The 207,768-nt window shown below is 46.6% G+C and overlaps 4 protein-coding genes across 20 annotated transcripts; 2 read left to right on the forward strand and 2 right to left on the reverse strand.

Moving 5' to 3' along the window:
- Positions 1-8,801: 8,801 nt before the first annotated feature.
- RFFL (ring finger and FYVE like domain containing E3 ubiquitin protein ligase) lies at positions 8,802-88,438 on the forward strand. 8 transcript variants are annotated; one of them, XM_051825472.2, is made up of 9 exons: positions 31,572-31,716; positions 32,969-33,128; positions 36,403-36,540; positions 68,158-68,345; positions 74,603-75,007; positions 78,952-79,035; positions 79,951-80,161; positions 82,340-82,363; positions 85,853-88,438. In XM_051825472.2, the coding sequence occupies exons 4-9, from the start codon at positions 68,166-68,168 to the stop codon at positions 86,032-86,034; spliced, it is 1,086 nt and encodes a 361-aa protein (XP_051681432.2). In that variant the 5' UTR covers positions 31,572-31,716; positions 32,969-33,128; positions 36,403-36,540; positions 68,158-68,165; the 3' UTR covers positions 86,035-88,438. The 8 variants fall into 8 exon arrangements, with proteins under 8 accessions (XP_008269337.2, XP_017204523.2, XP_051681432.2 ...); XM_051825471.2 differs by lacking the exon at positions 36,403-36,540; XM_008271115.3 differs by lacking the exons at positions 31,572-31,716; positions 32,969-33,128; positions 36,403-36,540 and adding an exon at positions 8,802-9,004.
- LIG3 (DNA ligase 3) lies at positions 87,967-118,914 on the reverse strand. Of its 5 annotated transcripts, none has more exons than XM_070061066.1 (20): positions 118,784-118,914; positions 116,435-116,988; positions 108,975-109,118; positions 103,302-103,502; positions 102,433-102,584; positions 101,527-101,693; positions 101,321-101,398; positions 100,708-100,876; positions 99,146-99,301; positions 97,507-97,638; positions 97,140-97,219; positions 95,488-95,575; positions 95,107-95,184; positions 94,731-94,854; positions 93,990-94,132; positions 93,649-93,723; positions 93,161-93,307; positions 92,585-92,780; positions 92,088-92,209; positions 87,967-91,003 (listed from the first exon to the last, which is right to left on the reverse strand). In XM_070061066.1, the coding sequence occupies exons 2-20, from the start codon at positions 116,982-116,984 to the stop codon at positions 90,770-90,772; spliced, it is 3,036 nt and encodes a 1,011-aa protein (XP_069917167.1). In that variant the 5' UTR covers positions 116,985-116,988; positions 118,784-118,914; the 3' UTR covers positions 87,967-90,769. The 5 variants fall into 5 exon arrangements, with proteins under 5 accessions (XP_069917167.1, XP_069917169.1, XP_069917168.1 ...); XM_070061068.1 differs by having other exon boundaries at positions 87,967-91,886; XM_070061067.1 differs by lacking the exon at positions 118,784-118,914 and adding an exon at positions 117,947-118,157.
- Positions 118,301-177,684, forward strand: CCT6B (chaperonin containing TCP1 subunit 6B). 6 transcript variants are annotated; one of them, XM_051825467.2, is made up of 17 exons: positions 134,084-134,216; positions 134,681-134,795; positions 136,039-136,102; positions 136,648-136,782; positions 144,465-144,638; positions 145,645-145,674; positions 149,478-149,581; positions 158,722-158,832; positions 159,005-159,164; positions 161,967-162,049; positions 164,259-164,355; positions 164,689-164,836; positions 172,723-172,806; positions 174,069-174,202; positions 175,437-175,539; positions 176,825-176,897; positions 177,408-177,684. In XM_051825467.2, the coding sequence occupies exons 2-17, from the start codon at positions 134,779-134,781 to the stop codon at positions 177,478-177,480; spliced, it is 1,590 nt and encodes a 529-aa protein (XP_051681427.2). In that variant the 5' UTR covers positions 134,084-134,216; positions 134,681-134,778; the 3' UTR covers positions 177,481-177,684. The 6 variants fall into 6 exon arrangements, with proteins under 6 accessions (XP_051681418.2, XP_051681422.1, XP_051681421.2 ...); XM_051825461.2 differs by lacking the exon at positions 134,681-134,795 and having other exon boundaries at positions 133,988-134,216; XM_051825458.2 differs by lacking the exons at positions 134,084-134,216; positions 134,681-134,795; positions 145,645-145,674 and adding an exon at positions 118,301-118,536.
- On the reverse strand, positions 132,458-134,068 carry ZNF830 (zinc finger protein 830). The gene has a single exon (XM_002719230.5). The coding sequence runs from the start codon at positions 133,912-133,914 to the stop codon at positions 132,793-132,795; it is 1,122 nt and encodes a 373-aa protein (XP_002719276.2). The 5' UTR covers positions 133,915-134,068; the 3' UTR covers positions 132,458-132,792.
- Positions 177,685-207,768: the final 30,084 nt, after the last annotated feature.

Genomic DNA, 207,768 nt, shown 5'->3' on the forward strand with positions numbered 1-207,768 from the left:
AGAGGAGAACACACACAGTAAATAGAGCCAGCTGGGAAAATTGATGCTGGTGTCAATCATACGTGGCAAATCTAGTCCTTTATGTAGAAATTCATTGCTGGTGGCTCCGAGATGCAATATAATTACAGCTCTTCCTGCCAGCTGTACCACAGCCTAGTGCCCAAGTGTATGAAATCACCCCCCAGTCTGTGATCAGCACTGTAGCCATCCATCTGAGAGCCATTACCTTGTCTGGGAGGGGAGATGACACCAGGGAGTGTAAAATAGAAGGCAAAGTAGGGAATTGGTCAGGATTGCTTACTGACCATATTTTTTACTTTTTTTTTGAAAGAGAGACACTGAAAGAGTTCCCATCACTGGTCCACTCCCTAAATGCCCACAACAGCTATAGCTGGGTCAGGCTGAAACTGGGAGCTGTGAATTCACTTCAGGTATCCCACGTGGGTGGCAGGGACCCAGCCCCCTGAGCCATCACTGGCTGCCTCCCGGGGTCTCCTTCCACAGGAAGCTGGAATCAGGAGTGGAGCGAGCTGAAAGTCGAACCCAGAGCTGGCTTACATGGGATGCAGATGTCCAAGTGGTGTCTTTATGGCTGAGCAGTGTCTGTACCAACTACATGTTTGTTTCATTTTATGTATTTATTGTTTTAAGATTTATTTATTTATTTGGAAGGCAGAGTTGCAGAGAAGCAGAGAGAGAAAGAGAGGTCTTCCATCAGCTGTTGGTTCACTCCCCAAAATGCCACAACAGCTGGAGCTGGGCTGATCAGGAGACAGGAGCCAGGAGCTTCTTCCAAGTCTCCCACATGGGTGCAGGGGTCCGAGGACTTGGCCATTTTCTAGTGCTTTCCCAGGCCATAGCAGAGAGCTGGGTTGGAAGTGGAGCAGCTGGAACTCGAACTGGCACCCATATGGGATGCTGGCACCACAGGCCGGGGCTTTAACCCACTGTGCCAAGCGTCGGCCTTGCTTCATTCTTTAGACTTTGCTCTGTCTTGCCTGCATGCTGGCTGCACGCTCCATGTGGCCACACTGCACTATGCAGTCCTCTGATAGGCCTCAGAGTGGCTCTTGGTCCCAGTGCTCTCTTTGTTTATGTGTCTGCCTCTGCCTGTCGCTCGCTGAGCCCACTGCACATTCTGACATTTTTCCTTCTTCCTGCCTCAACTGTTGGCTAGGTGGATGTTTATACCACACTGTGGACTTGCACCTTCATTCACATATCTGCCTGTTAGCCTGAGGTGCACTCCAAGGGCTTTTGTGTCCATTTCTTTCTCCACGTTATGGTAGTGATTATGAAGCACATGATATTGGATAGGTCTTTAAAAAATACTTCTTTGAGAGAGAGCTCCATTTGTTGGGTCAGTCCCCAAATATACACAACAACCCTGGGTGGGAGACTGAAGCCAGGAGCTGGAAACTGAATCCAAGTCTCCCATGTGGGTGGCAGTGACACAATTACTTGAGCCATCAATACTGTCTCCCAGGGTTTGCATCAGCAGGAAGCTGGAGTCAAGAAGATCCAGGACTTGAACCCAGGTACACTGATATGGCACAAGGGCTATTTAAACCTGTGTCTTAACCACCAGGCTAAGTAACTACCCCTTAATGCATTTTAAAGATGGCATAAGAAAGATGCAGGAATGTTTTCCTGTTGACTTAGATAGTTAAGTCTCCAGTCTTTTTTTCACATCTTTCTACACGAGACTATTAGATGTCTTTCATTTGAAATGAGACAAAATGGGGGCCGGTGCCGTGGCTCACTTGGTTAATCCTCCACCTGCGGTGCCAGCATCCCATATGGGCACCGGGTTCTAGTCCTGGTTGCTCCTCTTCCAGTCCAGCTCTCTGCTGTGCCCCGGGAATGCAGTGGAGGATGGCCCAAGTGCTTGGGCCCTGCACCTGCATGGGAGACCAGGAGGAAGCACCCAGCTCCTGGCTTCAGATCAGCACAGCGCCGGCTGTGGCAGCCATTTGGGGAGTGAACCAACAGAGGGAAGACCTTTCTCTCTCTCTCTCTCTCTCTCTCTCTCTCTCTCTCACTAATTCTACCTGTAAAAAAAAAAAAAAAAAAAAAGAAAAGAAATGAGACAAAATGAATATTGAGTCACTACTGTGTGCTAGCACTCGGTGGCCTTCAAGTCAGATATTTGAACTCCCAGAGACTCAGGTAAAGGGCCGGGGTATCACGAAGGCTGCTTTCCCCTGCAAGAAACAAAATGCGGTGTGAAGAAGCATAAACAATACGGTCAGTTCGTTAATAACATGAAGTCCAGGTTGGTTAATTTAGTGGTCAGTCAAGAGGCGTAGGGCCTTTCCAGCTTTCTGTTCTGTTATCTTTTGTGTGGGCTTTGTTTTCAAGCTCACTGCTCTCATCAAAGCCTGGCTGCAGCCAGTCTGAGCATCAATCCAGACATGACAATATCGATGGGCGGGAAAGGGATCACCTTGTAACCTTTTAAGAACAAAGAAGGGCCCGGTGCTGTGGCGCAGCAGTTTAAAGCCCTGGCCTGAAGCGCCGGCACCCAATGGGCGCTGGTTCTAGTCACAGCTACTCCTCTTCCGATCCCGCTCTCTGCTATGGCCTGAGAAAGCAGTAGAAGATGGTCCAAGTCCTTGGGCCCCTGCACCCATGTGGGAGACCCGGAGGAAGTTCCTGGCTCCTGGCTTCAGATTGGCACAGCTCCGGCCGTTGAGGCCATCTGGGTAGTGAAGCAGTGGATGGAAGACCTCTCTCTCTGTCTCTACCACTCTCTGGAACTCTGTCTTTCAAATAAATAAAATCTTAAAAAAAAAAAAAAAAAAACAAAGGGGAGGGGCCTGGCGCTGTGGCATAGTGGGTAAAGCTGCTGCCTGCAGTGTTGGCATCCCATATGGGTGCTGGTTCAAGTCCCAGCTGCTCCACTTCCAATCCAGCTCTCTGCTATGGCCTGGGAAAGCAGTACAAGATGGCCCAAGTCCTTTGGCCCCTGCAACTGCAAGGGAGACTCAGAAGAAGCTCCTAGCTTCGAGTCAGTGTAGCTCTAGCTGTTGCGGCCATCTGAGGTGTGAACCAGCAGATGGAAGACCCCTCTCTCTCTCCTCTCTCTCTGCCTCTGCCTCTCAAATAAGTAAATGAATCTTTAAAAACAAAAAAAAAGAGGAGAGGGGTCGGGTGGTGTTGTGGTGTAGCTCGTAATGCTTCTGTCTGTGATCCCATATGGGTACAGTTCAAATCCCGGCTATTCCACTTCCAATCCAGTTCCCTGTTAATGTTCCTGGGGTAAACAGCGGAGGATGGCCCTAGTACTTGGGCTCCTGCACCCCCATGGGAGACTTGGAAGAAGCTCCTGGCTCCTGGCTTTGGCTTGGCCCAGCTCCAGCCCCAGCTATTGCAGCCATTTGGGGAGTGAACCAGCAGATGGAAGATCTCTCGCTCTGTCTCTCCTCTCTCTGTAACTCTGCCTTTCAAACAAAGCAAAACAAAAAGGACAAAGGCAAGGTAGAATTGTGACACAGCAGGGTAAGTCTCCACTTGGGACTAAGCATCTTACATTGATGTTCTTGGGTTCAAGTCCCACCTCTGCTTCCAATCCAGCTTCCTTCTAAAGTGCACCCTGGGAGGCGGCAGAGATGGCTCAAGTACTTGGGTCTCTACCACCCCATGGGAGACTTGGTTGGAGTTTCTGGCTCTTGGCTTTGGCCTGGCCCAGCCCTGGCTGTTGAGGGCCTGTGGGGAGTGAACCAGTAGATGGAAGATCTCTCTGTCTCTCTACCTTTCAAATAAAGTGAAAAGAAATAAAAATTTAAAAAAGGAACACTCAGAACTGCCTAAAAAGCAGACTTCATATCTCTGAAGCAAGATGGCTGTCCATGTCCAGGTCTAATTTAGGAACTGGCAGGAGAAATGGGATAACTGTGATTGGCTCAGACCCGCCTAGGAAGAGCTCTGGAGCTCTGGCTGGGAACAGATTTTTCTGCGGTGCAGGCTGTGGCCATGGGGAGAAAATGGAATTTCTCTTAGGAGAGCGGGAGTGTGTGTGAAGGAACTGGACGTTGATTAGGTGAGTGGGCAAGCACTAGTGCCTGCCAGAAGCCAGAAGGCAGTTGTACTGAGGCTCCCTGATGTGTGCTTAGGCTCTTTATAGACATCTCATTATGACCTTCGCACAGCCTTGTGGCATAGGAAATCATTCTACTTCACAGACAATCAACAGGAGCTCAGTGAGGTTAAGGGCATAAAGCTAGTAAGAGGCAGCACGGGAATCCACACTCCAGCCTGCCTGATGCCAAGTCCCCGCCTTCCCATCCTAGCACTCCCTGTGGCTATAAATATGTAAATGTTCCAACAGAATTCTTTACACTTTTCCCTGAGAGTAGCAAAGGCTGCACATCCCCACCTTGTTTCAGCTTAGCTCACCATAAAAAGTTGGATAAGGGATCTGCTTTATTAGCCCTTTCTGATTTCCCCCAGGGACATTAAGAGGATGGCAAACACTCGGGGAGGCAGAAACTGGAGGTTTAGATGGGAAATTAATAAACCAAATGAAAAACAACAGGTCTGTGCACTCCTGAGAAGTGAGCCCCGCGCAGACAAGGGATTTAGATGCATATCTGTGTTCAGGCACGGAGTTGTCTGGGTAGAGCTTAAATGTGTGTGTGTAGCATGGGCATCGGAGAAGGCTCTGATGCATATGTAAACTTAAATGAGGGCTAGGTGTGTGATCGATCAGAAGTCACCCTGAGTGCTTTTCACTTTTTTTCTTGTCCTATTGCACTGGCTAGACTAACTGCAGTACTCTAGAACAGAAATGGTGGCCACTGTCCTCTTCTTGTTCCCAACTTTTGTGGGCCATTTTTAATATTTTGTCGTGGAGTTAGATGTCTTTGTTATCTCTTGGTGTTTGTCATCACTCTTGGAGGGGAGGCCTGGTGTTGGCCGTGGCATTGGCTGTGTGTCGCATTTTCTCTCCGAGCCAGTGGGATGTCCGCGTGTCCTGGAGCTGGACGGCTGCACTGCAGCTGCTGCACAAGGTAGCCTTCTCAAGCAGCCCAGAGTCTCGTCTGCCCCCTGGCCTCTCTGCAGTCTCTGGGACGATAGCCTGAGCCTAAGTTTGTACTGGGAGACATGTGTCTGTGCTAAGAAGTCTATAAAGTCAAAAAATGGGATTTTTTTTCACAGTCGCTTATTTGGTCCCACCTCTGACATTCACATGCTATATGACATTAGATAAATCACTCAGCCTCTTTAAGCCTGATTTTAATCTGCTCTGAAATGGGAAAAATAGTACCTGCTTCACGGAGCTGTTTTAAGGTGATACAGATGATGTAGGGTTGCTTTTTCAGATATATAATAGGCGCTCAGTCCCATATCCTCGGAGGACTTACATGCCTGGGAGTGGCTGGGCCAGCCTTCTGGTAGTGTGACTCGTGCAGTCTCTCAGGGCCCTGTGTGCTTAGTTCAGTGCTCTGCTGGCGCCACCTTGACACGGAATTTTTGACCAAGGGACCCACATTTTGCACTGTGCCCACAAACTGCGTAGCCAGTCCTGTCTCCAGGAACTGGTCAAGCTCTAGCACTGGTGTTTCTCTCTGGGAAACATCCGACCACTGATTTCTTAGGGAATAACTGACTCCCTCGGAGTGTAACTTCTCATAGAAAAGTTAGCGTCACCATCCTGTGTACGTTCAGATCTTACTGTTCCATTCTGGAACATAATCACTCTCAGAAAGGAACACCATATTTTACAGAAATTACTTGGTCCAGAGAAGTTAAGGTGAACTCATTAAGTGGAATGACGATTCAGGATTTTGTAATCAGGAAAAGATACCGGTTCACAATCTTGCTGGGTCCTTTCTGGTGAATCACTTCAGCACACTATCTGTCTTACTGGTAGAACCTGTGTTGCAGAGGAATTGCACTTTCCTTATTGGTAAGGTATATATCTCAGAGGAATTAAACACGATTTATGTGACATGCCTTTCACCGAGAGTCTGGCACACAGTAGGTACTCAATCACCATTAATCCTTCCAACTCTTGCCAGAAGTAACAAAAAATCAGGGCATTAGTACTTAAAAGCCATACCGCTACTGATAAAAGAAATAATATGATTTATTTTTTCACTACTGTTTGGGGAAGGGCATGTGCTTCATAAATATGTATTGGAAGTACTTAGCAAATGAGTAGAAATAATAAAAATATGTCAAAGTAAACAGTTCCTATAAATATGTCACTGGGTAGACAAATTAGTGTTTTGTTACTATTAAATACTATTGCTCTCTGAGAAGGCTTTCGGATCACTAGCACAATGGGTACCTTATTGAGTGCTTCTGCAGAAGGGCATGATAAAGATGAAAAATAGCGATGGTGATAACGCGGAAGGTGGAGGAGGAGGAGGAGTGTGGGTAATGCAGCTCTGAGGCCTCCTTGCTCCAGTGATAGGCACATTATTTAGCAGCACTCCAATGATTTAGCTGTAATATGAACCAGAAGGCCCAGAAAAAATTATTTTCATGGGGCACCATGAATCCGGAGTCCAATTATTGGGTCCAAAAGTGGAGGCAGTGCACTCCCTCTCAGCAGTGGGCACTCACCTGGCCAAACTAAGTTCACAGAAAGACATCTCTGGGTTTCACCTCACACTCGTGGCTGATTTATTAGCTCTCTGGCTAGCATTTGTATCCGGAGGAGAGATGGTGGAGAACACCGTGCCGTAATCACAGCCGCTGAGCCCTCTGCAGAAATGCAAGAGGGTGGACGTGGTCCGGCACCGTGAAAGGGACCCGGAGAAGGAGAAGAGAAGACTACAAACACCTCTAAGGGGGAAAATAAAGCTCTGGAGAGAAACAGACGGGGGATTGCATCAAGGAAAGATACAAAAATAGCCAAGTAGGAAAAAGGTTCAGGTGCAGGACTGGAAGGCCAGTCTTCCCGGGCTGCCCAAGCAGTGGCAAGAAATGGCTTCCCATTCCAGCTCTGCTCTTTCCTAACTGTGGCTTTGGGTAAACGACTTCACGTGTAGATTCATTCTCAGGAGAGCATGAGAATAACAGTACTCAGTTTGCTGCGTGGTTTGGAGGTTGGACATAACAGTATTTGTAAACTGACAAAGCTTTTATTTTAGTTTTAAGGTTTATTTATTTGAAAGGCAGAGTGACAGAGAGAGATCTGCTGGTTCACTCCTCCAAGCGGCCACAACACCCTGGGATGGGCCAAGCTGAAGTCAGTAGCCAGGAACTCCATCCAGGTCTCCCACATGAGTGCAGGGGCTTCCCAGGGGCATTAACAGGGAGCTGGATTGCAAGTCGAGCAGCCAGGACTCTACTGAGCCACAGTGCCGAGGCAGGGGGTGGGGTTGGGTGGTTGTGATATTCCTTGTTCAAAATACAGATTGCTTACAGGAATTCTGGGAGGACTCGGTAGGGACTGAAGGCACAAGAAAACTCAGTATCACTAGACCCCAGGCAGGGAATGGGGATGTGTGTCTCCTCCCAGCTGGCACCTTCGCCCCTGCTGGTTCCTGCCCCACTGCACTCCCCCAGCGCTTTACAGTTTATAATGCACTTCTGTCTATTTGATCCTCGGGCCGACCTGCATGGCCAGGGTGAGAAAACTGGAGCTCAGAAGTAAGGTACACAGCTGATGAGGGGCCAGAGTGGCTCCTCTTCACTCTAGACAGCCTTCCTCAGCATCTCCTCGCCTTCCCACAGGCAAGTAGCAAAGCCTGGGGGTGGACTAAGAAATGCAAGAGGCAGGAGGAGTCACAGTGAGAGGGGTAAACCCATCGACTTACACTCCTCTTGTTTGAAAGGCAGAGAGAGAGAGAGACATCTTTCATCTGCTGGTTCACTCCCCAGATGCCCGCAACAGCAGAGGCTGGGAGCCTGGAACCCCGTCCAGGTCTCCCAGGTGGTGGTAGGGGCCCAACTATGTGAGCCATCACCAGGGTCTGTAGGAAGCTGGGAATCAGGACCCCACCTGGGACTCCAGCCTAGGCACTCCCTGACCAGGCTGAGTCTTATGTTAACCATTGCCCAAATGCCTGGCCCAAAGCCAGGTTCTGATGTCTCATAGGCTTGGCTCCTAATGGCTGCCACATTGAGTAAGCTAAGCCAGTAAACCCTAATGAGCCTGATGCCCTCAGAGATAAAAGTGAGGCAACTTTCTTTTTTCTAAAATGTCTATTTATTTATTTGAAGGAATTACAAGGTGTGTGTTGGGGGAGATTCCATCTGCCGGTTCACTCCCCTAGATGGTCTCAACTGCAGGGGCTGGGCCAGGCAGAAGCCAGGAGCTCCATCTGGGTTTCCCACGTGGGCACTTGGGCCATACTCCACTGCTTTCCCAGGCCTTTGGCAGGGAGCTGGATTGGAAGTGGAGCAACCAGGACTTGAACCTGAGCCCATATGGGATCAGACATCCAAGGTGGTGGCTTTACCAGATCACCACAAGGTAGAAAACTTTCAAACTTTTATCTTGGAACAAATTCAGAGATGTTAAGGGACTCGCTCAAGGTCACCAGGCTAGGTCTTGGCCCAGCTCTGACCCCCAACCTGAACCCTGCAGCCGCCCCCACAGTGTTGCCCGACCAGCGAGAAGAGCAGAGACCCACGCCCTGACAAGGGGGAACCGACGCCCCTCCCGGCTCCGCCTCCGGGAGCCTCGACTCCGCCAGGGGGCGCGCGTGGAGGCCACGCTCTAGCCCGCCGCGCGCCTCGCTCCTCTCTATGGTGGCTCGGGCGCCGCGGGAGTCGCGGCGCGCACTCCCTCGAGGGGGCGGGGCCGGTCCGGGGGCGGGGCCGCGCGAGGGGCGGGAGCGGCCGGGCTGGGCCGCCAGGGGGATGGGTGGGGGGGCCGACTTCCTGGGGCCGCCTGCGAGGATGTCGCGACCGCCCCCCCGTGCCCCTGAGCCCTGGAGACGCCGCCGCGGCGAAGCCCGCAGCCCCCCTGCCTGAGGCGTCCGCGGCCCGGATCCGGCCCCTCCCCTCCCCTCCCAGGTGCGGGCCGGGCAGGCGGCCGCGGCAGGTGAGGAGGCGGCGGCGGCGGCGCTCGGGTCCGCTGGGCGCCCAGCCTGGGGTGGGGTCCCGAGGGAGGATGGGGGGCGCCCCTCGGCGTCCAGCGTCCACAGACTGTGGTCTGGGGGTGCCTCCTTTGGGGGCACGGCCTGGGACTCTCCCTGCCCTACAGGGGGTGGCTGAAGCCCCTTGCTCACAGGGAGCCTCGGCGTTCAGGGCCACCCTACTGTCTCTTGAGAAGTCCTAACGAAGAAAGCGTTTCGCGTGTGGGGACGGTCACTGGGGACGTGTTTCTCCACTGTCCCCCAGCGCCTCGCAGCCCGCAGGTCCTGCCGGCTAGTGGGGGTGGGGGTGGGGGTGTCCGTTCGTACGGCCGGGGAAACTGAGGCAGTCCTTCCTGGAGGAAGACGGAGGGAGGCTGGATGGAGAAGTTTGAGAGTGCGGCGCCCCCCTCCCCAGGGGCCACCAGTCGCTCTCGTGGGAGTGGTCCTCTGTCGACGACGGTGCGAGGTCGCCCTTGGGCGGCAGTGGCCGAGACGGAGAGGGAAGTGGGGCCTCTCTCTCTTCAGCTGGCTGCCCGGGAGACATTTGACCGGGCGCGGGGCAGTCTGGCTGGACCAGGGCGGCCGGGAGCCTGGCTGGCATGTGTGTGCCCAGAGCTGCATTTCAGGCTTGGCAGACGAGACCAGCAGCAGCAGCAGCGTACTTCTCTCCCCTCTGTTGATCTGTCGTTTGTTCCAGAGGAAAAAAACTCCTCGTGTAATCAAGGAGAGCGGACCACGCTCCTCCCGGTCTGCCACAGGGAAGGGTTATTGCTGGCTTGGAGACAGGGCTTTACCTACAACTGTGTCTTTGCTCCCTGCTTAAAGGCCCGAGTAAGGAGGTGATCAAACAGCCCGGGGTGCATGTGGTCTAAGAAGGAACCAGTAAGTGCCTTCTGTATCCCTCTGGCGGCTGGCAGGACAGAGACTTCCTGTCACCACTGTTGATACAACTGTTTGAATTCTTGCGGTTCTGTGACAGTTCCATCTACTGAAGTGGAGCCAAGGCTCTCCCTCTGTCGCACCGTTTTTCTAGGAATGGGAGTGAGCTGGGGACCGTGGTGCTGGGCTGTGAGTTTATAGACAAGAATTCCAGGGCTGGAAGCTGGCACTGGTACTTCCTTTCTGTTCAGGGAATTTTCGTTAATGAAAAAAAAAAAAAAATCCCTTCCCCTGATTGCCTTCTGTTTCACATTCAAGGAGATAGATGATGACAGGTGTTTCTGAAACTTTATTGCCTACTTCCTAATTCTGGATGTCAGAGTACAATTCATAAAATTACAGTTTCTGTAAAGGTGTTTAAGTCTGAAAAGGTTTGGTTATTATGTGTAATAAGTACGGAGTGATATGACAGGGTTAAATAACTTGATTGTGCCAAGAGAGGCTTTCCATGTAATTTGGGGTGCTTGCACGCAATGCCTATCTAATTAACCCACTACAAACTTCCATATTGATCAGGTGGGCAGCTGGTAACCCTGGTTGTTTACATAGGATTCAGGGGTTGTAAGTCCTTTAAATAGACCAGTTTAACTGACTGCGAAAATGATATGCACAAGAGAAAGCTGTCCTCAGAAAACTTAAAAATTAGTTTTTAAACTTTCTGCCAAGGCAGTTTGCATAGCTCTGCTTAGTTCCCTCTGATACCCTCAAGGGCTCCTAAATAAAATGGGATGGAAAAGTTGTTTTCATCGACTGTCTTTCAAGAAGACAAACAGCACTAACAAAAAAGAGCCCAGTCTCTTTTCTAAGGACAAGTGTATTGTGCAGCTCCATCCTGAAATTACCTGCGTACACCTGAAGAGAGGGGGACTGCTTCCACCTTGACTTTTGTTCTTTTAATAGAATATTTAATTAGAAGATTAAAAACCATTACTGAGTTTGAACTGGCCATACTGTTTATGTTTGGGGGAGGATTTAGCATCTAGACCTTGGACTATTATAACTTTCAATACAAAGTTAAAATGTAATTTAGAGTTTAGTGAGAATACTTAAGTTTCAGTTGATGGTGAAGTCTTGGGAGGAGGTCATTCATTACTGTTGTTTGGTTGCGGTTGATAGTTATTTTTGTTTAGATACTGGTTGTCAGTACTTGCTGTTTATGGAACATTTTGGTAATTATAAGGACTGTCTTTACAAATGCAAACATGTAAACTTCCCATTTCTCTAAAAGGAATTAGTCTGGTCTGCTTTCTTAAAGTTTTGTGACTTTGTGGAGTTTTATGTTTTTATTTTTATTTATTTTTTTATTTTTTATTTTTATTTTTTTGACAGGCAGAGTGGACAGTGAGAGACAGAGACAGAGAGAAAGGTCTTCCTTTTTGCCGTTGGTCACCCTCCAATGGCCGCCGCGGCCAGCGCGCTGCGGCCAGCGCACCGCGCTGATCCGATGGCAGGAGCCAGGAGCCAGGTGCTTTTCCTGGTCTCCCATGGGGTGCAGGGCCCAAGCACTTGGGCCCTCCTCCACTGCACTCCCGGGCCACAGCAGAGAGCTGGCCTGGAAGAGGGGCAACCGGGACAGAATCCGGCGCCCCAACCGGGACTAGAACCCGGTGTGCCGGCGCCTCAAGGCGGAGGATTAGCCTAGTGAGCCGCGGCGCCGGCCTTGTGGAGTTTTAAAATCTTCAAACTAGCTGGGTTCTTAGTGGGGTGTCCTCGTATGTCTCACATAGAAGCCATCTCAGGTGGGTAGCGTGCAGCTCCAGTGTTCTCAGCACTCTGTTTCGAGGATTTAGAGGTTGCTGTTGTCAGGACAGTGGTCATCTTTAATCTTGTTACTGCAGTCTTAGTTTAAACCTATTATCCTTCCTCTTCATGAGGATGGCCAGGCCATCAAGTTCCTCCTGTGCTTCGCTTATTCGGTTGAATATTCTACATTATTGATGCGTCTGGGCCTGTTAACATTCTGAAGTGGAGCTAAGCAGTTGGTTAAGAGTCTTGCATGTTTTTAAACATTTTCCTTTTAAAAAATCTGTTTTCTCTAGGAGAAAACTAGCTCTTTGAATCTGATAGTAAAACAAAGCTGTTTTTTCCAGCTTTCTACCAGTGGGCAATCTGTGTTAACTCTCCTTTTTGATTTTGCCAGGACCCTGACTGCTAGTGAATGATGGCCCAGTGACATTGGGAGATCCTAGTCTCCTGAATCATCAAAGGAAGGTCACAATGTGTCCCTGCAGCCTCAGCCTGCTTAGCTTGTTTTATTGCAAGGAATTCCCCCAAGCCAGTCTTTCCTTGAAAGATTCAGTTCTTGGTGGTTTGCTACTGAGTCACCTGGGCATTCTTTAAAAATGCAGATTTCTCAGCCCCACCTCCTGGAGATTTGATTAATTGATGACTCGGAACCTGCATTAAAAAAAATCCTCTCTTGCTTTTATTTCCAAAAAGGTCACCAAGTGCTTGAGATAGACAACCAAGTTTGTGAACCATGGTTTTGTGTGTATATGTATACACACATACATATATGCTTTATCTCCTGTACATCAAGTCTTACGGGAACTGGAAAATTGGTGTTTGCGTCTCTTTCCCTTTTTTTTCTTTTTAAAACCTTAAAATGGCCAGCATCGTGGCTCACTAGGCTAATCCTCCGCCTGCGGCGCCGGCACCCCGGATTCTGTCCCGGTTGCTCCTCTTCCAGTCCAGCTCTCTGCTGTGCCCCGGGAATGCAGTGGAGGATGGCCCAAGTGCTTGGGCCCTGCACCTGCATGGGAGACCAGGAGGAAGCACCTGGCTTCTGGCTTCGGATTGGCTCGGTGTGCCGGCCGTGGTGGCCATTTTGGGGGGTGAACCAACGGAAAAGGAAGACCTTTCTCTCTCTCTCACTGTCTTACTCTGCTTGTCAAACAAAACCAAACAAACCTTAAAATAGAAATTTTATGTATTGAAATTCTTTATAAATTGGTAACCCCCTTACAGCATCATTATGCTGTCCAAATGTTTGATTTGCTAGAATAGCCCATTTCCTAGTCATGATAGATAACAACTTTTATTTATAACTTTCATGTAAATTGCTCCCAGTGAGGCCCCCTCTGCTGTATATCTATCCGGAGTCATGAGGGAGGGTTTTGGTGAAAGTGGCTTCCCTTATCTCATTAGTGGACAAGTGAATGATAATGTGGAAACAACTGGAGGTTTGAAAAGGTAGTGGAATCTAGTTACGATTGGTGTTGGGTAAGAGAAATGCCGGGAATTAAAAGTAAAGCTAACTTGTCAGTTTCATTTCTGCACATTGCAGACTGTTATTGGAAATAATAGGTACTTAATAAACACTCTGTTACATTTAGTCACTGGCCCTTTGCTGAATTCATGGAAATAATAAAAAATTACTGAAATGCAGAAACATCTGAGTTAAAACAGAAGTAGGCAGTTGGTATGTTAGGAGTTTAAATTAGATTAAATTTAGGAAAAGCTTGATAATTTGAGAAATAGACAAACAGGGTTTTGAATCCAGGTGTCACCACTTCCGCTGTGCTATCTAGGAAAGTTAACCTCTGTGAGCTTCATTTTCTTCAGCTGCAAGATGGAAATAGTATCTGGTGGGATTGTTATGTGGATCAAAATAGGCAAAATATGCCTGTGAGTATTAAAAGAAAAATGTTATTTATATATAGTAGTCAAATCAATAAATGTCCCTTCTTCCACTTCCTCATAGAACTTTTTAAAAAAGATTTATTTATTTATTTGAAAGTCAGAATTACACAGGGATCTCGAGAAGGAGAGGCAGAGAGATCCGCTGGTTCACTCCCCAATTGGCCGCAACAGCTGGAGCTGCGCTGGTCCAAAGCCAGGAGCCAGGAGCAGGTACAGGGGCCTGAGGACTTGGGCCATCTTCTGCTGCTTTCCCAGGCCATAGCAAAGAGCTGGATTGGAAGTGGAGCAGCTGGGACTCGAACCGGCGCCCATATGGGATGCCGGTACTGCAGGTGTCAGCTTTACTGGCACAGCGCCAGCCCCCTCATAGGACTTTTTTTCCGTAGGCTTAAGATATCTTTCGAATTCCAGCCTTCTGCATATCTCCTTCCAGGAATATCTACTTAGCCCTTTTAGAAAGAGCATGAAAGACTGAGGACTAAAGAACCAGAGACTATGGGTGAGAAGAGTGAGTCATAGGAAAATTAGCAATACTTCAAATTTTTTTTTTCAGAATGACTGAAGTGTGGGCATCTGCCCAGAGTTACTGTCTACAGGAATAAATTAATAACATACAAATTCTGCTGTATGTATTTGGGCCCAGGAGCTCAGATTAGGCGAAGCAGCTTTGAGGGTGGCCCTATTAGAAGCACCTGGCATCTATTTCTTTTCTTTCTTTCTCACTTTGGTCTCCCTCTTTGTTTTCCTTTCCCTCTCTCCTCCTTTGCTCTCTTCCATGCTGACCTTGCTTTGGACTTGCCAGTCATGTCCTCATAATCACAGGCCAGGCCCCTGGAACAGGAGGCTAAAAGAGGTTGCTGGTTGCTAACACCTGTCTCCCAGCTCAATGAATAGGCTCTTTTGTGGGCGGGATGTTAATGAAGCTAAGTACAATACTGGCTTAAAGGGCCTATTAATACAGCGTATGCAGATCATGGAGTGATTTAAAGCCAATTTAGCAATTTCTTATATATTTATTTCTTATCTTGAATTGTGTCAGTTGGACTTTTTATATCTAAATCAGGAGTCTGTTTATTGCCTGAACAGACTAATCTCTGTCATATTGATCGGGAATCATTGATATTCTAAAGAAGTTTCTACCCTTAAGGGCTTTTGTATTGTTCAGTAAATGTCTAACTAGTGTGTAATACAATTAAAGTTTTGTTCACTGTGTTGCTGACATAATTAGTTTAATTTCTGCTCTTTTATATATTTCTGTTGGCAGCTGGAAAATTAAAATACTAGATATTGAATAAAACTGCTTTTTTGAGTGGTGATTTTACTGTCAGTTGAATGGATTTAGGCCCTCGGGTACATTTTTTAAGATGTCTTATTCAACTTTCCTGTAATAGTCTCTCTCTCTATGTATAGAATTAATGTATTAAGACACATAATTGGCTATTTAAGCATTCAGAAGAGACAGTGTTTGGCCTTTTACCCTGTGATTATACTTCTTCCTAAATCTCTTTTGAGGAAATGTGTGTAATTTTTGGAACCTCCTAAGTATATTACAGTTACACGAGCATGTGAACTTTTGCAAAGACTGGGGAATGGAGTGGCTTTCTGTGATAAGCAGTACTATTTAATTCCCTCCCCAAATCGTTCTGTTCTTTTTTAGATCATAGTATTTGCAGGCCTGATGTGAAAGTAAGGCTGTGATGCCTGGCAAATCCTCCTCACAATTTTTCTATGATAGATTTCACAGAAATGGCTTTGGTCTTCAGGAGCTATAAGTAGCTCTCAAGGAGACTTGACATTTAATTACTGTAATCCCTTCTTAATTTCCTACAGGATTCTTGGAGAGATTCTCACCAGGCTGCTGATTTTATGGAGTTGTGACCTACATGGGTTTTCATCTCTGCTAAGTCTCTGTAACATTCTTTTTTTTTTTTTTTTTTTTTATGGAAAGTGACCTTGTTCTGGTAATTTCCTCATTGTTGTCTCTACAAAGATACAGCCAAACCTTGTTGCTCTCTCAGCAGCCTTTTCCAGCCATTATCCCCATGTGCTGCCTTTGTGCTTATTTGAATTTTTGATTTTGTTGAGCTCATGTAGTTGACTTTTTAAAACTGCCCCTCTCCAGTGCAACAGGCTAAACCTACATCTCCTACTATCATGTTCACATGCCTTTCTAAAACTACATATAAAGATATGGCTTCATTGTCTCTGGGTTGCAGAGTCTCCCTGGGACAGCCATTTTTCCAGCAGGCTTAGTTTTTTTTTTTTTTTTTTTAAATCTTTTATTTAATGAATATAAATTTCCAAAGTACGACTCATGGGTTACAATGGCTCCCCCCCCCCCCCCCCCAGCAGGCTTAGTTTTAAAGAGTGGGGACACCCATCTGGATTTGAACTAGTTGATGCCAGTGTGATTTGCTGAAACATAACTGTCATGATCCTCTTTAAAGAAAGGCTGTGTCATCCTGAAACTTACAGCAAGTTAGGTCAACCGGAGGCTCTCTGCTGGCCTCTGAGAAGTTCAATGCGACTCATTAGTAATCAGCACCATTGTTTATTTGTAACTGCTGGATTATGTTTAATGATTTGAATGGGGAAAAATATCCTTTTCTTAAATGGAGCATCTTCCTCTCCCACCCCATCCTTTGCTTTGCTCTTTTAATTTGCTTTGGAAAATCTTTCCAATCATGGTGTTGATCACACATGTCCAGACTTAGTGGCACATGAATCAGTGTGTTTTATATTAAAATACATAGGAAAATGTGTCTTCCTCATCCCCTAATTTTCTGAAGATCTTTCTTGTGCTTTTTTTATTTTCATGATGATTAAGATATCTGCTTGAGAAATAACCAACCTTTTTTTTTTTAAAGATTTATTTATTTATTTGAAAGAATTATACAAAGAGAGGGGAGAGGCAGAGAGAGAGGGGGGCTTCCATCCTATGGTTCACTCCCCAACTGGCCGCAGTGGCCGGAGTTGTGCTGATCTGAAGCCAAGAGCCAGGAACAACTTCCGGGTCTCCCATGAGGGTGCAGGGGCCCAAGGACTTGGGCCATCTTACTGCTATCCCAGACCATAGCAGAGAGCTGGATCGGAAGTGGAGCGGCTGGGTCTCCAACCGGTACCTATATGGGATGCTGATGCTTCAGGCCAGGGTGTTAACCTGCTACACCACAGCTCCGGCCCCCCAACCTTCTTTTAGATCTTAACTCAGCGGATCCGTAGCCGGTTACAGTTAGGTTGGATTATACCCTCTCTTAACCATGCCAGATTATTATTTTACATGGTGTGGAAGATTAACCAGGGTACAAACTTTATTCCAAAATGCTGGGCAAAGGAGTGTTCTACTTTGGTGAAAGAGGGCAGTATGTTTTGGAGGGTTAAATTTAGTGGGGTCAGCTGAAGTTCAGCTAGTTTGAGAAGCGCATCGTCAAGGATGGCTGTCAGAGGAAGGAGGTCAGCTGAGTCGCTTTAGGCAGTTTGTGTTCTCATGGAGAGAGGTGGAGAGGAACAGCTCAGGGCTAAAGTTACATGGAGGGTGGGAAGGGGTGATCTTGGGGGACAAGGTTTTACCCAGTCTGAAGTAATTCAAGCTGTGGTGTTTGTCTACTTCTGTTTCTACCTTTTGGGCATGAGATTCAAGTATCATTTTTGGCTGTTCAATCATAGCCAAGGGAAGAATTTGCAAAGTCATTCTATGTCAGAGCTGAAGGATACCTCAGCTAGTGTTTACTGAGTGGGTGGGGAGAGGGTGTCAGAATGTTCCTGGAGAGCTTGGCCAAGGGCACTCTACCTTCCTGCTGTGCCCTTGGCTGTATGCTTGGCCGGAGTACTCCAGACTCTGAACCATCACCCTCACTCCTGCTGGTGTAGTTCAGTGTTTTCCAATCCTCTGGACTGTTGACACAGTTGTAGACCAGCTGCTTGAGGAGTAGCGATTGTGAACTCCTCGATTAATGGGGTACATAAAAATGATAGTGGTCCTGCAGCTTCACCTCCAGATGGTTTTCATCAAATTTCTAAATTGTGTGTATATGATAAAATCTTTCATATAGGACACCAAGAAGTCTTATACAACCAAAATTATTATTGGAAATGAAAATATGTTGACAGTTAGATCTAGTTTGGTGTAATTTGAGGTACGGGCTATCCACACTGTTACTTGTGGAAATGCTTACCAGTTGCAGCCTGAAATCTGTCTCCTTGCCTCATCTTGTTAGAAACAACACAAGCATCATAAAAATAAGCATTTCGTTTTGTTTGAGAGGAATTAGTACAGAATTCAAGTGTTATGAACATCATGTCAGGAAAGCAGTTTTTGATGCCAAAATATTCATGTGTATTTCAATATACTGATTTTAGGACATTTTTTTTTACTTCTTTATCAGAGATAACACACAGATTGTGGCTTTTTTTTTTTTTTCTTAAAGATTTATTTATTTCAAAGGCAGAAATACAGAGAGGCGAGGCAGAGACAAAGATCTTCCATCTGCTGGTTCACTCTCCAAATGGCTGCAACAGCCAGGGCTGGGCCAGGCCAAAGCCAGGAGCTTCCTCCAGGTCTTCCATGTGGGTGCAGAAACTCAAACACTTGGGCCATCTTCCTCTGCTTCCCAGGCACATTAGCAGGGAGTTGGATTGGAATGAAGCAGCTGGGACTTGAATTGGTGCCCCATGGGATACTAGCACTGCAGGCAGAGGCTTAGCCTTCTATGCCACAGTGCTGGCTCCCAAATTGTGGCTTTTTAAAAATAATTCCTAAGGGCCAGCATTGTGGTTAATGGGTTAGTTGTTGCCAGCAGTGCCATCATCCCATATGGGTACCTCTGCAAGTCCCAGCTGCTCCACTTCTGATCCAACTCCCTGCTAATGTGCCTGGGAAAGCAGCAGAAGCTTGCCCAAGTGCTTGGGCTTCTGTACCCATGGAGGAGACCTGGATGAAGCTCCTGGGTTTGGCCTGGGCCAGTCTTGGCTATTGCAGCTGTCTGGGGAGTGAACTAGCGGATGGAAGGTATCTGTCTCTGTCTCTCTCTTTCTGTAACTCTGCCTTTCAAATTAATCTCCAAAAAATTCCTAAAGGCTTTGCTGAAACTATGTAATTTCACAGTACATCTCAAGTTTTAGTGTGCAGATTTCTGGTTCCTAGCTCAGAGCTGTAGAATCAAAGTGCTTAGGAATGAGATGGGGGATTTTGATATAATTTATCTGCAGACTCCACTTAGAGAAGGAATTTGTGTGAAAAGGAACCATTATTTTTTAAAAAAGAAAGGTTGAGAAATGCTGAGGTTAGTCAGCTGCCTTTATTTTGTAGAGGAGGAATTTAAGGCACAGAGATAAAGAGGCATACTCACTTAGGGTCTCCAGCTGGCTGGTTGGCTCTTGGAGACCAGATTATACCTTAGTACCTCTTTCTTGGTTTCTCTAGTAGCCTCTAAAGCAGAAATTCTTTGATAATGGGGGCACTGGGGCTTTGATTCCTTTGAACAGTAGTGATTGAATTGGCCCTTAATAGCATGAAAGGTAGGTGAAGGACCAACTCTAAAGATTTTTTTCACCCCTAACGTGTTGCTAAGCAGTATTTTGGTAAAGTATAACAAAAAAAGAATTAGCAGAAATATCATGCGCCTCAATTGTCACAACAATGCCAAAGTGCTATAAACGTTTCTAAATGTTGCTATGATTCTGTTTAACTTGACTTGGGCCTTCAGCAGTCTGACACACTTTGAATGGAGTTGTGGCCTTGTTTTAGGTGATTCTGAGCACATCTTGGGAACCTACTATCAGAGGTCTGTAATAGTTTCTTCTTCCTGCCACCTATAGCTGAAGCAACCAACTGAGAACTCCTATTCTTGCCTAGGGGAGAACTTCTGTCACTTGATCTTGTCCTAGGTCAGAACCCCAATTTTCTTTCTTTCTTTCTTTTTTTGACAGGCAGAGTGGACAGTGAGAGAGAGAGACAGAGAGAAAGGTCTTCCTTTTGCCGTTGGTTCACCCTCCAGTGGCCGCCGCTGCTGGCGCGCTGCGGCCGGCACACTGCGCTGATCCGAAGCCAGGAGCCAGGTGCTTCTCCTGGTCTCCCATGGGGTGCAGGGCCCAAGCACCTGGGCCATCCTCCACTGCACTCCCTGGCCACAGCAGAGAGCTGGCCTGGAAGAGGGCAACTGGGACAGAATCCGGTGCTTTGACCGGGACTAGAACCTGGTGTGCCGGCGCCGCAAGGCGGAGGATTAGCCTAGTGAGCCACGGCACTGGCCCTTATTTATTTCTTAAAAGATTTATTTATGTATTTGAAAGGCAGAGTTACACAGAGAGAGAGACACACACAGACAGGTGTTCATCCATCTGCTAGTTCACTCCCCAAATAACCACAGCAGTGGGAGATGGGTTGGGCTGAAGCCAGGAGCCTGGAACTTCATCCGGGTCTCTCACATGGTTGGCGGGGGTCAAGGACTTGGGCCATCCTCCACTGCTTTTCATAGGCGCATTAGTGGAGAGCCAGATGGGAAGTGGAGCAGCCAGGAATTGAACTGGCATCCATATGGGATGCCAGTGGTATAGCAGGCAGCAGCTTAACCCGCTGTGCCACAGCAACAGCCCTAGAATTCTGATTTTAATAGTACTTGAGAGATATTTACCTTTAGTATATTGAAAGGTTAAATTGATGGGGCCAGTGTTTTGCTACGGGGGGTTAAGCTGCTGCCTGTGATACTGGCATCCCATATGGGCACCAGTTCGAGTCCTGGCTGTTCCACTTCCCATCCAGTTCCTTGCTAATGTGCTTGCACAAGCAGCAGAGGATGGCCAGAGTGCTTAGGTCCCTGCCACCTATGTGGGAGACCTGATTGTAGTTCCAGGCTCCTGACTTTGGCTTAACCTAGCCATGGCCATTGTGGCTGTTTGGGGAGTGAACTAGAGAATGGGAGATCTCTCTCTCCCTGTAACTCCGCCTTTCAAATAAATAAATGAACAAATAAATCTTTTAAAAGAAGAAGTTTAAGTGGCCCGCGCTGTGGCATAGCGGGTTAATGCCCTGGCCCAAAGCACCGGCGTCCCATATGAGCGCTGGTTCAAGACCCAGCTGCTCCACTTCCGATCCGACTCTGCTGTGGCCTGGGAAGGCAGTGGAGGATGGCCCAAGTGTTTGGGCCCCTGCACCCTCATGGAAGACCAGGAGGAGGCTCCTGGCTCCCGGCTTTGGATCGGCACAGCTCCAGCAGTTGCGGCCAGTTGGGAAGTGAACAATTGGATGGAAGACCTCTTTCTCTCTCTCTGTGTAACTCTGACTTTCAAATAAATAAATAAATCTTTAAAAAATTAAAAAAATAAATTGATAGACCTTGGATTTTGTGCTGGGTCAGTAGGTGTATTCACGTCTTTTGACAGATCAGTGTAAAGGGGAGGCTTGTACTATGCGTAGTGAGTTAAGCTGCTGCCTGCAGTGCCAGCATCCCATATTCATATTGGTGCCCGTTCAAGTTCTGGGTGCTCCACTTCCAATCCAGTTTCCTGCTAGTGTGCCTGGGAAAGCAGCAGATGATGGCCCAAGTGCTTGGGCCCCTGTACCCATGTGGGACACCTGGAAGAAGTTCTTGGCTCCTGGCTTCAGTCTGGCCCAGCTCTGTCTGTGGTGGCCATTTGGGAAGTGAACCAGCAGATGGAAGAAATCACTCTCTCTGCCTCTCCCTTCCTCTATAACTTTCGAATAAATAAATCTTCAAAACAACAACAACAAAAAACTAGAAAGGAGTTTCCAACTTGTTCTGGTAACAGCTCACAGTCAACAATGATGCTTAAAGATGGGAGAAAGAAAATACAGTTCAAGGGTGTGCAGTGTCTTTGCATTTGTTTGTTTGCTTTTTTAGAAGCTTTTTAAAAGTGGCTGAGCAAGAAACATTATTTGCATGGCTATAATATAACAATTAGTGTTGATTTAAAGCAGGAGTTAGGGGGTGGAGGGATCTCTCTCTGCATGCTTTTCATGGTAGTGTAGTTGCTTAGTTGGATGAAATGTCAAACTTGATAGATTAGTGGAGCTGTTCTTTTGGTAGTTAAACAGTAATGAAACTGTTTGGATGTTTGCAGGGAACACAGCTTCCTGTGTCTGGACTTTGCACCAGGAAGGTTTCAGTTGTTGTGCAGCCGTCCTGGTGAGGAAATGTGGCTTCTGTGGCTCCTCATCTCCTCATGCAGCTGTCTAAACTACAGGCTACACTGGGGCCTCGGGACAAGCAAGCATCACCCAGCACTTGTGGAAACAATGTACGTTTCTGATTCCAGAAACATGTATGGTTGTTCCCTGAATAGTTCAGACAGCTAGAAATGGAAGAAAGGTGTAGCCTGCATCGAGGTTATTCAAGTCAAGCTTTCTCTGTCACTTTGCCTTCTTTCTTTCTTTTCTCTTTTCTTTTTTTTTTTAGTTTATTTGAAAGGCAGAATGACAGAGAGCAAGGGACACACACACACACACACACACACACACCCCTTCCATCTGTTGGTTCTCTCTCCGCAAGTGTCCACAACATTGGGCCCCTGTACCCGCATGGGAGACCAGGAGGAAGCTCCTGGCTTCTGGCTTTGGCTAGGTACAGCTCTGGCCATTGCAGCCATTTGGGGAATGAACCGGCAGATGGAGGATCTCTCTGTCTCTGTCTCTCTCACTGTCTGTAACTCTACCTCTCAAATAAATAAATAAAATCTTTATAAAAAAAAAAAAAAAGTGGAGGAGCCACTCTATCCCAGGCACTCCAGTGTGAGATACTGGTGTCCCAGGCAGCAGTTTAACCTGTTGTGCCACAGTGTGGGACCCAGGCCCTTTTCCTTTACACATTTTGGAACAAATTCCATCCTTTAAACCTAGGAGGCAGTGTTTATGGGGCTCTTGTTGACCCCTGGGCCTTCCTTTCCTAGTTAGTGACTAGGCAGTAGCATTACATCAGCCTGCAGAGGGCTTTGGTTATTGTAACCTTGATTAGGAAAGAGGAGTGGGGACCATGAGTGAGGATACAGATGTTTTTGAAAGACTGTCATGTGAAGCCTTGAATTTTCACTTTGAACATTTCATTTGTTGATGGATGTTATAAAACTCTCTTTACAAACAGTCTCCTTTCCTAGTGAAGTCACGTTGACCACAGGGGCTAGGGAAGCATGGGGCATGCTCTGCAGGGTGCATTTTGCTCGCTGCATTGTATAAGGTGATATTTTTTCTGAATGAAATTGTATGCATTCTTGGGCAGGAGTTAAGGGAAGACTTATTGTTGTTTAAAAGTGTGAGAGTTTTGTGTAGGATTGATCAAAATATTTACATTTCTTTTTCCTTTGTGATACTTCTCAGTTTTACTTTCATGAAAATTTTTGACAGTTACTGTGTGTGTTCTATGTGCCAGAGGCTTTTTACTCTGTTACCTCATTTAATCCTCCCTGTGAGGTGTGTAGGTACTATTATCTGTGTTCCACATATGTGAAAGTGCTGCACAGATGAAATAGAGCCTCAGGCCACACTGTGTTGAACCCAAATTGTGCTGTAAAGGTAGTGCTCAAGTACTCAGTTGCCTCCAACTATCAGCTCATGTAGTGATTTAGAATGAAGACTTAAGTGGGTCTTTCCAGATAAGTTCCGTGTCATAGAATGTGGGCTTCAAACTACCATTTTATGCACAGACCTCCTTGTGTGGAATGCAGTTTAAAAACATAAGCAGTATTTATTACTTATGTTACTTCTGTTAGCACTGAAGGATTATCTTATAGTTTATTCCTAGTTCAAAAAGTGTATATGGTATGTAAGTCAGTCACCTTTGAAAGCACATTTGGCTAAATAGCTAAAGCATCGGGTTAGAGAAGAGTTTGGGTTTTGGAGACTGCTGCTTCAGATGTTTTTGATGTTGAGCTCTGTACTTTTGACTGCCCGCTGAGCTGAAGTTGCAGTGAGAGCTCTGCATGGCTCATTTCTGCTGCCTTCTCTTAGTAATATTTCATTTTTCCAATTTTTTGGAGTTTCTTCCTGTTTGTCAATACACCTTTCCAACAGATGGACTTGTACGTAAGTTAGATACACATTCGTGTATATAATTGGTTATAGTTATAACACACATTTGTGTGTTACAGTTGGTATTAGTGGAATAAATGGTGACAAACTATTTTCATTCAGGGTTCCTGATCAGTATGGAAAGTAAAACTTGGTTATCTGCTTGAGGCATGTGTTCTGCTTTCTGTTCACTGAAATCACAAGGATGGTCTCAGAGAGGCACAATTTTAATTTTTTCCACCAGCCTCCACACCTTCAGAATTGGAGATTGCCACTGAGACTTTTGTAAGAAAAACTATTACAGTAAGAAGTCTGTCACATATGAGGTGTGTCTTACCTGTGACCACATCTTTCACAATTCGTGCGTCTAATTGCTGTGGTTTTCAGATGTTTGTGATACCAAGCACTGCACTTTTGACTGCCTGCTGAGCTGAAATTGCAGTGAGAATTCCGCATGGGTTATACCTTCTGCCTTCTGACCCCTTGCTTATGGCTTTTGGAGGAAGCTCAGATAAAAGTACCAGGAGGGATAGTGCACAGATAATGCCCGAGTGTGTTTCAGGCAATTGGGCCTGCAATGATTCATGCTTCAAAGAATCTCTTATTGCCGTAGTAGAGGTTGCAAACTCGTGTGAAACATGCTGTGCTTTCTTTTATACTTTTCACCTTTTTTAGTTCCCCATAGTGGCTGGACAGTTGACTGAATAATTGTACTTTTTGTTAACTTCTTGTTTTGAGATAATAAAATTGCATAATATAAAGTTGCAAAAATAGTACTGAGTTCCCATGTGCCCTTCACCTAGTTTTCCTCTGAGTTACTTCTTTTTAACCACAGCACAATATCAAAACTAGGAGATTGACACTGTCCTCAGTGTGTGTGTAGATAGTTCTCTGCCATTTGATCATGGAGGTTCCTGTAAGTACTACTGCAGCCAAGACACAAAACTGTTCCATAACCACAAAGATCTCCCCTTTTATTGTTATATACTTCTGTTTCCCCAACCCATTCCTAATCCCTGGCAGGCAGTTATCTGTTCTCTGCCCCTGTAATTTTGCTATTTCCAAAATATTATGGAAATGGAATAGTAAGAGTATGTCCCCTTTATAGGTTGGCTTTTTTCACTTAATGTGATACCTCTGTTCAAGTTATGTTTAGCAACCGTTCTTTTTTTGCTGAATAGAAGCTTGTGGTATAGGTACATATCTCATGGTGTGGCCACACCAGGATTTTTTTCAACTTTTCACCCATCGAAAGGCATTTTTTTTTTTTTTCCAGTTTGGAAGTATTGCGAATAAACCCATTAAAACATTGTGGACGGGTGTTTGGATGGACACAAGTTTTAATTTCTCTGAGTTTAATGGGCAGGAACCCAGTTGTTAAAGAAATTGTCAAACTCATTTCCAGGTTGTGCCATGCATTTGTACATGATTTTGCCAGCAATGTACAAGATCAATTTCTCTGTATCTTCACCAGTTTTTGGTATTGTGTGTGTGTATATATATATTTGTATATATGCATAAATATATGTATTTAAAGTCAGAGATACAGAGTGACAGGGATAGACTTTTTTTTTTTAAGATTCATTTTATTTGAAAGGGAGAGTTGGAGAGGGAGTTAGAGAGGGAAAAGAAAGATCTTCCATCTACTGGTTCACTCCCTAAATAGCTGCAACAGCTGGAGTTGGGCTGGTCTGCAGCCAGGAGCTAGGAGCTTTTTCCTGGTCTCCCATGTGGGTGTAAGGGCCCAGGCACTTGGGGCCATCTTCCGCTGCTGTCCCAGGTGCATTAGCAGGTAACTGGTGTTTTGTTTTACTTTGTCAAGTATTTTGGGTACTATATTTCTGATAGTATTAATTAACTTAAACTGTTCATTTAAAAATGCTAAAATAGGGTATGGTGTCGTGACATAGCAGGTTAAGCTTTCAGCTGTGATGCCAGCATCCCATATGGACACTGGTTTGAGTCCCAGTTGCTCCAAGTTGATCCAGCTAATCCTCCTGGGGAAGCAGTGGAAAATGGCGCAAGTGTTCAGGCCCCTGAACCCATGTGGGAGGCCCTGGGTGAAGTTCCAGGCTCCTGGGTTTGGCCTGGCCCAGCCCTAGCTGTTGTAGCCATTTGGGGAAGAACTAGTGGATGCAAGATCTCTGTTTGTCTCTCCCTCTGTAACTCTACCTTTAAATAAATAAGTAAATCGTTAAGAATAAATATGAAAGTAGCACTAAAGTATATATGCAAAGTAGAGAGTAACCCCATTCTTACCACAGCTACTATTAAAATGGTTCTAGACTTTCTAATATATGTGTTTTGTGTCTCTCTGTATTGAGGAAATTTCAAAAAGTTTATGGAAAATGGAATTAAAAGCTTTGAAATCTGTGCATAATTTTTTCAAAATACACTTTTCCATGAACTTTTTGAAGGACCTTTGTGTCTATTATATAAATCTAAGTATTTATGTGTTCTCCACCTGCTGTTCACAGTGCTTATTTTCAGTTGGGTAATGCATTATGAACATTTCTCCTTGTGAATTTTATTTTAAGCACTTAATTCCTGGGTCAGAGCTTTGAGTTCCTTTCTCTTTAACCCTTGTTTGTTATAAAAGGAATGGGACTGGTACTTCTGAAAGGCCTAAAGAAATAAATTTTATTCCCATTGCATAGATCTGGTTTGAAACAAGTTTGTAGTTTTATTTGCAACTGCATCGGTAGAATCTTGGATGTTAGGAGTTATCTACCCACTTTTCTATAACTGATGCAGGTGTGATTCCTGCTGGGATCTTTTTCAAAGCCGTGGAGCAAGTGAGCATTGTGAGCACAGTAATCTTCAGTAAATACACCATCCTTTGGGGATTCATCTGCTCACTGGCCACTTAGGGTGTTTTCTTAAGTGCCACTGAAATGCACAGTGCAGTCTTCATTTTGAAGTCTCCTCCTGTCTCCTCTTCCTCTCCCATTACTTTGATTACTTTGATGGGACATTCAAGGTATGCAGTCCTATCCTTCTATTTCCATAGGCTACCGAAGCCAGTTTGAAGATTAACAATATGTGAACAGGTAATCTTATCTACTTGGCTAGAAATCACTCTTCATGATGAAACACATATCGACAAAGGCCCCCCTAGACTAGGGGACTGAACAAAGGTAACTTAATCCTGTGGCATTTTTAGTGGAAACAAGAGTGAAAGTTTAGGAAGTTTTGACTTACTGAAGGCAAGGCAGGTATGTGAGGGACAGATATTGTGAGTATATGTATTTGGGGAGAAGAATCCAGAGATAAACGAATTATGAATTTAGGAAACCTTGAGAATTGAATGGTAGAATCTTTGTTCAGCGAGACAAAGTAAGTAAGGAAACTTGAGCCCGCAGTCACCTTGTGATGAAGCTATTAGAGTGGTTTCTTTGATGGAGTTTGATGGCAGGGGCCCTATCTGTGCCTTTCTTCTATATTAGCAGCTCCAGGGTAAAAACTAAGAAAGAGCCTTGTATAGAAAATTACACCCCTCAAATGGTTCCAAGATTTCCATTGCCAGGTTTCTGAAATGAGCGGCTCAAGATAGCAATTTGATGACATTGCTGACTTCCTTTTTCTCGGTCTTGTCATCAGGTCCTCAGCCTGGATTCTTCCTCTTCCTGTGTGCTTGCTACTTTTTGAGTTCCTGCCACACAGTTAGCCTGATCTTTCTTGGTGCCTGCGGTAGGCAGTGGCTAGACTTTAGATAGCTTTCCTGAGCTAGGAGGGATTATACCATAGTGGGTAACAAAATGCCCACAATGACATTATAGATCAGAGTCCTGTCACTGCACCAATGGCGACAGCCTAGGTAGACCTGCCCTCGTGCAGCTCCGGGGTTGTTTTGCAGCAAACTGCTGTGAAGCAGGTTGAGCTTCAGCAGTGCCAGTTCCTATATCTGAACATGAAAGTGGCTCGTTAAAGATTAAAGGGACTGCCTGGTCCTTCTGGCCCCAAGATACAGTGATCTCTGCCATGGCGACGGCCTTTGTCTCCCAGGAGAGGCCATTTTATACAGCAGGTCTGTGCTTCCAAATGCTACAGTAAGCCTGTGCTGGCTGATGCTGTGGCGATAAGTTGACATCTGGGCACTCTCAAGACATATGAGCTATATTGCATCCCATGGTTAGAATTTCTGGGCAAAAGTGCCTCATCAGGAAGTCAAAAGCCTCTACTTTCAACCTGTGCCTTTGTGGGGAAGTTTTCTTCTTTAGTTCGTTTGACTGTTCTGTTGAGTCAAGTGAACTTTAATTTTCACAGCCATAAAAATTCCATTAAGCCCCTTGTATTGCATCCTAGGTGTGAAAATGTCTCAGTATAGCAAGACTGTGGGTGACAGCTAAAATCCTTAATAGTAGTTAGGGTAATTATCTCTGGAGGCTTGAAGAAAATAATGATCCAGCCAGCAAAATAAATACAATTCAGTTGTTCATTGCTGTTCTTGTGGGTGAGGCGAGTGACATCTGGCACCTGCTCAGTGTGACTACTGGGCCTGCCTGATGGTTTTTGAAAAAAATTTTGCATTTTATTCTGAAGAGTGCTCAGGGAGCACAGTTGTAATGCGTTTCTTAAAACAGGGCCCAATGCCTGTGTGCATCAGAATCGCTCAGGAGAGGGAGATGCTTATTACAAATTTAGATTCTGGGGCTTCCCTCCACTTCTGGAATTCAGAGTGAGGAACTGGGATGAGAAATGATTGTTTTCAGTGAGTACTCTGCTGATTCTCAAGTACTCTTAGAGTTGATTCTTGAGTATCCTAAAGTTTACTTCATTTTTTTTGTGGTTAATTTCTGTGTTATTAGATGATAGATGTTTGGCACTCATATTATTTTTCTTAAATAGTAGGTACTCTAGTTTAAAAAAAAAAAGATTGCAGGGGCAGGTATTTGGCATGGCAGATAAAGCGGCTGCTTGGGACCCCTGCATCTAGTGTGACTCGGTTCTTGTCCCAGCTCTACTCTCCACTCCAGCTTCCTGCTGATGTGTTCCCTGGGAGGCAGCAGCTGATGGCTCAAGTACTTGGGTCCCTGGCACCAAACATGGGAGATCTGGATTGAGTTCTTGGCTCTTGGCTTCGGCCTGGCCCAGCCCTGGCCATTGTGGCCCTTTGGGGAGTGAACCAGATCTTTCTCTGACTCCCTCTCTTTTTCTGTCACTCTGCCTTTCAAATAAATAAATGTTAAAAATAAAGTTTTGAGATTTCTGAACATGGCAGATTAGAGTTTAGCAAGTTCCTTAATGATCGTTCCAATTTTTTTTAGTATATGTGCTGCTGAAGCAAGCAGAAGATCCTTAATGATCAACAAGGTGAGGCAGCTGCTGATTACTGGAAATTTGATTTTATCAATTCACTGTCTTCTCAATCAGAAAAAGAATGTGGATTAATTTGGTAAAAAAAAAAGAAGAAATACTTAGTATCATCTAGGGTGATGGGGTGGGAAAGTAGATAAAAAGTAGAAGCTGAGAGGAAAAAGTGTGAAGGGAAAAAGATTAAAGTAGTTTATATGTTTTTTAAAAAAAGTACAACTTTAACAAATTCTAAATTACCGAGTATTATTTGGATATTTGCTTGTTTAAAAAAATGAAATACTCAAAGCTGGAAGTGCTCCTTGACCCTGCTCCCACTCCAGTTTCCTCTCTAATGTGTGTGTGTGGTTTGGAAGACTAGAGAATCCTGAGAAGTAGTTTTATTTTTTTGTCACTTTTTGTTTATAATGTTAAGATCTGCAGGAAAAAATGTTGGCTATAAATGTCATTGCATATTTTTGTCTGAATAAAACTGGGTGTGGATGTGTGCAAGTTATAAATATGTACACACACATATACAGTTATTAAATATCTGTTGTGACCGCAAATAAAAATATAAACGTGAATAGCTTTGGGTGGTAAATTACTTGAATCAGTGTATTGAAAGAACTTAATCACAAAGCTATAGATATTTTTATTTCTCACACATATTGTCAATATAACCTCACAAAGCATCAAGTGTTATAGCATTTGTTCAAATTTAGCATCTTTTATAAGCTCTAAATGTGTAATTCTCAACCTAGTCTAAAAGAAGGAATTAGGATGGAGTGTTATCTGTATTTTGGGGAAACTGATTAAAATCGTATCTGATACTCCTTGTATTTTTCAAGAGCTATTTTGTAAACAGATGATGTATTTCTCCATTGAAAATACAGTAAAAACAGCAAAAAAGCAACAGCAACAATGACTGTATCCTAGTCCCCAAGAGGGATACAAGTTGTGCTAGCCATCCTCATCTGCCCCGTTGTCTCTCCTGGCCTATTGATGGAGTTCTAGTGCTTTTGCCCCCATGTTGCTCTTCACAGAATTCACATTTGCTTCCTGGACACAGTGCTGCCTGGATTTTCCTTATTTCAAGTTTAGTAATGTAGAATGGGTGGGAAGCTTTTCTAACTCTGTGTGTGTGTGTGTGTGTGTGTGTGTGTGTGTGTGTTTTCAAAGGAGCTTTCATATTTGTACCTTGAAAGTTATTTCATAGAATATTTGTGTTATCAACTACAGAAATAGTTTTTAAAGTGTGGTCCATGAGATAATGGTTGTCAGCTGCCATTAAGGTGCTTTTATCATTTGGAAAGGACCAATTAACACAGCTACAGGGAAACTTCTTTAATCTCAGCCATTTTCTGAAGAGGAAAACACTGAAGAGGGGGAATAAAACAGAGAACATTTTGTAATATCTTATAAAAGCTCAATGTGGCTATCCTACTGGAATAATGTAATTTAAGGAGAATTGAATGAATTGGAAAAAGAATTTTTTTTTTAATGTAGCCCTTTGAAAAGGAGTAGCATAGTTTTTGTTAAGGCCAAATTCTGTCTACAGGTATATTTTCATTAAGCTAGCATTGAATGACAATTTGGGTTGGCAGCTACCTCTGAAGTTCCTGTCTTGTGAGACGTGCCTTGGAAGGAGGGCGGAGGTTAGGTGTGGTGGCCTCCTAATGCCTACACTGAGAAACAGCTGATGGCAGTGGGGAACCTTCACAAACCGGGAGCTTCAGTTTCTGCTTCCTCAAATTAAGGCACATGGAAAGCAACAGCTTGCTCTCTTGTTTTCTTTGTATAACACCAACACCAATTCCAGCCTATCAGGGCAAATTCAATAATAATGAATAGTTGTTGATAAGCTAGTCATTTCAGAATTGATTTTTCAATAAGCAGGCTAATAAATAAGAATTGACATAAATTAAGGGATTTTTCTTTAAAGAGCAAGTGCTGGGGGTGATTTTCACAGGTTTTTATGTTCCTCGAGCATCCAGTAGGGTTGATGGTGGATGATTTAGCTTTGGCATAGGAAGTGTGGCAGCTGATGATAGCAACAACAAAAACCACACAAAACCCCCAAATCATTCAGTTCCTTTGCCATAATGTGAGAATTTCAATTGTCTCAGGAGGTAGAGAGGTCAGAGAAAGCCTAATGGGAAAAGAGAACTGTGACCCTGGTTAGAGCCAACAAAAATTCACCCTGATGATCCATCTGACCAATTAGAGATGACAGGGCAGGTTCCAGGCGTTCTGATCTGTGAATGCAAAATGGCTTTTCTATTAGCTTCCTGGGGAAATCTTCAGAGCTGTGAACTTGCTGCCTGCAGTAATCTTGCTGCCCCAAGCCCCAGGCTGTTCTCAGATGAAATTTCAGAAACTGGCCACTGGAGCTTTCTGGGTAATTGCTCCGAGGCTGCCAGTTTCCAGCAGTAGGGGAATGAGGTTTACCTGCCCCCAGTAATCAGCACTTGATTTAAAACAATCAGTGGGGTGCCTCTTCTTTTCTGGGTTGCAGTTGATTGCGGTTGGCAAAGGCTGAGTTGTTTGGCAAGTATGAGTTTTGCCTAGCATGAGTCAGCACTGCCCTGGGTAAACTGCCGGCTCTGTTGCAATCTTGCTTACCAAAGATACGTCCCCAGGCGGCACCATTCACTTTGCCTGAAAGCTGCTGCTGTTGGTTCCTGAAATGATCTCATCTGAACATGGCTCCAACGACCTCAGCCGCAGGAACTGGAGGCAGCTTGGTTTCTGCTGTGACAATGTTTTGAGACAGGCAAAAATCAGGTAACTCCAACCGTTTTCTTTTTTGTTAGCTAGACTAAATTGGGGCAGAAACTGGGAGAAATCCTTAGCTGTCAGGGGTGAGTCCGTACTTTATCAATTTGGGGATCTTAAAGTCAGTCCTTCAGCTCTCTGAAGGGTGCTTAAGGGGAAAAGTTTCATTTCATTTGGGATCTGGTTGTGACCTTAGACCTAGTTAGACCATTGACTACATAAACCCCAGAGAAGTCAAATATGTTAAGTTTATAGCTTTATGCATCTTTTGCTCTTTTATTTTCTGTTCCTTTTGTGCCTGATGAGAGATCGCTTCCTCAAGCTAGGCTACTGTAAAGGAAAAGCGGTGAATGCATTTGTTTGCCCACCAGGTGTTGAATTGTAGAGAACAACATCTAGCAGTGAGTTTGTGCCCATGTTTGATTCAGGCTGCTGCTCTGTATTCCTCCTGCTTTTATTCATTAAACTTTGCAGCTCTTCAACCAAAGAGTCAGACTATAGCGTCTAGGGAGTTGCCCCCCTCAAAGTTATGCTTCTGCTCTTTACAGTTACCCCACCCGGCCCACGTTCTCTGTCACCTCAGACTTCACTCCTGTGGGCTTTCTCTGAAACATCTTCCCCCAACTTAGCTTGGCCAGCTGGTTTCGAGCTAGAAGTCACTCCTTCCGCAGAGCTGCTTATTTACCAAGACTGGATGAGTACTCGGGAGACTTCATATTTTATCCAGTCATAGGGGATATTGGGAATCGGGGTCTTTCTCCCCCTTTATTTTATATATTATTTGAGAGTAATAAAGGTAGAGATTTCTTTGATTTGCTGGTTCACTCCACAAATGCCTGTAACAGTTGGAGCTAGAACTGGGCCAGAGGGAAGCCAGGAGCCTGGAACTCAGTCTAGTTCTCCTAGGTAGGTGGGAGGGACCAAACCGATTGAGCTGTTGTCTGCTGTCTCCCCAGGTGTGCATTAGCAGGAAGCTGGATGGGAAGCTGAGCCGAAATGCAAACCCAGGACTTCCAGTATGGGCTATGGGTGTCCAAGTGGCAGCTTAACTGCTCTGTCAAATGCCTGCCCCTGGAGTCTGTTTTGTTAGAATTGTATCCATGGTACTTGGCACATAGTAGATTTCCAGTAAGGGTAGAATGTAAATAAGCCTGTACAGTACTTTTTCAACTCTAATCTTTTATCAACTTTTTGCCATTTTATCTTTTACTCCTATCACTATACTCATGCTTTTCTTTTCTTTTTTTTTTTTTTTTTTAAGATTGATTGATTGATTTGAAAGTCAGAGTTACACAGAAAGAGGAGGGCAGAGAGAGAGAGAGGTCTTCCATCTGATGGTTCACGCCCTAATTGGCCGCAACGGCTGGAGCTGTGCCGATCCGGAGCCAGGAGCCTGGAGCTTCTTCAGGTCTCCCACGCAGGTACAGGGGCCCAAGGACTTGGACCATCTTCTATTGCTTTCCTAGGCCATAGAAAGCTGGATTGGAAGTGGAGCAGCTGGGTCTCAAACTGGTGCCCATATGGGATGCTGGCACTTCAGCCAGGGCATTAACCCGCTGCGCCACAACGTTGGCCCCACTCATGCTTTTCTAAACATCACTGGTACACTCCTAATTATCAAACCCAGTGTCCTGGTTCTTTCTCCATCTTACTTATTCAATCTCTGCCAAGATTTTTTTTTTTTTTTTAAGATTTACTTATTTACTTGAAAGGCAGAGTTTCAGAGAGACAGATCTTCCACCTGCTGGTTTGCTCCCCAAATGGCTTCAGTGACTGGGGCTGGGCCAGGTCGAAATAAGGAGCCAGGAGCTACTTCCAGGTCTCCCACGTGGGTGGCAGGGGCCCAATAATTGGGCCATCCTCCACTGTTTTCCCAGTTACATCAGCAGAGAGCTGGATTAGAAGTGGAGCAGCTTGGAACCAGAGTCCATAAGGGATGCCTGCACTGCAGGAGGCTGCTTAACCCGCTGTGTCACAGCACTGGCCCTTCAGCCTAGCATTTAACCCTGTTTCTGATCAGTTTTTCCCCCCAGCATTCCTCTTCTCTCCTGAGATTCTGGAGTTCATTTTTGTTCTTCTCTTTTAAGTATCCCATAACTTTTAAGATGCTCCCTCCCCTACCTTGATACCACACAAGAGTCACAAATAAGCCCATAAATAAAAGTTACCCTCATGTGTTACTAGCCCAGTGATCTCCTAAATATCAGATCCTTATTTCCAACTGGATGGATCTACCAGGCTACTCAAAAGGCATCTTAAATTCAACGTATACATATCTGAATGCATTGTCTTACCTATCGTTGTATCTGCTTGTATTATGGTATGTTTGAAGTCTGTTAATTATATCCACCAAATCTTTTTGTTTATTCTCTTTATACTCATATCCTCTAAGCATACTAAATTCATAGTTCCCAAACCCTGTTGATTTTATTGGAATACTGCTGTGGCTGTTCTTCATCTCCCTTTGTTATTGCCTTAATTTACCAGAGTTTCAAAACTACATTTTGTTTAAACAACCAAAGGCTTAAAGTTTTGTTTGTGAATACTTTTTTTTTTATTTTTTATTTTTTTTATTTTTGACAGGCAGAGTAGACAGAGAGAGAGAGACAGAGAGAGAAAGGTCTTCCTTTGCCGTTGGTTCACCCTCCAATGGCCGCCGCTGCAGCCGGCGCACCGCGCTGATCCGATGGCAGGAGCCAGGATCCAGGTGCTTTTTCCTGGTCTCCCATGGGGTGCAGGGCCCAAGCACCTGGGCCATCCTCCACTGCACTCCCTGGCCATAGCAGAGAGCTGGCCTGGAAGAGGGGCAACCGGGACAGAATCCGGCGCCCCTACCGGGACTAGAACCCGGTGTGCCGGCGCCGCAAGGTGGAGGATTAGCCTATTGAGCCACGGCGCCGTCCTGTTTGTGAATACTTTTAAGCAGTACTTGTACCCTTTAAAGATTATAGAGACTACCATTCTCCAGGATCTTAAATAAGAAAGACTTAACATGTTACTACTTTTTCTCCAGGAACTTGAGTTTGTGGCTCCTGTTTTCAGACCCTTATCAAATGGACTTCTGCCACTCCTGTCTTCCCCATATTATTGCTCTATTATCTTCCTAAAAGCCAAAACTAATCTTTTAATTCTTGGGTTTTCAGGATGCTGTTGGTTCTCTATGTCTCACTAATCTTGATTTGTGAAGCCATTCAAATTAGACTATATCCCACCTGTTACTCATCTCATCTCTCCCAACTATTTCTCTCCTCTCCAACCTCACTAAATATCTTGTTTTTCCATTCCCTGTATAGGTCCTTCCAGGACTCTGGGCTTTTCCCTAACAGCCTCCCCTTCTCTGACTGGCAAAGTTTCATCTCCCATAGAACTTATATATGAAATAGTCTTGGCCGGCGCCGCGGCTCACTAGGCTAATCCTCCGCCTAGCGGCGCCGGCACACCGGGTTCTAGTCCCGGTCGGGGCACCGGATTCTGTCCCGGTTGCCCCTCTTCCAGGCCAGCCCTCTGCTGTGGCCAGGGAGTGCAGTGGAGGATGGCCCAGGTGCTTGGGCCCTGCACCCCATGGGAGACCAGGAAAAGCACCTGGCTCCTGGCTCCTGCCATCGGATCAGCGCGGTGCGCCGGCCGCAGCGCGCTGGCCGCGGCGGCCATTGGAGGGTGAACCAACGGCAAAGGAAGACCTTTCTCTCTGTCTCTCTCTCTCACTGTCCACTCTGCCTGTCAAAAAATAAAAAAAAAAAAAGAAAAAGAAAAAAAAAGAAATAGTCTCTGACTTCCCCAAGTATAGTAATTCTTTGAACTTTCACAGCACTGCTTATATTCCACTAGATGGTTGAGTTATTTGATTCAACTTAGTCTCTGGATTAGAACCTGGTACCATTCTAAATGTCTATGAATCTTTACACCTTTAGCAAATCCTTATCCTCTCCTGTTAAATGGCATCTTTTTTTAGAATTTTTTAAGCTATTATAAATAAATAGGAAAAAGACAAAGAAGACTTAAAAAAAATTTTCTTATTTGAGAGAGAAGGAGAGAGGGAGGGAGGGAGAATCTACCATCTATCCACTGGTTTATCCCTGAAATGGCCCCAATGGCCAGAGTTGGGCCAGACCAAAGCCCGGAGCTAGGAGCTTCCTCTGGGTCTCTCATGTGGGTGCAGGGGCCCAAGCACTTGGGCCATTTTCCATTGCTTTCCCAGGTGCTTTAGCAGGGAGCTGGATCAGAAGTGGAGCAGCCAGGTCTCAAGCTGACACCCATGTGGGATGCTGGCATCACAGGCAGCAGTCTAACCCACTATGCCACAGCACTGGCCCCAAATGGTATCTTTTTGATCCCTGTTTGGTGAACTAGAGACCATGGCTGCCTATTCTGTATGTGTCACCTGAGACCAACAGGTAACCAAAGTTGATTTGAAGATTTTTAAAGGGATTGCTGAAATCTAGTTCCACAATACCACCTCATATTTTTATAGTGCTTTACAAAAGTATTTCCCTGTATTATTTTACTTGGTACATACAAGACCCTGTGTTGGGTAGTCTTTTTTTAATTAATTTTTTAAAAAATTTATTTGACAGGTAGAGTTATAGACAGAGAGAGAGAAAGGTCTTCCTTCCGTTGGTTCACCCCCAAAATGGCCGCTACAGCCGGCACTGCGCCGATCTGAAGCCAGGAGCTTCTTCTTGGTCTCCCATGCAGGTGCAGGGCCCAAGCACTTGGGCCATCCTCCACTGCCCTCTCAGGTCACATCAGAGAGCTGAACTGGAAGAGGAGCAACCAGGACTAGAACCCGGCGCCCATATGGGATTCCGGCGCCACAGGCAGAGGATTAACCAAGTAAGCCACGCTCCAGCCCCCAGCCCCCAGCTCCCAGTCTTTATTGTCTTATTTTACCAGTGGCTGTAGAGCTAGTTCTGCCATTGAAGCATACATTCAGATGAGTCTCAGAAAGAAAACATATTCCACTACTATCTCTCCTTCTATATCTGTAACTGCTTTCAAATAAATAAGTATTTAAAAAAAAATAGAATGCCATAATTCAGATGAGGTAAATTTTGATTATAGCAATCAGGACTAGGAAATGATTTGTTAGATACTCAAGACATTCGATTTTTTTGTCCTCTTATACTTGAGAGGATCATCTAACATGCTTAAAAGGTTGAAAAATAAGTCTTATCATTACAAGTTTTTTTTAGGAAAGATTTTTGCCTAGAGAAGAAAAAACTAAGGAATAGCTTGATTACTATCTTCAAGTATAAGGATAGTTGCCAGGGGGATTTTGATTAATTGTTTTTCTTCAGGAACTTCAAAGATTTAAGAGGAAATGGGCATAAATTGAAGGAGGAGTAACTTTGATGAATATGAAGAAGAGTTTTTTTGATCATCAAAATTGGGAAACATTTAAATGACTGCTAGAGAGAGTGTTGAATTTCTGACTCGTTATCTATCACTGTGTAACAAATTACCCTAAAACTTGTGGCAGCACAAAATGAAAACTATTTTATATTGCTCCAATTTCTGTGGGTTAGTGAAGACACATTTCGCTTCCTTCTGTAGTGCTGATTATATTGGAGGATCCAAGATTTTTTTTTTTTTTTTTTACTCACAAGTCTATGGTATTGGTACTAGCTGGAACTCGGTTCTTCAGGTCTGTTTATCTTGTTTATTAATTTAAACTGGGCGGCCCCTTTTACATGGTTGCTGGTCCATAGTGGAATCTGCAGGGACTCTGAAGACCTGGGTCTGGGAGTCAATATCATCATTGTTGCTCTATTCTTTTGGTCAATGCAAGTCACAGGTATAGCCCAGAGTCTAGGGAAGGGGACGTGGACTTTGCCTCTTGAAGGGTAGAGAATCAGTGTCACATGGCAAGTAGTATGGGATTATTATTGCCTGTTTTGGAAATAGTTTACCATACTTGCCTCAGAGTTTTTTTTTTGTGAGAGAATAATTAATACATGTTTATTAAATGTATAGTTTGGGCATTTGATATACAAATATGGCTACATTAGTCATCTGAGGGATTTTTATAGCATAGACTCCTAGGTGCCAGACATGTGACTCAGTATCTCCTGGGAGTGTTAGCATGGAAGAAGACAGTCTGTGTCCTTTCTCTCAGGTAACTATCAGTAAAAGGAGTGCGGAAGTGGGGGCAGGTCCAGATAGGTATGATTTACAAGGCAGAATTGTAGATGCCCCAGTCCTGCTGGTCTCCTGCTTCCAGTTCTTGGTGAAGCCTCTACCTGGTGTGCTCCTCCCTCTGGTTTGCCTTGTGTAATCCATGTCTCATCCATTCACCACATCATCAGAGCAGAGTTTCTTGATGCCTCACTTTTTCCTCCTCATAGTTTTTAGTAGTTTGCCTTCATAACATTTTTAGTTTATGAAAATAGTCACATGAATATTTAATTATAGACAAAAATTGTCTACTTTGCTTTCCAATATCTAATAGTATCTGTCTCATAGAAGCCACTCAGTAAGTATATGTTAAATGAGTAAGTGGTTGGTTGAATGCATAAATGAATGAAGTGATATTTGAATTCAGTTTCAAAGGGTACTTCGAATTTAGGACAGGTGAAGCAAATGAATAGAGACTCCATTGTTCTGAAGTGGGAAGTGCGGATCATACAGCTTGTATAGTTTAAGAAGACTAGAGGGATTGTTTGGGAAAAGCTGAAGGGTTTGGTTTTGAGTATATTTACTATGGTACATTTCAGGTGTGGCTGTCAAGCAGGCATTTATAAATGAGGTACTGAAGAGTGAGACTGATGCCAGATACTGAGATTTGGGAGTTGCCTGACTGAAGGCTATGTAATCTATGCCTTTGCATGTTCTCAATGAGCTCCCACTGTGTGTTAAACAACTGCCTTATATAAAAGGTGAACTCATGTCAGCCTGATACTGAGCCAGCCCCATGAAGAGTGGGGGAGAATGTTCCAGACAAGGAAGGAACCCCAAGAATGCAGGCATTGGGGCAATAAACACTTTGTTATTTTTGAGGAGTTGCCAGGAGGTCTCTGAGGGCTAGAATGAGGTGTATGAGGGCAAGAATGGCGTGAGGTGAAGCAGGCAGGGTGGACATCACGTGCGACCCTTGTAGGTCATCTGGGAAGTTTAGACTGTACCCAAAAGCATACTTGCTCTTGGGAAACCATTGACACAGAACAGCAACAAGCAGAGATTTAATTTTTTGAACCAAGGTTACCCTGGCTACTCTAGAGAACAGAGTAGCAAATATGGGACCAGGAAAGAAGTGTTTGCCCTACTTCTTGGAAAAGATCATGGTAGATTGTGGGGAGCAACTCGGACTAGACTAAGTTACTGGAATTAAGACTTACTCTGTGCATCTGCTCTCCCACAATATGGCACTTGGAGAGGAGGAAACAGCTTCTATACAGCTGCCTCCAGTTCAACCAATAAACTGTAGGACTTGCTCCTGATTGGAGGAGAGCAGCGTACTCAGCACTTGGCGTGTGGGTAGCAGAGTTGGGATTGGTAGAAGAGGACTATAAAGGAGGAGAGAGACAACATGCACCGGGAACATCTAAGAGGAACACCTGTGCAGCCCCCGAGAGAGCCGGCCGGCGGTGTGCCGCTCCCCCGCGGAAGTGGGGAAAGTGGCAGGGGGAACCGCCCTTCCACGGAGGTGGAAGGGTCGGTAGCCAACCCGGGAAGAACCAGCAGCCAACCCGGGGAGGGCTGAGCAGACAAAAGAACAGCACAGGGTCTTGTGTCATTCCTCCACAAAGACGGGGAGCGACATAATGGTGCCGTGACTCGGATAGGAAACCTAGGCAGGGTTCAGTGTCGCTCCTCCACGAAGAGGGGGAGCGACAGTAGATAGGGCAGAGTGTGGCTGTGTACATAGCAAAGATGGGATAGTTTGTATATTTAAATAGTAGGGGGGGGTGTGGTGCCGCAGGTTGACGCCCTGGCCTGAGGTGCGGGCATCCCATGTGGGCACCGGTTCGAGACCCGGCTGCTCCACTTCTGATCTGGCTCTCTGCTATGGCCTGGGAAAGCAGTGGAGGAAGGCCCAGGTCCTTGGGCCCCTGCACCCATGTGGGATAGCCTGAAGAGGCTCCTGACTCCTGGCTTTGGGTCAGTGTAGCTCCGGCTGTTGTGGCCAGTTGGGGAGTGAACCAGTGGATAGAAGACCCCCCCACCCCCGCCTATCTCTGTGTAACTCTTTCAAATAATAATAAAAAAAAATAGTAGGACCAATTAAAGTCACTAGAGGAGAAAAGAAAAAGTTGGGAGGAGAGGATCCTAGATGATTTTTAGGGAGTAATATGAGGATCAGAGAAGGGGGAAGATTGGCCATGTAAGTCAAAGGAGAGTCCTTTCAGTGGGAGCCAGTGGGGAGGAAGGAACCTGTAAGAGAGATGGAAGGAAGACCATGGGTAGGTGTGCGGGGCTACTGGGAAGTCATAAAGTTTGAATACTTAGGGAACAGCTATGTATTCATGCATCAGCTCAATGATGACCCTGGAGAAAGAGCCTTCTTTCAAGTGCAGCTATTTAGTGTGTGATGGGGAAGTGAGGAGTATTGGCTGCTTTATTGAGGAAGTTGGGAACTGAAGAAAAAAAAAGACTGCAGAGAACTTGCTTTGCACAAACTTGCCTGTGTGTAAAGTAGTTTTTCAAAACTATATTGGACCGATATTTAATAAGCACTTTCTCTGTACATTACTGTGCTAAGTACTGTATAAAGTCTATTCTATTTGCTTCTGTCCTCAAACAGTTTGCTAGATAGTGTGGTGACTGCCAAAATGTTTTTCCAAATCCTAGGGATGCCTAAGACTTACCTTTGGGGTATAGAAAGGAAATATTAGAACTAAATTTTTTTATATTTTTATCGTATCCTTTTGAAATTTCTTTTTAGCATTGTATTTTAAATAGAGCATAGTATATTTGTGTAGAATAGATGTATCGTGGGGGCAGGCCTTGTGGCACACTGCGTGAAACTGCTGCTTGGGGCACCTGTATCCTAGCTCTGAGCGCCTGCTTCAAGTCCCAGCTGCTCTGCTTTGGATCTAGCTTCCTACTGATGCATCCACATAAGAAGCAAATGATGGTTCAGTTGAGTTCCTATCACTTACGTGGGAGACCTGGAGGGAGTTTTGGCTCTTGGCTTCAGTCTGGCACACCCTTGCCTATTGTGGCCATTTGGGGAGTAAACCAGCAGGTGGAATGTTTATCTGGCTGTGCCTTTCAAAATTAAAAAAAAAAAAAACACAGATATATTGGAGGTGTGCTATATTTTAAACCTCTGATAAAAAATGGCAGGCTGTACTGGTGTAAGTGAGTAAGGTGTGTGTGTGGGTGGGTAATAAACTTTCTAAATTCACTTACTTGAAAGGCAGAGAGAGACAGAGGGAGGGAGAGACAGAGCACATACACACGTGCTCTCATCACCTGATCCAGTCCCTAAAGGCCCACAACAGCTAGAGCTGGGATACACTGAAGCCAGGGAGCTAAAAAATGCAATGCAGGTCTCCCATGTGGGTGGCAGGAACCCAATAGTTTGATCCATCACTGCTGCCCTCCATGGTCTATATTTGTAAGATGCTGGAATCAGGAGCAAGAGAAGGAAGTAAATCCAGATACTCAGATGTGAAATATGGCTATTTTGGCTAGACTAAACATCCATAAGGGAGGTTTTTTTTTTTTTTTAAAGTTTTATTTATTTGAAAGGCAGAGTGAGTGAACACTCTAAATAGCTGATTTGCTCCCCAAATTCCTATAGCAGCCGGGCCTTTGCCATGCTGAAGTTAGGAGCTGGGAATTCCTCTGTATCTTTCATGCTGGTGTCAAAGACAGAATTACTTGAGTGATCACCTGCTGCTTCCCAGGGTGTATATTAGCAGGAAATTGGAAGCAGGAGTAGAGCTGAGGCTCAAACCCAGGCATTCCACATAGGATGCAGGCATCCGGAGTAGCTTGTTAACTGCTATGCCAAATACCCATCCCCACAAGGGGAATTTTTTTTTAAGGAAGAAAAGAAATGAGAAGGAATCAACATGCTGTGATCTACATATTTTACAAATCCTCAAGTGGCAGATGTTTAGCCTCATGGTTAGGATGCCCATGTGCCCTGATTGAGAACCTGGGTTCAATGCCCATGCCTGGCCCTGGCTCCTGACTCTGGCTTCCTGCTAATGCAGACCAGTTCCAGCAGTTTTGGACATTTGAGGAGTAAACCAGCAGATAGGAGTGTTATTATCTCTCACTCTTGGCCTCTCAAAAAAAAAAATGTAAAAACACAAAACCCCCTTTTAGAACCCTGTTAAGTCATTTTCCCTCTTTTACAGACAAGAAACTTAGGACTGGAGATTTTTATTTGCCTGAGATCATGCAGCTAGTTAATTAGGTGATAGAACTGGAATTAAAAAAATTTTTTTTTACATAATAGATTTTCATTTTCCTTTTTTTTTAAAAAAAGATTTATTTATTTATTTGAAAGGCAGAGTTACAGAGAGGCAGAGGCATAAAGAGCTCGATCTTTCAACTGCTGGCTCACTCCCCAAATGGCCTCAGTGGCTGGAGTTGAGCCAGTCCGAAGCCAGGAGCTTCTTCTGGGTCTCCCACATAGGTGCAGGGGCCCAAGTACTTGGGCCATCCTCCACTGCTTTCCCAGGCCATAGCAGAGAACTGGATCGGAAGTGGAGCAGCCGGGACTCAAACTGGTATCTATATGAGATGCTAGCACTGCAGGCGGTAGCTTCACCCAGAACTGGCATTTTAAGCCAGGTCTGTTTTCCTCAAAAGCTTATTGTCTCAATTACTTTTCTTCTTTTTCACCTCATTAATGCTTTTTCATATTTTTCCATTTAATTCTCAGGGACTCTTTAAGAAACTTAATAAAATAACCATTTTGCAGCTAAGCAATCTGAGGTGCAGATGAGATGATCAGGACCTGGTAACATAGCTAGTATGTGGTACTGGATGCACTCCTGATTCCAGTTCTCTTTTCATGGCCCATAACTGCTTCTTAAAAAACTAAACAAACCCATCTTCAACCCAGGTTGAAGTGGGGAAGTTTCTGGTATCTGACAAAGAAGGAGTATAAGGAGGGGATTGGAGTTAGGGTGGGAGGGTTACTCAGAAAACAGTCACTGTTTCCATATTGGGGGGGCGCCTTGTTCTTGTTAAGAGTTTGCATGAAGGGCCTCATTTAGGTACTCTGTTTACAGAGAGGAAAATGAAACTTCAGAAAGTGAGTCACCTTGACTGAGGTCACACAGGAGGAAGGCTATGAGTTGTAACTCCATGCCCCAGCTCCTAAATCCTGCACAATACTGCTGTTTGGGAAGTTGCTATGGGACATCCCATCAAGTAGAGACGAATAAAAGTTTTTCACAGCCCAGTGATGGCTTGACCCTAGTTGTACACATTTGTTGGGAACCCAATTTAGTGAAGTCTTCCGACTTTTCTGTAATATTTGGTTGCTCAGGAGTAGGGAGGTAGAGGAAGGAAGTGTGGAGGAGAGCGGAGGAAAGGTGTAGAGTAGAGTTCCAGAGAAAATTCTCTATGATCTTAATAAATCATAGGAGCCTAGGGTAGCAGAGTGGTGGACTGCAATAGATTGTTTTGTTAAGGAATATTGTGTTTGAAATTCATTTTGGGGGCCAGTGCTGTGGCATAGTGGGTAAAGCTGCCGCCTGTAGTTCCATCATCCTGTATGGGTGCTGTTCTGAATCCTGGCTGCTCCATTTTCAATCCAGCTCCCCGCTAATGTGCCTGAGAAAACAGTATAAGATGGCCCAAGTGCTTGAGCCCCTGCACCCATGTGGGAGACCTGGAAGAAGCTCCTGGCTTCAGATTGGCTCGGCTCTGGCCGTTGGGGCCTTTTGGGGAGTGAACTAGATCTCTCTGCCTCTGCCTCTCTGAAACTCTGCCTTTCAAATAAGTAAATCTTTAAAAAAAGAATCATTCTCATAGTTAATCCTCATTGTGGTTCAACTTGAGGCAAGGAGTATTGTGATAATGCAGAAAGAAATGCAGAAGTGGTTAAGATGGGATCTTTGACCTCTAGAAGGTTAGAGAGGGAGATGTACTTCACCATAGTGCATTGATTGAAGGGTAAGGGAGAAGCAGAGGATGGAAGAGAAGTGTGGGTAACTGTTAGACAAAATTGCTTGTGGATTGAGAGGGTGGCACAGTTGGCTGGGTAGGGGGTGCCAATTCATCTTCTCAGGAAGGTCTTCCAGGGTTTTGGTCAGTGTGTTCTAGGTTTGGTCTCCATCACAAAATATTTTGTTGAGTACCTGGAAATAGTCTTTCAGAAACAGGATTACATTTAGACTTGAGTGATTGAGCTCAGAATGGAATGCTGATTTATTGCTTCAGAGTGAAGAATTCCTTTCTGTCGAAAGGATTTTGCTAATATATTATTTTTCAATATCCAGGGATCTGGAAAATCAAATTTAATAATATCAAGGTTGCTTGGTGAGCATGGAATAATAAGATAGAATGGTTTGTGGGAGAGAATATAGTTACAAAAAAGCTGATTATTGATTGCTTAATATTTGCTGAACATTTTATTAACTACTTTGCATACAGTAGAGCATTGAATTCCCTCAGTGTCCCTCCTGCAAAGTAGGCATAGTTATCCTCAATTTATAAATGGGGAAATTAAGGCTGTGTTCAGGCTGTTAAGAGGCTGAGCTGAGATTTGAACTAAGTCCCATCTGTCTCTACAATTGAGAGCCTATGCTCCCAGCTGCTACTGTATGCTGTTTGCGTTTAAGCTTCCTGACAGAACCATGTTCCACTGCAGAGAAGGCTGTGGCACCTAGCTCAGCGTTTCTCTGCCTTGAGCAGTTCTGGAGTCAAGATACCCCTGTCTTTCTAGATTTTTCCAAGTTTCTTTGTTGCCCACTCTTGTGATAAAGTCACATTTCTTTGTTTAAACGTATTAATACCATCTTCCAAGCTTTTTTGTCCTCTCTTCTTGCCTTTGATTTGGAAGATGATCTCTCTTTGGAGGGACTTGACATACTGCACACATTGATTTTATGTTGATTTTACTATCTTATAGAGCAAGTTTTTCAGGTTCTTCTGGTTTCTGGCTTGTCAACTTCCCTTCTCCTCTTCTTCCTGCACTGGACTTAAATTCAGATTCTAAGGTGATTTCTGGATACTCAGTCTGGCTCCAGTCTAGCTATCCAACTTAGCCATAGCTCTCTGGATTGCTTACTATTATTATTATTAATGCCATCCCTCCCTTGATGCTTGTCTGTGTCTCAAATCAAATCCAGTTTCTTGCTGTACTTAATGTGTCCTTGTTTCTGCTATGCTTTCTGCCTGGAATGTCGTTCTTTGAATGAAGCTGTCCGTGTGTGATATCTCACTGGGAGTGATCACTTCCTCCTCTGAGTCTCTTGGCAGAACGTTGTCTTTTATGTGCCCTTTATGGCATGGTACACTTTGTGCCCTAGATTCCAGCTGTTTGTGTGTACAGGCCTTTATCTGTACTGCTGGCCATAACCTCATTGAGCAAATCTGTCTGTTGGTTCAGTTTCCTGCACATAGTGTGAATGAATGGATGAACAGGGTGTGAGGTTTAAGTTTGTTCATTGATTTCTATTTTCCCCTTTCTTGGCTGGTCTCCTTCCTTCCCTGTTCCCTATTCTTTCTTTTCTATTAAATCTGTGTTTTCCTGTGCACTGACTCAGAATTTGTCTTCACCTCTCCCTTCCCTTACCCTGCATTTGCTTCATTCTTTCCCTATTAGCCATCACTGTGTGGGTGTGCCACATGCTGCTGCTCAGATTCTCTCCATCCTTTTGTGAGTCTGTCCTCGTCAGGAGTCACATGATCAATGTGGGAATCAAGTGTTGATTGCATTATGATCTGAATAAAAAGCCTGGTTAAAGAACAGTTCTAAAGGTTTGTCAATAGATGTTTCTTTCAAGTGGGAAATTCTGTGATCCACATTTCAAGGGAAAGAAAGAAAAGATCCTTGAGTATTTGGGAAATAGATTAAGGCATCCATTTCCTCTGTGAATGTGCTATATCACAGGCATCTCAATTGACCAAAGAAGTAATGCAGGAAGCCACAGAAACTTCTGCTAACGGTTAATATTGAGTCCCTGAATTTTTTCTGCAGCTGGAAGAAACATTAGAAATTAGTCCAGCCTCCTGTTTTCCAGACAAGGAAACAGACCTAAAGAGGCTAAATGATTTGTCTGTAACTTGGTTATTTGTTGTCCAGCATTTGCTCCTAACACTGAATGTGGCCTGGGGAGCCATCTGCTCTTTGAATGCAATGGAAATTATGTCTGAACTGGAGGCTTCAAGTCTCTGAAACTGTTGAGGGCTTTTGCAGTGCTGGAAAACAGACTGTGTTAGGTTGATAGCAGGTTGGATTTAAGACAGTGATGGCTAGAAAGGAGTCTAGATCCCTTCCTCCTGGGAATTTTCTACTGGGGACTGGCTGACAGATATCTCTTCCTTCTGCATTTGAAAAGGGGCCAACATTTAATTATAAAAACATTTTCAGTTTTTCTTGCTCTTTTTTTCTCCCGTCCCTTATATCCCAAGTTTTGTTTCAGACTGAATTTCCTTATCTCAGCACTATTTGCATTAAGTTTTTATTGCGTACTTTAGTCAGATGTCAGTAGGAAGCATGGGAAATCCAGAAAGTGTCTTACAGGCTCAGGATGGCTTTTTGGTGCTTGTTAGCTGAATCTTTTATCTGATTCATAGAATTATGTATTTTACTGTCACTGAAACTGTCATGGTAGAAATGAAAGGTGACCTGTTTGTCTTGGCCTGGAGGGCAGCAGTGTGGAGAGGGGTGTGGGGAGCAACTTGGACTAGACTGTTACTGGAATTAAGACTTATTCTATGCATCTGCTCTCCCACAATATGGCGCTGGGAGAGGAGTAAACAACTTCTACACAGCTGCCTCTTGCCAGTTTGACTGATGAGCTGCAGGAGCTGATCCTGCTCCTGATTGGAGGAGAGCAGCGTGCTCGGCATGTGGGTAGCAGATTTGGGATTGGTGGAAGAGGACTATAAAGGAGGAGAGAGACAACATGCACAAGGAACATCCGGATAACATCTGAGCAGCCCCCGAGAGAGCCGGCCGGCGGTGTGCCGCTCCTCCACGGAAGTGGGGAAAGTGGCAGGGGGAACCGCCCCTCCACGGAGGTGGAGGGGTTGCCAGCCAACCTGGGAAGAACCAGCAGCTAACCCGGGAAGGGCCGAGCAGACAAAAGAACAGCGCAGGGTCAAGTGTCGTTCCTCCGCGAATGGGGGAGCGACAGAGGGGGGCAGCCCCCAAACAGGAAGTCAAGTACAAACAGGATGCACTTGTCTTTACTGTAGCTTATGTGCCTGCATTTTGAAACTTGATGTGGTTAAAAGTTAAGACTTCTGTGTGAGCTTGACTGAAGAAGTCTCCATTTATAGTTTGAAAAGAAGCTAACAGGGCCGGTGCTGTCGCACTGTAGGTTAATCCTCTGCCTGCAGCGCCCGCATCCCATAAGGGTGCCAGTTCTAGTCCCAGCTGTTCTTCTTCTGATCCAACTCTGCTAGGGCCTGGGAAAGTTGTAGAAGATGACCCAAGTCCTTGGGCCCCTGCACTCATGTGGGAGACCTGGAGGAAGCTCCTGGCTCCTGGCTTCAGATCAGCTCAGCTCAGCTCCAGTGGATGCAGCCATTTGGGGCATGAACCAGTGGATGGAAGACCCTTCTGTCTATCTCTCTCACTGTCTGTAACTGCCTCTCAAATAAATAAGTAAAATCTTTTTAAAAAATTTAAAAAAAGAAAAAGAAGCTAACATAACAAATCCTTTAGTGTCCTTGCCTTTATACTTAGACATGTGCATGTCTTTTAGGGAATGGGTCATTTTTCTTCCTGTGGTGTGGTTATTTTTCCTAGCTTGCACCATACTGCATCCATATGGTTTGTAAAATGAAACCAACTGAATCAACTGCTGATCTGTTCCTTTTGGTAGATAGAGAGGCAGTCTGCTTGGCTGTTATTATTTTTTTTTAAGATTTATTTTATTTTTTTAAGATTTATTTTATTTATTTGACAGAAGAGGAGCGGCCGAGACTAGAACCAGCACCCATATGGGATGCCGGCACTTCAGGCCAGGGCATTAACCCGCTGTGCCACAGCGCCGGCCCCTTGGCTGTTACTTTTTAATAGCAGTAGGCAATTTTAACCTATAATTCATGAGACTTTTTTACTTTTTTAAAGGTTTATTTTATTCATTTGAAAGACAGAGTTAGAGAGGTAGAAACACAGTGAGAAAGAGGTCTTCCGTTTGCTTGTTCACTCCCCAAATGGCCACAATGGCCAGAGCTAAGCCAATCCGAAGCCAGCAGCCAGGAGCTTTTATGTCTCCCACATGGGTGCAGGGGCCCAAGGACTTGGGCCAGCCTCTGCCGCTGTCCCAGGGGCATTAGTAGGGAGCTGCATCGGAAGTGGAGCAGCTGGGACTCAAACCGGCATCACTGTAAGCCAGGGCTTTAACTTGCTGCACCACAGCACAGGCTCCTGTGAACCTTTTTAAAAAACAGATTCCTTTTGTTGGGTTCTAGGATTTCTAGCATATCTTTTGAGTGTGGTAGTTGACAAATTACTTCAGGGTGCTTGTGATTTATTTATTTACTTTTTTGAGTTCTTGAAAATGTCCAGGAGGCTGGATCTAGTGTTATCTGCTGAATTATTTCACCCTCAGGCAGTCTCTGGAGAATTTGCTTGGGGTCTCTCAGCTGCTAAACAATCTTAGCACCTTCTATTTTCTTTTTTTAAAGATTTATTTATTTATTTATTTAAAGCCAGAGTTACACAAAGAAGTCTTCCATCTGCTGGTTCACACCCCAATTGGCTGAAATGGCCGGAGATGCGCTGATCTGAAGCCAGGAGCCAGGAGCTTCCTCCAGGTCTTCCCATATGGGTGCAGGAGCCCAAGGACTTGGGCCATCTTTTACTGCTTTCCCAAGCCATAGCAGAGAGCTGGATTGGAAGTGGAGTAGCCGGGACTTGAACCGGTGTCCATATGGGATGGTGGCATTGCAGGTGGTGGCTTTACCCACTATGCCACAGTGCCGGCCCCAGCACCTTCTATTTTATGATCCCCCACCCACCCCGTTCCTCATATTACCCATTTCTCCCTACTGTGAAATCTGCCTTATTCTTTAGGGAACTGGATTGGCTATAGGATAACTATTTGCAGGGAATCATCTTGGGAACTTTCTAGATTGTTACAACTGCTTGAGTTATTTCAAAACAGATACATTCTGCTAATCTCCAACCATAATACAGGGAAGGGAAAGATCTTGGTAATATTTATGTGTGTGTGTGCATTTCATATCCCTGCCAGTTGCAGAGACTGTGGTATGCATCTGTCTGTAATCCAGCAAGTAGGTAGAGTAGCACATCTAGTAACATGGTCAGGTAACTGCATATGGAAGTAGTGAGAACAACATTCTGACCTGATACCAACACAGGTGTCTTTTTTCCTTGAGTCTGTCGAGTGGTGAGGAGCATAGGGCATTTTGCACTTTGTTGTGGATTAGAAGCAACAAATAAGACTGAAAAACCAAATTAAACACAGATGTTCTTTGTAAGGAATGAGTATGGTCAGAAAGCAAAGTTTTTTTTTTTTTTTTTTTAATTGCACTAGACTGACTAGAAATCTCCATTTGTTTCTGTTTCTTGGGATAGATACTGGGTATATCACATCCTGGCAGAAGAAGAATACATTTCAGAGAGTCAGCATGATTTTCAGATTGAGATCAAACAAAGCTGAGGGTCTGTGGGGGAGGGAGGGTTGAGTTTGACTTCTTCCTGGCTTTATCACAAAAGCCTATCTGACTCCAGTGCAGTGCAAGCAGTTGTGGTGCACCACGTTGGGGCCAACGGTGTGTATGTCCCTGCTTTAGAATTTGGCAGAGAAGGGTTTTTTGATTGCAGAAATTCCAAATTGGCTGGCGTGCTGGGGAGGTGGATAACTAACTCATTAACAGCCGGTAGAATTGGGAAGAAATTAAACAGCCTGGGGTTGCAAGGAGAATAAAGCATGCCTGAGTCCCTCCACTTTTCCAGATTATGTAACTAATTAAGAGCTGGTCGGAGGGGCCTGGAGTCAGTTCTGGGGGAGAGGTTTGAAAGGGAGATTGACCCTGATTAAGGGTCTTTGGCTCACATAAAGAAAATAAAAAGCAAATATGGGATATAACAGATAAATTTGTCTCTTTAAAGAACCTAAAAAATTCTTTTGGTGATTTTTAGCCAACTTTTATTGAATGTCCATTATGTGCTAAGCTCTCAGGTAAATGCTTGGCATGTATTATTTTATTTTTAGAGATTTATTTATTTATTTGAAAGGCAGAGTCACAGAGAAGGAGGAGCAGATAAAGAACTTTCATCTGTTGGTTTACTCCCCAAATGGCCACAATGGCCAGGGTGGGCCAGGCTGAAGCCAGGAGCCCAGAACTCCATCTGGATCTCCCATACGGATGGCAGGGGCCCAAGCATTTGGGTCTCATCCTCTGCTGCTTTCCCAGGCACATTAACAGGGCGCTGTATCAGAAGTGGGGCAGCTGGGACCTGAACTGGTGCCCATATGGCATGTTGGCATTGCAGATGGTGGTTTAACTTGCTGCACCACATAGCCAACCCTTGGCAGCCATTATTTTACTCCTCTCATTTATTTCAATGTAACAAGTTCTGTTGTTTTGAGGAAATTAAGGTTAAAGGGGTTACGCCAGAATCTAGAGCATAACACATTGGTCTGCAGTAACTTGTGCAGTCTACTTTGTAGGGCAAATTGCAAAATTTTGATTCTAGACAGAATTCCTGGCCATCAGCACTGCCTTTTCCCAGGGCATAGGAGCCCAGAAACAGCTTTCATTGTCCCTGGCCTTGGGTTTTAAAAATGTTTTCTCCTGGTTACCCGTTGCTCAGTCAGAGAAAGTATCTTGTGAAAGCGGCTTCCTTGGGCAGACGGTCCAGAAAGGCTTATCTGGTAAATCCTGTTACCTGCACAGAAGTACCAGAGACGGCTCCGAGTCTCCTTATTCCTGATGAGCTTTGTCATCAGTTTTGATGAGAGAAGGATCCTGCAGTAATTAAACTGCAGGTCCATTTATTCTGTTTTCAGCATTGTTAGAAGACTTTATTCCAAACTGCTTTCTTTCCTAATTGACTCACCCTTTGGGGCAGAATGCCTGGGCTTGAAATGAAACGTGTAGGTTTCTCTGCTACAGTGTTCAATCTGTCATCTCTCCTAAATTCCACACTAAGAAGCAGCCATTTAATTGGTCAGACCCCGGGGGTGATATTTTGGCACAGCTCCACTGGTTAGAATTACTTTTCCCTGAACTTCACAGCAGATGCTGAGGTCCCTCTGCAGATATTTGTCATAGACGAGTTGAAACCAGGGAGTTTCTGAGAGCATTTATAACCTGTGATTATTATGTATGTTTTTCAGTTGCTTACAGCAGTTATCACTTCAGGAGAAGAACTCACTCACTGCTAGAGGGGAGCAAAAGTGCTCTCCTTTCCCCTTGTTCATGTTGTCATTTTAACACTTTGTGCTCCAAGATCCTCTGGTTCTATTCTTAGATCCTTTCATTATATTTCTCCCTGACAAAGTGCCACCCTGATTCGCATGTATCTGGTAGAGGCCGGTGTCTGGATTTCCAGAATATCTGTCTTTTACTTGTGTTTGTTATTTTCTTGTTAATCTATTTTTGCAGTTCTCAGCACAGTACAATTCCAAAGCAGAATGCTAGGAAGGCACTGGAGCCTTCCATGCCTTCTGATTCAGGGAGAAGGGAGGGATGAGCTTATCCCTCTACCCGGGCTCCCTTTCTGGATTTCTATTGCTGAAATACAATTTTAACACTTTTCTGTTACTTCTTAAAAGGTCAGTCTGTTACCATGTTCTCTCCTTGTTTTTCAAGTAATCTTAGCAGGCAATGAAAGAGTGTCTTCAGTAAGTCTGATGCTACTCTTAGATTTTTTCTTAGAAGTATCGCTGTGATGATGCATATTTAATACCCTTACTGTTCATCTTGGAATCATAGTTGTGGGATTTTGAAGCAAAATTTCTGTCCTTTCAAAAAAAATTCTATTACTGTTATCATTAGCTAAAAATTCAACAGATAGCATGGTTATTACATTTGCCTGGCACTAAGGCTGAGAATAATGATGTGAAATAAACTCACCCTTGTTTCCTATTTCACTTTCTACACCCTAACTTCGAGAAAAATACAGTCAGCTCTCCCTATCCATGGGTGCAACCCACTTAGATTGAAAATGCTTGGGGTGGTGGTGGGGGAATTTCATCTCTACTGAATGTGTAGAGACTTGTTTTCTTGTTATTATGTCCTAAACAATATGCACCACTTTATATAAGGGGATCGAGCACCCACAGATTTTGTTTTGGGGGGTGGGGTGAAGGATGTCCTGGAATCAATTTCTGTGGATCCTGAGGGACAGTTATTTTTTACCAAGAATTATACAGGGTGAGAATTTGGCACAGCTTGGTTGCCATGTGGGATGCCTGTATCCTTTATCAGAGTGCCAGGATCGGAGTCCTAGCTCTACTGATTCCAGCTTCCTGCTAATGTGAACCTGGGAGGCAGCAGGTGATGGCTTAAGCAGGTGGATTCTTATGTACTTGGGAGACTTGGGTTGTGATCCTCGTCCCTGGCTTCAGCCTAGCTCAGCCTTTGCTATTGTAGGCATTTGGGGAGTGAACTAGCACATGAGAGATCTCTCTCAAATAAATCAGAATTGAAAAGAATTATACATATTGCTAGCCAGTGGATTAGATGTAGTGCTTCTAGGACGCTCATTCTCTCAGAGTGTAATCAACATGAGATGCGAGGACCACGCCTGTTTTTCTTGGCATCCCCAGAGATATTGACAGAGAACAGTGCTAAGTATTGTAGATAATGTGATGAACTAGAGTTATAGGGAGATGTGTGGAGTGCTGTGAGAGCTCAGAGGCAGAGATTTCCCTGGGGAAATAAAGGTTGCAGTAGGGAGGTAGGGTAGGAACAGTGGTTCAGGCTGAGGGAGATTCTGAAAGCCAAAGAGGCTTGGCATTTAAGGGACTAGAAGAATAATAGGGTAGCTCAAGCTAAGAGCAAGGAGCTAAGGCCCTGAATGCTAAGGATTCACTTTCATTTTTATTTAATAGTTACCCAGTGAAAACACTTAATAAGAGGAAGGTCATAGAGCATTAGTTGTATTTGAAACAATAAAGTCAGACATCTTCCCTGAACAGGAACAAAAGTGGGCAAGAACAGAAAGAGATATATTGGAAATACCAATCAAAAGCATTATCTTTAGAAAGTCGGGGAGTCTGTCTTGCTAGTACCTTCCAGTTGTAGAAACTGGGAAATACAGATGACTTGTTGGATGTGTAAATGAAAGTTCTAGATTCCCAGGAATAGCGTCTCTGTTTTTTACAATGTACTTGAGTGTTGACAGGTTACTTTGGTACGTTGGTACCCCTTTTTGGTATTTTCTTTTTTTTTTTTTTTTTAAATTTTTTTTTATTATTTATTTATTTTTTTTGACAGGCAGAGTGGACAGTGAGAGAGAGAGACAGAGAGAAAGGTCTTCCTTTGCCGTTGGTTCACCCTCCAATGGCCGCCGCGGTCGGCGCGCTGCGGCCGGCGCACCGCGCTGATCCGATGGCAGGAGCCAGGAGCCAGGTGCTTTTCCTGGTCTCCCATGGGGTGCAGGGCCCAAGCACCTGGGCCATCCTCCACTGCACTCCCTGGCCACAGCAGAGGGCTGGCCTGGAAGAGGGGCAACCGGGACAGAATCCGGCGCCCCGACCGGGACTAGAACCCGGTGTGCCGGCGCCGCTAGGCGGAGGATTAGCCTAGTGAGCCGCGGCGCCGGCCCCCTTTTTGGTATTTTCAGAAGGGGTAATAACTAGTATTAAATATTTCCTCCTTATGGGCTGCTGTAGGTGATTTCCACTGTCTTTTCTTATAGTGAAGCCCTTGAATGACTAGTGCCAAGAGTAAGCCATGTGGATGATGCAAGCAGCCCTTTCTTTCTGTAGGACCTCAAGTTAGTCAAAGCTGTTGAACTCAAGTCTGTCAGCCACTTGCTGGGTATCCCTGGTCCAGTTATTGAACCCTCAGGGCCCAGCCTTTTCATTCAAAAATTAGCGTTTTAATTCTGGTTTTCATACGATTGTTGTGTTAAATGAGACCATAGATGGAGACATATTTCGGTTGGCATGTATTAGATGTTTTGTAGTATTTTTGTTTTGACCTTAAAATAAAAATTTCTAGGGTCGTGTGAGAAGGGACTTCAGGAACTTAGAGTCTGAAAAACTGCCTCTGATGTCTTTCTCCTTGTCTGCTGCCTGAAGTAACAGCGCAGGAGAGATTATCTTGCTCCTAAAGCTCCCCTCGTTTTTACTAAATATACCTTGGGGAGTGGAGGAGAGAGGAGTTGACATCTCCCCGTGAGTGGAGGTTCTGGAAAGTGGTTTGAAGAGAGGCAGATGTCAAATCCCCGTTAGGTCCAGCACAGCATTCCCTGAATGTCTAGCTTTGCCCTCCTCCTTTATATGAGATTGAGAAGCCCAGTAGAGCTGTGAGCCATCTGCATACTCAGCACCCCTTGGGGTCGGGTCTGCAGAGTGCAGGTAAGTTTCTTCCTGGGATTCCGAAGCTCAGGGGGGCAACTTACTCAGCCTCATTCAGTTACTCAGTGCTACAGCCTGGATTTAAGGTCAGATCTGATTCTAAAACCAAGTAACACCTATCTGGGAACAGCTTTTTTAAAACAAAACTGTTCTGACTTTAAAAAATGTAGCCCTAAAGTAAAATTCATATCTGGGAAATATGTATTGCACATTATTAGTATCCAAAGGATTGCCCTGGAGGGTGGAAATGGTCCATTAGGAATTAAAGCCTTTGGGATGTTTTCTTCTGCAGGGTTTCAATCTTGTGAATCATCCCTTGTTTATGTTCAGCCCATGCAATACTTGAGCAGGGCTGTACATTTTTTTTTACATTTATTTTTATTTATTTGAAAGAGAGTTACAGAAAGAGGTAGAGACAGAGAGAAAGGTCTTCCATCCGTTGGTTCACCCCCCAAATGGCTGCAACGGCTAGATCTGAGCCGACCCAAAACCAGGAGCCAGGAGCTTCTTCCAGGTCTCCCACATGGGTTCAGGGGCCCAAGCTGCTTTCCCAGGTGCTTCACAGGGAAGCTGGATCAGAAGTAGAGCAGCCGGGACTCAAAGCAGCACCTGTATGGGATGTCAGCACCACAGGCCAGAGCTTTAACTCACTGTACCACAGGGCCGGCCCTGGACATTCTCATTCAGTCCTGGGTTCCAGTATTCTATGTACTTGTCTCCTCTGTGACTAGGTGTTCTGAATTCTCTTCTGAAATGTCTCAGAGATAATCTCAGTGTCACAGAGAATGTGCATCGTTGTCCCGTACCCAGCCAGTGAGACCAGGTGGTAATATGGTTTACTCTACAAGCTGTTTACTTGCAAGTGTAACAGTGGTCCCACTTTCTGCTCATTATTTTGTCACCAGCATTTTAAATCCTCCCAAGCCAGAGTGGATATCTCAGGCAGATTTACTGGAAAGTTGTAGTTGCTGCTCTGAGATTCTGTTTTAAATTAAAGAGTTTTAAGAAACCTAAATTTCTTGCCAGGCCAACTTGTTTTTAAAAGTAAGCAGCCATCACAGTTGAGAGATGATTTTCAATTTCAGGTGAGTTCTTAAGATACAGATGATGCTTTATATGTGGGTGACATAATCAGCTGTGTCAGATTCCTGCCCTACCTGGGCCCGGCTTAGGTGGTAGGAAACCAACCTTTAGCTTACCACAGAGAGGAGAGAGACCTTGGCCATTAATATATGGTCACTATTAAACATGTAGGCCAGTGCTGCTTTAGAACTGTAATATTTTAAAAATAATTTTTAATATGCTGCTGATCAAATGTTTGCTATAGGTGAGGCATTTTATGTATGCTATTTCTCATCCCTGCAATTACCCTGCAGCATGGGAGCTATTATCCCTTTTATACAAATGAGGAAACAGACTCAAAAAATCTGGGGTAACCTGGGATAGGGGAGGTGTTTGGCTAGTGCTTAAGTCACCACATGAGAAGCCACATTACATGTTGGAGTGTCTGGCTCAAACCCTGTTCCTCTGCTTCCCATCCAGCTTCCTGCTGAGAGCAGCAGGTGATGGCTCAAGTGCCTGGGTCCGTGCCACCTGCATGGGAAACCTGGATGAAGTCCCAGGCTCATGGCTTTGGCCTGGCCTAGCCCTGACTGTTGTGGAGATTTTGGGGAGTGAACTAATGGAAGAAAGATCTCTCTGTGTCTTTCTGCCTTTTAAGTAAAATGAAAATAAATTTAAAACATGTTTAAAAAGGTTAATTAACTTAATGTTAGCTGTTCTTTGTTTTTGATAAAAGACATTTTCTTCCTCATTCCTTTTGTCACTATAAATATTGAGAAAATGCTTTTGGCCTTAAGGAGAAAGAACTAGTACTTAACCTCATCAGCTATATTGATAAAATGTTGAATGTTCTCTGATCTCTGTTCATTCCACAAATCTGGGTACCTATTATGAGATGGCACTGTGCTGGATGCTGTAGGTTAAAAAAAAAAAAAAAGACACAGGAGTTTCCTGCCCTTGGAGATAGCCTGTAAATCAGCAAACAAATATAATTGCAGCTTTTGGTAGTTATTATGAAGGAAACCAAAAGGCTGTGAGTGAGTATGTATGACTAGGGAGGACTCCCCTGGGGAGATTTGAGTTGAGACCTAAGGGAAGGGCAGGAGCAGCAGATGTAGAAGGGCACAGGTGTGAGAATTGCAGGCAGGCAAGAGGCCAGGGTGCTTGGAGAGCTGAAAGTCACTATAGCTTGAAGCTCAGTGGGTGAGAAAAAGGAGTGCAGTATGAACCGCAGAAGTGATCAGGATCTTTTAACTGTGTAAGAGTGTTTTTTTTTTTTTTTTAACAAAGAGTTATTTATTTATTTGAAAGTCAGAGTTACACAGAGAGAGGAGAGGCAGAGAGAGAGAGAGAGAGAGGTCTTCCATCCACTGGTTCACTCCCCAAATGGCTGCAACGGCCAGAGCTGCGCTGATCTGAAGCCAGGAGCCAGGAGCTTCTTCCGGGTCTCCTACATGGGTGCAGGGGCCTAAGGACTTGGGCCATCTTCTACTGCTTTTCCAGGCCATAGCAGAGAGCTGGATCAGAAGTGGAGCAGCCGGGTCTCGAACCGTTGCCCATATGGAATGCCAGTGCTTCAGGACAGGGCATTAACCCCCTGTGCCACAGTGCCGGCCCCATAAGAGTGATTTTTAAAAATTTTTTAAGTTTTTAAAGTTTATTTGAGAGACAGCAGGCAGTTCAATCTGCTGGTTTACTCCCCTAATGACCACAACAACTAGGGTTAGGCCAGGCCAAAGCCAGGAGCCGGGAACTCAATCTAGGTCTCCCAAGTAGGTGACAGGACCCAAGTGCTTGGGCTGTCACCTGCTGCCTCCCAGTGTATGCATTATCAGGATGCTGGGATTGCGAGCCAAGCTGGCACTCAAACCCAGGTACTGTATATGGAATGTGGGCATCTCATTAGGTGTCTCAACCAGTAGGCCAAAATGTCTGTCCCAGGAATGAGGGTTTTTATTCTAAAATGCACTGGGAAGCCATTGAAGCGCTTTTAATGTGTGTACCGGGGAGAGGATGGGAGTGATAATACCTTATGACGAAGGAATTGGGAAAGCAAAAAGTGAAGGCTCCTCTTTCTAGAACCATTGTAGACTCTGGATGTTCCCTGCCCTTCCAGGTTTTTTAATCATAGTTAGGAAAGACAGTTCACAAGTAAGCAAATAATATCAACCAGTATGAAGTGTTATATATGAGATTAGAAAGTGACACAGAACCTGAGGGTTGGATGACAAGAAGCAGCCAAACATGAAGTTCTGGGGAGAGCAGTCCAGGAAGAAGGAATAAACAGCAAATCCAGAGGGCCTGGGAGGGAGATAAAAGCAGTAGGTGATAGATGGTGACTTAGCCTACTGTTGGGTGCAAGAGAGATGGAGAGGGGCTGGTGTGTGGCACAGTGGGTTAAGCTTCCGCTTGAGACACCAACATCCCGTATCAGAGTGCTAGTCTGAGTTCCAGGTATTTCACCTCTGACCCAGACTGCTGGTAATGTGCCTAAAAGGCTGTAGGTGATGGCCCAAGTCTTTAGGCCCCTGACACTCATGTACGACACCAGAATGGAATTCCTTACTCCTGACTTTGGCCTTGTCCAGACCTGACTATTTTGGGCTATTTGAGAGTAAACTAGTGTATGGAAGGTCTCACTCTGTGTCCTCCCCTCTCACTTTCCTTTCTTTCTTTCTTTCTTTTTTTTTTTTTTTAAGTTTATTTTATTTATTTGAAAGAGCTTCAGGAGGTAGAGACAGAGAGGTCTTCCATCCACTGGTTCACTCCCTAAATGGCCACAATGGCTGCAACTGCGCAGATCTGAAGCCAGGAACCAGGAGCTGCCTCCAGGTCTCCCATGTAGGTGCAGAACCCAAGAACTTGGGCCATCCTCTCCTGCTATCCCAGGCCATAGCAGAGAGCTGGATCGGAAGAGGAGCAGCCGGAACTAGAACTGGTGCTTCAGGCCAGGGCTTTAACCTGTTGTACCATAGCGCCAGCCCCTCACTTTCCTTTCAAATACAGTAAATTTACAAATACTTTAAAAATTTATTGATTTGAATGTCAGAGATGGAGAGAGAGAGAGAGAGAGAGAGAGATTGATTGATTTATCCACTGGTTCACTCTGGACATGGCTACAACAGCTAGAGTCCTGGCCAAAGCCAGGAGCCTGGAACACCCACACGTAGGTGGCAGGGATTCCCAACATTCAAGAATGGGAGGCAGGGGGCGGCATTGTGGTATAGTAGGGTAAGCCTGCACCTGCGGCAATGGCATCCCATTTGGGTACCTGTTTGTGTCCTGGTTGCTCCTCTTCTAATCCAGCTCTCTGCTATGACCTGGGAAAGCAGCAGCAGATGGCCCAAGTGCTTGGACCCCTGCACCCATGTGGAAGACCCAAAAGAAGCTCCTGGCTTTGGATTAGCCCAGCCCTGGTCATTGTGACCATTTGGGGAGTGAACCAGCAGATGGAAGACCTTTCTCTCTGCCTCTCTTTTTCTGTAACTCTACCTCTCAAACAAATAAATAAATCTTTAAAAAATAAGAGGAAGAAGGGAAAAAAAAAAGGGAAAGGGAGAACCAGCAGTAGAGGCTTTGAGGTGGGAGGAAGGCCAGTGCTGCAGAGTTCTGGAAACTAAGAGGTGGTTAGGGGGGAGAGTGTTTTGAGGAGGGAAGAGCTGCTTGCTTGTGTTCTGTACTGCAGAGAGGTTGAGTAAGAGGAAGATAGAGAAGTGTCCATTAGATCTGACCATGTAGAAGTCCTTGGTGACTTTGGAAAGAAGGTAAGTTGGAATGCTTGGGTCAAACTAGACTGGAAAAGGCTGAAAGGTGAATTAGAGTCCGAGGATTTCTAGTCAAATTAGCTTTGGTATAAAGGATAATGAAGAGCTTTACTGGGAGTGAATATGGAGGTCAAAACATTTTTTGTTATTTGAAAGCTGTTGGGTACTTTTTAAAAAACTTAGAGAAGTACATACATTTTAAGTATACAGTTTGAATTTCCACAAAAATGAACATCTGATCATTTGATCAAAAATCTATTTGATCATTTCCACAAAAATGATCATCTATGTGATCAATACTCAAGAAACAGAATGGTACTAGAGGCCCACTTGTGTTCCAATGTATGGCTCTACCCCAAGGATAGCCACCATCCTGTTTTCTGGCACTATGGAGTAGTTTGCCTGTTTCTGAATTTTATATAACTGGAATCATTTGTTATGTATTCATTTGTGCCTGCTTCTTTCACTTGTTATTGTAAGATTCACCTGTTCCACGTATCAATAGTTTATTCTTACTTGTGTGAACGTAGCATCATTTACTTCACATTTCTGTTGTCGGTGGACAGATTGTTTCTGGCTTGTGACTATTACAATAGTAGACATCTTCTGGTGAGCATAGTTCTATTAGGATTATACCCAGAAATAGAATAGCAAAGCCATGGAAATAAATGTGTTTCTCTCTCTCTCTCTGTTTGTATCATCTTGTACTAATTTACACTTCCACCAGCAATGTGACAGTTCCAGTTGCTCTGTATTTTTTTTTTTTTATTTGACAGAGTTAGATGGTGAGAGAGAGAAACATAGAAAGGTCTTCCTTCTGTTGGTTCACCCCCCAAATGGCCGCCACTGCTGGAGCTACGCCGATCCGAGGCCAGGAGCCAGGTGCTTCCTCCTGGTCTTCCATGGAGTGCAGGGCCCAAGCACTTGGGCCATCCTCCACTGCCCTCCCTGGCCACAGCAGAATCCAGTTGCTCTGTATTCTAACCAGCAATTGCTAGAATCCCCTTTCCATTTTAGCCATTCTAGTCATTCTAGTGGATGTTTGATGGTGAAACATTGTGGTTGTAATTTGTATTTCCCTCATGACATGCAAGAGAGACCCTAGAACATGGCTGTATGCTGGTGGGAAAGTTCTAATTGAGATAGAGCCAAAGGCCAGTGGTGGGTAGGCTGCAGAGGTAAATCAATTGATTGATCATTCTTAATATTAAAGCAGGGATCTCTCTTGTAACCTGCAGAGCATAGACTTCAGGGTCTAAGTGAGCTGGTAAAATCCAGGGTTTTCTAGCCTCTAGCTGTGACCTTTAGCCACTTACTTCTCTGAATCCCAGTGTTCTCCCTGGAAATGGGAAGAAGTAATCTGCCTTCCAGAATTGAGAGTCACATGAGAGATAACACTCATGCAGTGAAGTACCTAGCTCAGGGCCTGGTGGATGAGAAGCATCCTTCTAGTAGACAATAGCTGCTTTCTTCTTTGCTTATCAAAATATGTAACTATCAATAATTTCAGAGAGGCTTAGGTAAGCCATATTGATAGGCTTTTCATAGCCCTTCCTTTCAAAGCCATTGCAACTGTACTTTAATTGTTTTTTGAGGATAATATATAAGATGAAGCTCAGCCCATTCTGCTTTAATGATCCACAACACAGGATATTTTCCTTTGTGGACTTAACAGCACAGATGCTTTTTAGCTGTTACAGGAATGTGTTAGAGACAGCAGGTGTACCACTTTCCATGAGCCAGAGATGATTCTGTAATACTTACCATCCGACCACAGTCATGGTCAGAAAGGTACTTTTTGAGGTTTGGGCATTGCAATGAGCATTTTTAAAGGATTTTTGTAGGTTGTAGCTGCCTCTGCATCCATGTGAAGCCTGTTGGTGCAGAGCTACATTGGTGCACAGAGCAGTTAATTAAAATCAGAACAGCTTGGATGAGAACCTTGGGGACTTTCCTGCATTAGTTTTTAGTGGTTAGCAAGGTGGTTTTGGAATTATATTGCATGCAAGGCTGCATGACCCTTCTGTTCCCCTCTCCCCTCTGTGGGAAAGCCCACAGCAACCACTGATCCGTTTTTTTTTTTTTTTTTAATTTAATTTAATTTTTATTTTTTGACAGGCAGAGTGGACAGAGAGAGAGAGACAGGGAGAAAGGTCTTCCTTTGCTGTTGGTTCACCCTCCAATGGCCGCCGCGGCCGGCGCGCTGCGGCCGGCGCACCGCGCTGATCCGATGGCAGGAGCCAGGTGCTTCTCCTGGTCTCCCATGGGGTGCAGGGCCCAAGTACTTGGGCCATCCTCCACTGCAGTCCCTGGCCACAGCAGAGAGCTGGCCTGGAAGAGGGGCAACGGGGACAGAATTCGGTGCCCCGACCGGGACTAGAACCCGGTGTGCCTTCGCCGCTAGGTGGAAGATTAGCCTATTGAGCCGCGGCGCCGGCCCCACAGGCAATTTTGTGGTTCATCATTAGCCCCACGTCTTCCATCTTTCTTTGATTTAGGCAAAGAGGAAGAGGAGAGCCTAGCAGGTCCCAAATAAGCTCAGTAGGACAGCAGTCAGAGATTTTTTTCAAGAATTAAATTGTTCAAGTCCTCTTTTCAGAAGAGGGTGAGGAGAGTTTGGGAAGGAATTTGCAAGCTCTTAGTGAAGATATGATTTTTTTCCAAGACTAGAAGGAGTTTTGTAGTTCAGAGAGTGATTTTTCAAAGTTCCCATCCTAGGGAGAAGCGTTTACTACACAGCTGTTCGTGCTTTCAGTCTTTTAGTAACCTAATCAGATGCCGTGTGTGTGTGTGTGTGTGTGTGTGTGTGTGTGTGTGTGTTTAGGGCTGAGGGGTGAAAAAACATTTGAAAGAAAAGTGTTTAGCTTGTATGGCATTGTTAAAGTCACAATCTTTTGCCTTCCCCCCCATGAAGTAAATGTTGTATGTAGTCATTATATAGGCTGAAGGAAGTTTGGCAAGAGAGACCTTTTAACTGATCATATTAGGAAATGTTTCTTTTTGGTATTTAAATATCTGTCAAACAGAGTAAAAGTCTCATCTGTTAACTTTGGTAAACCTGTTCTTTTGGACTGAACAGGTCTAAGGTAGGTTGGGAAGGGAGCCTTGCCACCTTCCCCTCCTCCCCACAGTAACCACCTTTCTTTCCCACGTTGATTTATCCCAGGATAGGAATTCATTCTCCACTAAAACATGGAATCAGTGGGAAAACAGAATGACAAATCTCAGGTCTTCTTGCAGAACCAAGTCCTCCTCTTCAGAGCAGCCAAATACTTGAATAGACTGATGGCTCTTGTGTCAGAGATGCTCAAAGGAGGCACTTAAGGTTAGAGACAATGAAAATAGTGTGAAAAAGATGGGTTCTGTGTACTCCCAGCCAAGAAAAGCTTTGGAAGACTGCCTTAACGAGATGGCTCAGTTGGTGGGCTGATGTTGCACAGTGAGCCAAGCTACTGCTTGACCTGCCCACATCCCCTACTGGAGTGCTGGGGATCAAGTTCCCCCTCTGCTTCTGATCCAGCTTCCTGCTAATGTGTATCAGCAAGTGATAGCTCAAGTACTTGAGTGTCTGTCACCCATGTGGGAGACCCTGATGGAGTTACTGATTCCTGGTTTTGTCCTGGCTGAGCCGTGACTCTTGTGGGCATCTGGGGAAGGAATCAGTGGATGCAAGATCTATTTTTCTCCCTCTCTCATGCTGACTTTCAAATAAATAAATCTTTGTTTTGTTTTGTTTTTAAAAAAGACCCCATCTTGCTACACTGTCTTTCTAGGCTCAAAGGCCTGATTGAAATCCCCATGAAAGGGATCTGGTTGGAAGCAACTTTTCGTGGCATATGGATTTAAGCAATATACACCTTTCCAGTCTTATTCCTACTGATTGGCTTTATCAAGTGGGGTCTGCTCACTTTATGCAAAGTCCTTACCTCTTAGGAAAAATTTACAACATGTAGATTCTTCATGTGGAAGAAAAGTTAATGTCCATCGTGTGGTTAAATCTAGCCCCTCTCCATTTAATTTCGTTCTTTTGCCTTCTGTTGCTAATGCTGTAAAGTTATCTGAATTACCTCGGCCTCCCTCTAGTCTGGTAAAAGAGGTGACCCTTCTCCTGCCTTGGAGCGGTCCACCACCCAGTCTCATCACTCGGTCACTTTTCTTTCTACCCCTGGGTCTTATGCCCATTGTTCGTTGCCAGCTTCCTTTCCTCCACAATCTCTCAGTCTTTTGGGGTTTCCTCTGTAGTCAGTGACTATGTCCACATTTCTGTTAGTGAGCCTGGATGCTCGTTAGCCACTGCCATCTCTCTTCCTTTCCCTGACAAGTTTCTTGTATGAATAACTTATCCTTGGGGTCTTGCACATTCTGAATTCTCATTTGGTTTCCACCCTGTAGTTATTAGCTTGTTTCTTACTCACTGCTCAGGCAAAGAACACACCTTTCCCAAAACCAGGTTTGGAAGGTGTTTCCCACTTCTTGTATCAGTCTCTGCTTCAGTCATCACAGTAGTGGTCACTTCACCTCCACTTGTTCCTCAGAGGCCAGCTGTTCTCCTCTGCTTTCTGCAGGTGTGGTGCTCTCAAGAGCTTTCACAGACCCTCCCTCTTCTCTTCTAGCCCAGACCATCTCACCAGCCTTCTGCCCCACTCTGGCTTGATAGCCTTCCTGTAGGCCAGGACCTGGGGCCTCTGTGTGTCTCCAAGAGGTGTATGGTTAGCTGTCTCTTGGTGTCTGAGGAGACTGGCTCTGAGAATTTTCCCTTCTTTTTCCCACATACCAAAGTTCACAGATCCCAAATCACTTATATAAAAACGGCTTATTGTCTGCATATAACCTAGCATATCCTCCCATATATTTTAAATAAACATCACTGTATTACTTAGAACACCTGAAATAACGTAAATGCTATGTAAATAGTTGTTAATGCTATCTTGTTTAGGGAATAATGACAAGAAAAAAGCTCTGTACATGTTCAAATCCACTGCAGATGTGGATACCACTGACTGAATGGCTTTATGTGTGCATATCAGCATGTCACATATCTTTTTATTTTTTAAAGGTTTATTGTATTTATTATTTGAAAGTCAAGAGTTACACAGAGAGAGGAGAGGCAGAGAAAGAGAGAGAAAGAGGTCTTCCATCTGCTGGTTCACTTCCCAGTTGGCCACAATGGCTGGAACTACGCCGATCCGAAGCCAGGAGCCAGGGGCTTCTTCCGGGTTTCCCATGCGGACGCAAGGGCCCAAGGACTTGTGCCATCTTCTACTGCTTTCCCAGGCCATAGCAGAGAGCTGGATAGGAAGTGGAGCAGCCAGGTCTTGAACCGTTGCCTGTATGGGATGCCGGCGCTTCAGGCCGGGGCTTTAACCCGGTGCGCCACAGTGCTGGCCCCAGAGTGTCACATATCTTAACCTCCATATGCAGACACATGCCTCCTTCTGAGGGCTGTGTACAGTAAATAGTTCCACTACCCTGTTGTGTAAAATCAGAGTCCCCAGGATTTGTCCTAGACTTTCTCTTCTCTCTGCCCTCAGGTCATTGACACATATTGGCAAGTATCAAAAGTTGTGTTCTCTTACGGGTGTATCCACTTAGCCTTGCCCTTTGCCAGTTTGTTCTCCACACTACTCACTGCCCTAAGTGTGTGCTCCTGGATGCAAACAAATCACGAAACCTGACTGCCTAAAACTTCTGATTTTGTCCTGTTGTAGGTGTAGGATAAAGTTCAGATTCTGTACGTTGGAATACAAGATGTTTCATGGTTCCTTGGGTTCTTTTTGTACCCTTGTCTACCCCCTACTCCACCTTTTATCCAACCAAGTATTTTATAGTTTCTTCTTCTTGGTTGTTGTTTGTTTGTTTGTTTTTTTATAGGCAGAGTTAGAGAGAGAGAGAGAGAGAGGTCTTCCTTCCATTGGTTCACCCCCCAAATGGCCGCTATGGCAGGCGCGCTGTGCCAATCCGAAGCCAGGAGCCAGGTGCTTCCTCCTGGGCTCCCATGTGGGTGCAGGGTCCAAGTGGTAATTGTGATGAAATCCGTAGGTTTGCTTTCTACCTTTGCATACCTTTGTAGTTAAGAACTTTATTATGGTGTGATAGCAACAACTAATGCCTATTTGGTGCTTTGTGGCCTACATAATGTCCATAGGAGAAAAATGAAGTATAGAAAGGGCATGACTTGTAAGATGTAAATTATAAAGCCAAGAAGTAGTAGAGCAGGACTGGCAACTCAGGCCTTCTGATGCCAGAGCCTATGTTCTTTTTATTGTTGCATACTGTCTGAGATGGGTTTGTCAACATGTGATTTAAAGAATTACAAAGTTCCTTTTTTCAGAAGCTACCACTCCTTTCTTTTCCCCATTGTTTTGCCAACAAAGAGCTTGTTTATTTATTATGCACACACACACAAACGCGCTGTGTGAAGAACTCTTTAGAATTCATTAGTATATGTGAACTGTCAATGTGAGTAAGGCAGATTAGATCCTGGTCTTTGGGTATTTAGATTCTCTTCAGACGGTACTATCACTGAGTCAGAGAAAAAATTTTTTGATGTGTAGAAAATTGCAAATGTATGGTTAGTTAAGTTTTAACTTGTGTATGCTTCATTATTCAATATTCCTTGTTGAGCGTCCTGTCTAATTGGGCAGTATAAGACTGTCACATTCTTTTTCATGAGGTTCACAGGCAGTTGGGAGAGATAGGTGTTAATCAGAGGTCCCCTAGAAGAGAATGAATTATATCACAGGTGTACTGGAAGCAGTGTTAGAAAGGTAAAAAAAGCCCCAGAAAAGTCAACAGACCTATGATTGTAACCTGTATGACCTAGGTTGTTACTTCCCATGCCAGGCCTCATTCTTTCCCCTTATAAAATGACCAAGGTTGGACCAGTTCACTTCTTTGTTCCTTCTAACTTACCATGCCTTTGAACTATGAAAATGCTTTTGTTAAAACAGTGAGTCAGGAGACAGAGCAAAAAGTACCATTATTTTGTGTATTTTGAATGATAACACTAAATGTTTCACCTGTTGTTTCTTGAGCAAAGAGTACAGGCTCAGAATATCCAAACTGACTGCCTTAGTCTACTGGAAAAAAACACACCTCGTGTACTACAGCAATGCTCGGCATTTTTCTGGGCTCTGTTGCAGTCTTTAGGTTATTTTGACATTTGAAGGATTGGATATTCTTTGCTCTGTCATCATAAAAATTGTCAGCCCCCTTGTTCCCAATACCTATATATTTGATATGTAAAATGAAGTTAATAATCCCAGACTTCTTAATAAATCCACAGAAGCACTGATTCAGCAAGGAAGCAAACATTGGTTGAGCATCTGCTACACGTACAGGGTACAGAATGGACGTGAATAATAAGTAGCGCCTGCCCTAGAGGAATTTATGGCTTAGTGGTAGAAAAGAAAGGGTAAACAGATCTGCAAAAAAACTGTTATAGATGTAGTGATACAAGTTTATCTGAGATTAGGGATACAGATGGAAAAATAGTTCTGTTGTCTCGTGGAAGGAGATATCAAGGAAAAGTGGGTTAGGTTTGGAGCTAGATGACCTGGAATTTTAGAATGTCAGCTCTCTACAAGAGTATTTCAAAAAGTTCATGGAAATGGAGTTAAAAGATGTTTATTTTAGGAGCTGATGTTATGGTGAATCAATTTAAGCTGTCTCTTGCAATGACAAGATTTCATGTCAGACGTCTGGTTTGTGTCCTGGCAACTCTACTTCCTACTAATGTGCCTGTGACAGCAGAAGATGGCCCAAGTATTTGGGCCTCTGCCACCCATGTGGGAGACCAGGATGGAGTTCCTGGCTCCTTGCTTTGGCCTGGCCCAGCCTTGGCTGTTGTGGCCATTTGGAGAGGGAAACAGCAGATGAAAGATCTCTCTTCCCCAACCCCTACGACCTCTCCCCTTCTCTGTTGCTCTGCCTTTTATCACATAAATATTGAATTCCTTTTTAAAAAAGATTTATTTATTTATTTGAAAGACAGAATTATAGAAAGAGGGAGAGACAGAGAGATCTTCCATCTGCTGGTTTATTCCCCAGGTGGCCACAGTGGACGGGACTGGGCCAGGCCAAAGCCAGGAGCTAGGAGCTTCCTCCAGGTCTTCCATGTTGTTAGCAGAGACCCAAACACTTGGGCCAGTCTCCTCTGCCTTTCCCAGACCATTAGCAGGGAGCTGGATCATAAGGGGAGTGGTTGGGACATGAACTGGTACCCATATGGGATGCTGTATTACAAGTGGTGGCTTTACCTGCTACGCCACAGTGCTGGCCCCAAATATTTAAATTTTTAAGGTGTTTATTTTAGTACAAGAATTTTTAAACCTGTGTATTTTTTTCATAGTATGTATTTTCTGTGTCCCTTTTGAAGGCCCCCCATTACAAGGATGTCAGTATTTTTCCACCACTATAAACTTATTTCTTAATTCCATTTTCCATGAACTTTTTGAAACCCCTTTGTATGTATTGGCTTCCTTCTATACATACTAGTTGTATATTTGACTTCTGGTAGGCTCAGTTGCCTTAGCTCTATAAAAGAACTAATATTTCTTCCTTATAGTCTATCTGAGTGTAGAATTGTGTGTGTGTGTGTGTGTGTGTGTGAGATAAAATTCTGTCTGTTTGAGGTCTAGGGACAAGGCCATGTTCTTGAGTAAAGTTGTTAAGCCAGTTGTAATTGCTAAGGTAAGAAAAGATTTTATTTGAAGTTAGATCTCAGATTAGAGCCAGTCATAGATCAGCAGTGTTTCAAAGGTAATGTGCCAGCTTGACAGCCGGTCTTGTCTTGGCAGATCAGGAGTTTGTCCTCACTTCTTAGGTGGAACAGCAACTGTGGTAATAGAAGAGGTGGCCAGAAGTCCATGGCCCCTGAGAACTTGCCCTCCCCTCAACCCTGCAAATGTGCATTGCTCACCTGGGCAGTAGAGCCGTGTCTTAACTCTGACCTTTTTTCCCTTTCTCTCTTGCACCAGATTTTATCATGTGGGCAACCTGCTGCAACTGGTTCTGCCTGGATGGACAGCCTGAGGAGGTACCACCGTCCCAGGGAGCCAGGACGCAAGCCTATTCCAACCCTGGGTACAGCTCCTTCCCTTCCCCAACAGGCTCAGAACCAAGCTGCAAGGCCTGTGGGGCCCACTTTGCAAACATGGCCAGGAAGGTGAGTGCTGACTTTTCAGCCTGCCCTGCCATTATAGCCTGAGGACCTCAGGCAGGCCCACCGACCTCTCTGTGAATGCCTGCCACCTTGCCTCTGCCTGTGGAATGCTGATGTCCCGGACTTGTCCCTTTCATTAAAATGTTCAAGAAAAACCAACCAAGAGAAAGCTAAGTATCACAGCATAGATTGGGTGTCAGAAGAACTAAATTCAAATATAAGCTTTGCCACTTACTAGCTGGATGGTTTGATCTCTCTTGAGATATGGTTTCCTCATGTATAAAATGGAAATGAGAGTAGTAGCCGTCTCTCAGTGTTGTGAGAGTACAAGGTGAGAAGCCAGGTTCCAAGCACGCTGCTTGGAACATAGCAGGCACTCAATGTTACTGCCTTTGATAGCTGCCATCATAAAAGGCCTGACTGCAGGTAACTTGTTCTCTTTATTGAAAGCAATGCCTAGGATGCCCCGGGTGCACCAAGACCCTAACAAAGTCTGGAGCTTGTTTACTCTAGTGGATTCATTTGAAATATTTGGGAGCCATGCTACCCACGTCAGTGGGCAGGAAGTAAAGCTACTGGCTGGTTAGTCTGTTCATTGGGCCATCCTTTTCACAGTGCGCAGAGGCAGCCAGTTCTCTGTGGTCAAGCATGGAGGGAGCAGAAGGTAAACTTGGCCTGTGTAAGGAACTCCTGCAGTCGGCCTTCTTTGCAGAATGAGGTTTGTAGCCCAAAGCTAGCAGTGGGATGTGATTTTACAAGGGTAATAATGGGAAATTGGAGAGGAAATAGTGCTTTTAAAGCCACCTGCTGTATGGAAGGGATTGTTTTCAGGAATTAGTCTTTTAAAAAGTTTTTTTTTTTTTTTTTTTTTTTGTTAATTGGAAAAGCAGAGAGAGAGTGTGTCTTTCATCCACTGGCTTACTCTCCAAATGTCCACAAAGCCAGGAGCCAGGAACTCCATCCTGGTCTCCCATGTGGGTAGCAGGGCCTATCTTGGGCTATCTTCTGCTGCTCTCCCAGAAACGTTAGCAGGGAGCCATATCAGAAGCTGAGCAGCTGGGACTCAAACTAGTGCTCCAGTATGGGATGCCTGCATCACAAGAGGCGGCTTAACCCTCTGAGCCACAATGCTGAGCCTGAATTTAGATTTTTTAATTTCATTTAATCATCTTAACAGGTTTCAGAATCCCTCAAGGGCAGGCGTTCGGCCTACTGGTTAAGATGTTGGTTAGGACTCCCATGTCCCATATCAGAGTGCCTGGATTCGACCCCCAGCTCTGGCTCCTGATTCCAGCTTCATGCTGATGTAACCCTGGGAGATGGTGGTAGTGGCTTAAGTACTTGGATTCCTGTCACGTGGGAGATACAGATTGAGTTCCCATCTCCAGGCTTTGACCCTATTAGCTCTAGCTGTTGCAGGCATTTGGGAAGTAAACCAACAGATGGGAGCTCTCTCTCTGTCAGCCTCTCTCTGCCTCTCAAAAAACAAGGAGGGGGCCAGAAATGTGGCACAGTGGGTTGTGGTACAGCAGGTTAAGCTGTCAATGCTGGCACTCTACATTGGGGTGTGGGTTCAGGTGCCAGCGTGAATCCTAGCTGCTTTGCTTCCAACCCGCCTCCCTGGTATGGGTCTGGGAAAGCAGTGCAAGATGGCCCAAGTGCTTGGGCCCCTTGTCCCCAATGCGAGAGACCCAAGATGGAGTTCCGTGGTTTCTGATTTATGCCTGGCCAAGTCCAGGCTGTTGTGGCCTTTTGGGGAGTGAACCAGCAGATGGAAGATCCTTTTCTGTCTCAATTTCTTTGTCTGTTGCTCTGCCTTTCAAATAAAAAGCAGATGGAAGAGCTTTTTCTCTGTGTTTCACCCTATCTATTGTTCTGCTTTTCTTTTTTTTTTTAAGGAATTATTTATTTGAAAGGCAGAGTTACAGAGAAGCAGAGGCAGAGAGAGCGAGAGAGGTCTTCCATCTACTGGTTTACTCCCTAGAGGGCCGTAACTGCCAGAGCTGTGCCAATCCGAAACCAGGAGCTTCTTCTAGGTCTCCCACGTGGGTGCAGGGGCCCAAGCACTTGTGCCATCTTCTGCTGCTTTCCCAGGCCACAGAAGAGCTGGATCAGAAGTGGAGCAGCCGGGACTTGAACTGGAGCCCATATGGGATGCCAGCACTGTAGGCAGCGGCCTTACCTGCTACGCCACAGTGCTGGCCCCATGCTCTGCCTTTCAAATAAATAAATAAATAATCTCTAAAAAAGAGTCCCTCAAATCACATTTTTCCCTATGAGAGTCTGAGTAGGAATGGGAAACTTCGCACCTCTGGGTTATATAAGGCCCCTGAAATAATTTGGCCTAGTCCTGACACAGCATTCGCAGGCAGGACTTGAAATTCAATAAATCTTTAGCAGGTTGACTTTAAAAAAAAAAAAAGATTTATTTATTTATTTGAAAGTCAGAGTTACACAGAAAGAGGAGAGGCAGAGAGAAAGAGAGGTCTTCCATCTGATAGTTCACTCCTCAATTGGCCACAATGGCTGGAGCTGTGCCGATCTGAAGCCAGGAGCCAGGAACTAGGAACTTCCTCCAGGTCTCTCATGCAGGTGCAGGGGCCTAAGGACTCGGGCCATCTTCTGCTTTCCAGTCATAGCAGAGAGCTGGATGGGAAATGGAGCAGCCAGGACTCTAGCTGGCGCCCATTTGGGATGCTGGCGTTGCAGGCCAGAGTGTTAACCCGTGTGCCACAGCACCGGCCCCAGCAGGCTTATTTTTAAGTTGATAATTTTGTGGTGATCTGCGAGTCATATTATAAGTATCCAAATCACCCTTGGCAGAAAAAAGGTTCTCCAACCCTAGATTAAGACTTAGGGTTTAAAATTTCAGAGAAAATGGTGGTGTCAAGTTTCTGACAGATAGTGTAAGATACATTAAAAACTCATTCTTTTACCTCTACTTAAGTAGTGCTTCAGGATCTCATAGCTACTGAATGGCAGAGCTGGAGTTCAAACTCAGGTCTCTGACTCCAGAGCTGCCTCCTGGAGGACACTGAGCGCGTCAGGTGCAGATAACAGATTCTAGGCCTGGGTACCTAAGAGCATGACAACGATTAAAATAAGCAGCCCCCCACAATTGATTGGAAATAAATTATTGACTATCTGCTGTGTGTCAGGCATTGCCTGGGTTAGGAAGCTGAGATACTTAAAAGGGAGCTTGCAGTAGAACAGGGAAACTGGGGCAATATACACCATCCTATGAGAAAAGAAAATGTAGCAAGAAGAGCTTTGTGGAGGTAAGAAAACTTGCAATTTGAATAGTGAGGGATGGCTACTGCTTCAGTATTTCCTTGTTAGAAAAGTACGAATTAATTTTGAGCACTCCACAATGAATGTTGTGAATGCTAAGGATGTTTTCACATATGAGGATTTTTCATTTGTAATTTCATGCTCAAGTGGATCAGCCTTCTTATCTTAAGGGTTTGGCATTTAACATTTAACAGCCAGAGGCTTTTAAAATGTCTTTTCTGGAAGTGGTTGAACTGAAACGATTACATGATCCCACTGTCTTTTTCTTTTTTTCATTATGGTCAGTATTTTCTGAATGCTCATTGAGTGTAAACCACAGATAACATTAAGGACTTTGTAGAGAGAACATAAGTAAGGTATGTCCCCTGTGTTCCCTGAATTTCCAGGCTTGGAGAGAAATGGCAAGCTGTCGTTTTGCCCCAAGCCAATATGCCATCTGAATTGAGCTCTTCCCCCGTGGTTTAGCAGGGATCTTGGCACCCAGCTTCTTGAGTTGGCCCAGCTTGTGAAGGGAGGAGAGGTTGTGCTTGGAAACATGGAAGTAACACTCAAATCTCAGAGTGGAAAGAGGCGTGGCTTTAGGTATTGGCAAAGCTCAGAGCTGAGACAAAAAGGAAAGGGAATGAAAGGCGATCATGTTACCTTTTTGTGAGTATTCACTGTGTGCTAAAGTTTTATAATTCTTTATCTCATGTCAGACTTCCAGTAGTGCTTCCACTGGTGGGATGAGGAGGTGGGCCTGACCAGTGCCAGGAAATAGGGGCGAGGCGTGGGCAGGAGTTGGGGAAGGGCACAGTGGCAAAGAGAAGCAAGTCAAGCACCCCATGTGATGCCCTTGAAGGCCATGCCTGCCTGGGGTGCTGCTTCCAGATCTCCATGTTTAATGCTTGAGTATACGCTGGGCATTTCTGCAAGCACATTGCTTCCAGGAATTCATCTCTTTTATTTATGTATTTTGCATTTTAAGGATTTATTTATTTATTTGAAAGTCAGAGTTACACAGAGAGAGGAAGCGACAGAGAGAGAGAGAAAGATCTTCCACCCACTGATTCACTCCCCAAATGGCTGCAACAGTTGGGGCTGAGCTGGGCTATAGTCAGGAGTCAGGAACTTATTCTGGGTCTCCCACGTGGGTACAGGAGCTCAAACACTTGGGCTATCCTCCTCTGCTTTCCCAGACACATTAGCAGGGAGCTGGATCAGAAGTGGAGCAGCCAGGTCTCTAACTGGCACCATAGGGGATGCCAGTGTCGCAGGTACCTTACCTTCTACGCCACAGCACCAGCCCCACAAATGCATCTCTCACCCACCTTGTTATGCAGTTGGTCTGCACAATTTGCTGGAATTATACCCAGGCATTTGCTTCGCTCCTGCCCTCAGCAGTCATCTTGTCCCACCTCGTGTTGTCTCCTGCCTCTGCAGGCTGGGATTTTAGCCTGGAGCAATACCCCACTCCAGGGAGTGTTTCAGATGCCCCATTGCTACACAGTCCGGGTGAGCAGGGGTCTACAGATGCTGGGTTGCTCTTTGCATTCTGATCTCGCATTCAACAAGCTACACACATTTGAAGAAAGAACAGGGAGTTGTTTGGATCTGACTGGCTGAGCTACTCAGGCTTTATAACTCTCATGGGCTTGAGTGGTGTCCTGTGTCAGGACCACAGCTTCATGCCATTGAGGCCCCTCTGTGTCACTGTCAGTCATCCTAAACACATTTCCAAGTAGGAAAGCTTTAGATAGGAATGAACCCCCAAATGCCCCAAAACACCCTTTTTCCAGCTGCATGGCTGCTAGTCCCAGAACTGTTAATGAAGCTGTGTGTCCTTGTGAGTGGTCTCTGAACAATCCCTTGTGTGGCGTGAACTGTGTAGGGAAGGAGGCAGCTCCATAGGTGTCTCATGGCCATGCTTCCCAAGCCTTTACAGCCCTCACTGGGTGGTACACGGTATGCCCTCTTCCCTTTACTATGTGATGATGCGTAAATGTGAGTGAAATAGAACTCTCTTAACTGTGCAGACTTGGTTCAGGCTCCACTCAGCCGTGTCTGTGATCTTGACTGAGAATCTGAGTCTCTTGGGCATTCTCTAGCTTGAACAGTCTTCTATATTTAGAATGGAGGGAGCAGAAATATTTAGGTTAATCCTTAAGTCACCACAGGATGAAAAGTTTTCAACTTATTTAGAGGATTAGTGAGGGTGCCCTTAAGGATGATCCTGGCATGCTTGGGAATTACCTCTTCTGTGGGAGTGTGACCTGCACTTGGCCAGAGCAGAGCTCAGCCAGCTGTCACTCGCTCAGCCTGTGGGCCAAGAGGCCAAGGATTCGTACCCTGTGGGCTGAGCGAGCCACGTGGGTTGTCTGTGACTGCGGGAGGAGCGCCTGCCAGGCAGTACCAGCTTGCCTGCCAGGCGCTCCTGTCGCCTGACTCAGACACTCTGTACTTTCACAAGCGAGAGCACACTGATGTCCAGAGGGCCTCCAGAGCTGTCTAAATATTTGTCTTGGACAAGGTTGTATGTATCACTGAATTCCCAGTACTCTGAGTGGGCCTTTCTCGAGTAGAGAAACCTGGCACCAGCTTCGTAATCTTCCCTGTGTTACTGCCCCCATTACAGATGTGGAAACGGTCAGAGAGGCTAAGTTACGCACTGTGAAAAAGTTGGGGCAAGAAGAGTTAATAAAAAGGCAGAGCTTTTCAGTTCTAAGGAATTAACACAGCTTTAGGTCCTGTGTCAATAAAATGAAGAAAGTAAGCCTTAAATGAGCTGAGTAGAGTAGCACCGTGTGCACAGGCACACAGGGAGTCTGTGTTTGACCTGCAGAGCAGTTCGCACCCTCACCTGCTCGCCTAGGAGACAGTCAAGAGTGACTAGAGGAGATCCGCGAAGCCTGGGAACCCCAAGCTCCCGTCCATTCCCTGTCCTGTTCTGTGTGTCTGACATGCTTTCCTCTGCCCTTTGCCCTAAACAGCAGACCTGCTTGGACTGTAAGAAAAGCTTCTGCCTGACCTGTTCAAGCCAAGTGGGGAACGGGCCCCGCCTCTGCCTCCTCTGCCAGCGGTTCCGGGCCACAGCCTTTCAGCGAGAAGAGCTCATGAAGATGAAGGTGAAGGAGCTGCGGGACTACCTGAGCCTCCACGACATCTCCACGGAGATGTGCCGTGAGAAAGAGGAGCTGGTGTTCCTGGTGCTTGGCCAGCAGCCTGCAGTCCCGCAGGAGGGCAGGACTCGTGCGTTGTCCCCAGACTTGCCGGAGCAGCAGACCTTCCTGAGCCAGCCACACGCCAGCACGGTCCCTCCTCCCTCGGCCGGCCTCCCTGCGTCACCTGCACAGGCCACCACCGTTCCCCCGGCCCAGGCACAGGAACGGCAGCAGGTACGGGCTGCTGGAGGGCTCATTTTCCTCTTCCGCCTGTCTGGTGGGAGTGGGGTGTGAGGTTGGAGCTGCTCCGCCTGCTGACTCGAGGTGATGTTTTCCAGACGTCAGGTTCCTGCTCTGGCTTTCTCCAGAGGTGATTTGCATGGTACTAGGTGGTTTGTGGTTTTTGTTTGTTTTTAATGCATACAGTACCCATCAGGCTTTTTTTTTTTTTTTAATGCCTTGTTCCAGAAATATTTTGAGAAAACTCACCATTAACTTTGCAAATTCAGTTCTGTTCACATTTGCCCTCTGGTTTACCTTTGTTGTGGTCTTCCCTGGCTGGATTGGGAGTGCTGATCACCACAGGCATGTGGGAAAACAAGGTCTGTATAGAGGGAAGGGACACTTCCCTCACCGCTTCCCTTGCTGGCCGCATCGGGGAGTGGGCGTGCCTGGCATGCCCTTGGATTGTAGCTACTTTATTGTTGGACAGTGAGGCTGAGAGACAGTACGCAAAGGGCAGCACATTGACTGGAATATGGTCCAGGCCTGAAGAGGAGGCACGTGGGGCATGTATGGCCTTTGTCCTCTGACAGTCCCTGCAAGAGGGAAAGAGCACAAGCAGACCAGCTCTGGAGTGGACTGAAGCCAGGGGGCATAACTATGGTGTCACGAGTGGTGGTGTCTACAGACCTACCCGGGTGCCTTAGTGACCCTGATAGCCGTGTGGCTTGAGCAGCAGTGGGGGATCCCAGCCTGGAAGACGTGGTTTCCATATCCATTTTTGTCCCTGACTCTTTGGTCACTTAGGACAAACTTTGAGCCTAGAATATGAGCTGGAGTTAGTAATCCCAGAGTGCGCTTGATCTCGAAGGACATCGGGAGGCTGAGCAGCACTCGCCATGTCTGAAGAGATCTGAGCCACTTAGGGCTGCTCTCATGCTGGGTGGGGGTGTCGGTTCCCACCATGCTGTGGACAGCTGCTGCCTCTTGCTTATGGTCCCCTCCTTTGCCAGGCTGGGACCCCCTGATTCCGCTCTGGACAAGCACTGAGGCATAAAGGCCAATACGATAGCATAATTTGATCATAGTAGCATCATTTAACACCCTGCTTGGCTTGAGCATGTTTTTCTCTCCGGCTGGACATTAAGTCTTTCCTAAGCTCTGGCTCTTAGTCTGCTGGGCAGGCTTTACCTCATGCTGCACATTCCTCCCTTCACTGATATTAAGGGCAGTCCTCTTTGTCGGGAGCCAGGAGAGGAACCTGAGGAATTATTCTTCCCTGAAGTGGCTTCAGGATAGGCTTTTCAATGAAATACTGTAAGCTTGTCATTGAAAAGAAATTTTGAGATGGTACCTGAAGATCATGCCACATGCCAGATCTTAGTGAATACTCTTCTCCAGGGTTTTCAGCCCCTGTTCTGGTGAGATCTGCATTTTACAAGCAGGAAAAACAGGCCTGGGGAAGTCAAGTGAGTTGTGTGATGCCGTCTGACAAGTCCTCAAGTCGGCTGCACCGTGGAGCAGATCTCCTGAGATTACATGCTCTATCAGGGTTCAGCCCCATACCTTTATGGCCCTAGCAGTGGTTTCTGGAGAAGGAAATGAGTACAATAAATGCAGGAGATCTTGGTTTAGCAGCGGGCAAACTGGAAAGCTAAGAGCACACTTCACAGCATGAGATGCAGTTCCTCTTTCTAGGAAACAAAGGATATGCAGAAGCTGACTGCTTAGGTAGAGATTAGGCACTGAAAGGCTCCATTTGGAAACTTCAAGGTGACACCGGCCAGTGGGTACCACATCTGCGCAGCGCTGAGAGAGAGCCAAAGGTGTTGATGAAGATGTTGTTTCAGATACATCCTCATATGTGGGTACCGGGTGGATGATCTTGTCATTGCTTGGTGTTTTGTTGCTGCTGTTTCTACTTTTCATTTTATTGTTTGCCTCTTCTTCCTCTTGTTTTAAAGATTTATTTGTTTCAAAGACAGAATTAGAGAGGACGAGAGAGAGAGAGAGAGAGATCTTCCATCCACTGGTTCACTCCACAAATGGCTGCATTGGCCAGAGCTGCACCAATCCGAAGCCAGGAGCCAGGAGCTTCTTCCGGGTCTCCCACATGGGTTCAGGGACCCAAGGACTTGGGCCACCTTCCACTGCTTTCCCAGGCACATCATCAGGGAGCTGGATCGGAAGTGGAGCAGCAGGAGTTGAACTGTGTGTGGTAGCTTTACCCACTATGCCACATGCCTGCTCCTGTTTGCCTCTTCTTGATTAGTTCCCTATTATATACACATCCTAACCTGGGCTGAGTGACAAGGTCCAGCAGGTGACTTTGGTTTCCCACATTGTGTGCCTTTACTGGTACTCCAGGGTCTTTTGGAAAGACCTGTGAACTCAGACACCTCTTTGCTCTGAGCTCACACCAGGCCCTTTGACAGGAGGGAGCAGGGGTCAAGATAGGTAAGGAATTTGTGGTTTAATTGGTGATGGAATTAAGAGACACACACACTTCTGGGTACTCTTTGACAAAACCTAACAGTGGAATACCCAGGGAGGAATCTTGTAAAAAGCTGGAAGTTTTATTTGGAACGCAACCCCCCCAAACAGAGGCATTTGTCTTTAGGTTAACAGCAATAGATTTTTTTTTTTTAAGATTTATTTATTTTATTTGAAAGGTAGAGTTGCAGAGTTTGGGGGGGGGGGGTCTTCTATCCATTGGTTCACTTCCTAAATGGCCGCAATGGCCAGAGCTGTGCCTATCCAAAGCCAGGAGCCAAGAGCTTCCTCTGGATCCCTCACATTGGGGCAGGGGCCCAAGAACTTGGGCCATCTTCCACTGCTTTCCCAGGCCATAGCAGAGAGCTGGATGGGAAGAGGAGCAGCTGGGACACAAACTGGCACCCACATGGGATGATGACACTGCAGGCAACGACTTTACCCACTACGCCACAGCACTAGCCCCAACAGCAATAGATTCTTAAAGATTTATTTATTTATATGAAAGGCAGAGTTACAGAGAAGCAGAGGCAGAGAGAGAGAGATCTTCTATCCGCTGGTTCATTCCCCAGATGTCCACTATGGCTGGAGCTGCACCAACCCAAAGACAGGAGCCAGGAGCTTCCCCCAGGCCTCCCACATGGGTGCAGGGGCCCAAGTATTTGGGCCACCTTCTACTGCTTTCCAAGGCCATAGCAGAGAGCTGGATCAGAAGTGGAGCAACTGGGACTAGAACCGACGCCCATATGGGATGCTGGCACTGCAGGAGGCAGCTTTACCTGCTACACCACAGTGCCGGACCCTTTCAGCAATAGATTTTTAGATGCACTGAAATAATGATGGATCAGGTTTGGAGGCAGCTGTTAGTCACAGTGTGTGCACATTTCTAGAATGTGAGAGCAATGACCAGGCAGAAGAGAGGGACTTGGGTGGTGAGGGTCTGGGAACTGTCTCTTTAGGGTCAGATGAGGAAGCCAGGGAGATGTAGTATGAAGCGGTGGATGATCTTTTGTGAATAGTTTGGAATAAATAATGGGCATTGGTCTAGGGACAAAACCAAGGACAGTAGGTGCAAGTCTTAAGGAGAACACTTTTAGATCAGTGTCAAGAGAAACATCTGATGGCCATTAGGGAGCAGTCCAGCAGTGGACGGGACGCTGTGATTCTCCCAGTGTTGTAAGCTCAGGCTGAGTTGACAGTGAGTGGAGATGGACGGCATCCAGGTGGTGGGCAGGATTGATGCGCTCTTGTTCTAGAGGGCAGTTTTATGTCTGTTGAAGCCGGTTTGTATTGTTTGCCTCACAAAATATTAGAGAACAGGCGTGTGTATACTGTTGTGAGAGACTCGTAAGTTTCTCGGGGAGATGGGAACCCACTTTGGACGTTGTGTGAGCTGGAGAGGCGTGTGCTATGCAGGTCTCTGGGACATCTCTGGATGTGATGGCACCTTTCTCTTCCCACAGGCCAATGGCCATGTGTCTCAGGACCAAGAGGAGCCCGTCTGCCTGGAGAGCACAGCCATAGCACCTGCTGAGGATGAGACCCAGGTGGGCCCTGCTCGGGTCTGTGTCTTTGCCTTTGTCTTTCTCTGGTGTTCTCAGAAGCCTTGTATCAGACTCAGAAGTGGAGAGAGAAGATTCTGTTTGGGGCGATAGCCATTCTGTTTTCAGGGTAGAGTTTAGTGGCAGTATTCCAGGTTAACCTTGGAGGCTGTCATTGTGTGCAGACGGAATGTTAGGTCACAGTGCAGACTGCAGAGCTGCTGGCCTATTATGTTTCCAGTTTTCTGATTTTCTGAGGGCTTCCAGAGGGCAGGCTCCTGGTGCTGCCATGAAAATCTTGTTCTTTGCTTCTGCTTCTAGCACATAGTGGCTGTTGTTAGGGCAAAGAGGTCAGATAATCGGGCGTGCAGATCTTAGCCAGGCAGGGGACCGGTCCAGGGAGCACAACCACTAGGGCCACTGGGCTGTGGTTGATGCTGTGTACAGAGTGCTTGCCAGGGAGATGGCCTCTTTGGGGGGAGAGAGACCGGCCAGCACCCTGCTCTGTGGGCTCATGTGCTGCTACACTGAATCTTTATGGGAATCGTGTGGTAGAACTGCTGTCTCTCCTTTACGGAGGAGCAGACAGGCTCAGAGGTAAGCAACATGCCAGATACTATTTAGACTCAATCAGCAGAGGAGTCAGTTTTCTAATTTAGGTCCATCAAGTCAAACCAGTGCTCCTTGTACTTTATCACAGTGATTGGTTGGTTTATGTTGCCTGTGCCCAAGTGCAGACCTGTGGGCCAGGAAGAGACTGGAGTCTGTTTTGCAATGCCAAGAGCAGCCAGCCTCTTACTGTCTCTTCCTACTCATCTTGAGGTCAGTCACAAACTGTGGTGTCTAAGTGCTCTGGGGCCTGTGACAAGGGCACTTGGGGAAGTAAGCGCTGAGCCCACCAATCTCATCTTGTCCTTGCAGTCCCTTGACTCAGAGGACAGCTTCGTCCCAGGCCGGAGGGCCTCTCTGTCTGACCTGACCCACCTAGAGGACATCGAAGGCCTGACAGTGCGGCAGCTAAAGGAGATCCTGGCTCGCAACTTTGTCAACTACAAGGGCTGCTGTGAGAAGTGGGAGCTGATGGAGAGGGTGACACGCCTGTACAAAGATCAGAAAGGACTCCAGCACCTGGGTGAGGGGGCTCTCTGGGTGGCAGCTGCAGAACCCCATATTGTTTGCTGTCATTCGAGCATGACAGCATTGACCTGAGTTTCCACACCTTTAGCCGCAGAGGGAGTCACCTTGAACATAGGCACATCTAACAGTAGCTGTCATTTGTGGTTGAGTGCCAAGACTGGAGTAGGCATTGATTACCTTTATTTAATCCCCAGCAACCATGGGGTAAACCTTTTATTGTGGAACTCGTATGTGAACTGAGGATTTTCTGGTCTATGTCCATGGCCTTCCCTGCTCCGTGCTGTCCCTTCCGTAGCCAGCTGCTGCTTCCAGTGGTGCTTATTCTAAATAGCTGGGAGAGGAGGAAGCAAATCATTGCACACGTGAATACATAAGGGCAGTTCAAAAAGTTCCTGGACAATGCATATCATGGAAAAACTGCATGGATTTCAACATTTTTTTGCACCAAAATAAACTTAATTCCATTTTTCCACAAACTTTTTAAAGATTTATGTACTTATTTGCAAGGCTGAGTGATGGAGAGGGAGAGGCAGAGATCTTTTTTTTCCCTTAAGATTATTTGTTTGAAAGGCAGAGAGAGAGAGAGAGAGAGAGAGAGGTCTTCTGTCTGCTGGTTCACTCCCCAGATGGCTGCAATGGCTGGAGCTGTGCTGATCTGAAGCCAGGAGCCAGGAGCTTCCTCTGGGTCTCCCAAGCAGGTGCAGGGGCCCATCTTTTACTGCTTTCCCAGGCCATAGCAGAGAGCTGGATGGGAAGTGGAGCAGCCGGGACTTGAACAGATACCCATATGGGATGCTGGCACTACAGGTGGTGGCTTTACCTGCCGCAATGCCACAGTGTTGGCCCCAAGGCAGAGATCTTCCAACTGCTAGTTCACTTCCCAGCTGGGCACAACAGCTGGAGCTGGCCCATCCTGATCTCCCACGAGAGTGGCAGAGGCTTACTTAGGCCATCTTACGCTGTCTTCCCAGGAACAGTAACAGGAAGCTGAACTGGAAGCAGAACAGCTGGGAAGCAGGAGTGGACTGGCATTGTGATATGGGATGCCAGCACCACAGGCTGTGGTTTAACCTGCCCACCACAACACTGGCCTCAACCACAAACTTTTTGAAGTCCCTTCGTATCTCTTCTGCCTGAATGTGGGCTTTTCCTTCTGCCAGTCTCCCAACATGTTTTACATGGTGTCATTTCCTGGAGCTGCCCAGAAAAATATCTGGGTCTGGGGTTAAATGAGTGTGGGAAAAATATACTTTGTCCCCATTATCGTTATGGTAGATGTATTTTTTTGTTTTACTTGAAAGGCAGATGGAGGAAGGGAGGGAGGGAGAGAAAAAGATAGCGAGAGAGGGCGCCATCTTCCTTCTGGTTCTCTGCCTAAATGCCTACAACAGCCAGGGATGGGCTGGGCTGGGCTGGAGCCAGCAGTCCAGAACTCAGTCTGGGTGTCCCACGTGGGTGGCAGGGACCCACTAACTTGAGACATCACCTGCTGCCTCCCATGGAAACTGGATTGGAAGCAGAGCCAGGAATCAAACCCAGCCACTGGAATATGGGCTGCACTGTGCCGAACACCTGCTCCTTTTGGCTGTTTTGAACTCAGCATTTTCTGGAATCATGTCACCACAGAACACTCACCTTCCCTCCCATTCCCAATTGTTCTAGTTCCTGCAGAGCAACATTTTGATTCCTTGCGTAATAATGATTGAAGTCAGATTTCAAACTTTCCTCTACCAGTAACTCGTTGCATCAGAGTTAGGTGACATCGTCTGTTTACCTGATTATGATTAGGTGGAATACCACCCCATCAAAGACCCGGGGGAACAGAACATAGGCCTCCCTGTGGAAACTTATCCAGACTGACTGAAATAGATGGTTTATTCTTTCTCGACTTTAGTCCTGGCTTCAGAGGCAATAGAAAAGCATGTTGTGCTTATATAGTAGCCTTCTACTTGGCGGTTTTGTTCATGCAGACCAGTGGGGTCCTTTCCGAGAGTAGACCAGGTACACCAGCAGAAACTTCACGGGAATACTCAGCACGCAGAGGGAGGAAAGAGGGCGGATGTCTGGGCTCGCGGCAAGCCTGGTGCCTAGCAGGGAGGTGGTCAGCATTCAGAAACGACGGCAGGGCCACCTCGCCATCACATGTTCACACGCCTTTCTCTTTGCTTTTCAGTGTGTGGTGCTGAAGACCAAAACGGTATGTAGTTGATTCTGTTTGGGAATGGGCTTAGACTCTTCCTCTCTTCCACCCTGGTCCCTGCTAGCAGTCTAAGAAGTGTGAACCTGTGTTTTTCCAGAGAGGGGGTGAGTGAGGAAGTCACTGAGAACCAGGGTTTCTCCGCCTCTGTAGTTCTTGTTCACCTCACCCCGTGAAGGAAGCAGAGTGGCAGCACACCTAGGGACACACTGATTTGTGTCTCTGCCTGCCAGAGCTTAGAAGCCAACATTTGTAAGATATTTGACAAAGTGAATAGTGGCCAGTGTCACACTCTGTTCATTTTTCTTTTCTTTTTTGTGTGTATTTTCTCTTATTCATCATTTGATTTTCTTAAAAAAATTATGAAAAACTTTTTAAATCTTTCAGACAACTTATTTGCAAGTAATATTTCATCAAGAAACTGTCCTAAAAAATTAGTTGTCTCTGTCTCTGAAGCGGCAGGCAACAAAAAACCTGAATGGACTACGGGAGATGAAACGCCAGCCAGTGTAGCTGTTAAAGATACTGTGATTAGGCAGTCAGATACCCAGTACTGCAGCTCAGTTCACTTTTCATAATCCTGGTGACACAAGGAGGGCCTCTGCCTCTTCTAGATCACTGGTGATCTAGCTTCTGGTATCAACCAAAAAGCATGGGTGGGGATGTGAAGGCGCCCTGTGGTTAAGCTGCCCTGAGACAGGTCAGGAAAAGTGTCCCGTGTGATGCTGAGGACAAGCTACATCTCCTTGCTCAGCTACCTTGCACTCGCTCTGTGTCAAAGACTGCACCAGGGCCTCTGGGTACCCCCAGAACTCAGAGCAGAACTCCTGATGATCTGGGGGGACATCCTGAAGCATGCTTCAGAAAGTTCAAGGCTGCACGGTTGTGAGCGCATTCGTCTTCCCGAGAACGTTCTCGGAGCCTACGAAACATCCTCAAACTTTCTCCAAGACGTCTCACATTTGTTAGTAAAATGGCCTTTTGCTCAGGATGAGGCAAGATGATGTTTTCTCATCAGACATAAGACTTGAGCTTTTCTCAGTTCCTCAAAACCATTTGGAGTTCAAGGCTCACTCCTTTATTTGGTGCCAAGATCGGGCTAAACCACATGGGGCTTGCCTTTCTTTTTGTGACAACTGTGTGGTATGTTTGTTGTCATCCTGAGAGGAGTAAGTATCTGAAATGCCGTAAATGACTCGGGTTCATCTGAGGTATCTGTACGCCTTCCAAGCCTCCCTGTTAGGGCCGACAGCTCCCAAAGGAGGCGAACAGCTTTTACTCCTTCTCACAGCTAGCCCCCTCCCAGTGTTTCTTTTTGAATAGTCCAGAAGAGAACGGAGTATAGAATCAGCGGAGTAAGGGAGGATTTCCCTCTGTGAGGCCTGTTCCCCACTTATGGCTACCAAGTTCAGGCTACAATTTAAGACACTTTGGAGATGGCTAAGCTTTTGAACATGAAGATTTTTCTTTCTTGTAGCTGAACTGACACAGGTCATGCCCACTGTATCCCACCACTGGCACAAGCCAGTTAGCATTTATTGGGAACTCAGTGCACTGAGCAGCTAACGCTGTCTCCATGGTCTGTACCCTCGTAGCACTTACACAGATGGCCCTACTGCCCATGAGCTGGACGAGTCCTGGCAGTGCTGTTAGCAGCTGTGTGCCTTTGGGCAGGCCACTTAGCTCTTTGGCCCCAGTTACCTCATCAGTAAAATGAGTAGCAAGAGTATCTACTTCATAGTTTTTGTGAGGATTCCATGAGTTAAAACGTGCAAAGCGCTCAAGACCCCGGCAGGCATATGGCAGGCATGCAGTGGGTGTCCCTAGGGAGATGTTCATTTATCATTCAGAGAACAGCTGCCACTGATGTATTTTGGGGATTCAGAGGTGACTGTCTGATGTGGGAGCACAGCAGGCACCAAGCATATGATTGTGGAAACTGAATGTCTTGAAGTAAAGGAGTTCATCGTCTACTGAGGGAGCTAAGCAGGCAAACCAGCACTACTGGGGCTATGAAAGTTTTTTGTTTTTGTTTTTGTTTTTGTTTTTTTTTTTTTTTTTAAAGAAAAGATTTTATTTGAAAGGCAGAGTTACAGAGAAGCAGAGAGAGAGAGAGGACTTCCATCTGCTGATTCACTCCCCAAATGGCCACAATGGCTGCAGCTGTGCTGATCCGAAGCCAGGAGCTTCTTCCGGGTCTGCCACGCGGGTACAGGGGCCCAAGCACTTGGGCCATCTTCCACTGCTTTCCTAAGCCATAGCAGAGAGCTGGATCGGAAGTGGAGCAGCCGGGACTTGAACCCACACCTGTGCAGGCAGCAGCTTTAAAACGCTGGACCCTGCTATGAAAGTTCTATGGGATGGCACAGGAGAGGGAACAGTCACCTCTGCCAAGCTCCTCCCCCTAGACTCCTCAGAGGAAGCCCCCAGGAGTTTGTGGGATAGAACAAGAGGCCCCATCGACAGTGGCTTTATTAAGTTGGGGATATGTTTATAGATAAGCTTCAGCATCATCGTTATAGTTCCATTTCTTTTTTTGGGGGGGGGGGACAGGCAGAGTGGACAGAGAGAGAGAGAAAGTTCTTCCTTTGCCGTTGGTTCACCTCCAATGGCTGCCGCGGCCGGCGCACCGCGCTGATCCAATGGCAGGAGCCAGGTGCTTCTCCTGGTCTCCCATGGGGTGCAGGGCCCAAGCACTTGGGCCATCCTCCACTGCACTCCCTGGCCACAGCAGAGAGCTGGCTTGGAAGAGGGGCAACCGGGACAGAATCCAGTGCCCCGACCGGGACTAGAACCTGGTGTGCCGGCGCCGCAAGGCGGAGAGTTAGTCTAGTGAGCCACGGCGCTGGCCTATAGTTCCATTTCCAAACTTTTCTGAACCAATTTTTTTTTTTAAGAATTATTTATTTGAAAGGCAGAGTTGGCAAAGGCAGAGAGAAAGGGGGGAAGAGATCTTCCATCCATTGGTTTTGTGGTATTGTGCCAAATGGGCACAATACCTAAAGATGGGCCAGTCTGAAGCCAGGAGCTTCTTCTGGGTCTCCCCTGTGGGCCATTTGCTACTGCTTTCCCAGGTCATGGCAGAGAGCTGATTCGGAAGTGGAGTAGTCTGGACTTGAACCAGCGTCCACATGGAATGTCAGCAGCACAGGCAGCAGCTTTACCCACTATGCCACAGCGCCGGCCCGTGAACCAGTTTTATCTTACCAACACATTCTGCCTCAGGCGGTAGTGAGCCCTAAGTGCCACTCACTCTCTGTGTAATAGCCTAAATTGTTTCTTCCAAATTTGAGGACTCAAATTTGCCTTAGTCCTCGTGTTCTGGGATTCATTCAGTCCACGAGATGGCACTTTGGCAGGAAGTTTTCTGGGAGAGCTCTACTTGAGGGCTGCCTGTGGACTGGGGAGCTCGGTCAGTGTGCTCTCTCCCACTTCACCTTCAGCCTCTTCACTTTCTCCTCTTCCCTTTCTCTGCTGTGCGTTTTACAGGGGGAGCGGTGCCATCAGGCCTAGAGGAGAACCTGTGTAAGATCTGCATGGACTCACCCATTGACTGTGTTTTGCTGGAGTGTGGCCACATGGTTACCTGTACCAAGTGTGGCAAGCGCATGAATGAATGTCCCATCTGCCGGCAGTATGTGATCCGAGCTGTGCACGTCTTCCGGTCCTGAGGGCTTGCATCGGCTTCTTCAGTGCCTTACAGGGACACAGCCCAGGACGTGGGCCAGGGTTGGCCAGCTCACAGAGGGGCAGGCTGACAGAAGAAAATCTGCAGTGTTCCCAAGACCAGGGCAAGCAAAGATGTCGTGTCACCCCGGGCATCCCGTCTTGCGCCGGGGGTGTACCTCACGGCTGGCTGAGCTCCAGACCAGCGGGAACTGGTACAAATGACACGGTGAGTCCCTGTTTCAGCAGTCTCGGGTTGGTGATGGTAACAGATGAACAGAGGACTTGCCAGAACTTGGACCACGTCTTCTTCCCTTTCTGAGATCCTGGTTTCACCTCCTGTACCGCACCCCCTCCTGGAAATGCTCGCCTGTTTCAGCAGTCAGAAGTCCTGCTAGGAATGGTTGCCTTCTGCCCCAGCACATTTGGGTTTAAATTTCTGGTTTCTGGCTTTCTGTGCTTTAACCTACCTTTGCTGCAGTCTCTTGCTACATTGCCTAAACTCCATTTGTTTCTTTGGACCAAAAATATGTTAGTTTACCAGACCAATAATTGTCCTCAGGACAGAATCTGGACCACTAAACTTACCTCTGGGGAGAAATGAAGCACAAATGCTATAGGAAATGTGAGTTAAAAGTTGCTGAAGTGCTGGGTGGGATTGGAAGCTAGGGGTCCTGACCTGATGCTGCGCGCCAACAAAGCATCTGGCTCGCAAACCTCTGGTCAATCCCAGTGTGTATGAAAGGGATGGTGCACGCCTCTTCTGGGGCCTGACTTTGCACTGCCCATCATGTCAGATGATGAGAGGGGCAGTGTTAGGTGGAGGTGGCAGCTCTCTGCTTCCCTCTGATGTCTGATCCCCCTCGTCCAGCAGGCAGGAATCTCAAACCACTTTGTTAAAGTTCCTGTCTTTCCCGTGGAGTTTTTAAACTTGGTCTCACTGAAAATGAAAGACTCAGGGAGAGCTCTGGTCTCTAGCCACACTTCTCATGCCGTTCTTGGAGACCAGACATGGACGAGCGCCTTGTAGTACAGGGAGGCACTAGATGACGCTGGATTCTGCCCGTGCACAGACAGGTTGGTCGCTCTGGCTGCCTCTCCCAGCCTGCTGATCTGGGACAAGTCGGGGAGGACATGAGTAGGCGAGTCCTCACAGTCCACTGAGGCTGATGGAAGGGCTTCAGAAAAGCTTAAAAGTTGAGCAAAGCACAGCACCTCTGCTAACAGAAGCGCTGTGTGAGCCTCCATCACCAGGGGATGAACTAGGCAAACTACACAGCTGAGGGCCTCGGGAGCCCCCCCCGCCCCCCGCCCGTACCATATACACACCCTGTGCAACCGAGACTGATGAGAACCAGCCGACTCAGAGTGGAAGGCAGTGGGACCCCTCTGAGGGGACCTGTTACACTGGTACATACTCATGCCTGCCCTCCATCAACCACTTACCCCTTTGTGGGGATGAAATGTTGTCATAAAGCAGCTGTCAAACACTAGGCTACTTCCCTTAACATCATAGAGTTCTGGGATACATTGACTCGGCCACAGCCTTGCACATTTTCCCATGAAGGTATCCTCTTTCCCTTATGTTGGACAGTGAATAATGTAGTTTACAATGCCTACCAATTTAGCAAAGGGTCACTTATTCAGCCACTCCTCGATTCTACTGTGAAACAGGTCTATGTATGTGCAACTCAGTTAAGATCTAGCAATAACTTCAGGGCAGAAGCTGGCTCTCTCCCTTATAACTTCCTTTTCCTGCTGAGGCCTTAACTCCCCTACCTCCCAGATACAAGTGGAAGGTAAGATGGGTACTGATAGCTGGGTAATAACCAGTCAGAACTAGGTCACTCATCGTGTAGAAAGAACTTGCCTTTTGATCTTTTATCCTCTACTGGTGAAGGGTCTCGTTTAGGAAAAAAGGTGTCAAACAACTCTGGTTTTTAAATATTTTTTTTGTATTTATTATTATACCAAATAAAAGTTGGGAATTCCAAGATCCCATTCCAGTTAATATCCAACCCAGGTAGAAAACTTTTATTAATTTTTTTTAATCCTTGAATCTTTGATCCTGCCCCTCTTGGATCCTTGGTCTTAATTATTATGGAAACATCTAATTCTTCCAATAATTCCATGGCTTTTGCTGTGACTGCGCTGAGATTTCGGTTGAGACATGAGTGGTTCATGATGCATTGGACTAGTTGGATCCAAATTATTAAGAGTAAGCTGTATAGAAATTAATACTCAATATATATTGTAAAATTTGTTGAAATCTCTTGGATGTGAATGTGTTACTTCAAGTGGCTTATATTAAGAATCTCAGACTGACTTGGGTGTTAAAGCAAACCCAAATATGTATTTTTTTGTTACAGAGCTCAGCTTTATAATTTTGTAATAAAGTGTCAACATAGATGCCTGTCCAATCCTGTGTGAGGGTGATCCCAGAAGTCTGCTGGCTCTGGCCGACAGAATTGACCAATCAGGCAGACCCCAGGCCCTGCATACACGGCCATGCTCTTCAGAGACTGCATTGCTTTTGGAGATGCTTGGCTATGTGGACTTGGTCAAGAGCTCCCTGCTCAGTCTCTTTATGGCCTGCCCAAGATCTCACAGAGAAGTATGTGGGAAAGGCCATGCAACAGCATGTAAGAGTGGGAGCTGATGGGAAGATCAAGTGGGAAGAAGCACCAAGCGAGTTGAGACATTTCCATTGGTCTAGCAGAGATGGGCCTTAAACTCTAGGTAGGAAAGAGTCTGAGGACAGCTACTGTGTCCGGTTTTGTCTGCAGGCTACTCTGAGCTTTTGGATAGCTGTGCTACAGCTGGTGTGTGGCTCAGCTCCAGCTGCATGGGCAATTGCTGTGTGTGCATAGGCTTGTATGTATCTCCCTGAACAGGTGCCCAAGGGGAAGGCAGAGTGGTGTCTGGGGTGTAGGGTGTGATGGGGAGGAGGAAGGAATCTCGTGCTCGGGGGGTGGGGGGAGCTGACCTGTTCAGTAGCCAGTGATGACCTCTGCCTGTCGCCAGCTTTATGGCAGCACTTATGGAAGGGTTCAGAGGAGGGCAGGCCTCCCTCATTCTGCTGGGGAGGTTTAAGATGACGTTGCTCAGGATCGTGTGGAAATACATGAAGGACTACAAAACGATCGTTTCAGCAGCAGAGTAAAGCATGCATCAGCCTGGTAAGAAACACGCATCGCAAACCTGTTGACAGTGAACTGCAACTAACAGGCAGAGAAGGGCCAAGGGGCTGAGCTAGCTGCTTAGTGAGGTGACAGTCTGTAGCTGGCAGAGCCCCTCTGCTGTGCTGACGCACACTGCGTGAGCAGTCAAGGACAGGTGGAGCTGGGACTGGGTCAGCTAGGCTCGAGACTGGAAAGCCCTGTTCTGCGGCCCCGTCTGGTTGTTCGGCCTGAGGAGGCTGGAAAGGGGGAGGGAAATCTATGTAGGTCAGTGCTCAAAGGAACAGTTCTTTTGTTTCCAGAGGATGGAATAAAAAGAATGTCTCTGTCCCAATACTGAAGCCAGACTGAATGGTGCCTATTTAAAAACACCAGTTGTCCTGAGCTGGTTGGGGAGTACTCACCCTCTGTCCCCCAGCATATTTTCAACAGTAGGTGAAAGACAAGGCCACTGAGATGAAAGCTGGCCTCCCAGCAGAGCGCTGCCTTAGTTGAATACATGAGGGACGGAGGGTGAGATGTGGTCCTTGAGCTCACAGGCCCACTCAAGTGTTCAAGAGGTTGCTGTGTTGACCCGGCTCACAGGAGCTGCATGAGAACTAACCTGTTTAATGAGGAAAGAGCTGGCAGGTCTGGGACATGGACCAGGGTAGACACGACTCCAGGGGCCTGTCACACTGCACTGAGTGCTTCATGCGATGCGTCTGAGGCCATCTCTAGTAACCCCATGTGTAAGCATCACTGGAGTTCCACAGCTGTGCCATGCACATTTATCCGTGGCCAGCCCAGCCTGTGCAGTGTTAGCAGGATACTTCCAAGGCTGCAGCACATTCTGGTGAAAAGCACTTGTCTATGCTAAACTGTCTTCCTTTTGTTCTGCAGATAAGCACCCACAGCTGGCACAGGAGCCCTTCTTTCTAAGCGAGTGGTATAGATTTGCTCTTGGGTGTGGGTTTTATTCTTAAAGAGCAGCCGGTCTTGTTTTCAGATTTGGGGAGGCAGGTAGTAGCCCTAGGAACCTCCCTTTGCTACACATGGGCCTCATTGTCCTACCTGCTCCTAGTCCCATCCCCTCACACTGGGAACTTGCACCCTGTAACAGAACCCAGAGAATAAGGTCATCAAAGTTCATTTTTGTTTTCTTTAAAAAGAGGGTTTGTCCCTGGCAAACAAAGGGGACGAGGCTGAATGCAGGTTCTGCCAGAAGCGCTTCTGAGGGCAGTCTCTGCAGCGTGACATAGAGGAGCCGGCACGGAGGAGACTCCGCAGCCCAGCCTTCGCTCCTTAACTGCTAGGGGGTGGGAAAGGACAAAGATACTAAAGGTATTTGATTTATAAAAAACACCAAACTTCTTTTTAAAGAAAACAAAAAGATGACAAAGCCAGCACCCAGATCTGAAAGATCTATTTAAGCCAGCAAGAGAAACTGACTGCACTCGGGGTACCCAAGTGCAGAAGAGACCATGAATATAGTCAGTGGGTTTGGAAGACGCACTGCTTGCAGGAGAAAGCCCATACCCCCACCCCCCTCCCGCGGCTCCTCTGTCTACTGCCTCCAGTCCTAGCAGGGAGCTACCAGCCTCCGTTTCCGGATGCATGCCCAAATCCACTCTGGGGAGACCAGCTGGGCCTCAGAATTCTTGTCCCTGCTACCCAGCACGTGTGTGGCTGAGGCCATGTCAAATTCCTGTACCAGGTCTCCGTTGAATGCCACAAAATAGCGTCTGAGGCGGCTGAAGTCTGGTGTGGAGGGTGGCAAGTAGAGCCGCACCCCAGTGAAGATGTCCAGCAGCACCTGCAAACGCACAGGGGTCAGGGTGGGGTTGAGCCTGCACTGGGCGCAGATGGGGCTTTACCCACCGAGTACAGGACAGCAAATGCAAGTTGGACACGGAGGGAGCTGAGTTTAGGACACTGGCAGAGTTTCCAAGAGAAAAGGCAAGGCATCACTTGGTGCCATCCTTCAGTCATTCCACGTGACATGCCATTCATCCCTGCCTAGAGGTAAAAGATGGGACCACGTCTCCAGGAGCCATCCAGTGGCTCTCGGACTCAGTGCCCACAGATGCCGTGATAGCTCCCAAAGATCAAGCAAGTTCCTCTGCACGACTACCCGGGCTGTGAGGGTCAGGACTCCTGTTTGTTACTGTGCCTGGGCTCCAGGGTTCTGGGCAGGGGAAGGATGGGAAAGGTTTCCCCCAGTCTGGGTTCAGGACCCAAGTGCTCGGAGTGTGTGCTTCGTTTGGGTGGAGGCAGGGCAGTGGGGAGCACAAATCACACCGTGGAGTGATCGCAGGTTTACTTCTCTATCTACTCTTTGGGCCACCAGCTCCCCAGGCTTGAGCCGGCACTGAACCTAGTTGTGGCCTCAGTGGGTGCTCAACTGATGTTGCCAAACCAAAGACTGACAACTGCGCACGGAGAAAGGCTCCTCAGCTGGAGGAGTCACCAAGCCAGTGCCTTCTCCCGGGCTCCGTGATGGCTGCACCTGCTCCCGTCCTCGCCACAAACTCACACCACTACACTCCCATGCCCAGACTGGGCTTGCTCCCTTTTATTGGACCTTGGGACCAGCAGCTGTGGGCCTTTGCAGCCTCTCCTGGCTAGGCCGGGCTCTATCTCCTGCCTGCTGGCACAGCTCTCCTTCCTCTCTGCTGTCTGGCTGGCCGCCTCTGCCTCTGCAAGGCAACAAGAGGGTACAGGGTGCAGCAGCAGCAGCACTGCTGGCCCTGCCCATTCCCGAGAAGCAGTTGTAGGAGGGCAAGGGGTTTAGCCAGTGTTTTTCAAACACCCTTGCTCAGTTTCAGAGTTCACGTCCAGGCTGGGAACACTACCCTGGACCCAGCTGGCCCGCCTGGGGTTGCTATGTCTGTTCTTACCTTTGCTTGGCACGGGGGCTCATCAGTAGCTTTCCGCTTCTCCCCTACTTTCACCGGGGAAGACTTCCTGGCTAGCTTCTCCTCCAGTTTCACAGGGGAATGCTTTGTGCTCAGCTTGTTGCCTGCAGGACAGAGTCTGGGATAAGAACTACGAGGATAGGGACTGTTGATAATGGTCTCTGGGACAGCAAAGGGAAGGGCCAGACCCTTCTGCTGCTAGGAATGTAGGAGAGGGGGAGAGAATATCAGCTAAGCCCTTGAGCTTCAAAGGGGCTTAGCCCCTGCTCAGATTGGTTCCCCCAGGAAGGCATCTTTCAAATTTCCCAAGCAGATGGAGTGCCCAGCAGGACCGCTTCTGGCCCACGGCTGGACACAACAGCAGGAATGCAGTCAAGGTCAGCTTTATGGACACAGAGAATCACATGACCTCAAAGCTGGACCCTGAGGCCAGGCCCGGGCCCTTCAGTCTCCGCCTCACAGCACCCTCTCCTGCTTACCGCCTTTGCCGTTGGCATTATTCTGCTTCCCTTCAGCCTTCCTGGCACTCGCAGAGGGCTTGCTGGGGGCTTTGCGGGACACAGCAGGTCCGGAGGCACCCTCATTCTCACCACTGCTGCCCCCTGTAGAGGAGCTCCCCTCATCTCCAGCCACTACGGTGAAGTCTGCTTTCTCCTTGGACAGCTGATACAGTTCCTGAGGAGTGCAGGAGAATGACAAGGGTTTCACTCCCTCCCCAGACACAGGCCTCAAGTGGTGGGTGTGGTGGCGTAGGCACTGGTGGCTGGGAAGAGGAGCTGGCTTCCCTGGTTCTTAGTGTGGCCCTGTAACTGAGTGCTCAGGATGCCCACCACTGGTATCTGTGCACCAGTTCCTAATCAACACAGCAGGGACCCTGTGGAGAATGCCAGGCTGGTCACTACTGGGAGCTGTTCCTGGCCTGGTGCCAGCTGGGTGTCCCTGTCTTCCCACTGTCTCCCTGAAAAGGGGGAAGGAGATGAGAGGGTGGGTGAACAGGGCAGATGCCCACGATGGGACAGTGGGGTGGGGACACCCACGGGGCCCAGTGCTGGCACCTTGAGTTGTGGGAGGTTAGTGGCAGATTTCCAGTCCTTATCGTCCCGGATTCGTGTGCAGCGAGGGAATCGGATGGAGATCCCGTCAGCTGTGTGAGCTTCAGACTTGGAGAATTCAGCCCCTGTGATCTCCCACACAGCAGCTTTCTGTCAGGAGCAAGGCAGACAGGTGGACACTGGTCAGGAGGAAACGTCTCCCATCCAGCTAGAAGCAATACAGAACAGTTAAAACCCACCACGTCCGGCTAAGAGCTGGCAGACTGGGCTTTTAGGAAGCCTTGTCTTCTCGTGAGCCAAGTGCTTCTAGAACAGAGTGGTGGGTACTGGTATTCTTCCTCCCTGTTGAAGATGACTCCTCAGGACCCCACCCTGCCGGGTACTGGCTAAACTCTCTAGACCCCAGCCTAGGTGGACTTGCATTATGGCTGAGATGGCTCCTCTGTGGCACCAGAGCACTTGCCATTTGATTTTTGCGGGCAGGACGATACCTTTGGGTCTGGAACAATGAAGTCAGGATAGTAGATCTTGTTGATTTTCAGCCAGCTGGGTATTTTGCTGGGATCCTGGAGGAGAAAAGATGTTATTCTGGGCTGTCAAGCTTCAAGCCTCTCTAGGTAATGGGATTATGAGAAGACTGGTCCTCCCTGTCCCGAGGTATGTGGCCCAGAGGGCCCACAGGCCAATTTCCACAAGCATCGCACTCTGGTTTTAGGCCTAACCTGCCCCCAAGGCCAATCAGTGTTTTCCTTTGTCGGGGGAGAGAGAGAAACAACGCGTGCTCTGCCCTGTAGTGACAGCCAGTCCAGAGTCAACCAGGTCCTGTCCTCACCTTGCTTATTTTTACCATGTCCAGTTCCTTCTGCAGGCGGGCAAGTGTCGCGTCGTCATGGCCTCCCGCACACTTGGTGACCGTGCACCACTTCTGGCTGCTGGGGTCATAACAACCCATGAGGAAGATCGACATCATGCCACCTGGGGGGGAGTATGGCCGAGTGTGGGTGGGGAGAACCTCTGCCATCCCCGTGAGCCTGGCGAGTGGCAGCTTGGCAGAGAGGAACAGGCTGGGCTGTGGCGTCACAAGGCCAGAGTTCACCTCTTCTGCGCCCTGTAACTGTAACCTTTATGAGCCCCCGTTCTTCAGTCAATCAGGATAGTCCCCTCCCGGCTGTGGGGCTGTGGGGAGGGCAACAGTGTCTGGGACATAACAGACTGCCTCAAGTGTCAGCTTCGTCTTCGGGCAGGAAGAGATTTTCTGTAGGAGAAAGCTGTCAGGTCCTGAAGTAGGAGTTAATTTAAAAACAAGGAAGGAAGCTCACCACTATGTGAGTAATTGTTTGACCTTTTCTAGTAGTTTTACATCACTACTTTCCTTAGTTTGGGTTCACTGGTGAGCTTCCTTACGCCACGCTAGCACAGGGTCTTGCCCACCTTCTCCCTGCCCGAGTCTGAGATGTCCAGTCCTAGCCCAGATCCTAGGACTGCAAGTGCTGGCTGTGCTGGCAGACAGAGCCAGTAAAAAGGCCAGCCTGAAGGTCAAGTGGTCCCTTTTAAGAGTACCATCCCGGCTGACCTTTGCTCCCTTGCCCATAGAAGGCCCCAAGGACGACCAGGTCAGCCGTGTCGGCCATGGCACCCTCGTTCAAATAGTCTTTCTTCACTTTCAGCCAGTGCCGCTTCCCAGGCTCGTATGTACCCTGAGGAGAAGGAAGAGAGACACCACAAACTAGAGGAGCAATTCCCCCAGGAGAGCGGGCTTTACCCCTCACTGCCATGTCCCACAGCCATCACGGTGCCCTGCTCACCCTGGGGGAGACCTCAGTCTCCCGCCACTACCGGAGCTGCCCACAGGCCCACCTTGCAGAGCCAGCCCCCGGCTGCTACCCCTGGGGTGGCAGGGATGGAAGGGATCAGGGAGCAGGCTGAAGCAACGGCTGCAACCACCTTACCTTCACATCCTTCAGCACCAGCCCTTCCAAGCCCTCCCGGATCACCCGGTTTATCATGTCGGCCAAGTCCGAAGCTTTCTGAGGGACAACAGGAGAGAGGCTGAGGGTGGCATGGGAGTGAGGGGCGGTGGCGTGGGAGTGCCTGCTGGAAATGCTGAACTGGACAGAAGGCACAAAGGGTTTGCAAAGCAGGGGCCTCTCCACTCCAGCGCCGCTGCAGGTGTGAGGCACGGGCTGCTGGCCCAGGCAGGACTTTCATGCCCTGCCCTCCTGGGGGAGACCGGCAAACACCCCAGCAGCTCCCTCTGCCACCTGACCCTAGGCATCGCTGCCTTGCTGTCAAACCTCTAGGACTCCGCTCAGGGAAGGGCCTTTCCTTACTGTGACTCGCTTCATTTCTGAGAACATGATCCTGTTGGGAATTTCAACCATGTTGTCATGAAGAAGCTTCCGCCGCTCACACAGAGGTCTAAGAGGAAGAGGAGAGCTGAGGTCAGATCAGGGTCTTCCCGCCCCTGGCAGGAGTTCTGAGGGAAGGGGCGCGGTGACAAACTACTGCTTCATGAGAGGGTCTGCTTTACACGAAAGCTCTCGTGTGAGAGCTCAGCTGCAAGGGAAGGGGCCAGTGCCGTGGTGCAGTGCCCACATCCCATATGGGTGCTAGTTCGAGTCCCAGCTGCTCCACTTCCAATCCAGCTCTCTGCTGTGGCCTGGGAAAGCAGTGGAAGATGGCCCAAGTGTTTGGGCCCCTGCACCCACGTGGGACACATGGATGAAGCTCCCGGCTCTGGCCTGGCCCAATCCTGGCCATTGCAGCCATTTGGGGATGTGAACCAGTGGATGGAAGACTTCTGTTTCTCCCTTCCTCTCTGTAACTCTTTCAAATAAATAAACCTTAAAAAAGCAAAAAAGCAAAAAAAAAAAAAAAAAAAAAAAGCTGTTGGGGCTCCACTGTGACTGAAGATGGGCAACTGGGAACTATGTAGTTCCTATTGTTACGCTATTAAACAGGGGAGCACTGGCCTCTAGCTCAGATTGTACAAATCCTGGTCCTACTTGAAAAAATGACTTCAATTCTGATTTTCTATCCCCAGTACCCTGTTTTACCCCCAGGCTGGCTTGAGACAGGCTGCAGGACCAAAACCCCAGGGCCTACCCCAATAGATCTTTCTCCTTTCTGCTTCATTCTACAATCAGGGACGTGGCTGATGCAGAAGTAGGGGTCAGGGTACATTTCTAGGCATGGACAGGGCTAATACCCAGGCCCACCATGAAGCTAAGTAAAAACTGCCAATTTACCCCAAGATCAGGAGCTTCCTGTTGTCAAAACCATTTGCTTTATGCCCCCATGGGTGCTACTGCAGAAATAAACTTTGCTGTGCTCCCAATTTCTCTGCAACAGACCATTCTGCCCAGAAAAAAAACTTCTTTGGGGCCAGCGTTGTGGTGCAGTGGGTTAAGCTGCAGCCTGCAATGCCAGCATCTTACATCAGAGTGGCTGGTTTGAGTCCTGGCTGATCTGCTTCTGATCCAGCATTCCTGCTAACGCGCCTGGGAAAGGCAGAGGAAGATGGCCCAAGAACTTGGGCCCCTTCACCCATGTGGGAGACCTAGATGGAGTTCAAGGCTCTTGGCTTCGTCCTAGCCCAGCCCTGGCTTTTTTTAGCTGTTTGGGGAGGGGACCAGCAAATGGAAGATATACCACCCTCCCCCTCTCTCATTCTGTCACTCTGCCTTTCAAATAAATAACCTTTTTAAAAAACCAAAGAACCAAAAAGACAAACACCTCTGCTGGAGGTTTGGTTTTGCTCTGTGACTGAAGCTCCCAGAGATGAGAGCTATGTAGTAGCTGTGCTGGCTCTCAGCTCCCTCCTGCCACTGCTTCTGTCTAGCTCCTGGGCACAAAGACACACACACACACACACACACACACACACACACGGGCCAGCCCCTTCTTCCCTTCTGACTGAAGCTCTCACACCCCAATAATCAAGTCCCAACAGTTCTGAATTAAAAGATGCTCGCCAACTCACCGATCCATCAAACTGACATCATTGAAGTAGATACAGTCAAAAACAAACAGGCACACATTAGCGTCTTGGAAGGCGGCTTTCTGTAAGCAGAAACAAGGTGGTAGGTATGTCAGGGGCATCAAGAGTGGGGAGCACCAGTCCCCTTCTGATGTGTGCTGAATTCCTGGGCTACCAGGTGCTAAATGGAAACCAGCCCAGTTATAAGTTGGTTCCTTTATGAGAGAAAAAAAATCTAAGCTCAAGGTTAAATTCAGAAATAGTTCAGAAGCAAAGACTAAACTCTACCCTAAGTGACATATTCTCTTTGCAGAATGACAGCACGCACACATGCACACTTTGTTCTCACACATACGGCCCCAACCAATACCTTGTGCACTCCCAGAGTCCCAAAAGGCAGTGGTTTTCCTGTGTTGTTGTCAATCAGGAGCACCTCAGAGTCCAAGATCATGCTGTGGCCCCCAGGGAAAGCCTGAGGGATGTAGTCCTTAAAGTGAGCCACCTGGAAGCAGGAAGGCAGCCCTGGTGAGGGGTGAACGGTGACAGGGACCTGCAGCCAAGCCCCAGAAGGAACACAGAACAAGGGATGGAAGCCCAGCCACAGGACAAGAGCGAGAGAGGTCATCTCGGTCACTCTGTCCAGACCTGGGAGAAGCTCAGCTAACATGGAGTCATCCTCTGTGGGATGCAGAACAGGAAGGGTTTTGGAGAAAAATGGAAGAAGCTGAGGAGGAGGAGGGAGGAAGGCAGGAGCAGGCAGAGATCAGTGCTCCTTGTAGAGGACAGACCTCAGGATGAGGAATGGGACAGGGAGAACAGACTGGTTAAAGACAAAGGACAACAAAAGGAGAGCAGGGTCTTTAGAATGAAAAAGAATATCTGGAACTGGACTTCTCTTGATGGTGGCACAGTCCTCATTCATGACAGCATCAGATAGGAGAGGTCCCACTGTAAGCCAGATAGTCCCTCCCAAGTGAGACCAGCAAGGGGTCCGGTCCCAAGTCCAAACCTGGCCACAGCAAACAGGCCGTCACCACCAGGAGGCTTGAACAGGATCAGCAAAGGCCTGCCCTTCCACCCCGCTCCCTTCAGTCCCCAGCCCAGCCCTTTAAAAACCAAAAACCTAGGCGAGGATGTGAACCTTGCTAAAGGGAAAGTGGGAGTCAGACATCTTCCTGCGTCACAGGAAGTACCCGTTTAACACCAGCCTCTCCAGAGCAGCTCCCGAGCGGCTGCGGCGCTGCACAGACAACTGAACCTGAACTCATGTTCCACGTGAGGTCACTGCTCGGCTCCCTCTGGAAGTCCTGCTTTGTTCCTAGCGCTCCAGCACAAATTAAGGCTGAAGTAAGCACCTGCCCACACAACACATCCTGCCAAAGGCCAGCGGTTTGAAAACCCGAGTTGGAGCTGGGCAAGAAGGAGGCAGCAAAGTCAGGAATCCCCCCACTCCTAAGCCGGTCTGGGAAGGACTGCGCAGTGGGCTGCTCAAGCTCTGTGGCAGCCGGTGGTGTCTGTAGATGTCCCCATGGTTACGTGCTTCTGTCAGAACACATGCTTCCTGAGGGCTGGAACTCTTGTCCATTTCCTTCAGTGCTACCTGTCCACTAGCTACAACAGTGCTAGAACATTGGATAAATATTTGCTGAGCAAATTAACGAATGCCAGTCCAACAGCTCCTCGGACACAATCCTCATCTAGCCCAGGAACAGCACACAGGTCATGGAAGGGCAGAAGACGTGCACAGCGACTCACCAGCTGAGCTCCCTGTCCCAGCAGCACTGAGGGCAAGATCCCTGTCCCAGTGAGCTCTCCTGACAAAGCCAAGGTTGGGCTGTGGCTCTCCATACTGAGTAGCTCTTTGTTATTGGAAGAGTCCAAAGAGGAATTCACTCACTCAATAAACAAACCCTAACGTGTCCCAGAGCTGGAATGCCTATGGAACTCTGGCCCTGAGATTCTCAAAGGCAGGTGGGACAGAGTCCTGGCGAGAAGGGAGAGACTCATACCTTGTGAGGCAGGACGGGTTTGAGACTGCGGCTGAAGTAGCTGAAGTGGTCGCCATTCTTATGCACCTGGACTCGCTCGCCATCGTACTTGATCTCGGAGAACATGCCGTTGGGACACTTCTTCATTGCGTACTCGATGGACTTGCAGGCCTCAGCCTTAGGGTAGGGAAAGCAAAGCCTGGAGCCTTTGAGCAACGGGCTGCTTAGCAAGGACAGCCAAAGAGCAAGGAAAGGGTTGTTCAGATCCTGGGACCACATGGCCCAGTGTAGGATCAGACAGGCTGCTGACGAGGTGATGGGAACCCGAGGGGCTGGGCAATGTTGGATTCTGACTACAAAGTCCTCACCAGAGCTGACATCGACCTTGCATTTTAAGAAATGTGAATGTTACTCGTTGTAGAACAAAATTCCATGGCAACAGGCCTATTTTTCTCAATAATTTAGACTCTTGCCTGCCTCTGGCTTTTTACTAGAGCCATCAGTTATCTCAGCACAAGAGGGAAGTAGAGGTAAGGTGGCTGGTGGGGAACAGCAGTTAGGGATCCCCAGGATAGGGCACTCAGACGCAGGGGTGCTCACGTACCTGTGCCAGGTACTCAAACAACAGCAGCTGCCATTGGGATCACACCCCTCCTCGTATTTCCTCCCTGCTGTGACACCTTATGTGACAAACACGGTTTCCGTTTTATGGATGAGAAACTGCAGGTCAGTTACATGGCTAGTGAATAGCAGCAGTAAGATCTGAATCAAGGCCTAACTCCAAAGCCTGTGTGGTTAACAGCACTAAGCTGTACAACCTATGCTAGTGCTTCAAGTGTCAGGCCACAGAGAGTCGGAAGGAATTCTTCCAGCAGCCTTGGCAGCAAGATCTCACTAATTTGGTGATGGCTATTCTCACATTCCTAGTGGGGAGAGAACATTTTCCTCTCCCAAACACAGAACCTTATGCTGGAGCTTTAATGTAACGTTAAGGCAGTTCCAGAAAAAGCATTGTACGCTCTGGGAAACCCAGAGTCTCACAGCAGACAGGGTAGTGGACAGGGTGGGTGCCAATGCACAGGGGAACCACTGCCAGAAACGACATGGACTTCTCATGAAAGGAACAGACGCCCCTTAAGCTTCCTCTCTCCCCAGGCCATCCCGTTACAGGAAGCCTCTGCTGCCCACTCTCAGAGCTACTTCCCAGCAAGACACAGAGCCTCAGAGGTTACTTACATATCCACGTGTCTTCAGGTAAGATAAAGCACCTGAGACGATGCTTCAGAGAATCACACATGCCACTCACACAAGAAAACTAGTCTGAGGAGGATACACAACTCATCTAACAGTCCACAGCTTGGTGGTGGCAGAGCTGGGACTGGGTTCAGGTCCTCCCACAGGATCGCCTGTCTTCTGCTTTGCTTCCACACTCCCATCAAGAAATGCTCCCTCACATCTCCACTCTCCTCAGACCTCTCCGGTCAACTCACACGAGCTCAACATTCACAGCCAGGCAGACCTCACTGTGAGGGATGTGCAGCTTGGAGAGGCGTAGGCAGCAGAGGCAGGGGCGTGCTCCTCACCAGCATGGGCTGCACAGGCGTCATCAGAGAGGCCTGGACGCTCAGAGCCCGTTTGCAGCCTGGCTCCTTCTCCACCTCCTGCTCATTGCGCAGGACCCGCTCCACCACGTCCTGCAGGTTGCGCGAGGCTTTGAAGGCTTCATAGGCATTGGGGTCGAGGGCATCTAACCTGCCAGTGGGGACAGGAGCAAGGAAACAAAACCACTGCCTTTGACCTGATGGCTTTGGGGAGCAACCTGTCCTCACAGACAGGAAAGCCCAATCTAGAGGGGAGACGTTGTGCTTTCTTGTCCAAAAACTTTTATAGGAAGGGGGAAACACTCTTGGAAGGTTGTCTTTAGTGACCCTGTGACTATGTGGATGCCAGCTCAGCAGTGGAGGGGCCTGGGTTGGGCCAACTACACTTAGTACATTCCATACTCAATTTTAACAACTCTGTGATGAAGGTATTGTTAGCTCTTCTTTACATATAAGAAAATGGAGGTAGAGAAAGAATCGTTACCCTGCAGGAAGAAAAATGGGACAGGATTCCAGATCAAGACTCCAAAGATCTGACACCAGCTGGGGACAAAGAAAGCTGACAGCTTAGGCTGTCGCAGGAACTGGCACTTACACATGCTTTGCACCCGAGTTCATCTTCAGATCATGTTTGATCAGCCTGATGATGCACTTAAGGTCATTGGCTGTGCACCTAAGGAGAGGAAGCACATTCAACACGACCTCTGAAGAGCTCTGGATGCTCCAAACCGAAACTCCCAAGTGATCCAGCTCCCGGAGCCCATCCCCACCAAGTGTGGCTTGATAGGGCAACTCCCCCACCTGGAGGCGATGTCCTGTAGGGCCTGCTGCTGTTCATCTTCTTTGGTGAGCTTGGAGAGCCGCAGGAGGAATTCATCCACTTCCTGGATGGTAAGGAGGCTCTTGGCAGCTGGGGGGAAAGACTTGCTCTGCTCAAAGAAGACTCTGATTGTCTCTGACACGTCACCCTGTCTCCAAAAACCAAAATGCCACTGCTACAACCCCAGGGTGGCCAAGTGTGTCCCCCAAGACCTTAGGACTAAAATGAGTCGAGATTTCAATCACAGTTCCTGTCCTCAACTCGGTGCATGTGGGAGCTTCAAAAAGTGCATAGAAAATCACATTATCCAGTAATTTCCCTTTTCCAACTAACCTTTTGAAGCCCCCTCATATTTACCTAACTTAGAGACTCTGGCCCAGCCACTGCTCCTAGAAGGGGCACAGCTATCACACAGGACCTGCCCACCTGCTTTGGCTGACAAGAATAGACACAGGAACTAATCCAGGGCTGAGCCAATTTGATTCCTGCTCTAAGATCTGTTAACAACTAACAGACAGATATTAGTTATCAGATAGGGGGGCACTTGGATGGAAACTTTCTACGGTACCCGCTGGCATTACAAACAAACCAAAGCTGAATGGCAAGGCCAAAGTTATAGGGGCAAGTCCAGAATGAGAATCCCAGGTGAGAACAGGGAAAGCTCAGATCCTGACTTTTGAAAGTCTTTGCCGTCTGTGGCTCAGCAGTAGCATAGTTTTAGTCCTTGGGAGCTCATGAAGTGAACAGCTGTAGCCTCACATTCAGCCCCTCCCATAATGGTTTCAGTTTCTTAACACAGGAAGTGCCCCACCCAGAAAAAAAGTGGCTGCAGTGCCTGGCCTGGCAGAACCCCACCTAGAACAGGGCCTATTCTCCCTTCCTCTGACCTGCTCTAGGTCCCGCGCCATATCGTCTGGGTTGCAGTTAAAAATGCGGCTGAAGAGCTTCACAATCTGCTTGTCATTCAAGTTGTAAACACTCTTAATGACCCCCGGCAACAGGAGCTTCACTGTTAGGTACGTATCACCGCGGAAACCATCTGGAGACAGAAGAAAGGAACCCTACTTGAGAAATGCAGCTTAAATGAATACAAAAACTCCAGGAAGCAGAGACCCACCTGTCTGTCTGTCTGTCTATCGCCTGTCTATCTATTGCTCCCTGCTCCCATGGTGCCCTGTGCCTATCTCTATGGCAGGAGGGGCCACAAAGTTCAGTGGCTCCTGTGTCTGCCTCACCTTTCGCCCGTGGATGAACTCCTGCGGGGCAGAGCCAGGACCTGCACTTCACATCCTGAGTGACAAGTAGGTTTCAGATGCTCAGTGTGACAATGTTTATGAATGAACAAGGCAGAGTTGAAGGCTGCATTCCAAGCTGTCACATGCTCACATAAATCTAACCCAACGCGCAAGTTATGGAATTTTCACAGGCAGAGGCTCAGCCTACTATGCCACAGCGCCGGCCCCTCCTTTGGGTCCAATAGGATGGGTTGTTCTTCTGGCCTCCTTAGGGTGGAATAAGGGCAAAGGAAGAAAGGTGCCCAAGCACTCTGAGCACTCTGAGCACTCTGGCTACATCACTGTGGGGCCTGGTGCCAAATGTAAACACGAGCCCCTTGTTCAGAATTACTAACTGCAAGACTACACCAGTGGAGCACTAAACCACACAGGGAGTCTGTGCGACAGTTCGCATGCCCAGGAGCCGGCCATGGCCTGGAGCTCTGCAGAGGACGAGCCCACTCAGGATGCTCGTGGCCCACCTCCTGTTGAGCCTTTCCGCAGGAAGTTCTGGATGATCTGGGTCTTTGTGTTGTAGCTCGGGTTATCGGCCACCATGGCACACAGCTTGCGAAATTCCCGCAGCAGACAATCCTTGTGTTTGGGGTCACATTTGCTTGAGGACAAACTTGTTGTAGGGGCAGGGCTTGAGGGTGGGTTCTGCCCAGAGTTGTTGGGCTTAGCTGTGGAGAAAGAAACAACAGACATCATTCTCTCTGCCATCCTGAGAAGGGAGGACACGAAGAGGCGGTCTGCTCGTGCTTTCCATGCAGCTTTCCTGGATCGCCTAAGTGCCTGTGCGGTGCACACCATTACACTCACCTTACAGGTGGAGACATGGAGCTCAAGTAATTGCTCCAAACCTCAAAGTTTGTTTTTTATTTTATTTTTTTAAATACCTATTTATTTGAAAGGCAGAGTTACAGATAAAGAGAGGGAGACATCCACACACACTCACACAGGGAGGGAGGAAAGGAGAAAAAAGAGAGATTTTCCATCCACTGGTTCATTTCCTGGATGGCCGTAACAGCCATGACTGGGCCAGGTCAGAGCCAGGAGCTTCACTGGGGTCTCCTAAGTGGGTGGCAGGGGCCCCAGCACTGGGCCATCTGCACTGCTTTCCCAGGTGCATTAGCAGGGAGCTGGATTGGAACTGGTACTCACTCACATGGGATGCTGGTGTTACTGGCAGCAGCCTAATCCACTGCACCACAATGCTTGCCCCGATTTTTTGTTTTTTCTTTTTTTTTTAAATCTTAATTTATTTATTTGAGGGGGGAAGAGAGTGAGCAAGCATCCACTGGTTTATTCTTCAAATGCCTGCATTGACTCTGGGCTAGGCTGGGAGCCAAAGCAAGCAACTAGGAACTCAGCTGAGGTCTTCCATGTGGGCAGCAGGAATCCAATCACTTAAGTCACCACAGCTGGTTCCCAGGGTCTCCATCAGCAGGACCCAGAGCTGGTTATCATGTCCAGGCACTCCCACCCTGCTGTCTTGGCTAGACCAAACACCTGTCTCTCATAATTATGCACGGTAAAGAACAATGGGCCCCTCACACTGAAGCCGAGGACCAGACTGACATGGATCTATAGGTGAGCCCTTCCCAGAAGAACAGAGGCCATCTCCGTGTCAGGAATGCTCAGGGAGATCTCAGATAAGCTGGGGTGAGAAAGGGGAAGAAATCATAGGACGTGTTAACCGATGTGAAATTATTGCCGCTAGCCAGAGCGCGAAGAAACCTTAATGATCTACTGCAGTGTTCTCTCACAGATGAGGAACTGAGGCCATGAAACAGAGGACTTCCTGGATCACGCACTTCCCCGACAAGGGCAGCACCATGAAAGCCAGGGCTCACCCCAACTGCCCGCCTCTCAACACGCCAGCACAGTCAGCAATCACCTACAAATAATTATGTAAAACTCTTTAGTGATTCTCTCTCACAACCATTTACAAAGCAAATTTTATTCTGCAAACTGGTAGCAGAGCCATTAGCAAGCTGGCTGCTGTTGCTAGCTTCTTGTCTGGGCTTTATAAATTATAAATATGTCCTCATCTCTGACCTGGAATCTAAATAGGATTTTAGGGGACAATCTCCAAAGCATCAATGTTCAGTCAGGCTGCAAGAACCAGAACACCCTGTTTCTTTCAGCTCCTCATCAATTCCACTTCCAAGACCAGCGCCCTTCCAGAAACATGCTGTCCTTATCCTCATCTGGGCTCCTGTATTTCTCTCTTGAGCCTTTCAATAGACCAAGGACCAATCAACCTCAGAGTTTTTAAATAAAAATCTGGAGTCATGCCCCATTTCTGCAATGTTGTCTCTGACAGTAGGCAAAGCTACTACTGCCCCTTCTGATTCACAGAGGAGGCCACAGAAGTTCAGAGAGGTGGAGACTTGCTCAGGGCTCTAAACCCAAGCCTTCTGACCTCAGGGGTAGGCTTCTTTCAATCACATAAAGCCTCCCTCTCTCTCTCTCTTTTTTTTTTTTTTTTTTTTTTGACAGGCAGAGTGGACAGTGAGAGAGAGAGAGAGAGAGAAAGGTCTTCCTTTGCCGTTGGTTCACCCTCCAATGGCCGCCGCGGCCGGCGCACCACGCTGATCCGATGGCAGGAGCCAGGAGCCAGGTGCTTTTCCTGGTCTCCCATGGGGTGCAGGGCCCAAGCACCTGGGCCATCCTCCACTGCACTCCCTGGCCACAGCAGAGGGCTGGCCTGGAAGAGGGGCAACCGGGACAGAATCCGGCGCCCCGACCGGGACTAGAACCCGGTGTGCCGGCGCCGCTAGGCGGAGGATTAGCCTAGTGAGCCGCGGCGCCAGCCCTTTCTTTTTTTTAAAGACATTTATTTAGGGCTGGTGCTGTGGTGTAGCGGGTAAAGCCGCCGCCTGCAGTGCCAGCATCCCATATGGGCACCAGTTAAGAGTCCCAGCTGCTCCACTTCTGATTCAGCTCTCTGCTATAGCCTGGGAGGGCAGTAGAAGATGGCCCAAGTCCTTGGGCCCCTGAACCCATGTGGGAGACCTGGAAGAAGCTCCTGACTCTGGCTTCAGATTGGCGAAGCTCCGGCCGTGAGGCCATGTGGGGAGTGAACCAGCGAATGGAAGACTTCTCCCTCTTTCTCTGCCTCTGCCTAATAAATAAATCTTAAAGGATCGGGCCGGTGTTGTGGCATAGCAGGTAAAGTCACTGCCTGCAGTGCCTGTAAACCATATGGGCGCCAGTTTGAGTCTCGGCTGCTCTACTTCGGATCTGGCTCTCTGCTATGGCCTGCGAAAGCAGCTGAAGATGGCCCAAGTCCTTGGTCCCCTGCACCTGTGTGGGAGACCCAGAAGAAGCTCCTGGCTCTGGCTTCAGATCAACCCAGCTCCAGCTGTTGCGGCCAATTGGGGAGTGACCCAGAGGATGGAAGACTTCTCTCTCTCTTTGCCTCTCTTTCTCTGTGTAACTCTTTCAAGTAAATAAATAAATTTTTTTAAAAAATCTATACCTTAATATTTCTTAAAGAAAAAAAAAGATAATTTTTCATCCACTGGTTTATTCCTCAAATGGCAGCAATGGCCTGGCCCAGTCCTGGACTTCTATCTGGGTCTTCCGTGTGTGGCAGGGGTCTAAGCACTTGGATCATCTTCCACTGTTTTCCCTGGTGCACACCAGGGAGCTGGATTGAAAGCCAAGCAGCCAGAACTTGAATTGGTGCTTATATGGAATGCCAGTGTTGCAGGTGGAGGCTTAACCCACTGTGCCACAACATCAGGCCTAAAGCCTCTTTCTTTCTTTCTTTTTTTTTCAAAGCCTCTTTCAATCCCCAAACAGCTTGAGTCCAAGCAGTTTGGCCTTATATTTACTTCGATGGAGTCAAATCACAAGAACATTTCAAACAATAAGAGAAGCAAGGTATAGGGTAAAAGAAGTTAGTGAAGTCAAATAGACTTCAGTGCAAAGATTAACTCCACAATGAACCTGAACTTCAGCTTTCACATTCATAAAATAGGCCTGATACAAGTACTTCCTAGATTAACTGAAGAACAAATGAAATTCCCTAGCCGAATACTCCCTGTTACATAAGATTAACAAATGATCCTAATCTTTTTTGTTTGTTTGTTTTTTAAAGATTGACTTGGGGCCAGCGTTGTGGCATAGATGGTAAAGCCACCACTGTGATGCCAGCATCCTATTATCGGTGCTGGTTTAATTCCCGGCTGCTCCACTTCCGATCCAGCTCTGGGCTAATGTCCTGGGAAAAGCAGCGGAAGATGGTCCAAGAGCGTGGGCCCCTACACCCACTTGGGAGACCTGGAAGAAGCTCCTGGCTTCAGCCCAGCCAGCCCTGGCCAGTGTGGCCATCTGGAAGTGGATGGAAGACCTAACTCTTTCAAATAAACAAATAAATCTTTAAAAAGAAAAAAAAGATTTACTTATTTATTTGAAAGACAGAGAGACAGAGAGATCTTCCATCTGCTGGTTCACTCCTCAAATGGCAATAGCCAGGGCTAGGCCAGGCCAAAGTCTGAAGCCAGGAACTCTACTCAGATCTCCTACAGAGGCGGCAGGGGCTCAAGTACTTGGGCCACCATCTGCTGCCTTCCCAGGAGCATTAGCAAGAAGCTGGTTTGGAAGCAGAGCAGCTGGGACTTGAACCGGTATTGGTTTATGGGATCTCAGCATCAGAAGTGGATGCTTAAACCCTGTGCCACAACACGAGCCCTGATCCTGATCTTTTCAACTCCCATTTATAGCCTATGCTCCAGCAAAATTTTCTTAAATTCCTGTCTGTGAAACAGAAACTCCATATTTTATATAAAAGAAATCGTATGTTCATGGGTATGAGTATAAATTCACTTGTGTGAAGAGAAAGAAAATGTAAGACATTACTGTTATCCAATCGTCAAGAAGACACAAAATGGATGGGCATTGGGCTCAGCCGTTAAGACATCCTGTAGGATACCTGCACCCCTGACACTGGAGTGCCTGGGTTTGGTCTTGGCTCCACTTCCAATTCCGACTTCCTTCTAATGTGTACTTTAGGAGGCAGCAGGGGATGACTCAAGTACTTGGGTCCCTGCCACCTACATAGGAGACTCAGGTTGAGTTCCTGGCTCCTGGCTTTAGCTTGGCTCAGCCTTGGCTGTTACAGGCCTTTGGGAAGTGAACTAGGGGATGCATGATCTTTCTCTGTCTCTACTTCTCTGTCATTCTGCCGTTTATTTACTTATTTTTAATATTACACTCTTTAAGATTCATTTATTTGAAAGGCGGGGTTGGGGGGGGGACAAAGAGTGCTTCCATCTATTGGTTCACTCTCCAGATGGCTGCAATGGCTGGAGATGAGCTGGACTGAAGCCAGGAGCTTCTTCTGGGTCTCTCATGCGGGTGGCAGGGCCCCAAAAACTTGGGCCATCTTCCACTGCTTTCCCAGGCACATTAGCAGGGAGCTGGATTGAGAAGTGGAGCAGGGGGGAGTCAAATTGGCACCCCTATGGGGTGCCAGCACTACAGGTGGCGGCTTTATCCACTATGCCACAATGCCAGCCCCTCTGCCATTTATTTATAAATAAATAAGTCCTTTTAAAACAAAATCTTAGTCTGGCCTAGGAAATGACTTCCATGGCAAAAAGTCCTTTTATTTAAAAAAACTTTTTAAATTACATTTATTCTCATTTATTTGAAAGGCAGAGACAGAGAGATCTTACATCTGCTGGTTCACTCCCCAAATACTCATAACAGCTAGGGCTGGGTCAGGCAGGAGCAAGGAGCCTAGAACCAAATCCAGGTCTCCCATGAGAGAAGGCGGGACTAAAGTACTTGAACCATCACCTGCTGCCTCCAAGGGTGCTTATGAGCAAGAAGTTGAAATCAAAGTGGAGCCAGGATTCAAACTCAGGTGCTCCAATATAGGATGTGGGGGTTCCAAGCAATGTTTTAACCACTGACCTACCCCTAAGGCAAAAAGTCTAATACAGCAAACATCCTTCTGCTATGAGAGAGATTAAGGTGTACAAAGAAATGCTGTACAAGTGTGATGCTGATAATTAGCCACCACCTGTCTATACTCAGACAAAAGCCAATTATTGGGACTAGAAAGCACAGAATTTTCAGTCAGCAAGATCCCCAAGTAAAAGAGCTGTAACAGCTCTAGTATCCCTAACCTATCTTACCTGAAAAGCCAGAAAATTTCCGTGGATTGGGGTTGGTGACTAACGAGGCTCCTTTCACTGGGGATGTCACCTGGCCAGTGGATGTCAACTTTGCCTGGACGACAGCTTTCTTCTTTGGTGTGCTTGCTGCCTTGGAAGACAGATCTGCAGAAACCCAAAAGAAGGCAAAATATCCTTTAGTGAGAGCTCTCTGAGGCCGCTTCCACACAACCTTCAGCCGCGCTTAGAGCCTTGCTGGGCAAGCACTGCTACAGCCCACCCAGCCTGGCTGGGCTCTCTCAGTGAAGGTACGAGGGCACTGTGTGCAGGGCAGGGACCCATGTTACCATATACCTGCATTAAGAACAGACTGTCATTTGAGGAGTGAGCCAGTGGATGGAAGAGCTCTGTCTCTCCCCAACTTTGACTTTCAAATAAATAAACCTTAGATGTGACAAGATTTGGAGAAAATCAGAAATTACAACTTTTTTTTTAAAAGATTTATTTATTTATTTGAAAGGCAGATTTAGCGAGGGGCGGGGGGAGAGAGGGAGAGAGAGAGAGAGAGAGAGAGAGAGAGAGAGATTGATTGATTGATTGATTCCAAATGCCTGCAATAGCCAGGCTGGGCAGGTGGAAGCCAGGAGTTTGGAACTCCATCCAGGCCTCCTTCGTGGGTGGCAGGGACCCAAATACTTGGGTCATCCTCCACTGCTTTCTGAAGCACATTAGCAGAGAGCTGGATCGGCCCTGGATCGGAAGTGGAGGCCCTGGATAGGAAGTGGAGCAGCCAGGACCTGAACTGCGGGATGCGGATGTTGTAGGCAGTGGCTTAACCCTGTCATGACCAAGGCTTTGAAGAGGAAATGCCAGGGGAAGTTTCAACAAAGTCCTCCAACACGACCAAGCTCCCACTCATCAAACGAGGGCAAATCTGAGCATGTTTTAATGGGAATCATTAGGCATCCATCCTGCATTGGCTCCTTCTTTCTGTTCCCTTAAAGGGAACTCTTTTTCTTAGCTAATAATGTAAAAAAGATGGCACTGATCTGGTTAAACTCCCAGGACCCCTGAGTTTTTCAGAGATGGACTCAGTGGTTGCTATCACTACTTATAAGTTTCTTGAACTTGGTGAGCTTAAAATTTGAACAATAAAATTTACACAGAAGAGGCAGGTGTTGTGTTACAGATAGGTTAAGCTGTGTCTTGGGATGCCTACATTCCATACTGGAGTGTTGGCTTAAGTCCCGGCTACACTGCTTCTGATCTAGCTCCCTGCTAATGCATACTTGAGTTCCTGCTACACATGTAGGAGACCTGGCTCCTAGTTTGGGCCTGGCCCAGCCCTGACTGCTGTAACCATTTGGGGAGTGAAACAGCAGATGAAAAATCTGTCACTCCTCTTTTCAAATAAATTTAAAAAAAAATTTTAAGTTTAGATTTCTTTACACTGCCATGAACTTTTGAAGCCTTTTCATAGACACTATTTAAAACTATTTACCTGAAAAAGGACTTGTATCCAGAATGTATTTTTAAAAATCTTTAAAATAGTAAGACACAAAATCTTGGCAGAGAGACGGTTACACATCAGAGAGAGGTATCTCCTCTCCCCTGGTTCACTCCCCAAATGCCTATAAAAGTCAGGCTGGGCCAGGGAAGGCGAGGCCAAAGCCAACAACTCTGACCAGGTCTCCCTAGTATCTGGGCCATCTCACGCTGCCTCCCAGATTGCACGTTAGTGGGAAGCTGGATTAGGAGCTGTGACAGAATTTGATCCCAGGCACTCTGATACGGGAGTCATCCCAAGTGGTGCTTCTTTGTCCCTGTTTTTCAAATAAAAACAAAAATTTATAAAAACATACAATAAACATCAGTATAATGTTGAAGATTTTAAAAAAATACTGACAATACCTACTCAGAACACAGAGGGAGCAGTCATCACTCTCATGTGCTGGTGGGAGTGCAGATTGGTAAAAAGACCTTGAAAAACAGTTTCAAAGACTCAACCAAAACCCGTCCAGCAATTCCACTCCTGGGTATGGATTCAGCAGAAAGACCCAATGATATGCACCAAAACCAAGGCCCAGTGTGTTCACAGCAGCACTGTTTGTAGCTGGACATAAACCAAGTATTCATCAACAGAAGAATAAGCTGTGAACTTAGCCACTACAATGAGTAAAGCACAACAAAAAGCAACCTAATCTTGAAAAGAAGCCAGAGAAAGCAGAGTTTAAGTTTAGAATGGGCAGCATTATGTTAACAGTGTTAGGAATAATGGTTACGGCTAGCGCCGCGGCTCACTAGGCTAATCCTCCGCCCTGCGGCGCCGGCACACCGGGTTCTAGTCCCGGTCAGGGCGCCGGATTCTGTCCCGGTTGCCCCTCTTCCAGGCCAGCTCTCTGCTATGGTCTGGGAGTGCAGGGGAGGATGGCCCAAGTGCTTGGGCCCTGCACCCCATGGGAGACCAGGAGAAGCACCTGGCTCCTGCCTTTGTATCAGCGCAGTACGGCGGCCGCGGCGGCCTTTGGAGGGTGAACCAAAGGAAAAAGGAAGACCTTTCTCTCTGTCTCTCTCTCTCTCTCACTGTCCACTCTGCCTGTCAAAAAAAAAAAAAAAAAAAGATTTGGAACACAGAGCAACAGACAGGGAGAGACAGAGATAAAGACTGATCTTCTTTGTGCTGGTTCACTCCTCAAATGGTCACAAGAGTCAGGGATGGGTCAGGCTGAAGCCAGGTACACTGGCAGGCAGCTGGACCAGAATTGGAGCAGCCAGGACTCAAACTGGCACTCCAACATGAGATGCCAGCATCAGAAGCAGGAGTGTAACTGCCACACCACCACCCAGCCAGGACTTGTGTATCCCTGTTACACTTCCAGAGAAGTTTACAGGATTGGTGAATGAATGAGTGCACACTTTGCACTTTGAAAGATTCCGGCAGGCTGCGGTTCATGGAGGGTATAAATGCCCTACAGGGGACGACAGCACTCTCTGCTCCACAGCTGCCTGGCAGCCACGGTCATCAGTTATTTTAAAGAGACCTAACTGGTGTGGGGCAAATGATGTCAGCATGTGGGTTGGTTTCATGTGGGGCCTGGGAATACTAGGGCCACGCCTGTCTGCAGCTGACGGTTCAAGTCATTCTGGCTGAGGGAGGTCTTGCAGGATGACACTCAAGTTTACAAGGACAGGCCCACCAAGTACCACCCCTTCTCACCACTTACCCATCATTAACCACATGTGACAGTATTTCCCCAGGGAACTAATGATCACTTAATGGATATCAGCACTTCTGGTACTCGGAAAGGCCACAGCACATCCCAGGGGGCCATGCCCCTGGGCTCCTCACATGTGACAGATGTGCTGATGACCATCTCTGGACAGTTAGAGTCTCCCATTTTCCCAGAAACCAGTTTGACATGACTAGCCCTAATTTACAGACAAAAAACAAGGAAAAGTAAAGCCCGATCCCACAGCACGCTGGCTTGGTATGGGTAGGAAAATGTCCAGCTGCTAACTTACCTGATTTATGGAAGAGTTTAATTCTATCTGTACTTTTCTTCTGAATGAGACGTGGGTCAAGAGATAACAAAGGCAGAGGCCAATGGCTAAGGCTAAGGGTGGGGCTGGATGGGGAGCTTGAGCGCGAAGCATACAGGAAAGAAAGTCCTCTCTCCTGAAAATCCTTTTCCTTCTCAAAGGACAAGGATAATGTTCCTTTTGAGAACCACATTAGTCTCCCTACAGTGACCAGACTATACTGAATTGAAGGCATTAATATTACTTTACCCACACTGAAGATCAAAGAGGATTAGTTGGCATTATTGGTATAAGTATTCTAAAACATGCATACACCTGTGAGAACATGTTTATACACAGGAAGATGTATTTTATGTCAAAATCAGTATTATAAACCTTTTCAGTTGCTTATATCTTTTAAGAATATACAAATATCACTATTAATGTTTTGAGTTACTTTATATAAATTACACTTGCAAGAATTTAGAATATATGACAATTATAGAAAATAAGAAAAAATCAAATATAGAAAATTAATATTATCCATAATTCTACTATCCATAACACATTGACAATTTTGTCTATATTCTTCTAAAATGTACCTGTATCAACAGTTAAAACATATGCAATGTGTACTTTTTAAAAAAATTAGATTTTTATTAATGACATAAGACGTACTATCTTAATCCTGCTACTCACACACATCTGCATCTGCATTTCTGTTGTACGTGCTGAAGTACATGTATGCGCATGTGTCTACATTAGCTAGCTTTTCCTGCTGGAAGCGTTTAGAAGCAAAGGCACCTCATGCCAGCGAGGCTATGCAGCATCCAGATTTGGGTCTCTAAAAGCATTCCTCACTCACTGGAACTTGGGGATTTGTCAAAAGTGGATGATTCTAGGGTTGAGGTAGGACACATACAAGGTAAGCTTTGTTATACCTGAGAGAAAGGAAGTACTTTAAAACATCTGTTTGGGGGCCGGCGCTGTGGTGCAGCAGGTAAAGTCGCTGTCTGCAGCGCTAGCATCCCATATGGGGACCAGTTTGAGTCCCGGCTGCTCCACTTCTGAACCAGCTCCCTGCTAATACACCTGGGAAAGCAGCGCAAGATGGGCCCCTGCACCCACGTGGGAGACTTCCAGAGGAAGCTCCCGGCTCCTGGCTTCAGATTGACCCAGCTCCAGCCGTTGCAGCCATTTGGAGAGTGAACCAGCAGATGGAAGCTCACTCTCTCTCTCTCTCCCTAACTCTGCCTCTCAAATAATCAAAGTGAATCTTTAAAAAAATTTTTTTGTTTGTTTTTAAATAATGAGGGTGTATAGGACACAGAAACCAGCTTGAAGGGGTCCCTAACTGGCCAAATATGGAACAATTAAGTACCAAATTAATCAAGTCTAGTAATGACTTATAAGTCACTTGGAAAAAGTAGTAATCTATGAATCCACACAGATAATAAACTTACGGATAAAGCGGGTAGAAGTGGGACTGGTGTTGGGGTGTAATAGATAAAGCTGGGGTGACAACGCTGGCATCCTATATAGGCACCGCTTCAAGTCCCAAGCCCCGGCTGCTCTACTTCCAATCTGGCTCCCAGGAAATAGGAAAAGCAGCAAAGGACAGTGCGAGTGATGGTCCCCTGCCAACCATGTGGGAAACTCGGATAATGCTCCTGGCTCCTGCCAGGCTCAGCCATGGCCATTGTGGCCACTTTGGGAATGAATCAATGAATGGAAGATCTCTCTTTCCTCTCTTTCTGTAACTCTTTCAAATAAATAAATAAATAAACCTTAGAAAAATAAATAAATAAAAAGGGGCCGTAGTGGATATTCTTCAAAAATGTCAATGCTGAGGGTTCACGTTGTGGTGCAGTGGATTAAGCCACCACCTATGATGCCAGCTTTCCACATAAACCTGGGTTGGAGTCCCAGCTGCTCCACTTCTGATCCAACACCTGCTGATGTGCCTGGGGAAGTAGTGCATGATGGTCCAAGTACTTGGACTCCTGCCACCAACGTGGGAGACCCAGATGGAGTTCTAGCCTTTGGCCTGGCCTAGACCTGGCCATTATGGCCATCTGGGGAGTGAACCAGCATTTGGAAGACCTCTTCCTCCTACCCCACCACTCTTTCTCTCTCCCTCTCTTTCTCTGTAACTCTGCCTTTCAAGTAAATAAATAAATATATTTTTTAAAGTTAATGCTACAAAAGAAATACTATGGAAATGTTCTAGATTAAATGTAATACCTGCTTTGATCCTAGATTAGAGGAAATATAAAAGCTATTAAAAATATGATTCACTCAATTGATAAAATAGTATGGAATGTATTAAAGCATTTTATCAAGGATAACTTTATTGAAATTGATAGCTATGTTATGGTCATGTGAGATATTCTTGAAGTAGGTGCACTGAAGAGCTTAAAGGTAAATGTCATGGTGTATGCAGCTTGTACTCAAATGATTCAGAGAAAAATGTGCAGGTACGCATGTGTGTAAGGAGCGTATATGCACACAAGGGTCAGAGTAAAATGTTAGTAAGGAAATATGGTTAAAAGGAACAGAACTAGTCTTTGTAATTCTTTCTTACAATTTTATTACTTATAACTATTCTTATGACCCTTCTGAGAGTTTCAATTTATTTCCAAATAAACAGTTAAATAAAGAAAAAGTCTAGGCCGGCGCCACGGCTTACTAGGCTAATCCTCCGCCTAGCGGCGCCGGCACACCGGGTTCTAGTCCCGGTCGGGGCGCCGGATTCTGTCCTGGTTGCCCCTCTTCCAGGCTAGCCCTCTGCTGTGGCCAGGGAGTGCAGTGGAGGATGGTCCAGGTGCTTGGGCCCTGCACCCCATGGGAGACCAGGAAAAGCACCTGGCTCCTGGCTCCTGCCATCGGATCAGCGTGGTGCGCCGGCCGCAGCGCGCTGGCCGCGGCGGCCATTGGAGGGTGAACCAACGGCAAAAGGAAGACCTTTCTCTCTGTCTCTCTCTCTCACTGTCCACTCTGCCTGTCAAAAAAAAAAAAAAAAAAAAAAAAAAAGTCTCGATTCTGAGGCTGGCATTGTGGAATAATGGGTTAAGCTGCCGCCTGCATCCCATATGGGTGCCAATTAGAATCCCAGCTGCTCCACTTCCAATTAGCTCCCTGCTAACATGCCTGGAAAGCAGAGTAAGATAGCCCAAATGCTTGGGCCCCTGCCATTCACATGGGAATCTTTTTTTTAAAAAAAGATTCATTTATTTATTTGTAAGGCAGTGTTACAGAGAGGCAGAGGCAGAGAGAGGTCTTATATTCGCTGGTTTACTCCCCAAATGGCCACAATGGCCAAAGCTGGGCCGATCCAAAGCCAGGAGCCAGGATCCTCTTGCAGGTTTCCCACATGGGTACAAGGGCCCAAGGACTTGGGCTATCCTCCACTGCTTTCCCAGGCCATAGCAGAGAGCTGGTTTGGAAATAGAGCAGCCAGGACTCAAACCTGTGCCAATATGGATGCTGGCACCACAGGCGGTGGCTTTACCTGCTATGCCACAGCACTGGTCCCAGATAAATCTTTAAAAAGAAAAGAAAAAGGTGGGGGGCAGAGAAAGAGGGAGCAAGAGAGATTGTCCACCCACTGGTCCTCTCCCCAAATGGCCAAACAGCCAGGGCAGGGCCAGGCTGAAGTCAGGCGCTTCATCCAGGTCTCTCTACATGGGTGCAGGGTCCTAAGGACTTGGGCCATCTTCTACTGCTTTCCCAGGCACATTAGCAGGGAGCTGAATTGGAAGCAGAGGAGCCAGGACTTAAGCCAGCACTTACAGAGGATGCCAGCCCTGCAGGCCACGGCTTCACCTGCTATGCTATGCCATAGCGCCGGCCCCAAATAAATCAATCTTAAAAAAAAAAAAAAAAAAAGTCTGGACTCTAGGCTTCTCACCCCTTTTCCTCTTTGCCCCAGTAAGCCCAGAAAGCAGTGTTCTCCATCCCACCTGTAATGTGCTGGGTTATCTGCTCCTTCTCATTATCTTCCAGCTCTTCCCAGCCTTCCAGCTCTGTGAGGTCCTCGATTTTTTTCGTGGTGGCCCGGGCCCGCTCCAGCTTCTCAAACATGCATTTAATGTGGTACCACTCTTTCATATCACCTCCGGACTCTGAAAAGGGATTGGGCACCACTTTGCCAATTCGGCAAACGCCCTTTACAATCTTTTCCTTGCATTTTTTGCAGCCAGCTGTGCCACGCTTGGCGTAGTCCACGCAGAACCGTTGCTCAGCCATCTCACAGGGGCCACTGCAGAGTCCCACATGCGACCCTGGCAGGAAAACAAGGCAGGTGGCACGTGCTCTTAGACGACCTTCGCCAAATGATGGAACAGGCTTTCCTCTCGGGAGGAGGCAGCGACCACGGAGCACATCTGTTTCCGACCACCGGCTAAACAGTTTGAGGTCAGGCCAGCGATGCTGTTCTCGGAACAGGCACAGTTCTTTTCGGCCAAGGGCTCGGAGACTTTCTGGGAAGAGGATCTTGAAAGCCACAGTCATGCAGCTGCATGAAAAGGTGAGACACACACACACACGGATATAAATGGGCACCAATGGGGGATGAGGCTTCCAACGTGTCAAAGGCCAGAGTCTTACACAGGCCATGCTGACTAACCACTTTCCCAAGTATTAAAGATTCACCACCTACAGAATAAAGAGTTCTAATTCAGGACAATCCAGTTTCCTAAAGGGTGTTCAATGACCTAACGTATATACGCACATCTAGTAAACCACGAGGAGGAGAATCCAAGCACCATAAAAGCTTTTCTCAAGCCATCAGCAAAATGCGACAATCCTAATGGATGATGACCTTTAAGTATTGTAAGATCCTCAAGGTGTTCTAATTACCAAGGAAAACACACTATATTCATAGGATTTTTAATGCCACGTATAACAGACGTGCCATCCTCAGAAAACAACAAAGCCACTACAGAGACCCTTGCTTTAATCAGAAGCTCTATTTTGAGAGGCAGGAAGCTGAGCCGAGAAGCGGCCTGCCTGGGTCCAGATTCTAGCTCAGCCACTCATTAGCTGTGCGCCCTCGGTGGGTTACTCAAACTTTCAGTTCCTCAGTTTTCGTATCTGTAAACCACGGCCAGTAACTGTCCTAACTGAAGGAGCTCCCGTGCTGAGAGCCCTCGGATCCGCGCTGGGCGCGATGTCCGCTCTTCTCAGAACCAGGACAGCGGCTGCCCGGCACGGCAGGGGCCCCCTACCCGCCACCTCCGCCGGGGAAGCCTGAAGGGACTGCGTAGCAGGAATCCCGGGGACCGACAGATCAGCCCGAATGCGGACGGCCGCTGCACCTGCACCTTCCAGCGGTCGGATTCCCCGCAGCGCCGCGGCAGGGCTATGCCACGACACCGGAAGCGGTCTCCCTGGAGCGCGGCGCTGGGCTTTCTCCGCCGGCTACTCCGCACCTCCTGAGGGGAGCGCCCGCTGTCGCCTCAGCAGTCTCTTACCTCCCCTGACTCTGGGCTTTATTACTTCTCAAACAGGGAAGGGAACTCCTAGCTTCCGGGGAGGCTGGGAGAGTCACAAAGACCGGCTGCTGCAGGCGCCGGTTCCGAAACCCCTGCCCATCTGCGCAAACTCTGAGTTGTGCTGGAGTCGAGGTCCCTCCGTTTCATGACTACCTACATGCCCGCGAGCACCCCAAAGTTTAAGCAGCGCAGAGGGTGAAGTTGCGCAGACCCGCGAGAGGAGCGCAGCAGCAGCTGGGTCTCCACCATGTCGGCGCACAGAGCCACCTGCAGCCCCCGAATCACGGCTCGGGCGAGGCGCGCTCCGGCGGCGCCAGGCCACGAGGAGGCACAATGCAGCCAAGAGAGACAACAGCCCCGCTCCCGCTCCCAACGGCCGGCCGCAACCGACGAGCCGCCGCGGCGCTTTGGGGAAGTGGGCAGGGGCTGCGGGGAGCCAGGCCCCGCGGGCAGGGAGCAGGGCCCCGCGGGGTGGCGGCGGAGAGCGCTCCTCCCGAGGGCCGGGAGCGGCAGAGGCGGCCGAACTCCCGCGCCCACGTCAGCGCCGGGAGCTTGCACAAGCGGCCCAGGTCTCAGGAGGTCCCAGGGCTGAAGGGCAGGCGTGGAAGGAGGGGCCCTCGCCTCTAGCCCGTAGTGGGGGGGGGGGGGGTCCCGGGGGCCGCGAGCCTCCCGTGGGCTCCCGGGGGGCCGCCACGTCACGGAGGGTGTGCCCCCGGGCTCCGCCGGCGGGCGGGGGAGGAGCCGGGGGCTGGCTCCCGGGCCGCGCCGAGCTCGGGCCCCGGCCCGCTTTCCACACCGCGCTGCGCCGATCCTCACCTGCCTCCCCGGCTCCGGCGCTCACCGCAGGCCTCGGGACTGGGAGCGTACAGGCCGCGAGCAGCTCACGACGGTTGGAGTGCCTGTCTCTTTAAATCCGGGTCCTCAAGCTGGAGGCAGCGCGCAGGCGCAAAAGCCCGGGCCAGAGAGCGACGCAACCGGGCCCCGCCCCCGCGTGCCACGTGCGTGGTGGCCGGGTTCCGCCGGCTGTGGTATGGGGGCTGGTGAGGAGCCCCACCGGGTTACACCGCTGGGGTCCCCGATTCCCCCCTGGAGCCAGGGCTCCTGTGGGCCTTAAAGATGCTGGTTGGGGAGTGAGCACGTGGGAGAGCTGCGGGCCGGCAGAGACCGCGTCCCGTAGGCCGTTTTTCCGTGGGTCCTGGCTCGGGTGCCGCGCAGTGCCTAGCGCTGCGTCTGGCTTGGGTTAGTCGAGGTGGAGAGGAATGTGTGCTCTAAAGAACTTTTTAGATTTTCAACGTTCTTCCAAAACTGCTCATTTTTGTGTTTGAAATAAGGTTGACCTGAGTGAGCAAAGAATGCAGAAATAGGAAGTAAGAGGAGGAGGAGGAGGAGGTATTGAAGTAAAAGGGTGAGTTTTGTTTAGGATAGATTTTGATTGGTTGGTGGAGGCCAACTGTGATTCCATTGTTGGAAGTGGGGTAAAACCTCTTTTTTAACGAAAAAAAATTTTTTTGAATTTCGTTCTTATTTGAAAGGCAGACACACACACACACAGAGGGAGAGAGATCAGAATCTTCATCTACTTTCACCCCCCAAAAGCCTGCAACAGCTGTGGCTGGGCCAGGCTGAAGCCAAGAGCCAGGTACTCAGTCCAGATCTCCCTAGTGGGTGGCAGGGGCCCAAGCACTTGAGCCGTCATCCCTTGCCTTTCCAGGGGTGCATTAGCAGGAAGCTGGATGGGAAGCCCAGCCAGGGTTCCACCAGGCACTTGGATGTGGAATGCAGGTGTCCCAAGCTGAATCTTAACCAACGTGCCAGATGCCCACCCCAGCCCCTCTGTCTTTTCTCTGGTGTGCGGCAGAGTGGACAAGGCTCAAGTCGCAGGCAGGAGTTGAGTTGCTCTGAGCTGATCTCTACAACTGCATTTACTACACTGTTTGCAGATCTTGACTGTGTCTCTTGTGATGCCCAGTGCTGGAGTCCTGGCTACATGTGGCTATTGAGCACTTGAAAGGTGGCTTCAAATTGAGATGAGCTGTTAAGTGAAATACATACCAGAATTGCATGTTAATTACAGGTTGAAATAATTACCTGGCTATCTTGGTTTAAATAAAATATATTATTATTATTACCCATTTTGTTTTTACGTTGTTAAAAAATGTGGCCAGAAAATATAAAACTGGGGGCCAGCACTGTAGCACAGCAGGTTAAAGCCCCAGCCTGTGGGGCCGGCACTGTGGCGTAGTAGGTGAAGCCTCCGCCTGCAGTGCTGGCATCCCATATGGGCACCGGTTCTAGTCCTGGCTGCTCCATTTCTGATCCAGCTCTCTGCTATGGCCTGGGAAAGCAGTAGAAGATGGCCCAAGTCCTTGGGCCCCTGCACCCATGTGGGAGACCTGGAAGAAATTCCTGGCTCTGGATAGGCCCAGCTCTAGCTGTTGCCATTCGGGGATAGAAGGTTCTCCCCCCGTAACTCTGTCTTTCAAATAAATAAATAAATCTTAAAAAATTTAAAAAAAGGCTGGCGCCGTGGCTCAATAGACTAATCCTCTGCCTGCAGCACCGGCACACCAGGTTCTAGTCCCGGTCGGGGCACTGGATTCTGTCCCAGTCGCTCCTCTTCCAGTCCAGCTCTCTGCTGTGGCCAGGGAAGGCGGTGTAGGATGGCCCAAGTCCTTGGGCCCTGCACCCGCATGGGGGACCAGGAGAAACACCTGGCTCCTGGCTTCGGATCAGCATGGTGCGCTGGCCGCAGTGGCCACTCGGGGGTTAACCAATGGAAAAGGAAGACCTTTCTCTCTGTCTCTTTCTCTCACTGTCCACTCTGCCTGTCAAAAAAATAAAATAAAATAAAGTCCCAGCCTACAGTGCTGGCATCCCATATGGGCACTGGTTCAAGTCCTGGCTGCCCCTCTTCTGGTCCAGCACCCTGCTAATGTGCCTGGGAAAGCAGTAGAAGGTGGCCCAAATGCTTGAGCATTCTGTGTGGGAGACACTGAAGAAGCTGCTGGTTCCTGGCTTCCGATCAGCCCAGCTCTGGCAGTTGCAGCTATTTGTGGAGTGAACCAGAGGATGGAAGACCTCTCTCTCTGTCTCTCCCTCTCTCTGTAACTCTTTCAAATAAATAAAATAAATCTTAGAAAATATAAAACTGCATTCTTATACTATTTTATTTTTAACAATTTCTTTATTGGAAAGGCACACATAAAGAGAGATCTTCTGTCTTAGTTCACTCCCCAAATGCCTTTAACAGCCAAGGCTGGACCAGGTGGAAGCCAGGACCCAAGAACTCAATCTGGGTCTCCCATATGGGTGACAGGGACCCGAGTACTTGAGCTGTCACTTGCTGCCTCCTGGCGTGCACATTAGAAGGAAGCTAGACTCCGAGGCAGAACCAGGGCATGAATCCATGCACTCCAGTGTGGGATGTGGCTGGCTGAGGTAGCATCTTAACCACTTGGGCAAACACCCATCCCTGCCCTTTTCTATATATTTTTTTAACATTTATTTTATTTATTTGGGAGAGGGTGAGGGAGAAAGAGAGAGAGAAAGATCTTCCATCTGCTATCACTTCCCAAATGGCTGCAACAGCCGGTGCTGGGCCAGGTTGAGGTCAGGAGCCAGGAGCTACTTCCAGGTCTCCCACGTGGGTGGCAGGAACCCAAGCACTTGGGCCATCTGCTGCTGCCTTCCCAGAGGCCAGATCAGAAGCAAGGCAGCTGGGCCTTGGTTTGGCTATCCAATATGGCAGTCCAATGTGGAAAGCTAGTGTCACAGGCAGCGGCATAACCCACTACACCTCAATGCCAGGCCCCTTTTCTGTTTCTTAAAGAAATTTCTGGGGGGTGGCACCATAGTGTAGTGGGTAAAGCCACCGCCTGTAGTACTGACAGCCCATATGGGCGCTGGTTTGCTCCGCTTCTGATCCAGCTCTCTGCTATGGCCTGGGAAAGCAGTAGAAGATGGCCCAAGTCCTTGGGCCCCTGCATGCATGTGGGAGGAAGCTCCTAGTCCTGGCTACAGATCCGCCCAGCTCCAGCCATTGTGGCACTGGGGAGCGAACCAGTGGATGGAAGACCTCTCTCTCATCCTCTGCCTTTCAAATAAATAAATAGATCTTTTAAAAAAATTTTCTGGGTAGTGGGTACAGGATGTTTGTTACTTTTTGTACTTTTCTGTATGCTTATATATGCTAATTAAACTTTTTGAAAATTAAAAGACAACAACCAGAAAAAGGCATGAGACCACTTTCCACAGTGAGTTTTTCAAGTAGCTCTGAGAACCACTTGAAGGAGTAAAATTTAGTCTTTCCCTTAAGAATATTAGGTAGAGAAGTAAAACCCATACCAAAAAAAAAAAAAAAAATAGAAGAACGGGTGTTCTAAAAATAAGAGGGTTTCTCTATTCCCACCTTCTCTGGAGGATCTAAAAGCTGGGCTGAGGAGCCATCCCTAACTGCAAGGGAAATCCAGATGGAAAGAGCGTCGTGCAGTTTCGTCCATCATCTGCATAATTGCAGAAGAGAAGGCTTTCCCAGAAACGAGTTTGCTCTTCCCCCTTCTTTCCCACACTGGATTTCTGCTTTGAAGGGAGTCTAAACTCCCTAAGGCCACTGGTCCTTTATAATACAGTCCCAGTGGATTTCCTGGCCCACTCTCACCGCTTCCTTCCGTGTGCTTAAAGCTACCACTGCCCCAGTACTCCGCAATTTCCCTCTTTGTCTTTGCACTCCCACCCCCTTAGTCCACAGTACTTTTCCCTCCTTCAGTGCTCGGTGAAATCTTCCACAGTCTTCAAGGCCTAGCTCAGATTTTGTCTCCCTGGACGCGGCAACAGCACTCCCTGGGTCGCTCCCTCTGACACATCCCCATCCAACACTTTACACAAACACGTGGACCTTATCACGCTCTAGGTAACCGTATACCTTTAGACCGTGGCTCTCAGCCAGGGCCACCTTTGTGCCCAGTGGGGACACTTGGCAACATCTGGAGTCACTTTTGGGTTACAGAGGGGTGGTAGAGATGCCATTGCCATTTGGAGGTGGAGGCCAGGGATGCTGCTAAACATCCTACAACGCCCAGGACAGGCCCCTGCCTCTGAAGAATCATCCAGCTCCAAGGGTCAGTAGTGCAGAGGCCGAGCAACTGTGATCTAGAATGAGATCCCTTGGCTCAGGATGACATCTTACTCCTCTTGTTAAAAAGCATTTATTTGGCCGGCGCCGCAGCTCACTAGGCTAATCCTCCGCCTTGCAGCGCCGGCACACCGGGTTCTAGTCCCGGTCGGGGCGCCGGATTTTGTCCCGGTTGCCCCTCTTCCAGGCCAGCTCTCTGCTATGGTCTGGGAGTGCAGGGGAGGATGGCCCAAGTGCTTGGGCCCTGCACCCCATGGGAGACCAGGATAAGTACCTGGCTCCTGCCATCGGATCAGCGTGGTGCATGGCCGCAGCACGCCAGCCGCAGCGGCCATTGGAGGGTGAACCAACGGCAAAGGAAGACCTTTCCTTTCTCTCTGTCTCTCACTGTCTACTCTGCCTGTCCAAAAAAAAAACAAAAACAAAAACAAAAACAAACCACAAAACACATTTATTTAGGGGGCGTGCTGTGGCATAGCAGGTAAAGCCGCCAACTGTGGTGCTGGCATCCCATATGGGCGTCCATTCGAGTCCCGACTGCTGTACTTCCCATTCAGCTCTCTGCTATGGCCTGAGAAAGCAGTAGAAGATGGCCCAAGTGCTTGGGCCCCTGCACCCATGTGGGAGACCTGGAAGAAGCTCCTGGCTCCTGGCTTTGGATCAGCTCAGCTTTGGCCATTGCGGTCATTTGGGGGAGTGAACCAACGGATGGAAGGCTTATGTATGTCTCTCTTTCTCTCTCTGCCTCTCCATAACTCTGCCTTTCAAATAAATAAAATCTTTGAAACACACACACACACACACACACCACACATTTATTCACTTGAGAGTCCGAGGGTATGAGTATGCCTATATGCTGGTTCACTCTCCAAATGCTGCAAATGCCCACAATGGCCCAGATTAGCCAGGGCCGAAAGCAGGGAGCTAGGGACATAATCCAGGTCTTCCATGTGGGTGGCAGGAACCCAATTTATTGAGCCATCTCCTGCTGCCTCCTAGAGTCAACATCCATGGGTAGCTGGATTCAGGAGCTGGAGCTGAGAATTGAACTCAGGCCCTGTGATGTGGGATGCAGCATGCTGACCTGTGAGCTAACTGCCCACTCCCAATTCACCTTTGAATCTCCAGGACTTCTTGTACAGTAGGACCTCAGTAAATGTCAAATATCCAAATAAAGGGAGAGAGAAAGAGAGGGAGAGAATGAATGAATGGAACCAAATGGGTCTAAGCCTTCTTGGAGAATATCTCCACTTAATCCAGGCCCTCTGCCACCTCTAGATGAGTTCACACAGAGCAAACCACTGTGTGCCCACTCCCACCACCCTTGGCTTTTTCCTCACATACCCTCTGAGGATGATGACATAGAAGAAGGGCAGTGCATTAGGGAACAGAACTATGTACAACAACAACAAACCTTGAGGCCAGCTGGTTAAGCTGCTGCCTGCAATGCCAGCATTCCATGTGAGCACTGGTTCAAGTCCTGGCTGCTTCTTTTCTAATACAGCTCCCTGATATTGTGCCTGGGAAAGCAGTGAATAATGGCCCAAGTCCTTGGTCCCTTGCACCCAAATGGGAGACCTGGATGGAGTTCCAGGCTCTTGGCTTTGGTCTGGCCCAGCCCTGGTCATTGTGGCCACCTGGGGAGTGAATGAGCAGATGGAAGCTCGCTCGCTCGCTTGCTCTCTCCCTCTAACTCTGCCTTTCAATTAATAAATGTTAAAAAATAGTTAACAGTGTTTACTATATAGGTCAGAGGCTGTAGGATAAGCTTTTATATGCATTTAACTTACTTCCCTCAGTTTTACAATACAGGAACTATATTGTACAACTGTATTGTAGTTGAGGAAACTAAGCATCAAGGAGCTTGCCCAAGGTTACCTTGCTAAAAAGTGGTGGCTGCCAGGCACTGGGTGTCACAGCTGGAATGTCTGGGAACTGAAGTCAGCGTTCTTCTTCCCATCAGAGACCACTAAGGAGTAAACTTTATGTTGCTGAAACGGGATCAGGCTGGGCCCTGCGGGAGTGTGTGAAGAGAATCAGATAACAAACTTCAAAATATAGGGTTGTAGGCCGGCACCACAGCTCACTTGGCTAATCCTCCGCCTGGGGCGCCGGCACACCGGGTTCTAGCCCCGGTTGGGGCGTTGGATTCTGTCCTGGTTGCTCCTCTTCCAGTCCAGCTCTCTGCTGTGGCCTGGGAGGGCAGTGGAGGATGGCCCAGGTCCTTGGGCCCCACATGGGAGACCAGGAGGAAGCACCTGGCTCCTGGCTTCGGCCATTTTGGGGGTGAACCAACGGAAGGAAGACCTTTCTCTCTTTCTCTCTCTTTCACTGTCTAACTCTGCCTGTAAAAAAAATAAATAAATAAAAATAAAAAAAAAAATTGAGGGTTGCCCAGCCCAGTCTAGGTTTCTGAAGAGCACTGAGCTCCTTTAACCTTGACCACAACTTCTCTAATTTAATTCTTGCTATTTTAGGGGATCCTCTCCCATTTCCTATATTCCATTATTAAATACAGAGCAAGTAACATGCTGAGTGACCTTGGACGAGTCATTAGACATCTAAAATGGAAGTTATAACAAACAGCAAATTTAGCTCTCTAGGGGGTGTGACATTTGAAGAAAACGGATGAGAAGCTTGGTGAGGAGAAAGTCTCAGTGTGCACACATACATTCATATTAAATAATAACAGGAACAGTGGGAAGAACAGGGACTTTAGGGTTTTCGCCTTGAGCAGGTTGCTTCACTTGGGAGCCTGCTTCCTTGTTATGTACTTTATAGGATCAGAGGTGCTGCATGTCAAGCCCTAACATAGTGCAGACACATGGACTACCCAGCGTGACACTCGCTGTAACCACACTTGGCAAATTAAGCAAACATAGACACAAGAAAACAACCATCACCGCCCTCCCCCACTCCCACCATTTCTCCTAAAGGTGACCGTTGGCTCCTGAGTGTGCACGAAGCCTGCCAAGAACTATTAGCAAAATGGAGGTGCAGCCAGATGGAACTCCCTTCCTCCTCCGAGAGATTGGGAGTGCTTTCAGTGAAGGATGGCTGAGTGCAGATTCACTCTGGAATGGCCCTGACTGCCAAGTGATAGGTGGGGCAAGCCAAATGAGCCGGTGAGGGCTGAGAGCAACCGAGGCAGGTGTACTTGCTGACTCCTTGATCTCACCCAGCTACTGAATCGCCTTCTTCCTCCTGTTCTCCACTTAAGAGGCCTCTACGCAACAGGCAATCAGGACTGTCCACCAGCTCCTGCCACATGGACACGCCTGGACTTGTTTGGTGCCATGAATTCCTGTTAGCTGCTAAATGCGGAGGTGCACTCTAGAGGTTGTATTGTGTGGCCCTCCTGCGCTGTGGTGTGCTCTGAAGAGGTAAGGGCTTCATGTGCCAGCCAAGAGAGGGGAACACATACCTCAGATTCTTAGCCCTTTGTTCTCCCATTGTCAGCTGGTGTTTTCCCTTCTCCAAGCCAACTTGAGTTGTGTGGGTATTATTCATCCAACGGGTATCTATGGAACCCTATGATGTGGCTGGCATTAGTTTAGGGTAAGACTAAGACAAGCTCCCTCCCTCATGGAGCTTACATTCTGGTGGAGTGGGACATCAACTCAGTACAATTAAACAAGCCAAATGTAGACAATGGTCAGTTTAATGAATTCCTAAAATCCTGTGAGAGTGACAGGAGGTAGAGCACGGCTGTTTGTGACACTTGGGGAAGGGATGTTAGTACTGAATGAGGAAGACCGTTGTGCTACCTGAAGTCAGGTTCCAGGCAGAGGACGGAAAGGACCTAAGCACTGAAGTGGCACACGTGAGGACCAGAGAGCTTGCCAGTGAGCAAGCCCAGCAGACGAAGTTTTAGCAAGTCACTCCCAAAGGGGTGGCTCACGCATAACATGCAGCCCACTAAGGAGCAATCTTAGCTGGCAACTGCTATTGGAAATTTAAAAAAGCTTGGTCACGCTCGGCCATTATTCCTAACGATAACAACTGCTTCCAACAAGGAGCACTTATGCTCTCCTGTCCCCTTCTGTTGCCCTTAACAGGCCTTGTGTCATCAGTTCATAACTCATAGACATTTGAATTAGCAACCCCTGAGCACCATGTAGACTTAATAAGGGCTTGTGTTTTTAGCTCAGTGAGACAGAAGAATATAATGAAGGGTTTTAAGTGACAGTGACTTGATCTAAAATTTTTAAAGATCACTCTACTTTGTTGATAATGGGTTGTCCCTGCGGTTGAACGATAGGTGACAATGAATGAGGGGGCAGACAGGGCCAGTGGGGACAGAAATGGGTAGATTCTGGGCACACTTCAGAGGCAGAGCAGACAGGACCTAACTAATGCACCAGATTTGGGGGATAAGGAAAGAAAGAAGGATGACTCCCAGGGTTTGCTTTAAGCACCTGGGTGAGTGGTCACACCATTTACTCTAACAGGGAAAGCCAATTTTAGGAAGAAAAATCAAAGTTCTATTTGATTCACCAAATTCAAGACATCAGTTCAACACTGAGAATATTAGGTAGACAGGTGAGCCAAACCTTAGCAGGAAAGTCAAGTTTGGGATATAACCTGTGTATACAGATTTTTTTTTTTTTTTTGACAGGCAGAATGGACAGTGAGAGAGACAGAGAAAGGTCTTCCTTTTCTGTTGGTTCACCCCGCAATGGCCGCTGCTGCTGGCACACCGCGCTGATCCGAAGGCAGGAGCCAGGTGTCTCTCCTGGTCTCCCATGAGGGTGCAGGTTCCAAGGACTTGGGCCATCCTCCACTGCACTCCCTGGCCACAGCAGAGAGCTGGCCTGGAAGAGGGGCAACCGGGACAGAATCCGGCGCCCCGACCGGGACTAGAACCTGGTGTGCCGGTGCTGCAACGCAGAGGATTAGTCTATTGAGCCGCGGCGCCGGCCTGTATACAGATTTTATATATGCACACACACACACTGAGAGAGTGAGTGAGAGAGAGTTATTGAGATTGTGATCTCTCATTCATCTATCCATTGGTTCGCTCCTGGGCCAGGCTGAAAGCAGGAGTCAGGAATTACAGTCAGGTCTCCCCTGTGGGTGTCAAGGACCCAACTAGTTGAGCCATCACCTGCTGCCTCCCAGGGTGCAGACTTGCAGGAAAATGAAATAAAAAACAAAGCCGGGGGCTGGTGCTGTGGCATAGTGGGCTAAGCCTCCGCCTGCAGCACTGGCATCCACATGGGCACCAGTTCGTGTCCCAGCTGCTCCTCTCCCTATCTAACTCTGTTTATGGCCTGGGAGAGCAGCAGAAGATGGCCCAGGTGCTTGGGCCTTTGCACCTGTGTGGGAGACCCAGAAGCTCCTGGCTCCTGGCAGTGGATGGAAGACTTTTCTGTCTCTTTCTCTCTCTGTAACTCTACCTCTCAAATAATCAATAAATGAATCTTAAAAACAACAAAAAAAGCCAGTTCTGGAACCCGAGCACTCTGATATGGGATGCGAGCATCCCAAGTGGCATTTTCGCCACTGCATCAAACACTCACACCCACAGTTGATATTTAAACCCATGGAATGGATGAGATCACTGAAAAAGGAAATCTAGATAGAAAATAGAATGCAGTAAGCTGTTCAAATTAAAACCTTTTAAGCTCCTAGTAGCATACAGGCTAATAGATATTTATTATTATTTTTTATTTGACAGGTAGAGTTACAGACAGTGAGAGGCAGAGACAGAGAAGTCTTCCTTCCGTTGGTTCACCCCCAAATGGCTGCTACGCCAATCTGAAGCCAGGAGCCAGGTGCTTCCTCTTGGCCTCCCACGTAGGTGCAGGTGCCCAAGCACTTGGGCCATCCTCCACTGCCCTCCCAGGCCACAGCAGGGAGCTGGACTGGAAGAGGAGCAACCGGGACTAGAACCCGGCACCCGTATGGGATGCCGCAGGTGGAGGATTAACCAAGTGAGCCACAGCGCCAGCCCCAGATATTTACTATTAAAAGCAACTCAAGGTCATCTATCTAGCCATCATTCCTAACCCACTTATTTACTCAACCCCCTGCACAACATCCAGCCAAGTAGCTAGCCAATGGATGCTGCATCCACACATTAAGACCTTTCATTCTGTGTTCCTTAGAATGAGTCCACATCTCACTGGACTCTCACCACAGCCCCTGTGAGAAATCATATATACTCACCTTAGAGTGGAGCAAACTCCGATTCAGAGGTGGCGTGCTCAAGATCGCCGAGCATTAAAAGGTGGAGCAGGAACTGCAGCCTGAGTCTTCTGTTGCCAATTCCCTTGTTCTCTCATAGTACTCCATACTACTTAGTGTGTGTTACTAGGCCTATATTATTCTTGTTCCTGAAAATTTCATTCTCTAACCTTCTTTTGTCCCTTAGTATGTAGAAAGTAGTAATCACTTCTATTATTAAATGAAATATACATGAAGGCATTTTGTAAGTTTTCAGGCACTGAACAAATGTACATTTGAAGTTTAGTTGGACTTTAAAAGATTGATTTATTTGAAAGGGTTACACACAGAGAGGAGAGGGGGAGAGAGGGAGTGAATCCGCTGGCTCACTCCCAAATTAGCCCCAATGGTTGGAGCTGCACCGGTCTGAAACCAGGAGCCAGGAGCTTCTTCCTAGTCTCCCACGTGGGTGCAGGGGCCCAAGGATTTGGGCTATCTTCCGCTTTCCCAGGCCATAGCAGAGAGCTGGATGGGAAGTGGAGCAGCCAGGACTTGAACTGGCACCGATACAGGATGCCAGCACTGCAGGCAGTGGCTTTACTCACTACGCCACAGCGCCAGCCTCTGGGCTAACATCTTTATTTTCTCTCCAAGTTATGGGGTCTGATTCAAAATTGATAGGTCAATGGGGCTGGTGTTGTGGTACAGTGGGTTAAGCTGCTGCCTGCAATGCCAGCATCTCATATGGGCACTAGTTTTAGTCCAGGTTGATTCAGCTCCCTGCTAATGTGCCTGGGAATGTAGCAGAGGATGGCCCAAGTGTTTGGGCCCCTGCCATCCATGTGGGAGACCTGAAAGAAGCTCCTGGCCTCCACCTGGCCTAGCACCAACCATTTCAGCCATCTGGGGAGGTGAACCAGTGGATGAAGAATATGCCTCTGTTTCTCCCTCTCTGTAACTTTCAAATAAATAAATCTTAATAACTTTTAGCTAATACTAAAATTTTATTTTGGATATATTAAAATTAATTTTACTTTCTAAAAACTTTTTAATTGGCTACTAGAAAATTCTTGAGATATATGGCTTGCATTGTTTCATTAATGGACTGTACTCCTCATTAGCCAAGGTAGAACTGGGCCCATCATTCAAACCCATCTTTGTACTATTTTTTTTTTAAAAGTTTATTTATTTGAAAGGCTGAGTTAGATAATCTTGTATCTGCTGGTTACTCCACAAATAGCTGTAATGGCTAGGGCTGGGCCAGGCCAAAGCCAGGAGCCTGGAACTCAATCCATGTCTCTCACATGAGCGGCAGAGAAGCAAGTACTTGGGCCATCTTCGGCTGGTTTCCCAGCTGTAGCAGCCAGGACTTGAACCAGTGGTCATATAGGATGCCACATGTGAGATTCACACATTTGAGGCAGGCATGCCTTCTGTATCTAACTGAAGTTACCATCACTTATCAATTGGTAACTCAATAGCAAAGACTTGGGGCCAGCCTTGTGGCATACTGGGTAAAGCTGAGGCCTGCAATGTTGGCATCCCACCAGTCCAGTCCCAGCTGCTCCACTTCCAATCTAGCTCCCTGCTAATAATTCACCTGGGAAAGCAGCAGAGGATGGCCCAAGTGCTTGGGCCCCTGCACCTATAAGGGAGACCCAGCTCCTGGCTTTTGGGGCATTTGGGGAGTGATCCACTGGATGGAAAATCTCTCCCTAACTCTGCCTTTCAAATTAAAAAAAAAAAAAAATCTTAAAAAGACTTTGTGCAAAAGGCTACAGGACTAGTGATAATGTATAGCACACTGCCTCTATGTTGTTAGATAACGTCTTCCAGATACCCACACTCATCTTTATCCCTTCCATTTTTCTCTTCCTCTTCTATTAGCTCAAATGTCAGCTCTTTCTGTGAAACTCTTCCAATTCTCTAATTTTCTCCCAATCCATATCTAATCAAAGTCTTAGTCACCTTGCTTTTGAAAATGTAGTTTCCATACAGTCACTCAGCTTCCTTCTCCCTTCTGTTTTATTCCATTCTAAGTGCTACAATAGAAGACTCCTCCATATTTCTTTGTGGATATAATTCTTTGATTAAAAACCTCTATTTAGTTCCACGTTGCCCACAAGAATTCTTCTGTCTAGCATTCAAGGTTTGACAAGGTTTTTCAACCCTTACGTCTTGGTACTTCCCTCCATAAAACCTGGTCTCGTAGACCTGATACATGTAAAGCACTTAGAACCCTGCCTAATCCATACTAAGAACTCTGTAAGTTTAAGCTACTATTACTGCTCACCTCTGAATATGCCATATGTGGCTCTATTCCACAACACCATTTTCCTATTTGAATACCACAATATCCAAAGGAAGGAGTGATTTAAACTACCCATGACCATGACAAGGCGACTGTTACTGCTGGGAAAAGAACTTAAACATCCTTACAACTGACAGAATCTGTAACCAGGAGCCCTAGTTTACCATGGAATAAAAAAACCAAACCCCCCAAAATATGAGCAGGTTCTACGTTTAGGACAATTGCTCTTCAATGACAGTATATAGTAACATACCTTAGGAGTCTTCAAAAATAATAGCTGCCTGGGCCCTCAACATTTACTGAACGTAAGGGTAAGGATTAGGCACTTCTCTTTTAAAGTTCTATAAGTGATGCTCGGGCATCTACACCTGACAATCATTAGTCTGGTCAGAGAAACTTTAAGGAGGCTATACCTGTCTGGCATCTATTTTTCTTGATAATTTCCTAAAGCAGGGGAGAGGAACATTTTGCCACGAGGCCATACAAGGCTGGGGAAATAATTTCATCTGGCCCTGCCAAAGCAACCAAAGGGTGGGAATTGAAATTCAATTCATCTGTAGCAAACTAATTTTTAAGTTGATAATTTTGTATGGTTTGCAATTGATGTTATAAATATCCAAATGGCCCTTTGCAGAAAAAAAGTTCCCCATTTCAGTGATCTAAATCAAGTTTGTGAAAATAGAATATATCAAGCTAGAGAAAGGATTAACCTAGAATGACTGATGTGTTTATGATCAAAGTTCTACAAAAACAGAACACCAACCCTCTGAGTTTGATTTAGGGGTCAGCAAAAGACATAGACATCCTAAACAGCACACTGAGTACTCATGTAAACGCTTGTCTGCTGTTCTGACTTCTATTTTATACACTTGAAACAGAATTACTTAAGTAAATATATATTTAACTATGTACAACATTTACAACTTACAGATTTTACAACTCAAAATTATACGGTTAAACCAGGAATGTGTGAAAACGTTGGCATCTTGGTATATAAATTTCAAAAATTTCCAAAAAAGGTAGGGGGAAGGCCCTTTTCTTCTAAAATATTTTACACCAATTTCCCAAAGTGTTGTTGCTCACTGGTTCAGTTTATCTCATAACCCAGTTAGGTACCTACATCTCTAGTACAGGATAACCAACAGTAATACTGAGACCACACTTCTCATACCACAGCAAGAGACACTGTCGAAAAGTTTGGATCGTTCTGAAGTCTTACAACAAAGCCCCTTTCACCCTCCAATCCTGAGACAACAAATCCTGTAGTTCTCCCTCGTCATCGCTGTCAGTGTTCTCCTCTTCCTTTTTCTGCAGTTCTTTTATGGTCAGAACCTCTTTAAGCTTATTCTTTATTTCATCCTGGCGATTCCGCAGCTTTTCCACCCGACGGTAACACTCTATCTGCTCATCGATCTCCCCAATCTGGCGGTCCAGGCGTCCCTCCTCATCCTCTTCAGCAACGATAGCTTCGGAAATAGTGTTGACCTGTCTCATGGCTTTTTGAAATTCGTCCCACTCTTTGTCCATCTGATCCTTTGGGGCATCGACTTTCCGTACCTTTGCGTCTACCTCAGGGTCGTCAAAGAAACCTTCCGGTAAGGCTTCTGCGGTGTTCTCTCTCCTTTCCACCACTCTCTCCTGTATTTCTGCTTTCTCAATTGACCCTGAGTGAGGAATTACGGGGGCCTTGGGAGGATTTGGATGAAAGGAATCTTTTGGCCGCACAGTGTTCGCTGCCTCCTGCAAGGAGGAAAGTGAGGGTTCTTTGCCCTGTGCACCCGACGGCTGCTTGCTAGGGTCCCCCGCTTTTCCTTCTATTCCCTCCTCCTCATCGTCTTCCTCCTCGTCTTCCTCCTCGTCATAATCAGGGAGTAAACCGAGTCCCGAAGGCTTACTGGGGGTCACTCTAGCGGTCTCCTTTCCCGTTTTGGCAAAGTTAGGGGGCAAAGCGGACGTGGAGGGCTGTACCTGCGGCCCCGAGGCGGTCTTCGCTCTCTTGGCATCTTGGTTGTCCGCGTCCGGCCCCTTCCTCTTGGCGGACTGCAGTGCTGCGCTGGCCGACGCACTCTGAGTGGCTTCCTTGGCGCCTTTGAGCTTGGCCACCTTCTCTCGGTGCTGCTTTCCCAGGACGTGAGTCTGCCACAGGAGCTCGCTCTTCACCGGGGTGTTACACAGGGCACAACTCAGCTGCCCCAAACGGTTATACTTTGCGAATGGAGATTCTATCCGTTTCCGGTTGGTGCTCAGACGCTGTTTCTCCTTCATCAACCGCCGCAGTTCGTCCTGATTCACCACTCGCTTGCCCGGGGGAGCGCGGGCGGAGGCGGGGGACGCCATTTTGGCGACCAGACCCCAGCCGATTCTGGTTTCCGTCCCGGCGAGGCCTGAGAACGTCACTTCCTACCAGGGCGCTGATTGGCCGAGGTTCTGGCGAGGGGGCGTGGCGCCAGGGCTTCGCTTCGGAATCGAGAGGAAACTGTTTTTGCTTTCAGCCGGCTGGCGATGGCTTCGATAAAGGCCGTTAACACCAAGGCTGAGGTGGCTCGGGCCCAGGCTGCCTTGGCTGTCAACATATGTGCTGCGCGAGGGCTGCAGGATGTGCTGCGGACCAACTTGGGTCCTAAGGGCACCATGAAAATGTGAGACGGCGCTTGGAGCGGCGGTTAGGGCGCCCGCGAAGCCCTTTGAACGAGGAGGGTGCACCTGTGGCCTTGGTGGCTCGCAGTCTCGCTCCTGCCCTGAGCAATCTCTAGCTTGGGCGGGGGGAGGAGGAGAAAAACCTCCCTCAGGAGGGGGCCCATGAGTGATAAAGTCATGCAAATTAAGAAGCCAGTTCCATTAATGTCTTGTGGGAAACGTTAGGCATTTAACAAGACAACCATGCCTTTGGTCTACAGGTGCGACAGATAGTTGCGGTTTTTTGTGGCAGTGTGTTGGAGGGGAAAGGGCAGGGGCTTTGGAGCCAGGCAAGTATGGATTCCAGTCCAAGTTCCATAGTCTAGCAAGTTCCGTGGTCTAGCACTTAAGTTAACCTTAACGCTTGGTTCCCGTATGTGTTCTTTCGTTCAACATATATTTAAGTAGCGTCAATTATTGTCTTTAGACAAGAGCGAGAGAAAGTCTGATAAGGACAGAAAAGTAGAGGGGAGAGATACACCCTCACAAGAATGAGCAAGATATTAACGACGAAACAGGCATTAAATGCCAGGAACACACAGGTAATCAAGAGCGGTAGAGACAGATGTACTAATTATATATAGATGCATATGATTATATCAAGTAAAGGGAACAATTACTGATGTTATAAAGAAAAACTTCTCAACAGAAGATGTTCAGTCTTTTTTTTTAAGTTGTTTAAAAGGCAGAGAACACCCAACTGCGAATTGACCTTGTAAAAATCGAGACTGGGCCAGGCCAAAGTCAGGAACCAGGAATTCAGCCTATCTCCCATGTGTGGGTGACTGGGCCCCATGTATTTGAGCCATCACCTGCTGCCTCCCAGGGTGCACATTAGCAGGAATGCTGGAAGCAAGAGCAGAGCCAGAACTCCAACCCTGGCACGCCCACAGGAGACGCTGGCATCCCATGCATCATCTTACCCAGTAGGCAAAACGTTTAACCCTGATCAGAGTCTTGGAAGAAGGAGTTGGAGGAAGGAGTAAAGGCTTCTAGCTTGAGTAATTTCAGGAATAAGAACGCTCGGTGGTGTAAACCCAACAGAAATAAAAAAATAAAGCGTAGTATACTGAGGGAACCAAAAGATTTGCATGTTGGAAGGTGGTACATTGAAGGAAAGGTAGACATAAGCCAGATTGGGAAATATCAAATATGTTTTAGCTAAGTTAGTTTGGGCTTTACCATGAAGGTGATGGAGAACATAAAAATCATCGCAGGATTTGAGGTCAGGGAACTGACTGAGTAACACTGACTTTTCAAAAGATGAATGTAGTATAGAGGGTAGATTTAAATTTGGAGATTATCAGGACACTAGTACAGGGTAGGGCTGATGATGATAGTGGAAAAGAAGAGAAGATATCAAGAGATATTCAGGTGGTAGAACTGACAGGACTTGATCATCTAATAAATGCGAGGGATGAAGGGAACTAAGTTGAATGGCTGAATGGCAACATTCACCAAAATTAAAAATATGCAGGAAAAATTTCAAATTTGTGCTTTGTAGACATATACTCTTTGACCCAGACACTATTCATAACCCATCAACTGCTCTTATCTTTAAACTTGTAAAAGCTCCATTTGGAATGAAATCACCGTAGCAGTCCACCCAGGTGGACAGGTTCTGAGAGCTGCGGATGGTAGTAATTCTGTCGTATCTCCCCATAGTACAAGGGAAGTTGTCCAAGCCTTGTTCCCTGTACTAAGGATACTGGAGTGGCGAGTCCTGGGAGTGCGGTGCTTGACTCTTGCTAAGTAAAGTGAATAACATCAGTGTTCTCTGAACAGGCTTGTTTCTGGGGCAGGTGACATCAAACTCACCAAAGATGGAAACGTGCTGCTCCGCGAAATGGTGAGCTGGTGCTGCTGACTTTAATAAGCTTTAATTAAGAATTAGTACAACTTGTGTATCTTGAGGGCAAGGCTGCCAGCTAAGAACTGCTCTCTTGAGATATGCTGATTGCATTAAACTTCAATGAGAAATGTTTTCTAGCTATACTCAAGTCTTTGTAAAGTTCAAGTAATAGGGATTCTTACCTATTAACACCTTTTAAAGGCACTGCATTATATTTTTTGTAATCATGGAAAAATTAAAAATTCTTTGCAGTTTTCATAAATGTATTCATCTTTGAGACCGAAGGATTTAATATTTTGGAAATGTCATTGCATTCCAATTGAAAGACTTGTATACAGTGTTCAAAGCTCATTAGTTCTCAGTTTGTAAATCTTAGGGTTGACATTTATTAAGGATCTATAATGTAAAGCCTTTAAACTTGTAGAATGAAGCAGGATTTTGTGTCTTGATTTTACTATTGACCCTTAGGTCATCTTGTGTTTGGTGACCTATCTCTTTATCTTTTCCCTCTCTTTTTCTAATGTGTTGGTTACTTTTCTCAGCAAATTCAACACCCAACAGCTTCCTTAATAGCAAAAGTTGCAACAGCCCAGGATGACATCACAGGAGATGGTACCACTTCCAATGTTCTAATTATTGGAGAATTACTAAAACAAGCTGATCTGTACATTTCTGAGGTATTAGAATTTCATACAATCTATGCTTTATTTTGAATGGGAAGTTCCAGTTTTTTTCCTAGTAAAATGCCTTAATTTTAGAGGGTAAAAGTTAATTTTACTCAAGATATTCTAGGACAATTATAAGCATAAATATTTTTGCTAAAAATCATTTATGTTTGGAATTATGTACTTCTTTTTTTAATATTTATTTATTTATTTGGGAAGCAGAGTTACATATAAAAAGAGAGAGAGGCCGGTGCCGCGGCTCACTAGGCTAATCCTCCGCCTAGCGGCGCCGGCACACCGGGTTCTAGTCCCGGTCTGGGCGCTGGATTCTGTCCCGGTTGCCCCTCTTCCAGGCCAACCCTCTGCTGTGGCCAGGGAGTGCAGTGGAGGATGGCCCAGGTGCTTGGGCCCTGCACCCCATGGGAGACCAGGAAAAGCACCTGGCTCCTGGCTCCTGCCATTGGATCAGCGCGGTGCACTGGCCGCAGCGCGCCAGCCGCGGCGGCCATTGGAGGGTGAACCAACGGCAAAGGAAGACCTTTCTCTCTGTCTCTCTCTCTCACTGTCCACTCTGCCTGTCAAAATAAATAAATAAATAAATAAATAAATAAATAAAAAGAGAGAGAGACAGAGAGAGAGGTCTTCCATCCACTAGTTTACTCCCCAGATGGCTACAATTGGTGGATCTAGGCTAACCCAAAGCCAGGAGCCAAAAGCTTCCTCTGGGTCTCCCACACGGGTACAAGGGCCCAAGAACTTGGGCCATCTTCTACTGCATTCCCAGGCCGTTAGCAAGGAGCTGGATCGGAAATGGAGCAGCCGGGACTCGAACTGGCCCCCATATGGGATGCCTGTGCCACAGTGCCAGTCCCTTGTACCTCTCAGTACCCTATGTACCTCTTTTAAAAATCGAATGTTTAGGATATATGAAGAGATAAAAAAAATTACCCATGAGTAATGGCCTAAGAAAGAAAAAGGCACTGATAAAATTGAAACAAAATCAGATACCTTAAAAAAAATGTAGGAAGCCAGTGGTATCACTTCTTGGCTTTTTGGCTAAGATCAAGTGTAGGAGGCTGGCATCGTGGAGCAGCAGTTAAGCTGCTGCCTGTGACACCAGCATCCCATGTAGGCAGCAGTTTGAGTCCCAGCTGTTCTACTTTTGATGCAGTGGCCATTTAAAAATAGGGAGTGAACCAGCAGTTGGAAGCCCTCTCTGTCTCTCCCTCTCTCTTTTTGTAACTCTGCCTTTCAATAAATCAAATCTTAAAAACAAAACAACAACAACAACAAAAACTGGAGGGGCCAGCACTATGGTGTAGTGGGTACAGCTGCTGCCTGAAACACCAGCATTCCATCTGGGTGCCGTTGCAAATCCTGGCTGCTCCACTTCTGCTCCAGCTCCCTGCTCATGTGTTTGGGAAAGCAGCAGAGTTTGGCCCAAGTCCTTGGGCCCCTGTATCCACATGGGAGACCCAGAAAAAGCTCCTAGCTCTGGACTTCAGCCTGGCCCGGCCCTGGTCATTGTGGCCATTTGGGGAATGAACAAGTGGATGGAAGATCTGTCTTCCCTCTCTCTGTAACTCTGCATTTCAAATAAATCTTAACAAAAAACTGGAGAAAAATTCGTGAAGGTTTTAAACGTTGTGAATAGATCCACCTAGTTTTATTTCCCTCTGTAAACCACCTACTCTAGTCGGTCTCCTCCATTCTCCAGCCTCTGAAATCATCATGCACATTTTTGCCTTTGTGCCTTTTTTCAATCTGTGTTATTTTCTTGGCATTACTTATCTCTTTTCTCTAATTAAGTATTTGAATTTTTTCTTGCATTCAGGGATCATTTCAGTGAAGCATAATCTAGTCAAGCCACTAAAATTATTACTTCTTTGTATTTCATTTAGTATTGGGAATTGTCTATTAATTCAGTACATGCAACTTATCTCAGTTAGGACGTCTTTGACTGTAAGCAGTAGAAACTTGACTAGAACTCATTTAAACAATAAGGAAATTATTATGTCCTATAATAGAACATTGAGAGATAAGGCCAGCTTCAGGGTTGGCTGATTAAAAAGTTCAATCGGTCATCAACTGCCCGGGTCCTTTTTGTCTCTTAGCTCTTCCACTGTTACTTTGTGTTACCCTAAGAGTTATCGCCATCCTGAATGTGTGACTGTTGGAGGAAATCTGGGCTAACTTGCTTCCTTTGCTAATACTCAGCAGGAAAGGACAAGAGAAAGGCATTCACTCAACTGTGGGATATAAATTCTTCATTTAGTATGACTGGGTCAACTTTACCTTATGTCCAACCTCAACCAGTAACAATTTTTAGAACTGACTTAGACTGATCTGGGTCCACTCTATAAGCTAGGATAAGATTTGTTTCCTTGGAACCATGGGTAGAAGAAGAAAAAACAATAAATATGAGAGTCAGCTTAGGAAGACAGGAGTTCAGGCAGGATGAAATGCTGAGAGATATGTTCATAATTATGCAACTGTGGCTGTACAGTAATGAAGTTAGGCTAACACTGAGGAGGGAGGAGTAGCCTAACCTAGCCTATCATCAGAAAGCACTCAGGAGGAAGTAAGGCCTGGGTTGAATCTTTGGGAGAGTGAACCATATGAAAGGGCACGAGATGAGGAGAAAGGCATTCCAGGCAGAAGCAACAATGTGAGCAGAGGCACAGGGAATAGAAGCAGCATGGTATTGTAGGGAGCTACCTGCATTTTGGTGTTGCTGGAGTTAAGGATGTGGACAGTGGTGGAGTGGAGGCAGGAGCCAGATCATGGAGGGCGGTGTAGCATGCTCCACTGTATCTGGTGGTGAACAGACAAAACATAGAAATATTTTAATCACTGATGTGGTCAGATTGGCATTTTAAATGTTTGGGCAACAGTTTTAAGGGAATCAAGACTGGAAGGAAGTTTTCATAGTAGTCCAGATGCATGAATGTGAGGTCCTAGAACAAGGAAAAAAAATTTTTTTTAATTTTTATTTTTGACAGGCAGAGTGGACAGTGAGAGAGAGAGAGAGAGAGAGAGAGACAGAAAGTTCTTCCTTTTCCGTTGGTTCACCCCCCAATGGCCGCTGCAGCCGGTGCACTGCGGCCAGCGCACTGCGCTGATCCGAAACCAGGAGCCAGGTGCTTCTCCTGGTCTCCCATGCAGGTGCAGGGCCCAAGCACTTGGGCCATCCTCCACTGCACTCCAGGGCCACAGCAGAGAGCTGGCCTGGAAGAGGAGCAACCGGGACAGAATCCGGCGCCCCTTCTGGGACTAGAAGCTGGTGTGCTGGCGCCACAGGTGGAGGATTAGCCTAGTGAGCCGAGGCGCCAGCCAAGAACAAGGAAATTGTTGAAAATGGTTAATAATAAAACTCTAAGACAAATTATACCATCCCTCAGGCTTTGGTCTCATTTGTAAAATGGGACTGATAATAACACCTATTTCATAGTGTTGTGGAAAAGATTAAAGAATTCATGTACAACTTTTAGAGTAGAGACTACTACACAAATGCTAAATTACTGTCATTATTTAACGATTGCCATGGGGCCAGTGCTGCCTGCAGCGATGGCATCCCATATGGGTGCTGGTTTGAGTCCTGGATGTTCTACTTCTGATCCAGCACTCTGCTTATGCGCCTGGGAAAGCACTGGAAGATGTCCCAAGTGCTTGGGCCCCTGTACCCATGTGGGAGACCCAGATGAAGCACCTGGCTTTGGTTTGGCCCAGCCCCAGACATTGCAGCCATTGGAGAGTGAAGCAGCAGATGGAAGACTTCTCTCTCCCTCTGCATCTGCCTTTGTCTCTTTTTTTCTGTAATTCTTTCAAATAAATAAATCTTTTAAAAAATAAGAATATTACAGGACCTAGTGCCAGTTTTCGTAAAGTTTGTATATTATTTTGTAGAACAATACTTTTTTTTTTTTTTTGACAAGCAGAGTGGACAGAGAGACAGAGAAAAAGGTCTTCCTTTTGCTGTTGGTTCACCCTCCAATGGCCGCCGCGCTGCGGATAGCACACCAATCCGAAGGCAGGAGCCAGATACTTATCCTGGTCTCCCATGGGGTGCAGGGCCCAAGCACTTGGGCCATCCTCCACTGCACTCCCGGGCCACAGCAGAGAGCTGGCCTGGAAGAGGGGCAACTGGGACAGAATCCGGCGCCCCGACCGGGACTAGAACCCGGTGTGCCGGCACCGCAAGGTGGAAGATTAGCCTATTGAGCCGCAGTGCCGGCTCAATACTGGTTTTTAAGAAAAAATTTTCCCATAATTTCAGACCTTCTGAAAAGTTGTAAGAATATTGCAAATAATCCCTGTATGCTTTCTACTCAGATTCTCCGAGAGTTACTGTTTCTTCCCCAACTCTGCCCTGCTTTCTTTGAGATATATGTGTATGTGTGTGTGTGTACTTATGTTTTTCTGGATAGTATAAGTTACAAGATATCTAAATATTTCAGTGTATCTTTCCTTTAAAAATTTTTAAAAAGATTATTTATGTGAAATTCAGAGTTACAGAGAGGGAGGGAGGGACAGAGAGCAAGATCTGCCATCTGCAGGTTCACTTCCCAAATGGCCGCAACAGCCGGGGGAGGGCCAGGCTGGAGCCAGGAGCTTCTTCTAGGTCTCCCACCTAGGTGGGAGGTGCAGAGGCCCAAGGACTTGAACCATCTTCTACTGCTTTTCCAGGTGTATTAGCAAGGAGCTGGATGGGAAGTGGAACAGCTGGGTCTCTAACTGGCACCCACATGGGATGCTGGCACCGTAGGCGACAGCTTTACCAGCTACACCACAATACTGAACCCTACCCCTAAATTTTTTTTTAAAGATTTACTTGTTTGAAAGGCAGAACAAAAACACACACATGGGAATAGACACACCATTTTTTTTTTTAAATTTACCTATTTATTTGGAAGGCAGAATTACAGAGAGAGAAGAAGAGAGGGAGAGATCTTCCATTTGCTGGTTCATTCCCCAAATGGCTGCAAGGGCTGAGGCTGGGCCAGGCTGAAGCCAGAAGCTTGATCTGGGTCTCCCATGTGGGTAGCAAGGGCCCTGATACTTGGGCCATCCTCCACTGCTTTTCCAGGCCATGATCAGGGAGCTGGATCAGAAGTGGAGCAGTTGGGACATGAATAGTCGTTCATATGGGATGCCAGTGTTGCAAGTGGCAGCTTAACCAGCTGCACCACTACTTCTATCTCCCAGAGAGAGATATATTCTATCAAATGATTCACTCCCTAAATAGCCATAATAGCCAAGGCTGAGCCAGGCTGAAGCCAGGAGCCAGAAACTCCATCATGGTGTTTCGCATGGGGACAAGGGCTCAAGTACTTGGGGCATCTTCCACTGTCTTCCCAGGTGTGTTAGCAGTTCCTTGATTGGAACTGGAGCAGTCAGGAGCTAGCACTTGAACCGGCACTCCTATATGGGTTGCCACTGTTGCAAGCAGCAGCTTAACCAGCTGTGCCACAATACTGACCCAGTGTGTATTTCTTCCTTCCTTCCTTTACTTTCTTTCTTTATAAATATTTATTTATTTATTTATTTATTTGAGATGCAGAGTTAGTGAGAGAGAGGGAGGGAGATACAGAGAGAGAAGTCTTCCATCTGCTGGTTTATTCCTGAAATGGCCACAATAGCCAGAGCTGGGCCAATCTAAAGCCAAGAGCCAGGAGATTCCTCCAGGTCCCCCATATGGGTGCAGGGGCCCAAGCACTTAGGCTGTCTTCTGCTTCTTTCCCAGGCCATCTGCAGAGAGCTGAATTGGAAATGGAGCAGCCGGGACTCAAACCAGTGCCCATATGGGATGCCTGCACTGCAGGTGGAGGCCCAATCCACTATGCCACAGTGACAGCCTCCAGTGTGTATTTTTTGGAAGCATGGGATTCTCATATATAATCATAATCTTATAACTACATAAAGCAGAACACCAACACTAACACATTCATACAGTACTGCTACATGATCTCCAGATTTACTCACACTTTACCACATGTCCTGCTGGTGTTCTTTATTGAAAATATGGGATCATGTGTTCAGTTTTCACATCCCTTTAGTCTCCTTTAAGTTAGAATAGTTCCCGAACTGCCTTTTGTGCCTCATGATATTGCTACTTTTAAGGAGTACAGGCCAGTTATTTCTTTTTTTTTTTTAAAGATTTATTTTATTTATTTGAAAGAGTTATAGAGAGGCAGAGAGAGAGAGAGAGAGAGAGAGTGCGCGCGCATGCAAGGTCTTCTATCTGCTGGTTCTCTTCCCAGATGGCTGCAATGGCCGGAGCTGTGCCAATCCAAAGCCAGGAGCCAGGAGCTTCTTCCGGGTTTCCCACATGGGTACAGGGGCCCAAGGACTTAGGCCATCTTCCACTGCTTTCCCAGGTGCATTAGCAGGGAGCTGATTGGAAGTGGAGCAGGCAGGACTCGAACCGGTGCCCATATGGGATGCTGGCACTGCAGGCCGTGGCTTTACCTGCTACACCATAGCACCAGCCCCTAGGCCAGTTATTTCATACAAAGTCCCTCGATTTGGATTTGTCTGTTTCCTCACAATTGAACTCAGGTGATTAGTTTCTGGCAAGAGTATCATAGAAGAGCTGTTGTGTGTTTCTAAATGCATATATGATGCAGGAGGTACGTGCTATCCGTCTGTCCCAGTACTGTGAGGTTAACTTTGATCACTTGGTGAAGGTGGTATCTTTCTACCATTTTTCTCTCAACCAGTGCTGATTCTTTGATTTCTTTGATTAAAAGAAATCTTTTGTACCCATTCAGAAGGGTACCACCCAACAATGTAGTTAAAAAGTTTTGGAATGGCCAGTGCTGCGACTCAATAGGCTAATCCTCCGCCTGTGGCGCTGGCACACCGGGTTCCCGGTCGGGGCACCGTATTCTGTCCCGGTTGCCCCTCTTCCAGGCCAGCTCTCTGCTGTGGCCCGGGAGTGCAGTGGAGGATGGCCCAAGTGCTTGGGCCCTGCACCCCATGGGAGACCAGGAGAAGCACCTGGCTCCTGCCTTCGGATCAGCGCGGTGCGCCAGCCGTGGTGGCCATTGTGGGGTGAACCAACAGAAAAGGAAGAGCTTTCTCTCTGTCTCTCTCACTGTCCACTCTGCCTGTCAAAAAAAAAAAAAAAAAAGTTTTGGAAATAAAATTTTTGTACTAGGGGCCGGTGCTGTGGCATAGTGGGTAAAGCTGCTGTATTCAGCACCGGCATCCCCTATGGGCATCAGTTTGAGACCTGGCTGCTCTACTTCAGACCCAACTCCTTGCTATGGCCTGGAAAAGCAGTAGAAGATGGCCCAAGTGCTTGGGCCTGTGCACCTGTGTGGGAGACCTGGAAGAAACCCCTGGCTCCTGGCTTTAGATCAGCCCAGCTCTGGCCATTGTGACCATTTGGGGAGTGAATCAGTGGATAGAAAATCAATCTCTCTGTCTCGCTTTCTCTCTCTCTCTGCCTGCCTCTCTGTAACTCTGCCTTTCAAATAAGTAAATGTTAAATAAAAAAAAATTTTTTTGTACTAGACTTTCAACTTTCCTGTAAGTTTGATATTGTTTCAGAGATGACTTTTATAAATTATATACATAACTAATATTTAGTGTCATTAATATGGATAATGTTATTTTTGTACATACTTATCAATAGGAGAGGATAATTATTTCACTATGGCTAACTTTATAATTTTATATTGGTGTAATAGGGTCTGCACCCTAGAATAATAGCTGAAGGCTTTGAAGCTGCCAAGATAAAGGCCCTAGAAGTTTTGGAGAAAGTTAAAGTAGGTAAGGAGATGAAAAGAGAAATCCTTTTAGATGTGGCTAGAACATCTCTGCGGACTAAAGTTCGTGCTGACCTGGCTGATGTGTTAACAAAGGTATGTGATTAAACTCTTGCATTTAGAATGAGTGTAGCCTAACACATGGAGATAGTCTTCTTTTTCCTATAGGATAACCAAGTACTGCATGTGATTCTTTTGAACATAAAATAAGCCACAGAAGACAAACTTTTATGGGCCTACCGTAGGCAAGAGTTATTTGATCAGAATATTTGTAATTCTTCAAAAGTGTCCTTAAACCTTCTTTTATGGGGCTGGCGCTATGGCACAGTAGGTTAATCCTCCGCCTGCGACATCAGCATCCCATGTGGGTGCCGGTTCTAGTCCCGGCTGCTCTTCCAATCTAGCTCTCTGCTGTGGCCTGGGAAAGCAGTAGAAGATGGCCCAAGTCCTTGGACCCCTGCACCCATGTGGGAGACTGAAAAAAAGCACCTCGCTCCTAGCTTTGGATTGGTGTAGCTCTGGCCGTTGTGGCCATTTGGGGAGTGAACCAATGGAAGGAAGATCGTCCCTCTCTCTCACTGTCTGTAACTCTACCTCTCAAATAAATAAAATAAATCTTAAAAAAAAAAAAAAAAACAACTTCTTTTACATGACTGGAAAGTTGCCAGGGGTGTGGTTGCCTATGGAGCATGTCCTGTGGAAGCCCTTGGGTGGTATACTGAATTCCTTAAAGTAGAGCTTTGTTTTCATTATATTATAATATTTTAATTTATTTATTTAGGGGGAGAGAGAGAGAGGAGAGGGGAAGAGGGGAGAGGGTAAGGGAGGGGAGGGGAGGGGAGAGATCCCATCTGCTGGCTCAGAGCCAGGAGCTAGGACCTCAATCCAGGACCCCCATGTGTGGCAGGAACCCAACCACTTGAGCTATCACCACCATCTCCCAGGATCCATAGCAGCAAGAGCTTGAGGCAAGTATGGAACTAAGGAGCTCCGAAATGGGAGACAGGCACCTTGAATCTCTCTGGTTAGGACAGCCATTCTGTTTCAGAGCTATGGAAACAATGATCGTCTATCCAGTGGACTTTGTCTTATTCCCTATTAGGCTCCAGAACCACATGTTAGGCTACCTCAGGTAAATTTTTCTAACATATTATGGTGTTTTCTTTTCCTTTCATATTTTTACTTATATAGTCAGCTTTTTCATACTATTTTTTTCTGAGCTTAACAATAAGAGATGCTATGCTTTATTTTTATAAATGTTTATTTTAATAAATCTATGTATTTGAAAGGCAGAGATGGAGAGAGACAGAGAACCTGCATCCATTGTTTCACTCACAACAGCCATGACTGGGCCAGGCTGAAGCCAGGAGTCTAAAACTCAGTGTAGGTCTCGCACTTCAGCCATCACTTACTACCTCCCAGGATGTGCGTTAGCAGGATGCTGGATCAGAAGCAGAGCCAAGACTTGACCTAGGGACTCCAATACAGGATGTGGGCATCCCAGGCAGCAACTTACTGCTGTGCCAAATACCCACCCCTGTGCTCTGCTTCTTAAAATGTATATTCTTGGGGGATATGTGGCATTATTAATGAGAAAAATCTTTTTTTTATAGACACTCTCAGACCTGAGAGATCTTTTTAAAATTTTTTTTTTTATTTATTTGACAGAGTTAGACAGTGAGAGAGAGACAGAGACACAGAGATAAAGGTCTTCCTTCCATTGGTTCACCCCCCAAATGGCCGCCACAGCCGGAGCTGCGCTGATCCGAAGCCAGGAGCCAGGTGCCTCTTCTTGGTCTCCCATGCGGGTGCAGGGGCCCAAGGACTTGGGCCATCCTCCACTGCCCTCCCGGGCCACAGCAGAGAGCTAGACCAGAAGAGGAGCAACCGGGACTAGAACCCGGCGCCCATATGGGATGCTGGCACCGCAGGCAGAGGATTAACCAAGTGAGCCACGACACCGGCCCCCAATACAAATCTTTTTGGAATGTTAATTTTAGCTTATGATTTTTGGGGAAAGCATATTTTCCCACTGAAACAAACATTTATAGGGGGCTGGCATTGTTATACAGTGGGTTAAATTGCCACCTGATATGCCTGCATCCCATATGAGCACCAGTTTGAGTCCCTACTGTTCCACTTCCCATCTAAATAACTCCCTGCTAATGTGTGTGGGGAGGCCGTGAATGATGGCCCATGTGTTTGGGCCCTTGCCACCCACGTGGAAGACCAGGATGGAATTCCAGGCTCTTAGCTTTGGCCTGGCCCAGATCTGGCTGTTGTGGAGTGAATTTGGGGAGTCAACCAATGAAAGATCTCTCTTTGTCTCTGTCTGTCTCTCTGTCCATCTCTGTCTCTGTTTCTCTCTCTCTCTCTCCCTGTGTATGTGTGTCCTTCTCTTTCTCTGTAACTCTACCTTTGAAATAAAAAAAAAGTCTTTAGGGGCTGGTGCTGTGGTATAGTAGGCTAAGCCTCTCCCTGCAGCACTGGCATCCCATATGAGCTCCAATTTGTGTCCCAGCTGTTCCTCTTCTGAACAAGCTCTCTGCTGTGGCCTGGGAAAGCAGTAGAAGATGGCTCAAGTGCTTGGGCCCCTGAACCCACGTGGGAGACCTGGAGGAAGCTCCTGGCTCCTGGCTTCAAATCAGCCCAACTCCAGCCATTACGGCCATTTGGAGAGTGAGCTAGTGGATGAAAGATCTTTCTGTCTCTCCCTCTGTCTGTAAATCTACCTCTCAAATAAATCAATAAAATCCTTTAACAAATAAAAACTTTAAATATATATTAAGTATGTATGTGTATGTGAAATTTTTAAAAAAGATTTATTTATTTGAAAATCAGAGTTAGAGAGAAGGAGGGAGGAAGTGGGGGAGAGAGAGAGGGAGAGGGAGAGGGAGAGGGAGAGAGAAAGATACCTTCTATCTGCTGGCTCATTCTCCAAATGGCCACAACTACCTGAGCTGGGCTGATCTGAAGCCAGGAGCCAGGAGCTTCCTCTGGAAGTCTCCCACATGGGTGCAGAGGCCCAAGTAGTTGGGCCATCTTTTATGGTCTTTACAGGTGCATTTGCAGGGTGCTGAATCAGAAGTGGAGCAGCCAGGATTCAAACTGACAACCATATGGATTATAGGCACTGCATTTGGAGGCTTATCCCTCTATGCCACAGTGCTGGCCCCAATCTTTCTTTCTTTTTCATTAAGTGTCCTTTGGTAGAAAAGTTTGAGTAGGGGCTGGTGCTGTGGCACAGTAGGTTAATCCTCCCCTGGCATCCCATATGGGCACTAGTTCTAGTCCCGGCTGCTCCTCTTCCGAACCAGCTCCCTGCTATGGCCTGGGAAAGCAGTAGAAGATGGCCCAAGTGCTTGGGCCCCTGATCCCACGTGGGAAAACCCGAAGGAAGCTCCTGGCTCCTGGCTTCGGATTGGTGCAGCTCCAGCCATTGTGGCCAACTGGGGAGTGAACCATTGGAAGACCTTTCCCTCTGTCTCTTCCTCTCACTGTCTGTAACTCTACCCTTCAAATAAATAAATAAAATCTTTTAAAAAAATAGAAGCAACCTCAAAATATTCTTTTTTTTTTTAAAGAAAAGTTTGAGTAGTATTCATACGGTAGGAAGAACAGTAGCTTAGTGCTTAAAGAGACCTGAATTTGGAGCAGGCATTTGGCCTGGTTAAGATGCTGATTAGGATGCCTGCATCCCATATCAGAGTTGGCTGGGTTTGAATCCCACCTCCACCCCTCCACCGTTGTTTTTTTTTTTTTTTAATTTAAGATTTTATTTATTTGAAAAGCAGCGATATGGGGGGGGGGCAGAGAGAGAGAGAGAATCTTCCATCTGCTGGTTTACTCCCCAGGAGGCTACAACATCTGGGGCTGGGCCAGGCCAAAGTCAGGAGTTTCTTCTGGGTCTCCCATGCTGGGACCCAAGCACTTGGGCCATCTTCCCTGCTTTCCCGGGTGCATTAGCAGGGAGCTGGATCAGAAGCAGAACAGCTGGGACTTAGCCGGCTCCTCCAGCTCCACTCTTAATTCCAGCTTCCTGCTGGTGCACACCCTGGGAGGCAGCAGGCTATGGCTCAGATGGTTGGGTCCCTGTTATCTACACAGAAGAAATGGATTGAATTCTTGGCTGCTGACTGCAGCCTGTCCCAGACCCAGCCATTGTGGGCATTTGAGGAAGGAGCCAGTGAATGGGAACTTTGCCTGCTTCTCACTTTTCCTCTGCCTCTCAAATAAATAAAATAAAATAAATACTTTTTTTTAAATAGACTTGAATTCTAGTCTTGTCTCTACCATTAGCTGTTAGATCTCATTTTAAGACTGTAACTTCTTTTTTTTTTAAATTTATTAATTTAAAAAACTATTTATTTGCATCTGATTTGAAAGACAGAGACAGAGACAGAGAGATAGACAGAGATCCTTCATCTGCTAGTTCACTCTACAAATGCCTGCAATGGTTGTGGCTAGGCCAGGCTGAAGCCAGGAGCCTGGAACTCCATTTGGGTCTGCCATGTGTGTGGCAAGGACCCAGGTATTTGCACCATCAGCTGCTGCTTCCCAGGGTGTGCATTAGTAGGAAGCTGGATCTGAAGCAGAGTAGCTGGGACTCCAGCCAGGCACCCTGATATGGGATACAGGCGTCCCAAGCACTAGCTTAACCGCTGCACGGAACACCCACCCCGTGCCTTCTCAAGGCCTCATGTTTCCTTTTCAGTAAAATAGTGGGTTTAGACCTGATGACCTCTGAAGTTCCTCGGGGTCTAACGGTATCGGTTATTGTCAGTGTCCATAATAACCTGGAGCTAATTGGCCTTGCCTTGCGTTTTGAGGCCTGAAGTCCTGAACCCATTTAGTCTGGTGGTGATAGATTACTTAAAGCAGTGATTTCTTCTCACAGTCCAAATAACACACTCTTCTCATCTGCTTCTTTTTCAGGCTGTGGTGGATTCCGTTTTGGCTATTAGAAGACCAGGTTACCCCATTGATCTCTTCATGATAGAAATCATGGAGATGAAGCATAAATCAGAAACAGATACAAAGTAAATGATATATGCTTTGACAATATGCAGGCATTGAAATATGTAGTTCTCTTAGGATACTCTTTCGTTAATTCCATTAGTTGCTTTTGTTTGACATCAGAGTATTCGTTTGACATATAATAATTGGGTACTCACCATGAGCCAGTCACTGTTTTAGGTGAGCAAAAACAGAATTTCTCTTTCAAGAAGCTTACATTTGTGTTTGAAATCATAGTAAAAAAGAAAATCCCATGTGTGATTTTATAGCGGTCAGAGAAGGCCTTTCTAAGAAACTAGTGAGAAAAGAGGTCTTGGAAGAAATGAGGGAGCTAGCCCTGTGTATATCTGCTCTAAGCAGAAGGAATGAGTTGAAAAGGTCTTGAGGCAGTAGGTTCCAGTGTGTCTGGAGCAGCAAGAGAGAAAAAGAGTAAGACATGAGGTCAGAGAGGTCAGAGGGACCAGATGATGTATGTTGTAGATTTTGGATTTAACTGTTTTAAAATTGTTGTATTATGGGGGCTGGTGCCATGATGTAGTAGGTTAAGCCTCCGCCTGCGGTGCTGGTTTGAGTCCTGGATACTGTACTTCCTATCCAGCTCCCTGCTAATGGCCTGGGAAAGCAGTGGAGAATAGCCCAAGTCCTTGGGACCCTGCACCCATGTGGGAGACCTGGAAGAAGCTCCTGGCTCCTGGCTTCAGATCAGCCCAGCTCTGGCTGTTGTAGCCATTTGGGGGGTGAGCCAGCAGGTGGAAGACCTCTATCTCTGTCTCTTCCTCTGTAAGCCTGTCTCTCAAGTAAATAAATAAATATTAAAAAATTCTTGTATTGCAGAAAATCCAAAACATACATAAATACTGAGAAATAGAATAGGGAATTTTCACATACCTGTTATTTTATCAATTTTTAATATATGGGCTTTTATTTCAACTGTATCCTTTCTTCTTCCTCTTCCAAACATTGATTATTTTGAAGCAAATTCAGATGAAATGTTTTACCTATAAATACTTTATTATCTATAAATAGACATACTAGCTTACCTCTCTTTTACCTAATATAGCCATAAAACATTATATCTAAAAATCAATAACTTATGAAAACCATCATATGTCCAATTAATATCCCAGTTTTAACAATTGCCCCTTTTTTCAGTTTTACTTGGATTAGGAACCAAACATGAGGTACATATTACACTTGTTTGATATCCTTTTTTTTTTTTTTTTTTTTTTTGACAGGCAGAGTGGACAGTGAGAGAGAGAGAGACAGAGAGAAAGGTCTTCCTTTTGCTGTTGGTTCACCCTCCAATGGCCGCTGCGGCTGGCGTGCTGCGGCCAACGCACCGCGCTGATCTGATGGCAGGAGCCAGGTACTTATCCTGGTCTCCCATGGGGTGCAGGGCGCAAGCACCTGGGCCATCCTCTACTGCACTCCCTGGCCACAGCAGAGAGCTGGCCTGGAAGAGGGGCAACCGGGACAGAATCCGGTGCCCCGACCGGGACTAGAACCCGGTGTGCCGGCGCCGCTAGGCGGAGGATTAGCCTAGTGAGCCGCGGCGCCGGCTTGATATCCTTTTTTTAAAAAAAGATTTATTTATTTAAAAGGCAGAGAGATGGGGGGCTTGAGGGGGGTGGGGAGAAAGAGAGAGAGAGAGAGAGAGACAGAGAGAGAGAATCTTCCATCTGCTGATTCACTCCTCAAATGCCCACATCAGTTGGGGTAGGCCAAGCTGAAGCCAGGAGCTGGGAATTCCATCCTGATCTCCCACATGGGTGTAGGAACCCAAGTACTTGGGCCATTATGTGCTGCCCCTCCCGCACATTAGCAGGAAGCTAGACCAGAAGCATGAAATAGTCAGGATTTGAACAGGCACTCTGGTATGGGATGCAGGTGTCCCAGGCAACAGCTTAACCTGCTGCACCCAAGTCCCACTCTACTGGTTGATGCCGTTTTTTTTTTTTTTCTTAAAAATTTTATTTATTTGAAAGGCAGAGTTATAGAGAGAAGGGGAGAGCAGAGAGAGATCTTCCATCTGCTGTTTCACTCCTCAAATGCCAGGGCTGGGCCAGGCTGAGACCAGGAGCCAGGAACTCTATTTGGGTCTCCCATGTGAGTGGCAGGGCCCCAGGCACTTGGGCCTTTTTCTGATGCTTTTTCAGGTACACGAGCAGGGAACTCAACTGGAAGTGGAGCTGCCAGGACTCAAACGAGAGCTCATATGAGATCCTGGCATCCCAGGCAGTGGCCCAACCTGCTGAGCTACAGCACTGGCCCCAATATCTTTTATGTCTCTGATAATTTGCATGTTCTCTATTTCTCTTATTATTATTTTTTTGACAGGCAGAGTTAGAAAGTGAGAGAGAGAGACAGAGAGAAAGGTCTTCCTTCCGTTGGTTCACCCCCCAAATGGCCTCTGCGGCCGGTGTGCTGCGCTGATCCAAAGCCAGGAGCCAGGTGCTTATCCTGGTCTCCCATGGGGTGCAGAGCCCAAGTACTTGGGCCATCCTCCACTGCACTCCCTGGCCACAGCAGAGAGCTGGACTGGAAGAGGAGCAACCGGGACAGAATCCGGCACCCCAACAGGGACTAGAACCCGGGGTGCTGGCACCATAGGCGGAGGATTAGCCAAGTGAGCTGTGGTGCCAGCCACCTTATTATTTTTCATTATGTTAATAAGAAGTCTGATTGTCTTGAACAGCTTTTATGAGAAAAATTTTTATTACTTTTGCAATTTTCTTAATGGTTATAGGATGAGTTATGTTTTCCACTTATTTTTTGATATCCAGGAATTTGTCCATTTTATCTAAATCTTCAACATTTTGACATAAAATATTAATAAATATCCTTTTTTGGTGTAAAATGTTCATAATCTGCAGAATCTGTAGTGATGTCCCTCCCATTTTTCTTATTGTTACTTATGCCTTTCATTCTTTTTATGTTAAATTTTATTTATTTATTTGAGAGGCAGAGAGAGATAAAGTGAGAATGAGAGAGAGAGAGAGAGAGAGAGAGACATGCTGACATTTGCTGTTTACTCCCCAAATGCCCGTGATGGCCAGGTGGGGGAGGGTGAGGCAGGGCCAAAACCAAAGACACAGAAACACAATTCAGGTCTCCAGTGGCAGGAACTCAATTATTTTTTATTTATTTATTTATTTATTTTTTTTATTTATTTTTTTTTTTTGACAGGCAGAGTGGACAGTGAGAGAGAGAGACAGAGAGAAAGGTCTTCCTTTTGCCGTTGGTTCACCCTCCAATGGCCGTCGCTGCAGCCGGCGCACCGCGCTGATCCGATGGCAGGAGCCAGGATCCAGGTGCTTTTCCTGGTCTCCCATGGGGTGCAGGGCCCAAGCACCTGGGCCATCCTCCACTGCACTCCCTGGCCATAGCAGAGAGCTGGCCTGGAAGAGGGGCAACCGGGACAGAATCCGGCGCCCCAACCAGGACTAGAACCCGGTGTGCCGGCGCCGCAAGGTGGAGGATTAGCCTATTGAGCCACGGCGCCGGCTAGGAACTCAATTATTTAAGCCGTCACTATTGCCTCCCAGGGTCTTCACTGGCAGGAAGCTGGAATGAGGGTGAAGGTGGGATTTGAACTCACTCTGATAGGGGGGGTAGGAGTCCCAAACAGGATCTTAACTGCTGCACCAAATGTTCACCCTCCTCCCATATACTTCAAATCATCTATAGATTACTTATCATATCTAATATAATGTTAATGCTCTGGGAACACCCATAGTTGTTAGCCTGTATTGTTTAGAGAATAATGACAAGAAAAAACTATACATATTCAGTTCAGGCATAGTTTTTTTTCAAATACTTTAAATCAGTGGTTGATTGAATCCATGAATTCAAAACCTGCAGATATGGAGGGCAACCATACTAAGTTTTTTCCTGTACATATATACTTATAAAAAAAAGTAAACTTATAGGGGCTAGTGTTGTTGCACAGAGGGTTAGGCTGCCACCTGCAATACTGGTATCCCATATAGAGTGCTGGTTCAAGATCTGGCTGTTCTGCTTCTGATCTAGCTCTATGCTAATGCACCTGGGAAGGCAGCAGAAGATGACCCTTGGGCCCTTGCCACCCATGTGGGAGACCTGGATGGAGTTCCAAGCTCCTGGCTTTGGCCTGGCTCAGCCCTATTTGTGGAGGCTGTTTGGAAAGTGAACCCCAGAGTGTGGAATATTTCTCTGTTCCTTTGTCTCTATCATTATGCATTTCAAAGAAATAAAATCAAATCTTTTAAAAAATTTTAACATAAATTAGGTGCAATAAGAGACTAGCAATAATAGCTAATGATGAAATGAAACAATTATAATTATTATAATACAAGTTCTGTGAATGTGATCTGTCTGAAAATATCTTCTGGCAATGATATGATGCCCATATGATGGGCTGAAATGAGGTGAATGATGCAGGCAGTGTGACGTAGTGTTCGGCTACCAGTGACCTGATGAGAGGTCAGGAGGAGGTCACCTGCTTCAGGTGCGCCTTGATCATCCGGCCATGAAGGTGCTGACGATGTTGACGGTTGGGATCCGTGGTAGTTAGAAATGTTTTTGTCAAATCTTTTTGGAGTAACATTGTAATCAGAAGTTGTTGTCTTTTTTTTTTTTTTAACTGATCAAAGTATTATCACATAGGCTGTGATCCTTCACTGATCCCACGGGTAATTCTAATGCTCTCTTCCATCTGAGGACTATATTCCGTAATTTTCTCCTTTAATGTCTGTGCAATTCAAACTTCAGTAACAGTCCATGTTGCTGGTTCTGCTTTAGTCTCTTCTTTTTCATCTTAATCCTCCCCTGAGGATGACTCAACGACTTCTTCCAGTTCCTCATTTGTTAACACTTCTTGATGACTGATAGCGAGTAACAGACCACAGGTAACTGAAAACACGGAGAGCGAAACGGTGGGTAAGGAAGGACGCCTGCTGTTTTCTTCTACCTAGAATTCATCCTGTAGATCCTTCAGTGATAGTTTGCGGGAGGCATACTTAAAGTTTCCATTTGCCTGAAAATGCCTTTGTTTTCATCTTTATTCTTTGGTATTTTCATTGTGTATAGAACTAAGTTGGCAGTTATAGATGGTTTATAGATGGTTTCTGAGTTGGGATTCAACTTTTTTTTTCTTTAGGATGGTGTGAAAGTTTTATGTGTCCAGTAGAAACTGGACTTTGAATTTTGAACTTTTCCTAGGCTATTAATATGTAGTACAATACTCTCACATGCATTTGGGAAGCAGGAGTGGGCCAGACTGAAGTTGATACTCCAGCCAGGTCTCCAACACGGGTGGTAGGGGCCCAAGCACTTGGACTATTTTCTGCTGCTTTCCCATGTACACTAGCAGGGAGCTGGATAGGAAGTGTACCATCTGGGACTTGAACATGTGCTCCAATATGAGATGCTGGCATCAAAGCATCAGCTTAACCCACTGTGCCACAAGGCCAGACTTGAGTAATTTGAATTTCTACAGCATAAATTAGTGTTACTTATTTTGTATTTTTATAAGTGGAATCATAAAGTAGGTACTCTTTCGTGTCTATTTTCATTCAGTATCATTAGTCTGATTCTTACATGTTATTCTGTGCATCAGCACATTATTCATTCTCACTGCTATTTAGCATTTTTGTGTGTGTGTGTTAACATTGTACAGTGTGGGGGAGGTGTTGGTGTAATGGTAAAGTCACTGTTAGGATGCCCACATCACATATATGGGTGCCTGGGTTACAGTACTACCTCCACTCCCTATTCCATCTTCTTACTAATGTGTACCTTGGGAGGCAGACAGTAATGGCTCCCACATGGGAGACCTGAGGCCTGGATTGGGTTAGCAGCTCCTGGGTTTGGCCACCAATTGGGTAACACTGAGGACATCTAGGGATTAAAGCAACCTTCGGAGAGCTCCCTGTCCATCTCCCTGTTTCTCTGCTTCTCTAAAACTTTTAAAATTGCACAATTTATTTCCAAATTTCCCATGTGGGTAATGTTGCTATAAACATTATAACATCCTTTAGTTAGATATGTGGATGCATGTCTGTTGCTCCTTTGAATTTTTTAAAAAATATTTATTTGAAGAGGAGAGAGAGACAGAGGGAGGGAGGTTGAGATCTTCCATCTGCTGATTCACTCCCCAAATGGTTGCGATGGCCAGGGCTAGTCCAGGCCAACATTGGGAGCCTGGAGCTTCATCTGGGTCTGCCACAAGGGTGGCAGGGATCCAAGTACTTGGGTCATCTTCTGCTACCTTCTGGGGTGCATTAGCAGGGAGCTGGATCAGAAGTGGGGCAACTGGGCCTTGAACTGGCATTCTGATACGGGATGCTGGCATTGCAGGCGCAGCCCGCTGCATCCCAGTGCCAGCCCCTTCCCTTGAAGCTTTACTGTCTCTGAGTGTATGTATGGGTGGATGCCTTTAATTACTAACTTACAGAACTTCTGATTCTTTCTTAGATCTGCTGCGTCACTTTTTATGGTGTCTTTGCCTTTGCACATCTTTCCAAACTTGCCTCTTAAACATATAGTTCATACCTGATCGCCACAATATCTGAAGTTTTGGTTTGTATGTTCCAGGTGTTGTATTTTTCTGGTTCTGCTCATCATGTCTTGTTTTCATGTTTGTGCTTGGGAAAAGTGTGGAAGAATTTGAGACCCAGGATAATGGAGCCTTTCTGCAGAGAGGGTTTGCATTTGATGCTGCAAGGAGTTCAGGGGCCACTCTAAATTCAACTTAAAGCTTGAGGTTTTCTTTAAAATATCCTTTCCATATGAATTACTACTGCAGGTCCACATGAGGGATGATAATTTCTAGTTCATCCTTCTGGATAACCCTGAATATGTAGCCTTTTGGGGCTTGAGCTTAATGTGGAAAAGGTTTCTCATCAGACACTCCACCTTGGATGAGCCCTGGCCTTTTAATTTTGTCCCTTTCTCATTGTGAATTCATTGAAACCCAAGTTCAGATTTACCTCGGCTCTCTATTTACCAATTTGGAGTTCCTGTATTATTTTCAGTTTTTGTCTAGTAAGTCTTTCCTGTCTTATAGCCCTCCAATGTTAAGGTTTCTTGTTTTTAACCTAGCGTTTTCAGTTGATTTTGGTAGTAGTTTTGGTCCAAATTAGCCTTCCAGATGGTAACAGTTCTTGTTTTAAATTTCAGAAGGCTGTGTGTGATGTGTGGAGAATACACTGTAGAGCAGCTTGGGAGGTAGGAGAAGACGGAGAGGAAAGAGGAGACTGGTTATGAAAATGTTCTCTTAGTCCAGCTGGGAAAGGAAAATGGCTTAGATCAGGGTATATTTAGAAGGAAGGAGAGATAGGAGCACGACTGACACAGAGGAGTCAAGGCTGTCTCGGGATTTACATGATCAGCTGGAAAGGTAAAGCAGCCACCTCTTGGGATGGTGGAGACCAGGAGGAATGAGCCGGAAAATCAACCAAGAGCTGAGTCTGGGGAATATCGTGTTTAGATGTCTATCTGGCATGCATGTGGAGATGTTCAGGGGGGAGGTGGAGAGGCCTGTCTGGAGTACGGAATAGGGATCTGGACTGGAAAGGCCTCTGTCAGAGTCCTCAGTGTATGGATGACTGAAAGCCACAAAACTTGCTGAGATCATCTGGGAAGTGAATATAGATGGAGAAAAGAGTAAGTGAGGATTGAGCATGGGGAGTTCCAATGTTGAGAGCCTGAGAAGATAAGAATGGTTCATGGGGTCGACGCTGTGGCGTAGCAGGTAAAGCTGCCACCTGCAGTGCTGGTATCCCATATGGACGCTGGTTCAAATCTTAGCTGCTCCACTTCTGATCCAGCTCTCTGCTATGGCCTGGAAAAGTAGTAGAAGATGGTCAAAGTGCTTGGGCCCCTACACCTGCGTGGGAGACCCAAAGGAAGCTCCTGGTTCCTGGCTTCAAATTGGTGCAGCTCTGGCTGTTGCAGCCAACTGGGGAGTGAACCAGCGGATGGAGGACTTTACTCTCTCCGCCTCTTTCTCTCTCTGTGTAACTCTGACTTTCAAATAAATAAATAAATAAATAAATAAATCTTAAAAAAAAAAAAGAGTGGTTCATCAAAGGAGACTGGAAAGGACAGGTCAGTGAGGTAGGAAAGCCAAGAGAGGGTAGTGCCCTGGAATCCAGAGAAGGAAATGTTCTGAGAAAGAAAGATCACTGGTGTCTTAGCTGCCGAGAGTTAGAGTGCATTGCTGTGAGCTGAGAGTTGATCATTATATTTGGAAAGCAACTGGTTTTTTGGTGGCTTTAATGAGCACTGATTCAGTAAAGAGGTGGAGGTGAAAGTCAGATTGAAGGTGGGCTCAAGAGAGGACTGTAAGGGAAGTAGTGAGAATGCAAAGGTAGACATCCTAGATGAATTTAGTGGGGGTAGTGAGTGGGCAATGTGTGTTTTTTCAATGAAGCAAGGTCACTTACTGAGAATGAGAATGGAGGGAAATGAAAGAGGCTTAAAAAGTCAAGAATACTAAGCATACGTCTTTCTTATCCTGGAATATGGTCATATTCAGTAAGCTGGAATAATCTGGTTATCTTAAATATTGAAAAATTCCTTACCATTTTTGTTGAACTATTTAAAAAATAATTTTATTTAATGTATAACATATTAGTTTATAAAGATTCGCAAGTGGAAATACCATCCTCTAATGTAAATTATTTTTATAAAGTTATAAAAATATTTACTTTTGTAAGAATATTTGGAGGACAGAACTCCCCCCTGCCCCATTTCTACCACTTAAGCATTATCCTGTAAGTATTTTTCTATGTTGTTACGTAGTTTTCATGACTATAAAATGGTTGGGTCATTATTTGCTTAAGAATTCTCTTTTGTTGGACATTTAGATGAACAATTTTTCATTGTTTCATATAATTATTTTGAACGCATGTTCCTAAGCAGCTTGTTGTGTGCCTACTTTGCATTACTTGATTAGCCATATCGTATATTTGAGCCGCATAACTTAGACTTTTTATTGTGACTCTACAGTGGCAGTAGGTTCTGCTGCTTAATTCTACTAATTACATGTTAGATTTCAGATTGGTGCGAGGAAACATTGTGTGCCTGGCAGTTTTGTTACAACTTGAAGAGTAGAATTCTAATTTTATACCACATTTTAGAGTGTATATTCTAAGTAAGACTCATTATGTGCTTTTAATAGGTTGATCAGAGGCTTAGTTTTGGACCATGGTGCCCGTCATCCAGATATGAAGAAACGAGTAGAAGATGCATTTATCCTTACTTGCAATGTATCACTAGAATATGAGAAAACGTATGTGTCAGTTTCTCCTCCTAACTTTTGAAATTGTGTTTTCTAAAAGTATTTTGTAATCTCTTTCTTCCCTCCCAAATGTTGTTTGGTATAGAATCCTTCTGCCTTTTCCCCTCATCCCTCCCCCTCCCCCGCCCTGCCTTAAGTGACTTGTTTTTTATTAACCTTTCAGAGAAGTGAACTCTGGTTTCTTTTATAAGACTGCAGAAGAAAAAGAAAAATTGGTAAAAGCCGAAAGAAAGTTTATTGAAGACAGGGTACAAAAGATCATAGACCTGAAAGACAAAGTCTGTGATAAGTCCAGTAAAGGATTTGTTGTTATTAATCAAAAGGTGAGAAAGAAAGTAGAGATTATAATTATTTGCAAGTGTTTGTTAATATTTCTCAAAAGGTGGTCTGTGGACCCCTAAGAGTTCCTAAGACCCTTTTGGGAAGTCTGAGGCCAAAACTATGTTTTTCATCAGCATCATCATCATGATGCCTTTTGTATGGTGTTGCCATTTGCAGTAATGGTGCAAAGGCAATGAGAGGTAAAACTGCTGGCACCTCAGTGCAATCAAAACAATAGCACCAAACTGTATTAGTAGTCATCATGTTCTTTTAACATAAAAGTTTTTATTTATTTATTTTCATTTGAAAGACAGAGGCAGACAGGGAGAGAGTTTCCATCTCCCCAAATGCCTACAACCATTAGGGTTGGACCAGGCTGAAGCCAGGACCCTGGAACTCAATTCAAGTCTCCCATGCAGGTGGCAGGAACCCAAGTACTCGAGCCATCATCTGCTTTCTCCCAGGATGCACATTAGCTGGAAGAGGAACTGGGACTCCAGTCAGGCATTTTGTGGGATGGCATTTGCCTCCAGCTGCATCTTAACCACTGAGCCATACACCCGCCCCAGTCCATCTCATTCTTTATTGCCACACCACCAGAGACTTTCAGTCACTTAGAGAGAGAGAGAGAGAGAGAGAGAGAGAGAGAGAGATGCAGTTTTATTTAAGAATGTATTGATGGAGTGGTAAAACTTAAGAATTTTATTAAATTTTGGTTCTTAAATTAAGCCTTTACAATTTTTGTGTGGGGGCTGGTGCTGTGGTGCAGAGTTAAAGCCATGGCCTGCAGCACCAGCATCCCATATGGGCGCTGGTTCAAGTCCGGCTGTTTCACTTCTGATCTAGCTCTCTGCTAGTGCACCTGGGAAAGCAGTGGAGGATGGCCCAAGTCCTTGGGCCCCTGCACCCATGTGGGAGACCTGGAAAAACTCCTGGCTCCTGGCTCTGGTCTGGCCTAGCCCCGGTTGTTGCAGCCATTTGGGGAATGATTCAGCAGATAGATGATCTCTCTCTGTCTTTCCTCTCTCTGTGTAATTCTTTCAAACAAATAAATAAATCTTTAAACAATTTTTTGTGTGATGAAATATGAAGTATGTACAAAGCTCTTCTGCTACATGCCAAAATAGGACAATTGTCTCGTGTAATTGAGTTGTGAGCTAAACTAGCCACTTCTTTCATGGAAAGCTATTTTTACTTAAAAAAGAATGACTGCCTGGCAAAGCACAGTTTTTTAGATTTGGGTATCTGGTGTGTTTTCTCAAAAATGAATGAAGCAATCCTGTCACTTCAGGGAAAACTATTGATGGTACTTGTTGCCACTGGCAACATTTGGGCTTTCAAACACAAAAATTAGAATTTCAGAAAACTGACATCTGCTACAGTGAGCATGACAGCTTTCCAATACTTCAGACTTTTCTGATAGTGATATAATTAACAAATGTAGGTTTTCTAAATATTGTATAACCATGAAATGTATTAAAGTTTGGAGGTGTTACTTAACTCAGTGAGCTAATCTTTTCTAAACATCTAAGAAATGGATGGGTTAGCCATTTTTACAAAATCACTCTAGGGTAAAGTGCAACACAGGGCTGACATTGTGTTGTTGCGGATTAAACCTCCTCCTGCAACAATGGCACATTGGAATGCCAGTTTCAGTCCCAGTTCCTCTGCTTCCAATCCAACTTCCTGCTAATGGTCAAATGCTTGGGCCCCTGCCACCTTCAGTGTGTGGGAGGCCTAGATGGACTTCCAGGCTCCTGGCTTCAGCCTGGCCTAGCTCTCGTTGTGAGAATTTGGGGAGTGAACCAGCAGATGAAAAATATTCCCTCTCTTTCTTTCTCTTTCATTCGTTCAAGCAGATGGAAATAAACATGAAAAAATAGTTCAAAAGAGAGATTTTAAAATGAGAGAATATGAAAAGTTCATTGATACAGTTCCACATTCCCCATTGAAACTAACCTTTTAAAAACTACTACTTGTTGCATTTTGGATATATGTAGTATCAAAGAATATCTGCAGTTATCTAAAATAAAACTATTTAAATATTCCTTCCTTTCCAATATTTAACGGAGGGAGGTCAGATTCTCTTCATTTACTTGAGCCACCACATTGAATGCAAATGCAGACATGAGATTCTATTTTGTTTCCTGCTATGATAGACATTAACGAGGTTTGCAGAAATGTAAACAATATCATTCTCATTATGTATTTTTTTGTTTTGGAAAATATCGCAAATTTTCATTTATAAATATCACTTATATTATCACAAATGGGCTCATTATTTAAAGTAGGTTAATAACTATTTAAGGTTTCTTAGTTTTAATTTATAACATGATAAGTATTACAGCTCCAGCTCACATAAACAAAAGCTCATCCAATTCTTAATACTTTTTAAGAGTGTGAGGCAGTCTAAGAGTGAGAAATACTAGTTTGGAACATGTTTATAGGGGCAGACATTGTAGCAAAGTGGGATAAAGTGCTGCTTGGAAGCCTGCATCCCATACCAAAGTGCCTGGGATCAAGTCCCGTTTCTGCTTCCCCCAGCATTCCTGCTAATGTGCACCCTGAAAGGCAGAGGCAGCAGATGATGACAAAAGTACTTGGGTCCCTGTCACTCATGCGGGAGACTTGAATGGAGTTCCAGGCTCCTGGCTTCAGTCTGGCTCTTAATAGCATCTGGGGAGTGGACCAGCAGATGGAAAATAAATCTCTGTCTCTCTTTCAAATAAATAAGTAAACTTAAAAACTGAAAAAGTGAACATATTTTTAAAATGTTTGTGACTTTTACATTAATTTTATTATAGGGAATTGATCCATTTTCCTTAGATACTCTTGCAAAACATGGAATAGTAGCTCTCCGCAGAGCAAAAAGAAGAAATATGGAAAGGTAAACTTTCAGATAATTATGTATTTTCATATTTTTAAATATTAAATTTTTAAGGTATACAAATTTCATGCATTTTATGTATACAGATTTAGGAACATTGTGATACTTCCCACGCTACCCTCCTTCTCACCTACACTCCCACCCTTCCTCCTCCTCCCTCTCCTAATCCCTCTAAATCTTTTAACAGATTAAATTGAAATCATCCCAAATAGTCCTTTTGGCTTATACATAAACATTGCAGAGTAAAATAGTAGCATACACATCCCAAGTTTAGTTCTTAATTTCAGCAAATGCTGAACTGTTGAAAGACCAAGGTTGTAAGAATGGGCATTCAGCTATTTCAGATGTCTGTGTCCCGCCTCAGAGTGCTTGGGTTAGATTCCCGGTTCTGGCTCCCAGCTCCAGCTTCCCGCCAATGCAGACTTGGAGGCAGCAATGACAGCTCCAGTAACTGGATTCCTGCCTTCCAAGTACGAGAAGTGGATTGCATTCCTGGCTCCTTGCTACACCCTGGCCAAGCCCAGACTGTTGCAAACATTTGGAGAGTGAACCTGTAGATAGAAGGAGCTCTTGTCTATCTATCTGCCTCTCAACAAACACAGAAACAAAAAAAACAAAGCAAGACAAAAAACAAAAACAAAAACAAAAACAAAAACAAAAACAAAAAAAAACCAAGGTTAACCTACTTCAGAACTTTGTTAAACTACAAGGAAGATTTTCTTTTCTTTTCTTTTCTTTCTTTCTTTTTTTTTTTTTTTTGACAGGCAGAGTGGACAGTGAGAGAGAGACAGAGAGAAAGGTCTTCCTTTGCCGTTGGTTCACCCTCCAATGGCCACTGCCGCACTGATCTGAAGGCCAGGAGCCAGGTGCTTCTCCTGGTCTCTCTTACGGGTGCAGGGCCCAAGGACTTGGGCCATCCTCCACCTTCCCGGGCCACAGCAGAGAGCTGGCCTGGAAGAGGGGCAACCGGGACAGAATCCGGCGCCCCGACAGGGAGTAGAACCCGGTGTGCTGGCGCCGCAGGCAGAGGATTAGCCTATTGAGCCGCAGCACCGGCCCAATTTTCATCTTTTTAAAACATTTTTTTTTTTTTAAAGATTATTTAGGGGCTGGCCTGAAGCGCCAGCATCCTATATGGGCACCGGTTCAAGACCTGGCCGCTCTACTTCTGATCCAGCTCTCTGCTGTGGCCTGGGAAAGCACTAGAGGATGGCCCAAAAACTTGGGCCCCTGCACCCACAAGGGAGATCTGGAAGAAGCTCCTGGCTCCTGGCTCCTGGCTTCGGATTGGCGCAGCTTCAGCCATTGCATCCATCTGGGAGAGTGAACCAGAGGATGGAAGACCTTTCTCTCTCTCTCTCTCTTTCTCTCTCTCTCTCTAACTCTGACTTTCAAATAAATAAGTAAATATTAAAAAAAATAAAAAAGTTATTTATTTGAAAAACAGTTTGGCAAAGTATGTGATGGCTGGGGCTGGGCCAGTCTGATGCCAGGAGCCAGGTAGTTCACCCAGATCTCCAACATGAGTGGCAGAAGCCCAGGTATTTAGGCCACCGTCTGCTGCTTTCCCAGGTGCATTAGCAAGGCTTTGGATCAGAAGAAGAGCAGCAGGGACTCAAACTGGCACGCCGAGATGGGGATGTCCGGTGTCACGAGCAGTGGCTTAACCTGCTGTGCCACAATATTGGCCCCTAAAACAGATTCCTAAAACAATACAATACAACACCACATGATCTCACTCAGGTCAAATCTAAGACATTGAGCTCAGAAGTGGGTAGGAGAAAGGTGACTAACAGGGACTGCTGTGGTGGGGGTTGAGGCATTGGGGAGATGTTAGTTAAAGCAAAAATGAATAAGGAGGAATAAGGTCAAGAAATGTATTGTGTAACATGATGACTATAATGAACATATTGTATTAACAGAATGCAAAGAGAATAGATTTTATGTGTTCTTACGCCAAAAATGCTAACGGCGTGAGGTAATGCATGTGAATTATCTCGACTTAGTTATTCTACAATGTGTATATATATATATTTTAAGATATATTATACATGATAAATATATACAATTTGCCAATTAAAAAATTAAAAACCTGCCAACACAATAGGAGCATAAAGCAGCAGCAATACAGTCCTTTGTGCTGGATATCTCTTTCTCATTAGCCTTTAAGTTTTCTATAACCAAAGTTTATGGTGACATGTCATTTCAGACTGTCTCTTGCTTGTGGCGGAATAGCTGTGAATTCCCTGGAAGACCTCAGTGTAGACTGCTTGGGCCATGCTGGTCTTGTATATGAGCATACATTAGTGAGTATTTCTGTGAACAGTGATTATAAAGGAACCCTAGGCTGCTTTTTTGACAAACAACCAAAAAAAAAAAAAATCACAAGACCCATTAAGCTTTTAATTCATGTTTTCCATTTTGAGGTCTAATCCTCAGGACGCATTTTATAGTTTATTTACCTGAATGTTTGCTAAGAGTTCAAGTATAAATTTACTACTTTAGACATACCTTTAGTCATGTTTGATTAGAAAAAAAACCCTTCACTTGAAGATTGGATTCTAATATATTCTAAAATAAACTAACTCTTGATTTTCAGGAAATTGAATATTAAGGTTATATATTGTATTATCCCTTAGGGTGAAGAAAAGTTTACTTTTATTGAGGACTGTATTAACCCTCGCTCGGTCACCCTGTTGGTCAAAGGCCCAAATAAGCACACCCTCACACAAACCAAGGATGCTCTAAGAGATGGACTTCGTGCCATCAAAAACGCCATTGAAGATGGTAAGCTTTTTATTTGTGATGGATATGAACCTCAGATATTAAAAAACATTTAAACAAGATTGATTTATATATTTATTCAAAAGGCAGAGTAACAGAAAGGGAGAGACAGAGAGAAAGATCAGCCATCCATTGGTTTATTCCTCAAATGCCCACAATAGTTTGGGCTAGATCAGGCCAAAGTCAGGAGCCAGGAAGTTCATCTGGGTCTTTCCAATGGGTACCAGGAACCCAAGTATTTGGCCTGAGAAAAGCAGTGAAAGATGGTACAAGTGTTTGGGCCCCTGCCACCCATGTGCGAGACCCAGATGAAGCTACTGATTTCTGGCTTCGGCCTGGCCCAGTCCTGGCCATTGTGGCTGCCTAGGGCATGAAGTAGTGGATGGAAGATCTCTCTCTCTGTCTCTCCCTCTCTTTTAAATGAATGAATGAATGAATGAATGAATTTTTTTAAAAAGTCATATATTCTTTTACACAGTGTAATTGTTTCGAAATTCATTGATGTTAGTGTATCTATCATTAGTTGATTCTGTTTTATTGCTAAATAGTATTCCATTATGTGAATATCCTATAACTTATCATTATCCTATTGATGGATATTTGATTATTTGGAGTTCTTGGCTATTACAAATAAAGCTGCTATGAATATTTGGGTGTATGTTTTTTGGGGACATACGCTTTCATTTCTTTTGGGTAAATGCCTAGGAATAAAATCCTATGGTAAATGTATATTTAACTTTTTAGCAGCTGCCAAGCTGTTTTATTAACTACTATTTCACACCCATCAGCCATGTGAGAGAGTTGAAGTTGTTTTGAATCTTCCTCAATACCTGACGTGAGTAGTCATTTCCATTTTAGCCTTTTAAAAATTAAATAAACATACACTTGGTTTTAATTTGGCTTTTCCTAATGATTACTGATAATGAGCATTTTCTCATATGATATTTACTATTCAAACATCTTTGGTGAAGTTTCTGTTCAAATTTTACGCCCTCTCCAAAAATGGATTTATTTGTTTTCTTATTGTTGAGTTTGAGAGGTTTTTATATATTCTCCATGTAGGTGTTTTATCAAATAACTGATGTGCACTTTTTTCTCGTCTGTGGCTTATTTCGTTATTTTCTTAACACTATCTTTCAAGGAGGAGTTCATAATTTTTTAAAAATTTGTATATTTTTCTGAAAGTCAGAGTTACAGAAAGAAAGGGAAAGACACAGAGATCTTCCATCCTGTGGTTCACTCCCCAGATGGCTGCAGGGGCCCAAGCACTTGGGCCATCTTTCTGCTGCTTTTCCCAGGCTGTTAGCAGGGTCCTGGATCAGAAGCGGAGCAGCCAGGACATGAGCTGTGCCCATCATATGGGTTGCTGGAATTGCAGGTGATGGCTTTACCCGCTATGCCACAATGCTGGCCCCCATAAGTTTTTCATTTTGATGAAGTATACTTTATCAAATTTTTATTATGCTTTTGGTGTGGCATATTAAAAATATTTACCTAACATAAGGTCACAAAGATTTTGTATTTTTTTTTCCAGAAGTATTATAGTCTTAGGTTTCACATTTAGGTCTATAACTTATTTTAAAATAATGTTTGTATATGGTACAGGTATGGATCTAGATTATTTTATTGCATATAGATATCAAACTGTTTCAGTCCTTTTAGTTGAAAAGACAATCCTTTTTTTTTTTCAAAGATTTATTTTATTTATTTGAAAGACAGAGTTACAGAGAGAGGTAGAGACAGAGAGAGAGGTCTTCCATCCACTGGTTCACTCCCCAGATGGCCGCGACGGCTGGAGCTGTGCTGATCCAAAGCCAGGAACCAGGAGCTTTTTCTGGGTCTCCCACGTGGGTACAGGGGCCCAAGTTCTTGGGCCATCCTCTACTGCTTTCCCAGGCCATAGCAGAGAGCTGGATTGGAAGAGGAGCAGCCAGGACTAGAACCAGTGCCCATCTGGGGTGCTGGTGCTTCAGGCCAGGGTGTTAACCCGCTGCACCATAGTGCTGGCCTTGAAAAGACAATCCTTTTACCATTGAGTTGCCTTCGTGTTTTTATAAAAAGTCAATTGTTCATATTTGAGTGGTTCTATTTCTGTACTCTTTATTCTGTTCCATTGATCTATTTATCTAAATGTTACTATCATAGTGTTTTGATTACTTTTTTTTTTAAAGATTGTAATTTATTTGAAAGGTAGAGTTACAGAGAGAGAGGGAGCGACAGAGAGAAAGTTCTTTCATCTGCTGGTTCACTCCCCAAATGCCTGCAATGGCCAGATCTGGGCTAGTCTGAAGCCAGGAGCCAGGAACTTCTTTCAGGTCTCCTACACCGGTGCAGGGGCCCAAACATTCTACTGCTTTCCCAGGCCATGGCAGAGAGCTGGATCTGAAGAGGAGCAGCTGGGACATGAACTGGTGCCCATATGGGATGCCAGCACCACAGGCAGAGGCTTATCGTACTATGCCACAACATCGCCCCCCTACTATAGCTTTATTATAAAACTTAAATGAGTAATGTTAATGCTCACCTTTTTTTTTTTTTCAAGTTTTTAGGTTATTTGAGTCCTTTGCATTTCCATATTAATTTTAGAATCAGCTTGTCAATTTCTACTAAAAAGAGCTGGAATTTTGATTAGAATTTAATTTTTATAGATCATTTTTGTGGAAAATTGGTATCTTAATATTGAGTCTTCAACCTCATGAACATAATATCTCTCTCCATTTACTTGAGCTTCCCTGAATTTTATCTCAGCAATAGTTTGTGCTTTGTAGTATTTGAGTTTCACACATTTTCTCAGATTTATTCCTATATAATCCATATAATTTGATGCTACTGAATGTGGTATTTTTACAATTTCAATTTCTGATTGTTACAAACAGAGAAATACAGTTGATTTTTGTGTCTTGATATTCTACAATCTTGCTAAACTCACTAGTTCTACTAGCTTTGCAAAATAAATTTCATTGAATTTTCTATATAAATGATCATGCTCTTGCTGATAGAGACAGTTTTATTTCTTTTCCAATATGGATCTGGGTATTTTTATTTCTTTTTTTTTTCTCCTTTTATGGGCTAGGACCTCCCATAAAATGTTGTACAGAAATGATGAGAGTGGAATCCTTTCCTTACTTCTGATCTTAGTGGGGGAAGCTTTAGTTTTGCTCCATTATCTAGATTAGTTATAGTTTCTAAAATCTGGCTGAAGAAGTTCTCCCCGTGCCTAGTTTGCTGAGAGTTTTGTTTTTTAAAATCAAGAATAGATGTTGGACTTTTGTCAAGTGCTTTTTCTGCATCTACTGGGATGGTTTTTTTTAGCTTCTTTTTAAAATGTTTATGTATGTATTTGAGAGGCAGATGCACACACACATGAACTCCTACTATCTACCCACTTTCCAGATGCCCAAGCCAGGGCTCACATGTGGGTGGCAGGAACCCAACCACTTGAGTCCTCAGTGCTGCTTCCCAGGGTCTGCATCAGCAGGAAGCTGGAGTCCTGAGCCGGGGCTGGGGCTGGGCACTGAATCGAGGCCCCAACCAGGCCTTAGCTGCTAGGCCAAACGCTCACCCTTCCTTTTTGGTTCTCACTGTGCTGAGTTACCCTGACTGCACAAATGTTCAACCAACTTTACATTGATAGAATAAACCCTAGTTAGTTATGATACATTTTACTCTCTTAAATAAGTGGATTATGTTTTCAAATTATTTTAAAATTGTGATAAAATATGTGTAACGTCAAACTCAGAGTTTAAGAGTTTTCAAGTACACAGTTCAGTGGCAGTAGCTGCATTCATGTTGCTGTGTGACCATCACCACTATCCTTCCAAAGAACATTTTCACCTTGTCAGACTTAACTGTATACCATTGAACGGTGACTTCCTGCTCCTTGCTCCTCTGTCCCCTGTAGCCACTATTATGCTTTCTGTCTCTGTGAATGTGACTACTCTATGTACCTCATATGAGTGCAATCATACAGTATATTTTGTATGTGTCTGGCTTATTTTACTTAGCATAATGTTAGAAAGCATCCATGTTGTAGTGTTGACCAAAATTTTCTTTTTATGGCTGAATAATAGTCAATGGGGGTACTTCAAAAAGCTCATGGAAAATGAAATTTAAAGATAATTTGGGGGCAAAAAAATTGAAATCAATGCATAATTTTTTCACAATGTACATTTTCTGCAAACTTTTTGAAGATCCCTCAAATTATATATATAAATCATATTTTATTTTATCTTCATCTATTGATGGAAACTTATCTTTGGCTATTGCAGATAATGTTGCTAAGTATATTTTTTATATATTGGTGTACTTGATGAGCTAAAATTCTGTTAAGAATTTTTGTATCTATTTATAAGTGAAATTGGTTTCTATATACTTTTTTTTTAAAAAAAGATTTTATTTATTTGAAAGACAGAGTTAGAGAGAGAGGTAGAGCCAGAGAGAGAGACAGGTCTTCCATTCTGCTGGTTCATTCCCCAAATGACAGCAACAGTCAGAGCTGAGCTGATCTGAAGCCAGGAGCCAGGAGCTTCTTCCAGGTCTCCCATGTGGGTGCAGGGACCCAAGGAGTTGGGCCATCTTCTACTGCTTTCCCAGGCCATAGCAGAGAGCTGGATTTGAAGTGGAGCAGCCAGGACTCAAACTGGTGTCCATATGGGATGCTGGCATTGCAGGCTGGGGCTTCACCCTCTAGGCCACAGCTCTGGCCCATGTTTATATACTTTTTAAAAGAATGCATTTATCCTTTTTGGTGTTAGAGTGATGTTGTCCTTATAGAATGAGTTAGAAAGCCTTTGTCCTATTCAGTCTTTTTAAGGTGTTCAATTGTTGTGTAGGCTTGGTTTATTTCTTCCTTAAATGTTCAGTAGAATTTGTCAGTAAAACCGTCTGAGCCTGGAGTTTTCTTTGTGGGAAGGTTTTTTAACTACAGATTCAATCTCTTTAATAGCTATAGGGCTATTCAGGTTTAGTAGTAGTTTGTACTTCTCAAGAATTTGTCCAGTTCACCCAAGTTAGAATCATTAAACTATTGCTCATGAGCTAAAACTAGTTTCCTATCTAGTTTTGGTAAATACACTTTTATTGCAACACAGTCATATCCATTTTTTAATGTATTATCTGTGGCCATTTTTGTGCTACAGTAGAAGAGATGAAGGGTTGTAAAAGAAATGGTATGGTCCACAGAATCTAAAATAATTTTTAAAAGTTTGATTATTTCTTTATTTGAAAGGCAGAATGATGTGGAAGGGTGTTGCTGTTGATTTCTCAACAATGTTGCAGTGGATTAGTTTCTGAGAGGAGCAGCGTGGTGCAAGAGGTGTGGAGTCACCACACAGACCCCAGGAGTTGGGTGAAAGTGGGCTTGAGGCAAGCAGCCCATAGACTCGTTTATTTCAGTTGAAACTACATCTTATATAGCCAAGACCAGCCAATCTGGTCAAGGGGCGGTCTATGCCCCAACCAATCACAGCCTGTTGCCAGGCAGTTTCAAAAGCCATCCAATCACAGCCTGTTGCCAGGCAGGCTCCATTGCCAGGTGGGTTTCAAAGCCATTCCTGAGTAACTGACGCTGGCTTGCCAGTGGCCACCTTGGCATGGCCTTCTCATTCCACCACATTTCCCCCTTTTCGTTTTTTTTTTTTTTTTTTTTTGACAGGCAGAGTGGACACAGAGAGAGACACAGAGAGAAAGGTCTTCCTTTGCCGTTGGTTCACCCTCCAATGGCCGCCGCGGCCTGTGCTCTGTGGCCGGCACACCGTGCTGATCCGATGGCAAGAGCCAGGTGCTTCTCCTGGTCTCCCATGGGGTGCAGGGCCCAAGCACTTGGGCCATCCTCCACTGCACTCCCGGGACACAGCAGAGAGCTGGCCTGGAAGAGGGGCAACCAGGACAGAATCCGGCGCCCCGACCAGGACTAGAACCCGGTGTGCCGGCGCCGCAAGGCGGAGGATTAGCCTAGTGAGCCGCGGCGCCAGCCTTTTCATTTATTTTTGAGCAATGGGAGGAGAGATTTCCATCCAGTAGAACAGCCAGGGCTGGATCAGACTGAAGTCAGGAGCAAGGAACTCCATCTGGGTTTCCCACATGGGTAGCAGGAACTTAAGCACTTGGGTCATGATCTGCTGCCTGCCAGGGTGCACATTCGCAGGAAGCTGGATGGGAGCAGAGGCAGGACTTGATCTCAGGTAGTCTGATACGGGATGCAGATGCCCAAGCAATGGCATAATACACTGTACCACAGTCCCTATCCCTAATATATTTATTAACTGCCCATTTGCAGAGAATTTGCCAACCTCTAATAGAAGTTTTTATATTTTTACATAAAGTTGTTCATAATATTCCTTTATTATTCTTAGTAGCTGTAGAATCTGTTGTGATGTCACTTCTTATTTCTGAAGTTTGTCATTTTTATTTCATTAATTTCCTCTCTGGTCTTTACTATTTCCTTTCTTCTACTTACATTAGGTTTCTTTTTTTATAGAAAGCTTTTATTTAATAAATATAAATTTCATAAGTACAACTTTTAGATTACATTCGGTTTCATTTGCTCTTCCTTGTCTGGTTTCTTAAGGTGGAAGCCGAGTTCACTGGTTTGATAACTTTATTTTTTTCTAATCTAGGTTCTACATTTCTGTTTAGGGGTAGGAGTTTGGCCTAGCAGTTGTGATACCCGCGTCCTGTATTGGAGTGCCTGGCTTCAATTCCTGGCTCCAGCTCCCAGTTTCAGCTTCTTGCCCATGCAGACCCTGGGAAGCAGTGGTGATGGCTCAGACAGCTGGGTTCATGCCACCCACACGGGAGACCTGAATTGAGTTCCTGGCTGCAGGTTTCAGCCTGGCATGGTGCTGGTCATTATGGGAGTGAACCTCCAGATGGGAGATCTGTCTCTGTCTCTTTGCCTCTCAAATAAAAAAAAAAAAAAACCAACTTAAATAATATTTAAAAAATGGCTGCCAATTCTTTAAAATAAATAAATAGGCTGGCCCCGCGGCTCACTAGGCTAATCCTCCGCCTTGCGGCGCCGGCACACCGGGTTCTAGTCCTGGTCGGGGCGCCGGATTCTGTCCTGGTTGCCCCTCTTCCAGGCCAGCTCTCTGCTGTGTCCCGGGAGTGCAGTGGAGGATGGCCCAAGTGCTTGGGCCCTGCACCCCATGGGAGACCAGGAGAAGCACCTGGCTCCTGCCATCGGATCAGCGTGGTGCGCCGGCTGCAGCACGCTGGCCGCGGCAGCCATTGGAGGGTGAACCAACGGCAAAAGGAAGACCTTTCTCTCTGTCTCTCTCTCTCACTGTCCACTCTGCCTGTCAAAAAATAAAAATAAATAAAAATAAATAAAAATAATAATGAAATAAATAAACAACCACATTTCTCTTCAAGAAGTAGCAGCCCACAGATATTCACAGGGGAATGGGATCAAGGAAATTTGCAGTTACTTGCAATCTCTTTCTGAAGTTGGTTGATAGGTACAAGAGTATATTTGTCTATTTGTACATTTTTACCTTATGTATATAAATATAAGGATATACCAAAAAGTTCATGGAAAATTGAGTAAAAAGGTAAGTTGATTTTGTTGTAAAGAATTTTAAATCTATGTGTAAAAGATATCTTCAAAAAGTTCATGGAAAATATTATGAAAAAACTATGTATTTCAAAATTACTTTCTATCAAAATAAATGTTTTAATTCAATTTTCTGTGAACTTTTTGAAGTGCCCTTATATTCTTTGAGTGTATTCCAAATTTAAAAAGAAATGTATTCATCTATTTATTCTCATTCTTTTAAAACTAATTTTATTTGAAAAGGAGAGAGAGAGAGAGAGAGAGAGAGAGAGAGAGAGAAAACACCAGACAGATACTGAGAGAGATCTCCCATTCACTGGTTTGTTCCTCAAAGGTCTGGAACAGCCAACACTGGGCCAGTCCAAGTCAGAAGCCTTGAACTCAGTATGGGTCTCCCACATGGGTGGCAAGAACCCAGGTATGTGAGCTTCATCTACTACCTCCTGGGTGTGCATTATTAGGAAACTGGTATGGAGAGCAGAGCCGGGACTTGAACCCAGGTACTCTAAAATGGAATGTGGATGCCCAAGGCAGTAGCTTAACTGCTTGAGCAAAACACTAGACTCAACAAGGAGCCTTTAAAGTGCAAATAGGACATAATGATGTAATTATCTTGTGGGTAAACAACGATTTGAGTAATTTTGTTGTGAAATGAGGTGGAGGAAGAGTGAAATATTTAAAAAAATGATATGATAAAAGGAGTGATTACTTTTATATGATTTTGTTTTAAACATGGTTGATTCCAAAGCAAGTCAGCAATGATTCAAATAAGAGTCATACACTTTATAAAGTCATGCAGCAGATGTAAAAGTTGTGTACTTTTGTGAAAAATATTGGGTTTAATCAAAACTCTGGCCTAGGGGCTGGCGCCATGGTGCAGGAGGTTAATCCTCTTCCTGCAGTGCCGGCATCCCATATGGGTGCTGGTTCTACTCTTGGCTGCTTCTCTTCCAGTCCAGCTCTCTTCTGTGGCCTGGGAGAGCAGTGGAAGATGGCCTAAGTCCTTGGGCCCCTGCACCTGTGTGGGAGATTGGGAGGAAGCTCCTGGCTCCTGGCTCCAGATCGGTGCAGCTCTGGCCGTTGCAGCCATTTGGAGAGTGAACCAAAGGATGGAAGACCTTTCTGTCTCTCCCTCTCACTGTCTATAACTCTACCTCTCAAATAAATAAATAAAATCTTTAAAAAACAAGAAACCCTGGCCTTATAATAACAAGACCACCCAGATTTTTGTCTTAGGTAGTTCTGCTTCAATACAGAAAACAAATACTCATTGAGTCCCACGTATCCCATACCAAAAACTGTTTTTCAAATCAGTATTGCAATCAGTTAGCTGCCACTATAAATTATAAATAACCACCTTTTAAATGTAGTCATAGAAAACTAACAAAGTAACATGAAGGAACGTCTAGTCTTATTTGCCAGAGTAATAAGCTGTTTGTGGCCAGTTAGCTGCACTATACTCCATGATTTAACTTCAGCATGCCTCCTATGCTCCATAAGACAACTGAGTAGTAACTGAGCTGTGCCCTTTATTTGATTTTGAATACATTTCAATACGTTATAGAACTAGGCAAGATAATAGAACACACTTGAATAGCTAATTGCTTCTCTCTGTTTTTTTTTTTTTTTTTTCTTTCCCTGTATGGCATGTCTTACCAATCATTTTTTTTCTTGCAACAGGCTGTGTGGTTCCAGGGGCAGGTGCAGTTGAAGTGGCGATAGCTGAAGCCCTTATTAAGTATAAGAGAAAAATAAAAGGAGGAGCTCGTCTTGGAGTTCAAGCTTTTGCTGATGCCTTACTAATTATTCCCAAGGTACAACTACCCTAATGGCCAAATAACAACTGGTTAGGCTTCAAGGTGCTTAATTACAAAGTGTTTGCATTATGTAACAACAGAGTAGAAAGCCAGATGTTTATTCACATTTCCTCACACAGTTTTCTTTTTAGACATTTTACAACTACAGCAGGGAAATTTTTGGGATAACAGCTCAGAATCCTTTCAGAAGTTTTATGAAACAGCCAAATTACCCCCTTAGGTCCTTTTCTGAGTTTGAAATGTTTAGGACTTAAAATTTAATTAGATTTTAGGCTAGATCTTCATTTTGGTGGTGGTATCCAAAGTGTAACCACTTTAAATTGTGGAAAGGGAGGACTTTAGGCTGTTCAGTATTCCCAGATATTGCCAGTTTGCAATTGTCATTGTTGTTATAACTCCCAGGAAAAGAGAGAAATCAGATTTCTTTCCATGTGATGATGGAAGGATAGAGAACTATCTTTTCCTGAACTTGGCTGTGAACCACCTAGAAACACAGAAAACCATTTCTAATATGCTATTACCATGAATTAAAACGTCACTGACAATTCAGCAAAGTCCCTTTGATATTTGCAATTAAAATTATTCACAGTTTGTGGGCTATTTGTGAGTCAGATATCTATTTTATCTTTCCTCAAAGCAGCAACACCAGTAGTAAGTAATGACCATGTCGCGGACCTAAATTGGCAGCGCTGGTATCCACTGGTGGTACCTTTCTCTCTCCCCCTCAGCTGGTGGCTTGGGAGCACTCACAGAGGAGTGGGGCTGGGAGTGCAGGTGCCTCCATCCCTGCTGCCACAGGTCTCTCCCGCTCTGAAGAGGAGGGGCCCGAAGGGCTGCAAATATGGTAGCTTTCTTTAGTAGGAGCCTAGGAAAAGCTGGAAGACACGAGGCTAGCAATGATACAGGAAGCAAAGATGCTATCCTACTTACTTCAGAAAAATATTTTGTAGGAAGCGGAATTAATGTGGTGGGGGAGGGGAACTCTGAAGTCCTCAGAATTTGGCGTGGTGAGCATAGGGGAAATATTGAAGGAACTACGGGAGCTACTAGAAAGAAAAGATGATAATTTGATGTCGATTAAACGTGAAATTCTTCAAAAGGATACGGCAACTGCATTATAGATGTATTTTCCACAAGACTAAAGAGTAGTGCCTTATTTTTATGTTTGATATTCAAATATGTATGTGAAGTTATTCCACATACATATGCATTATTATTTTTATTCATGAAGGTTCTTGCTCAGAATTCTGGTTATGACCTGCAGGAAACACTGGTAAAAGTCCAGGCTGAGCACGTAGAATCAAAACAACTTGTTGGCGTAGACTTGAATACAGGTGAGTGTGTGAAGAAAAACTGGCTGCTAGTAAAGAAACAGGGGGTTCTGCGGTGATGCAGGCTTTAGAGTAAGGGGTTGACGGCCTGGTGACTTTAGTCTTTACATTTTGGGTGCCTTTACTCTCACGCTTCTTAAATTCATTCCTTTAAGAAATAGTTACAGAGTGCTTATAATTAGCTTCTTGGGATTCACATAGAACAAAACAGACAAAAATATCTGCCCTTGGGAGCTTACGTTATAGTGGGGGAAGACAGGCAACAAATACCAACCTTAATAAATAAGTTCCTTTGGCATTTGAGAAAGTAACAGATTTGACGAGAGAATGAAACAACAGTAGGAGGGTGATCACCGATAGGAGGGCTGGAGGGGGCAGCAGTTGAAGAGGTTGGTCAGAGTCGGCCTGGTTGAAAAAGGGGGAGGAAGGGAAGAGGTAGGCATGGGGGCACTGGGGAGTATGTCGTGGATGGGGAACAGCCCGCGGAGAAGCCAGTGTCTTGGGTTTTTGAGGCGGGTGGGTGGGGGGAGGAAGGGAGAGTGCTGGTAGAGGGTCGGATCACACGGAGGCGCCTGTGCTGGTCTGGGACTCATTGCTCCTGCAGGGGAACAGTGAGCAGTGTGGGGCAGCCGTGTGACGTGGGCCAGCAGGCTCACTGTGGCTGCTGTGCGCTTTGTGGGGGGAGTCAGCCGAACAACCAGAGGGTGGAACGGCCACCAGCTGCATGGGAAGGCTGTGCGCAGAGAAGGTTGTGGGTGAGAGGGCATTAGCACTGTCTCAGGGAAGTCTGTCTGAAATGTCTGTCATCTTTCAAGTAACACAGAGATAGAGCCTTTAGAATCATCGGAATATCTATCCATCCATCCATCCATCCATTTACATACACAGGTATCTTTATTACACCTATATAGACAGCTATATATGCACATGGTTTAAATTCAGAAGCCCAGATGAGATCCCCTCAGGAGTAAGTATATACAGAGAAGATCTAGCACTGAACCTTTGGGTACTCCAACATGAAGGTTCAAGTTAGAAAAGGAGTCACGGATGCAAGTAAAACACCCAAGGAGTGTGCTGTCCTGAAGACAAGTGAGGAAGAGTGGTCAGAAGGTTGTGATCCATGGTGCCAAGTGTCACTCATAGATGAAACCCGACAACTGGCCGCTGGATTTAACAACACGGAGGTCATTGATGACCTTGGGCAGTGTGTCAGTTGTTATTAGACTGTACAGTCAGCATTAATACAGCATGTCAGGACTGCAGTATTAAGATGGCTTGTATTTTGCAGGTGAACCAATGGTAGCAGAAGATGCAAGGGTTTGGGATAATTATTGTGTGAAAAAGCAACTTCTTCACTCTTGGTAAGTCTATAGGCGTAAGAGAAAGACCTTTGGGCTATAACTGATAACATTAAGCTTTTGCTATCCAGTGATAGAAACTAGCTTCTGTTGTTGTATAGGCTCTTTTATATTTAGTTTAGTTATAGTTTCTTTTACATTTTAGTTTAGTCTCTATTTTATAAATTATAGGAATGGTTGACTTTACTGGTTTTTTTTTGAGGAAGCAAATTTTCTGAAATAGCACCACACACGCCTAGCGGGGAAAAAATCAAATGATGTGCTTAAAAATAAGTTCAGTTTTGCTGGAATATAAACCAGCCTTCTACTTTATCAGCAAAGGAAGTGCAATTATAAATTATAATTTGTAATCGCTTTGTCTCAAAGTCACACTCCAACATCGCTGCAGAGAAAAGTATCCTTCATTGCTGCAGATTGTTGGGGGCGGGGGACAGGAAATGAGGGAGGGGGAGTGGGGGAGGGGGCAGGAGGAGGGCTGGCAGGCTTTACTTATGCTCTCATCTTTCTCCTTAGCACAGCGATTGCCACCAACCTCCTCCTGGTAGATGAGATTATGCGAGCTGGGATGTCTTCTCTCAAAGGGTGAATTCAAAATCAACCCCTCCGGAAGCGGAAATTTAATATACCCTACATCCCACTGCTGTTGTATAGCCTGGGCCAGTCCTAATCTTTGACATAATAAGTGCAGTTAATATCTTTCTGTCCTACCAGTATTAAAAATATTTCACCGCATTATAAAGAACACCAAAATATGTTCACAATAAAGGAATGATAACAAATATTTTCTCTAACAGTGCTGTTCCCCCACCTTTATTGTATGGTATTACAGTTTTCATCAGATAGAACCTGCTGTGATTCTTAGACCTTTTGGGCAACTTTTAATTAACAAACTATGGAATACAGGTTTTAGAGCATACCAGTCAATTTCCACTAGATCAGAGGGTACAAATACTCTACTCCCCCTCCAGATTCTTTCAGTAACCTCTTGCAGCCACTCTTTTTCCTATAAATATGGCCTGATTGTATCAGTATAGCTTTGGATTGCCCTGACTCCCAACCCTGACTTAATTTATTTTGTATGTAGTTTATTCCTTTTAGTTAGGTCCACAGCTTATGCTACTGTGCCAGCTCTGGCCGCTCTCTGACCAGATGGTGAAGTACGGAGCAGGTCTCATCTGGAAAGGTGGGCGTTGTTGGCACCAACTCAGAAATAATTGTTTTTGGCTTTAAATGTAACTGTTCTGTATAGGTATTTATAGCAATATCTTTCTTGTTCAAAACTCTAGGATTAATCTATTGTATTTTTTTGCTATTATTAGGCCTCTTGTAGTTAACTTCTTTTTGTGGATTCAAGTTGATGAGAGATTAGAACATGACAGGTGCATTAGCAGAACTTCGGCCTAGTTGTGCATATAGGAGAAATTCCTTTAACCATTTAATGTGTTTGTTCAAAGTCTACTTTTCCTACCTAATATTTTGTCAATATCTTTCCAGATCAATAATCATCCCGCTGAACCGTCAGTTATTCATGGTTGCATGCCATTTCATTGTATGATTATAAAACAATTTATCTTACTAATTGTTTTAAATTTTTTGTCATTATAGGCAAAGATCTCCTTTCTAAACTTCTGCCTTATTTTATAGTAGGGGCCTTTAGAAATAGGTATGCCATGCAAATTGCCAGACCTTTCCATGTACAATGTTTAAATGATGACACATTTTAAATATACACAAAGACTAAAAAATAATAAACACCTTTATACCCTTTAATTCACTTTAACAAATGGTAACATTTTGCAATTTTTGCTGTAGATTTTCTTTAAAGAAATAAGTCCAGGTATTGTTAAAGAACCATTCCTCTACCCCTATTAGATGCTTCCCCCACCCTTTCTCCCTAGAGGTAATGTTTGATCTCTGGGCACTTTTCTTCTACTTGTAATATATTTGCATATGTCTGTTACAATGTAAAATATCCTATCTGGATTTTTAAAATGCACAAATAGGGGCAGATATTGTGGCACATCAGGTAAAGCTGAAGCCTGTGACGCTAGCATCCTAGGTGCTGGTTCGCGTCCTGGCTACTCCACTTCCGATCCAGCTCCCTGCTCCTATGTCTGAGGAAAGCAGTGGAAGATGGCCCAAGTGTCTGGGCCCCTGCCACCCACGTGGGAGACTGAGGTGGGAGTTCCAGGCTCCTGGCTCCAGCCTGGCCCAGCCCCGGCCGTTGCAGCTATCCAGGCAGCGAACTGGCAGATGGCAGAGCTCTACATCTTTCTGTCTCGTCCTCTCTCTCCATAACTCTGACCTTCACATAAAGAAACTAATCTTTAAAAAAAAATAAAATGTAGAAATGATACCTTATACAGACATCCTGCTGCTGTGTTTGTCTTCTACGTAACTTACAGGTTTTGAGATTGAGCCATGGATTCACTTTAGAGTATTCCAGTGCTTGTTTCTCTACTACAGTGTTATTTCTCCATTGATGGGCTTTTTGACTGTTTGGAATTTTGTATCGTTTTAAATACCACATTGGTAAATTTCTTTGTGAGTCTCTCCTCCGGCACATTTATGGGAGTGTTTCTAGGATTACAACCAGCCAGTGGGTTTGCTGACGTTTAGAACTCGTCTTTATACTAAGTAACTACACCATTTTGTTTTTCTCCCCTGCAAAGTATATAATTCCCTACAACCTTGTCAAATCTTGGTATTTTTGAGCATAATTTTATATAAATTTATATCTTAATAGCACATGATTCAGCTACTAGTGAAATTGAACCTATTTTCATAAATATATTGGCTGTTTCTGGTTCTATAAAATTGTTAATATTGTCCATTTTTATTTTGAAATATTTCTAATTGGTGTAAGAAATAGATGTTGATATATTGCCGGCGCCGCGGCTCACTAGGCTAATCCTCCGCCTAGCGGCGCCGGCACACCGGGTTCTAGTCCCGGTCGGGGCGCCGGATTCTGTCCCGGTTGCCCCTCTTCCAGGCCAGCCCTCTGCTGTGGCCAGGGAGTGCAGTGGAGGATGGCCCAGGTGCTTGGGCCCTGCACCCCATGGGAGACCAGGAAAAGCACCTGGCTCCTGGCTCCTGCCATCGGATCAGCGCGGTGCGCCGGCCGCAGCGCGCCGGCCGCGGCGGCCATTGGAGGGTGAACCAACGGCAAAGGAAGACCTTTCTCTCTGTCTCTCTCTCTCACTGTCCACTCTGCCTGTCAAAAAAAATAAAAATAAAAAAAAAAAAAAAAAAAAGAAATAGATGTTGATATATAGATGATATGCCTCATATGTATGAAGTATTCTCATTTATATTCTTGCCTACTTCAGGAAATTATTTTCTAGTTCATAATAAAAATATTTTCCTATATTTTATTTTTTTGAATTTAGGCCTCTTATTTATCTGGAAATTTCAGTTGTGTACAGTTTATTATGAATCTAATTTCTGTATTCCACCCCCAACCCCCTTGGTATCCAAGTGTTCTCTCACTGATTTTCTAAAAAATGTATTTATTTATTTGAAAGGCAGAGTCACAGAGAGAAGGGGAGAGAGATCTTCCATCTACTAGTTCACTCCCCAAACGGCTGCAACTGCCAGGGCTGGGCCAGGCCAAAGCCAGGATCTTGGAACTCTATCCCGGTGTCCCACATGGGTGGCAGGGCCCCAAGCACCTGGGCCATCTTCTTCTGCTTTCCAAGGAATATTATCAGACAGCTGGATTAGAAAGGGAGCAGCCAGGACTCGAAGTGGCTCTGATATGAGATGCCAGCAATATGGGTGGAGGCTTAACCTACCGAGCCACATGCCAGCCCCAAACCTATGATACCACTTCTGTAGCATAACAAGGTCTTTTGCATTTCACTGGATTGATCAGCTTTTCTTTATTTGGGTTTGTTTCTGATTTAAATATTTTGTTCTACTGTTCTGGATTATTGTTGCTCTGTCAGTACCACATGTTTTAACCCATAAAATGTCATGGAAGTCTTGGCCCATGGGAGGGTGAGTCCTCCTGCCTCCAGCTCTTCTTCATTGCCTTCCAGCGTCTGGGCTGTTCCCAGATCCAGCCTTTCCCCCATTCTGCAGGAAGTTTGCAACCTAGTTGTCAAGTTACACAGATGTTCTGATTGGAACTGCCATGACTGTAGATTATTTCAGGAATAACGGACATCATGTAAATATTTTGCATCACTTTATTTATATCTTACCAAATGCTTCAGTTTTCAACAGAAAATATTTTGTTTTCAATAAAGTTCTAAATGTTTCCTATAAAATGCCCTGCATTTTAGCTGGATTTATTTGAATAGGGTCTTTTATGAAAGTTTTGTTTTTGACTATTTGCTGTGCTATAGTCCTGCCACGGAGTTTTCTGTATTGCCTTTATATCCCAGTCTTGCTGAACTTCCTTATTAGTGAAAAAATTTGGCTGTAGATGATTTTGAAATATTTGGATTGATAATCAATTTGCCTAAGAATAATAGTTTAGTTCATTTTTTCCAAATCCTTATGCTATTGTCTCTACTATTTTCCTATTTTATTGAGCTGGCTGAGACCATTAGTTGTTTATTATTATTATCATTTAAAGATTTATTTATATATTTGAAAGGCAGAGTTACTAAGACAGAGAGGGAGAGAAAGGTCTTCCATCTGCTGGTTCACTCCCCAAATGGCCACAACAGCTGGGGCTGGACCAGGCTGAAGCCAGGAGCCAGGAGCTTCTTCTGGGTCTCTCACATAGGTGCAGGGACTCAAGTACTTGTGCCATTCTCCGCTGCTTTCCCAGGCACATTAGCAGGGAGCTGGACCACAAGAGGATCAGCTGGGACTTGAACTGGTGCCACAGGCGGGGGCTTTACCCACTGCACCACAGTGCTGGCCCCTTGTTAGTATATTATTATACAGATGCAATCATGGCTGTCACCTTTATCCTGTTTCTGCCTTCAAAGGGATGTTTCTAGTATTTTCCCTTGTTTTCTTTTTTCCCTCCCTCCTTCCTTTGAAATATTGGCAGATAGTTACACAAATAGAAAGTTCTCCTTTCTATTTATGTTTAAAGAGGGATTTTTAAAATCATTTTTGAGATAATTTTTTTTTTAGATTTATTTGCTTATTTGTAAGTTAGAGCCACAGAGAGGTAGAGGCAGAGAGAGAAGTCTTCCATCCTCTGGTTCACTCCCCAGATGGCCACAATGGCTGGAGCTGTACCAATCTGAAGCCAGGAGCCTGGAGCTTCCTCCAGATCTCCCACACAGGTGCAGGGGCCCAAGGACTTGGGCCATCTTGCACTGCTTTCCCAGGCCATTGCAGAGAGCTGGATCGGAAGTAGAGTAGCTGGGACTGGAACTGGTGTCCATATGGGATGCCTGCACTGCAGGTGGCGGCTTTATCTGCTATGCCACAGTGCCAGCTCCGAGATGATGCATTTTTAATTTTCATTATAGTCAAAGGATTAATGCTCAACTAAAGAGTTCAACAAATAAAAAGTAAAAAGACCATAGTTCAGCAGGAAAATAGGCAAAGCCTATCAACAATAATCAAATGAAAAGATGTTCAAGTTCACACATATAAAGTAAGTTTTAAAATAGTCACAAAATTGAAACTATAGTAACTCTGACTTTCAAATAAATAAATCTTTTTTTTTTTTTGACAGGCAGAGTGCACATTGAGAGAGAGAAACAGAGAGAAAGGTCTTCCTTTTGCCGTTGGTTCACCCTCCAATGGCCGCCGCGGCCGGCGCGCTGCAGCCGGTGCGCTGCAGCCGGTGCACCGTGCTGATCCGATGGCAGGAGCCAGATGCTTTTCCTGGTCTCCCATGGGGTGCAGGGTCCAAGCACCTGGGCCATCCTCCACTGCACTCCCTGGCCATAGCAGAGAGCTGGCCTGGAAGAGGGGCAACTGGGACAGAATCCGGCGCCCCAACCGGGACTAGAACCCGGTGTGCCGGCGCCGCAAGGTGGAGGATTAGCCTAGTGAACTGCAATGCCGGCTTCAAATAAATAAATCTTTAAAAATTTTAGCTCTAACATTTGAGGGAGAACATTTTTTTAAAGATTTTATTTATTTATTTGAGAAGTAGAGTTACAGACAGAGGGAGAGTCATAGAGAAAGGTCTTCCATCCACTGGTTCACTCCCCAAATGGCTGCAAAGGCTGGAGCTCTGCTGATCCAAAGCCAGGAGCCAGGAGCTTCTTCCAGTTCTCCCACAAGGGTGCAGGGGCCCAAGTGCTTTCCCAGGCCACAGCAGAGAGCTGGATTAGAAGAGGTGCAGTGGGACTAGAACCAGTGTCCACATGGGATGCCAGCACCGCAGGTGGAGGATTAACCTACTGCACCACAGCACCGGCCCCGATATTTGTCTTTCTGTGTCCAGCTTATTTCACTATACATGATGTCCTCCAGTTGCTCCCATTTTGGTGCACACAACAAGATTTCGTTATTTTTTATGGTTTAAGAATATTCATGTGTGTGTGTGTGTGTGTGTGTGTGTGTGTGTGTTTTCCATTCATCTGATGATGGACAAGGTTAGTTGATTCCATAGTTTGGCTATAGTGAACAGTGTTGCTATAAACATGATGGTACAGGTATCTCTTTGATAAAACATGTTCATGTCTTGGATATACAGCCAGTAATGGGATTACTGGATCATATGGCAAGTTTCTTTTTTTAATTTAATTTAATTTAATTTTTTTTTGACAGGCAGAGTGGACAGTGAGAGAGAGAGACAGAGAGAGAGAGAGAGAGATCTTTCACCCACTGGTTCACTTCCCAAATGTTCACAACAGCTGGGTCTGGGCTAGGCTGAGCCAGGAGCTTTTTCCTGGTTTCCTACGTGGGTACAGGAACCAAACACTTGGGCCATCCTCTGCTGCTTTCCCAGGAACCTTAGCAGGGAGCTAGATTGGGAGTAGAGATGCTACACCACAACACTGGCCCTGGTTTCTAGTTTCTAAGGGAATCTCCATACTAAATTCCATAGTGGCTGCATTAATTTGCATTCCCACCAGCAGCATATAAGAGTTCCCCTTTCTTCACATCCTTTTTTTTTTTTTTTAAAAACTTACAATAATTAAATTTAAATTTTTTAAAGATTTTATTTATTTGAGACATTGAGTTTTTATTGTAACTCTTTAAAGAGAGAGAGAGACAGACACACACACACACACAGAGAAAAGGTCTTCCATCAGCTAGTTCACTCCCCAAATGGCTGCAAAGGTCAGAGCTGGGCTGATCTGAAGCCAGGAGCCAGGAGCTTCCTTGGGGTCTCCCACATGGGTACAGGGGCCCAAGCAAATTGGGTCATCTTCCACTGCTTTCCCAGGCCATCAGCAGAGATTTGGATCAGAAGTGGAGCAGCTGGGACATGAACCGGCATCCATATGGGATGCCCGCAACCACAGGCAGAGGCTTGGCCTACTACGCCACAGCACTAACCCCACAATACATTTTATCAAATGCTTTTCTGCATACATTGAGTTTTTTCTTTATTAATGTAGTTACCTACTTTAATAGATTTTTGAATACTAAACTTTTCTTGTCTTGCTCAGATAAACCCTGTCTGGGTGTGACATACCATATTCTTTGATTCCGGGATATGATTTTCACATTTCTGACTTTGGATCTGTTTTGCCATCAGCAGCATCTTCTTACTGCCCTTGCTTGAACTTGGTCACCTGTAACCCCATAGAGTTTTAGTCCACAACCTTCTAAGGACCATTGAGGGAGGACTATGAGTCCTGGTTGTTGTCTGCAAACTTTGTTGTCGTCTTCTGGAAAGTTTACGAAAACTGTCAGCATCAAACCTTCCGGAATGTGTGTCAGTGGCTTAGAAGGAAATGCCGGAGAGCCCCGTAGACTCTTAGGAAACACTGCAGGAGTACCTCTGGACGGCAAGAATGAGTATCAAGTACCCTGAGTTGAAAAGCGATTTAGAATAGTTAGACTCTGAAGATGGAGCGTTAAGAGTGTGTGAGTTTATTTATTTTGCCGGTGTTTTCCTTGTAATGCATGTGTCTGGTTAACTTGTGCCAGAAAGCTGTGTAAAGACATCTAAAAGGCTCCTTCGGTAAGGATCAAATGGAGTGAATGAGTGATAAGAACGTATTATGTCACGGCTAAAGTGACAGCATTTTTCTTTCTCAGTATATAAAGTAATGTTGCCTCATAATCGGTGGCATTTTAGATGTGATGAAATAGGATAACTTTGTATATGTTGCTGGACTCAATGCTAGTATTTATTTAGGCTTTTACATGTGCACATAAGCAGTTTTGGCCTATAATTTTACTGTGTGACTGTGCTTGTTTAATTTTGGTATCCGGTACACATTACCCTATTGAAGCGAGCTGGGCGGTTCTCCCTCTTGTTCTCTGGGCACTGGGAGTCAGGAGGTCGGAGGGCCCCTGTCTCTTGGCAGCTTGCTAGGTCTAGGTCTACTAGCTTTGCAAATGGGAGGGATAGGTTTTTCACTGTGACTGAGTTTTCTTCATTGTTTTAGGTCTTGGGCTTTCTTTTTAAATCTATTTAATTTAATTTATTTAATTCTATTTTTTTATAGAAATCCTTTAGAAAATGATGCTCTTTCCCTTAAAGTCCTACCTTGTTTTAGATCACTCTAGTCATGCCACTTTATTTTTATGTAGGGGTATAGGGGAAGGGGTACTATTTTTCTAGTGTTTCTTTGCACATCATTTTTAGTATGTTTACATTTTTTTAAAGATTTATTTTATTTATTTGAAAGAGTTACAGAGAGTGGAGAGAGTGGGAGAAAGAGAGAGAGAGAGGTCTTCTATCTGCTGGTTCACTCCCCAAATGACCACAATGGCCAGAGCTGAGCTGGTCCGAAGCCAGGAGGCAGGAGCTTCTTCCAGGTCTCCCACGTGGGTGCAGGGGCCCAAGGACCTGGGCCATCTTCTACTGCTTTCCCAGGCCATAGCAGAGAGCTGGATCAAAAGCAGAGCAGCAGGTACATGAATTGGCACCCATATGGGATGCCAGTGCTGCAGGCCATGGCTTTAACCCGCTGTGCCACAGCGCTGGCCCCAGTATATTTAGATTTTAATATGTTAAAAAATTCAGGAGTCAGCATTGTGATGTAGTGGGTTAAGTCACTACCTGTAGTGCTGGCATCCCATTTAGGCACCAGTTGAAGTCCTGGCTGCTCCACTTCTGATCCAGCTCTCTGCTATGGCCTGGGAAAGCAGTAGACCATGGCCCAGGACCTTGGACCCCTGCACCCACGTGGGAGACCTGGAAGAAGCTCCTGGCTTTGGATCAGCCCTGCTCTGGCAGCAGTGGCCATTTGGGTAGTGAATGAGCAGATGGTAGATCTCTCTGTCTCTCTCTCTGTAATTCTGTCTTTCAAATAAATAAATCTTTTACAAAATTTAAGCATACAATATATTTTAACTACCGAGTTTAGTTAATTTTTGTATGATTACCAATATACTGGATTTGTATCTACCATGTGATTTTGATACTTTCATTTTCCCTTCTTTTTTAAAATACTTTTTCTTCTTGTACTACCTTCTGTTAGATTGATCCAATTTTGTTTATTCTCCCCTTTCTTTCTGCTGATTTGTAGCACTGTAGGGTTAATTTAAAATTGTTAACTTGCATACTTAACATAGTCAATAACTCTCTGTTCCTCCCTAATAATAAAAAGCCCTTAAAGTATTTTGAGTAGTCATTCATTCCTTGTTTTAAATGTGTTCTTGTTCAATATTTTAATTTCATCTTGTTTTTCAATCCCCTAAATTAGTCATAATAATAACTATTGTTTTATAAATCACTTCCTGTTTAGATTTTTCCCTGTGCTTACTCATGTCTTTCTTGCAACTGGTTCTTGGTGGTCCATTTTCTCTCTCTCTCTCTCTCTTTTTTTTTTCTTGACAGGCAGAGTGGACAGTGAGAGAGAGAGACAGAGAGAAAGGTCTTCCTTTGCTGTTGGTTCACCCTCCAATGGCCGCCGCGGCCGGCACACCGCACTGATCCAATGGCAGGAGCCAGGTGCTTCTCCTGGTCTCCCATGGGGTGCAGGGCCCAAGCACTTGGGCCATCCTCCACTGCCTTCCCGGGCCACAGCAGAGAGCTGGCTTGGAAGAGGGGCAACCGGGACAGAATCCGGCGCCCCGACCGGGACTAGAACCCAGTGTTGCTGGCGCCGCAAGGCGGAGGATTAGCCTAGTGAGCCACGGCGCCAGCCCACTTTCTCTCTTATTGATGCTATCTGCGGCCGTCTGGTGCCAGTCTTGCAGAGAGACTTGACTGTGCTTCCCTCAGACCGTCTTCACTGCCTCTCTGGGGATTCTAGGTTGCCTGTCGCTGTCCCTCAGCCCTTTGAGAAGATGGCCTATTGCATTCTGCGGGCTCTCCCCGCACTCCCCTCTGTGGGGTTACACCGGCTCGCGTCCTGTGGTCACGGGACGTACGCTGACCTTTTCTTTTTGGCCTCGGGTAGTATCTTTCCTCATCCACAGCCCAGCACGCTGCAGAGCAGGGGCCGGCTTTCTGGGTGCAGCCGTGAGCCGGGCAAGTTTCCCCGCTGTCCGCTTGGCTGAGTGGAGCGTCCAGCCTCCGTACCGCCGACTGCGCACCGTTCCCAGCGCCCCGGTCCCTGCGGCGGCCTTCGTTTCAGTGCCTCTCTAGAAATGTGGCCCCGCTTCTGCATGGACGTTAAGGCTGACACCGGCATGCGATCTTCCTTGTGGCTTCTTCTTTCCCCTGGCTTCCGGAGTCGGCCTTTGGAGTCTGGCACTCTGGGTTGCCTCTGGAAGAAACATTTCCTCTCTCTCTTTCAAACCCAGCCATCTTTATTTCTGTTTATTGATATATTTTAATTGGGTAAGGTACACGTACTGTGAAGTTACCATGTGAACAATTTTAAGTGTACAGATTAGTGGCGTTAGATACATTCATGCAGTTATACAACCATTACCACCTCCAGAGCTTTGTCTTCTTGCAAAAGTGAAGCTCCAAGCCGGCTAAGTAACGCTACCCCAGCCCCTACCAAGCCCTGTTCTGCATTCTGTCCCCGTGACTACTCTGAGCACCTCGCATGGTGGGGTCGCTGTGTTTGCCTGTTGGTACCTCACTCATTTCCCCTAGCCTAATGCTGTCTGGGTTCATCCGTGCTGCAGCATGGGTCAGACTTTCCTTCCTTTGCAAGGCTGAATACGATTTCATGGTGTGTACCTACCTCGGTCTCTCATTCATCCACTGACGGGCACTTGGGCTCCTTCTACCCTTTGGCAATTATACTGTGGAGAACATGGGAATGCAAATATTTCTGCCTCTGCTATCAGTTGTATCCCCAGAACTGGGACTGCTGGGTCACTCGGGAATTCTATTTTTCAATTTTTGAGGCACTGCCATACATGGTACATACCTGGTAGCAATGCACAAGGTTCTGATTTCTCTACATTTTCACTAACACCTGTTATTTTTTGGTAATAGCCATCCAAAAAGATCTGAAGTGGCATCTTGTGAGCTGTATATTTCCCTTGGCTTTTCTATATTTGTAAATTGGGGGTGGGGTAGAGGCTAGTCCATGAGCTAAGTCTGCTATGTGCTAGAACTACCAGACCTATCAATTGTTTAAGAAATTATTTTATTTGACACACACACACACACACACAGAGGGCGTGCGAGAGAGCGAGCGAGCAAGCGAGATATCTATCTTCCATCTGCTGTTTCACTCCTCAAAAGCATGCAACAGCTATGGGTGGACCAGGTTGAACCCAGGAGTTAGGAACTCCATCTGGGTCTCCCACATGGGTGGCAGGGACCAGGTCCTTGAGCTGTCACCCGTGGCCTCTCAGGGTGTACATCAGTAGGAGGTGGAGCTGGGAGTCAAGGCCCAGCCCTCTGCCATGGGAGGAGGTGTCCCAAGGGGTCTCACACGCTAGGCCAAGTGTGTGACTTATCTGTTTTTAATGAAAATTGTTTAGCTAATTTTTCTATCTTTTGGAGAGGATCCAACTTTTAAACACATCAAAAATTCATGACCGTTCCCTTAAAAATAAAAAAGATTGTATCCTAAGATTGCTTCATAAATCCCCTGATTTCAGTTAATCGCTATCCCCTTGTCTGCCACTTGTTTGCTTCTTACCTATTTTTCAAACAGTGCTTTCCATAACCATAACTGTTTCTTTGCAATCGCTTTATTGGTGCCATCACTGCTGCTTTGTTTTGATCCTGTCTCATAGTCACATATTACCTCCCTCCCAGCCTCCCACGACACCACTGCCATCCCAGGGATTTGGCTCTTAATATCTCTAGGCATTAGGGTCTTGTAACAATCTACTCACTCTTCTTTACAGCTGCCTACATAATTGTCGAAGCTATCCCAGGAACAAGGGTTCACTCATTATGGACATCCCTAGTGACTTTGTAAATAGCTTCGCTTTCCTTATCCTGCTCTAAATCGGGCCTTTTAGATTGCCAACAAGGAAATCAAGTGCCTCATACGCTGGATTTAATCTTCAGTCATACATTTCCTGGCCAGATATTTAGGCTATATGGTATAGACAGCCCCCACTTAGGAAGGGCTGATTTAACGGCTCTTTGGCAGAACAGTGATAGGCATTCCGTAGAAGCCACACTTCGAATTTTGACTTTTCTCCAGGCTGGTGACGGATGGTGCTATCCTCTTGTGATGTTGGACAGCAGTAGTGAGCCACAGCTTCCGGTCAGTCACATGATCCTGAGGACAACCACCATGTACCACACTGTCACATTGTCCAGAAGGCTAGGTGGGCGGGAGGGAAGTGGGGGGCAGGTGTTTAGCCTTGCCATCGTAAGACACCTGTGTCTTGTATTGGAGTATCTGGATCAGACACCCAGCTCTGGCTCCTGACTCTGGCTTCCAACTAGTGCAGACTCCAGGAGGCAGAAGTGATAGCTCAATTGATTTTGTTCCTGCCGCCCATGTGGGAAACCTGGATCGGGCTCCCAGCTCCTGACTCTGGCCCCGGCCCAGCCCTAACTGCTGCAGGCATTTGGGAAGGAAGCCCTCTCCTCTGTCTCTGCACCTCAAATAGATACAAATTAAGAAAAACAAAAAAAAGTTTCAGTGTATTAAGTGAATGTTTGACTTTTGACACTTAGGATGGGTTTACCAGGACACAACCCCATTCTAAGTCAAGGAGTGTATGCTATAGAGGAAACGGATAGGGAGGGAAAACTGGAGGATGGCTGTTTTGAATGCTGATACTGAAAAAAACAACAAACGGGCAACCAGGTGGTTTGTAAAGATTGCCTCATGGCACAGGGTTGATTACGAATTCCTGACTTTTTCTTTTTTTTTTTTTTTAAGCTATTTCATAAATATTAGCCCATCTTAAAAGAGGAGAGTTGGGGATCTGAGTTGGGCCTATAGTGAGGGACACTGTATTTGAGGACAGAGAGAGAAAGAAGTGCCAGGGTGCTGGTAGTCCCCAGAGCCCGCAGATGGTAAGAATGTTTTGCCCTTGGGCCTGGCTCGCAGCAGGTGCGGCAGCGTCCCCAGCAGTCTAGAACTGAGCTGATGACATTGACAGTGAGCAATGACTGCAGCCTCGTGCCTCCTGAGATTTTCTCAGCATTTCTCAATTCCTTATCCAAGAACCAGCTGGCAGCAGCCTTGTGCCTGCTTGCTGCCTGGGCCGGGATGGAGCCAAGTGCCTTGTCGGACAAATAGCCTGTGGGCCTGAATCTGGCTCCCGTCCATGCTCGGAGGTAAATCTAGATGCGAAGGTGGGGGGGGGGGGTGGGATTTGGGCCATATGCTTGCCTGGCAGGTGCGAGGAAAGCTTCAAAGGCAGCTTAACAGGACCTCTCCCGGGGCTGGCATTGTGGCAGAGGCACAGGGGTTAAGCTGCTGCTTAGGACCCTGGCATCACATATTGGAGCGCTGGTTCTGGTCCCAGCTGCTCTGCTTCCAATCCAACTCCCTGCTGATGCACCTGGGAAGGCAATGGAAGATGGCCCAAGTGCTTGGATCCATGCCATCCATGTGGGAGACCGGGGTGGAGTTCCAGGCTCCTGGCTTCAGCCCAGACCAGCCCTGGCCCTTGTAGCCATTTGGGGAGTGAACCAAATGGTTGGAAGATTCTCTTTTTTTCACTTTGCCTCTCAACAATTAAAAAAATATTTATCTGAAAGACACACAGAGAGAAGAGAAAGAGGTCTTCCATCAGCTTGTTCACTCCTCAAATGGCTGCAATGACCAGGGCTGGGCCAGGCTAATGTCTGAAGCCAGGAGCTTCTTCTAGGTCTCTTACTTGTGTAGCAGGGGCCCAAAGTCTTGGGCCATTCTCCATTGCCTTCCCAGGCACATTAGCAGCTGTAGCATATGGCATCATAGTCTGCCCCTGCCCTCTGTCAGCTGCACGACCTCAGTTTTCTCATCTGTAGAAGGGGGGTGATATTGTACCTATCCTAGAGGATTGCACATAGGTGTAAATTGCTTCACACCATGCTAAGTCCATACTTTGGGCTTAACCACTGTCCAGCTCTTATTATCATTTGCTGTGTGCATTAGAGAGGGGTTGGATGTGTAGCTTGCAATATAAATGGAGCAACATCAGCTATGACAACAAGCCCGCTACTTCCTGGCTCTGGCGCTGGAGAAGAAGCGTCAGCGCTGTCTTGGCTGTGGACCCAGGATCGTGCTGCCTGGAGGGAGTGGGAAGAACACGCCAGAGGAGTGTGCCAGACACGCGTTTGCTTTCCGGTTTCACTCCTTGGCGCTCTTTCAGTCTCCATGCCAGAAACGGAACTGAGAAAGCTTGTAGCGTTCTGTAGGGCCTAATGTTGCTGAACGGTCACAAGCCCAGGAAAGCCTAAGTGAAGGGAAAACAGGACATGGACTGGGAGCCCTTTTCTGTCACTTCCAATTAAACTTCCTAGAGAAGCAGGTTTAGCCCTACAAGTACTTGTGGGTAAGCTGAGGGAGGCTGGTTTCAAGGAAAAGAGAACGTCTTGACACTTAAGCCTCCCTATCTCCTACAGCCAAAACTCCAACATTAGCATTGAATTCTTTTGCATTTGACATGATCAACTTTCTGGGTTTTCATTTTAAATGCAAGTGTGCAGATGGGCTGGCGCTCTGGGGCAGTGGGTTAAGCTACCATCCACAGCTCCTGGCTGCTTCACGTCCCATCCAGCTCCTTGCTACTGCGCCTGGGAAAGCAGGGACTGATGGCTCCAGTGCTTGGCCCCTGCACCTATGTGGGAGGCCCAGATGAAGCTCCACGATCCTGGCTTAGGGCTGGTCCAGCCTCGGCTCTTTGCAGCCATTTGGTGGGGGTTGGGGGTACGGTGGGGTGGGGGGTGAACTAGTAGATGGAAGATCTCTCTGTCATTTTGACTTTCAAGTGAATAAATAAATCTTTTTTTTTTAATTTGACAGAGTTATAGACAGTGAGAGAGAGAGACAGAAAGGTCTTCCTTTCGTTGGTTCACTCCCCAAATGGCTACTATGGCTGGCACGTTGTGCCAGGCCAAAGCTGGGAGCCAGGTGCCTCCTCCTGGTCTCCCATGCGGGTGCAGGGCCCAAGCACTTGGGCCATCCTCCACTGCACTCCCGGGCCACAGCAGAGAGCAGGACTGGAAGAGGAGCAACCAGGACTAGAACCCGTGCCCATATGGCATGCCGGCACCGCAGGCGGAGGATTAACCAAGTGAGCCACAGCGCCGGCCTGTGAATAAATAAATCTTTAAAAGTATTTTTAAAAGACTGTGACTGTTCAGAGAAGAGTGACAGCAGACCCCACCTGCAGGGTTGGTCCATGGTTGGCTTCTGGGACCTGGGTGTTAGGGGTGTTCCCACTAGCCCAGCTGCCGAGAGTGACTCCCTGTGTCTAAACTGTCAAACAGTGCGGTTTGTGCTGAGCACGTGCCTTCCTTTGGGGAGGCTGGAATCGGGGGACTGCCTGGCATGGGTTCCTGTGTGACTAACCTCTACTGAAGACATGGGGTCTCTGATGAGCTCCCCAACTTGATGGCATTCTGCAGCTGTCCTCACATCTTGGATTTAGGACAGCCCATCTGACTGCACCGAGAGAGGACCTTGGAAATTTGAACTTAAATTCCTCTGTACCCATCCCATGAGCTTTCCCCTTTGCTGACTTTGCTTCCTATCATTTCCCTGTAATCAACTACAGCCGTGAGCTACATTTGCTGAGTTCTGAGTGGGTGGGGGCCTGATAGCGCCAGTGTATCTGACATCATGAGAAAAAATAGCTGAGCAAAATCCCTCAGAACATTAGCAAACCAAATCTAAAACTGTAGAAAAAAAGATCGTACTCTATGACCACGTGGGATTTATTGTAGGAAGGCAAGGTTGGCTTAACACCCCCAAATCAATGAATATAATATGCCATATCAGAATTTCTAAAGGACAAAAACCACACAGCTGTCCCAATATACAAGTTATTTACAAAATTCATGAGAAAAACTTGTTGGGAGCCACTGTGCTGGTTTCCCTGTATAGGCCTTTGTTTAGATTAACCTTCAACTGTGTTCCTGTAAGGAGGATTCACTAGAAAATTCCCTTTGTACAGCTCACTGATATGGTTGGTGCTTGGCCATCTGGCTTCAGTGCTCTCTTTCTTGTACCTTGATAAGCACGTCTGGTAGCTGTAAGGCCTCACTGTAACTCCCTTTGTCAAATTGATGCTGATTCCTGTGAAATTATTCCTTTGAACTATGTTGTAAGATGACCCCTGCTTACCCTCGACTGTTACAGTCCTTGCCTTGTACTATATAAGCTGCCTCCTTCTCCAATAAAGTGAGACCTTGATCAGAGTACTGTCTTGGTCTTCCTTCTTGTGTCTGGTTTGTCTCTCCATTCAGGTCTGCCCTCCTTGTGTCCTAGTTGATTACCCCGTGGGCCGGGGCAAAAACTGATGGCGACTTCCTTAACCTATAAAAGGTACCTATGAAGCAACCTAGAGGAAACATCACATGTCAGAATGCTTTCCACCCAAGATCAAGAGCAAAGCAAACGTGCCCACGCTCAGCTCTTTAATATAGTGCTAGTGTTTTAGCTAGTGCCATCAGGAAAAAAGAGAAGTAAAATTGCTTCCGGATAACATGACTTTGTCTCTAGAAACTTCTAAGAAATTCATAAACATGGGGCGGGCACCATGGCGCAGATTAATCCTCTGCCTGCAGCCCTGTTATCCTGTGTGGGCACTGCTTCTAGTCCCAGCTACTCCTCTTCCAATCCAGCTCTCCGCTGTGGCCTGAGAAAGCAGTAGAAGATGGCCCAAGTGCTGGGCCCCTGCACCCGCATGGGAGACCAGGAAGTGACTCCTGGCTCCTGGCTTCGGATCAGTGCAGCGCTGGCCATAGCAGCAATTTGGGGAGGAAGGAAGACCTTTCTGTCTGTTTCTCCCTCTCACTGTCTGTAACTCTACCTCTCAAATAAGTAACTAAAATTAAAAAAAATAAATTCATAAACACAAATATTCCTGGGGAAAAAAAGAAGAGCACATTGCTAAATTTGCCTGAGAATGAGTTTATAGGACTTTCCTTTCGGGAACCCTGAAAAAGAGTCTGGCTACTTGGAACATGGAGGCAGAAGTAAGCTTCCTGCCTGGTTTGTGGTTAACGTATCTACTAGCGTGCACAGGTCAAGGTGAGGATAATCTGCTATGACCTCTAACACAGGGGACACACCCTACTGGGAAGGACAGTTCACCCAATTGAGAATCGTCCAGAAGACTCTTAGCTTAGGAGAGGATCATGGCTTTTAGAATCAAAGAAGACTCAAGTTTGAATCCTGCTTCTTTCCCTTACTCAACTATGGGATTTCCCCTTGACTGTCGGCCTCAGTTTGCAAATAGGGTTGCTGGTAAACCTACCATACCAGGTGAGAGGCAAGTTTGGCAGCATCTGACATTAGGAATAACATTGACTTAAGTGATATAGAAGTGTGTTTCTCTCCAATGCTCAGAGGTGTGGAGATCAGGACTTGTGGTTTCTCCAAATTGTCTGAGGCCCAGGCTCCTCTTGGATTGCTTTGCTACTCTGGGCAGGTGACTTTCATCCTCACACTTGCCCGTTCATGATTCGTGACGTCTGTTGGAACTTCCACCATCCCCACTGAGTTCCAAGCAGGAAGCAGGAGAAATCGAGAAAGCGCCCACCTGGCACCTCCCTCCCTCTGAAGGGTCCGTTGCAGAAGTCCCACACAGCGGCTTCCTCTTCTACGTCATCAGCCAGAACTTGGCTCGCGGCTCACCTGCTTGGCAATAGAGGCTTTAAAATGCAGTCCTTAGCCTGGCGAGCGGGTAACAGAAGCCGGGTTCTCATGCTGTGGAGCTGGGGAAGAGAAAGCCGCCTTCTACCCCGGATGGAAGGCGAGTGTGCACCCAGCGGGAGTGCATCAGCGTCTGTCTCCCCTCCGCCATGGGTCCCCAACCCTCTGGCGTGCTGCAGCCAGGACTAGGGTGGCTGCTCCTTACGGGGCTGGGAACAGAGCCCAGGGGACAGGGCCAGTAACCAAGGCACCATTCCAGGGGAACTGTCTTTCCTTTTTTGCTACTAAACGGATGGGACTGGAGGTCAGGCAACCCTTGTATTTGAATGCCTACCTTGCCACTCCCAGTAAGGTTAGCTACCCTCTTGGGCCTCAATGTCCTCATCTGTAAATGGGGGGGGGGGGAGGGTGATAACCCCCACGCCACAGGTTGTTGCAAGGATCAGTTCCCGAACACGGAACGGACAATGTCAGCAATCCATTTCATGGGGAGAAAATAGTATGAAAGTCAACGCTTGCTTCTTCTCCGAGCCTCCCCCTCCAGGGGGCCGTCTGTGTCCCGGTTCCTGCCCCGAACATTCTACACAGCCCAGAGCACAGGTGCCGATGCCCCCCACCTGCCTGCTTCAGATCCCAGCCCTGCCACTCAACCGGCTGACTCCGTGCCTCCTTCCCTCTGTACAAGGTGGGCATCTGAATGGGGCCTGCCTCACAGGCTGCTGGGAAGACAGGGGTACTTAACACGAGTGCTGGAACTGTTCTTGTTATTTGGCGTGTTCTTCCTCTCTGCCTGCTTGGTCTATATCTTCCCTTCTTTTCCCACCCCCCCTGAAACAGCCTCTGGCCGCTCATGAATAGTGCAGCCATCCCCCTGGGTCCCTGCAGCCCCCTGGTGAGCCGCCCTCACCATCCCGCTTCTGGGAAGCCCCAGTGGATCACAGTTCGCCACCTCCAGCACAGCATGGACTTGAGGGCATGGGTCCCACTTGGGGGTGGGGGGTTGGGAGGAAGGGGAAGGGCCCACCGTCTCTCTGGCCCCCACACCTGCCTCTCCGGCCCACCCGCCCTGTCCCTGCTCACTCTGGCCCCACGGGCCTCCCTGTTGCCCAGTTTGTTTCTGTCTTGGGGACGCTGTCCTGACTTTGCTCTGAGCCATGGGCCCCTGCATGGCTTACTCCCTCAGCATTTAGTTTCACATGCCTATTTAGTTACACACGCCAGCATTGTGGCGTGGCGAGTAAAGCTGCCGCCTGTAATGCCAGCATCCCCTGTGGGTGCTGGTTTGGGTCCTAGCTGCTCCACTTAGCTTCCTGCCTAAGGCACCTGGGAAAGCAGCAGAGGATGGCCCAAGTCCCTGCACTCCTGCACCCTTGTGGGAGACCTGGAGGAAGCTCCTGCCTCCTGCCTTTTGCTGGCCCAGCTCTGGCCATTGCGGCCATTTGTGAAGTGAACCAGCTTATGGAAGATCCTTCTGTTTCTCCCTCTCTCTATTACTCTACCTTTCAAAATAAGTAAAAAAATCTTAAAAAAAAAATTCGAAGCAGAGACTAGGAACGTGTGCAAACAGGAGCAGGAGTTATTCAACCATTAGCTCACACTCATGCACAGGTGTGGGCCGCCCCACACGAGACATGCCGGTCACGAGTGGCTAAGAGGGTGGCCTGTAAAAGAGAGACAGACGAGAGCCATACCTCTGAGTCCGGGCTGAAGAGAGGTCTCCCTGGTTGCCAGCCTTTGTCTGTGAGGTAGGGGTGTTACTGCAATCATATATAAGGCCCAGGTGGGATCCTAGTGAGCGCCCTACTCCAGGATGTGACAGGTGCATCCTGGGAAGGTGGTGGATCAAGCCGACAAAGAGACAAACACCACTTTTCAGGGGCACAGAAATTCAGCTCACCTAAACTTTAACTGACTGCCCAGTCGCACCATATCATAGCGAGAGAGAGAGAGAGGGAGAGAGAAAGAGAGAGGGATGTTCCATCTGTTGGTTATTGGTTACTCTTCAAATGGCCAGGGCTTGGCCAAGTTGAAGCCAGGAGCCTGCGACTCCATCCAGGTCTCCGACATGGGTGCAGGGCCCCAAGTACTCAGGTCATCTTCCGCTGCCTTCCAGGCACATTGGCAGGAAGCTGGACCAGAAGTAGAGTAGCCGGGACTCGAACTGGCACTCTGCTATGGGATGCAGAGGCTTAATCTCTGTGCCACAAACCATCCCCAAGGTTGAATGTCCTAACAGAGCAGACCCAGGTAGAACTGGCTTCGGTGTGACTCTGAGCGGTGGTGGGGTCCCTGGCAGGTGTGCCAGCCCCTGTGGGTGAACTGCATGCATTTCATGCCCTGTTCAGGCCTGCAGGTTTATGAGTCTCTAATCTTTATCTTCCCCAGGAGGATAACAAGACTCAGAGACATACAGCTTGCTCAAGGTGGAGGTCTGGGGAGAGACAGGCTTAGGATACCCTAAAGCAAGGTCGGCAAAGGCCCTCAGAGCAGCTTGTCCTTTAGTCTCCTTCTCCCCCCCACACTGGAGCAGGGCAGGGAAGCCCGGAGGCACGGCTTTCTCATCCTCAGGCCTGGCCATGGCTGACCCAGTGCTGGGTGCCAGGGGGGCCATGGAGGGGACAGGGCTGATGGGCAGGGCTCCCTTCCTAGGCCCAGGCATCAGCCGCTGGTCCAGGGCCTGCCTAGGGCTAGCCCCCTTGCCTGCCCAGCCCCCCACGCCTACATTCTGCTGCAGGCTATGAAGGGACCCCATCTGGACCATCTCATTAATTAAAAATACCACAAACCATCTGTTTGAGGAAGCCTCCGAGAGGGGCTGCCCGCCCGAGGCAGCAGCCTTCTCTCGTACTTCTCAACTTTCATTGAGAATACTCTAACTTATTTTTAGAGTAGAACCGAGGCCCGTAAACCCTTCTTGCTGCTGGTGGAGGGGTGGCAGCAGGGCAAGTCTGGCGAACCCAGAGCCCGCAGAGGCTCTGGGGTCTAGGGTGCTGGGGCCGGCAGCACCGAGACAGAATGGCTCTCCTGTTAGGGAGAAGATAGAGGCTGTGGCCGTGGGGAGCGAGGAGCTGAGGCCCTGGAGTTGGCAGCCAGAGGGCCTGGGGACAAGGGTGTCAGCTTAGAGGAGGACATCTAGGGCGCGAGGGCCCTAGAGACCTGAGCCCTGCCTCAGTCCCACCGTATGAGACCAGGGCTCTCCCAGCCCGGGATACTAGGATCGGCGTGGAGCCCTGGTTTTATGCAATGGGATGGTTTGGAGATGGGGGTGCGTCTGCAGGCCCAGGCCCCCCAGGGAGGATCCCCTGTGGGGAGCAGGGCCGACTCACACTCTCCATCCCGGTTCTGACTTTGCTTTCCCACACTCTGGGTCCGTTTCCCTCATCTCAGCCCTGCTTGTGTCCCTGGGAACCCTGAAAAGGCTTCCAAGTTCACTGCCACTTCTGAGATGGGGCGGGGGTGGGGAAGATTTCAGCCAAGCCTGGCCTCCTTTACTCTGTCCCAGGGCTGATTTCTTGGAGATGGGCAGGGCAGCTCCCCCCTCCTCTACACTGTCCACGCAGGAAAGGGCCTGGGGCTCACTGGCTGAACGGGAGCAACCACCCCATCTCCCTGTTTCCCAAAGAAGGAAACTGACAGATGGATGCAGAACGTGACTTGCTCAAGGTCACACCGAGACTCAAGCCAGGCCTCTGGCACCAAGGCCAGTCTTCTCTCCATCCCGCTGCAACCCTCTTCTGGCCCTCCCCTCCCCTGCGTCTTGTTGGAGCAGAGAGCATGGTGGAGGCAGGCCCAGTGTACTCTGAACCCGGGAGGCCAAGCTGGCCCCGTCTGTGGGGGCATTGCCTGCCTTTGGTTTCCTGAGTGTGACTGCCCTGCCAGCCAGAAGCAGCTAATTTGGGTCTTTGTCCCCAGCACCTGCGGCAGAGCCTCCTCTAGGCTGCAGGCTTGCCCTTGGTAGCGCGATAGAGAAACGAGGAAGGGAGGAGGCGAGGCCACTGGACGGTCAGCCAATCTGCCAGCCTCCGAGGCTCCGGAATCAGAGCATCTGCCCAGAGAAGTGGCAGGCCCGAGGTCACAGCCCGTTCAGGAGAGCCAGGCCTGGAACCTGCACCCCCCTGCCTCCTGCTCTTTCCTTGTGTCCCCGGCAGGATCAAGGACAGGCTGATCTGAGCTGCTTTGAATGGGCTTCATCACACCAGCCTCTCTCCACCTAATCTCCCCAAATCAATTTGCAAAACCTCCATTAATACTGCCAGGAAATCTGCAAGCTGTTTAAAGCCAGGCCATCCTGGCAACTGCAGGTGTAACGACCGCCTAGGGGGAGACAGACATTAACGGGATAATTAAAGATTAGCATGGCCTTGGGCAGTTCAACAAAATTTACCTTTCTGCAGCTGGTTTTGGAAGAAGCTCAAGTTGTGGAGGAGCCGGGCACTCGCTAGGGGCTGGGTCAGGTGACTGCCACCTCTCTTATTAACAACACTCTGCTCACCTGCAGGAGGCCGGGGTCTTCTGGGACGCCGAGGGAGCAGCAGCTCGGAACCTTGCTTTACCAAGTAGAGTGATCCAAGCTAATATCGTAGAGCAGGGCTTCTGGAGCCCTGTGTGGAGGGGCAGCCACACTCCCCTGAGCAGATTCGGATTCAGAAGGGCTGGGGAGGGTCTGAGACTCTGCGTTGCTAACAAGCTCCCCGGGGACACCCAGGCTTCAGGTGCCTAGCAAAGCTGTAGAGACAAGCCCAGGGATGGGGCCAGGAGCAGGGACCCACACGGCAAGGAGCCCCAGAAGGAGAGGTCGACCAGCAGGCTGCTTCAGCAGTGTTTTTTTTTTTTTTTCAGGCTTTCTGATGGCGTGCGCCAGTGGTGGAGACAGACAGCTCTGAAATTCCAGCCGCCTCTGCTCCCAGCTCCAGCCTTCAGCACCTGGGGGATGGAGATGGCAATGGTGCCGACGTCCTAGAGGCGTTGCAAGGATGAAATGAGATCATTCATTGCAAGCGTTGGCTACGAGCATGCAGGACATGCTCTGTGGAGGTGTGAGGTGTTTTCAGTCCTCACAGCCAGTGTTTTATACACAGAGAAAACATTCAGAAGATTCTTTAAACATGTATATGAGAGGGAGACAGACACACAGAGAAAGACACATGGACAGAGAGTTTCATCTGCTGGCTCACTCCCCAGATGCCTGCAATAGCCAGGCTGCGCTGCGGTGAGGAGCCCGGAACTCACTCCAGGTCTCCCACACGGGCGGCAGGAACCCAACTACTTGAGCCATCGCTGCTGCTGCTGCCTCCCAAGGTCTGCGTTAACAGGAAGCTGGGGGCAGGAGTTGGAGCTGGGAGCTCGAGGGTGGGACTTGGCTGTTTCCACGGTTAGGCTGAATGCCTGCTCTCAACACTTTGGATTTTGAAAAGAATTGAATTTATTAAAGTAACACCCTTTATAAAAATCTGATTCTTCCTTACATTTTAAAATTTTTGCTTATAATTTTTCTTTTTCTATTTATAAGCCTACCAAATTTTGGCAGTCTTTTAAGGAAGGGGCTTTTGGATGGTGGTTAACTTAATCAAATGCTTTCTTCTATTTTAAATGTTCTTTGACCAAGTGAATACATTTCACTTTTAAGTCCTATACCTCACTACCTGAGAGAGAACCCTTCCCAAGGAATAAAGCAGTTCCCACAAATCTAAGAGTGCCTGAAGCGTGTGTGAATCGAATACGGTTTTCTGGAATTTCAAGTCGCAAACCTATCTCACCGTGTTGAGTTACGGTTTAGGAGGGAATGAGAGTCTGCTGTGTTACTCGGCAGGCCGAATTCTCGAACAATACAAATAATTCTGGTACCAAACACGTCCAGCCCCTTTAACGTCTAAACATATTCATCGTGCGGGTTTCTCCCGGACAGTTCTACAGTGAGGATGAAAGGGCCGTGGCCACTAGGGAGATAACTCTATCTTGCCAAGTCGTTTCGGGGGTCACCTTCTCAGGCAGCCGAGGTTGCATAATGATCAGACTTGTCGGCCACGCGCTGCCCGAGCGCTTATCGCTGGCACGGATGGAACCCACGGAGCTCCTTTTTTGGTTGCTCTGTCAGGGGCGCCATATGTTAAAGCAGGAGGGTGCTAGGCAGTCCCCGCCCCGGGTTCAAGTACCCCATCACTCAGTTCTCCTGTCTATTCAAAATAATTTGTGACTTCTGCCAGGCCTCCCTAGCATGTGGCTGGGTTTTGTTGGCTTCTTGAGAGCTTGCAGCACCCTCCTGCCTCCAGGCGCCCAAGCCCTTGGATTTCCAGGGGCTAGCTCAGCTCTGCTTCAGTTCTTTCTGTCTCTCAGCCACACTTCCCCAGGCGCTACAAGAGCACCCATTGGGATTCTGGCTTCTCTCATGTGGTTTGGTTTATGGGACCTGCTCTGATAAATACTAGCACCAATGGTTGTAATTATCAACACTGGCAGCCTTAAGGTGAAGGTGAGGGGGCCTCCGAAGACCCCTGGGACACCCGGATGATGTCATATGGTGGCCTCAGGCTCTCCAGGGCCCAGAGGCCGCTGGCTGCTCCCTGTCTCACCTTTATCATTCAGCAGGGTGAGCATCAGCTCGGTGTCAGGTCAGACTCACTTTCCTCATCTGTATAATGGGGAGTTCCTTGGATAGATTGTAGAGGAAATACGGCCACAACCAGAGACAAAGAGAGAAAAGCGGACCCCTCCTCCCAACACAGACCTTGAGAAGTGGCTGCTGGCAATTACCTAGTGAAGCAGCTGCCCCCTGTGTTCTTGTCTAGGGAGGGAAGATGTCCTGAGTCCTGCTTCTGTCAACTCCAATCATAACCCTGTCCTAATAAACCTGCCCCTTGTTATATATTAATGTTAGCCGTCGCAAAACACACCGGACACCGGAGTGAGGGAAAGGGTTTATTGGGGAACACCCTACAGACCGGAGTGAAGGGGCGGCAAAGGAAAAAGAGAAAGAATATAAGAGAGAAACAGAGAGGAGAGGAGCTAGCAGGGAGAGAAGATAGAGCAGAGACGAGGAGAGAGGAGAGCAGAGCCAAGAGAGAAGAACCAAGAGCCAAGAGAACACGTGTTCAGGAACAGGCCCTTTTAAAACTTCGCCTGAGGGCGGGCAGGGAAGCGGGAGCAGCGAATCCCATTAGGATGGGGGTGGAGCCTGGCTCAGGTAGCTGGGCCATGCGGCCACCTGGCTAAAACTGCGCCAGTTTCCTAACACCCCTGGTATCTTTTTACAAACGTATCGGGCTCACCGACCACTGGAAGTGTCACGTAGACTGCAATTTAAACCCACCAATGCTGTAACGGCTCAGGTATGATGCTGATGAACCTATTAATATTGTAAGAAACTTGGGATTGTGGCTCAGTTCTGGGGAAATGATTCCAGCTGAGCCCACTGGCTGGCGTAATAAACTGCTTGGATCCTCCACTGTCTCTGGTGCCTGTTTGAACAAAGGGAGTCTTCCCACCCCAGGTCTCTGTAACAAGATTGTCAGGAGGAACCAATGAGCTGGATGGCACAGCCGAAGTGCTGCAAAGGTAGGCTCCTGTGCCTCCAATCCATCTCCCAAACAGTAGCAGATCTCTCTCTCTCTCTCTCTCTCTCTCTCTCTCTCCATGTACATCCTTCATTCCATAATCACAGGGCAAGAGCAAATGAAGCCAATAGACCAGACAGCCTTTTCTTAAAACAACAACAACACCAACAACACCAGCACCAACTGTGTGCACCATCCACGCGGGCTGACTGGCCGAGGGGGTGTCTCCCTGAGAGCAGGGGCTCTCCCAGGACTGGGCCTCCGGGGCCCAGGGCTGGCTGGCTCCAGGGAGCCCATTCCACCCTCGCTACTGCTGTTCCTGCCACGTTCCTCTTGGGGGACAAACCGGCACCGCAGAGCGTGTGCAAAGAGTACAGGTTTTGGAGTCAGCAGAACCGGAACTGAATTCCAGCCCTGCTGGAATTGGCCGTGCAGCTCCGGGCAAGCCTTTGTCTTCTCCTCCGCAGAATGGGTATGCAGCACATGCTAGCCTCCCGGGGACTGAGAGCAGCTGGGATTGCAGCACTGGAGTGCCAGCATGACAATGACCCTTTTCCTCCTGGGGTCACCTGGCTGGCCTTGTCTGCCACAAAACCTTCCCACGCCACAGGGAAGCTCCCTTAGAAGCCAGCACACTCCCGTCCGCGGGTGTCGTGCTATAATCCAGGCAATGGCCTCTCAGCCCGCCTTCCCCACGCCTGGCCAGCCAGGTGCCGCCTGTCTGCTTCTACACACCGCAGGGCCTGGCCCCGCAGGTGCTGGCTGAGTGAAACGATGCTGGCCAGGCCAAGCATGGGGTGGAGCAGGCTGCACCCTGGCCCCGCCTCCTCAGCCCCTTCCTCTTTCCATCTGGCTCCTGCTCCCTGCAGGAAAGGTGAAAGGCCGCAATGAGAAATGTGCTTTCCTATTGTTTTAGAGGGGCGGGGGTGAGGGGGAAGGAATCCACTCAGAGGCAACAATTCATCTTGTGCCGAAGGCCCTGGAGGATTCCGGGAAGCCCCTCCCCCAGGTCCCGCCCCTCCCCCCCTTTCTCGGGGAGATAATCAGCTGGGCCAGCTGGCAGCCCACACAGGTCCGCCCTTAGATGGGAGGAGATGAAATTCTGATTCAGTTCCTTTGGGAAGCTCTCTTCTCTGTGGGGGTACGCAGGAGCCTCCCTTAAGTGCCTCCCTGGTTCTGCTGTTGCGTGGCAGGCCAGCTATGCCTCTGTTTCTGGTTCTAAACTTAGGGCAAAGGACAGAGACACCTGGTTCATGTGGGCTGGCTGGGTCGCAAGACCCGACCCATCGGCCGCTCAGGAACCCAGTTTTGTCCCTGTGCTCAGAAAGGCCCTGCCTTTGGGGTCGATTTGATTGAGGAACACCCCTACAAAGCAGGTGCGCAGAAGGCTACCCTGGCTCCTGCAGAGAAACACACCCACTGGGTGGACAGAACGCACACACCTTGGCCGGTGAGGCACAGGTTCTCAGGTCACAATGTGGGCAATGCTGTTTCCCTGATGGGCAAATCCCTGCCAGCTAGTCTTGGTTTGCTCCTTTGCAAAAGGGGAGTGTGTTGGGAGGAGCAGAGTTGTGGGGAGCAGAGCGAAACCCGCCCAGCAGGACTCAAGTGGGGAGCAGTTAGCTGTCGCGTGGGAAGTGCTTAGTGAGGGCAGGCGCTTAGACAATGCAGAACAACATGTTTCTCTTACTATGATATTCACAACAGTGAAGCAGAGTCTTAATTAAGCAAGGCTTTCGCCCATCACTGTGGCCGACGTTCCAAGAAAGGCGGAGTGGTGCGGTCTCCTTGGCTGTCTCCCAGGGCCAGCACTGTCAAGGTTTGCTGCTGGGAAAGCTGTTTTCTGTGTTCTGTGGCTGTGCTCATCAGTGTCCACACACGCTGGACATCAGACAGCGCCCAGGTTCCCGCCAGCTCAGCGACAGCGGCACCCTCATCCCGCCTCCCGGAGATTTCCCCATCCGAAGGGAGCCTGGGCCGCCTGGCTACTCCCAGACTCCTCGCTCACGTGGTCCGAGGCCCACTCTGGGTTGGGTCCCGCTGATGGCACGAGATGAATCATAATACCGATATGAAGGGGGGGTGTGTTTGGCCCGCATCCCGTGTTGGAGACCTTGGGTTTGAGTCCTGGTTCCACTCCCCAACTGGCTGCAATGGCCAGAGCTGTGCCGATTTGAAGCCAGGAGCCAGGAGCTTCTTCTGGGCCTCCCACATGATGCAGGGGCCCAAGGGCCATCTTCTACTGCTTTTCCAGGCCATAGCAGAGAGCTGGATAGGAAGTGGAGCAGCGAGGACTCGAACTGGAGTCCATATGGGATGCCGGCACTGCAGGCGGTGGCTTTACCAGCTATGCCACAGCGCCGGCCGCTCCACTCACAATTACACCTTCCTGCTAACATGTGCCCTGGGAGGCAGTGGTGATGGGTCCCTGCCATCCACGTGGGAGACCCAGATCAAGCTCCTGGCTCCTGGCTTCAGCCCGGTCCAGTCCCAGATACTGTGGACATTTGGAGGGGGAACCAGTGGATGAGATCTCTCTCTCAAGTAAATAAAATAAAAATCAATGTTAAAACTTATACGAACAGTAACATAATGAGCACTTATTATACACCTGAGCATTGCTGAAGGGGCTTTACATACACATATGAAACCTCCAGGATGGATTTCCTTTTTATCCCCATTTTACAGGCAAGGAAAACGAGGCCCATCTGGGCCTACCCAAAGGATCCTACATTTTAATTATGCTTGCAGGTGTTATTGCATCGCAGTGGTATTCTTGCACAAAAATTCATTTGAGAGGCAGAGAGACCACAGAAAGATCTCCCATCTGCTCATTCCATCTCCTGGCTGGAGTGGACAGGAACAGAGGATCGCATCCAGGCCTCCCACACAGGGGCAGGGGTCCAAGCACTTGGGCCAGTACCTGCTGCTACCCAGGAGCATTAGCAGGGAGCTGGACGGGAAGCCGAGCAGCCAGACTCATTTGGGATGCCATTGCTGCAAGTGCCACAACGCTGGCTCCAAGGTTCCCCTCCCCACCCCTCCTTTCTTTCTTTCATTCAGATTTATTTATTTATTTGAAAGGCAGAGTTACAGAGTGGGGGGGGAGATAAAGAGATTGATCTTTCATCTGCTGGTTCACTCCTCAAATGGCTGCATTGACTGGGGCTGGGCCAGGCCAAAACCAGGAGCCAGGAGCTTCTTCCAGGTCTCCCATGTGGGTGCAGAGGCCCAAGCACTTGACACATCTTCCACTGCTTTCCCAGGTGCATTAGCAGGGAGCTGGATTGGAAGTGGAGTGGCTGGAACTCGAACCAGTGCCCCCATGGGATGCTCCTGCTGCAGGCACCGTCTAACTTGCTGTGCTACAGAGCCAGCCCCAGAGTTTTCCTTTTAATGAGACCGAAGATCTTATATGTCTTAGAGCCATTTTTATCCTCCTTTTCTGTGAATTGTCTGGTCATGCTCTTTATCCACTTTTTAAAAATGAAATATTTGGTGTTTTCTCACTAATTTGTAGTTCTTCTTTGCTTAAAACACTAGCTCCACTTCTGAAATATAAATTGAAGTGCATTTCCTTGAACTTATCTTTTAATTTTTTCCACCTAAGTTAAAATTTTTGTAGTTCAATGCATCCATTAAACAATTTTTTTAAAGATTTATTTTATTTATTTAAAAGGCAGAGTTGGGGGGATGGAGGGAGGGAGAGGGAAAGGGAGGGAGGCAGGGAGAGAGAGAGAGAGAGAGACATCTTCCCTCCTCTGGTTCACTCCCCAAATGGCCACAGTGGCCAGTGGTGGGCCAGGTCGAAGCCAGGAACCAGGAGCTTCATTTGGGTCTCTCACATGGATGCAGGGCCCCAAGCACTTGGGCCATTGTCTGCTGCTTTCTCCGGTCCTTTTTCAGGGAGCTGAATTGGAAGTGGAGAAGCCAGGACGTGAACCGGCATCTGTATGGGATGCCAGCATGAGTAGGCAGAAGGCTAGCCCTTTGTGCTACAACGCTGGCCCTTGAATGCAGCCAGTTTTTAATGGTCTCTGAGTTTTGTGGTTATGTCCTACTTAGGAAGGTGTTATGCTCACTTGAAGATCAACTCCCTTTTTTAGCCCATTTATGGTTTCCCTGTTTATGTTGAAATCTGAGGCCCATCTGGGATTTATTTTGGTGTATGGAGGGGAGTGAAGCTCCGGCTTCAAACGTCTCCCAGATGGCTAGTTCCTCGAGTAGGAAGAAGCCGAAGCCTGGGAGAGGCTGTGACTTGTTTGGGTTTTCCCGGGTCTCAGGACTCACAGTAATCCCTGGGAGGCTGCAGGAAGGGTCACGTCCCCCCGATGATCCCCCAGGACCCAGGAAGGGCTGGGCAATGGCTCCAGGGGTTGCCAGGGTCGTGGGGTGGGAAGCACGTGCTGAATCTGATGAATCGCAGGGCGTTAGACACCCTTGCACACAGTGGTCAACGCTCCCTGTGTGCTTCCTGCAGAGGTCTCAGTGCACTGCAGGTGTGACCACTAGGGACTACCTTTCTCCCGTGCCACACACCCTGCGGTGCCTTCACCCATCGGGAGCCGCGGAGGGGCAGCTCCTCAGCTCTGCTCTCTCTCCCTGTGTGAGCAGCGACAGTCCCGCAGCCACTGAGCCCAGAGCTGAGCCCTGGAGCCCCACCCCCACCCCGCCCCCCCCAACATGCGGATCTCCCAGGGCAGGGAAGATCAACATTTGGAAAAGCACACCCACGGTGCTGATGTCGTGTGATGGAGCGGGTAAAGCTGACACCTGTGATGCTGGCAATCGGCGTGTGGGCGCTGGTTCATGTCCTGGCTGCTCCACTTCTGACCCAACTCCCTGCCAAAGGCCTGGGAAAAAGCAGCGAACGATAACTCAAGTGCTTAGTCCCCTGCAACCTACGTGGGGGATCATGAAGAAATCCCTGACTCTTGGCGTTGTGGCCACTTATAGAAGATCGATCTCTCTCTGTTGTTCTTTCAAGTAAATAAATAAATCTTTAAAATAAAACAGAGCACATTCATGGCCAGTGTGGAAGAACAGGTGGCTGACTGCCACGCGGGCATCCCACGGAGTTCCAGC

Source organism: Oryctolagus cuniculus, chromosome 17 (assembly GCF_964237555.1).
Source record: "Oryctolagus cuniculus chromosome 17, mOryCun1.1, whole genome shotgun sequence".
NCBI classification, from domain to species: Eukaryota; Metazoa; Chordata; class Mammalia; order Lagomorpha; family Leporidae; genus Oryctolagus; species Oryctolagus cuniculus.

Bases quoted from the DNA above. Each gene is read 5' to 3' on its own strand.
- CCT6B (XM_051825458.2), top strand. From the start codon at position 118,301: ATGCAGCCAAGAGAGACAACAGCCCCGCTCCCGCTCCCAACGGCCGGC. The intron at 164,356-164,688 runs GTGAGTATTTCT...ATTATCCCTTAG, and splicing joins TTGTATATGAGCATACATTA to GGTGAAGAAAAGTTTACTTT. The intron at 164,837-172,722 runs GTAAGCTTTTTA...TGTTCCTCAAAG, and splicing joins CAAAAACGCCATTGAAGATG to GTCTGGAACAGCCAACACTG.
- ZNF830 (XM_002719230.5), bottom strand. From the start codon at position 133,914: ATGGCGTCCCCCGCCTCCGCCCGCGCTCCCCCGGGCAAGCGAGTGGTG.
- LIG3 (XM_002719232.5), bottom strand. From the start codon at position 117,089: ATGGCCTGTGTAAGACTCTGGCCTTTGACACGTTGGAAGCCTCATCCC. The intron at 103,503-108,974 runs GTAAGATAGGTT...CTTTCTCCACAG, and splicing joins GAAATTTTCTGGCTTTTCAG to CTAAGCCCAACAACTCTGGG. The intron at 95,576-97,139 runs GTGAGTTGGCGA...TCTTCCTCTTAG, and splicing joins GATGTCAGTTTGATGGATCG to ACCTCTGTGTGAGCGGCGGA.
- RFFL (XM_008271115.3), top strand. From the start codon at position 68,166: ATGTGGGCAACCTGCTGCAACTGGTTCTGCCTGGATGGACAGCCTGAG. The intron at 79,036-79,950 runs GTGGGCCCTGCT...TTGTCCTTGCAG, and splicing joins CTGCTGAGGATGAGACCCAG to TCCCTTGACTCAGAGGACAG. The intron at 80,162-82,339 runs GTGAGGGGGCTC...TTTGCTTTTCAG, and splicing joins GAAAGGACTCCAGCACCTGG to TGTGTGGTGCTGAAGACCAA.